Raw genomic sequence first — 278,411 nt, 5'->3', positions numbered from 1 at the left:
GGCCATGGAGAAAACCCATCATTTTTAGTGCATTTTTATTGTGGCTTTTGGATCATGAGAGCCTAGGAAGTCAATGTGAGGTGGGAAGTTGGGTGCCCTGAAGCTGCCCTGTTGCCTGTAATTTCCAGCTGTCCTCCACCCTCAGGACACGAGCGGCTCCAATGTCCCTGCTCTGGCCTCTCCTTGCAGGATGTTTCCCTGTCTCACTTCCCATCCTTGGGCAAGGGACCCTTTGCCACCAGGAAGGCAGCCACAGGGTTTCTCCTCACTCCATTCCCACTGGGACATGGGCAGATGCATTTTCAATCTCTCCCTGTAGGTCTCTCGTTTTCACCCATTTGGCTTCTCTGGTCTAAGAAATTCAGGGTTTCCCCTGCTGCTCCTGCCTCAGTCCTTCCCTGGCTGGTAGAATGCACAGAGAGAAAAAGCAACCAGGCATGGCTCAGCACAGCAGCCACCTCCAAACCACATCTAGCCTGTGGCTACCACTTTCCTGAGAGTTGCAATCTTTGTTTTTTGCCTGCAAGAGGTTTTAAAGGGAAAAGTATTGCTGAAGTTACAGAACTTCAGGCAGAGAAACCCCAAAGCTCACAAAGGTACCCCACATCCTTGAAAAGAGCAGAAGGACATGACAGAACACCACCCCTATGTGGTGATGGACAGTGTTCTGATTTAGACTGGGACAGACTCTGGGAAGAGTAATTTTCTTCCTAGCAGCCAGTGCAGTGCTGTGTGTTGGATTTAGTATGGGAATAATGCTGATAACATACCAATGCTCTACTTCTTTCTAAGCAGTGCTTACTTTAAATCTAGAACTTTTCAGTTCCCTATGCTCTGCTCCACCTTCTTGTGAGGAGCTACACAAGAAGCTGGGAAGAAGCATGGCCAGTAGAGCTGATCCGAACTGGCCAAAGGGATATTCCATGTCATAGGACATCATCCCCAGTATATAAAGTGGTGGAGTTACCTGGAAGGAGCCAATCACTGCTCAGGGACAGGCTGGGCATAAATCAGCTAAATGGTAAGAAATTATATTGTGTATCACTTGATTCTCTTGTGTTTTCTTTCTTTTTTTAGTTTCCCTTTTCATTACAAGTATTAGTGTTATTCTTATATTTTACTTTATTCAAATTATTAAATTGTTTCTTTCTCAACCTATGGTTTTGCCTTTTTTCCCCTGATTCTCCTCCCCATCACACCAGGAGAGGTGTGAGTAAGCAGCTGCCGGGTACTTAGTTGTCACCTGGAGTTAAACCACAGCTTGAGTCTGGATGTGTTGCAGGGGCAGTAAGGAGGACAAGAGACTGTGTAACAGGTGATCTAGTCTAGTTTTGGTTTGGAAATCAAGCCTATGGTAGTTTTATCTTATTTTTTTATTGACTAGATTATCGCAACTGCTGTTATTCTTTAACTTGCAGGAAACTCACAGCAAACACTTGCCACCAGTTAGCAGTAGTTTTGAACAACACTGAGCTTAACATTGCTGCTAACAGCCTTGCAGGGCTGGAGAATTTAACTACTGATTCTGTCTGAATGCTAGAATTACTTGGATGAGAAAAATGAGGTGTGTGAGGGGAAGTGATTAACAAACTATTGGGGCCAACAGCCTGGCTGGTGAAAGGCCCTGCCTAAGGCAACATCAGTGTTGACGTGGAGTTGTCTTTGTTTTCTTCTCTGCACAGGAGGAATCGTATTTGTTGATAAAGCAAAGGATTTACTGGCCAGGCTGCCAAGGTCAGACCTCACTGGAAACAAACTGGCTCAAACGATCCCCTTCAGAGGACCACATACACAGCCCACTGTGTGCTGTAAGCCAAACAATCTGAGTTTTCCATCCTCTACCAGCCCTTGAAGCTGGTCCTGGAATAGCACCTCTAGTAGACAAGACAGCAAAGCTCTCCCTCCCTCCTTGCAGATATTCACTATGAGCCAGAGCAGCTGGAGATTAACTTGCAGTTCAGCAGGCAGGCATAAACATCTTGAGGAAAGGAGCAGCTGTGTTAGGGCTTGATGCAAGTGTAAAGCCAACAGAAACAAATGGAAAACCTCCACTTGCCTGGAATCAGGCGCCTTGGACAAGACTGTGAGGACAGAGGCACTGTGCCTGACCCATGGGGAAACCTTGGCATTGGGTTCAAAACATCCATGGGGAAGAGATGTGGGCTTAGCTGAGCGTTGCTCCCCTTGGGAAGGCACTGACTGCCACATCCTCTTAAAATAGAAACAAGGAACATTAAGAGTTGAGAAAGCTACTGTTAAATAGGCAGGCTTGGGTAGGAGAGAGCAAATGCTCGACAGATCAGAGGAGGATTCAATGTGCTTAACTCCAAAAGGGAAAACAAACTTCATTCTCACTGGAGAAACATTTTCCCAGCTGACATGGAAAAAACAACTACTGCTGAGGAATTACCCATTGCTTCAGCTCCCTTCAATCGGGAAAGACCAACATCACATTCAGGTGGCGTGAAAATTGCTGTGCAACCTCTCTTTAACCACTACATAAATATACTGCTGGCACTGCTTTCTGCTTGCAGCTCCTGTTATTAACACCACTGTGGGAATCCCTGAAGCCTTCCCCAGCAGTTGGGAAACAGGGAGCTGAATTAAAAACCTGGCACAGAAAATATCCTCTGAGTCCTGTCCTGTGGTGGAAACCTTGCAGGCTACTTGAGGAATCTCAAGGTGTCCCCAAACCCCTCCTCCTACTGTCCACCTGTTACACTGTTCTGAAGGATTCCCACAGGGCACCAAGTATGTGGGTCTTCAGCATTTATCTCAAAGAAACAGTTGTGGCTTTCACATAATGCACCCTAAAGTGTGCTGGCACTTTAACAGCTGAGTGACACTTTAGATCTGCTTTTCCTTAGAAGGAAGCAATAAAATAACTATTTTATACTGCCCCTTAATTACACAATGCAAAGTCAGTGTTTTTTCCTGGGATGGTAAGGCAAGAAAGTTGATTATTGTTGGGTATGTGACGCTGTTCCCCTACTCTTCCTGCTTGTGCAGGAAAATGTAGACTCGTTACTAGAAGTGTTTACTGAGCAGGAACACTGAAACTGCAGGGGAAATTGCCCAGCCTGAAACCCGAGGAGGTCAGGAACAGCACAGCCTCTGTGATCTCAGGAATAAAATGAAATGCCAGTTTTTATTAATTGTAACTGACCAACAGTTCTTTACCAGATTGCATTCAAGTGACATCACCTCTAGCAGCGTGCCAGCGGTGAGATCAGTCCAGCCCGAATGGGAGGCACTCACCTCAAGAGACCAGTACCACCTTGTGCTGTGGCCCAGGCTCCAGGGTGACAGAAGCAGGTGGGAGCAGTGATGCCAGCCAGCAGCACTGCAGTTAGAGCAGGACTTGGATCACCACTCCCCTGGTTCCTTCAAAGGTCATAAATCGTTACTGCAGAGGTGCAGAAAAAAAATTACCTGGCTGCTCAGATACCAGGGAGGTAAAATGGAGCTTGTACATAGTTATTAAGCATTTACAATGTTCTCATGCAGCTTAGATAAGCAAGCTGGAATTAAACAGTACAGTAGTCATCAGTGCTGGTGTTGTACTCTACCTGCAAGCACAGGAGGAGGCTGGGAGCACTCAGAAGCCAGGTTGACAGGAAACAGGTGTATGTGAGGAGAAGAGGAGGAAGAGGTTGGAAGGGCTGAAGGCTGCTCAGATAGAAGCTCACAACAGGCACCCTTAGTCCAAAGGTCAGGGCAATAGAAGTCAAAAGGTTGCCTTCTGGCAGGGCTCACCCGTGTGACCACATTCAATTATTCACAACAAGGAGAGGGAGGCTCTCAGGCTCCACAGACAGGAGAGGGGTGAGAAAAGCACGGGGGGAGTGAGCACAGCTCAGGTTCCTTGTGTGCAATGTGCAGCTGTTCATCTGTGTGTGAGAGGTGAGTCCTCCCTCTGGCCCCCTGGATCCAGCAGCACACAAAGGGGGTCCTACAGGCAGCACTGAAAGCCCCATGGAAGGAATCCTCTATTTTGTTTTCAGCACATTACTTTTTAGTAGGGATCGAGTAATAACCTGCACTTTCCCAGCCCATCATTAGAAACTGTGCTGCTGATACTCCCAACTCACCTCTCTGGACAGACAGATTTGTGAGAATCAAGTTTTATTCTCCTGGCTAGACAACAGTGACTGATAAAAGTTCTCTACTGCTGCAGACATACAAAAGGAGATCTATAAAATACTTCTCCCTATTTTCTCTTATAAAATTATGATGGGAACCCATGGATTTGTGGAGGAGTTGTACCTGTCCCAGCAACACAAGGAAAAAGGAAGAAAGCAACAGGTTTCACAGACAAGGCAGAGGCACTCTCAGCTTTAAACGAACCCACCCAGGGCAGGTATGTACCATCATCTTGCAGGGAGCAGCTGCCCTCTGCTCTGGGCTATCAGATGTGAGGCAGAGACAAAAACATTCCTCCTCTTAACTCAGCAGCAGCAGCAGCTCTGCATGTCAGCTCTTGGCTGATAAACACAGGCTCCTAATTCCAGCCACATTCCCCGTTTTGAGAATAAGCAGCCCTGCTCCTCAGAGCCCTTTGCAACTACTGCTGCTCATGAGAAGGGGGAGAAGGAGGGAAGGGTTACAACATTTTCCATCTCCTAAAATCATCAAAACAGAAGAAACCCCCAGGTTGTACAGAGCAGGCAATTGACCTGCCCTCAGCTCTCCCAGGCAAGGAATGCACAACATGGACGTGTCCAGAGGCAGTGGTACAGCCACCCTTTTACTTCAGGCTCCAATGAGTTTCTTGAGGAATGCCTCCAGCTGATCCTCGTCCTTTATGCCCACAAACTTATCCACAACGTCTCCGTTCTTCATAGCCAGCACAGTTGGCACTGCTGACACCTGGGGCAAGAGAGACAGGGAGACAGGTGAACAAAGCCTGCAGGAAGCCACCTGCACCTAGTTTCCCAACAGAAGTCTAAGGAAGCGGCTACAAGGGAGCTGAGCACGCACTGCTCTAGGGTAAGATGTCCACTTGCAAAACAGGCCAGCTGAGCTCCACGTTCCCCCTCTCTGCAGTGACTTACACCACTTGACTTGAGATAAGGCTGAGCTGCTTTCTGAGTTTAAATAAGACCCAAATTTTTAAAGACAAAGCCACAGCTAATACAAAAACCATCTCCAGTACAAATGCTTCTTCTCCTTCCCTTTTGTCCTATCATAAACGAACACAGCTAGGACACAGACATAATGACCTTTGGACATTTTATGGCCAGGGTAGCATCAGGCTGGACCCGTGTTCTTCTCCAGACAGGACTGGAGCTCTAATCCTAACCCACCCCACCATTGCACAGGCAGATTTCCTGCTCATATTATGGCAGTGACAATCTCCTCCAAGCTTTCTTTCTTTCTCTACTTCTGTTTTCCGTTATTTATCTGGTCACAAACCAGTGGTCATTCAGTGCAGATTGGTCATGCAGTGGTCATGCAGTGATTAGGTAAGAAGTAAAAAAGTCCCTCTGACCAGAGCTAGCAGGCAGCTGTGCTGCTCTAGGCACTGCTTTTTTAGCTCAGAAAAAGTTTGCTGGGAATTATCCAAGAGAACAGTGTTGGAAATGACAACACTCCCCAGGGACTTGCTGACTGACTGGTGACAGCAGAAACCCCAGGGACATGACTGAAAGAAGGAACAACCAGAGCTTGGAGAGCTGCAGCAATGGAAGATCTGATCACATTTCTGACCCAACAGCTTATCTCTGCAAAGTATCCCCCCTCAAACACATCCTGTTTTTATCTTGCCCGCTGACTCTCCTCCAGCCTGTGGGGCCTTCCCATGTGCACTGCCAGCCCTGCTGCCAACAAAGATCTGTAAATCCCTCTGGAAACCCATCAGAGGGCTGGCTTTTCTCCCACTGGGAGCCTGAGATGAAGGGGACATTTTGCCTTCCCTTCCCACCCGGTCCCAGCTGGGCAGTCCAGCGTGGCTCCCCACAGTGTCCTTCAGGGCTTGTGCAGTCTCATCTGAAGGGATGGGAGCGTTGGGGCTGCTCAATGCACAATCTTCAGCTCCTCCTAGTGACTGCAGGGAGCAGATCCAGAGGGCTTGGGCCCCAGCACCGGCGATGGTGGCAATACATTCCCTTGTGATTTTAGGAGAGAGAAAGGATGCATTGCACTCAGCTGCTCTGCCCCTGAGAAGGGCAAACCTCCACTGAGCCTCCCTCTGGTTTTCACATTGGGTTAGTATTGAGCAGAGTTGCTCCAGTCCCATCCAAAAAAAAAACAAGAGCTGGCCCCTAGCTGGCTGGGGTGAGGAACAGGCAACTCTTGGAAGCTCTATGGAGAAGCAGCCAACACCATGTTGCCAGGCCCTGCAGGCTGACCAGCGCACCCACGAGTTTCACATGGCCTTGATTCCTGTGTCTCTTTCCCTCTTTGTGCAGGTGAGCAAATCCAAAGAAAGAGTGGAAGGTCTGGGGCTGGTGCTGCAGAACCAGATGAGAACCGGGGGCACAAGGCAACTTTCCTCTGCTCAGAAAACATCATGTTTTTGTCAGCTTCCTTCCTGCCAGCTGCAGCAAGGGCAGCCTGTTAATGGAGCACGTACTTTGTTTTACTGGCTGGGAAGCAAATATCATGGGAATTTCTAGAATGCAAAGTTGAGGGCACTTTTTCTTTTTTTGGGTCCCATCTGCACTGAACCTAAACAAACTTTACTCCTCCCTGAAGAGCATTTCTACAGAAAAAATCAGTCTGCTTTTGATTAATGTTGACCACACAGATAAATAAACAAACATAGCCATCCAGGTTATTCCTGGCAACACCCATACCGAGGGAATTCTCTCCCATCTGAAACTTTTATATAAGCTCAGATGCCACACAACAGAGCAGGGGGAAGGATTTCACCCAGGACTCTGAGTGAGGAGGTAGCAGGATGGAGCTCCACTGATCAATGACCTCTGTACCCAGCAGCTTTCCTGAGCTGCCCATCCACAGTGGCCAGAGACGGGGATGCCCTTTCCTCATCACCATACACAGAGGGAACTGGCTAAGGCAAGAGATGAATCTAAAGAATTTTAAGAGACTGCAGTATTTCTTCTCCCTTTCTGCTCTTGAGGTGAGAGGTCAGGAGCTGGCTGGAACAGTGGAGAAAGGCCACAACCAGAGATGAAAGGTATTAGATAAAACGGGGAGTCCCCAGAGAAAGCACTTTTGTGCTGGGCATAACAGGACAGGGAAGGGCATGGGGGACATTCCTACTTGCAGGAAATGCATCTGTGTTTTGTGCTAAGCTGGAATGGCCAAGAGCCAAGGGCTTGTATAAAGGAACGTGCCAGCATTCCTCAGCTCTTCCAGGAGGTCTCCCCCTCCTGCTGCCTCCCTCTGCACCAAGGAGGCGGCTGAAGAGGACATTGTGCAAGCAGACGGCAAGCTGGGGGCTGCATGTGTGCGTGGGCAGAGGAATAAACATGGATGGAGTGAGACTTCCTGGCAGCTAGTGAAGGAGTTGTGGGAGTGGCATAGACACTGAAAACCCCCAAACAAAGACTTCCTCAGCGTGCAGACATCTGATCCCCTAAAGAATGGCTTTAAAACAAACATTTTCTGATCCCCTCTAAACACCACCTGTGGTTTTCCTGATCTCTCACAAACACTCTGGTCCCTCTTTGATCTCAACTTGGTGCCTTCCCATCAGCCCTCACATTTCTCCTTACATGGCAACTTCCCAGAAGATGAAGCAAAACTAAGCACGTGCTCAGCACATGAACAAAACTTGTGCCTCAGAAAGGATGCTCCAAAATACAAAGATCTGAGCAGAAAATTCTCCTATCTCCCTACCTGTTTGCAGCTATGGTACTTGCAGGCAGTCTAAGGACAGTGTTTTAGCCATGGGGATAATGGCCAAGACAAGACATACATGAATCACTTAAAAAGTGGAGGAGGGCCTCTTGCAAAACAAAAACTTCATCATCATGTTCGCATATAAGGTTCCCAAATGAACTACTAGAAGCTGACCCTTCCCTGCAACCTCAGTCCTCCCTGCACACAAACACACACAGCAGGCAGTGCTCCCTCAGCACCCATGGGGAGAGGACACACAGCACGTCATCAAACCTGCACAACTTGGGACTTTCAGCCTCTTTTCACAGACCTTTCTCTGCATGCACACACCCTGCTTGTTGTTTTCCACTCATCTGAGATAATCCTCTGGTAATCCCAGCTCATTCTATCTACTGGAAGGCTTGGAACAATATCTGAGTTAAGCAAATAATCTCTATTCTCTTCTCCTTAGCATGGTTGCTACCAGAGCTTTCCCTGCATCTATTAGGATTTACACACTCTTAGATAATCACTAAAACCACCTCATCCTCTTCAACTTCTCACCAGCACCCTCTGAGCTACACAGCCTTTTGGGCTAGCAGCAACCAGCCCTGCTCAGGAGCCAGCAGCCATCTTCCTTGGCCTGGGGTGTATCTGCCAGCAGGCCTCCACCCTGGAGAGCACCAGAGGCTCTCATGCTGAGCTTATGGGAGCTACAGGTGATGACTGTGGCCACCAGCTGTGTGGGCACGCCACCACAGCGCAGGCAGAAAGGTCTCCCTGAGGAAAGAGTGGGAGGGAACAAGCTGTTTCCACTTGTCTCCTTCTGGCTCAGCAGGGTGCAGGAATGGCATCTTCTCCAGGCTCAACAAAATGACAGATGGCTCAGGAGATGGTTCACACTTTTAAGGCCAGCTTGAGGAGCTTGCTGTGCTAGTTGTCACCCTGAGAGCAGGACTTCATCTGCAGAGGGGGAGCACATCCATCTGTGTGATACCCAAGTGAAAATGAAGCATTTTTTCCCCCTGTAAAACATAACAGCAAAATGCCCCAACTCCATGGGCAGAGTGGTTATTTGCAAGGAGAGACAACAGAGGCAAGCATGGCCCTCAGAGGGGCTTTTGTGTTTCTTAAACGACCAAACCACTGACAGAGAGGACAAATAAATGAATAATGTCAACTAAAGCCATGGCCTTCTCCAGTTATTCCGCTCCTTCCTGGGAGAAAGGCAGCACAGGGAACACACCCAGCAGTAATGTCACACACTAGTGTAAGCACCAAGGTCCTCCCCTTTCAAGAGCTGGACATGTACTCCTGTTGTTTTTTTTCTGACCTGGCTTCTACTTGTCCAAACAAAACCCACTGTGTCTCCTTGTGCTGCAACTTAAGGATGAGGATGTTATGACCCAGCTCGAGATCCTGAACAAGGAAGGGAAAGAGAGGACAGGCTGGTTGCACAAAGAACCACGTTCAGTAGCACGGGCTACTGAGTCTACCCCACTACAGTGGGGCTTGTAACTTCACAATCTTGCCCTGCACCTGAGCAGCCCCAGCTGGCAGCAAAATCCCACGTGTACTCCAGGCTCCTCAAGACCAGGGAAGTGTTTACACCGATAGACACCTGCAAGGCCTAGAGGACACCTCCCTGCAGAATTAGAGATGGGGATACTGGGTATGACCAGCAGAGCTGGAGCAGAGCCAAGCAGCCAAATCCACCTACTAACAAGTGATTCAATGGATCAGGATCCTGTAGGCTCTGGGCTTCCCCTCCCCTCCAATGCTGCTGCTGCCTGGTGCCTCTGCCCAGGGAGGCACCTTCGCGCTGCCAGCCAAAAAAAGTCTGTGCTCTTCCACCTCCTACCTCGTACTCGATAGCAAGGTCTGTGTGATCGTCAATGTCCACCTTGGCCATCAGCACCTTCCCCTCCTGCTTGGCCACCAGCTTCTCTAACCTGGGGCCTAGGATCTTGCAGGGACCACACCACCTGATGGAGCAGGAAAAGAGAGGGGACATTAGGAGAGGCAGGTGCAGCCATGGAAGGCATGCTGGTACACCAGTGCCTTTACCACCACTGCTGTTCCACTCAACAGCCAGCCTGGAAATACAATTCCTGAATCATGGCTTAGAAAAACACTTCTCTCACAAAGGAGCTGTCAAAGATTAAGGAAGATCTGCATCCAGTTTCAGGCTTCAATGAATTGTCCTCTTCTCTCTGAATGATCCCAACTAATGCTCACTTTGGTTTGTCAGTTAGTTTATTTAGAGCACAAGTTTTTTGGCTTTTTTGTGTTCTGTCTGCCCCAAATCAGCTGTAACAGGCTCATATAACAGTAATTGTAGGACTATTAAAATATGTGAAAAACCCAAAATAGCATCTAGGAATATTTTTACTGGCAGGTGGATGACAGCATTTTTATTGATGACAATTGGTGTCATTGGTGTCACACAGCAGTTATTAAAGACATAAAGACATTTGCTATAAAGAGCCTCAAAACCATGCAGCTTTAAGAAACATGGAATGATACACCATAACAATGGTGAGGCATAGCAAGTGCAGAGCTCTCTGTGGCTGTTAGCAAACTTTAATGTTTCTAAGAGGATGTTGCAGCCATGAAGCCAAATAGGGCAGATATCAGAGCTTTCTCCTGAGGCATTTTTCTAGGATGATGCAACACTGGGGCTGGGATGACACCTGAGCACCTGAGAGGTGCAGCAATGCCACACAGGGGAATGCCTTCCTGGCACTCCGGCAGGGTGTAGCTGTGAGGGGAATCTTCATGGATTGAGCCTGACAGGCAGAAGCATCTTTCAACACCGGACTCCATAGCATGGGAAGCCCTCTGGCATGCCCCTCCATGGTGAGCCCGGAGTGCCACCACATCAGGAAAGTCACAGGGCCACACCTGCACGGGTGATGATGAAGAGGGGTGCAAGAGGCACGAGCGGAACTTACTGTGCGTGGAAGTCCACCACAACGGGCTTGGGGCTGTTCACCACCCGGTCCTGGAAGTCGCTGCCATCCTGCACGTTGAAAGTGCTCCTGCGGCCGGCTGAGGTGCCAAAGGCCCTGCCATGGGATGCCAGGGGCCCCCGCGTGGGGAGCGACAGCAGCCGCTGGAGAGCCAGCCTCTGGGCCATCTGTGGGGAGAGTGGTTGGTGGGGTGGGTGCACCCCATGGCTGGTGCCACTGCAGCAGCGCCCTGACCCGAGTCCCCTCGGCAGGTCAGCCCCCAGGCCAGGAGGTGTCCAGGAGAGAAGCTTATGGGGTTTGACGTGAAATGCTTCCTGCCCCCGAGCCCAGCCCCTGCCCCGCCCTGCAGCTCCAGCCCAACGGGCACGGGGCCCCCAGCTGGACCCCGCCTCCTCCCCGTTTACAGCAACAGGCACAGGGTCCCTGTTTCCCTCAGCCCTGGAGGGTAGAGCTGCCCCCACCGCCCGTTCCTTCCCACCCACAGGGCAGACCCAGGCCTGCACCGATATCGCGGGGCTCCTTCAGCTGATGTCCCAACAGGTGGCACAGGGCCCCGGGCCCCTAACCCTGGGGGGGAAGAACAACCCCAGACGCCGGCTCTCCGTTGCTCCCCGAGCCCGAGGGCAGGAAGGCACGGCCGGGAGGGCCCCGCTCCACCCGCCGGGCCCGCCCGCACCTTCCCGGGCGCGGAGGTGACCGCACACACCGAGCTTCCGCCCGCCGCCGCCGGAAGGCTGCTGCGAACGGGCCGGCCGCGCTCCAGCCGATTGGCGCCGCCACAAGAGCCGGGCGCCTCTGATTGGCTGCCGTGCCTGTCCTTTAGCCCGTTTCGCCCCGCCCCTGGATGGGCTTGTGGGATGTCACGTGGGGCGAACCCTGGCTGCTGATTGGCGGCGGAGCGCTCCAATGGGCGCAGCGAGCGCAGCAGGAGCCGTGGCGCGCCCTCCGCACATGGCGGGGCCCGGCGGCCCCGGTGCCGGTCCCTCCGGGTGGCGGCTCTCTTCGGCTTGAGGCTAGGCAAAGGGCCGCGTGCTTCACCTGCTTCTTTAAGCTTTCCGGGAAGCGCACAGCTCTACAGTTCCCCAGACAGCAATTAACTCCGTTCCACAACGTGCCCACCCGGGCAGGGCACCGGTATCAACCTGCACCCCCTACACTCAGGGGTGACCACAGACCAGCGTGGCCCATGCCACCCTCTCCAGCTGCATGTGAACAGGCACTGTCTTCCAGCAGCAGCATTGCTTGCATAGCCCAGCATTCTCAAAGAGAGCAGGAACTCCTCTGTCACTTCTTTGACCTCTTCTGCTCCCCTGCCTCTCCAAGAAACTGGAATTTTAGGGAAACAGCTGTATTCAAAGGATTGGGAGAACTTTAGGTACATGTAAGGTACAGCCCCCCTCAGTTTGGAAGCAATAGCATGCATTTTTTAAGAAGTTAGAGAGTTGAAAAACATGTGGATATAAAATCCTTTTGTCACCCCTCCTGTATTATCTAGAAATCACAGGGACATCATGAGGTCAAGCTCAAAACTGCTCTTGCTTTGCAACTCCAGGCCCATGGAAGGAGTCCACAGGGCAAGTGTATGTGGCTGACAAGGGGAGCAGTAAAGTGCAGACAACCTCCCTGTCAGTCCCTTTAGAATCTCAGGGTGACTGTAGGGGAATAAAACAGAGAAAGAGCATTTTAACAACATCAAACTTTCTTGATGGGACATAGTGCAAATAGGAGAAATATTGGTCATGCTTTATAAAAGATGGGCTAACCTTCTAGGCTGCTTGGTGTGGGAGAAGAAAAATATGAGGACAGCAGAGCCAAACTCTCTCTGTGTCCCAGGCATTCCAAGCAAGCTACTCATCTGTTGTGGAGGAAAGAGTCCCTTGTAGTGTTCTCTGGGAAATTATAAATTATCTGACCTATACAGTAACTAAAAAAAATCATCTTTCCCCACTCAAGCTACACAATCGCCCTAACTCAAATGCAGGAAAAGTACCAGGAAGTTTGCCTGCAGTACCACTTCAGGATTCAATGCAGAAACAAATCTTCAAGTATACACAGCGTACAGCATCCAGGGACCAGAGAGCCACAGGGTGTGAGCAGGCCACCTCTGAAGGGCGACATGACATCCAAAGCTTTCCAGACATTCCTGTGCTCACTTCTGTGGCTTCCATCCGTCACTGCAAATACTGGTCAGTGAGATAAACACCAACATCATCTTCAGGCAACTCTGAACTGTGCAAGGACAACACGAGAACCTCAGCATCACTGGGTTTTGGTCCCTCAATCCTTCAGAGTATGTTGGTCCTCTTTGTAACAGCAAGATCTGAGCAGGTCTTTGGCAACTCATGATCAGTGGGAGGCATGGGGATGGAAATGGGATGCTGGAAAGGGCAGGATCCTGCCGTGGATCTCTGTTACAGTACTGTCACAAGAGCACCTATGGATTTCAGTGTGGAGCAAGAAAGGTTAAAGCTCATCCTTGGCATGAACAAGATGCTGCAGAGGACGAACTGGTATCCCATGATCTCTTATCAACTGCTCCTGTGACCCATCGTGGCTGTCAGGGGGTCTGTCACCCGAGAAGTCTGTGTGAGTGTAATCCTGGAGCAGCCCAGCATGTACTGCGTGGTGCCGGAGCTCCTGGCTCCCCACCAGTCCCTGCATTTGAATGTATCCCTGCTGGCAGGAGGGAGGCAGCTTCTGATGGGTGAAGGCAAACAGGAAACAGGATTCTGCAAGAGAAAGGATCAAAACTTAAGAGTCAGCAGAGATACCCTGTTGGGAAATACTCCCATAAACTATCAGGGACTTGCTCAAAACAAAAGGCAGAGAGGATGAGGGAAGACGGCAGGTACCCTGCCCCAGATAGCAGCACAGTAATTGACATAATTCTGCAGAGCTCAGGTGATGCAGAGAGGGATCCCCAGTCTGCACACTGAGAGAAAAAGGAGCTGGATTTGAGCTTGCATCCATCTGGCATCTTCTTTGTGCTACAAGATGGCTTCCCTCTGTGTGCCACATGGGCTTCCTGCAGGAGGGTCCCACATCAGTCTTAAGACCAGGAAGGGAGGCAGCAGAGGCTCTTCACCTCTCACCTCACAGCACTCCCATTTCCCATGGGAAAGTAATCCAATCACCAGTACGTGAGATTTAATACACAATGGCACAAAGAAATGTTCAGATAATGAAGAAGAAAGGAAAGCTGCAGCTAGAAAAGGGATTGAACCCAATCTTATATGCCTGTCTCTAAATCCTGGCATGCCTGGGCCAGTCTTCTTCTAATGGTGAACAAGAGCAAGGACTCTTTGGGAACATACACACAGAACAGCACTTTGTACCATCTGGTGAGTGCACTGAGGAGGTGTGACTGACAGTGAGACAAGCAGCTCACCACAGGAAGATCTCAGCTATTTGCAGAAGAGATCACTCCTGTCACTTGTTCCTCACATTGCTCCTCCTCTTCCTGCCACTTCGACCCTGTGCACAAATTACCTGCAAAGAAATTGCGCAGGTCGGTGCTGAGGCAGTTCTCCAGAAACCGCCTCAGTGGCAGGATGTGAGCATTCGGGGCTGTCCAGTCTGTCAGAAAGTCCTCCACAATGTGATGGATGGCATTTGGCCGGGGCAGAGGCCAGTCGGGGGGACGGACTCTCATCTCACGCTCTGCCAAGGGAACATTAAGGGAGTCTCTTAGAAGCAAAATGGCATTAAAAAGAGCTTGGGGAGTGGAAAGCAGCTGTGACAGCTGTTTCCGCTTTTGTCCTGACCTTTTAATCCGTTACTTTCATTTGCAATCCCCTCTGCTACCTCTGTCCTCAACAGCCTGCCACTGCACAGCTGCTCTCTGCCTGTAGCATTCCTGTCATTTCACTCCTATTCCCCCTGGGCAGGGACTGCCAGATGGGCTGTGTTGCATTTAATGCTGCTACCCATCATGCTTATTTCTGAGAAGGCAAGCTGGACCCTGACCCTGGGTTTCTGGAGATGAAGATTTCAACACACTCATTTCCCAAGGAAGTCTACTCTGAGCCTGTTTGCTGCTGGATAGAACACTCCTCTTCAAACCCTTGCCTTTGGCTGCCTCTACGTCTGTGAGACCTCTCAGACCTGGGCCTGCCAGAGAGCAGCTTTCACATGGCAGCAAGATGGCCAAACAACACCACCCTCATCTGTCAGGCTCTGCAAAATACACCTAAGGTGCCAGCCAAAAGGAAGAACTGTTCTTCTTTTTGGGCATGGGGAAATTTCCAGCACGCCTGTTTGTTCCTATTTTCAAATGTGAGGTCTCTGGTACAAACCCCCATCCCCTATATTGGTCCTACAGATGGAACTTCCTTGCCAACTCTCAGCTTCCTTTTCAGCTCATACAGTGGTGGGAGGTGTCTCTCAGGAAGGGGGAATAGTGCTTTCAGGTACCACCCCCACTCTGGCTCTGATTTATCCCTCTTTGTTTTGGTTGTGTCACATAACTAGCAGGAAAGCTTACCTGTTGGGAGGTGTTTGTAATAGTAAATAACAGGGTGTAAAAAGTTGGACTGCCAGGCATGCTGCGCCTCTCCCACAGCACGGTTGTAGTAGAAGACATCCTTGTCAGCGCCAGAGAAATTCCTCCCATATTCCATGATGATGACAAAGAGCCCATTGCGAGCCTTTCTTCCCGTCTGCATTTCCAGCTCAGCCAGGACTCCAATAGGGTACTCTTCCAGGTATTCAAATGCTGTGGCATTCCTGAGAATTGAAAACGTACCACTGGAATTTTCCACCAGAGAAAGCCAGCTGGGATCCAACCCACCCTCAGCTGGTCAAGGCTAAAGCCAAAAAGTCATCAGATAGTAATTTTGTTTGGTCACTACAAATCTGAGCTGGACTTGATGCAGAGCTTATAAAGGCTGCAGATACTGTTACAAGACACCACTGTTTTCCTAGATTATGGGATTCTCTCTACAGTAGCACTGCTCAACAAAGATTTTCCCTGGGGTCAGTAAAAGCGTATACTACGCCTCTGAGCCTAGAGGGAAGGTCTGGACCATTTCAGCCCTTTAAGAGGGAGAAACAGTCTGCACAATTGGGCACCAGTTGCAGCAGTAGTACAGACTTGGGGTGGCTGCCTATGCAATGGTAACTTCCTTAGGCAGGAACAGCACAATTGGTGTGGTGGCAACATGGGAGGCAATGGTAAAGAAACAGAAATGAAATTATGGACCACAGTGCTGGGAATAATTACTCACTCACTCACTCTCTCAGCAGTATGATGTCAGCCAGGACACTGAACATCTGGTAGAGGCCTGAGGCCTCATTCACCCTCTTGATGATGGAATTGGTCAGCTGTGTAATAGGGTAGACTGTGGATGGCCAGGGGACACCATGGTGACGGTTTTCCAATAGGCGATGGACTGCCCGAGCTAAGACATGGAGAGAAACAAAGACAGCTTATTTAACAACACAAGCTTATCCTTTAAGACATCAAATCTCTGTATTGCAGCAGGACTCAATAAACAATCTTTACAGCTCTTCCATGCTCAGGATCTCCCACCCCAATTGCTGGTAACTGCAGTGGAGATGCCCTCAGAAAGCTGATGTGATGCTAAGTGGTAGGGGAGGGGGCAGGGGGGTCCTTGGGGATAGTTCATTACTTTTCAGCAGTCCTTTAATGATAAGGATGGGCATACACACATAAAGAAGGAAATTCTCTCTACTGCCCACAACTGCTGGGTTTTAACTCCACAGCACAGACCTCTCACCCACAGCCTGTCACGAGGCAGAGCGTCTGGCAGGAAGAAATCTATTGTGTTACATAAATAACAGACAGCAGGCAAGAGAGACACAAGACAAAACAAAGACAGACAACCAAAAACTTCATATATGACCCCAAGTCACTTCTCCTCCACTTCAGATGATGCAGCTGCAGCTTGACTGTGTTTTGTCCTTTTTATTGCCAGAACAAACTAAGGGCATTCTATTTCCAGCAGTAAGCTATGGATTGTTCCTTCGAAGGGAGGATCGATTTCCACCTCTGCCCTCTGTACACCCCAGTACTCACTTGTATACCGGAATCCATGGATGAAGCCCCCAGCAGATTTCCTGTAGTCAACTGAATGGCTAGCAGTGCCAAGAACAAAAAGCCCCTGAGTGCTTCTAGACTCGTAGCTGGGTTTGATTTGAGGATACTTCTTAATATTCCCTTTTCCCGGCATCATTCTCAGGGATCTGATATGCAAAAGAGAAGAGCAGGAAGGACAGGAGTAGAAAAATAATAAGGGTTTACACATTATATTGCAGCCACTGCAAGATTCTGCTTCATACCCCTGCTGCTGTCAGTGGCATTTATAACTAAAATGAGGATCTTTGGAAGATAAGGGTGTTGATCTCAAGATAGCCCTGGACAACATCTAATTCTCAACTAAGCCATTAACAATTAATTTTGGAAGACAGTTAGCAAATCATTTAGCAATAATGTTACAAGTTAGCAATATCATTTTCAACTGCAGGATGTACCAAGGTGGAATGAAGGTTGCATCCTCAGGGAATTTTTTTTTCCCAGACACAACCTTTTTGTAGCAGTCTGCACCTTTATCATCCTCATTTCAGCAAAAAACCCAAACACTGCTAGCCTTGTCCATGTGATCTGGAAGGTCAGGATGTTAAGTTCTAAAGGTACAAGCTTTTCTGTGTCACTCAGGTCTCATTGCTCCCATCTGCACAGCCTTAAAGCCTGTTGATCAGAGGACAGTGACACACATTCTCACTGGGACACAGCCTTACTTGCAGGATAAAAAAAGGACTGTGCAGCACCAAGCAGCTCAGAGCACACAGAGGTCTAAACAATGCTGCCAGGAGAAGACCTGCTCTTCCCTTTCCTCCCTACTCAGGCCATTCAGCCTAAATACCTTTTTTCATGGAGATCCTGGTTCTCCCTCACCTATTATAGATAGAGAAGTCAAACTTCCAGCCCAGGCAGCGGATGACACGGTCATAAGGTGCGCGGGTGGCAAAATTGTCCAGTTCATCCTGAGGGAGGGTGATGGAGTCGATGCCCGCGCTGATGTTCCTGTTCTCCAAGTAGAACCGCAGTGTGATGTGCAGCTTTCCCTTTTTGTCCTTAATGATAGCCAGATCTTCCAGGTCACCCTCCAGAAGCCCATCCAGAGATTTCAGCTGGTAGGTGTCCAGCAGGCCGTTGTTAATTGCTCTATGGAAAGTACAAGAATGTAAAGGAGGGAAGTTCTGTCTTAGCTGCTGAAAATGGGATCATTTATCAGGCATCCCAACTCCTCTTCAGTGTAAGGGTTATCCCCAGAGTCTCAGGGCTCACAGGAACAGCACAAGGAACACAACCTTGCTGTCCTTGCAGGAGGCAACCAGCCTCTTAACTTTCCTCTGTGACTGGAAGCAAGGGAATAACTTGAGAGCCAGTACATTTTAAAGATTATAGTTTCCAAGTGGACATGTTTCTATTTCACACAGGTCCTAAAAAGCTCTCAGCAAGCCTCTGTGTTCTGCAACTGCAACCTGGATTGCTTTAAACCACGGTCCTATAGAAAGCCCCATATTTCCCCTGCGGTCCCCATGACAACAGCACCAGTCCAGCCTGTCACCTGGGAAAGAGGTGATTCTCCTTGTTTGTATTCCAGCTGCGTTAGAAACAGGAATAGGAGCAGTTCCTTACCTCAGATCCCCGACGTAGTGGGTGGCCCAAGAGAGGCGCACGCGGGACCGGCTCACCATGTGGATGAAATTCGTGACACCCAGGATGTTCTCCGCTGTCTCGAAGGCCGAGTTCCCTCGGCCCAAGATCAACACGGTTTGGCCAGTGAAGTCCTCTGGGTTGATGGACACACTCTCGTAACCCTCAACATACTCTGAGCCAGGAAAGTTTACCACATTGGGAACCCACATCCCTGCAGCAATCAACAAAGAGCTGCAAAAACAGGGATAGCACAAGGAAATGCAGGAATTTCAGGAAAGGAGCTCCATCCCCTCATTCTTTCCCCCTCCCTCCTCCCACTGTGGAAGGTGACTGCAAATGTGACCCCCCACAGTGACACTGGACCAGCTGCACAGGCCGTGGTTTCAAAAGAAACCTCTACCTAGCTTCAACTAGTGACCTGCTCCTCTCTTCTCTATCCTCAGGACAACTAGGAACACTGTTATATATAGCAACAGTCAGTGTGGGTGCTGTATATATGCATCTCTCTCGCCTGTTCGTGAATGCAACTTCTACTCAGATGAACTCACTGACAGTATCACAGGTTGATTATATGTTGCATAAAAATGACTTTGATTTAAAATTTGAGTTGACATTTGGCAGAGCAGAAGTAATTTTTAAGATAGCTAGGAAATAGTTTCGATACTTTGAAATGTAACTGCCAGTCATAAAAACATGCTAGCAACATCACTAATTGTTAACACCAAAAATAACTACAGTGATCTTTTTATATCACTCCAAAAGAGCTTTTGGAGTGAGGAAGTTTTTGTGACTTAGACAGAAGCACCAGGCGGCTGAGGCAAGCAGCACTGCCTGCTGTCCCAGCCTTGCTTACACAGCGTCCCGAGACGTGGGTGTCCGGGGATTGCCTTCTGTCCTCTCAGAGCCTGCCAGCAGCACACCGGCAAGTGACAGCCAGCACGACCTGCTGTCGTAGAGCTGAGGTTCTCAGGAGAGGTGAGAAATATACTCCGTATGTTCACACGAGTAACTTTGAGGTTTTTAGGAATGGAGCTCAGTGGTGGTTCGGGATACACACATGTAAATAGGACGAGTGGAAGGGGAATTCAGCGACCCAGCAGCCCTGAGAAAGCCCTGACTTTCTCACAGTCCCTGCCCCTCCCCCCCAAAAAACCCACTTTCCTCTGCTTCCCCCGCCCCGTTCCAGCTCTGTGCCAAACAAGGGCTTCACTTGTCTGGGACACAACGCTGAGCACATGCGGGAAAACGGGAGCAAGATGTCACTGCACCGACTCAGTCCAGTTTGCAATAAAGGCAGTGTTGGCTGTGAGTACAACCGAGTTACTTTTTTCACAGACAGCAATTATCTAGTGATAAAACAAAAGCGATTTCAAGCATACCTATCAAGGACACACGCTGCAGTGACGGCCATGGCAGCCAATTTGTGTCTGCCCTCCCAACCTCCTCAGCTGCCCAAAGCAAAACACTGCTTGTGAAAGGCAATGCCTTCCCAGGAGCAGTTATTCCACCCATCCACCTGCCAATCCCTACAAAATGTTTTCCGCCTCTGATGGTGATTAAGGCTGTAAGAGGCTGTGAAATCTCTGTCCTCGGAGATACTGTTGCCTCAACAGGGCAAAGCTCTGAGCTGCATGTCAAGCCCCAGGTTTGCCCATTACCTGCACCTGTAGTTCTTCCTGTCCTGGTCGGTCAGGAGAAAGTAATGGCCGTTCCAGGCCTGCTCATTCTTCTCCAATGTCACATGGATGATGGCTGTGTTGTACTGAACCCGCAGCTTCAGCAGGGAAGCAAAGTCCTCCAGGTAACGCACCATCGTGTCAGCGTTGGGGAAGAAGTCGCGAGAGTAGCGTCGGAAAAGCAGCCGCCGGTCGTGGCTGAGAAGCGAATTCCAGTCATGGCGGAGGTTGAACTCGCTGTTGGACTTGCCCGTGTACTGCTTGTTGATGCTGATGAGTTTGCGGTGCCGGGGGTAGAGCGCGAAGAAGCTGCCGGGAGCATGGCTCCGCTCAAAGACGATGTAGTCCCGGCCGGCTTGCTGGAGGAAATAGGCCGCCTGCAAGCCTGCGGGGCCGGCCCCGATGACGCAGTAGTCGTGGTAGAGGAACGTGGCACCACTCACGGCGCACAGGCTGCAGGCGTAAAGGGCCAGCCCCAAGAGCGTCCCGCAGACCGCCGGGGCCATGGCGGGACTGGCGCAGCCGGCTCTGGAGGCAAGAGGACCGGGAGGCGTCACCCCGAGGGCCGCAGCCTCCCCACAGGAGACCCCCGACCCCACCAGCCCTCGCCCACCGCCGCCCAGACCCGACCGCCATGACCCACACAGGGTGGGGTGTTGGGGTCCTGCTCCCTGCTGGCCAACAGCAGCAGGAGTCCCGGGCCTTCTAGGCAATGGGCGCACAGTGCCCCCCGCCACAGCACACAGGTGGCAAGGTGGGGCAGCACCTGTGGACTGCTGGTCGCGGGCGCGTCTGCGCCCCACCAGCCAATGGGGACGGGCGGCGGAAGCCCCCCCAGCCAATGGGAGATGGGGTGTCCAGCGCTGCCCTCGCTCCCCCACCAATACGGTCCCGGCCCCGATGCCCCCGCCCCCGCCAAACAGCGCACGAGGCGCGGCGCACGTGACGCGCGCCGCCGCTGCCGCCCGTCCGGGGCCGCACCTGCACCATGGAGCTCCCGCCGCTCCGCTCCTTCCTCCTTCCCGCGCCGCCCGGGCAGGGCAGGGCGGGCACGGCGCTGCCTCCCGCCCGCTGCGGGGGCGAGCGAGGGGGGGGGCGGTGCGCTCCCCGCGTCACGTGATGCCGCCACCGCCGCTTCCCGCCGCCGGCACCATGGCGGCGCGCGCACCACGTGTCCGGGGGCGGGCGGCCCTTAAAGGGGCAGGCGCGGGACGGAGCCCTGACCGCGGGGGGCAGCCGAACCAGGCACACACACACAAACAGCGCCGGCACTCGGCAAAATCAACTTTATTCCGCTTTCCCTCATTTATGATCGATGTGCAGCACAGCCAGGGCAGAGGTACAGCCACAGCCCAACCCCGGTTACAGGGCTGCCCCAGCACTGCAGCCCCTCGCGGTGCTGGTTGCAGGGTTCAGCTCTCTTCCTCTGAAAAAGAGAAAAAGAGACTAAGTGAATGCAGCTGGGGGAAGAAAACCCCAAAATGAAATCCTCGCTGTCAAGGAAATGGCACAAAGAACACAAAAAATCAAAACTGCCACTTCGGGAGATTTATCCCACCTCCAACTGTCTCCTCGCCTCTGTCCAGCTTCCCAACAGACCTGCCCGTCAGCCACGACCACACACTTGTCATACACAATTTACATTCCTGAGCAAACTACGCAGCAACCCAACTAACATTTCCATAATAAAATCCAGAGCAGCCAGCATAAGTTTACAGCCTAAAAATAATCTGGGAGATATTTTTCCCATCACAGAAGCAAGAAGTCTAGGATAAACGGTTTTCCACTGTCAGTGGAGCACACAGAGATCTCGCATCAGAGATGGTTTTAGGCAGCAAAGGGAAGGTAGCAGTTGTCCACTGGGCACCACTGATCCTCCAAAACTTGCATCCAGACTAACCAGTGATTGTTCAGCTTCAAGAGTCACTTCGGAAAAGCCTTCACCACACGTTCCCTCAACTGCACTCTGTCACCACGCGTTTTAAATGTGTCACCTTATAGTCACTGCCATTTCTAAAACTGCAGTCAAAAAATATCCCAGTACCAACAGAAACTAGCAGCCACCCACTCCTGCAGACCTTGGGGCTGCTGAATGAAGGACTTCTTGGCAGGCTTCGTTCTGCCAAACAGTGCTCTGGATCTGGGACCTCCTCCCAACTCCTGCTAAAATCAGTCCTCATCAAGTATCTGTACAGAGGCACAACACCCGCATTTCCAACTCTGCGTTGTTTTTCTTCCAGCTGAGTACTCCCAGTGTCACCCACACCTTTTCAACAGAGTCCCATCCTTGGGACCACCCATTCTCCAGCCTCATTCCTCTCCTGCCATTGCACTGGTCAGATCTGATCCTTAGCTCTGGTCTTCATCATATATCACCCCTTTTCATCCAGACTAGTGTATCACTTAAAAGCATAAAACACCAAGTATGCTACAAACCTTCCTCTTCCTCTTCTTCCTCCTCATCCTCCTCATCTTCATCAGAGCTGAAGGTGCCATCAGGCAAACTGTAGATGCGGATCACCTGCTTGTTGGGGTCCTTGAGGATGAGGTACTTCCCCTCATCCAGCTTCATGCAGATGTCAATGACGCATCGCAGGATGCCCCAGGCGTTCTCTATACTCAGATTAATCTGGCTGGCAAATTCATTTGGCTTGAACTGCTGTGTGCCCAGGATCACGTGGCGGGCAGAATCCTTCACGTGGTAACGGGATACGTACCTAGGAGGGCAAGAAGAAACCAGAGGTTATCAGGAGATTACGCCCAGACAGCAGAACGCCAGCAAGAAAAGCAGCGTGATCATCTTATTTTTGTTTTCTGGGCTGAAAAATCCTAATACTCCAACACTGAAAGCTAAGAGGATTTCCTGGCTACAAACTGTCAATCTGCAATGCACCTGGAAATCCCCAAATCGGATGGAGAGGTACAACAGATAAAGAAGAATTAGCCCCACAGATAAAATTAAGCAATAGCACGATTAGCTGGGTTGTTTGGAAGGAAAAAGATGGAAAAGAACCAATTCTGTGTCTGTGGATGGAACTGAGGGTTGCAGAACCACTAGAACTTAGCAAAAAGCCTCTTGTTCATTACCTACAGTACTCAACTGATTTTAAGCTGACAGTTTAAAAAAATGATGCGGCCATATCTCCCCCCACCACCTAATTTCTCAGTAACAGGGCACTGAGAATCTCGATCAGATTCCTGACAGGCACCACAGTCACTGTATTTATTTCCCTTGTTGGTGACCACAGCAAAGAGGCTAAGAGCCCACACAGACCACCTGTCCCTCGTGTGTGGGGTCAGTCACAGCTGGATGCTGAGAGGAAGCAGCTTACACCAAGGCTGGTGCACTCACCACAAGCTTTCCTTTCTTGGCCACTCAAACACTGGGTGATTTTAGGATTACTCGTTCTGTAAATGCTTCACTCAGTCATACACAAAGTTTAATAATGGAAAATGCACCTGGAAGATATTAGATGTGAACTGCCCCCCTTACCCCAGTTTAAGATACTCTGATCCAGCCAGCAGTGCACAGCATGTCCAGCGGGCCAGTTTGTAGCTGTTGTTCTTCAGCTCCGTGGCAATGACAGCCCCTCTCTGAGAGTCCAGCTTCTGGCGCCAGTCCACCCCATTGCAATACTGAGAGGAGAATCAGAACCAGGGTCAGCCTGACAAGCCAGCAGCAGCCATCTCTTCAGCCATCTTGTCATCACACAGGGAAGCTGTCTACCCTATGGTACCATGTGAGGGAATGTGAACTGCAGCCTACAGAGAAAGCTCTTGCACTGGGAAGGGAGAAATGCAAACAACGGGGATTGCTCAACATTTGTGGCACTGATTAGAAAGAGTAGTTTGTGAAGGAAGAATTCTAAAGAGAACCATAAAGAACAGACTGACTACTGTGCTGAACACCCAGGGAGACAAGAGGGTTCAAGCCAGCTACCTCACATTTAGGGGAATATCCCATCAGCACTGCTTGTCCACCAAAGCTATACTCCTTAGTGGAATGTAACACCCGGGGAACACCACCAGATGTTTGTCTCATCTTCCCTGCTGTACCTGGCATGTCAGGCAGCAGTGAAGCAGTTAGAGCTAGCTTGGGGATCCTTTTCTTCCTCACCCTCGAATCCCACTCGTTCAGTGTTTTGATGTTGATGAATGACACTTCTCCATTAGCTCCTGTCATCACTCCATCATGTTCACAGCGGACAATGAGATCTATATCATCTCCCAGCTTCCACCTTCGGTACCTGCCAATAAACAATCCAGCTGGTTATTTCTGACCTTTGTTCTCTTCCAGATCCACATAAGCATTCAGCAAAATCCTTTCCCCCTCTATCTTTTCACTGTGAGGTCATCCATGAATCCCTTTCAAGGTAAAGCTTGTATCAGTAACACTCCCAAGGTATTTTGCCTCCATATCACACTGACATCCTGCCCCCTTGCCAAACCTGGGCATCAGAAATATCAACTTACCTGTATGCAACAGAGGCCACTTCATTTTTATCCATGTCATCCTCCACAAAGGGGTTTGGGTTGGGAAACTTGTATTTCTCCTTTCCCTGCAGATGAAAACAGCAGAGCATGTTAGGAGACGGCATTCCTCTACTAGAAAAATATTCTTTTACAGCAACAGTAGCTGATTTCCCTTATGTAGAGAAACACCAAAACATTAAGACAGCTGATGAAAGCCTCATGCCCACATTAGTCACAGCACTATAAGCAGTACTTGTACTGGTACTTAGGCTTCATTAAATATACTGACAAACCTGTCTACATCATCAACGGGAGTAGGATGACTTCTCTGTGAAATCAAGGTGAAAACCTCTCTACAACAAAGTCACACTGCTCACCAGAAATAATCCCACCTCTTTCAAAACTGAAAGACCACTGGTATAACACAACTGTCAATTAAAATGCTTCTGTGCTGCATTAAAGCAGCCTTAATGAAATCTCTTCTTGAGACTCTCTGGAACACAGAGCCCACTACTCATCACTGTTCCACCTTACCATCCTCAGACACTGCTGGGAGAAGTTATGATTGATGTAGGTAGCTTCCATGGCCAGGTTGCGTGGAGAATTAAAGGAGTTGCCCTCTTCCTGTGGTGGTTCATTGGCTGTTTCACTCACTGTCAGGAGGTCTGGGAAGAAAACCAGATGCAAGTGGTTATACTTGGGGGAGTAAATACGTCAGCTTTAGTGAGTTTCTAGCACCACATCAGAGCAGATCAATACTGAAGTTCCCCACACAGCTATAACACATACTGCAGTAATAAGCTTGTTCAGGGGGCTCAGTGTGGACACCCAAATAAGCATGAAGAAAATTAGACCCTTTAGCTACTGCAACAGAAATTCCTTTCAGGACTTTTCCTCACCAAAATCTGAGTTGTCTCTCTTGTCAAAGAAAAGCTTGGATCCAACTCTCTGGACAATGATGTCCCAGGAATAGACAGAACGAGTGCAGCTCATCAGTGTGGCCAGGATGGCATCTGTGGCAAACACATTCCCTTGTGTCTTGGCCAGCTGTGAATACAGGAGAGAAGTGTTTCAGCAACAAGAACAGATACCCCTTCCCTAGGCAGGATGAGAAGTGCTAGCAAACAAGAGCACTGACTTCTTCTACTGTTCTGACTGAGAAACATGAACTGGTGAGTACCACATCGACTGCCAGTGAAGCGTAAGGTACTACCCAGCAATCCTGGCCCATCCTCACCCACACAAGGGGAAAGTAAGAAACTACTACAAATGTTAATTCTGTCGGAAAATGCACAGTTTCTCACTGCAAATCAGGTCACTAGAGAGAAATGTCTGAGCCTTCCTCACCACCAAAACCAAGGCCAAAGATCACGTCTCTTGACATAAGTTTTCTTCCCAACATAGCTGAAGTACTGGTCTGCTTGCCCTTCCAGAATTTTAACTTTTCCTTGGCCAGTGTTCCTAACTCTGCATTAATCTACCTCTGCCCTCCACCTAAGAAAAATACTGGTACCAGCTAATGCTTCTTGCTTTTACCCTTTGGTCTGACGGTGACAGCTGGTCTCTAACAACAGCACACACTGAGTTTTACCAACTGGTGGATACCTTTCGGATAACTGGGTCATCCGTAGTGGTGACGGTATGGAAGATGCGCTTAATGCTCCTCAGGAGCTTCTCATTCCTTGTTGTAATGCGGTCGAAGGCTTTGTCATAGTACTCTAGGGCTCCACAGCACTCTCTGCAAAGATAAGAGGACCATCTGGATACCCCTCCTACAGATAACACCACCCATGAACGACACAGGGCCTGCTGGTGTTCCGTTACCTCCCCTTGGCTTTTGTACTTCAATAAGAACATTTGAACCAGGCAGGAGACGCTTGAGCTCCCGCTTTCCACGAGTTCAGTGACTTCAAGGAGCAAGCAAGGGGCTGTTTTAGGAACTCACATGTCCTGTGGCTCTGACACCTCCAGATAGCGCATTTTCATCAGCCGAGGGAAATCCATCTCCTCCTTCACCTCCCAATCGCTGCGAACTTCAACAGAGGAGTCACGAGGTTTCTGCTGTGCGGCCAGAGGTGGGACAAGTACACAGAAATGGAGACACATCAGGATTTGTGCAAGAGGAGCTGCCCTGTGAGTGCAGCCAAAGAAACCTAACCATCAGAGGGGGCACAATGCCCATCAGTTTGTCTACCTGTGATTTCTGGTCCCACTTCTGCCTCACTCCAAACTGCTTCTGAAACTTCTTTTGTAGGCGCAAACGATCTCTAAAATGACATATGTGAGAAAAGTAATGATTCCTATTTGCCACAACCACTCCTCCACTTCCAAACTACTACCAGAGGAGCACTGCTTTCAGGCACTGAGCTGCTGAAACATTTGTTGAGCCATCTGTTGATCAAGATGCCCAAGGCATTAAAAGTCTGTTCTTTGCTCTGAGCAGCTCTTTATACAGTTTTACCTGAAGATTGAAATGCATTTTTTAGAAAGGATATTCTCTCTTTAGAATGCCACGTTTACTTTCTAAATACAAGCAAAAAATTTGAAATCCATGCTTTTAAGTACTACTGACACCAGAAGAACACTGGACTCGAAACATCCTGAAATTCTTTGCTGACTGTTTGCTCCAGCAGATTCTGTTACTATAAGTTTGCAAATTCATCAACAGTATGTTCACACACTCCAACCAGAGCTCAGTATGCTCGTCTCTGCAGCCTCACCTCTCCTTCTGCTTGGCACTCTTTGGCAGTGTCTGCATGCTGAACTGCAGCATGTTCCGACGGTCTTTGTCTCTCCGAAGGTTCCTCTGCAGAAATGATGGAAAGAAAAAGGAAGACACTTCAATTGGGAAAGAATCCTGTGCTGCTGAAGCTCCCCTCTGATCCTGTCTCCGAGAACACGCTACCTGTGCAAACCTCATGCGGTTCCTCTGGTACGCCGTTTTCTGCGTCCGGGCCGTGTCCACCAGCTGGAAGCTGGTCTCGTCCTCCTCGTGGAAATAGGCATATTGGCTTCCGCCGCCAAACTGTGACGAGTACTTGTCTGGAAATAAAACAAAGCATCTCAGCACCAAGGTCCTAAGAAAAAACCCTGATGCTTTGCCCCTTTCACTCCCCCGCTCCCTCCACCTAAGTCTGATATCTCAATTGGGACTCCTGCCTTACACCCACATGTCTTCTCCCCCTCCAAACCTCCCTTACGAGCCCGAGTAGTAAGGAAGTACAAAAACCCAGAGTAAACCCCAAGGACAGGGAGAGCCCCACAGAACTCTCCCAAGGGTAAAGCACACTTCCTAAAGTAAGCTGCCTGTCTTGCTGAGGCGTGCAGGTAATTACAGGGTGGGTGTGAGACATGAAAGCAGGAATGACGCTTGGAAGGAAACTTTGCAGAAAATAAACCCCAGAACAGCCAGCAGACCACACGTACTTGTGTATCTTTTATCCTGGTACGTGGCTCCTGTCCAATCGGCCACCTAAGAACGAGCATAAACAGTCAAAAGTGAGTATTAACACAACATATGCTCCAGGTCTAATCCTTCTGACTCCCACCTCTGCCTGCCAGCCCTGCCAGGTGTTCACAGTGTGTTAGGACGCACTGCCAAGGGTGCCAGAGGAGCAGCCCGGGTAACAAAAGCGAACACCGGAGGCAGCGTGCAGGGGGGCCCAGAAGGGACCAGAGCTCAAGGCCCAGCACGGCACAGGTACCTTGCCCAGGCGGTCTCCTTTGCTGAAGGGCTGGTAGGGCATGTCCTTGAACTGCTCGGGCACAGCACACGGGCCCCAGCCGGAGGGGTTGTCCTGGATCACGGGTGCCACAAACTTCGCCATTTTTTAATTTTCTGAAGGTGAAAAAATGAAAAAACCCTCAAACCCTCAGCTGCCGCACGGTGTGGCACCGAGACCTGGAGCCTTGATTCGGCACAAGCCACTGCGAAGGGAAAGCGCCTCCGCCAACCAGGCCCGGGGAGGAAGGAAGGGTCTCGGTGGGCGCTGCGTGTGCCGGGGAGGGGCGGGGACGCGGCCCCACCGGAACCGGCGGGAGCGGCGGGGCGGGGCCGGGGGGTCTCGGTACGCGCGGGAGGTGCCGGCGCGGCAGGAGAGCGGCTCCGGTGCAACCCCAGCTCCTCCCTCACCTGCGCGGCCCCGGCGCGGCCCCGATGGCGGCGGATCCAGCGGCGGATCCGGGAGCGGCTCCAGCGGCGGCGGCGGCGGGCGGGGAAAGGGCCGCGCGCAGCTCCGGCGCGCCCTTGGCGTCAGCGCCGCGCGACGGCAGCGCCCTGTCGTAAAAGCAGAAAACCGCCAACGCCCCGGAAAAGCGAGCAACGAGCGCGGCTGCCGTAAAGCGGCAGCGTTGTCGCAAAATGTCAACTATTAAAGTTTTCTTAAGAGAACACGTTCTTTGGTGTTTGATCGTTGTGTGCTTTCAACTCTGACCAACAAGAAAAGAGGTTTAATCTGTGAAACAGGAGCTAACAAACAAGCTCCAAGTGATGTCCAAGTGTTAGAAAGATTAATTACTTGACAGTAGAACTGCCTTGTTAAGGTTTAGGGATCAGCATTTTTCAGTGACCTCAGGGGAGGTTAACAAAGCTTGGGAAGAGGGATGTACCACAGATAGTGGACACGAAGAATGCAGAATTTACAGGCCACAAAGACATTTGGCAGAACCCCCAAGGTAAGGAAGAAACTAATAAGGACAGCTCGGCAACTGTGCTGAATCAGCTCCAACAGAGTAAAAGGTAATTCTGGCAGGGGGCGATTGTGGCCACTGACCCAAGAAACCACTGACTCAAAAGGAGAGAGAGACTGAGCATACAGACTAATTAGTGTGAGCAGGGAGAGGTTCATTAACCAATAGAAGTCGTAATACTAATTCAAAAGATAACTAGGTAACTTGTAGTCAACGGTCATTAATGCCTTTGTTTGCCAAAATATATTAAGAGTGAAAAGTTTTGGTAGTTGTGCTGGCTTTGTGGATTTGCCATCCAGCACATCCATCTTTCTATAGGGCTAGATGTAGAGATCTGTAAATAAATCAAATACCTGGATGATGTGTGTGGATTGGCCTCTTGCAGACTGGGTGAAAGAACCTATTTTGGGATAAGACTGTCATTTACTGAAACTTCCTTCCTGCATAGTCACCACTTAATAAAGAAAAATATGCGGGAGTGGAAGGAGAGTGATGTTAACGATAGTGTAAATTTGCCTTGTTGATTAAAATGCTTGAGTTTGGCTTTTAAATGTAAAAGCTGGGGGTGACTTGTGACAAAGCCCATTCACTTTGTACCCAGATGTGATAAAGAGGAAGAAAACTTGGCTTTCTGTGTGTGTTGAAGGCTCAGCAGAGCACAGCAGCTCAGACAATGGTGAGGTCAGAAACATCTCCAGTGCTTATGATGGCTGAACTTCTGGAACTGTGGAGCTTCTCTTGGCAGAGGTGTTCAGCCCTGTGCTAGGCAAATGCCTGTTGGGAATGGTTTTGGTGTCAATGACTTGCCTTTTTTTTTTTTTTTTTTTTTTTTTTCCTTTAGGAAAACTTGAGTCCAACTTACTTTACAAATCAGGTATTGGAAGAATATCGATCCTCAGCTTAGTCAAATACAGATTTCAACTATTAATGTGCAGTTCCCATCTGGTAAAATTTGCTTTACAGACATGTGATGGAGTTACTGTGAGGTGTGGTTGGTAAATTCCTGTTTTCCCAGATAAAAATGGAGGTAGAGGTTAAGAGATTACTTTGATAGAGAACAGACTTACAGGACTCTGGACAAGAAATATGTTAATAAAGTCACATGCTAGGACAGGAAACATGACTTAATGGTGTGCCTCTTAATTTTCTCACACACACAACTTCTTAAAATAAAAATTGTATTCCAAACACTGCAGTGATGCTGTGGAAAATCAGGTACTTTTCAGTCTGTAGTTGTATGATCATTCAACCAACATTTTGTTTTTAGAGGGTGTTACAAAAACCACTTGACTTTGATAATTAAAGATGTGTGAAGAATGGGAATTGCACTTGCCCTTGCTCTGTTCACAGTGTGATATTTGAGCTTTCCCATTGTCCCTGATGTCTTCCCTGGACCTGCTGGAAGGCAGACCTAGGGCTGGAAGTTGGATTCAGCCCTACAGCCTCTCTAGGAGACCATGAACCACTGATTTAATACAGCAGTGCCTCGAGTCTCTGTAATTGGGTTAGTATTTCTTCTCAGGGAATGAGGACAATAAATCATTAAATCCCAAATGTTCTCATGCCAGAGTGATTGAAATTTTCTCTACCCTTAAAAAGAGCAGGATCTGGTTTACAAATCTCTTCAGCTCACAGGCCAAAAAACTCTTTAGAGAATTTTACTGAGTATCTTTTACCTAGGAAGAGTCTAGATCAATATTTTCCAGGCAGAGAGGTTGTGAATTTTCTTCTTTATTTTCCACTTGTGATTTCCTTCTCGAGAAAGAACCGAAGCTGCAGCGGTCTTTGCTTTGACAAGACACCCTGCCATTAATCAGAAGTGGGATTATTAAAGTGCCTCTTCCCGCTACCAAAAAAAAAAAAAAAATCCACTTATAGAAATACAGTTTATAAAATACAATTTGTAACTGTCTCACCTAAACAGCCTTTTTGGAGACAAACATCATTAGAGCTGGAACTGCCTCGCTTGTCGCTTGCAGTGGCTCAGTAGGATGCCAGCTCCAAGTGCCTGTCCCTTGTCCCCCCAAGCTGGACAATGGGCTTCGTGGGCACAGAGGCACTCAGCTTAGGAGATGGCGAGGAAAAGAGGAAGAAGTTCTGAAAAGAGGAATAGGCTTAGGAATGAACAAATGAAGAGAAATAGACTGATAAAACAAAATTCCGTGCTTTCCAGTTTCCTCTTCATTCCCGAGCCTGCATGAAGTGCATGCAAGAGAATGTAGTGCTGCTGCTGTCTACCAGACATGGCAGATGATGTGCAGCTTGGTCTCAGCCCATCAAATTTCCTTTTCTGGTGACACAGTTGGATATAGGTGTGGGTTGGAGGAGATGGCATGCATAGGGAGTGGCTGGTGTGGGATAAACTCTCTCCTAGGCATGGATCTAATCCTCCATTTTCTTAGCAAGGAGAAGAATTCTATGAAAAAAAAAATCCAGTCTTAAGCAGGGGAGATTTTCTGCCATATTTTGAATCATAGAGTGTTAAGGGTTGGAAGGAACTTTAAAGATCCTCTAGTCCCAAACACCCTTGTCATGGGCAGGGACACCTCCCACTAGACCAGGTTGCCCAAGGCCTTATCCAGCGTGGCCTTGAACACTGCCAGGGTTGAGGCATCCACAACTTCCCTGGGCAGCCTGTTCCAGTGTCTTGTCACCCTCACAGTAAAGAATTTCTTTCTAATATGCAGCCTAAATTTCCCTCTTCCAATTTGTAGCCATTAGTCCTTGTCCTGTCAGTACAGCTTCTGATGAAGAGTTCCTCTCTGGCTTCCTGGTAGTCCCTCTTCAGATACTGGAAGGTTGCTACGAGATCTCCATGAGAGCTTCTCTTCTCCAGGGTGAACAGAACCAACTTTCTCAACCTGTCTCAGGTCACATTTACTAGGAGAGGGAGCGGGTCTGTCTCGCTTCCCACTTCACACCAGGCACTGCATCTCCCGTGTCCTGTTGGGGCCCCACAGCTCTGTTTGCCTCTGGTCCTTTCCTGCTGACCCCACACTCTGCTGCTGCTGCAAACAGTTCCCCTCCTGGCCTCTGGTTTTCATGAAAGGCACGTGAAATACGTCGCTTCCTGGAAAAGTACTCCAAATACACTTGCCTTGCAATCATTTGATCCTTGATCCATAATTTCAGTTCATCAGTTAATTAATCATTTAATCAGTTAATAAGACTAATCACTCTTCCCTGGAAGATGCTCATGAGAACAGCCAGGATAAATTGCTCCCATCTGTTTCTCCTTTCTTGTCTCCCACTTCTCTGGCTTTGGGCTCTATGCTGGTGTTAGCAGGCCCATAAAAGAGGGGCTCATTCCAGCACCTTAGATGTTCCAGTCCAAAACCTTCTCTGCCATCCATCTCCTCTGCAATTTGGGGCTCGGTGGAGAGCTGCCACCCCATGAGCTGGCACTGCACTGAGCAGCCTCCTCCTGCTGAGAGAGGATGATACACAGCTCAGGCAGTGTTCCCAGGGCTTGCCAGGTTTAAGTGAAGGAGAGCAAGTCCAAGCACCCAACCCATTAGGGGCCTTTCCTAGAAAATAGATCACCTCTGCCTTGAAAAAGCTTTGGAAAGCCTTAAGATGGGTTGCTTTCCAGCTTGTATGATGGTACTTCCGATCAAAGAGGCAACCGAGGATTGGAAGACTAATGTTCACATTAAAACACTATTTTCCAGTAGTTCTTTTTCTCATTCTTATAAGAAATGCATCAAAAATAGACAGTTGGTTCCTTTTCCTCACTAAAGACCAAACACACCGTATGCCTGTGCCATATGTTTAGTCTCCACTGCCCCGTGCTTCTTGACAAACCCAGAAACCAAGGGAAATAGCCTTCAGCCTTAACACCTTCCCACTGCAGGGAACCCTGATGTTCACACACACCTCCTCAGGTCAGATTCCTCTTCCGCAGTCACTGTCATCATCTTTAAAGCAGCAAAACTTACTGCTGGCTCCAGGGCTTTTGTTGTAACCAATTTTGGCCATGTATGAACTGGATCATGCGCCGGACCGATGTTCACAGGCTGGGAAGCCCTCCTTCCTTCCCTGGCCCTCCTCTTTGCATCCGATCTTTTCCATGGCACTTTTATCTGCCTCCTCGGTCTGCTGTTTTCTCAGGCCAGATGATTTGCTGCAATGCTTGGCCTCCTTTCCAAGAGCTTCATTCCTTTTGCTGTTGTCCTGGTTGCTGAACTATAAACCTGTCCTCTCGTGTGGTGGATGCTCACCAGATTTGTCAAGGAAATTCTTGATTGGATTTCTAGCAAAATTCTTAATTGGATTTTCAGGAACTCTGGAAAAATGGCCATAAAACAGTGTTACTGTGTATGTGCAGTGAATCTGATTTTTAATTTGCTGCCTGTGCAGTCTGGTGGGGCTGGGAGCAAGTGGTATCTGGCAGATTTGCTGTGTGTGTTCAGACCAGCCCTGTCTGTCCAGTAAGGTCCACACAAGGAATGTGCTGGATTTATTGTTCTTGGTAGCAGATAGTGCTTTCGCTGTGAGGCTTTTCCCCTCTTCCTCCTCCTGCTGTGCTGAGCTGTCCCTGGCTGCTGGGCTGGATTGTCTTGTCTTCACAGATAAGACAGAAACTGAGCAAGGGCAGACTTACCCTTCTTAAACCACACTGCTTCTGTTGGCTGGGCTCAGAGTCTGACCTTCCACTGTCTGCTCCTTCCATGCTACCAGAAAAAAACACAAAATGTGGTGTATCCAAAATTGTCTTTCTGTGAATTAGTGCTGTCTCTTGCCTGGTCTTTACTGTTTTTGCCACCAGTGTCGGAACTCTCCCAAGGTTTCTGTAGCTTTGACCACATGAATTCCCGAAGAGGCAGTATGTGTGTCATGCTGCATCCTCACCCTTGGCTGCTGAGCACTGCCCTTTCCAGAGCTGCAGAAGGAGCCCAGGGCCTGCTGCCTCCCCTCAGACTGTCAGCAAGATTGTCTCCTTTGATCTGCACTCAGTGCTGGATTTTATCCTAGCAGCCAACAGGCTAATTCCACAAGTTTATTCTACAAAGCTCAATTAGAGCAGCTGGTGCCAGCAGCGTCCCTGCTGGCTCCAAGCCTGCATCAGGAGAGGAAGGCTGGTGCAGTGGCTGGGGTATGAGCTTGGGAGTCCACAGGCTCAGCTGCAAATTCCTACTCTGTGGTGTTTTCTAGGCCACACCAGTAAGCTTCTGCAGTGGGAGCTTGTCACCTCCATGCTGTGCAGGGAGGGACAACATTCCCTGCCTGACTGGAGGAGATACAAGCTTTGGTGATGGGGAACTGTGTCGATAGAGGCTGCTGCTTCTGGGAAATGCTGCATAGATCCAGACAGATCTACAGCAGGGAAGAGGATGGGGCCCTGGGTGGTGGAAGGCACACAATGCCTCCTCACCACTGAGTTAGCAGTTTGCTTTTCACCTGCTGGAGCCTCTCTGTGCCCTGCGATTATCCAGTGCCCAAGTTGTATGCAGCACTGCCCTCAGAAGGATCTCAATATGAGCAGAGCTATGAGCAACATGGGTTTTCTTTACAAGGGCCCTTGCCCATCCCAGAAGCACTCATGGTTATTTCCTTCAACATCATCAGTGTTAGAGTAACTTCTGTGAAAAATCAGAATCTTCTGGGGCTAAACATGCTGTGCAAGTGCTCTTGCCTGGCTGGTCTCTTCTCTGGAAGGCTTAATGTTTGTGCCAGCCAGGAAAAGAGGTCTAAGCAGAATATCAGAAAGCAGAAAAAGAGTGCAAGCATTTTTTGCTAGGAAACACAGTTGAACCCTATTTGCACAAGACCTAGTTTCAAGGCAATAAGGAACCAAAAGCAGATGCTACCTATGTATAACATACTGTTCCCTTCCCAGGGACTGTCAAGAATGTCCCCACAAAAGAGAAAGGCAGCAAGGGATAAGCAGCAGCCTAACAAGTCCGTGGTTGCCATTCCCTTCTCTGCTCCTTGGTAAGTCAGGGACAGGGCTGGCCGACACGCTTGGCTGCGGACAAATGTACCTCTCGGGGTACAGGGAGTGCAGAGGGTACAGGGAGTACGGAGCCTCGGGGCCGTTCCTTCCTCTCCTCTTGAGCAGATTTCAGCGCCATCTGCTCTCTTCTGTCTTTGGAGGAGTCAGCCGGGTGCTTTTGTCCCTTCTGGCGAAGCTTTGCTGCGTATGTCCCCCATCGGGCGTCAGGTACCCCGAGGCAGCTGGGACGGATGCACACTCTCAGCCTTGCTCCAGAAAGCTCCCACTGCAGCAGTCCAAGGTCTTTCTTTCTCTCCTTTTCCCTGTCTGCAGCCTGTTCCTCTGGATCAGGCACTTCCCAAGGTCACAGCTGACTCCCAAGGTCAGGCCCAGGCTTTGCATTTGGCCCCTGCTGTAGGGGATGGGAAGGGGTTTGGGCTGGGAAAGAACCATCCCTTCACCCCTTTTTCCCCAAAGGATCCACAAGCAGCACCAGGTGCTCAAGGGAGAGTAGCAAGGGCAGAAGGAGACGTGGGGCAGCCATGGGGCTCCCTGACCTTGGAAATGCCTTGTGGAATTAGTCTTTTCTCTGCATGCATGAAGTATTACCCCACTAAACACTGCTAGACGATCCCTGGCCAGGCACCAGTCGGAGCTGTAGATTTTAGAGTAGGAGAAGTGGGGGGACTTGCTGATGATAAGCAGCTTCCTGGGCCATGCTGCCTCCAACCTCATAGCCACACCAAGCTCACAGGAAGAGCTTTGTTGTCTGCCCTCCCCTCCTAAAATAATACCTGCTCCTGTGCTGCCTGGAGCCCATCACGGGTGGGACTAAGCTGAACCCCCAGGTAAATTATGTCCTTTTGTCCCCTCTGAGCTGCTGTCAGGAGAGGAGGAATGAGGGAAAACAGGTAGTGAGGAGCCCTGGAAGAGTGGAAAAGTCCGCTGGCTACCCCTGTGCACCAGGGGGACACCGGGCAAGGGTCCCAGCGCTGCATTTTCCCTGGAAGCTGTGGGGCTGCTCCAGCTCCCGCACAGTGCGGCTGTGAGGCTCCGCTGCTGTGCCGAGCTCGTCCCACGGGATGGCACTGCCTGCTCAGGAACAGGCAGCCCGGCCGGCGCTCCTGGCAGGCATAAATGCAGCAAATTAAACGGTGCTGGCAGATTCTGATTGACAGGTCCCTAGAGAGCAAAGTCCCTTGTTTTTTCCATCCCCGAGGGGATCAGGAGCAGCAGGAGGAGCAGCAGCAGAGAAAACCCTTTTCCAAGCCCAGTACTTTGCCCTTGTGGATCTGTTTCTGGGACTCAGCCCATAGCCGTGTATCTTGGCCCCTTTGCTGAAGCCGCGGGTATCGGCCAGCCGGCTCCTCCACGGCGTTCCGCAATGTCAGGAGCTGACCGCTGCAGAGGATGCCGAGGCCGCCCAGGCCCGGCCCTCGTTGCGTACATGAGCCGTGGCACCCTTGTCGCTCCAAGCCCAGGGTGCAAGGCCCGGAGGTTTCAATAAAGGGCAAGCGAAATGAGGCCAGCAGGGTTTGGCGTCATTCGCACGTTACTCCTCTCCATGGTGTAAAATTGGCACAAGTGACAACACTCTGCCAGAATGGTTCACGTCTGTGTTGGCTCTGCCACAGCCAGGTCAAAGCTGGGATTTGCAGCCAGGAAAATGGAGGCAGTCACCCAATTTTTGCTGCTGCAGTTGTGGGAAGCAGCATGGCCCATTGGGGTATTCTGGATCCTCTGTCAGGGTCTCGGTGCAGCTCCATGTCTGGCAGGTCCTCAGCACCCCTCTACCGGCCAGTGGTTGATGGCTTTAGTAAGGTGTAGCCACCATGGATGCTGGGACATCACAGATGTCCTCCCTACCCTTGTGGGCACAGATCCCCAGTTAAAGGTCTTTTAATGACCATGTCCGGGTGGCAGGGCCCTGTTCCCTCTCTTGGGCTGGAGGGGAGTTTCTCATCTCCATGGGGCATTTTGGTTGCACAGCTATGCTGGAGCTCTGTGGAGCCAGCAAACTGTGGTACAGGTACGCTCAGCCTGATCAGAAATTCTGTAAATGCCCTGCCTGGGTGAGGAGCTGCACACTGCACAGCAGCCCACATGTGGTCCAGCTCCATGCCTCAGCTTAGCATGAGGGGTGACTTGTTTCCCACTCTTGGGGGTAAAACTCAGGCTGGTGGCATTTAATTCACATCTGCTTAATCTGCATAGGTCCTACTCAAATTTTATCCTCCATCTGCCACTCTTCTGTACCAAAACTGTTGCCTCTTCTTTCTGTCTCTCCAGAAGGTGTCCAGAAGAGCCTGGGGAGATGAGGGGAGAAGGCCTCAGCAGCTGGAAGGTACCTGGGAAGGAGATGCCAAGATGTCTGGACCCACCTCTACCTCTGGGGATACTTCCAGGACCTAGCAGCTCACCTAGCAGCTTTAGTTATGTTGACTGTACCTCTTCACAGACCCTCCTCCTCCATCAGCTCTCCTTCTCAAACCTTTCTGTGTCCTTGGCCTCGGTGCTTGGCTTTTGAAAGGCGAGCTGTGTGGCTGTATCCTTCCCCCGTGGCAGTCCTCACACACAAGCAAGACAGCAGGCTTGCATGTCTGACGCTTGGCCTCTCTCTGTAGTCATCTGGCACTAAAAATTATCTGCAGAGAAAAATACTGGGCTCCATACCTGGGTCTTAATATCCTCCCTCCCCAAACCATAATTACTAATTACCACTCCTGGGTGTTTAAACCGTTTGAATGATGCAGTTAAATGCCCGATGTTAATTTAATAGCCAAGTATCTGTGTTTCCCCACATGAGGAGCTCTCAGAGAGACTCCCACTGAAGCAAAACACAGCCAGCTCTGGCTGTGGTCCATATGAGAGAGGCAGCAGAGGAGCAGCAAGCACATGTTGACAGCAGACCCACACACGTGAGGGCCTGGGCATTACTCAGCAGCAAGTGCTCCCTTACCCCACACCATCCCCCAAAGGGAGCCTCCTCTCCAGCCATGCTGTGCCTCCATGGCTTGAAGACCTGGCACCACTGCCAGTGCAGGCCAACATCCCTTGGGCAGTGCAGGCCCTCTGGAGCTCAGATCCTTTGCCAGAGCCATCCTTGCAAATTGCTCTGTCTGAGTAGGGCAGCACTCTCTCTGGCAGATGCCCTGCCTGCCTTCTACTCATCCCAGGCCAGCTTTTGAGAGTGTATCCTCAGGTTTGGAGAGGTGCTGTCCAAAATCAGCCCCGTGCAGGGCCAGACACTGCATTCCTCTGGCACCTGAAAGCAGGGAATGACCATTGGCCCCAAAGAGGTCATGAGGCTGGGGCATGACAGGGACTTGGCTGAAGGCATTGGACCAGACTTTGCCTGCTCCATCTCCACTCTGGCTGTGTTGCGAGGGGCCTGCTGTCTCTCCTTCCCTGCTGCTGGGGCTTGGGACTGAGGCAGGAACTTTTCCAACCCAAATAATTTAAATGACCTCTCAGTCACAAGTCTTCAGCTTTCCTAAGGCCTCAGTGGCTCAGTGCTGTAGAGGAGAAGACCCTGGTGCCCTGCTCACATCTGGCATACTCAGGGCCTGCCAGAGCACACAGTCAGCAGTGGGAGAAGCAAGCACGTGGAATGGGGAGCACTGAGAACTAGGAGGGACACAGGGAAACATATTAGGGTCTCTCACCTACGTAAGTGTTAAGGTGCCTAGGGAGAGATGGGGAATGAGAGCTTCTGCCCACGCACAAGTCGTTTGCTTTCAATGCTGCCCCTCTAAGACATCACTTAATATGACATTAATTAGTTAATGTTTGCAAAGTGCTTTGAACATGAAAAGTGCTGTATAAGTGCTGAATATTAGTACTAATTATTATGGCATGGAGGCTGGCACAGTCTGAAGAGCATTCCCTACACCTAATTTCAGGTCGGAGCTCTTCGCTGCCTCATCCCATAAAAGCCAGACAGAGAAGGGAAGAAGCCTGTGCATCCTATGAGGAAGTGCACCCCTCATGGAGTTGTGCAGAGAGGGTGAGCCGTGCACCCCCTTCACTCCAGGCAGGATATTGTGTGGGAAGTGTAGCCACATCTCCCCAGTGCCTCACTGGCACCGGCGAGGATGAGGGAGCACACTCTTGCCCCAAGCTCTGCAGCAGGCCAGGACTGGAAACATCACAGGGTGGATGGAGGAAATGCAGGAAGGTTCCTTCAGCTTATCCCACCCATGCCTGAGCAGGCGTGCTCAGCATGGATGGAGGCTTCAGAACCAGGCAAGGAGATGAGGAGGAGGTGAGAAGGTTTTGGGGTCTGTGTACTAGACAGGGTGGGAAGGCAGGTGCCTCCCAGATGTGCATGTGGCAGGGCCGGGAGCTCCCTGGTGTCCCCCAGACAGGCTCCTGGCCTGCTTTGCTGCCTCTCCCCTCCCTGTGCCCTCCTTCTTGGTGAGGACACTGCTGGGAAGGGTCCCTAGAGGAGGAGCAGAAATGGGTCAGTGGGTGCCCCCAGTTACCTTGGCACTGAAACATCCTGTCAGCTGGAATGCTGGGGTGGGTGTTAGGTGCTACCAGGGGCCCAAAGAAGAGGGATGAGCTGGAGAAGGTTGTGCTAGAGGGGGTGCAGTGAGGGCCAGAGTGGGGACCCACTGGTGCTGAGCACAGGTATCAGCATGTGTGAGGTGCACTGGGCAGCAGGGAGAACTGCAGTGCTGTGATCGCACTGAGACCCAGCAATGTCTGCTGGGACTCCTGGAGCCAGCTGTGCCTTCCTTGCTGCTGCCAAATTAACTCCCCGGGTCTGACCTGCTCATTCAGCTCAAGGTCTCACTTGTCTGCTGTGGTTCACACACAGAGAAGCTTTGTCACTCAGGTGCCTGTCCTTCCACGTCATCCCTCTGAGCTAGCTGTCACGAAGTCTGATGGGGATTCTGGTCTGCTTCAGAAAGCTGTGGAGGGTCTCACGGGAAGTGAGAGGCCAGTGCAGGGTGAAGGGAAGCTCATTGGTGACACCCTTGCTGCCAGTGGTGAGTGGGAGTGGGATGTGCCTAGTCCCCTTTGTGGGGATCTCACCTCCCTGCTCTGCTGCCACCTTACCTGTTTCTGGGTCTGCATTTCCAGCTGTAAGTTATTTGCCCTCTCCAAGCTCCTACGCTGAACGTTTCCACCAGGCACCCACTGCCAACCCAGCTACTGAGGAGATTGCCATGAGTGGCTGAACAAAACCCCAAAACAATGCTAGAGTCACTTTCTTTTTCCTTTTTGAGCCCTCCAGTGTGTATGAATTGTGACCTTGCTGGCAATTCTTGGCTTCCACTGTCTTCCAGTAGAATTAGAGCATCAGCCTTTGTGGTATCTTCACCCCAGAAGAATGGAACAGGAGGGGAGATGCTGGAGGCTAAAGAGAGGCTGGAGCAGATGTTTTGGAGGGCAGCAAAGAAAGCCCACATATGACTTGAGTTTACCCACACATACTTAAAATAAAAAGCTGTGGCAAAGCCCTCTCCTCTTGCCTCATCTGTTCCTGTATCTCAAAGACCATCTTGAAGCAAGAACATCCTCTGAATTTCCAATGAGGACAAAATTGTCCACAGTGGTAGATTCTCTTGCTGGGTTTTGAGGTACTCTTCTGGCACTACAAATCCCCCCCTGCCCAAATAAATCCACATAAACGAAGACCAAGTTATAAAAAAAAAATCTTTATTTCATGTACCAGGATTTTTTTTTGTCATTTTCTCTTTTTAAAATTTTTTTCTTTTTAACAGTCTGAAAAAAACCCACGAAATAAAGAAAATGGAGGTTGGTTTCTTGTACTGGTTTGAGCTGGACACGAGCAACACCCTGGGGAAAAAGCTTCCCCTCCAGCCCTTGCCTCCTGCCCACGCTTTCCCGGCCCCCTCCCGCACTCTCCCCTTCCCTCTTGGCCCCGGGGCGAGCTCAGCCCTGTGAATGCTCCCCAGCTCCGAGCAGTGTTGGGTGGGCATGGAAACCCCAACGCCACCTTCCCTCTACGCTGGAATCTGAGGAACTGGCTTTAACTTATTCCTCGGGGGGGCATTGGAGGGGCTGGATGTCCCCTGTGAATCGTTCTGAAAGGGCTGGGGGGCCAGGGGAGGGGATGTCAACCCAGCCGAGGCGCTCGCATCCGCCTCTTGCCCCGTGATGCTGTTTCTGGGGGTGACCCCGTCCTTTTGCTGCCCCCGCCCTGCCCCAGAGCGGGGAAGGGGGTGAAGTAGCAGTGGGTCGGGGGGAGCGGGGAGGATCTGGCTGCTTTAAAGCAGAACCCCCGCTGGGACCTGGAGCGGAGACTGCGCAGCTCCTAAAACTGGAGCAGCAGGAATGGGGACGGAAAAAAAGTTGAAAAGTGGGTCTGAGCTGCCGAAGGGCTCAGCGGCACCACCCTGCAAACTCTCGGCTTTGTGCCTGCCCCGTGCGCTTCTGCTTTCGGGGGGCAGCCCCAAAGGGGTCCTGTCCTCGCCGCGGGCTGGCCGGTGTCTGTGGGTGTCGCAGAGGCACCCCATCACCCCTGCTGCCACCTCCCCTCCCCCCTCCATCGGCATTGGCAGCGGCTCTCGTGGAGGCAGCTGCATGAAAAGTTGACACCCCGGTGCCCCCTTCCCCGGCTGGCAGGGAGGGAGGGGGCGGCAGCCAGGCCAGGGGGCCCGGGGGGGATGGAGGGACCCAGCTCGCCTTGCCTTGCTGCTGTGGAGGGGACCACGGCAGTCGGGGACCTCCAGAAGGAGGAGGGCACAAGCCGGTGGGTGTGGGGACACCCGCTAGCTTGGTACCTCTCCCCGGCACGGCTCGGGGCTCGGGACTCGGGGCTCGGGGCGCTCTGAGACGGGGACTGGCAGGCGACACGGATCAAGGCCGGGCAGCCTGTGGCCGGCTTTGGGTCAGGGTGTGCTGACTGCCCAGGCGAGGACGGGAGCGATTTCATGGGGCGGCTGGGTGGCCTCACCGTGCCCCTGCATGGCTGCAGCCCCACTGATGTGACCCAAGGGGGATCTGGGCAGATTTGAGGGGTGCATGGCCACCGTGGGGAGCCTCTGGAGCATTCACAGGAGAGCATGCGCCCACCAGAGCAAGAGTGTGTGAGCATGGGCACACGTGTGCGTGAGTGCTGTCCCCCACACAGCATCCCATGTGTGTCCCCCCACAGCATCATCACCCTGAAAGGATGGGAGCCCCAGCTGCCCTCTGCCAGCCCCCCACCCCCTCTACCTGTGCCTCCCACACGGCTCCCTGCTGCCTCTTTTTTTTTTTTTCACAGTTTAAAGCTGAAGAAAACAAAAATTAAAAGAAAAAAATACTATCTGTTCTTCTTGCAAGTAAATCCACTTATTATATTTACATTTATTTATAGCTGTTGTTTTATTAAAAAATTGCCACTTTATTTTTTTAAGAAACCTCTTTTGTCCTTTTTTTTTTTTTTTGTCTCTGTGTGTGTGTCTTTATTTACTGTGTCTGTTTGTTTTTTGCACTGTCACCATTAACCCCAGGGTCCCCAGGGCTGGGGAAGTGGGGGACCCCCCTGGGGACACTGTGGAGGGGTGACTCAGCAGCAGCTCCTGCACTCCCTAGGGTCACTTTAAACCCCTGTGGATCTGTGGAGGACGAGCAGATCCCCACGGATCCCAGGGGAATGGAGTGGATCCCCATGGGTCTCGGGGGAACAGAGTGGGTCGTGGCTAACTCTGGCACCCAGGATCCTCCATAACTGGCCCAAGGACACCGAAGTCACTGGCAGCCGAACCCCCATCCCCTGTTCCCCAAGAAGCCTGTGCTGGGTTAAAGGTAAGTGGGAAACAAACCATAAAATAAAATAATAAAACCTCCCAAAATTAAAAAAGCTGCCTCCTCCTCCTCTTCCTCCCACTTGATTTATTGTCATTTGTTATTTCTTGGTTCCCTTTTATTTTTTTAAATCTGTTTTTATTAAATGTTAAAATAATGGTACATGGGAATTCATGCATTTTCTTTTAAATTTATTTCTATTTTTTAAATCTCTTTCTCTCAGTTTTAAGGATTTTCTTTTTTTTTCTTTTTTCTTTTGCTTTTTTTTTTAAAGAATTTTTTTTCACTGTTGTCTCTTTCCTCATGTTTCCTTTTCATTTGGTTTTTTTTTGTTCACTTGCTTGTTTATCTGCTTATCTGCTTGTTCCTTCGTTGTTGTTGTTTGTTTTTTTTTTTTGTCAGTTTTTTGTTTGCTTTTGTTGGTTTTTTTTGTGGATTTTTTTTTTTTTTTTGCATTGGGAAGGTCCCCACTCCACCAAGGGGCGCTTCCACCTCCTCCTTCCCCACCCCCCTGCTGCCCCCTGCCCCCTTCCACCGTCCCCACCCTGCAGCCCACCCCCATCTCCTCCTGCCCGTTCCTGCCCCATTTTCAGCTCCTGGCGACGGCTTCATACCGGGGTGGTCCGGCGGTTGGCTGTGTTGGTGTGGATAGAGTCCTTGTTCTCTTTCTGGATACAGTTGTGAACCTGGAGGAAACTGTTATCCCTGTCGGAGTTGTAGGTGGCGGTGGGGGTGGTGGTTGCCTTCAGCGGGTCCCTGGTCAGGGTGTACATCGAGATCTCTGTTGATGGCAGGGTGTTGAACCCTTTGATCCCGACGGGAGAGGCATCCCTGGAGTGTGAAGGCTCGGTGGAGCGGGAGCTGGAGCGACTGCGTCTCTGATAGCGGTACCGGTAGCTGGGGATGCGGGTGATGGCGGAGGACTGGAGGTAGTCCGTGGCACGAGCGTTGGCACGCAGCTGTTTGTGCCGGTCTATGAACATGTGGACAGCCAGCACTCCCACCATCTCGGCTATAATGAAGGACAGGGCCCCGAAATAGAAGGACCAGCCATAGGAGTAGCTGTTCTTCTTGGAGTCACTCTTGGAGGGGTCTCCAGCGTTGGCTGATATGTATACAATGATGCCAATTATATTACTCAGACCTGCAAGCCATCCGGCGGGGGAGAGAGAAGAGATGTCAGGAAGGTCACACATGGCAGTGGTGGGGGCTGTGGGGTTGAATCCCCTCCTGGATGGGCAGTTTTCCTTGGGAAGCTCAGGCAAAACCCTCCTCATTTGCCTGCTGCTTCCCTGGACTGCACTCCTGGTCCCTGAGAGTTGTCAGATGTTATGGAAACTCTCCCTCCACCAACTCCCAAGCGGGAGGAAAGCCCCTGCCTGCCTGCCTCTGCTGGGCGAGCAGGCAGGATGGAGAGGCATCCTTGTCATGCTGCTTTCATCCCAAATAAGACTTATCAGGGCTGGGAAATGCTCACACTCCTGCTTAGGCAACTGCACCCCAGCAGACGTCCTGGCTGGGCAGCCCCCAACCCCTGAAGCCCACCCCCGGGGCATCAGGCCCTGCACACCCCTTTACCTGCAGACACGAAGAAGATGCCGGCACTAAGGATGATGTTGTGTCGGGTTTTGTAGAACTCGCTGGCTGCAATGCAGAGTCCACCCATGAAAAGCAGAATCACACTCAGGATCGGGAAAATACTAGAGGCTCTAACAGCCCCTGCAGAGGAGAGAGGGAGGGCAGGGCAGAAAGAACAACACAGGTGTGAGAGAGACGAAAAAGGGGCATGGAAATGGCACCGGAGTGAGGGGATGGGGGCACGTGAGCACGTTTAGTGGGTGGGGGTGAAGGGGAGAGACAGAGGGCAATGTGCAGTAGGGGAGTAATTTAAGGAGAGATAAAGGCATTGGGGGAAGGAGGGAGGGAGAGAGGGAAGGAGGGAGAGAGAAACAAAGTGTGTCAGAAAAAGACAGTGGTCCAAAGCAACTCTCCCATGCCCTGGCCACTGCTGCTGCCACAAAGCTGGTGGTTCAGCACAGGGAGGCAGAGGGGGGGCTGTGGGGCTGGTGGCTGGGCTGGGAGCCTGTCTGCACTGTCTGTGCCCCCTCAAATTTCTTTTTCCTCTGTTTTTGGGGGGACTGCGGGCTGGAGGGGGAGCCCAGGCACCATTCAGCTTCTCCTTCTGTGGGTCTCTGCCGCTCAAGCCTGCACTTCAACGAACAGCAACCCAAATGCTTCCTGCGGAGCTGCTCAATCTCGAATCCTCCCAAAAGGGCATGAGCATTTCAAGGAGATTTTTTTTTTTAGGGCTGAGAAGGAGCTCATGGTGCCATGCACTGCTCTGCAGCTGCAGTGAGGACTGAGAAGAAACAGTCCCAGCCCTGTGTGCCGAAATGCAGGGCTTATCCTAGTGATTAAATGACTGGGCTGCTTCCAGAGGGCAGTGATGGTTTGGATGTGCCAGCTCCCACACACGCACACTCTCCATCGGTCGATACGGGAAGAGCTCAGCCAGCAGAGGGCAATGGCATAGATGCACAGATGCATGTATATACTCGTATGTGCACGCAAAACATACCCCAAAGCTTCTGGGGGGCCTGACTCGTGTTCCCACAGCGAAAGGCCAAGTCTGTGTGTACACACACCCACACAGGCACGCACGCACACACCGCTCGTGGGCAGCTCAGTGGGAGCCAGCGCTCTGCCTGAGTCTGCGTTGCAAATATTCCTATTTTTTTTTAGCTAGGAAGGCCTTCTCTCCTCCCTTCACAAGAGAAAATAAGCTGTTAAAGTGTGAAATGAAGCCTTGCTTGATAAAGAAAGGTATCAGACAGGCTGGTGCAATTCTGCTTGTGGAGCAAAGATCTGGAAGGGGGGATGAAAGCTAATCCTTGCTTGCCTGCAAGAATGAACCCAATGAAGCAAATGCAGGACTTTTTCCTAAGTTTGACAGAGACCCCGCTTCAAAGACCCTGTTGGCCTCTGGATCCTGCTAGGCACAAGCAATCAGCTCTTTGAGGGGGGCCAAGCCCACTGCTTCTGCATGGGGAATGCAGAAGGCAGGGAGAAACCTCTATTGCTTGCTTTCCAGCTCTGCCTGGCTGTGCTTCAGGGAACAGGGTAACAGTAACAACCATCTTAATAGCTTCTGGAAAACAAGGTGGCATTTGACAATGGGAAGTTTAAATGGCAGGAAGCAAACGTCAAGCAGACACCCACTATTGAGAGGTTTTCTAGGGGGATGCTTGGTCAGTCCTGCAACTTGGTCCTGATTACATCAGTTTTATCTGTGTCTTAATTCTGAAATTCACGTCTGTTGGGAGAACACAAAGTGGCTGACTGACATGGGAAGCTGCAGGTGTCATGTGATGGAGAAGGACAGCAGCATTCCTCAGCCATTCAGGAGTACCATGCCAGCAAGAGAGGAGGAGAATATCATCCAGTCTTCCTGGCTCCAGTGCCTGTGGCCTAAAGAAAAGGGGCTGGTGGCGTATGCTCACTAAACTCATCTGTGTCTGCTAGCAAGGAAACACTGGATGTTTCTGCTTCCTCTCTGATAACAGATTTTTAATTTCAAAAATCCTAAGACACCTTATGTGGATGGCAGGCAGAAATAATGGCTAAACCCTTCTAGCCAGGCCATGGACACTGCCTCATCACTGTCCTGGTCCCCTGGGGCATGAGGGAATTGCCTACTCTGATACTGATAAACAACTTCCTAAGCTGTTCCTGATGGTACCACCAGGCATCGCCCATGCAGAGCATCCAGCGACTCTGGTTTGACAGAAGTTCTGGGAAGAAGCTGTTCAGTGGGGTCTTTCTTCAGGCAGGCCTAAGCCAGCAGAAATCCCAGTTCCCTCAGGAATGACCCAAATCATCCTTTATTGACTTGCCAAATCCCTCTTTGAACCTTGTTCTTTCTTAAAAAGGGTTCTACCCTGGGGACACTGTCAGGTCCTGACATTGGGCCAATTTTTGTCTTCAGATCTTGTTCTCTCTGAGGGAACAAACCCATCCTTCTTGTGATGTTTGGGCCCTTCCCCAAACTCTTTTTTCTGAAGTGCAATTGATGCTGCAAGCAGCTCCCAAGCAACTCTGCAAAGGCTGATTTGCCCTCAGAGGCAGCCTGCAAACCTTTGGCATCCCTGTGCCAAACCGGATCAAACCTCTGTGTTCAGCTCTGCTGTTCAGGGGCCATGCAGCAATTAAGAGACCAGTGCTGCAGAAAGGCAGCTGAAAGAAGCAATCTCCCTCAGTTATTTACAATTTACAGTGGATGAAGGACTGTTTGAGAAACCAAGAGGAAGCAGCATAAGATCTGCCTCTTTTCACATACAAATGAGCCTCACAGATCCGAAATTATCTCTCTCATCCCTGCCGCAGGGCTGGGTTTCCACATCTGGCTTGGAGCACACCCGGATGACAAGGAGCTATTCTGAAAGACTCCCGATCTTTGGAAGCCTCTGATGATTAACCTTGGAAGGTCAAAAGCACTTATCTGAGATTTCTGTTGGGAGACGATTTCATTATGTCAAAAGACACTGGGCTTGTGGAGGGAGGGCAGGATAGCAAGGTGGAGACCTAAAAGGAATGTTCCCTGTTCAGCTGTGCTAAAGGAAGAGTAAGCACCTGCCTCTGGGGTGGGTGGAAATGCTGGCTGGGGAGGGGAGGGCAACCAGGCAGGGCAACGCATGACGTGGATCTGTCCTGCTGGCCAGGGTGCTGCTGCGCAAAGCGGTGTGAGCTTCACTCACACATCTCAGGCTGGACTTGGAGCTCGGGCTAGGTTTCATTACAGACATACTTGTGGCTAGGGTTCAGCACCTCTCCTAGGGGCTCTGGGTGAACACCAGGTCTTTCCTTCAAAGGGTTCTGGCTGTCCTTATTCCTACTGCCTGCTCCCATCGCTAAAACCAGCAAAGATCAGATCTGCAGCCTCTGTAGGGAAGCAGTGTTTGGGGGAAGGTGAAGACAGCAATAAGAGCTCCTCAGACAAAATCCAGCTAATTTCTTAAGTCTGCTGCCACTGGAATATCAGATAAGGAAATATAAACTTTCTCTGCTTTAAGAGGACATGCACACTCACACACACACGCTGCCCCAGCTAGGCCAGTCTGACCTTAGATTCAATCAGCAGCTTTTCAGTGGATTTGAATTAAGACTCTGATATTATATCACAATTAATTGCTGTTAATAAAAAAAATGCCATTGGTTGTTACTGTGAGTTTGAATTCGCACTGTCTTATGGGCAGAGCCCCTGGGAGGTGAGAGTGGAGTAATTTTTAGCAGGTGACAAAGCTCTAGGGTTTCCACTGAGCCTCACAGGTCCCAGTGTCTCCACCACCCTGTGTTCAGAAAACAAAAGGCGCCCGACGCTAGCACCTATGAGCCATTGCAAAAAGAGCCTGTGGACTTACGGAGGAAATATTCTGCTGTATCGGCTTCATAATCTGCATCCTCAGGGAAGTGATCGATTTGCTTACACAGACCTTTAAAATTCCCTAGGGAACAAGAGAAAAAAAGAACAAATGAGAACACCAAAACCTGCTTTGCAGGAACAGCTGCCCTCTGCATCACCTTTTGTGCCCGCCTGCCTTCCTCCCAGGCAGCATGCCCACTCGTGTGTGCATGCCCGGGAAATGCCCGGGGCCTCTCCTTGCACACTCGCACGTGTATTTGCACAGGAATGTGGGGTTTGCTGTCAGGATCCAGCCGGACGCCCACCTAGCCCAGCACGCCTCACTCCGCAGAGGAGAGCACCAGAAGCTCTGTGACTCCTGCTGCAGACAGGCGGGAGAGCACTGCCCGCCTCGGAGGGAGGTAGGATGGGAACGGGAGCCAGGTACTGGGCAAAGTACAGGTGTCAGGGTCCCCTCCCTCAGCATCACAGGCGTAACTGTGAGTTACATCATCAGACCTCAGTGTTTCCCCTGGTGTGGCCTTGCTGGATCCCAGCAGTGAGGGGATCAGGGCACGATGATTAGGTGTGGGTTGCAAAAGTATTTGTTTCTCTCAGCTGTGAATTTGCTGCCCTCTCATTCCCTGGGCAGGATACATCCCTTTGTTCTGGTTCGGTGTGAGAACAAAAGCCCTTAATCTACTTTCTCCATATGACTGCTCATTTTTGCATACTTTTGTCAGGCCTGCTCTTGTGTCCTCTCACAGACTGAGGCTACAAGAAACTTGGTGCAAGTGTGTGTATGCAACTCAACAGCAAAACACCCTGGTGCTGGGGGAGCAAAATCTTCCACCATAAGTGAGGGAAGCTGGGCTGGACACAATTCCATCAGGCTGGTGCACGTACAGGGCTTTCTGCCAGTTTCAGTCATGGGGCACCCTGTTTCACACACTCCGTGACCAACAAGATCATACCAGCAGGGGCCCAGTGACATCTTCCAAGTCTTTTGTTAGTTGGGATGTCTACTAGGCTCTTATTTTCATCACTCATATCTCCTCTTGACATCAGGAATGCTCCAGAGATGTACTCCTCAAGCCACATCATAATTTTCACCATGACCACTGATTAATTAGTATCTCAAAGATCAGGTTGTCCATTCTTGTACAGGGCTGACCACGTGAAAGACAATTTCATTATACCTCCTGGCATTCCCACAAATTTTTTCTCCTACCCTCCATTCCATTTCCCTCTGGACACTTGCACTGACTGGCCATTAACACAGAACTGATGGTCATAGAAGGGAGGAATACATTGTCTGCATGAGGTGCGTGGGTAAGCATGGTGATCCCATGGGCCTCCTCACTGGATGTCAACCAACAAAGTGGCCCAGGCTCATTGATCCCTCAGCAGAAGCATTTGGAGCCCGAGTCCGAAAAGTGACAAATGCTGTGGCAACCTGGGTAAGCCTCCTGCCACCCTGACCCTGGACCCAGCTTCTGGACCAGCTGGGTGTGAAGGGCAGGGGGAAAATGAAGCCACCACACTTGAGGTTGTTGCCTCTGGGAAGAACAACAGAACTCTTCCAGACCAAACCTACCCAGGCTTACACCTGCAGTCACCATGTCAGGTCTTGGTAGATCTATTCCAGATGAATTTGAATGATCTTTCAGATATTTGTGAACAGATGGAAGAAGGACCAAGCTCAAAGGATTCACCCTGAGTTGCTTCTTGAGGCCAGCCCTTGATGGATTAACATTTGGGATGCAGTCCTGAGTAAATAGCTGAGTGAATGGAAGGCAGGTAGGTGGGTTCCTTTAGGACTACCCCCAGGTTTGGCTTCTTCTGCATTCATCTGGCTTGTGTCTGATGCCTCCAAGGTACCTATTGCATTTAGCTACTCATTCGAAGAGCTTGCATGAAGAGACTAGAGACAGCAGAGAGGTGTGTATGCATTAAGAGGTAAGTAATAGGAGAAGAAAGTAGGAACAAAGCCTCTCTTTGTAGCTCTGGCATACTATTCCCACACTGAAACTGTGGGTTATGAAAGGTTATTAATCACCCATCCCCAGTCCAGCTACCTTGTTCAAAAAGTGCCTGCTTCTCAGCCATGGCTCTTCTGGAAGGAAAGCTTCATAGCCAAGCAAATTGCCTTGGCACATTTCCACCCTGCTACTTGCCCACTAAAATCCCTATGAGGCAGGCAGATACAGCATGAAGGGGGTCTTTTCCCTTGCTTGCCCCTGACTGCCTGGGGCCATCTGCCTGTGACAGATGAGCAGCTCCTCATCCTGGTCCTTTGGCTGCTGTCACTGCTGTACAGTGCATGTGAACACTGGCACACTGCGGGGCACTGGGGAGGTCTCCAGCTTCACATTTCAGTTCCTTGCCCAGCAGATCCTGAACACTGAGTTCCTCCTGCCTGTACATGCTGGGGGAGCAGGCAGAACCCACATACACCTCCCAGGTGATGTTCCTGGCACACAGCCGGAGCCTCCCAGTAGGAATCAGCCAGGGAGGGAAGACGCAGTGCATCTGGAAACCCCCTCACTGTGTGACATCCTTTCCCTGCTTCCTTTTTTCTCCCTCTCCCCCACTCTGTTTCTTGCTGAATTTGAGGCTGATTAATTCCTATGTAAAGAATTGAGCTGCCTGGGGAAGATGCTGCATCTGGTGCAGGCTGTCTTTTATATGGACTTGCGTGGGATAGCTGGTTAGAGGTTCAGCCGCTTAGGCAGGCTGAGGGGATATGCAGGCTCTTTGAAAATCTGCTCCTGGTGCTCAGTGTCCCAAAAGCTTTGCTGACCTGGCTCAGCAGGGTACTTAGCCATTGGAGTGTCCAGCCTTGGCTTGCTTAAAATGCTGTGACATTGTGGAGCTGCCTTTCTCCACAGGCTCATATGCTGTGCCAGGTTGATTCCCTCCCTGGATCAACCCTACCAGGGTTCATGAGGGCAGCGTTGGTCCCACTTTAGCCCCTGCTTTGTCTGTGCTCAGCACAGAGCGCTGTAGGTTTGGATGCTGACTGTTCGCCTGTGCTACCACACCCTCTTCTCCAATGCCTCCTATCTCCTCTGGGCGATGGATGGGGAAAGGATGCAGAATTTAGGTCATTAATGTGCTAGCTGGGAATATAGGAGAACAAGATTCAGTTTTTGCTCTGCCATAGGCACGCTGTTAAAACCACTTCTCTCTGCCTCAGAGTCCCACCCTGTAAAATGGGGGTGACAGCACTCCTCTGCCTGGTGCCGTATGGGGACGTGTTAAACAGGGCATGGTGTGGGTGTGCTGGTGCCAGTGGCTCCCAAAGTGCACAGAGTAAGTGAGTGATGGATGGCAGCAGTTCAGAAACCTGCTTGGTGTGGGGAAGGTCTTGATGTCACTTCTTGTGCCAAGGTCACTCGGCAATTCTCTGATGGACATCTGTGGCCTGCTGAGATGTACAGCAGCTTCCCTGGCACCTGTGCTGGTGGAAGCACAGAGGGGGGATGGAGCAGCTCAGCAGTGCTGCTGAGGTCTGACACAACAGCCTTTTCTTGTGCTGCACATGTGGTCTGTGGAGCCAGGGATGGTGAGAGCCGTGTGCCACCCTACAGTTAATACTCCTGAATGCCTGAGCAAGATCAAATCATTACGTGGGAGGGCATGTAGGGCTCTGAGAACCCCTAAAGGAAGTAAGAACAACTCCTCTCTACCTGAGTCCCTTTGCCCTTCACATTCTTCCCAACTCAAGGTATTTCATGCTGTGAACCTTGAAACAGGGCATGTATCTCTGTCTTCTCCCATACACCTCTCAGAGAAACTTAAGCCACATGCTTCCACCTCCTCCCTGTAGCTCTTTGAGTGCAGTTTGGGCTCTCCCCTCATCCATGCTCACCCATCAGATCTTTCTCCTGTTTCTCAGTCCCTCTCATTCATGACAGCCACCTTGCTCTCTCTGGTGTATTAGTGTGGGCATCCTCTGAACAGCCTGCTTTGGGGTGTGCAGGCTGCAAAGAAGGCAGGGATGAGCATCAGCCTGTCTCAGGAAAGGAAGGCTGCAGATGCCCAGATCCATGGAAAAGCACAGAGCAGTCTCCACATCCCTTTTGTGTTACTGGGATTCGTTAAGCACGATCACCACCATTTGCTTGTTGCCTGCCCCAGCTTTGGAAAATTCAGTTTAGAAGAGCCAGGATTGGTGCAGTAGGCACCCCTCCAGTGACTGACCAAGGACAGAAGTTGCCCAGTTGGGCCATTAGGAGCAGAGACAATCTCACATACTGCCAAGATTAAATGTCTAAATGTCTAAGATGAAATTCAACGTCAACTGTGCGTTTATCTCTGAGAGAGACCTCCTCCAGTGTGGCAGGATCATTGTTTGGGTATAAGCTGTCTATCCAGGACAGCTGGCAGCCACCAGCCCTGCTGCAGCAATACTCAGACTGAGCTACCCTTGATGAGAACCCAGCTCGGTATTGTTGGTGATACAGTTTATTTTTGTGCTGCTTTGTGCAGCCCTCTCTCTTTCAGAAGTCTTGCTTGCCTGCAGAGTGCAATCCATTGCAAAATAGTAAGTTCCAAAGAATGAAAAGCTACTCCCTTCCTGCGAGGTAGGAACACTTTTAAATGATCAGGACCATACATCTGCAAACTGTGAGCCAGAGGCAGAGGAAAAGACATCCAAAAGGAGAGAAGCAGACAAAGAGGGATGAGAACAGAAAGGCCTGTTTTCACAGGATGATTTGTGATATTTCCATTTATGGAGAAAAGCAATCCACTGAAAGCTTTCCTTCAGTCTCACTCTCTAATTTAGCAGAGGTTTTGGCATGATGGCTTCTAGAGAAATAAATAAAGGGGGCTGGATATAGCTGTTGTCTCTAAAAGCTGAGAAAGATGGTTTGGTGTTGGCCAAAGATTCAGTATAACTTTCTGTCACATGCTCCCTATATCATTTTAGGCAAGCCACTTATCCCCCCCCCCACCTTCTTTCACTCAAAATGGGAATAATGTATTTCCCTGCCTCAGGAGAGTAGGCTGAGGATATTTGTATTAAAAATATGAAAGTGATCAGACACTGGATCATTTGGGCCAGATAATTCTTCTCACCATCTAGTTCAAATGTAACATGCTCATTTTTGATGTGACCTGTGCATGAATGCTGTGCAAACATGACAGTTTTCAGAAGTTCCCAGTTGTGCTGCCTACCCTAGGAGTAAACTTTGGTGCAGATTAAACTGTTTGCTATCTGCCCATGAAAGAGATATGAGAAATGGCACACAACGGGCAGGTAGTCAGATACAAACACAAATGTTTCTGCTCCAGGATTCTGTTTCTGAGCAGTGTTCCTTTGGTACCAGGTGGTGAAGTGGGGCTCAGAGCCAGCCTCTGGGCTACAGACACAAATTCCACAGCTACATGGCTAACTGCTGGCATGCCTTTCTTATACACAAAAGGCTTCCAAACCAGGAGAAGAGGTCTGCCATCCCTGTGAAAAATTGACACTGGAGACACTGAGTTGTTAATGACCAACCTGACATGACTGCAAGAGTAAGGAGTGAGGTTTCAGGAAGTGACAAAGAGCACAGGAAAAGCCTTTTGAAGGCACTTTGATTGCTCTCCTCCCTTCCAAGAACGAAGCACTTGAAAGCACACATAATTTGGGGGGATTTGGAGCTGTGGTGGCAGGGAACACAGACACTGCTTGTGGGCATCTGCTTTTACCCACCTGTGCTGACACTCCCAAAAGAAAGACTGGCCCTTCAAAAGGGCTCATTACCCTCTCTGGGAATCTCTCCATAGATAGCACCTTACAAAAATTAGGCCATCTTTTCACCTGCCTCAGTACGCAGGTTACAAGGTGTAGGGCTAAACCAGCAAACAGAGCACAAGGGATGGTCATTCTGGGGCTGGAGCAGGTGCTGCTCTTGCAGCTCTGACCTTGCACAGTGGCAGGGGATGCTGTGCTAAGGTAATACCTTTTGACCCAGCTGGGTAATTTTAAGACTGAAGAGTGCTCAGCTGTCATTAGAGACAAAGGGATTTTCCACTACAAGGTGAAGGTCAGTGGGGCAGTAAATGTGGTCTGTGGAGTTGACCCTGGGACAATAGCAGAGATCCCATGGGAACTACAGGCCATCAAAAAATCTTGCCACCTTTCTGTCCAAATGCAATGCATCTGCTTTGATGTGGTCTTCTTCAATGCAAACACACAGTAATGCATACGTTAAAAATCCCAAACAAAACCCTAGCAAGATAACCAGTACGTGGCATACATAATTCTCTCCCTGGGGAGAGGATAAAAGAACAAACCACATGTGACTGATATCAAGCTCCATCACTTAATGTGCCAATGGAATTCATTCAGATATTGTGCTGAAGAAGCCTGTAAAAGAACTGGTGCAAAATAGAAATTGATCTTATAGTTATGAAAGAATATCTGCCCCTGCCTACGAGGTAGAACCATTATACCAGCTCTCCTCACCTTATTATTAGTAATCATGTTTATTACAGCTGTTGCCGAGGATCAGATGATAAAGGGAGTTGCAGTAAAAATGTTACAAACACTGTCTTACAGACCACTGCTGCCTTGATGAGCATAGGGAAGAGGTGTATCACAGCACATTAGCAATGACCAAAGCTACAGCAGTAAAACGGCCTAAAACATACTGGTTCTGAGGAGGTTAATTTATTCAGGAGATGGCTGATAAATAGGGAAAGAAATGCAGACATAGATGGCAGAAATAAGTGGGAGAAGCCAGCATGGGGTAGCATTGAGGAGGAGATGATGAGATGGAAGGAGAGGGTTATAGAGACCTGCCAGTGGGCACCAGGGAAATTAGTCCCATCCAAAACAATACCAGGCTCCTGTTCTGCCTTTTTCAGCTCTTCTTCTCACTTAGTCTCTGCAACCATCCCTGACAATCACCTGGCAAAGAAAAGGGGGCTAATGACAGAAGGATCATGTAATCATTTAAGTTGGAAAAGATGTCTAAAATCATCGAGTCCATCCTTTGACTGATCACCATCGTGCCAGCTTAACCAAAGCACTAAGTGCCATGTCCAGTTATTTAATGAACTCTTCCAAGGATGGTGACTCCGCCACTTCCCTGGGCAGCCCTTTCCAACACTTAACCACCCTTTCAGTGTGATGACCACACATGCTGCTGGAGGTGACTCAGGTCCCTCCTGTAGAACCTCAGCAGTGTGGGAGTGCAGGAGAGCTCATCCCACTCCAGCATTGCCCGCATGGTGCCTTGCAGAGCTCTGCTGCAGCAGCCAAGGGGGCCCACGCTGTGCTAGGGCTGGACTCTGCAGTGCTGTCAGCCTGGAACCGCTTTGCATTTTTCCTTGGAGGTGGCAGCCTCCCCTCCTTCCCACCCTGCTTGATGCTGCTGCTGCTGCAGGCTGCTAAGTAGCCCATAGAGTCTGCCTCAGAGCTGGCTACAGCTATTCCATGTACGTGGGTGGAGATGCAGTGGTAGCAAAACCTATTATTAAGATTATATGAAGATTTCCATTTATAAACACCCTCTTTTTACAGGGTTGTAACTTTCAAAAATATCCTTGCTGTGGCTTGAAATTTCCCGTGCTTTGTCACAGGCATAGAAGTGAGATTGGCTGGGAAAATTGGGCAAAGGCTCTTGAATGCGTTTTGGTGCAAAAGCAAATGCAGCATGTTTGAGCTTTACAAACTGAAACATTGCGGGTGACTGGATTTCAGGGTCTCCTGGAAATCTGTCCAAGTCACAAAGGACAAATCTCAACACAACAATAATAAAAATCATTAAAAAAATCCTTTTTTGCAGACACCCAGTACAAACCTCTCCCATGGTAAACAAATGCTTTTGTTTTCTAGACTTTGCCAGAATCAAACCTGGACTGAATTTCTTCTGAAAATAGTACTTAACACGGAAATTTAATAGGCTCATCTAAATCATTGAAAGCTGTGGATAACTGTGCTACTCCTAATGTTCTATTTCTCACATTTGCCTTTGGCCCTGACATTGCAAATAATTTTATATATACATATGTAACAAATGTGTGACTTCATTTATATGTCAATGAAATAATTTAGTTTTTATAATGATATTTGTCTGTGTGATTCAATGAATGAGTAAAGCATGAACAATATCTCTGGTTTCTCAGCAGAGAGATGAGAAACTATTTCTACTGCTGTTAGTGTGACTAGTATCACTCTAGGAAGGAAAAATATATGAACCTTCTGGCTTACAAGGCCCATACCAGTTTTCAAGGTGTATTAGCTGAGTTAGTAGAAGTACTGCCTTTGCCTTGCAAGAAGAGACAGAACTAGATTTGAAATGAGCTGGGAACCAGAAATAGAATTGAGAAAAAGCTTGTAAGTGGTTGTGCTCAGATGTGGTAGCATGATGTTGGGTTTCAAATTTGAAAAACATAACTTAAGTGCTGGACCTGCTGTGGAGGATGGAGAAATAAAAGCAGAAGTTGAACAGGACATGGAGAAAAGTCCAAGCAAAACAGGAAGGGCAAGTGAAAGAAATAAAGAAATTAGAGATGATTAAAAAAAAAATCTATCAATTTGTAGCAAAACCATTTATACGTGTGTGCATGTGTGTGTGTTTAACGAGTCAAATGTGACACTACAACTGTGAGCCAAGTAACAGGAAGGGTGATGCAATTATCTGCAGTGAGAAAGAAGTGATGTGCATAAGGTGTGGGAGGAGAGGAGATGCTCCATAGCTACCACAGGCAATCCCAATCCACGGCTGCACATCCAGATGTGAGAGGAAGGAAGACATTAATGTATGCCTGGATAGAAAGGGGTGAACAGGATGGAGGAAGTATTTAAGAGCTGGTTCTTCTGGTTTTTTTGTTTTTTTTTTCCTTTTCCCTATCATGGCAACAATATTGTAACTAGGACAGTTTTTGCGTATAGGGTTACGACATCAAACTCTCAGAAATCAGAGCATGTAAACAACATCCTAGCTGGATGAGGACATAAGGACTGAACCATCTCGAATTTGGACTCAAAGACCCTGAGCTCAAATGGATTAATCTTTACCCAGAAGTATGTAGAGGAAAATCACAGTTGAGAAAATTTCTGATTTAGTTCATCCTATCATGATGCATTTTTCTGCTCAAATGTAACTGTGTTGCTGGTGGTGCTATGAGTGTGCACCAGAGGACAGAGCCAGGCTCACCTTCTACAGCAGGTCATGTTTTGGATCAGTGATAAGACTAACTGTAGTGGTCACTGGAAGTAACTGTGCACAAACATGGATTAATAGGCAAGAAAAGAGGGCAAACCAGCCCTTCTTACATGGTGAAAAGTGTCCTGCACAGCCTGGGACAAGCCACAAGCTGCATATGCCTTGGTACAGTTATGAACTGAGCCCCTAACTCAGCAGGAACCAGGGCTTAGCTATTCCCAAACTCCAAATCCTGAATCTTGCAATTGTAATGCTGTGTTCACAAGGCTTTTTGAATGCAATTTCCTTAGTCATTTTTAAATTATGAAGGAGGAGAAAAGGCACTTCGAATCTTTCGTCTCCAACTCCACATTGCATTTGTCTCTGACGTATCCAGCTGGATCTATAGGGAGACACTGTCCTCAGTTAAACTGGTGTAAATCTAGTGTGACTCTGAGCTGCTCCTTCAGCATTTAAGGCCACAACTAAGAGAGGAATTAGGCTTGCAGCTGTTAATTAGCTTATGAAGTATGTGGTGTGCTTTAGGGTCCTTCAGAATGCAAAGCACTATATAGAAATTATTATTAGTTATTAATAACAAAAATACCCAAGAACCCCAGGGAAATAAGCCAAAGAATGGAACAAGTCAATGACAGAGGCAGCTTTTAATCCATCCTCCCTCTTCTGTGCCACTTAAGCTCTCCTCCCCCTTCCCCTCCAAGGCTCAGACACATGGAGGAAGGGAGAGCCCACCATCACACATGTTTAGCAATTTGGCAGTCTCAGCAAGTCTCCTATGTTCTCCCACACAACATCATCAGTCTGCAGTAGGAATTGTGAAATCTGTAACAGAATTGACACCCAGCAGTAAAAATTTTGGGGAATAACAGCATGTGGGAATTCCTCAGCTTGCCTCTCATGGAAAATTGCAATCCTGCCTAGTGGTCTTCAGGGTTTTTCATTTCATTGCCCTCCCTTTCTCTGGGAAAATGACTGAGAAGATAGGCACCGTTTGCTTTCTTTAAAGGTGAGAGATGACACCCCCCTAGATGAGAACTGGGGGTCCATTTGCTGTTGCCTGAGCTGGAGCGAGTGGCTCCACTGGAAATTCACCACCTGTTCTAGCCATTCCAGCCCAGGACATGATTGTGAAGTCTATTTCAGGTGAGGAATAGAACAAGGGAAGGGCTGGACTTTCTCTAGTTCTTTTTTACCCCAGGGAACCCAAAGCCCTTCATGCAACACTGACAGAGGTCCCGCAGCGCGGTGGCTCTGCAGATGAGTGTGGCAGCCATTATGCGCTCACTGAGCGCGCACACACTTGCCCTTGGAGAGTGGAGGCGGCTTTGCCCACGCAGGGAATATTGGTTATCCCTCAGTCTATTCAGGAAGTGCGCTGGGATTTTTGCTGTCCCTTCAGGCAGCCCACCAGAGATGGCCAGGAGGGAACTGGGCGTAGGATTTCCTTGGCAGAAAGCCCTGCTGACTGCAGCGCTTCAGGTTGAGCTGCAACGTGCAGGGCCATGCACTCACGGAGCTTTTCTGCCCTGTGTCCTTTATGCCCTGGAATGTACCACCTACAAATTAGAAAATGAAAGCACTGGGGAAGAGGTCAGGACTTTCCAATTTTGCAATTTCCTCTGGCAGTCACTACATCTCACCCTCCAGCACTGGTGTTTTGGGAGAAGCCTGACCCAGAACAGATACCCTGCTGTGCTCTGGGGAACATGCTGGGATGAAGGCAATGTGAGTGTGCTGAAGGTCTTCAGGATGCTCACTCCTGGTGAATCCAGTCCTGACCTGGACCACGCTCACAAAATTATCCAAAGCCTCCCAAATGTTCCTAAACCAATAAGGAATAAGAAACGTGAAGGAAAACAGAGCAGGAAGAGCAGAGGACTGATCTGATGTATAGTAAGCCCATTCCTACCGACAGCTGAGGAGGAAGCCACTGGTCCTGAGCTAGCCACTTGCAGAAAGGGTTAGTCTTCAGGATGGGGACAGCCTCCATTGCAGTCCCTCCCCAGTCAGCCTGAATGCTGAATCCAAACATGGCTTAATACTGTTTCTTGCATTTCCCAGCTATGCTAGGATTCAGGATTTGAAGAGTTGCATGGATTTGCACATATGGGCTCCAAAACATTTTAGGCTCATAGCTCCCTATGCTTATTTGGGTGCAATTGCTGGCAAGGCAAACATCCAGAGTAACAACCACAGTGGTCTGTGAAAGTTGTAGGAAAGCATTGCCCTCTGTGCTGAAAGAGCCAGGACACAGAGTTTGCTTTGTTACACACATTATGCTTATTTTTCACTTGGGTCACTGGAGTTCAGAAAATGTTGGTAAACACAGCTTATATCCCACAGGGCCATGCAGGGTAGCTGTGAGTCTGATCAAATTGCCTTAGCACAGCTATGCCGAGGCTCCCAATGTCTCCAAACAAGCTACTGCTGTTCTAACTTGCTGCTTTACTCTTAATCCACATCAAACACTGGGTGTTAAAGTAGATATTGCACAGATTTGATATTAGGTCCCTTTCTATGCAGCTGAGCAAAAAACAAATGCCAAGCCTTGCAAGTGTTGTTAGCTTTTAGAAGCCACTATTAGAACATTAATAATTTTATTATTGTTATTTCCTCAGGGTTGTGGGTACCCTGGTGATTTACAGGAAAACAAAGTGATTTGGCCCTCTCCTTAAGCTTTTACAACAAAAGTTAGACTTAAGCACAGCACTGGGCTTATTTAACAAGCAAACAGTGTCAGCAGGGTGTTTGGAAAAGGGAGGTTTATAGCAGAACAGGATCATGAGACATTTACGATTGTGTGCACGTGTATATCCTGTTAGTTTATGCTGGCTTTTAAAAAGAAAACCATAGAGGGGAAAGGTGTGCTAGAGGTAGGGATAATGCCTGCAAGAAAAACAAGTGGAGGTCAGCAAGGGAAGGATGATTTGGAAAGGGGAGGCTGAAGGGAAGGCTGCAGAGGAGGAGTGTGAATCTACCTGTGGCACAGCCAGGGAAGGCATACGGGGGAGCAGGTACTGCTGCTCAGTCATAATAACTCTTTTGAAGCTTGACTGCAAGTCGTGCTGCTCCACCAATATTCTTTCATCCACTGAGCACACTAATTTATTGCAGAAGAATCTGTAGGTGTGAGCTATGTGCTAAGGCTAATCTCTGAAGCGTTTTCAGCTACTCTACACGTAACATTACTCTTGCGTCCCAGGGAGGAGGCTATTCATAATGGAATAACATTTACTCACAATACTAGACTGGGGAATATTATTTTTAATGTGATCTGGTCCAGTTACACTCAGTTAGAAACCTGAAGGGCCGTTTCAGGGTTTTGAATCATGTCCAAGCAGGTACCAAGCCACTTTCTATGTCCTGGATTGTACTACCTGGAGACATATCCATCAGAGCTTCTTGTACCAAATTGTACCTCTGTACTCCCCACCTACACCACACATGGAATAACGTAGGTCTCAGAACTGAAACTTCCCTACTTTAAAGTCTTTAACATGAGAACTTGTCTCCTAAGGCTGCCAAAACCCAAATCCCTTTCATATTTGCCCACTTTTCCTTGGAAAATATTATCAGTTCTCCACTGGAATCACTGATCTGAAGTACCAGCCCCTTTCTCAATTTCTAATTTACTGCTAGAGCTGCAGCAGTCTGTGAAGTAACAACAAAAGTTGTGCTGTGTCTTAGATCTTAACCTCATTCTCTTACCTTTGAACTCAGTTGGCAGACAAGAAAAGTGCCAAGATCAAAGAACAATCAGCAGCATCTCAGCCTCACTGTGTGTTTGTCTCTCCATGAGTAAATCCATTTTTTTTTGTCTGTGCCACAGCCATTGCTGAAAGTCTTTCTTTCTTGAAGTTGGTCAGCATTTTCCAATAAAAATTTCTCAGAGGGTAGCAGGGACTTTGACCTGGTCACCTGAATCCCAGGGGAATAAAGTGAATACCTGAACTACTGGCTTACTGACAATTTCAGTGCATTTAACTTATGGTTTTGGTTTAAACAAAAAAAGGCATAAAAAATGATCTTTTTCCCATCCCAGTGTAGAACAGCAAGTTTTGTAAATCCAGAGCTCTGTGGGATGGGAAAGTAGTTGTCCATGTCTTTCCAGCCTGGTCTCTGTGTCTGCTTGACTTCTTGTCAGCTACCACACACCTTACTCAGCATATGTTTGCAGCTTCTCTTTGGGTCCTGCTGGGACAGCTGTGGCTGCTGAAGGCACAGCTGGCCAGCTGTTCCTTGGGCACCACTTGGCCACTTGACTTACACTTGCCACACCTCAGTAGACCAGTCTGCTCCTTCAAAACTGACCTCTGAAATCCATTGTGCACCAAGACCTCTTGATCAGCACGGCCTTGGAATGTGCTGGCCTCGGTTTTGTTGAGCCAACACTAGAGTCAACCTCAAACATAGAATTCAGTCTGTGCATTAGTCTCTGGCCCAAACTATCTCCTGTGGAGCCCCTTTTATTGAATGTCTAAATGAGTTTTGGCCAAGCTGAAACCAAAACCATGCAGGTTTCCTCTTGTTTCCCGTGTAAACTGACATAACAAATGGATTGTGCAAATGCCTCTTGAGAGCTGCCCTCCAGTCCTCCTGAAGGGCTCCTCTTTTTCTGTAGTGCACTTCACAGTGCGCTGCAGAGCAGAGGCCATGGATACGTCAAAGAGAGAATGAACAACTTTGCCTAACCCCGGGATCCTGTAACAACCCCAGCATTGGAGATTCCCCTGCAGGGGGTGGGAGGGATGTGGGTGTGGAGAGAAGAGAGAGCATATCCTGACAAGCTGGAAGCCTTGTGTATAGAATACCTGTGGAGACTGGCAGGAAAAGCAAGCAAGCTGGGACTGGATGCCTTCCAAGCATCAGAGCAAAACTGAGTCTCTCAGTGGAGGATGCTAAATTTTGACAACAGGAAAGAAACAGATAGACAAGGGGTGAGTGGGAGGGGAAAGCCTTTCCCTGATAATGCTGTCTGCTTGTAGCTTTAAGCATTATTATGTATTTCCACATGCCATCATGTGTACACAGCATTTTACTGGCAGCTAAACAGGCAGAATTTTATCCCCAGGATTTTGCAATACAAAGACCCCAGTATGTGGGGCACTTGCAAGTGAGGATACCCAACTCTTCAGAAGAGGCTCTCAGTAGCCATTAGGCAGCAGCTACAAGGCCTGGATCCTACTCCAGATGAGGTCAGTGGGAAACAGTGGGGACATGAATAGGCCTGAGACTTGCAGGATGAAATGAGGGAAGAAAGTGCCTGAGAAAGGTCACAGGCTGAGTTACAGCATGTTCATATCTTGTTTGCTCCTGGCTTTAGCTGCGTAACTCTGAATCATTCCTCACTCCAAAGATGTAATATAGTAAACAAAGTTAATAGTCAGAAGGGGCAAAGCTTGCCAAGGGTATAGGAGAAGTGGAAGCCATTAATGCAGGGAGACTAACTGCAGTAAATAAGTCCTGAGGGCAGGTACAAGGGAGGTGAATAAGGTTGTTCGGTGGAAGGAGGGGAGAGGACAGCAGGAGAGGAGGAGCAGAGTCATTGCTGCAGGGCAATGGAGGGGGCTGGGGAGGGGCAGATGTGCTGAGTGAGCATGGGAGAGGACACAGGGAGCAAGCTCCAAGAGAGCCACGTGAGGCCTTGAAGATGAAATGAGAGCTGAACTTTGATGTAGAAGGAGTCTGGAAGTCAGCACAGGGATTCAAGAAGAGAGAATGACACAAGTGGAACAGCAGGTAAGGAAATGATAATGTAACTGCTGCATGCTGGGTGTTTTAGTGTGAGTATTAAGCCTCCCCTACAGTCCTGCTGGGCCTCTCTGGCTCTGAGAATTGAGCGGGTTTGTGCTTGCATGATCTGGTCTAAACAGCTGGGTAAAACATTTTTCCCTTTATTGCTTTTGCCTAATCAATCATCCACACATCAGGAGTGCTCATTCGTAAGGGAGGCAGTGGCAGGGAGAGGGCTGTCTGTGAGTATGGGATGGGTGCCATCAGAGCAGCAGAACAGTGCCACTGAGGGGCTGAGGATCTCCTATCACAGCCCATAAGCTGTAGGGTGCAGAGCATTTCTACAGAGAGAAAAGTTGTGGGATTTCCTCCAGTCTCATGACTTCCCCAAAAGTTGATCAAGGGGATAATCCCAGCAGTAGAACATTTCCCACACTCTGTGGGTTCCAAAGAAGATCAATACCACTGTCTCTGTTGTTTATTGCATCTTCCCTAGGTCATGCCTTGTCAAGGGTGTTTCCTGCAGGACAGAACTGCCAGAATAAGCAGGAAACATTCCTGTTCCTGTGGCTTCTTCTGGGACAAGCTTCATCTCCCGTCTCTGAAACCTTGAGTAGATTCTATGTGGGTTTTTTTTTAACAACTCATCTCTCCATTCTCTTTTGAAACAATTTTCTACATTTGAAATTCTTCTATTTTCTTACCTTCCATGATCTTTTAGACTTCTTAGTTTTTAGCATATTGTTCCAACTGTGATGTCTTTCTTCCTGCTGCCCCTTCCTCTTTCTTCTCCTTCCTTCTTAACTATTGGCATGCAGTTTCTCAACCACAGTTTCCTGATCTCTGGGACTCAGTCCTAAATAGATCAACTTTTCTTGCCCTACCCAGTACTGCCTTGCTTAATTTGCACCAATCCCTGTTGTCTCTTAATTTCAGAATTACACTAAACCTTTGATTCCCTTCAAGCATTTTCCTCATATGCCTATTAGTGCTCATCTGCAGTTTGACTGGCTCTCTCCTTTAATCTCTCTGTCCATTATGGCAATACCTGCAGTGCTGAGTTATTCTCCATTTCTGTCCAACACCATCTGCATTAAAAACCAAACCCAAACCTAAACAAAATCCATTCGTTCAGGATATTCTTCAGGATGCTTTAGCAAGTCTCTGATTCTCAATTGTTTGGGTTATACTTTCAGGAATAACAGTGTGAATCCATCCTTCATATCTACCAGGAGACTTAGGGCAGCTTATCAAGGATAGTCTTGCTATTCCTTCTCTGCCCTGCCTCCCTGTTCCTCTGACATCACTATTATTCCCACACACCCATGTTGTCTTCACCTCCTAGCTCTTTTCCAGACAGTATACTTTTCCCATCTTTCAATCATAGATTTCCCTGATTCATGTTGTTTAGACGTAACAGCCCCCTTTCCTGAGCCTTTCTCATGCCTTTCCTCCTACTCTCTTTGCAACCCTGGAAACATCTTACATAATTCAGTCGCTCAAGAAAACAACTACTTCTCTTGACCCTGGTACCTCTCATCATTTAGGCCTATCTCTTTACTCTGTCTTTTTACTTTACTCCAGTGTGTGTTTCCAGTAATTCCATAGCTTCTGGTACTCTGCTCAGCTCTTTGAAAAGAAGCCATTATCTGCTGTGTCCTCAGGCTCCTTCATCGACACTGCCGTTCCACTTAACAAGCACCCAGAGCCTCCTTATTCTTCATAGAGCACTTAAGAGAGTCACTCTCTGCTATCTCTCCTACATGACTGTCCTCATCCATTTTCACTCTAGGTTCATGCAGACCGCAGTGCAGGAATCTAATGATCTCCTCTTTGCTAATGATGCCTGGTCCCATTTCTTTTTTTACCTCATGGCAGCCTTGTGAAATGGTTGCCCACTCCATCCGTCTCGAGGTATTCATTGTGATGAAGGTACTGTCGTTTCTTAGCAACTGCTCAACTTTCAAGTGGTTCTTCGGATGGGGATGCCTCTTCCGTGCTGGGATCCCTTCCCCAGGGATAAATGATGCTTTTATTTTTTTTTTCTTATAAAAATTATAATTATACCTAACATTCATACTGCTTTTCATTCACAGAGCTCAAAGTATTTTGCAAAACCAGTAAGCATTGTTTTCTCCATTGTAGAGACAGAAAAGCTGAGTCACAGAGACACTAGGGCCAATATTTTCATGTGTTCATTCATTTTATGCATCTTCATTTCTGGGAACCCAGTCTGAAATAACTTAACCTAATTGCTTTGCTGTAGGACATGAAAGGGAGCAGTAGGTCTTGAGCACCTTTGAAAAATACAGAATAGAACAGTAGGTGCAAAATATCTCAGATGAGGCACAGAGAACTGAGTACCTATGAAAATGTAGTTGTATACCATCTGATCAAGACCACAAAGAGTTCCCTTACTTCTGACATCAGAGCCAGAGACCTCCATTCATGAGCCTACTGCTGCTTCAGGGTCTTCTTTCTGCCTTAAGTGGTGGAAAGATGTGATGGTGCAAAGCATCAGGGTATTTTAGAAGTTTCAGAGTAACTCTTCATGCTGTGACATATTCATATCTCCTCAGCTGTTTTTTTTTTTTTTTCTTTTTTTTTTTTTTTTTTTTTTCTGTGAGGAAGATAGAAAACAACCCTGTCCTAGAAGAACTGGTGGACTAGTAGCTAGACTTAATATTGAAATGGTGGAAACTGGTTCAAAATTCTTAGCACCCAGCAAATTCTTATCACCCTGGACTTCCCATATTCTACATGAGTTCATTAAATATTTGGTTCTTCTGACTGCTTCTTCTCTCCTTCTGGCCAGTGAGTCCATTTCAGATTTAAGCAACCTTTTCCACTGAGACTAGAAAGTATCTTCCTGCAGAGTATCAGCTTCAACAAACTGCCATTCACAGACAAAAAATGTGTTTAAGTAAAAAATTTCTGTGAGCTCAATCAGCCACATTAATGTCAATAGTACTCAAATACACACAGTTTTATAGCTGCATTGGCTTGTCTCTGCTTACCTGCAGCCTCTCTTGCCTAAGGAAGTTTCTGGATTTGTATCAGCTTTTCTCAGTTAACTTCTTCACGGGTAGAATAGTTCCTCTTAATCAAAAATGCTTCAAATAATCAATATAAGTTTTCTGTCCCTGTTTGAAACCTGTTCTGCATATGTCATGTGATGGCTGATGAACAACTCAACATGAGCCAAGAGTGTGCACTCTCAGCACAGAAAGCCAAAGGAATCCTGGAACGCATCAACAGGAATGTGGCTGGCAGGGCAAGGGAGAGGATACTCCCCCTCTACTCTGCTCTTGTGACCCCACACCTGGAGTGCTGTGTACAGTCCTTGTGTCCCCAGCACAGGAAGAACATGGAACTTTTGGAGCAAGTCCAGAAGGGGGCCATGAAGTTGATTAAAGGACTGGAGCACTTCTCCTACAAAGACAGGCTGTGGAAGTTGAGGCTGTTCAGCCTGGAGAAGAGAAGTTTGTGGGAAGACCTCATTCATTTTTCAAATCCCTCTCCTTTATTTTCCAATCTGGTTTGTTCCAGTCTGTGCCATTACTCAAATTTCTCTGCTAGCAGGGGCTACCTCAGTGTCCCACACCTCCAGCTGTTGACGTGTCTTTTTCCAATACTGCTTTGCCTGGACTAACATTTCTCTCTCTCTCTCTCTCCCCTTTCTTGATTTCAATTGATAACAGATTTGTTTTTCAATTGTTTTTTTTAAACTTTAGTTCTGGGTTTTTCCACTGTGAACCCAAGACAGCCTGCACTTTTCTAGCACTCAGTACAAATGTTACAAAACATAGGATTGGTAAGTAATGTAAAACTGCGATTCCATTCATGATCAACAGAAAGTCGAATTTCTTTTGAAGAGCCTGGGAGATACCGACTTCCTCAAAACCATTAACAGTCTCTCCCATGTGTTTTAAAATAATTCTTGAAGGAACATAATAGCTTCCCTTAATTTGTTTGTTGATTGACTTTTTTTTTTGACAGCACAAGGGCAATTCAACCTCTGGCTTGTTTGCTAATCCGTTTCTGCCAGCCATGGCTTTAATATATGAGATGTGAATCCCAGTTATTTTCTAACTGGAGACGTACTCAATGACTTTTATTCTATGCCGTCAACTGAAAATGGAAAATATTTGGGTTTCCAATTCCCCCATGAAAGAAAGAATGTAACAAAAATATGCCCAAAAACCCAGATGCTTTTGCAGCTTTTCCCTCATTCAAAAATTTCCAGTAACAATTTGGTAGTTGCTTTAACTTGTTAGTAGTAGTGTCTCATCCAAGTGAATACTTTTTGGTTATAGAATCAACATTTGCTTTTTACAAACATGTTCATGTAAATGTTGCCATTTGAGGGAAAATCCATGCCAGTAAATATGTTTCTGGAACAGTCACAGAAGGCAGACAAATGGAGTGGGAGCACAATTGAAGCTGATTTGTTTAAAGTAAACCAAATGATCATACACAAATATTTTGTGTGATATTTACTAAAACCTATGTTCTTGCCCATCAGATGACAACTATGTAATTTTTGCAAAGTAAAACAGACATATGAGAGCCTAACCTGTCCCTTCAAATGGTAGGAGTTAAGCAACACTGGGAGATGTACCAGGCTGAGTTTTTGTTTAAAGGGTAGTCTTAGAGGTTAGTCTTAAAATTCAGGTCTCACACATTTTTCACTCCATGTATACACTTAGCCAAAGTTTGACTGCATCCACAGAATCCTTCTTTGATGAAGAAAAAGTGACTGCAGAATCAATACTTTAATGACAGGTAGAGGGTATGAATAGCTCCCTGCTTTTGGTGGAAATATATCAGCTTTCTTAATTATTGGTCTGTCCAGCTATATTTCTTTCCTTGGCTGCTACAGGAATGCTGCTGTTGTAACACAGGATAATTTTACAGGTGCTATTAAGGAGCACCACATCTCTATCTTGTTTATTGGACAGCAAGGGGCAAGTGTGGAGGAGTCCAGCAGAAGTTAAAGTGGTTTAAGCTGTGTGAATTACATGCTGGCAGGACAGGTAGAAAGCCACATTACAGCAGCTCACACTGCTTTGGATTCACTCAGTTCAAGCTGTGAATGCAATCAAATATATACATTTTGCTGGCATTTTTATTAGTTATAGACTTCCATCTTTTCCACCCAAGCCAGTGAAACAGCTTGTGTAGCTTGCTGGGTGAAAAGCCTTTGCTTCTGAGTGGGGAAGTCCTGGAATTATACCCCAGATGTTTTATGCAGTGAAATGGCTGCAGCACAAAATAATGGCTATGGATAAATAAAGTTGGTATTAGAAATTTATGTTGCAAACATCTGGCAAGCTGTTTAAAAGAGAGATGACAGAGATGAGAGTGTCGTCACATCTTGCTCTGGATCAATCATGCCACTGTGCACCATTACATACCTAACATATAGCTTATAAGCCAGCTATGAACTGATGAGCCGCCCTGGGAATCACACATATTCCAAAAGGAGCAAACCACCAAGCGCGCGTCATGGTGCATACTGGTGAATGTGAGCAAACAAATTTGGGCCTGTTTGCAGAGCCATATGACCAGGTTCCTCTGCTACACAGCATCAAGTTTGGAATACAGCATCTCTCTCACATAGCCCCATTTCCTAGCTGGCCTGAGAAGCCAGCTCCAGGCAAGGAGCTCCAGGGATTAATGACACGCTGATATGCATGCGTGCAAGGAATTAAGGGAGGTGACAGTAAAGAGGAGATGCCTGTGACCAATGCAGTCACTTCTATGTCAAAAGGGGAAGTTTCTGATCATACAAGAGGCCCAAGCTGTTAACAGGGGTCTGCACAAAGCTGTTTGCAGCTTCATGTCTGCAGCATCACTGTGCAGTACCCAGAGGTGCAGCCTTGCTGGGAGCTCGGAGTTTGGAACGGCTCCTCTAGCTGCAAGTTTGACTGCCCTGACCAGGCTGATCCAGTGGGCAGCCTAAAGCCTGCTTTGTGTGTTTGTCTAACATGTATCACAGTAGGAGGTACTGCTTTATGAAATACACTTTCTTATGGCAACCCAGGGTTTTCCAGACCAGTGGCACTGGCTGACAGATGTTCACGTGGTCTCTGATTGCCTTTTACTGTGTTTCTCATCCTCCCATTTATCCAATAGACCATTGAACTATTGAGCAGCTCTGGCTGACACATTTTTGCAGCTCTGAGACCTACAGCACATGATCCTCAGAATATGGGGACTATGATCTCTTGTCACATTAAGGGAAAAAAAGGGGTAGTTTTTGTCTGAAAACAGCTGAATTGGTTGGTGTTGCTCTTAAGACTTTCTGCCTACTTGGCACTGCATGATGAGAGTTGTATCCTTGAGCTGTTGTGCAATTTTCCAAGTGAGGAGCCAAATAAATGAGATTCCAGAGGAATATTTTTTCTTTGTTCTTCCTGACAGGACATTATACCTCAGTGGAAGAGTCCAAATCTGGTAGCATCCATGCTGACCAAAGACAACTTCACTGCCCCTGCTCCAGGACTCTGAGGATGCGATATGATACGGTGATTTATCCAGCCTAACCCTTTGCCAACAGTAAGCAGTAAGTTCCTGTTTCATGCACAAAAGCCTGTAAGAGTTAGCTCACAAAGAGAAGTCCACCCATCCACAGGACAGAGGGGAGCCCCCTGTGGATTTGACTTCAGGGACTAGAAACAGTGTGCATGGGATTTCACCAGCTGGTGCAGAGAGGCACCAGATATGTTCCCATGGGTTCAGAGCCTTCAATTCGCACACAGTGAGCTCCCAAGGAGCTTGATTCCGCAGAGCACGCTTTCCTACATCTCTTACTCTCTGGCTACTCTCTCGTTACTATGACAAGATAAATGAAACACTGCTATCTCTTTTCTTGTGTGCACAAGCTAGGAAAAGCCATACAAGGTGTTTCCTTTGGCTTTCTTACAAGCATGTGGCCCAGGCGGGGCTTACAGATTGTATTGATTTGAGATCCAAGATGGGCTATTTTCAGTTTTGATTGGTACCCACTGAGGACTGCCAGGGTGAGGAGATGGGATAAGTCTCAAAGGTGTGATGCACAAGTATAGATTTTTAAGTATAAATCTTTAAAAGACAGAAGTATAAATTTTTAAAATCCCATATGTCTCTGGAACTTTGGGCATAGCTGTTCTTTGGTGATACACCACATTCATTCGGAGTTCTGCTGGGATGTGATATCCATGAAACCTGGCTGCAGCTGAGTAAAGCCCTGAGCAAACTGGCCTGGCCTCACAGCTGACCTGGCTTTGAACAGTAGCTTGGACTAGAGAATATGTGAGGTTCCTTCCCACCTGAATGCTCCAGTTATCCTATGATTCAAACTCAAATACCACGCACAAATGTCTGACCAACCTTTTCTTTATCGACATCCCTTGCAGTGTGTCTAGAGGGTGTATATAAACAAGCACAGCTGGAGGTGAAAGTCAGTGCCATGCCATTGCAAAGCCTGGAAATAGAGTGATTCAATACATACACAACATGGTAATGACCAGACTATAAGCATATATGGAGCAACTCTAAAATTTCATTCTACCGCAGGATGCAGCTGCTAAAATTTGTGTTATAACTAGAACTTACAAGGAGAAAAGGAATTGGATTGAAAAAGATATACAGAGAAAAACAGACTTTCTCAAATTGGCGACATGTTGATAGATTTATGTCAGTGCAACATATATTAAAGAAGCTTCCATGCTAGTCTAAACATAGGGAATGGATGAGTGCTCCAGCAGATCCACCCCACTGGCTGACTGTGATGTTCTTCAAAACTGGTTAAGTCTCTGAGAACTTTTTGGGATGGAAGCCCAGGCTTCCAGGCTAACCTAAGATTTATGATGCATTATTATTATTTTTATTATTATTGTTGTTGTTTCTATTATTATTTCCAATTTACCAGGGAAACTGAATCAGAAAAAAACAAATGAAATTGAATTCTAACTCAGGCCAGGGATGTTTTATTCAGCTTGGGTTGACCATGGCTCTCATCACATTTGAGAAGAGCAGGAAAACTGGAATCCGAGAATCGCAGTGAAGCAATCTCAACTGCCAAAAAACAATGCACTTCACTGCACGTTACTGCATTCTGATGGGAAGTAAAACAAACGGCTTGTAGTTTACATGAAAGTGCAGCAAGAATTCAAAATCTATTGACTTTTAAAACCACCAGTAAGCCCCAGTTCTTCACCTATCCAGCCTGGGGTATAAACTTCCCTCAGAGGCCTATTTCTGTGCATGCACTTACTGTAGAAGACAGAATTGGGATTATCAGTTTTGTCCCTTCTCCAGTGGGGCTTGTACAAGTTCATTCCATTATTGCACTGATGAGACTGGTGCAAGCAATGAGGTCATGACTGCAGTTACCTTGGACCTTCGAGGGTCTCTGGGGAATCATAGCCCTCTTCTCTAGGAATGCAGCTGCACTCTTTCAACCTGCATTTATCTTACAAAGCAGTGTGTCTCCATTTGAAGTTCTGCACAACAGGATTCTTCATAATGGACTTGACAAAACTGGGGCAGTGCACAGAAAATCTCCCTTCAAGGGAACAGGTTCAGGTGCACCGACACTGATTTTCACTCTTCAGCAGATGGAAGGCTATTTAGAGGTGGAACACTGAAGATGGCATTATTTGCCAAGAGTTGCATTCCAGAGTTTAAAGGAAAGGATCTGTCAAACAGAGAGGTCATGCTGGTAAGTAACTCCCAGACCACCCCAACTCCATTGCATCAGGAGGACTGAATGATCAGTGATGTTGAGCAGATGCTCCTCTAATGGGGGTAGAGGCCATCGGAAAGACTTTTTGTAGCTGTGGAATGTGTCCAAGGAGAGATACGAGGTGTGTATAAGGAAATAATCTAAGACAAAAGAAGAAAGTGTACAGCCATCCAAGCATCTGGAAAGAGGTAGCACTGGCTGACCTGACAGACTTATTTGTGTGTGCATGGTGAAGCCTGAGGATGAGCTGCTAGGGATGGCTGAGCACATTCTCTCCCTGAGGATTTCTGGATGGGATTCTCAGACTGGGATCTATCTCCCTGTGAATTCACTGAAACATACACCAGTTCCAGACTGTTGCCATGCTCAGTAGCTTGTGGGAGAGGAATAGTGTAAAGACAGTTCTTGCCATGCTGGACTTAAGAGGTTACTCTGAGAAGTGGGGGCATGTCAGGATCTTCACTCCTCTGCTGCAATGAGGAAAATGAACCAGGCAGATATAGAGTCCCAGGGATAGGGATGTATGAGATACAGAATAAAGCTAAGGTGCTAAGATGACCATATTTCAACCTCTGATGAATAGTAAAAGGAGAAGGATGATCAGACTTTTCCATTTTTTTGTCTTACCCTGCTATTGTACTCTCTAAGGCTGCTGAGGTATTCCTAACTCACTGTGTTAGAATCTGCTTGTTAACTCTCCATGGAGTTAACAAGAGGAGTGAGAGCACATTTGGGAAAAGGTAGAAAGAGAGAGAGTATGGAAAAGATCTTGGATGGAAAGCCAAGGACAAGCATGATGCTTTGGCTGGGGTGTATATTGAATAATACATCCGAGTTGCCCATAAACTCAAGATCCTGGCAGAGGGTGGATCTGAATGCTAACTCAGCATTTGTATGCCATGAAGAGAACACCATGGGGACTCAGTCCATTTTCCTCATTGAAATGATCAACTCAAGTGAATTAACTTGGTTTCCAACTCATCCAACCCTAATCATCCTCCTTTGAAGTTCTCCTTCCTCATTCATGCTGTAATTGTGCCCTATATAAAAAATCCAATGTGTCTCAAAGGCAGCTGGAGTACAAACTACAGAAGGGATGTGGAGGCCTTTTATCCAAGACAGACCTACACTGAAAATTAATCCTGGTTTTGGACACAGCAATAGCTCTCAGATTAAAGAGACAGAAGTAGGTAGCATGGCTGGACTGCTAACTATGCCTCTGCTTGCTGCCCTTGAAAGGGACTGATTCAGGGGACTTTGTTCACCCAGACTAAAATACTTGTTGAGTTGGAGGAAGGTAGAAAACCTTGTTCTGATGTTACATAAGCACATCATGTAACTTAAACTGTGGGATCAGTTTGACTCTGTAACTCTGAGCAAGCATAACGGTAGTGAAATAAAATTGTTACAAGAAGGGGTGAGAAGGGGTTTAGAGACTGACTTTTCTGTCATATCTCTTGGGAAGAAAATCTCAGTGAAAGGCACCAGTATTAATGAAAGCCAATTGGAACTTGATAGGAATTATTTTGCTATTTTGTCAGCGTTGGTTGGAACACAGGGATTTAGGAAGATTTCCTTTGTAGAAGCACATCTAGGAACACTGTGCTGTCTCCTCTGAGCTGTGAGATGCACAAGCCTTTGGGAATTTGTATTTCTCTCAGAATCTGGTTTGTATGCAGCTTTTCAGATTTTCATGGAAGACCAACAAACCCACATTACTGGCATCTGTTAACTGAATGAGAGCACACAAGCCCAGACCCAAATCTTACCTACATGCCATGAAGGAACTAGAAAGATAGAAGTGAAATTCAGGTTGCCTGGAATGGCTGCACCTCTTCTAAAAATAAGGTAAACAAATACCTTATCACATTGGGGTAAACTGCTAACTCCCAAAGAATGGGCTTTGAGAAAGTCCTTCTCAGGTTATTAAACAGGTCCTATCAAGGAATTGGCAAATGAGAAAGTAGCCTTTGTTTTCCACAGTCATGATGGGTCTAGGGACTGGAGTGGTAAGGGGCCACGGTTAGTGGGGACCAGCACAACATATAGGGGTCCCAGAGAATGGAGCATGCTACAGTTGAGTCATTTCCTAACTGCATTTGCTGGTATTGCACTTGGCTCTGACCAGAGCATTTAATTGCTTTTTATTGGAAGCACACAAACATTCTCTCCCATTTGAAAGGAAGGAGAGGGAAGAGCTCAGCTGCAGCGAAGAATAGAGAAATCAGAGAGTGAGTGAGGGAGCTGCGAAGAAAAGAGCAGGTATACTGCATGTCCGATGAGGTCCATCTGTTCCTCATTAACCAGATGTCTCCCACCCACCTCCTGAAGTGCCATTGACTGCGTATTGTCAGGACAAGAAGGGGATAACAATGCCACCATGGTGCAGACATTCATACACCAACAGGAGTCCTGCCATGCAGCCATCCCTCCCTCTACTACCCTTCCAGATTGGATGCCAAGTCCCTCTTTTTCATAATCAGCTTTTAAACAGTTACATCCTCATAAAGCTTTTGCATTATAATTGCTATTTGTTTCATCCCACTCTGAAAATGGCAAGCTTTTTCAGCCACTTTACCAGAATCAAACCTTACTTCCTGTGTGTCATGACTTCCTGCAGCATTTAAAAGAGAAAGAAGTGAATACTTGCTCTAAAAAATGGTTTCTACTTGCCAAACTTCATCATTTGAAGAGTCAGAGAGTCCTTGGATTCACACCTGTATCCAAAGTACAGCAGTAGATTTATGGAGAATTCAACCTACTAAAGATCATTTAGAAATGCAGGAAGTATAAATTACTTTCTCTATGTTGTTAGCCAAGGATCATTTATAATAAGAGCCCATCGAATCATCCTTACTCCAAGGGTGATCTGTGCAGTGGTCCATGTGTGGGCATGTCAGATCACACAGGAAAACTCTGTCTTATTCTCTAGGCTGTATTCACAGCCTATTCATGGCAAGTGTTCCTTTACCTCCATATCCCTGATGAAAGCAAAGCACTCTGTCCTCAACCCTCTAAATCATTCCACAGCACAGCTCATAAATTGTAGTGTGCAAATGGAGCATCTGCTGAGCTGCAGCCACAGATAATGTGATGCTTCCACCTATTTCCCTTTGTAAAAGCATGCAGGCTATGCTCTGCACTGGGCCCCTGACTCACGTAACAGCTAGAAAATAGCCTGTGTCTTAATCTTGTCATTTTGCTCTGAGCTCCTGCACGCTGAACTTGAATGCCTGGAGGAGATCTGGGTGGGCATGTGTCCTCCAAAAGCAGCAGCTCTGAGCACTTGCCAGATGAGCAGCTGAAGGCCTCAAGAGCTTGTTGAGATAAATATCTGTGCCTCTCTCAGAGTCATTGTACTTAGTGAGCCTGCAATGCTGCTAGAATAGCACTAGGTTTAAATGCCTGTTGAACAGCTGGTGCTGAGCCTCATGTTGATGTGAGACCTCTGCATGAGCTGCGCACTCTCCTTGATGTCACGGTGTTATTACATTGCTGTCACTTTGAGAGTAACTCCAGTGTGGATTCCTGCTCACTGTGAGGCAGAAGAGTCCTTCATACATCGACAGCAGTTGGTCCTTGAACCCTGGTGGGTGATGACTGAGACTGCACGCAGGGGTGGTGGGATTGCTGAGCCCTGTGCATGTTGCTAAAAGCTGAACAAAGCCAGGTAAAGATGGAAAGGAATAAAGAAAGATGTGGTCGAGCAACAAAACAGGAAACTTCATTAAGAGACAAGAGAGAATGGATGGCAGAGAGAAGAGTGAATGTTTTTTTAAAGAGAAAAGGCTCATTTGGTGAGGGGAATAACCATGAGAAGAAAAGACAAATTATGAGCTGGCATCGAAAGCAAGAGATCTCACATTGAGTTAAAAGGAGAGGGAGCTGTTGGGAGGGACATTGTGTTTCTTGTTTTTTCATGATCTGTTTTTCCGGAGAGGTGATGGGTTCAGACATTATACGCAAATTTCATCTTTATCACAGATGTGTTACCTCTGGCAGTGACTCTAAGTGAAAGGGTAAGCTCATGCCTCATGATAGGTTTCTGTGAAAGGCTGTATTTAAGCTACCTGGGGGAGTTGTGTGAGCCTGCAGGGAGAGGCAACTGCAGTAGGAGGTCAAGTTCTCAAGAAGGAATGGTCAATAGAGCTCTGTGCCCCTCAAACATCCCTGGAGATGCCCAGTCAGGTGTAGTACTTTTGTCTCTCTTTACGCTCCAAAGGCTAAAAGCATGCTGGAAACTCAGCAGCTGGATTCTGCGGCAGCAATCTGATTAGTGTCCAACAAATGGCTCCTAGCCAGGTTTGTGACAACCTGATCAATCAAATTCAGAAAATCCCTTTTTAACTTCACAGCTGATGTTGGGAAAGATCTGGGAACATGTTTGGGAATTGAAGGCACCTGCTGAACATGAATGAGAAAGAAAAAAAACCAGACCGGCGGATGGAGAAAGAAATGTATGGAGGTTCATATGATGATTCCATGTGCTGGTGTTTGGAAGAAAGCAAGCCACCTTAGATGCCAAATAGTGTCCTTGCCTGCATCACATGGCAAACACGAGACTGTGCTGTGATGGCAACTTAATGTGGATACATTTTCATGTCTTGCTTTTGCAATAGGAAAACACACCTGAAAGTTTCTCCAGGTGACTTACAACTGATATAGAAAGCCTAAGGAGAAAGCTGGGATCCAACAAGACATGGGAAAACATACCCAGAATGTCTGTTGTTGCTATTAAACACCATCTGTCATGGACCTATGCAGGAATTGAGTATTGGGTTCTTCCATCACAAAGGCTAAATGAAATAATCTGCGTCTTAGCCTCACATGCATCATTGCTGAACATAAGAATTAGTAGTTCATGCTCACTTTTGGTAGCCGTGGATTGGACCCAATATGTCAACTCCATGCCTTATTTTCCTGACACTGCCCAAGACTTAAACAGCATGGATTTTATTTTTCTTTTTCTCCCTTGCTGTTTTCTTCTCACTCAAAGCATTGTAGAAATGGTTTGTTTTTTTAATAAAATCTTTTTGTGTGCCAAGTAAGCCTGCAACTGCAGCAAGAACAATACCCCAATGTTTTCTCTCCCCTTTGGTTCTAACAACCTCTGAGTATCAATCGAGCATTGCTTTGCAGAGAAAAAAAATGATAATAATGAATGACATAAAATATCTCTGCTGAGGAAAATATGAGCTTAATTTCAGTTTCAGAGGGAATTACTTTTTTCCTGGCTCACTCACTGACTCTAATAGAAGACCAGAAAGATCTGATGTGACTCCAGCAGAGACCTCCTATGTTCAAAGGATCTGGGAGCTTGCAAGAAGTATTGTAGAGTTTGAATTGGCTCTAATATGTTACTGATTGCTATCTGTGATGTTTCCCTGGAGCTTTAGAGAACATCTGTGTACTTCACACTTGAAAACAGTCAATATCCTTCCATGGTGTGATAGGCAGTGGGGCCAGGTAAACAGCACTTTGGAAGGAAGGCGGAGTGATCTGATAGGGACTTATGGCTTGGTGAAAAGTGAGTTCAGCTCTGCTGCAGTCTTTGTGCATACTTGGCTAACCACTTAACCTTCCCATGTCTGAAATTTTCCACAAATAGAATGGTCATGGGAGCATTTTCTTGTGCTCCAGAGACGCTGGGTGATGGAAAGCATCAGTGGGTGAAAAACCATGCACTACCAGAATGGCTTCTATTGCTTTGAGCAGAGGACAGCAATCGCATGCATAGAAAGGACAAGTTGAAACCTCACTCAGCAGCACTGGTTTTGCTGCTGAAAACTGGGACCTTGCCTTCAGTAATTTATCTGTTAGCCTTTGTTTACCTGACCAGTGATGGCACTAGTGGGTTTGGAATGTCATCTTGATTGGCACCAGTAAAACTTTCATACCATGATCTGCCACTCTCTGTTCTAGAGGGGCCATGTGTGTCATGGAAAATAAATTTACTTTGAGGGGTTTAAAAATGTTATTGAGACCATTCTTACATTCATTTTCTGCAAAAGTAAGCATCAGTTACTACTCGACTAACCACACAGACCTCACAGGAGGCCATAATGGTCCTTTAAAAATCATAAAATAGTCTTTCTATGCATAAAAATGTCAACATTTTAAACTCATGCCATTCAAAGTAACTCTGGAGGGAAGCTGTGGATTTCCAGCTTTCTCAGTGATGTCTGAAGCAGGATGGTTTTTGTGGGAGTTAAAGGTGGTTTTGCGCTGCATTTGTATTTTTCTGATCACCAGACCAGAAGAGATTGGCTTAGTCTCTGATACAAGCTGGAGTACCTCAAGGCTGTTGTAACATACACCTGACCAAATCCTAACTGAAAACAAGAGACCACTGTAGCAGGGGATTCCTGGAATGTGATGTCTTGTACTTTTCATCCTTTGGCCACATCCCCTCACTGAGGGAAAGCTTATGCATTTCTTGGCTATGTGGGAGTTCCCAATAATAGGAATTTAAACCACCAATGTGCAACAATGTTAGCAAAGGGCAAAATCTGACTCCATGCAGTCAGGCAGCAACAGAATTAACTGAAATAGCATGATGCTTTCTGTCTGAAAAAAAGGAAACCATTGCCTCAAGACTAGATCTTATTCATTTTGGACCTTGGGCAGGTGTTGTTTTGGAAGGCAAAATCACAAATGTCACAGTGTCTGCTTAAACTAATAAATGAGGAAAATGCACATTTTCCAGGGAAGAGATACTTCAGCCATGAGAAGTAGCTTTAACACAATAGAAGGCTACATAGCACACCCTTCTCATCATTCCCCTGATGCACTCCAACTGGGCTCCCAATGAGTTCAAGAGATGGTATCTGAAGAACCGAGGATGACCTCGAAAAAACCTCTGTGACACAGCAATACCTGATAGAACTAGTGCAAAATCCCCATGATAACCTAGCATGACCCACAAGACTGACCCTGTGACAACGTCTGATTTATGGCAAATGACATGGGTTTAATCACTCACTGGAGAATGCTGAATGACGCAGCACAGCGTTGCTCACTGTGGCTCTACTGAACTGGCACGCTCCAATTGGCTTTGGGAACACACCCATTGGGTGATTCATACAATTAAAGAGCTGCCAATCCTCCCAACACTAATGAAATGCATCTCTATTTTACTGGTAGCACTTTCTAGCAACCCATTTAGGCTTTTCTGCTGCTCTCATCACCCTAAGGTATGAGCACATCACAATTGATAGACAGATGGTTTACAGTTGAGGTTAAAAGTAAAACCTGGTTCCAAATAGGATGGAATTGAATAATTCATGAGTTTTTAAGCAGAGTACAAATATACAGTCAGATCATTAATTGCTATACTGACTTAGCATGGGTTGGATGAGGTACCCCCACCTTGGGAGGGGGACACATTAACATTAATCTAGGAATGCTAAGAACTGTGTGTTCTAAGTAAACCAGCGTTACAAAATTGTTGTAGTGTATAAACTATATCTCAAATGCGGTTTGAGATTTCCTGCAGACCGTGAGAAAGACACTGTGGTTCTTCTCCACTGGAAGGAAAAGTAAAGATAGCTTCAAGGTGCACAGCAAGCTGCCTAGTAAGATCACTGATGTATGAGCATACATCAACAGGTGCATAGGGGTCAGTCCTCAAATTCATTCCAGTTAATTCAGCCCATTTAATAGCACAAAACAACAAATAATTTTGCTAACATTCCATCCAAAGACATTCCATATATAGGGGAAGTCCTGGATGACATTAATAAAGGGACATATGGACTCTGCTTAAGACTCTTTTCTCTTCCTCTGTCATTCTGGACCAAGTATGACCCAGACATGCTGGAAGATTTAATCTATCTAGGACAGCCAGTAGGGTCTGTCATAAACTAAACTAGTTCAATAGTATTCTCTCAAACCTTACAACAGACCTAAATTTCCTATTAGAGCCTCAGTTTCCCTTACTTCCTTTGGTTTAACACCCATGAGGATCCAGCTCACTTCCTTCCCTTCATGGAAATGAAATCTTCCCTTGCCATAGGGTCTATGCTGATTCCCCACTCATTTTTTGCTGCTGTACAATTAAAAAACCATATTCTCCCTCATTCACTCTCCCCATCCTCCTAATCTAATGCCCTGGTGTTATCCTGATAACAGCATGGAGAGATGTGAACTGATCTGCCTTCCATCTTGTCATCTTCTCTCACATATCCGACCCAGTTCCCAGGGTCTGATTTTGTACAACTATGAACATTTAGTCTTGAAAATTGATCACTGGCCCAGAGGCTAGATGTTTGTTACCCAGAAAAAAAAGAGATGACATTACAGTTATTTTAGGTCTTGAAAAGGGCAGGAAGTCCTACTACATTAGCAGTGAAAGGATCAAGAGTGGCTCAAGAGGGTCTTGGCAGGTTCAAAAAGTCACAACATTTGAAAGCATAGTCCACATTTGATCACCTATCAACAATTTATCAATAGCGCAGTGATTAAAAACAAAGCTCTTTCACTTCATTAAACACATTCAGTGCCGTTTGCTCTACATTCCAAATGGCGGAACTGATGTTCCACTGCAGCCTATTTTTAGTCTTTCTGATTAGTTCATTATTTAGGAAAAGCTACTGACTGTGTATCTGTTGAAGAGATCTAATTCTTCATGTGGATCCCAAGGAAGAGAAGAGCTTCATATAGGTCTTAAGAATTTATTTGAATGTGGGTTTGACCACTGTCCCTGCTGTGGTGCAGCTCAGTGAAGTGATGAGCATGGAGCTTTCCTCTCCTTGAGTATTTTCCTTCATTTTTGTTACAGGAAGAAGCCCTGTAATACATTATTCTTTTTTTTTTCTTTTTTTCCCTCAGAAAACGAAGATGTAGATTGACAAAACTAGCAGTCTCAGTGAGAATTAAACAAGATACTCAAAATAAGTGATCTCTTGGGTGTCTGAGTAAATCACCACCTCCAGATCAGATTTTATTTATTTTGAGGACAAACTATTTCTTTGCTGGTAAATCCTGCAGTTTTGTCATGAATCCAATGAATTTTTCTCTGGTAAGTGATAACCCTAGAGACAGAAGTGGCCGTGTATCCCCAGGGCAGACACCACATGGGCAAAAGCATTCCAGCATTGCCTCTTCAGCAAGCTTCAGCCCTCATGTGAAAGGACAGGATCTGCAGGTCACATGGAGATTAGTCTCTGTGTCCTTCAGCCCTGCCTGCTAAAACTGCAAAGGAGAAATCCAGCTGTGATGGCATCTTCTGGCTCATGATTTCTGAAGCACTTGCACACATGTCTGGGCCAAGCTCCATTTCAGAACCCCAAATAACACAATGCACCTCCCATAGGAAGAGAATGAGATAAGATCATTCATTTCTTTCAGACCACCTGTGGTTACCAAGCACGGAGGAAAACCTCTCCAGTCACTTAGGCATGACTCTTTGGGGATACCGGAATTCGATTTGGACTGAGAACTGAGAGAGGCTCTTAGTACAAGCCCCCATGGCACAGTGGAATGTGACCTTGCAGGGTTTTGGAATCTGCACACCTGAATAAGCATCCTGACAGCTCTCAGATGCACAGCTAATTTGCCTGTGAAGGGCACCATGCTTGAGTAGCCATTAGAACTTGAAATAGCTAAGCTAGCTTGCTTAGAGTTATTTGGGAATCTCCTCCTGGCACTGCCTGGTGCTGGACAGACGGGGCCTGTTCTGCATTCTGCTCTGCCTGGAGAAGGAGATGAAGTCAGTTCCAGGCGTAATACCCTCTTAGTGATGTCAAAAGCAACAACACAGAAACAAGTTGTACACTTTTGCTGTCTTCTGCTTTGCTGCCTTTCATATGTCATTTGTCATCTTAGAGTGTCACTTCTTTGATGTAGGGACAACAGTTTTGTGTATGCACAGTGTCTAGCATAAAGGTGTTTCCACCCTATGTGAAGCATTTTTTGTGCAGCTGCAATGGCACAATGGCAAGAAAATGTAAAATTCTCAGAAAATCTCCACCAAAGAACAGCAGCAGGAGAGGACCATTAAGTGTTGTTTCCTCTGCTTTACCAAAGATAATCTAGCCAAGCCATGGATTCTTTGCCATGAAAACTGTACCCAAAGACTCCAGAAGGAGAATAAATCCATGTGCTTCCAGCTATGACACCAGCAGAGAGCCTCAATATATGAGGTGGCCGTGCCCGCCTTTCTTGCCATCACCAAGTCAAGTCTAAATTTCATGCTCCAACTAGTTTGCTTCTTCTTTCCTTTTTCAAACTTTACTGCACGGAGCCAAAACCACTGGTCACACTTTCCAAATTGCTGGAGGTCCAAGACTGGTTGGTCTATGTGATTAATCCTGCCCAGTCTTTCTATGTCTGACCCCTTCTTTCTCCCATGGACCAGGGCTGGAAGGAGCGAGAGGGAACATTGTTAGTGGTGGTAGATGTTGGCATCAGCAGGTGAAAATCCATCCCATTCCACATTTCAGAGAAGATGGATGAGGAGGTCTGTCTCTCCATCCATCAGCTCCAGCTGATACTCCTTCTTCTCTCAGCAAATCAAACCTCTCCTACCTCTGAGTCCCAAGATTTCTTCTGACTCATCTTCCTCTTTCAGACCATGTATCTCAATTATCTCCTTCCAGCACTCACACTGCATTCCTAGTACCACCTTCCCTTGTCATGCTGTGGCCAAGTCCTGGGTCCTCTCTTGCCTAATGTTTCCTTCTGGCCAGCAGTGCTTCCCAGCTGTCACAGACCCTTCCAGCCCCAAATGTCCCTCAATTTCCAGCATGAAGAGATGCTTTCCTCCACAGCTGAGTCAGTTTATTCCCAGAAACAACCTACCCCTTCAGTCTCTGCAGAAGAATAAAAGTCCTCCCTGGTCCTGGTGCCTTTATATTGTCACAATGCTCTTTCTCACAGTCTTGCTTTGCTCTGAATGCTTTCCCCCTCACTGTTCCTGTAAATGTGGGCCAAGCTGTAATGATGCAGCACACAGAAAAACACCTTTCTCCTGTGATCTTAGACAGCCCCTGGAATTAATTCCTGGAAAGTCATTCTTGGCCATTCTGAGTTTTGCTTTCCTGTGAACAGATGGACAAAGTGATGGATGAAGAGAGGAAGAACGGAACAATGACTGAGAAAGAGTTGTGCAATGATTAGGTGCTCACCTAAAATTTAGAAAAATTGTCAGTCCCATGCATTTTCCTGTGCTGTGCTGCTGTTTGCATTGGAGTTCACTCAGCAGAGTAGACATATTATTTTCTGTTTTGCTCCCTTTCCCAACAGCAAAGCAGTTACACTGCTCTGCTCTACTCTTGGCAGTTGTTCCCTTTGAGGCTATTGAGTACAGTTCCAATGGAATGCTCAGCTAAAGGACACTGTGCAATGTTGAGCTCCAATTATCTCCAGCAGCAAGCCTTTTCACAGCTGCTCTGTTGCCCCAAACCCTTGCACTTCATGAGAGACCCTATTATCCTCCCAGGCTTCTTCCCAAATTTCCTATTGAACTTTTTTGGGGTATATTCTCTTCCTTGAAAGAATTACATGGCTCCTACTTTTGGAGACACATGGGCAGCAGGAGAGATTAAAACAACTTCATGTCTAGAAGACTTAGAGGTCTAGCCCATTGTGCAATCCCCCCAAGCCTGGAAGATATGAAGGAACCAAAGCTTGGTTATTTCTTTAGGGAGCAGCTACATGTCTCCACTTCTGTTATTTCACAGGTCAACCTACAATTTCTCTCTGTGCTTTATACACTGAGATCATAGGGCTCCAGGCAGGCATTTTGAGGAATATCTGGGACAGAAGCTTCTACACCAAACTGTAGCATCCCCCATACCAAAAGCATGTGCTGCAGTAGTGCTCAGAAGCAATTGGAGGGGAAAGGACCTGGAGATAGCTATTCCTGGACCTTTCCTCACTCCTGCCCAACTGTACTTCCACAGTACATTGGAGATCTTAGTCTCTCACTCAATTGTTTCCACTGGACACTGGCCCCTCTTACTGTCCCCAAAATACACTAAACCAGCTCTTCACCCTGCTTACAATGATCCTACTGTCTGTGGCCAATTAGGAATTCCCAAACACAGGGAAACCATCCATCCTGTGGTAGTGAAAAATCAGTAAAACTTCATAGTGTCTCCAACCTATTCCCTGTACTTTTTGTCTCTGAATATTTGATTTCCATCTCCCTCCCCACTGCCTTCAGGCAGGATGACATTCTTTTCTGCTCAAGTCCTTTCAGGCACTACTGATTTTGAAGCTCCCCAATTACAACCACTTTTCTTGCGATGGTGACACCTTAAGAGACAACAGCAGCTGCCTATAAAGGGCCTCTGCCATCTGTTTCCTCTGCCACTTCTTTGAGACAGATCTAGTTATATACAGAAAAATATTTATCACAGTTCATTCACTCCTCACTCAAAAATGAGCAGGAGAAAAATGCTTTCTTTCATGGTTCTGCCACTGCCCTTCAAAAACCCATGACCCTCAACCTAAGGAAAAGGACAATGCTTGGATCTAAAACAAAGCAACAGAAATTCTTGGTGATCAGTCCCTTGAGATCCTGTACTCTGAGGGCAATTCTGGGGGGCATCTACATTTGGGAATGGCTCCTCATGGCTGTCTGAAAGGCAAAAGTCAAAATCAAACCACTTCATCTCAACCGCCAATCTTTCATACCAATCATATCTGAAAGAAAATGCATGCGTGCACATGTGCACAAGTGCGCATTTGAACAGAGTTGTGAGTCCTTTTCCACCACCTCTCCAAAGAGGCTGAATGGGATGGGATCAAGGGGTCTTGTTCCTACCCAGGACTCTGGGCTAGAAATGTAAAGGGAAGAGCAGAAATGTCATCAGGGGTTAGGACTGTGGGAGAAAAATGCAGACATGGGAGATGATGTGGAGAAAAAGGGAAGAGAAGAAGAAACAGTGAATTCTGAAGAAGAATGATGAAGAGAGTGAAGAAAAATGAAAACCAAGGGTGAAAAAAAAATTGAACTAAGAAAGAAAAATATTATGCAACATCCTCAGGAGGAGGATTTCTGAGAACAGGTTCTCAGAAATTTATTGTTTACAATGCACAGGTCACAGTAAGGTTGCAGAAGTCAGCAAGTAGGGTTGGATGAAAAGTCATTTGATTCACAGTGATCTGTGATACTGAATGAACACAACCATAAACCTGGGAAATATTCAGTGTTCAAGCATGATCCATTTCACTGCAGCTACACTGGTGATATAAACAAGACCTGAAGAAAGAGAGAAGTTCCCCGAGTGATAGCAAATTTAAGAATGAAATGTTGTTATGAAGGAGTGGGAGGAGAAAAATAAAACCAGCACTAAAAAAAAAAAAAATCATGTTCAGAAGGAGAATGAAAACTGAGAAATAGGAAGAGAAAAATCAGAAAGGGATAGAAAATCCAAGGAACGGAGGTGGATAGTGTTATTCTTTATTTGACAGAATGTATTCTTTATACAACAAGCTAAATCAGAAATTTATAGGTGTTTGCTTCTAGCAAAAACACACATCAGAAAAATCCCTACCCATGAATAGGATGACATTGCATTCTCAAGTTTTTGTATACCATCCTTATTTTCTGTTTTTCACAGCTAGAAGATAGGAGTATAGGCTCTGGGGGAATAGGAAGTGCAGGATAAAGTCCATATGCTTCTCTGGGGAGTCATAGATTTGACAGGAAGCTAGTATAAATACTTTAGTCACCTGTGCTACAGAAACAGAAGTGGATTTCACCTGTCCTGCCTGGCTTGGTATGAAAACTCTGATTGAGTAGTTTGGAATTTTATGGGAGAGCTTTTCTGTAACACAAGGAGAATAAATGGGTCTGGGAGACAGAAAGCTGTCAATTAAAAAGAGATTCAGATAAAGATAGAAATGCAGAAAGAAGAGAAAGAGAAACATGAATACCAGCAAGTTCATGGTTACCTCTGCCATTTTACACACTCACCCATCCAAGGTGAGGAATCTGTATGAGAATTTTTGCCCCACAGGAAGAGCAGCCAACTTGAATTTTCCTAATGAGCATGAAAGATGATGAAAATGGGAATAGTTAAAAAAGGAACTGCTGGACTTGGTGAACAGCTGGCATAAATAAATGCAGAATCTTATTACCTTTAGGGCTGTCACACCCACTCACACTAGAAGTGAATTTAGCCCCTGGTTTGTTGGGTACGTCACTGGCGGAGCGGGGACACGCATTGACCTTGGGGGCATGGATGTTTAAAGCACGCACAGCCCTTCCTCAGCCTCACTCTCCCCTTGCCTACACAGGCAGCGTAAGCAGCATGGCTCCATCCAAGTCACCGAGGTTACATCAGAGCAACGAAGGGAGAATTGGGCCTCCATCTCTTGTGCATAGAAACACTACAGTATTGCACGTCATCAGATGCCAGTGCAGTAATCATTTCCACAGATACAAGAGGAAAGAGACAACCCTGTTTCTAATTTAGTTGTGATAGCATCAAAGAGACCCAAAGCTTATTGCTTTCTGGGAAGCAGGGACTTCAACAATAATAATTCTTTGCACATATATAGCACCTTCATTGCCAACTACTTACTTTATACCCTGGGGTGTGAAGAAAAAGGACTCCACTTAATTCCATGTGCTCTTAATTGCTCTCTATCCCAGATCCTTCCTAGCAAAATATGATAGAAATACCTAAACTCACTGTTAATTTGTCAAATTAGGGCAGTCATTGACACCAGCAGAAATGCAGGCCTAATTTGCATCTTACATTGCAACTGCACAGCATAGCATCTAGAAACAAAAGAAATGCCAGACTAAGTAAATCTGAGCTCTGTTTAATCCCTGACAAAATGTTTCAGGAAGAGGCAAGAACCACATGGCACTCAGATAGGGGATAGACTGCCCTTGTGAAATGTTATCCTAGTTTTTATGGCGACTGGCTTAATTGCTGAATTACAAAACACCCAAAATGCTGTTCACATCCATTAGGAGGATGCTTAATTTTCGTGAACTCTGTCGTAAATGCCCACTTGCTTGCTAAATGTTGTTAAAATCTTGGCCATGAGAGCTCCAGTGGCAGTGAGCTCCACAGCCCTGATATGCATCAAATGAGAAAGCTTTAACTGGGTCTCCTGTGACTCATGTCAGGTCCTCTTGTCTGTGTGTTACAAAATGGGGAAATCAAGAGCTACTGATCCACCTTCTCTAGCCCATTCATTATTCAACACAATCCAATCACTTTCCCTCTCATTCACCTCCTTTTCCAGGCAAACATGCCTAGCCTTCATACACAGTCTTTCCTACTCTTCCTTGTCCCTGTCCCCCTTTTATGAAACCTATTCTGACTTTGCAACACCCCACCCTTGGATGGCCCTTTCTTCTGCACTTTCTGCTGTCCCCTTTGCTTTACTCCTTATGCTTGGGGACTTGCTGGTGGTGGGTTTTCTGTCTGCAGACGTGCTGCAATAGACCATTAACAGCAGTGTCCCCGTTTCTGGCACCCAGTGAGTCACCACGGTTCATGTAGAGTCCTGCGTGGTACACAGTCCCCCTTTTCTCACCAGCCAGTGACACCCACTGCCCCTCCTCACTGAGGTTCATTCAGGCAAGCATGGGGCTTGGAGCCCCCAGCCCCATTCACCTCCCCACCTTAGGTGTTCCTGAGAATCTCAGAGAAAATCATTCCCCTGAAAACAGTACAAAAAGGATGACTGCTTGCTGAGACTCTTCTCCCCGACAACCAGAGATCCCTCACTGTAGTGCACAACTGCCCCAGAGTTATGGCTTGAAAGACCCTTATTTTCCATTTGGATCGTGGCCTGATCCATGTCTGAGGGTTGCCAGGGAGGGCATTTAGGGCTGCCATGAGCTCCTTCCAGCCCAGTTGCTGGCTGCACGCAGATGAGCCAACTCATCAGCTGAGCTGCCAGTGAGCCCTCCGGCCATGGGAGGTTGGAGGGAGCAAAGTGGAGGGAGGTTGGCTTGACCACAGGCAGAGGGAGCAGAGGGAGGGGCTCGGGTCTCAACCCCCTCAGAGGTAGCTGGGCTGCTAGTAAGAGGAGACAGTGACAGCAACTGGTGTCATACACTGCTTTGAGGAGGGGGCACTGGCTGGAGGAAGGAGGAGGGCGACAGCCAGAAAGAGGTTGGAAAAGTGTTTATTTAGAGCACACAGGCAGCACAGCTCCAAAAGAATGGGGTCCTTTTGCTGGAGGGAATGACTACATGTAAAATGGGGTAAAGACGGGAAAATGATGGCAGGGAGAAGAGGAAAGAGGATAGAGAAATGCGACAGCAGGAGCAAAGGGGACAGAGAAGAGCAAGGACAAGATAACAGAGAAAAGAGCAAGGGGGATGGGCCTCAGAGAACTTGGAGACAAACAGGAGAAATAATGAAGAAGAAGATGCTTTTGAGAGAAAGCACAGGAGAGACAAAAAGATGAAAGGGAAAAATAAAGAGGAAAAACAGGGGAGGGAAACGAGAACAAATTAAAATGGAGATGGATAGAATGAGTCAAAGATGGAGGGTGAGGAGAAAGCTGGGGTTATATAGGCAAGGGAAAAATAACTTTTAGGTGTATTGTATTTACATTACATTCTGCATATGCCTAACCAGTGGCTGCCTAACTGGGTGGCTGCTGCCTTGGATTGGGGGCTGAGCAGGGAGGACATGAAGCAGGAACCCTGCTGTAACCCATTTCTCCGGCAGCAGCCCCCTTCTCTCCTTGAGAGCTCCCTGCAAGGGGGAAGGTTTTGTGCCCGTGAAAGGAAGGCAGCAGCACATCCCCTGACAACGAGTGCGATATGGAAGGGAGAAGCAGCGCAGAATGGAGCAGCGAGGGCTCCCCCTGGGATAAACTGGGTATGCTTGATTGGGAATCTGCTCTTAAAACAGGGGCAGGGGGCAGAGCCATCTGAGAGCCTGAAATGTTCCCTGCTCCCCCCGGCAACTGCCTCGCTACTGCTTTTAAATTAAATAAATATGGAGATTCTGCTGTCAAACCTCAGTGGTTCTCCTCCCCCAAAACTCTTGCTTAGATCATACCAAATCGTAACCAAGTGAGACGGGGGCTCAGAGGGCTGCATGGGGAAAGGGATGGGTTAAAAGGGAAACATTAGATAGGAATAGCTCCTGGTCTCCCTGGCAAAGAGACATTTGTTCTATCTCTGTGTAATTTCTTTATACATTACTGCTGCCACACTGAACCTCCATGTCCCTCCCACTGCATTTCACTCTCACTCTTTTCAGCAAGGCAATTTCTGGTGCATTTCAGGACAGTATTAACCCATTCCTCTTTCTCTGTCAGCAGGAAGATTCATAATTTAAAAGCAATTTAGAAGTCTTTAGTAGCAACTCGCTAGTGAGGAACAGCATTTCCTTCTCAAATCTTACAAAGGAGCAGAGCTTGCAGGTCTCAACCCCTCAAATCCCTGCCTTCTCTGTGACTTCAGTCAGGTGTGAATTTAAGCTGAGAGGAGAACAAAACCCACCCAAGCCTGGGATCCTGAGTAATTCTTCCTTGCCATCTGCCACCCCACTTTTAAAAATCTTTTGCCTTCTTTACCCAAGGCCTGTCCGGCTCTGAATCCTTTTTTTTCCCTGGCAGATGCAATGCCAGCAACAATCAGCTCTGTGTCTGGTCATTTCCTCCTGCTGCATCTCACGGCTGGGCTATGATGCTCCTGGTCCTGAACTGTGAAGACATGGAGACCCTGATTTAATCTACTGCTACACCCACTGAATTTTCAGATAAGGCCCTGGATTAGGTCAGCTAGGATGAAAGGAAAAGACCCTTTGTAGATTTGTGGATCCTTGTAAGTAGGACGGCAGGCAACTCTGTGAGCAAAACTAGGGACACTGACAGGAAACAACAGCTGAAAGAAATAAAATCATGAAAGGTAAGAGGGAAAACAGGGAAAAAAACCTACATATAAAATGGATGTGAAAGGAAAGAGGTGCACCAGGAACAAATAGCAGTGAGAGAAGGTAGTGAGAGGAAGCAACGCAGCACCAGAATCGTCTGGCAGAAGCTTGTCCACTGCCTGTGCCCTGCCTCACTTTGCTGTCAGCTTTTCATTTTTGCAAACACTGAATCTGCACTTAGCTCTAATGCACTGTTCAGATATAACAAGCTGGAAAGGGAACATATCAGCTCATTAATTCTCCTTGGGAAGGGTCTCTAGGCAGGAATTATTTTCTCCACCAACATCCATTCAATTACTTGCCTTCACACCAGTCAGATCTACGGGGATGTCTAACCCCATGTGCATCACTCATGCCTGCCTGCCCTGGACTCTTCTCTCCTGCCTTCTCAGTACAAAAGCCTCCCAGACCTATCAGTTTCTTAATAATAATGACAACATGACAAAACCAATAACCTACAGATACAAAATACATTTCATTTGCTTGCTTCATAAGACCCTGATAAAGCATCGTCCCTCACTTTTTGAGATCCTGTAGGAGATCTACAGGAGCTAATGAAAGAATTAGACAAGGCATCACTCATAATAAAGTGGTTTTAAAACATTCAGTGCCAAGAAGGAATTAGGCTGGAATATCTGCAGCCATTTCGAAGTTGTAAGAGGTGCAGCATCCATGTGGGGCATGAGCTTGCAGATCTCAATTGTTCAGTGTTCGTATGTGTTTTGTGCCTATACAGCTAAAGGGCTGAGAAAAAACATTTTTCTTGAAGGGCGGAGACTTTTGAATGGTCCAGAGACATATTTGGGCAACCCCAAAGTCTGAGAGAGAATCATCTGGAAGGAGATTAGGGAAAAAATCATGAAAAAGATCATGAAAGCATGATCTGTAGTAATGTGAACTGACACCACCTGTCTGCTTGAGTCCCACCACGGAGCAGGGGCTCACTGTAGGACACAAGAAAAGGGGGAAAGAAATCCCAGTAGAGGAGGAACTTCCCAAATTACACTCTTCTTTGAAGTAATACAAAGACCTGAAAGTGTTGACTGAAGGTCCATTGTAGGGAATCTAGAATGACTGAAGAGAGGGAAACCCAACAATTGAAAGCCTGGGGACCAAATTCTCCAAGAGGAGCTTGCAATTCTGACAACAATGTATCTGTGCACATCCATTTTTGCTACTGGATCTCTTGGCCAAGAAGAAAAAAAGACAATTTAGTATGATAACTTGAACATGAGGTGTCCACCATCTCTGACAGTCTACAGTGTTGCCTAATGCCAGCGCTCCTCCACGTTTCCAGAAATGAAGGCAACATTATCAGAGGCTTCCTACCAGTAGCAGATGGCAGTTTGAACTCCTTCTTTGATTATTTTCTTGTTACAAAGCCTCCTGCCCTCCTCTTCACTACCTCCCCTCACCCTATAGACCTGCCCTGACATCTACCCAAGGGAGAAGAGTGTCTGCCTCACATCCTTTATCAGGAGCCTCTGCCACATCATGGGCAGGCTGTGCACAGACCCAAGGTTTTTGTCCTTTTTACAGCTTCCTGGGACCAAGTTCTTCCCTCCATAAACCTACCCACTCTATGTATCATGGGGGAGAGGAGCCTTTGCTGCATCCTTCTCTCTCCTGTTCACCAGCAGGAAGCTTTCACCAGGGAGAGGGAATCAACCAGGGACACTGTTCTCATTCCTTTTGACAAGAAAGAAGATACCCCCCCCTAAGTTGATCAGAAATGACAGTAAGAGCCTTGCCATCCAAGGGCTGGTGGGGGTATTTGGCTGGGCTGTCCTGGGACCAAGGGAGTGCCAGCCACCACCCCATTCAGGCTGTGGAGCTGCGGGAAGCCAAGCAGAGGCATCCCAGCAGTGGCAGTGCCAAACCTATGCTGTGCCACCTCACAAGGCAAGTCCATGCTCAGGCCCTGCTCAGTGTGTGCCTATGAGGATGGTTTTGCCTTCTTCTGCTGAGATGCTCTTGCAACCGAGTCTTCATCCAAGTTTTAGTGCAACCTGTGCCCTCAGGCAAGGCACTCAGAGCTGGGCTCAGCTCCCCTGTGGTGCACTGCACCCTTCTACCCCATTTCCTGCTGCTGCCCAGCATACAGCGGCTGGGGGATTGGGTCAGCCCGACCCTCACATGTGTGGGGTGAGTGACAGCACCCTGCCAGGGCCATGCAGGTTGTACTCAGGGTGAATTTCATGCTGTTCATGCAGGGCTATGGTTTTAGCCCCACTGGCGAGCATCAGCAGGGAGGGCAGGGGAGGGGACCTGGGCTGGCAGCACAACATTGTGGGGGCTGGGGGCACTTCAAAGCTTTTAATTGGAAGCATCCTGGCACATTCTTTTGCCATGCAAGCCACTTCTCAACAGTGCCTGTGGGGTCCTGTCAGATGTAAAGGAGAAGGAGCCCCAAGCTCCTCCAATCTGACAAACCTCACCCGCCCCTTCCTCCTCCCCCTCAGATCGCGTCCCTCTGGGTACGTCTCTGTGGGCAAATAGACATGATCTGAATTCACTGCCTCTCCTGGCTGGGGTCATCATACCTTCTATCTCAACCCCAGCCTCCCTCCACCCTCCAGCCTGGGGATATGGCTCAGGAAGGGAGTTCATCCCTGCAGCCTCTCTTCCCTGCATGGCTTTGCATTTGGCCTTTTTTTTTTTTTTTTTTCCCCTTCTCTCTCTCATTAATTTTTAATTAAGGAGATGTCTCCTTCCTCGGTTGTAATGAATATCTGTGTGAAAGGCTTTTCATTTTTTATTAATATACACCTCCATGTATTTATCTATTTGCAGGAAATCTGTGCGTGTGTGTGAGCAAGTGTGTTTAAAACATCCCCCATTAATTTACTGCTATTGATTTTCTGGCGTGGATACAGCATATAGTATTCAGCATAGAGCTCCTCTGCAGGATATGTTAAAAGGCAGCAGTTTGGGTTGACAAAGGGCACTAAATGCAGTATGCGTCAAATAGACCATCGCTCAATGAAGTCACTTAGCTATTCAAAACATGTCCAGCCATCACTCAACCATTTGCACCAAGAACGGAGCGGGGGGGAATTCACGCTTCTTCCTGGACACAACCATTTCCAAACAGCAGCTTTAGCTTTCTTTGTTGAGAGACATCAAAACATACAGAGTTTATTTCCCCCTTCCCCCTGCCTTCCATCTCCCAGTGCCGGGTTAAGAAAATAATTTCTACGGTACTCACTTGCCATTCTCTCCCAACAGGGAGCTCCAGGCACACCCAGCTTTGGTGGACACCGGCAGCACTGATCTTATCCCTGGATGTCCATGAACCCCTGGCAGCCCACCGTCCAGCTGGGAGCTGATTCACAAACAGGGCTTTCACAACGGGCTGTAATGCGCACTCCTGTTCTCTCACTCTCTCCTCACTACGTGTGTAACATAAACCATGCATTTACATCAGTTGCCCCTCTCTCTCCAGCACAGGCTGAAGACCACCTCCCCAGCCCACACGTACGCCAATAGCAGTACTCAGCAACACATATTTAAAAGTGAATCACTGGCCCCTCTTTTCTTTCCCTCTCCCTTTAGAATGTCTTATTCCAGAAGTTGGCTGCAGTGGTGTCTCTTCTGTCATCAGACATGTCACTGAGTTGCTGTTCAGTTTCACCACATCAGACTTCAGCTGATTTCTCCATTCAGAGACTTGTTTATTTTAAGCCTTTACTATAAACTTTATAAAAAAAAATCCAAACCCCAAAACCAACCCCAAACCAAACCCACCTCCCAACAACAAACAAACTGGGGAAAAATTCCAGCCCCAAACCAAACCAGTCAGCGGCCAACTAGACCCCTCTGCATCCAGCCCAGTGAGATGTGATTGCCTACAGACATTACAAAATGCTCTCAACTCTGTTTGAGATGACTGGTATCATTCTGTATGAGACATTTTGGACATAACACGGTTGCTTCCTTTTCTCTCTTTTTCCTTCCTAAAGTGAACTAAATTGCATCCAAAGTGCTTTGCAATCACCTCCTCCCCACATTGCCCCTCACTCACAGTCTTGTCTTTGCAAATAAGCCATTTGCAAAGAGAGCAATTATTTCACTCTCTGGTTGAAGCCGGAGCACAGCAATAACACAGCATTTTGGCATTGCTTACCCAGGCAATACAAACAAGCTGAAGACAGGCACACTGCACAGTGCTTTTTGAAAGGATCTCTCGGTGGTTTTGTAACACACACACTATTCGAGTTGGAGGGAGGAAGTGAATTTTTGGAGAAGGTGGGAGCAGGGAGGGTGGGAAAGAAGAAGGAGAAGGGAACAGAGCAGTGAATGTTTTGCCTGTCTTCTTGCCTCTGCGCTCTGAGTAACTGAGCCCACCAGTCTCAATCCACTGCGAAAGGAATGAAGTGAGAAAATGGTGGAATGTGGAGGGATTTATTGGGGGAAGGAGGAAGAAACGTGGGGTGGTGGGAGAGGAAGGGGTGGGGGGGGGGGTGGAGGTCCAGAATCAAATACCTTCTAGGCAGCAGGTTCTCCATAATCCAGAATGGGTCATGACTTCCTCGTTCTTTTTGCTGGTTTCGTTCTCACTGACAGTTTTAGTCTTGCAAACCCCTCTGGAGTAAAGCCAGTAGTCGGTCCCCACAGCTATGGTCATCAGGCTGAAGGCAGCGAAAGCACCAACGGTGGTTAAAAGCATCTGAACACCTCTGTCAAAGAGCCCCATAATTCTTCATTATATAAATACCCAACCGCCTTCTGATTCTTGGGGTGTGTGTGTTTAATAAAATAAAAGAATAATAATTCCGACTAATAATATAATGGGTATAGAGAGAGAGATAGATATCAAAAAAGGGAGGTAAGAAAGCCCACGGAAAAGAGTGTAAATTAGAAAGACCACACGGGAAGAGGCTTGCCTTTTAAATCGGAAACGTTCTGGTTGAAATATAAAAAAAGAAAAAAGGAAAAAGAAAAAAAGAAGAGAGAAAAGAACCAAGAAAAACCAAACAAATAAAGAGAGAACCCCCCCCAAAATGAGACGCCTTAATCCCTTTTTCTAAAATTCTGGTCTCCAGTTTCCATATGTAATGGCTAATTTGGAGATGGCTTCCACAGTGAACAGGGGAGCAGCAGCAGCATCCTCAACACAATCTCTCATTATCTGGACCTAGACAGTTAGAGACTGTAAGAGCAGAGATGCAACCTTCAGTCTTCTTGCTTAGCTCTGCAGCCTGCGCCATGAAAATCCTTTTCCTTCCCAGTTATCTTCCTTGGGTTTTTATTTTTTTTTTCCCGGCAGCGGCAGTCGCTCCAATCCTCTCTCACTTTTTCTTGCTTGTTTCTCCTTCCTTTTGCTCGCTCCTATCACCAAGCCAGAGTGCCCAGTATACTGTAAGCCCTTGATTTCAGCTGAACAGGTGCCGAGGTCTTGCCTCCCATGGCTTTTCCGCACAGCCGCGGCGCTCGCTCCCGGCGGAGGTGGGCGAGGAGAGAGGGGGGCTCCTGGAAAGGGGGGGTTGGGGAGGGGGAGGAGGGGGACAGGCGCGGCGCCCCTCCCGGGCGGGGGGCGCGGAGCGAAGCCCGGTTGCGGCACCCCCTGCCCTGCGGCGGCCCCCGGCGACTCCCGGGCCCCGCTACTGCATCAAGCCGGCGGCGGCAGCGGCGTTGGCGGCGCGGCGCTGGACGGCTCCCCCGCGGCGGCGGCGGCGGCGGCGGCGGCGGCGGCGGCGGTGTTGGTGTCGGCGCTGGCCGGCGGTGCTGCAGGACAGCTCCCTGGGCGGCGGTGCGGGCGGAGCGCTCCCGGGCCGCCGGTGCTGCAGGACAGCTCCCCGGGCGGCGGTGCGGGCGGAGCGCTCCGCGGCCCGCGGTGCTGAAGGACAGCTCCCTGCCCGCGCCGCCCGCCCTGCCCGCGCCGCCCGCGCCCCAGCATCCGCGGGCGGCAGCCTCCCTCCTCCTCCGCCCCGCTCCGCTCTGCGCGGGCAGGCACAGGCAGCAGGCAGGCAGCGAGGGGCGGGGGGGGGGCAGCCTGCCCCCGCCCTGCGCCTCGCCCGCCGCTGCCGGCACTGGTAAGGGTCGCTTCCCCGCGGCTGCCGCGGAGCCCAGGGGAAGACGGCGCTGGGGCTCTCCCTCGCTTACCGCCTTTCCCCCCCACCGCCGCCCCCCAGCTCAGCGTCCTTCGCATCCCCGCCGTAGGTACCCGGAGCTGCGAGTGCGACCCGCACACCGCAGTTAGACCCGCACAAAACTTCAGGCAGCCGTTTGTCTCCCCAGGAGGCGGGTGAAATGTAACGTGGAAGGGTAATTTAAAAATAAGCATGTCTTTCTGCTCTTATTACTGTTGTTATGATTTTTAAGTGCTTGCTCTTCACTCTTCTCGGGTTTGCTGCAAGTTGCATATGTCTTGGTGTTGCTCGTTTTCCATCCCTCTGCCTCCCCCTGACCAGTGTTGTGTGGATCCCCGTGTTCTTACTTTCTCTTTGGGGATTTCACTGAAATCCCAATGCCTGCTCCAAGAAGCAGACATTTTGGGAAGATTCTTCATGAGAAAGGACGAATTATGATAATTAGTATCATTTTGTTAAGGAAAGACACCACCAAAATTGAATACCTCCACCCCCTCAACCCTGGGAAAGCAATCCACCTTTCACATCCTCATTTTACACAGAAAGATGCATAAGCTGAATGGATGCAGACTGAAATCTATCACTGCTTAAGTTTTCTGTGTCAGACACAACCCGATAGTACAGGGAACACATACAAAATTGTGCAATACTGACATCTAAGTATGTCATAATCCTCTCTCTTTTCCTCAGCAGTATCATTACACCAGGTTAATTACATTAGTCACCTCCTGGTTCTATACATGTAGCTGCTCATTAATGCAACAATCATGAAGAAAAGAAATAATCTAATTCTTGATGCTACCGATTTTGTTTCTCTCTGATCAGATTCATTGTTCAGTGAAAAATTAGACCAGAAGATCTGCTTTAGGTTCACTGCTGCTCTATGCGGGGGAGCAGTGCTAGGGGAAGGGGGCGCTGGGAAGTTGAACCAGTTGGAGAGCTTCAGCCATGCTGCAATTTCATAACTCCAGTTACCTCTTCTCCCTACTCCCTCTCTGGGTGCAGACTGGGACTGCCCTTCCAGGACAATCTGTCCCAGGACTCATGGACATGAAGGGCTCCATAGCAAGCAGTCAGGGGCCACTGGCTGCCCTACAGACCCTTGATCATTTCCCCAATTTAGAGGGCACAATCCAGGCTGCCCTCACAGCTGAGACTGAGGTAGAGGTGTTTACCAGCAAGCACTCATGGTGTCCAGCATCAGCCATATGCAAATCACCACCAGCAGACGGAAGAGGCCCTAGGGAAGGCAGAAAAAGGGAGAGGTCATAGAAGACAGTGCAGGTTGAGATCACTGAAACATTCCTTGTGGACAAACACAGTACCTAGTTAATCTGGGGAAATCCTAGTCTTGCCCTCTGCCACTGGAGCTGGGGGGGCTCTTTCTGTACCCTGGAGCTGCTGAGCAGCTGGGGATGAACAAGGGGGAAGGTGCATATTGTAGTCTGCATTTTTAGTACTCTGAGTACAACCTGCTGCAAGAATGTGGAGGATGGTAGTTTGTGGACAGGCTCTCTGAACTGTTGTCCTTGGTGCAAAGGAATTTGAGAGGCAGAGGGATGTGGAGAAGACCCCTAAGCTGGTGGGAGATTATGGCTCTACAGGGATGGCCTGTGTTGAGGAGGCTCCATGAGGCTCTTAGCTTGGAAAGCTAGGGAAGGACCTCTCCTCCCCTTATATATCTCCTGAAAGAAGGAAGGGACCTTGAAGAGGAAGGCATAAGGGAAGAATAAATAATTCTTGGGGCACTGAGCATTTTGGTTTTGGTTAGTGGTTGTTCCTTTCCAACCCCACCCCAATATTCAAATCTTCTCATTCTTCAAAGAAAGATAGAAAGTCTGGGCCAGGAGTCTGAAAGATTCTGAAGAAGAAAAATCTTCATTTGGCTATTCTTGCACTTAAATCCATCAGCCACAAACATCTCATGTGTGGACAAGAAAACCACTCGGGAAATCTGGACCTCATACTTCCAAGGAAGGGTGGCTCCTCAGTTACTCTCTATTCTCAAATAGTGTATTACAGCAACAAGAGAAGGGCATGTTCTCCCCAAAGAAATTGCCAGTGTAAGAAGGACACATTTGCAGGATAGCAATTTCTATAATCTCTGGTTAAGAGCAGTCAGACCTATGAGAGCTCAGCGCATCTCAGGATCAGAACTAAACATGGCTTCCTGCTTCACACTTCCCAATTTCCAGAAATAATTCTCTTCCTGCTACCCTACTTATATATACTCTTAGACCATTCACAATAATCCCTCTACAGTTATAAATGCCACAGGAGAAGAATGGAACAAAGGCAATGCAAATGCCAGACTGTCCTGTGTGACTGCTTGTGCTGTGGTTAGATGCTGTGCTGAGATTTCGTCTTTCCTACAATTACAAGAATCATTAAAAATTATAATACAAAACAAGAATACAGAATAAAACCGCTGTGGCCGATTTTTACAACAGTCGCATCTTCTGAATAGTGCAACACAGAATGACATCTATAGAAGAGTAAGGAGAGAAATTAATAGTCTGGAGGAAATAGAGAGATTTTAAATTACATTTTAAATTACTTGAAATGAGAAGCTGATGAGACAGGGAGCCACAGGAAGTCTGCTTCCAATGGCAAACCAAGAGTGCTGCTATTTGTGGAGAGAAGGGGCAGTGCTGTAGGAAAAAAAGGGGCACGAGAAAGATGCAGGAAGCGAGATGAAGGGCACAAAGTCGGAAGCAACTCCATGGGATGGTAATGAGACTGAATAGCGTTTGTGGATTGAGTGCTGCAGTGGAGCTCTTTGGCACATAGGATAAAATCAAACAGCAATAGTGTATAAAAATTGGATCTAGGAATCTTCATCCTGGGAGGCCAGCTGAGAAGGAGCTGTTGTAATGAGCTGTAAAAGAGATAGAGTTGGTGCAGCTGCATTTGCAGGCAGAGCAGAGGTGTTAATAGGGAAATGCACCAGCAGAGGAAATGTTAGGAAAAACAAACTGGGGTTAGGGTGATGATCACAGAACTGGAAGCCAATGGGGCCGAGAAGAGAGAAATGAGATACGGTGTATAACGAGGATTAAAATGTAAGATATTCTATTGGAGAAGAAAAAAAGTCATATATCTGTACTGTTAGAAAAGCAGATGGGGTGATCAGAGCAGTCATCACTGACATCCAAAGCAAAGGGTTCCAAAGCACTTAAGAAATATTATTCGCATCATGTCTGCACGCTGGTGGTTTTCTTAGACCAGTTCAACAAACTAGAAAGCCATGGAAAGAAGATTTGTGGGTTTGCCAGAGAATTGCAGGTGAAGGAGCTAGAGATGGAGATGATAGATACAGGGAGAAAAATGCAGATGGAAAAAGCCTCACTGGGCATCTCTTCTTATCTTCAGGTTCATGTAACTTGAAAATCAACAACACAGTTTAAACATCAGACAATCAATAATACAGCAAAGACATCTCTAGAGCAACCCTTTGACTAGAAATTAAAGAAGAAGGGAGATACAGGATATGGAGGTCTATCAACTAAAATGAGCAGATTTCCATGCAAAATGGGTGTGGGGTTTGCCCTGGAAGTGCCTAAAAAAACTGTTGTGATAGACAGGAGTGGACTCTGGCAGGCACCAAGTATGAGATTCTAATGCTGTCATACAGAAGTCCCTCAGGTTCTCACTTATGTCCTCTTCCAAGCTAAATCTTGTACAAACGGTTCATTTAGCCTTACAACACTCCTATAAAGTAACATGTTCATTAGTTTGCAGAGGCACTGAAAAATCCAGAATGTGTTCATAAAGCACACTAAAGTGAAAGTGTTTGTGCTGGTTTTAGTGGGATCTGGGTGCTGTTATGAATGAACTGGGTACCTATGGGTACCCAAGATAAGTGTTTCAGATAGAGTCTTGAAGCTACAACTCCTGTGTTTTCCATGTGAGACTCCTTTTTCCCTTTTTCTTACACAACTTTTCTTCCATTGAGTGGTATATTTGAAGATGGTTGGGAAACAAAAAGTGTCCTCTCATGAGCCCTGAGGGTTGATTTCTGGAAAAAAAGGAATGCCTTCCTTCTCTACTCAGAAGAGATAGTTGGAGAAGACTGAGATACCCAGGATGAATTTTCCACCATGATGAGTTGCTGCGATGTGAACTGTTTTGCCTCCCTTTCTCTTTTCATGTTATGCTAAGGCTGGTATGACAGCAGCCTCCTAATCAATAGAAATAGAAAAAAAATCAATACCTGCAACCCATTAGCTCTAACAGAGGGCAGGCTGCTAACAATTCATTCTAGCTGGAATTCTAGTATTTGGTAAAGCACTCTCAGTGAGGATATATGCATATGTATATATATATATACACATATATATATATATACACACACACAAACCGAATATGACTAGCAGAGAAAATAAGTTGTGAGAACATTCCCCCTCCCACCAGCCTGTCTATCCCTATGTATTTACATAAGTATGCTAAACTAAAGACACTCTTCCCCACTCAGATGCTGTGCCTCATACTTATCCTCTCCAGAACACACCTTTTTCTACACCTAATCTATAATCTCAGGCTCCCTTCATATTGGACTATCTTGAGTATAAATAAATACATGCCTCTATACTCCCTTACCCTCCATTAACCATATATCATAGAAATCCAGCTTGAGAGTCACATATTCACAAGCACACAGCCATAGTTTCTCCTTTGCTGTATCCCTAGATCCTTCATGGAAATTCTCTTTTTAGTTCACATTCATATCCAAAGCCAGGCACAGACAGTTCCCACTGACATCTATATACATCCAACCCTGAAAGCATATTCCAGGCAACAAAAAGTTGGTGAAGTTTTTGGCACAGGTCTTGTAATCAGAATCTGCTCTAGGGCCTAAGGCACAGGGAAAAGTCTCCAGAATGGATCAGAGAGGAAATGGGTCTCACTGCCCTTTGTGCCTGAAATATGGGCACCAATAACTATGTTGCCCCCACTAAAGCCTTTGTCCATTTATCCACTGACTATAACTCGATTAGACCATCACTCCTGGTTTGTCTCTCCTGGAAGGGGTGGCTTCTTATGGTCAGCTTCAGAAAGTCCAAATTAAAAGCAGTCATCATTTCTTGACAAACAGTTTTATGAAACTCCCCTGAGGAAATGTACATGGACTGTGGTTTGGTTCTTAAAGAAAAAAAAAAAAAAGCCTGTTTCCATGAAAACATAGTAATGAGAGAATTGCAAATAATAAGTCAAAAAAGAGAAAGGCCTTATTTTTTCTAGAGGCTTTCAGAATCCTCTTGGAAACATCAGTGCAATGATAAATGCTGAGGTAAAGGTGAAGCATACAGTGAGGATGGTTTGTGTTGACACTGATCGATATCCTGTGATATCAATCCTCCTTTCAGTGTAAAGGGCACAGATGGGGACAGACAAGAGGATCTTGTGCAGCCGCATCTATTCAGTATCATCATTTAAAGCCACAATCTGGCCGTAATATGAGCTTTTGCCATCTAGACCTCTGCAGCCACAGAGGTATCACTGGGGCTTCCTCCATGGACAGACTTGGTCTTCTAGGTCTGTGGTACTGACACAGACAACACTGCAAGACAGCTATGCCAACTTTCATCTTTAGGATACCCTGAGCTTTACTTCTGTCAGATAGTTTAGGGTATTGGGGCAGGAATATTGGACATTTAACTTCTCTGATGCTCAGTTAGTATATCAGGGTTAAAAGGATTCTTGAAGCAACATCCCAAGAAAAAGAAGAGAAATTATTAGTGTCTAGGATAGACTATTTCATCCCTCTGAATTTTCAGAGGGACAAATCACGAGCAGCACATATCACAGCACCTATTCAGGAGTTCAGTGAATTGGCATTCTGAGAGAATTCAGAATCAGCATATCCCACTGATGCCAGAAACAGGCTAACAATTTTAATGTGAGAAGGATTTACTTCTGTAGTCCCACATAGTCAGGGAGGCATCCCATGAGGTGTAAAAGTACGTAAGACACTGTTTCCGAGCAAGTCAGCTGATATATCGTGACCAAAGAGCTCTTGTATTGTATGAATTCCTAGGATTTGTTTTCACATTACCATTGTAATGGTTTAGGATCCCTCAAGTGAATTCCTATAGAGGAAGTAGGTTAAACACATCAGATTAAGCCAGTCAGACGCTAGACTGGAGCATTATGGTGATGCATAGAAGAGTATTCCATGGATAGAAATTGTCAAGAGGTGGTATTCTCTGCCTTGGGAATAAAGGCCTACTTTAAAAAAGGAAGCAAAACATGTAAGTCTATTTAGGCTTCTAACTCCATGTTTAGACAGTGAGGAACTGTCCTGATTTTCAGCTGTGCTAAGAAGTCAGCATTACACGTTGAATTTAGAGGGGCTCCAAACACCTCTGAAAATCCAGATTTCTGTTTTGATGTTTTAATGTAATTTAACATAGTAGCTTTGATCTCATAAACCAACACATTTCTTAATAGAAATTAAATCAAAAATTCCAAGGCCAAATGGTGGGCTCATCAGTATTTGACACTTTCAGTCATTCACTGCAGCTACTGACCATTTTTTAAAATTTCTGAGAATGATCAGAAAGTAGCATTTATTTATATGGTGGCAAATCATGGGAAGTGAGAAGCCTACTGAAGAGCAAAACAATTCACAGCAGTACACTTGGTTCATACAGCTCCACCAGACCATGCTCAGGGCCTTGATGATGCCTCTCTGCCACTATGTGTGTCTCTTTGGCAGCTGACCTCAGCAGAGGCTGACCAAGCACTCCAGGCCATCCTCCAGGAGTCTGGAATTATGGTTCTCCTTTGTGCTTCTCTAATTTATTTGCTGAGTTGTTATCCTCTTTAACACAGTGAGCTAGTCTGGCAGGGGACACAGGGAAGCATCTCTCAGCCATGCTCTGCAGGCCATAGCAGAGACATGGGAACATACACAGGAGTAGGCAGCTCAGAGCAGGAGAAAGGCTCTGTTTTTACCCTGGGTTACAGGGGCGGCTGGGAGATGAGCAATCCCCTACGCAGAGCTGGTCCTCCTCCCATGCACATCACTACTGCATTCTCTGACAGGACCCTTTTCCTGTGTCTGTTAGATAAAACTATTCATTTGCCATCTTTCCACTAGCCAGTCTGAAATGGCAAAACACTTCTCTATTTCATAGACCATTGGGACTCTTCTCTGCAACTGACCTATATTGGTTATAAGCTTCATTTGTTCTGGCCTTCACTCCTCTCTCTTCTCCCACATGGAGCACATGGACTGCTCCTCCCCCTCAAACAAACACCTTTACACATCCAAGGACATGGTAAAAATAAAATTATCACAACCTGGCCCTCCGGGAACCTCGGTTTTACAGTTTGACCCACTCTGATGCCAACAGAATTCACAACCCAGTTCAAGAGAGACAGTGAGTGAGAGAAAGCAGGCAGACAGGCACAGACAGAAGGAGATGGAGGAATCAGGGAGAAAAGGAGCAGGAGAGAAACAGGGCTCCTAGTCTAGAACACAATGGAGAAAGGGGGATGGAGTTATAGGGACAATAAAAACCTTAAAATTATAGAAAATTGAAGGAAAAGAGAAAGAAGTAGATAGAAAAAAAAAGCAGAGGAAAGTACAGAAGAGAAAAAAATGGTCAAAGGGAAGAGGGGGAGGTCAAGTCAGGCAGCAAAGCAAAATGGTGTCTGTGAAACAAGGCAGAAGAAATAAGAAGGTGCTTATGAATCTGGGCACTACTTTTTCATGTCTCCTTTTCTATTATGAGTACACTGTGAGGAAAAGGGCAAGAGGAAAGGGAAAGGAGGATAAATAAATACCTGAGCTGCCATCTTAAACAGTTTCTAATAGTCAAGCTTGAAATAGGCAGCCCACTCTGGTTGCAAACACTCAGGTACAAATTGCAGTTCAGCAGGTAGGAAACTGTCCGCACTAGCCTAGTAAATGCCTAGTGGCATTTACATTCCTGGGTCCACTGTGTCCCTCTGTGCACTGGCAGCGAGCTCTGAATGCATAAAAATGCTTCTGTTTAGTACTGGGGAATTGTGCTCTGATGGCTGCCCTGTGTCCTCCTTCAGGTTCCAATAAGAAAACCTCAGCCCCAAACATACAAATGCAGTTATCTCCCTTCTTTTCATACAAATCTCTTCCTCCCCACTGCCTGATGCCAGCTCATTTGCACTCCAAAGATTCATCTCTAACTAGCATTGTTCTTTTGTTGCTCTGCTTTCACTCACCTCTTTCCTTATGGCTCCCCTTCCTCACTCCCATTCATTCAGCTCACCCTTACATAGGCCTGTATAAATACACACACACAGAATTTACCTCCATCTCTGTAGTTATGCACTTATCTATGAATGTAGTACCTGGCTGGCACACATCCCTCTCCCACAGACAATCCATTGATTTCCACACCACAACCCTGCCAAATCTGCCAGTCTTTCCTTCCTTCACAGCCTTTCTCTTGCTGCCCCCCAGCCACTCCGTTCCTTTGTTTCTCCCTACACAGTTTTGTATGTTTTTCCCTCTTTTCAATCCATTCTTCCTTCTCCCCAACTCTGCCCATCTGTATGTCTGTCCCCCCTTCCCAGAGTTTTCTCCAGCTGATACACAGGTACCCTAGTGTCTCTCCCTTTCTCCCCCTGCCACATTTCATTTCTTTGTATCTCCTACACACCCAGGCCCACACTTGCTCTCTCCCATACTGAGAGGAGGCAGCAGCAAAGAATTTGCTGCTGACCGCTGCATTGCTAGGAGGCAAACACATGGCTGGCCTTGTGCAGGCCAGTTTCTGCCTGAGTGCCCCAAGTCACATATCCCCAGCATCATCTCCAGCACTGGGAAAACAGATGGTAAAATAAATGAGCACAGGCTGATAAAAGGAGGAAAGGGTGCCTGCCTTGGATGCTCCTCACCCGCACAGAGATACACATCCGATATGGGCACAGCCCTCTCACTCCTATACCAGTCCAGCTTTGTGCCACAACTAGCTAGCTGAACAGGGCACAAGCTCTTCCCTAGCACCAGATGGAGACGGGTAGGAGAGGGTGGTAGTAGATAGAATGACCAGTGGCTGTTTTTCTGACCACAGCTCCTAATCCTGGAAAGCAAAGTACATGGGAGGAAATAAGCAGTCTTAAGGTCACAGGGAGGGCTGGTATCATGGGAGATGTAGCAGAATTGTGGAATCCTCTGATACTATAGAGTTTTTCCCATCTAGGCTGACAGAGAAGGCTCAACCCATGATGTTCTGCAGCACTACTAACAAGCTACATCAGATTGCCTCCCCCACTGGCCAATTGACACTGCCCACCCCAATTATTCATCCCTCATCCCCCCTACAGGTTGCTGCCTTTTGCCCTGCCCTTTGCCCGCCCCTCTGCCCTCAGGTCATTGGTCACTGACTCCACAGTTAAGTCGTGCAGACCACATGGTTTTGTCTTTTGTCTCTGGTCCCTTTGGTGTGGGGGATGCAATAAACCCCTTGCTGGAATGTATCATGCAAAGACCCTTCCTGTCTTTCCTCCGCTGAGCTATCTGTGGTATGTGCGTGTGCATTGACTTGAAATGGCTGTTCTCACGGCCTTACTCTGAGCAGCTTCTGAAGACGACACCTCAAAGAAGACTGCAGCATTTCTACCACCATGCCACAGACATATAAGACCTCCACATGCAGAGACAGGAGGAAAAAGGCTAGTTGCATGGACAGGGAAAGGAATCCACAGCTGTGGACCAAGATGTCATTCAGGGATGACTTTTATCTCAGTGAAGAGGGAAAGCCAGTCTACTGGCAGTCTTAGCTGTGAGGGTCATCAAGAGCAATGACATATTCTGCTGAAAGGAAATAGCTCCATACCTCAAAAGGGACAGAAACCAGAGGGCAGGGTTTGCATTACTCTGCTTTTGCTCATACCAGAACCATCTTCTTGTTCTTATCCAGTTCCACAACATTGTCCAAGAATGCTCCTTTACCTCCTCTACTACCTCCCCAGATACCTCCATCCAGAGACTTGCAGCATCCTTTCCTCTGCATTTACCTGCTAGAAGAAACCCATACTTGTTGCTCTTTCCAAACCCACCAGAATTCCTTCCTCATCTAACATTTTCACATCCATCACAGCCTCCCTTTGCTGACAACAGCACTGAAAAGCATTATCTTAACCCTGCAAGACATCTTTCCTAGATACTCTGTTCTGCTGTGCCTACAAGCTGATTTTATGCTTGATGCTTCAACTGTAATCTGAATCTCAACACTTCCAGTTTTACTGAAAAAACTGGAAGCCACCCAACATCACAGAAATAAAGTCCTAGATATGGCCCACAATGGCCACACGTAAATGTTAGACTAAGAGAGAGCAACGCTTCACAGGAATCAAAATTAATTAGCAAAAGTAGAGAAGGGAAACCAACACAGAAAATATTCCTGCCTGGTCAGATGAAGGTGCAGGTTCTCTTTCCATTTCCTGAATGTATTCATGATGCAGAATCACAATTTGGCATAAATGTTATTGCCTACTCTCCCCCTCCTGCCCCCACCCCCCCTCAAAAAAACAAAACAAAACAAAACAAAACAAAACAACAAAAAAAAACCCAACAAACCAACAGTTTAAGCAGAAAGGTCATTATAATTTTTGGCAAAGGAAAATAGAGATAGCGGATATAGCACTGGAATTAATTTGTGCTTTAAATGTGTTTATGAAGATGTGTGGGTATCAATTACTATAGATATCTATTTCCCTTCACTCAGAAATTCCCTCAGAAAAGCTGTACCCAAAAATGAATTTCCAACATCTCTTCACATTCTTCCACCCTGATAGTCTGACAGTGCCCTCAGCATACCTACTCTATTTTTTCTGGTCTCACCTGGGTATCTGGCTGTCTCCAGCCACTGCTGCTCACAGCAACACGGCTTGCTGTCCTTATCTCCCCACACTATTCCTAGGTTTATCATTCTGGATCCTTGCTACTGCCCTTTCAAATTCCAGTGTCAACCCTGTCACACAGACTTTAACTTCTTCCTGCCTTGTTCTAATGCAGGCCCTACATCTTAAACCTAAATTGATGGCTACCAGTGACCTTCCTCATCATGGCTCTGAATCCCCCTGTCTGCCCTTGGCCCTGCGAGCTTGGCCCTGAAGATCTCCCTTCACTTATTTATTCTTACCACTTGCCCTTCCACCTGCAAGGTCATCCAGTTCTACCCTGTATCCTCATTTTCCCTCAGTGGCTCATGCAAAAATTACTTTTCCTCCCACTTAATTTTCATACAGCATTCTAAAAGACAGGAGAAGCCTCAGGTTCTCCCATCCCTAAATCCCACCCTCACAATCTGCCTCAGCAAATCATTTGGGCTCTTCATGAAGGAATACAGACCTACGTATTTCCTACATATTCTTGTTCCCCTAGTGCTCCTGCATTTTCCCCTCTCTGGGATACAGAAGTCGATCACTTCTGCCTTTTGACCCTTTTCCTCACAGTCCCTAACTTGCAGCTCTCATATTGGCTATTTTTCTAGTACTTGTGCAGAAATATCAAAGGCTCCACATATCTCCAGTTGATGTATATCTGGCTGGAGGGAAACTCATCAAACTGACCCCATCCCTGACCCCAGCTTGACATGTAGGGTCTGTCACATTTCCCTTTTAAACATTCCCAGATTAAATCTCAGAGACGAGGAAAGGGAGCAATTCTAAGCTTCTCCTGACAAACAACTCTAGGGGAGGAAATATGTGAAGCCATGACAGAAAAACAAAAGACCTCCAAGGCGTAAAAAAACTCTATCAAAAATTTCCACCAAAACCCCAGGTTAGAAGAACAGCCAGTGTCTGTAACAAAGTTACACTGCAGCAAGCTCTGAAGAGCCCAGATGAAGCTGCCAGGACTCAGTTGGTGGTCTCCTGCCAGGAAATTACACCCCAGGCTGAGCAACATCCCCATCTCTCAGGTGACTTTGACAGGGAGTCACAACAGCTAAAAAGCCCTGGAAAGACTCAAGACTGAGTAGCTCTCTTCTTCCTCCCTCCCCCAAGCATTGCTGTTCCGGGTCAACAGAGCCAAGGGCAAATGGCACAGAAGACATTGTTCTCCAGGCAAAATGACAGCAGAAGGAGGAAATAGGACACGAGATGATGTGCCCCTAGGCCAAAAGAGATGTTGTGAGGCTGACATGGCCCTTGAAGTGCTCCTGCTCTGATTCCACCTTTGCTGCAGAAGGTCCGAGAAATCCCTCAGCCCCAGGTTCCACAGAGTACCATCTGCAAGATGGAAAAATTACTTGTTAAGAGCAAGCAAAGGTGGATATTGTCCACCAAGGAGCAGATATGAGGTAGGAGAATGCATGGGGAGACAGGGATCCCATCATGCAGGTGTCAATAATAGGGATGTCTTCCTGCCACTAGTAAATAATCTGACATCACGCTGCTGACTTTGTGCAGGTAGATGAGACCAGAACTGCAAGCAACGGCCACCTGAACATCAGAAATACAGAAATTATTAAAAACAGAGCACAACCCTGAGTTGCATAAGGACCCCCACAGAGCTGCATAAGCACCAGCAAAAAGCAGTTGCTGCCTCAGAACAGAAATGCAGTGTTTTCCCTGCTGTCAGCACCTGCGTCAGGCTCCCAGTTTCTCTTGAGATACAGCTCTTAATTGGGATAGATTGTACATTTTCTGCCCAGCTCCCAGTTTAATTGCTAGTTTATGACTTAGCCTGTTTTGTGCTTTCCATGCTACTTCTTTCCTCACTTAATCTAATAGAATTATAGAAAGTATTGCTGGGAGGACCTCAGGAGGCCACACAGTTTATCCTTCTGCCCCAAGGCAGTATTTCATTTTCAACAACATCATGTGTCTTTTGCTATCAGGTCAGATCGGTCCAAGATGTATAGTGGGTAAAGAAATGAAGCTTACCCAGGGGAGTCAATTGGCATAAAAGACTAAATCCAGCTCCTCAAGTCACTGAAGTTATATCAGAAATAACCCTGGTCCAAATGGTGTAATTTATCAGATCAGTCTTTTAAAATATGTCCTTTCTTAAGTTTAAAGTCTTTAAAATGAACAAATCTCTAGAAGAAACTGTTTTGACAGCCCCATTTCAGTACATTTAATGCTTCGTTATGAACAGCAGTGACCACTCCATTGTTAAGTCTTAACAAATCTTATCACAGTGTGATCACCTTTGAAACTCCTATTAATTCCCACAATAAAACCTGATCTTTCTGGAATTTTACATCCTGAATTTCACTCCATAGTAGACTATGTCTGGCAAGACAAAACAAAACCATTAAAGCATCTTTAATATGACAACTTTACACAAATGAATTTCCAGTAAAATTTCAGAATGTCAGACAGCTTCTTAAAGCTTTTTCTTCCAAGACAATTTGACTAAAAATTCCATTTTTGTTTCCTTTTGTCTATTAATCTAAGATGAAATGTCTTGCAGCCTTGGGAATAGATAATGCAGAAATTAGAAGGATAAAAAAAAAATCAGCTGGTGATGTATCAAGCTAAGTAAAGCAGGGCACAAGTATAACAGAGATTCTGTGCAGACCCATGAGGACCAAAGAAAAGGTAAGAAGGAGGGACTCCAGGGAGGAAAGAAATGGTTTTGTCTAATCAAACAAGCAAGCAGGAAAAAGGACTACATATCTATGAAAACTAGTTAAAGGCCTGTTTGTTTCCTTCCCCTTCTTTTGAAATTCCAGTTCTTGTTGAGCTGGGTATTTCTGTGTTGTAACACTCATGCTGAGCACCTGCAGCACTGCACAGCTGGACAAAGCAGGGGAGCTGTAAGAAGACAACAAGCTTCCTGGTCAGCAGACAGGCTTTCTGTCTTCCTCCCACTGTTCTCCACAGCATCTGTAATTCAGACTGATGCTAAGCCTATAAGCAGCAAACACACATCTTCACTCTACAGATGTGACTGCCACAGTTAGTAAACAGGTAGGAGAAACTTAATAATGGCTCCAGACTCTTACTCATCCTGCCGGTCCAGCTCACTTACTCACCACCCTGAACTCCTTCACACAGAGACAAAACTATTTCCCACAATCTTCCTATGTTTGGCTCCCATGTTTTCTACCCCCTCTTTACTCCTAGCCTCTACAACCAAGGTCACAATTAAGCCAGGAAAATAGCAACAACCACCACTTGCATCAGGCTGGTATTATACAGCACATTAGCCAGGAAGGACAATATATTACACTATTAAAACAGATTTGAAAGGGTTGAGATTGTTATTGTCAAGCACACTATTTTGAAGGACATTAAACTGTGTCCACACTAGTGTTTGAAAGAGTCCTGTAAAAAGCAAGTTGGACAACATGCTTTAGACACGACTTCTTTTCTAATTGTGGTTGTGGCCTGTGGAAGAGGGAAAGGGGCAGTGAGTGAATCCCTACTGTTAGCTAATTAGATAATACATTTCCTCTCTCAGGCAATACATCTTTCCCTGCATGGGCTGCCTTTTTCTTCACTAACTTCTCAAAAGCAGCTTCCCTATAAATCACAAATCACCACTGCAAGCATTCCCTTAATGAGCTCCTCCAGCTTTTTCATTTCTTTTATAAAGCAGCATTCACCAATGTTCATCTTACTGATGCATTTAGAGTGTTTATTTGAAGTTATGGGAAGTCCTTCAGGTGCAGAGAGATAGACTCCCTGGTTAAAGATTGCACAGAATTCATTTTATTACCTATTCCTAAGGCATTCTTCCCCCTAGATACACCATGTCACAGGTGACATACACATCGGGTATGTTATTTTCATGTGAAAAAATATGTGTCTTGTTTTGTGATCACATCGTCAATAGAACTAGAGGGAAACGAGATACCAAATAAAAACAAACCTTCTTTAGTTTTTTAACTGGATCAGCGCAGCACCCAAAATATCTTTTATTCTTACTAGTCAGAGTAAGAATAAAAGGTGCAGATACCAGGACCTGCAAGGAAGAGTCTATACACCCTATGTAAATCAACATAAAACACCCGGGATTAACAAGACAACCCATGAAACATACAAATGCCAGTAATGCTAATCCAATGCAAAAAGAGTGAGTCTTCTAGTTACCCTAAGTTCATGGAAGAGTCCTTTCTTCTTTGGAGAAAGGAGAAGCTTTCCCAGCTTGTTCTGCCATTTTTGAGTTGGCTTTTAGCAAAAGAATCTCTTGTTTTCACTTCTTGTAGATTGAGCTCCTACTCATCCTCTTTAACCGGTATTCATGCTCCCTAGCGAGTTCTCAGCATCAACACACTGTTGCCAGTGAAATGAGGCCAGTGCTTCTCCAGATCCTTGAAGTGCTTCATAAAGTCTGCTACAACATCTGCAGCCATATTTCTTACATTCAATTTAATGTACTTTTCCTAGCACTGGGCATAAAAGTTATTATAAACCATACGTATAAAAGTCTTGAAACACAGATTCCTGAAAAGACTGCCTGAAAAATCACTCAGTGCTTACTCTCTACAAAACTCAGCTTCCCTAGGCCAAGAGAGTTTACCATAATCAGGAAGATAATGGTTAAATTTTTGAAACTCTTGGTGTTAAGCTCAGTTACAAGGCAGTACCTTACCACAGATGCTTTTGTATACTGCATTAGCAAAGACTCTTACACATGTAACATCAGTACTCCACACAATAGAGCAATTCTCTCTAGGCTTTTACCCTTTCTAATATGAAACTTCTAGCCAGACACAGCTGAGTCAGAGTAACTTAGCCAGGCTGTCTTTCATTTCCTTAGTGCTGTTTCCACTAGCAACATCAGAACCGTGGTCTTTTATCTGAAATTCAATGACAAGCAGAGAGACTTTAATAAGAGGACTCTGATTTTGAGATTGAAAACTGAACCTTAATCAGAACAGTATTACCAAATTCAGCTGACAAAAATGACACAACAATACCTAAGATGATAAAGACATGAAGAAGAAAAGGTAATTTTTTGTAAGTTTTAGATTCATCTTTAGAACAGAGAAGGTATTCTTGCAATTTGACTTCATTTTGCAGCTAAGCCTATTTGGATGTGCCTGCAGGAAGCCCTTCCTGCTCACTTCAAGGGAGGTGGCAGCCTCTGAAGAACTCCTGTGACCTGGGACCAGCAGAGGGCACTGCCTCATCAAGTGACAGCGGTTGGACGCGACACAGCTCCCACCAGGCAGGGACAGTGAGCCACGCCGAAGGAAAAAAAACAGATTCTGGAATTAGAAACATGCATTAGTCACCAGCATATCAGTCCTACAACTGATAAAGGCAACACTGTTAAAACTGGCCTCCAACTCTGGCACTCCTGGAAACACACCTAAATCCATCTCTGCCTCCACACATCTCAGTCTCCAGATGTTGATTTTAAGGCAACAAGCCTCCTCCTCAAAATGCTTTTCAAGGGGTAGGGCCAAATCGGTCCTGCCCTGCAGTGTATGTATCAAGGCTGGCTTAAGTCAAAAAACATCCTGTCAGCTTCCTCTCTCCTTTTCCAAACCTCTACATCCCTGCTTGTAGCAGCAGGAAGTCTGTTCAGACAAAAAGATATTAAAGCAAAGAGCTGGCAATTTCCATTCTATCCTCCCCTTTTACTCTCCGCCTCCTCCAACCTAGCAGACTTTCAATGAGCAGAGAACCAAGTTAGAGGACATGAAAGGAATGCTGAGGTAGCAGCTTCAGAAGAGTGTCTTTCTACTTGCCTATTTCTAGTTTATTTTGAATTACCAGAGGATGACCATGAAGTAGCAAATAGCTCATATTTTTTCTTCTCTCTGTATTCAGTCCAGCAGGATTCTCAGTACTAGAAGAAGCTTAGAGGATAAATAAATCATACCAATCAGGCTAGTGAGTGAAAACTTTCCACTTTCTCTTTGTACAGTTGGTGGAATAACTTTGCCAGGATGTGGAAAGGGGCCTCAAAATTTTTCATTTCCTTCTGTAAAGAAATAAGAAAGTTGTCAATTGCAGATGGAATAAGTATTTGACTATTTCTGCTCTGTTTCACCAAAGAAGGATTAAAACTGAGTTAGATGACAAACAAGGTGAAAAGAGTACCCAGTTATCTTTCTCTGCCTGAAAGAGAAGATAACTTTACAAACACCCCCTTGCACAGATGGTGAAAGGAGCAGATACTCACCACTGACATCTCACAGTATTCCAGGCCATGTTTCTCAGCCCACTCCTGTGCTTGTTCCTGCTCCACAACTCGACGATCAGCTAGGTCTGTTTTATTCCCCACTAAGACACCTACAGAAAAAAAGTCATGAAAGGAAAGAAAAAACCCAGCTCATCAATGCTGACTTGTAAGCCATAAATACTGGAACGTTTGTAGAAGTAACTGAAGAAGTTGTAGGTGTGGCGAATAGTCTATAACTACCTAAAAAATATTCCAAAAGGAAACATATTCAAGCCTTATCTGCTTTTTGATAAAAGCAAAGGAGTTGGAGGAAGCCATGTCTGTCCTTGACTTAAAATAAATGCTCTATTCCACAGCTCACCAGAAACAACAAGAGGGGAGTAGATAACAAGAATCACACCCATTCTTACCTGGGATGTGCATCCCAACTGCTTGAGCCCTCAGCTTCTCCAACCATTTGTTACAGTTGTCGAAGGATTGCTCATTAGTGACATCATACACAAGGCACAGGACGTTGGGTTGCTCCCACTGCACAGCAAGAAAGGAACACTGTCAGCTCTAATGAAACCAATGTGGTCAAAAGCCAGGCTGTAAACGTGGCAAACACAGCTGCTAAGATGAAAATAAAAAGCCTAACACCCAGGAATCTTATGCCCTGGCTGAGGTTTCACATTTCAATTGACCCAGCTAAATCACTGACATTGGGAGAGGTGGCCTTGCTTTCCTTGCTAGTCCTGTCTGTGCAGCCCTGCCCCTTTACTTGTATCAGCTCTGGAACTCTTCTGATCCCCGGGGAAGCTGATTTTTCATGCTGAATCAGCCCAAAATTAATCCTAGGAAAAAAGTAGAAAGGTTTTCTTCTTTCTTTCTCAGTTCAAGAAGCTGAGCCAGCTTCTAGGGAAGACCCTTGCAAACCAGATCTAGTGCAAGTGTAAAAGTGGAATCGCTTTTGTAGACAATGATCCATTAGGTTGACTTAGCCATCTTATGAAAGCTTACATCAAATAACTGATTCTGCTTCTCAAAATGAGGTAACACAGTAGAGAACTGTGCAGGGAAAGTCACAAATATGTGAAGGAAAAGATCCAAGGGCAGGATTATGCTCAAGGACGAGAATGATTCCTGTTGGATCAAACACATCGCTGTAGCACAAAAAAAAAAACCCTCCGACTGTTGAAGTTGCAGCAAAACAGATGTTTTTCTAAGAAATAAAAACAACTTTAAACAACAGTACACAGACATTCTCAGTTAAAGTTTCCTATTTCTTTTGTAAGAAAACTGCCTATCTGCTTTCCTTTCTCTGGAAAGTATTTCTTCTAGTACTTACACAAGTTTTAGTGAGGTAGAACAGGATGCGCTGGCAACTGAGGTAATTGCTCCCATTTACACTAAAGACAAAGTTTGCTACATCTGCCAGACTGGGGAGCTCAGATCTTCAAAGCAAAAGCACTTCTTTGGAAGAAGAGGACTGTTACATAAGACTTACCAGTTTCTCCAGCATTTCAGAAAATAGATCTTTTCCTGCAGAGTCAAAAATGAAGAATTCCTGAAAGCGGAAACAGAAAGAAGGCTCTTGCCAAGAAAAAATGCTGTGTAGGGAAAGGTTTTGGAAGTAAATACTGCAACTTGTAACTCCAACATTTTATTCAGTACAGTAGTGTCATGTCCCTAAGGGACAAATTCCCTGCACTGAGAAAACTCCAGATAGTATGAGAAAATAAATAGTCATTTTTCAAGTATAAGCTGTAAAAGAGTTACTTCCAAGGTCCCAAGTCTAGTTTCCATCCCTACTGGAAATAGAATATGTGGAGTGGGACAGTAACCTCTACTATCTATACAAAATTATATACATTCCATTAATGGGAGTATAGGGCATTAATGAGAAATAACAGATAAGCTTTGGCTTCTGTAGTTCCAAGAATCATGAACTAAACCTGAGTACCCTAAAGGACAGAACAGATTCTCAACAAATAACTTTGGTTTAAAACATTGTGTTGGATTCAAGTATATGAAAATTATATTTTTAAGACTAAACTAACCCTGGAGTATCAATAATTATACATGATCAGCCTCATTTCCTTAATGCAACTTAACTGCCCCATGAACATGCATAGTGATCTTTGACCAGAATGAGACTCATGTGGGGCTTGAGCTCTGGATGTCTCTTTCTGACCCAATTTATGTCACAGAAAAACTCACCACACTATCACTTGTCTCTGGAACTGATACAGCCTTCACCAACAGTTCTATGCCCGCTGTCTGTCAAGAAGAATCAGGAAAATGAGGATCAGGAGAGTTTTTAAGAGCCTGTCTAACTGCATACCAACTGTGCATTGGATTGAGGCAATTCTTGTGAATCATTACAATTTCATCAAACACAGATCACTGGAAACTCACCAATACTCCTCCTAGCTCTGGTAACCTAATCTCACCAATATGTCAAAGACTCGTAGATTTGCTCAGCTGGGGGAAAAAGGAGGAGAACCAAAGAGATTTGCTTATGTACAGAGTATTAGCTGAAGTCTGCAGGTCCACACTCACTCTCGCACTGCTGCTCTAACGCACGCCTTAGAACGTTTTGCACTAACCATGTGATGAGCTAACATATGGGACTGAGATTATTTGTGATTTTTCCACCTTTTATCTCATTCTGCTTTGTAGCTCATTTGTTTGTTCTATTTCTATCCTCAAATTTTGGTTACCATCTTTATTTCAATGAATAAACATATTTTAGGGTTTTTTTTTTCTCCACACTCATATTTTCCTTTTTTTACTTTACTTATATTTACTTTTATTTTTATCCTGCTTCTGATTAGTCATCACCATTGATTCTTACACTGAAAGACTGCAAACTGTATCCTCTTCATCTGGGAACAGTTTCTGTAGATTATAATTATCTTGGGGCTATGCAGCACATCTTGGTGTTTGCACAGTGATAAGCACACTGTCCACATCCACATTTAATAGTTGGAATTAAAAGCTTTCTCCTTCAGCAGTGCTTTTTCATAGAGTAGTCCCTAAAGGGGGGAAGCTCTCTAACACCACAAAACCTTGTGAAAACATTGGTTCAGCAGGAAAATCACAAGATTAACTAAATTATTCTGCCTAAGTTTCAAAACCAGCACCTACATAATACAGACTTAGAGAATGCTAAATGTTTTCTCTTCAGAATCTAGGGTGTAAGAAAGAAAACCATCTAAGATCCCACCTCGAATGCCTCAACTTAAAATCATATTTATTTTGTTCTAGGCCTCTCAGTTTTCCCACTCATCTTAGAAAAAATTTAGACAGCAGTCTGAGCCTGTTGTATGCTTACCAGTGTGTAGTTCTTCTGAAAATGAGCTCCATCACTGCGAAACATCTGGGCTAAAGCACTCTTACCCACAGCTGGATCTCCTGCAAAACCAAAAACATAAAATATTTTTGTTTCACACTAGAGAATCTTATTTTTCCTCAGTTCTGATACTATCACATGTTGTAAGAGCCCAGATGCTCTAACTCTGAATACAGGCAATTTAACTGTCACATGAAGCACAAAACCATCTAAAAGGTAATACCCACACAAGGAAATGAATATTGCCATTATGCATACTGGTGGCTGACATTTGATTTCTGACCTATGCACAACAGCAAAGGACTGCCAGATCAGGGTGGAACTGCTGTTCATTGTAAAATTCATGCTGACTCCACAGCCCTTACCTAGGAATTAAAATTTCCCAGATATGTTACCATGTAGAGAAAATTGCAATGTGGAAAGGGACTGGGCTTCCTAGGAGGCTATTTTCTCTCCTTAAGTTATCCATCTCCCCAGACTCAAATCCTTGTTATATACTGAGACAAAGATGCTTAAGCTGGTAACACTTCTCAATGAACTCTTCTTGCTGACCCTGCTAAGAGAGCAACTCTTGCTGACTCAATGCTGCTGGTGGCTCATTAGTTGCATCCTGGGCATAACAGAAGCAAACGTCAGAGAGAAAGCACATGGCTGAAGAGAAGAGCCTGCTGATTCATCCTTGAATGGAAGGAAAAGCAAGGGGCTTTGGTTTTTGCTCTTCTAGAGCCAAGGCTTTCTGATATGGCTTGCACAACACTTCAGGCAAACCTGACAGCTGCCTACTTTGGCCTGCTCTTACAAAACTCTGTGAGATCCAAAGCAATCACAGGATCGCAGAACAGAATATGCCGAGTTGGAAAGGACCCACAAGGATCACTGGGTTCAACTCCTGGCCCTGCACAGGACCATTCTCAAGAGTCACATCATGTGCCCAAGAATATTGCCCAAATGCTTCTTGAACTCTTTCAGGCTTGGTACTATGACCACTTCCCTGGGGAGCTGTTACAGAGCCCAACCACCCTCTGGGTGAAGAATCTTTTTCTAACATCCATCCTAAACCTCCTCTGACACAACTTCAGGCCATTTCCTCAGGCTCTGCAGAAATCACATATGCCCATATTACTACATGAAAAAGATCATAAATCATAACCCTTTCTAAACAAAGACTTAATGCTTCCAAAGAGCTTATAATTTCTCCACATAATGTCTCACTAGCCTGGATAGTTAAAAGGACAGGAGCCAATACTTAAATACCTCAGTGGTTCAAGCTTTACCCTCAAAGGCACACTCATAACAGCCAAGCCTGGAATACAAGTCTTTCACACGATGTTGTTAATAAATAAAGCCAGAAAGGAAATATTTTACATTAAGTTCTTAATGAATAAACCAAGAAAGGGGTATATTTTTTACTCCATTGCAGCTTCCTAATGGTGTTTTGAAGGAAATTGGTAAAGCTCTCTGCTCACATACTATTACAAAGGAGGAAGGGTGTTTTGGATAGTGACAATTACCCCTAGATGCATTAACCAAATGTAGTTGTTGTTTAAACATTTTTAGCATGCTTGCTTTCTTTGAGCTGAGTTGGGCTCATAATATTTAGACAGGAAAATCTGGTAAGTCAGCTTGCTTGTTCTCTGATCAGTTCAAGCCTGTGCGGAAGACAACACTCTGTTCTGAGTGGAAGCTATTCTGTATTTCAATAGACAATTAGATCTGTCTTTGTAAAATGAGATAGAGAGGCACACATTGCTCCAAACTGTGCAGGCATCAGCCAGCACAAATTCTTAACTAATGCATTGCCTTTCTTTCACTTGACAGCCCCAGGTGTTCTTTCCCTCTTTTTATTCTTTGCCATCCTCTTTAGCCCATCACACCAGTACACTTCCTCAAAGTAAGTTTCCTTGCCCTTTTCAGTTTAGTCTTGTGTGCCAGTAGTGCATCTCACAGTATATATTCTATCCATATTTCTGTTATTCTGCCAGAATCTCTAGAGTCTTTCAAAAATGCCTGCTACTGCCAGCTGTCTCTCTACAATGAAAACCTTTGTGTAGTGTCTCCATAGTAAGCTCAGACAACAGATTTTTTTATTTTATGCCTGTAAATGACCCTTGAGATAACACAGGAATTATCTTCTATTGTCAATTCAATAGTCTCAATAATAAGAGCCCTTTTCCCCTGTTCTTTTTGACCTTGGTGTATCTCCCAATTCGGTGTCACTGGCTCTTCATAACCATTTCCTTAGGTCCACAAGAGCTCCCAGTTCCATTTCTGATAGGTTTGCTCCTCTCTATGTAATTGCATTTTCTTGTTTCCTTTAGGTTGTTGTGTTTACTCATATCTTAGGTCCTTTTCACTATAGTGTTTTTTTCTGCAACAGAGAATCTATTTTTCCAGGTCTGCTTCACTAATTTATTATTTTTAATAATACATGGATATTATTGTAGCACATAGAAGAATGACATATGGGATAGGACATTCCTGTTCTTTGTGCTGTGAACAGAATTGAAAAGGTTGCTCCAGACCCAGTAAGGATTAAGGACATAAACAGGTCATCCAAAGAAAACTTATGTGATTTTAAAATGGTCATGGAATTGGCCTTTGGTAACACTAAACAGCAACACTGGACAGACTTCAGCAAAGCCAGTATATTGGGAGCAGGAAACTTCCAAATTGGAAATGATGCCTATGTTTCAAGCATAGAAGATGGGCAAGATATTCATGCTGTTCACAGCAGTAGAACCACAAGGGAGATCAATTCTCTTGCCTTTGCCAAAGACCACATCTGGCTTTGTGTGAGTTGATGGCCAGCTGCTTCTGAGGTTAAAAAAGGCAAACATTTTATTCTGGATGAAATAATTTGGAATGAAGAGTTAAACCTGGGAGTTGACTGCACACAAAGGTTTTATGGATTTGTGCTTTTGGCTGAGGCTGCACAGAGCTTCAATGTAGAGGGAGGGGAAAAAATAAAAAGCTCTCTCATAAAGTGTTAACAGCCAGCTGTACTCATTTTCAACACCTCCATAACCCATCCTGACTAAATAAAGTGGTGTCTTCACCTCATTTTTCTTCTCAGGTTAGCCTCTAAATTATTTGAGGAAAAAGATGCCACTGTGAAGTGCTCATCCTTCTACTCTTTGTTTAGGCTTTACCTTTCTATCATACTCTCAGAATCATCCTAATTTCTGACATGAAGTTCTCACGTCAGCCCAAAGCAAGACTCACAAATGAGGCAGGACTCAGCTGCCTACCCTTGCTCCCTTCACGCTTTCTCCAACCTCTGCACCCACCTTTCCACCCTGCAGAAATACTCTTTTTGGTTTGTATTTGGGTTTTTCCCCCCTCTTTTTCAGATCCTGTCCTTGGATTTCAGCCGATCCAACTACACCTCACACCCTCCCTGGGCACTGCTCGACTCCACGTGGTAGGCGGGGGCGGGTACCGAATGGTAACAACACACACGACTTCACTGCTCCCGTCCCCAGGCAGCCGAGGTCTTCCCTTCTCTCCCATGGCCTCTTTCCCCACCTCTTCTCTGGCGAGGCGGCCCCTCGACGAAGGGCTGCGGGAAGCCGGACCGCCTCCGCTGCCCGCCTCGCCCGACCCCACGGCGCCCGCTCTAGTCCCGTGTGGGCAGCGGGGCGGATGGGAGCGGGCGGGCCAGACTCACCTGCCAGCAGGCACTTGGCAGCGAGCTTCACCATCGCGCCGGCCCGGGGCAGGTGGCGGCGGCGGGCCCGGACAGCGGCAGCGGGCCCGGACGGCGGCGGCGGGGGCCGCCACAGCGCTGAGCCGAGGCCTTGGCAACCGCGTGGCCCTGGCAACCTAGCGACTACACGCCCATACCCATTGGCTGCGGGCCCTGCTCATCAAGGCCACCAACAGTTATTATTGCTTCTCTTGTTTCTCCACGCCCACTAGCCGTGCTGTCAATCAAAGTAGACGCACCGCCCCTCCCGGTGGCACCGCGGCGGTACGGAAGACGCGAGGGGGAATTCTGCCTGGCAACTAAGGATGTCATCGAGAGCCGACTTGTTATTGGGTAGAACATGAGGGCCTGCACCACGGGGCTGAAACGACCCTCTGGGAGCACGGCAGAAAATGACAAAAGTTACGGGCAAGGAGCTGCGGCAGCCCCAAGGCGGGAAGAGGCAAACGGGGCGAGAAGCCTCCACTTCCTGCCTGTGAGCCCGCGGAACGCGATGTTCCGTGCGGAAGGGCCCAGGCTCCGTGCGCCTTGCTGCGCATGCGCGCGTCAGGAGCGCGGCCTGCTCCGGCCCGCGCGTCCCTCGCGCCCGGCCCCGGCGTTTGGGTCACGCTTCCCTCAGGGCTCGGGCGGCGGCGGGAGCTGCTCCGGGCGCCGAGCGAGCTTTGCTGCGGCGGCTTCAAAGTCGGCCACGAAGCCGGGTCAGCACGGCGGGAACAGGCGCTTTGTGAGCCCGCTCTCACCCTGTGGGAGTGGAGCTGCGCTCCTTCCCTGGCCGGGCCAGCAGCTGATCTGCTCTCTTTTGCACACTTTTCCTTGTGTTTGGCCTTGTTAATGTACTCACGGAGATAGTTCTCTTGCTTGCTGATTTCTTAGCTGCTTTCTCCTTCCTCCCACCCCGGTCAATTTTTGTAGCCTTTCACGCTGCAGTGGGTTAATTGCTTTATTTGTTTTTTCATATTTTTAAAACATTTCTAGAAAGCTCTCCCTTGGCTACTATTAAACTATTTCTATGCCCTATTTTATTATTTGAACTGATTTTCTAACTTCCTTAAGCAGTCCAAGTGAGTGGATTTGGGTGGGAGCCAAAATGGGACCACGAAGCTTCCTGGGTTTTCCCCTCCTTGCAACCTCTTTGAAAGATCTGTGCCACCAGAAAGCATGCCATTAATAGCAATCCATACCTTTTTTACGGTACAAACTTTGCTTGGCTGCACTTTGGATTGTTTATTCTGGAACACAGAATGTGCTTACTGTGGAAAGCAGTGAGTAAGATTGGGTAGAACAGAATAATCAATAATGCATCTGTATTTGGGTTATAACATTGGACATTTCAAGGGTTGAAAATAGAGTTTTCCAAGTTTTATTTTAATGTCAACATTTTATTTTAATGTGACTGTTGAGAAGGTAGTTCTTTTACCTTTCCTGGGATGAATTGCCTGTGACATGTCTAGCCAGGCAAGCAAATAACATAAAATCAATGAGAACTTATAGCTGAATCAAAGGAGTCTTCTATATGCCCATAAAATAACATTGGGTAGAACATCTTTATCCATGTGATAAAAACATGAAGGGGAATTCACTAGCCTGAGTGGGCAGACTTCAATTGTAGATGATGACTTGTTGTAAAATATAGCGATGGAGTCACTAATGTTTCTCTAAAAGGGAAAAGAAAAATCAGTCCCAGGTCTCATTATTACTTTCCCTGTTTTCCATCCCCAAATCTTCCATCACATAAAACAGATGTGGGCTATTGCTGTTCTCCATCACTTATGTCTAAATAGCTTACCTCCTCTTTCATCTTTTCTGCCTTCCCCTCCATCCTCTGAGAAATTCACTTGTCTCTGCGTCGTTCCATTTTTGCAATCTTTGCATTATCCTTTGTTGTCTATTTGTAATATTGCCCCAGTTTACTGACAGGTCTCCAAGCAAAGGCTTTGAGGCTCCATTATGATGTACTTGAGGTTTTTTGATTTTGGCTGCAGTGTGGTGATATCCATCAGCATTTACTGAGGTCACAAACATCCCCATCATTTTACACTGGGATCACTGCAATGGAAGGCATAGATTATGTTGGAAGTGAGATTTTCATTGCTACTGAAAATTTTTGCTTGGAATCTGGATATCTCCTTCCTGCTTGCTGCTTTCATATTAGCACCCTGTTCCTTTATCCCATTCCCTCATTTCCTACCTCTGCATGCATATGTGCACAGAACTCTTAATGGATTTGTATCCTCTCTATTTCTTCTGTCCTTTTACCCCACAATATTTTTTTTTTTTGCCCAATCTATATTTTCCTCTGCCTGACTTCTCACAGGTGTAAGTTGTTCCCCTACCAGCATTGACAGTGATAGATTAAGGATGGAATTACTTATCTGCACCTTGTAATCCAAACAGAATCGCAGTCTGCTGTTAGCAGTCCACAGGGGTTGCTGCTGAATAAATTGGAATGCTGGTAGCTGTGCTCGCTGAAGCTGCTCTCATCTTGAATATGTGAGAAAGAGGGGAAGAGGAACCCTGTGGATTTAAACAAGAGAAAAACCCCAACAACAGAGGGTGATGCCCTTACCCTAGAGAAGTGTTTATTAGGTTAAATCCTGTATTTAGCAGCTAAGGAGGAATAGAACACTCTTTTCATTCACACATCTAATTTTTCTCTCAAATGAAACAAGATTATTTTGAATGGGATATGCCCCTTCTCTCATGTGAGCAGGAAAAGTTTCCCTGACAGCCACAAGACCCTGAGATTTGCAGTCACATTCCCTTAGGTAGTGGTCACAAACCAGCAGTCAAACTAAACTGCACGTGCGTCTGTGTGTCGTGTGTGGCTCGCGTTTTATCCGGCTGTAGAAGGCAGTGATGGTGGAACTGCATCTCCAGCAGGAGTGGCAAGGAATTTCAGACACCAGGTAAGGCTCTACAATGGGGATTAAACTGAGGTCGTGTAGTCTTTTAGACTGAGGTATGGTCGATGTTCCAGATTCTGTCAGGCACTGCATAGGTCATTTCATTATCTTCTTCACAGAGCATACCTGTTAGAAAGTGATTTTTTTTTTCTGAGGCAGAATTCACTAATATTACTAGGACTTGTTTTCACAGTTGTTCATCCATCGATGCAAACATTGAGAACTGAGCAGGTTACAGTCTGTAACTTGAACCTGCTGCCTGATAAAAGCTACTGAGGAAGAACTGTAGCTTTCTTTGGAGTAAGCAGTACTTCTCAGGAGTACTTCTCAGGAGGCTTTCTTTGGAGTAAGCAGTACTTCTCAGTACAGTACTTCTCCTGTACTCAGAAGCAGTACTTCTCATTAATGTTGAGGATAGCGAATTAGTAGGTCTTTCTGTAAGAAATCTCTTAAATACAAAGTACTTCTGTTATTTTTAAAATCTTATGTTACTAAAAGAAAACAGTGTGACAAAATAGCTTCAGGAGTATCTTGTGAATGAATATTCAGCGTTCATGCAGCTTTTTAAATCTGCATAGATTCTTATAGGATTGACTATGAATGTTTACTGGTATGTCTGGAGAGCTGTGAAAACTGCAAGAAAGGATGTGTAAATTTTATTGTAGATTTCCATTCTTTACACTTCCCCCAAGTGGCAGAATAAATAGATACTCCATCTATTTTGAGGGCTACTTCATTTGGCATCCCCCAAAACCAGCTTTTATTTCTCTTCAGAGTGGGGCTATTAGCACAGAAGTGAGAATTTGCATGCTTTCTCTAGCTCTGTTGATAACACCATTATAGTTCAGGTCTTCAGATTTTGCTCTTTTGTGGTGGGGGCTGAGGCATAGATCTGAAGGCTTTTTGGCTGAGAGTCAGTGCACTGAAATGTAAGATGATTACAAAATGGTTGAATCAGCCAAAAGATTTGTTGGCAGTTAAAACAGCCCTTCTGACTGATCTGGCATATCTGCCATTTGTTTCTGATCTGCTCCATTGGGAGAGTGGAAGTTAGAAATGGATGGCAGTTGTGGCATCAATGGAAAGTGGTAAATTACTAAATGTAGGGTAGGTACCTCTACAACTTGTTTTGAGTATGCTAATTGTAACTGTTATGTCCTCTCTTCTGATGAATATGAAAGGAGGGAAAGATTTCTCAAGGATGCATTCAAATCCACAAGGATGAAGATAAAGAGAATTTCTGGAGAGTAATTATTCTGCATATGTCTGGAAAAATTCCAGCTCGAATCTTTATTTTCTTGTTCGTGCACAGGGAAGCTTGGAAAAGTGCTGGGAAGAAACCCTGAAATCTTTATTTAATTTTTAATAATACCCTCCAACCCAGTAGTAGCTAGTGGGCTGTTGATCAGGGAGCCAGAACGTCACACAGAAAGTTGTCTGGATGTCTCCATGGAGCAGTGTCTGTGACAGACTGAGGGCTTGCTGTGGCCCTGGGTGTGGCCTGAGCCTCCTGAGCTGTGAGCGCTGTTATTGGAGCAATCCCACACAGGGGGATCAGATGCTGGGGAGGGAGCTGTGAGTGCGCTCCTACATCCCAGGGAAGGGGTTAATCTGTCAAACAGAGAGTACATGAATATGTGACAGCTTTAAATGAGCTACCCACAATTCCAGCATGCCAGTCATTATGTGCTGATGATGACTATGATAGCAGCTGGGGATCTTTTTTTGGATCTTTAGCTGCTGTCTGCTTAGAAGGCAGATGCTAGGCTTTCACTAATGCTATATCTTATGTTAAAAACTGCAAGACAGATTACATTCAACTAATGAGATTAATTAAAAAATATAAGTTAATGTTTGGGTTTATATCCTAGTTTTTTAGGCTCTGAATGTTTAAGGTTTTCTCTGCAGAGCGTGACAGCTAGAATTTTTTTCCCATTGCTGAAAACTAAGATTCAACCATGTCACTCCAGGACTTGGAGGTTTAATGGAGGAAGGAAAAGAGAAATATTTAAGACTCCTAATTAAATTTTCAAACGTTTACAACACTCTGTTTTCTTTTCTCTTCCCTTTTATAACAGGCTAAAATTTTGGGCACTGACTTTTTCACCTTAATGATGTCCTTTCTTTTCAAGGTCAATTTATTATAATGGATTTATATTATAATGAAATATCTTCCACTCCAGGCTTTTCAAATCCTCATTCTAATCATGCTAGTACTTCTTGCTCTGGATTTCCTTTTCCTGAGACCCTGATTTTCAATGTTGTTCACCCTCTGACCTCTGTCTCAGAGCTCTCTGTTCATGTACTTCCTGCTTCAGAAGCAAGGCTCCTGCTCCTGCCTTCCCAGTAGCTGCTCACACCAGCTACTTCTTTCCCATTTGTGGCTGAGCCTTGCTGGTCAAAATCTTTGTAGGCTTTCTTCCTACAGATGTAGGGTCTTGATTCCTGCTTCTGATGAAGCCTTAAACTTCTGGGCTACACAGTGAACTGATAAAAATTCTGAGAGAGAAGGATTCAGAGCTTGTAAAAATAAGATAAAAAATTACGTGGGAGCCTTTCATTGTTACTTGTTCAATGCTTTGTATTCAACAGACTAGATGGAATTTCAGGTTAATTTTGACCTATCAGACCTTCACTAGGAGATAATTTAAGTTCTATTGTATCAGTTACCTTTCAAGCATTCAAAATGAAGATGCATTTGAACACTAGGATTCTCAACAGCCCAAAAAAGATAGATACTCATGAAGTCTATGGGCAAATGTCTCTTAAGACTCTGCTTTGCTAAGAAGGCTCTCACATGTGAACAAGGAAGTTAATATATGCAGAGAGAACAGAAAAACACTGGCTCTAGTAATGGAGGTTGTTACAGAACATAATTGAACACTGACTGCAGCAAAGCTAAAAGGAGACTTGCATTACAATGACAAAAAAATCTTTATTTTTTCCCCTAACCTCTGATTTCAGCTGTCTGACTAAGAGCAGGTGCTGGGCAATAGCTCAATTTCAACAACCCATTGCAGCTGAAAGAGTAGATGCAATTGTGCTGTATCCAGCAAAATTGAAAATTGCTTTAAAGGAGAGGAATGCAAATGTTTTTAAGACAGAAAATCTTCATTCATCTGCAGAATGAAGCATAAAATTAGCACAGCCTCATAATTTTTATTCCCCTTATAAAGCAGTAATAACTGTGAGATAATTTGCTATTTCTTATGTATTTTAGTGTCTTTCTAGTGATACATTTTTAAATCTGCATTGCATTGTGAATACACAGGGAGTAGAATTTGCTAACAATTAAAACATTATAATTTTAAAAATCCTACCAGACAATGTTTCCAAAACCTGAAATTTTTTCTGAACCATTTGAGTTTTCAGCAATCCTTGGACCTTCCCTCCAGTAATCAGTGGTTAAGGCTTTGATCTCTGGTCCTGCACCTCTCATGACCCATCTGGAGTCATGGAATGGTTTGTGCAATGAGGGCCCTTAAAGATCATCCCATTCCAGCCCCAATGCCACTAGACCAGGTTGCTCCAAGCCCCATCCAACCTGGCCTTGAACACTTCCAGGAATGGAATGTCCATGGCTTCTCTGGGCAACCTGTGTCAGTAAAGAATTTTTTCCTAATGTCTGATCTAAATGCACATTAATAGAGAATTATCACGTTCTTACCACCTGAAGGCCTAAATTAATGCCAGTGTTATGCTACTGTCATACCAGTGAAACCAACTGTATTTCTGTACATAAACCTCACAAAGCATCTCCTGGAGTTAAAAACTGTTGTGGCAATAGGAGTTGAACAAGCTGATTCAGGCACTGACAAGATCCCTTCACTTAGATTTTTCTGGGCGGGAGACTGAATGAATTTATGGAAGAAATATCTTTTCTAGCTGCATGTTCCATAGGCTTAATTGCATAGGTCTTCCTGTTAGTTCCAAAGGCCTTTCAGTATTTAAATTTGGATCATCTGATCCATTTACTGTGGTAGGTCATGCAGTTCCTTCTATTTTTCTGGTGGTTGGAGAAGGGACTCTAGTATTTGTATTTATATTAACTTCTGTCTTTAAAGGTGCATCAACCTTTGTTAAGCTTTGCTGCTTTATTGACCAGAAGAGCACTAACCAGAAATGCACGTCCTCCTTTTTGAAGTAATTATCCCACATTAGGAGATCCTACAGTCCAAAAAGTTTTCATGATTGATCTGTTATGCAGACAGCTAACCTTGTTTAGACACATTTGGCTTCACTTTCCTGTGTTTAGGAGAAATGTAATTTTAAATGTCTGAGCCCCAGAGAGTGTTGGGATTTCTAAAGGGATTTCTTTGGGAAAGGGAATCAGCTAAAATGCTTGCTCAGAATGAAGAAGAAGGAGCTCAGGTTCAAGCCCATGTTAGCAACGAGAGAGTCCAGGACTGAAAGGAGGTATTTAATCACCAGTCTGTACTAAAGCCACTGCCCTTCTCTCTGTGTTAGCCATGGCTCCTAAGTGGGGTTAGAACAAGAATGTCAGCATGTAATTTAACCACAGCTGGATTTTGGTGTGCTATTGCATGCCTTATAATTTCTCTTTCATTTGAAGTTACTTTATAAATAAAAGAATGGGTTCTCTATCAGCCAGCCATTTAAATCTCAATCTAGGATTTTAGACTCAAATGAAGTTATTTTGTACATTATGCTCATTAATGAAAATTTTGTGGGCTAATTTGTGACTTCAGTGAACCTTTAGGCACAATTTTTGATGTTATTTTGTTAAGGCAAGACTTGCTGCAAATATTGTGCAATGCTGCAGTTTGTAATTCCATAACAGTATTAACTCTGTTTTGAACAGAATGTTGTTAATGTTTAGCTACTGTAGCACAGAGGCTCTGCTAAAACTGTGTGTGTGTTGCAGGAAAGGGAAACGTGAACTGCATTAGCAGTCTTCAAAAATATTTAGTTTAGTTAGAAAAGGCAAAAGAAGCAAACAAACAACCTTTGCATTGATAAAATGAAGGAAGTGTGGGAGCAATTGCAGGACATTCGGCAGTGTTGATGGTGGATAGAGTGTAAATATAAATCCTAGCTCAGCTTCTGCAAGGTGAACAGGTGTTATGGCCTCCAGTCCATTGATTCCCAAAATAAGACATGTGGAAAATTGTTGATCCATGAAACTCCATTAAGAGCTTGGCAGGACCCTTAAAGCATAAACAATTATGCATTTGTTGGTTAAGGATTTAGTAATGGTAAATGGTGATTGGAGAAATATTAAGAGTTAGTGACAGTCTGCTAATGCAAACTCTTTCTGTTAAATGCTAATGCCAATTGTCAGGAAGTGATGGTTCAGCTACCACTTGAGGATTTGGCTCTTCTTCCTCTTGAATTGTAGCTCAGAGCAAACAATTTCTTCTCTAGCAATACAGAACACCAGTATGAACAAGGCACAAATAGTGCCTATTTTTTTTTATTTGTCATTCAATTGTCCCATTGCAAACCATTGGCTATGAATCTAAGTAAAGGATATGTACTGATTATTTAAAAATTTGTCTTCAACAGGATGGCTGAAGTCTTTTTTTTTTTTCCTTTCATAGCTTCTACTGTATTACAACAGGGAAGAAAATTATGGAACACTTACTGTTCAGGGCAAAGAAGATTTAAGATAGCAATTAAGAAATTTAAGGTAAATGTTTCTTGGAGAAATGTAATTTCGTTCCTTTGCTTATGCATCTGAAAATTAAAACATCTTTCTTTGTGAAACAGTAAATTGCAGGGTAGTGTGGAGTTTTTCTATTTGTCAAGCGTATTGTAATCCACACTGTGCAGAAAGTGTGGTTAAATTTTGTAGCAAATTCTGCTTTCTTCAGGCTTTACAGTGGTTTCTGTGACAGTTTCAAAGACATTATAGGAAGAGCAATATGAGAATGAATAACTTAATATTTTGTATATGAAATATTTTGTTTTATATTTTATTGTAACTTCAAATTCTGCATTTATTTACTGTATTTTGAGCCATGTTTAGATAACAGCCAACAAAAAGGAAAATGATGATTTTTTTTAAAATTTGAAATGAAACAATTGAAGATTAGGAGAAGATCTGGAAGAAATTTGTGTGGGAAAATAAGAGTCTAAGAAGATTCAGCATTGAAAGGAAAGTAGTAATTTGATGGCAATTGATAAAACAGTCATTTTGTCTCTGGGCAGAGATTTACTTATATTACCCTTGTATTTGAATTTTTCTTTTCTTTGGCGATAGATGCATGTTGAAATTTGAACTTCTAATTTAAAATGCAGCTGGGGGAAAAAAGTGTGTTTAAATAGAGTTTTTGGGAATTCAGAGTATAAGATCTCAGAATACAGGATCTGAGTATATCAGTTGCATATTTGAATAAACCAATCAAATGCAGGTTTAGAATATCTTATATTGTCAGCATGAAAAGTAGAGGTGGTATTTTGGAGGTCTCTCTACCCATTGTAATTTTTTTCAGTTTGAAAATAAAGGACATTTATTTTCACCTTCTCCATTACGATAGGACTGAAATTTTTCAGGCCAAATTAGGCACTCAGTGTTGCTTGTCACTGAGTGATTGAGGTAACAACAGGAAGAAAGACTGAAGCAGGGATCATTGGGGTATTCAACTATTATGCTTGTGAAATATCGCCATTGATGTTGCTGTAACTTCATTTATTTCACGAAATCTGTTGTAGTTATTTTTTAGACTCATTAGTGGCTTTATTTATTTGCTGTTTGTTCTATTGGTTTTTGATTTTGGGGGTTTGTTTGTTTGTTTGTTTTGCTAAATCCCTGGATAACATCTTAGCTTTCGTGCCATCCAGCGAAGCATTAAAATACAAATCCTTGCAGCTTCAGAGAACAGAAAGGGACTATAAAGGGCTTTGTTTATACAGCAACTTTTATGTCGCTTCTCGTATTCCCTGGACCTTCATTCTCGCTGCTGCAGTAGCCGGATGCCTTTTTGGTGGCTCTGTGTGCTCCTGTAATGAGGCTTTATTGCCACGCGAGGTCAGCAGTTGCCGAGAAAAAGCAGGAAATAAACTCACTCCACTGCAATCCGTTTTCATTTGCTTTATTTAGAATACTTAAAAATCAATACATCCTTCAGAACCGTATATACAGTGTGCAAAACCAAAGGATTTCATTTGAACGCGCAGCATCTTCAGCAAAAAGTCTTTCTTGCGAGTTACTACAGAGTGGGGATCTAAAATGGCTTTAGGAACATTTATTGGCTTCCCGAGTAGCATTGGGTAATCGCTGTGGCAGAGGATGGTATTCTGTACAGTGTGATGATGACAGGGTTTCAGCCTTATCTTATCGTCTCCACTAAATTGGTGATAATAAATTTAAATTGAACAAGGTATTATTGCTGCAGGGAATAGTTTGGAATACAGAAATGGAAAATAGTCTTCCTTTTTACTGCAGTAATAATCAATGTTCTGTCAAGATGTGGGGGAGATGTTGCCTGGAAGAATTTTTCCCCTGCTTTAGTCTTTGCTTTAAAAGCAAAACACCCCACAACAACACAGGTAAAAAGTGTAAGCTTGGTGCCAAAGTTACTGAACAGGATTTGGGAAATAAATATTGAGCTCTGTCATAGGCTTACTATTGGCTAATCATTTCCTTAGCATAAGTCTCGGTTTCCTATATATAACTCCAAAGAAGATATTCGCTTATCTGGTAAAGTTTTAGAATAAATTTTTTTTATGGGATTTTCTGGTTTACTGTTTTTACAATGGGATTATCAACTGCGGCGTCACACCTGAATCTTGGTGTTCTTTTTCCTGAAATTCATATTGTTATTTCTTGTGAGTATGCCATTCTTCCTGTCTTAGATAGTTGTGTAACATTGCTAGTAAACATACCCTGTGTTTCCGAAGTGACTGCTTTTTAATAGTTTACGAAGTTATCTTCATGTATGATTGGCACCAACTGATATTTCTGTCAAACCTTTTATCCAAAAATCCCGCTGCACTGGGCAAATTGAACAAATTATACAGACGATGATCAACTTACTGATCACCAAAATGCAGCAGGGGAGATGTAGTTTAAATATTAGGAAATACTTTTTAGCTATAACACTGATTAAGTTGAAAGAATGAACTGCCAAATGAAGTTGGGTAATTGCCATCACTAGAGATTTTCCATCACTAGAGATTTTCCATGCTATGAGTATGCATCCATTTAGCAGGGATGGCTTAAAAATAATGCAGTCAGTTTTGCCACAGTTCAGGACTTGGACTGAATGACTCACTATATGCATGTTTTATCCGAAATAATTTTTTAAATTTCTTCCTACTTTACCCTGGCTAGGGATAAAGCAGCAGGGATGTCAGCAAAAAAACAAGTAACATTTTCTCTCAGCATGTGCCAAGCCTACATGAAATAAGAAACAAGTTGTAGTGAGAGAGAAGAAAGCCCAGATTGATGTGACCTTTATTATTTTAACAGTGTCTTTCAGCACAATTACAGAGTTGCAGGATTGCAGAGAACAGAGCTGGAGTATAAAATAGCATAAATAAATAGAACAGGAGCCAAAGCAGTCAGCAGGAGGTGGTTGGAATTGGGCAGTGAAGGATGGGTGAAGGGTTTGCATTGGTCAAAGCCTTTATGATTCAGCCACCATAGTTGCAAATTCTGGAGAAAGGAAAGAATTTAAAAAAATATTTTAAAAACCAAAATTTAAAGAAGGAGGAAGCATATTACAATGAATACAGAGTCACTCGTGTAGCAGAAACATCACAATAACAGAAGAGCAAAGAAATCCAAGTTAATTAAAGGGAAAGTATGATTTGGGAAATCTTACAGTGAAATGAAAGGATTTTTTGAGAGTAAGGGAGAAATGCTATACATGCCAGATTGTAAGACTTCCACCACTGTTCATCTGAAGAACTTGATAAGTTCTTGGTTATTTCTTTGTAAATCTCAATGGGATGAAGGCAAGAACTAGAAATTTAATCTTGCAGTGAGATAAATTTATTTTATATCAGAGTTTGGCGAAGAGAATAATTAATGAGTCTTTCAAAGTATTTGTGTCCCATATTATAATTATATTGCATTTAAACTCAATTTTCTAATTGTAAATTGAGTGAAAATGACAGATTACAAAAACAGAAGGCTGATACTAACCTATGTAGCAATTTTGACCATGTTGTAAGAATGGGAAAAATTCCTGTGGTGTCAGAGAGCCAGGATTTTACCCTGTGGCTTTTATTAGTGGTACATCCATAATATTTACATAAATGTATCTATCTGCAGTTTGGGGTTCTTTTATGCTTTGGTATATATAATGCCTTTCAGCAGGGAGATAAAAGCATGGAAAAGGCACATTTGTATCCTGGTGAATGGCTGACTGGTTATAATTCCTAACTCCATCTAACCTTGGAAGAGTTACACATGAGAATACCTTGCATAGTTGTATGTGCCTCAGAGCACTGAAAATGACAGACTGGAGGGAATCCCAAGAAGAGCAACAAAGATGATAAAGGGATTAGAGGGTATGCAGAGAGAGTGCTTTATGGGTTTAACATAATCAGCTGAGAGGAAAATGACAAACAGGGGAGGGAGTCATCTGTAAAGGCTCAAAAAAATTACTGAAGCTTGACATAATGAAGAATAAAGTCTGGCAACTGAAAAAGATAAAAGATTAAAATTAGGCATTTTAAAGAATATTCTGGTGTTCAGTTAAAAAATGCTAAACTCTAAACACGTGAGATCTTAATTGACTGTTGTGTGCAAACATCACTTTTAATGGCATGTCCAAAAACTATGTTGCCAAATGCATACAAACCAGACTGAGCAATAAAAAATGTCAGAGGGTTTAAATTAATTCCAAATTTATCCATCGTTTTGAAGGATGTAAATCCAAATTAGGATTAGTGATGCAGATTACTTAACACAAAACATGTATAAATCCTGTACATGGTGGGTACATAGATTGAAAGTGTTGCAAACTGAATTTAAGAGATAACATAAAGTGCTTGTGATAAAAACCCCAACTATTCTGGGCAAAAAAGGAGAAAGGCCATGATTAATAAATCTTTGTGTGAATAAGTCCTACAGAGAGAAACATGAATTGCAATGGATCAAACCTTTCCAAAAGGGAAAACTAACTATATATACTGTTAAAACAGGTTGTCATACTTATTACAGCTAAATTAATACCTTTTATAATAATTTGTATCTACAGAATATATTTGGAAAAGGTTATTCAGACTTGCAGCCAAATACTTTCTATAATACATTTTGATAGTGCTATTATTGCTTAATAGTAATATATTTCACAGGTACTTTCTGATAGCCAACAAACCATAAAATACTCCTTCTTGAATAATTGCAACAATTTCACTCTTCCCAGGATTTTCAATGTATTTTAAATATTTCAAAGATGTTCCAGTTGAATAATCTTCTAAATTAGTTCACTACTCATTTTTGTATGGAGGTTAGTCCAACCACAGGTGGCTTGTAGAAGCATTGTTACAAAGTGTACTCATATATGCAAAACTTCTGAGATAAGGCAGGGTATATCAGTCCCTTGTAAATGGTTATTGCCTCTGGCCTGTTAGTGAGGAAATCCTTGTGATTTACTACATCCTTGTTTCCAGTTGTAGTTACCCTTCCATACAAAATTGTCTTTCTTTGCACAAATAGTGGCTTTAAATTGCAAGGATTTAGACCATTTTGTAATGTAAAATAATTTGGTAGTTGTTTTATGTCAAAGCTCTGACTTAAAAGGAGAGGACACTGTGTTCAGTACAGTTTAGTACTATATACCAGCCTAATGCATGCCCTCTAGTATTTTACTGAAATCACAGACATGATTACAGAGGACATGTTGTAGGCTTGTGATTTCTCTCATCAGATTGTGTTTTTTACATTTTCTTTACAACAGTAAATCTGTTTAGGAAACTTTATAAGTAATGACTTATGCTGCAACATCATGATTTAATAGTTGTAATTTTGCATGTTTAATATCACATTTTTACAACATTCTGATTTTCAGGGATAAAAATTTGCATTTGTGCTGCCCACAGTGCATGATCTTTGAAAGTTCCCTATGTACTTTCTCAAGTCTATTTATATTAAGAAACTAAAAGGCATGATGTTCATGTCCAATGCCAATACACAAAATAGATTCAAACCAATATTATGACTAGAATTTTTTTTTTCTCATCTTTCTTATAAATATTTTCCTGAAATTAGTAGAGCTGCTTCAGCATCATTTTTTCAGCCCAAACTAGTAGCTAAGGTTGCTTGTGTTAGGAGGTAACCTGGTCTTGACCTGCAATTTTTTTCAGATTCATCATCTTCTGACCACATTGGTGGAATGTGGAGGGGGTTTGACACTGCACAGAAGATGATCATGTCTTACAGGAACTGGCTGCAAGTTTTCAGCTCTTTGAAACTGCTTCATCAGCAGCTCAAACCATGATCGGACAAGAGGTAAACTGCTGAAACTATTTCAGAGCTGAATGGTCTTGCAGAAATGAGAAAAGGTTTAAAGAAGAATCAAAAGGAAAAAGAGAAAATTTGTAATGTGAGATCCCAGCTAGAAGAAGGCTGATTAGGTTGGGATTAATGTTTGTGATGATACATCTGAGCTAGTTGTCTCTGTGGTTTTAAAAATTCCTAAAGATCAGTTCTTGCAATGGCTATGGACTCCTGAGGGGCAACATTCCCTCAGGAAGGGCCATCAGGAGAATTAACATTAACCCCTATGAAAGGCTGCCTGTTTGCAATCGTGTAGTGATTTAGGAAGCTGATGTTTGAAACAAGGGGTAGAAGTGATGTCTGACAATTCAGCTGCAGGGAAACAAAATTGGTTTGCAACAGAAATACAGCATTGCAATACTGCATATGAATGGGATGTACATTTGTGACTTTACATTTTATTTACATATGCAGTTATATTCTTGAATTGGATTTATAGGCCAAAGGAAAAGCTGGGAAGTATCTGTCCTCCTTGTCCTTTGGTCACAGTCTCAGCTGTTAACTTTTGTATGTATTTCAAGCCTTTCTGGTGTAAAAATTGGCTGTTAAAGTAAAATTTAAGAAATAGAAAAGAAATGATAGTGTTGTATGGTAGGGATATGGTCAGAAGAATCAAAAGAAAAAAACACATCATTCTCTTCTCATTATCAAGTGTAAACACAGTATTTCCATTTCAAAGTTAGGGAACAGTAAAAGCTGCAGAAGAAAGAGATAAGGAGAAGAGGCATTTCATATTGCTTTATTGCAATGTACTGGGTTTCATGCACTGTTTCAAAGAAAAAGTTATGGTAGTCTTAAATATGAAGGTTAATGCTGTATTTTCTTGTACAAGCCAAAATCATTATGCAATATTGTTCCTTTATTCCAATTAACACTAGTTTTGATTTGCAGCCTTCTGGAATAGCTGAAAATTTATCTGATGAGGCTGGATCAGCTGGAAGCTTACTTACCTGAATTGAATTTTCTTTTGAAAAACTTGCCCAGTGATTTTAGTACTACTACCACTAATTTTAGTGTGTATAAAGAAGACATGTATAACAAAGAATATGAAGTTTCAAGAAATGACACCCACACTGGATTCAGCAGCACTGCTGAAGTTTAGCAGGAGCTTTGCCTAAACCATAATATAGTCATGATTAGAGAAATTAAGAGGCTTTGGTCTAGGAACACGGCCATAGTCACTGATGTGCCAGTGTGCATTTCCTGACTGATATGTCTGTGGCTGTTTTTGTGTGTCATCTTCTAAGTTGGGAGACTGTGTTAGTTAACTTTGCTTTTTATTTCTATTTTAATTTACTTTTTTTTCTTTTGAGGGAACTTTTTTTTAAAAATTGCAGAGATTAGGTAACACAGAGAGAAATTAAGGGGTTTAGGTATTTTTTAGATTTCAACTTATGTTATGGCTTATTGATATGTCAAAACCCTAGCAAGTGCCTGCTCTCTAGGTGGTTTAGTACTCTGGCCCCAAACTTCTATCTCCTTCAATGAGGAAAGCTTTAGTTTAGAATTGCATCTCTTCTTGTCTCCTTCAGTGTGTTTCATTCATTCTCACCTCCAAAACAAGAGGAAAAAGGAGAAAATTTATGTGTGGGCTAAGCTGATTCATCCCAAGGGGGAATAGCAAACAGCACTAGCTTTTTAAGCAATGCTGTGAGAGGAAAAGTTGTTCTTTTCTTGTATTTCTCATATTCAGTAAAAGGAACTGACAAGCTTTCTTAGGTGTGAAGACCCACATAAATACTAGCATAAGCTGGATAGACTGTTACTGTATAGAAATTCTGTAGCAAAATGGGTGTACTTTGAATTTTAATAGCATTGCTTTGCTAAGTCATGCACTACTTTCCCGCTAACTAAACATCAAGCACAAATGCTGATGCTCAGCTTTTATTCTTTCCAAGCTTTATAGTCAAACTTCAGCCTCTGAACTCGCAGTGTCCTGATCCTCACTCCACTGATATCAACAGACAAATTACAGCACTTGAAATAGAGTTTGGCTGGGTACTGAGTCCTGCGCTGCGGAGTGCCCGACCCACTGCCGGGTTCTGTGAGCTCCTGCCCCCTCTAGTGTCACTACTCGGCTCCTCTTCCTCTAACGCTTCCGAGCAAGGTCCAGCAAATGGAGCAGGACTTGCCAATTCATTAAACCCATATTATGCCCTTCAGAAGGTCACAACCCCCAGTGACTCCTAGGTTTCCTCGGTTCTTGTGTGTAAGGGTAATATTCGGTTGTTATTGTCAAAGTTTACTCCTCTAATTACGTACCATCAGCGCCAATTTTACCATCACCGTCCTTATCTCCAGCAGCAAGAAGAGCCTTCGTTTCTTTGTCTGATAGGTCTCTTCCTTCTGGGGTAAAGCCCTTCAGAACAAACCTAAGGAGGAAGCATAGAAAATAAAGGAAGGTTTGTTTGGAGTTTTTATTTGTTTGGTTGGTTTTGGTTTGGGTTTGTTTTTTTCCCACAGAACAATTACACTTCGTATCTATTTGTACCACTGATTTGAGACACAAGTTGGAATCCAGCGTTGTGTCTTCTACTTTTGACCTTCTTTAACATTCAGAAGCGCCGTACTCTGAAACTGCATTTGAAGAACTACCTGTAAGGTATTGACCATTCATGTGTTTCAGGGATCCTGCAATTCAGGTGGCAACTAGCTATCTGCAAGACTCTTTAGATCATGTGCTCGGCAAACAACTGGCATAGCACACAAATACTAGTCAAGAGTTTCAGCTGTATGTTACTGCCTAGAGACTTGTAAAAATAACCCACAGGAAATCAGACTCTTAAGGCAGGGATATTTGAGAAAGGATGTAACTTTACTTACTTCAATTCTTCCTCTTCAATGAAGCCACTCTGATCTTTATCAAGAATATGGAAAACCTTCTTCACATCTTCTGGGCTCTTCTTTTTCAATCCTACCATCTCAAAAAACTTTTTGTAGTTAAAAGATTCAGCCGCTATAAGAGATGAAAAACCAAAGAACTGCTTAGAAAAGTCATTGAAAAACACACACACCAACACATATCCGTGGTTTTCTTCCATGCTGCTGTTTTTCCTGCCCTGGGAGGAACAGTGGAGCCCAGCTGTGGTAGGAGCTGGGTGTACTCAGTGTAATCGTCCGTGCTTCACAGGTGCTAATAGAAATAAACAAAGGAGCAGAGGGGCAATGTCTCCATTTTGCAGATGAAGAGCTGAGCTACAGAAGGATGAGACTTGCCCAAGGTCACACAAGAAGTCTGTGACAGACTTGGGAGCTTTGGGAGCTGAAGTCTAATGTGCTCGGTCTCATTTTAGTGCCTTAAACCTTTTTTTTTTTTTTTTTTTTTCTTTCCCTCCAAGTTTTACACTAGAACAGTCATATGAGAGCAGACTCTGACTATTAGATAGCTGTCACTTTTTGACATTTCCACCCCTGGAAAAAAAACCCAAAAACTTCTCTTGCTCAAGCATTGGCGAGAAGTGTTTCAGAGCACTGTTTGTTTGTTTGTTTGTTTGGTTTTTTTTCCTGGAGACTTACTAGAAATCAGTGTTCCATTTCAACCGCTAAAGGAATGTGCAATCGTAGTGTGTGAGCTCAGACACTGCAAGGGAGTGCTGCACGGCGCGCTGCCTGCAAGACCTTGTGAGGAGCTGTCTCCGGGGAGGAAAAAAACAAACAACCCAGAGCCCTTGAAATCGGAGCCGAGTTTACCTGCTCCACCTCCCTTGTCCTTTAACCGCACCCGCTTTTGTCCCACCCAGGTAGCCTAACAACTGAGATGTGGATTGGAAATACCATACAGTGACCTCCAAAACGTGCGGCGGACTTTTTTTTTTTTTTTTTCCTTCCTCATGCATTCTTATTGCCGCCGCGTTAAATTTTCCCATTACATAAAACTAAGGAGGCTCAGTCTTCCGTGATCTGCCTGAGATCTGTCATTAGTTGCTGCTAATTGCATCTGCTCCGGGACTTGAGGATAGTCACAGAACAATGGAAGCTAATGAGTAAAACAGCTGCTGGATCCAGCAAAGCAATTTGTCGCTCCGTCTGACTCTCCGGCTTCTGAGCTGAGCCGGGCTCAGCGGGTCTTGCGCTTCTGTCTGTTCGGGAAGGTCATCGCACAGAGCAGGACAGACAGAGGCGGCTCCCCGGGATGGTGCGGTCAGCCAGGTAGTTCGGGGGAGGTGGGGGGGAATAACGTGCATCCCGGAGCACGATTTCTGGCTTTCTTTGAAAGCAACCTTAACTACCTGAATCTCTGTAAACACGAAGAGGGTTTGCTGTCAGTTTTGGGGGTCGCGATAAATGAGAGGGGTAGGGAACATCTGATACTCGGAGGAGTCTAAGAGGGAAGTGTGGACCACTGCAGCCATTCGACCTGCAGGGAGCCCCTGCAGTCGAGCAGTGCACCCGCACCCGTGCCCTACTGTTACCTTCTGTCCATCCCGAAAAGCAAAGCCCACCCGCGGATTCTGCATAGGAAGTACAGAGTCGCTTCTTATATCCTTGAAACGGGAAACAGCAGTTCTGTAACATCTTAAACTAAATTTCAGGAATGAGTGGGAAGCTGCTGACATCCACTGCTGACTTCTCTATCCCACACCAAGATATAATGCAGCTTGGTTCGCCGAGGGGTTTGTTCCCTTTGAAAGTATCCTCTCGGTAGAAGCAAAGTCTCTCCACAGTTACTGCTTACTTTCCTTAAAAATAAATATTTCACCTCTGTAACGTGCAGGACAACTTTGCTGAGGATGCAGCCTTGTACTTCATAAACCTGTCAGAGGCATTCATTGAACATCTGAAAACACATCCTCATTTGAAATTTTGTCTAGCTAGTTCCTCTAATCTTCCTATAGCTGAAATAAATGCACAGCTATCCTAACCTGAAGGGATGACTGGAGGAAAAGAGAGAAGGAAAAAAATAGGAAAAAAGCACTCACCTGAAAAGGCTCCCACAGCCTTCTTGATATCCTCAGCGCTGAGCAAGTCAGTCATAGCCATCCTGCAACTGTTTGAACAGGGAAGCAAGTGCGAAAAGATTAAAAAGTGCTTTTCTCATCATTTCTGCTCATATGACCAAAGCTGCAGTGCTGTGTGGGGATGGCACACCGGGAAAGGCTGGACCCGTGCCAGCTCTATAGCTCTGTGTGGATAAGTGCTGTGGGCTGTCGCTCTCCAGTTTGCAGAACACCAAGTAGTCCACAGACACGAGGGTTCAGCTAAAGAGAGGGCACGGTGGATACCTTTGTGGGGACTGGGGTGGGGGAGGACGCAGGTGGGGGTCACTCCCTGGGAGGCTGGAGCCTAAGCCTTATTGGAGCAGTGCCAGAGTCTGCTGCGATACCGGCTGGAGAAAGAGTTTTGCCAAGGTCAAGTCCTCGGATGCAGTGGACAAACTAGTGGTGCAGAGCAGAGCCTTTTCCTTTAGTAAGTCAGAATGAGCTTTACCAGTTATATTCGGTGATGAGTAAGGAACTGCAGCATATGCCAAGCTTCAAGCTGCTCTTGAAGTCGGGAAGCAAATGTAATGTAGCTTTTGAACATTTGCCTTATCGTTCAACCACTTTAAACATCTCCCCCTTCTCCCTTCCCCTCCCCTTCACACACATATTCCTTTTAGACCTTTTTTCTTTCAGGCCAGTCCATATTAAGCATCATCCTCACTGAATTAATTATCACATCCCAGCAAGTCCTACAGATCCCGTTTGTAATGCACAATATGCTGCAGAATCTTCTGTGATAGGGTATGGCAAAACGAGATGCGAGGTGACAACACACTCGTGAGGAGCTCCTGTGCGGTAGTGGGTTTCTCAGGCAGGACCGGGCACTTCCCATTAGCATCAAAAAAAGAAAGCATTTAGGATTTGTAATGTGTTTTGTAGAGTTATTTTCTTTCTCCAAGAATCTGTGCCCATTTTCCACATAAAATATGGCAAGTAGTCCAACTTGCTCTCAGAGTTTGGGCAGGAGCCATTAGGCTGAGGTAGCCAAGGTTAGGGCCCAGTAGTAGGGCAGATCTCTGCAGGAGTATTGGCATCGCTGCTCCAGGAGAGACGGGGGAGGACAGAGTGGTGGCAGCGAGATCCCCGGGCGCGATCGTCGGGTACGGCCCGGTCCCGCTGCCACAATCACACCTCCCCTCTGAATGGGGCTGCTGGAGAGCAGCCTCGAAAAGGGGGCGGCTTGTGCAGAACCTCGGGTTGTGCTGTCAATAATTGCTCGGTGCTTTTAGAAGTACGAGCCTCGTCCTTTTTTTTTTTTTTTCCTCCATGGCCCAAGTTCAGCTATAATGGATAAGTCATTACCATGACACTGAACGCAGAAAGACTGAGGAGGAGGTGACATTGGGGTCCCCCCGCCTTTTTTTTTTTTTTTTTTTCTTCTCGTTTTCTTTCCTAAACGTCGTCTCTTCATTGTGGAAGGGACTAACGTTTTTCTCTCGTTGGAACTTCCCCCCCCCCACCCCCACGGCCTCCCTTTTTCGTGTATTTCCCGAGATGCAAGAGATGCTTAGTTTTCTCCAAGGACAAACAAGGAGATGGATGGTGGAGCCACGTCCCTGTCCCTAGGCTGAATGCATCCTTCCCTGCTCTACAGGGAAAGAGGAGCTGAGCGCTGGGATGCTGAACTGAGATAAACAGCAGCCCCCCAGAAGAGCTCTGTGCACCTTCTCGCATGGGTCGTTCTCAGCAACCCCGTTCTTTTGGAGCTGGGCGGTGGAAGGGTGCAGTAAAGACAGCACTCGGTGTACTGGGGTCTCTTGCTTTAGCAGAGTTCAGGGTTAGGACCCTATTGTTAGTCCGTTTTAAAAGTAGGATGAGTGCAGACCCATCAATATGCAGTTGTTTGCCAGAGATCAGTGTGCCGTATGTTATGAAATTGACGTCCTTTTACCTTTCCTTAACTGAGGGAAGAGAGGACAATCTCTTGTTGCCAGTGCAGACACCGCCGGCCCAATGCTACATCGCCCTCTGCTTTCTCTGCTTTGCTGCGTGCGGCATCGGTGTGGTCTGAAAAGGAGTTGGGCCTCAGTCTCCGCAGGTTTTCCCCCTTTCTTACGAATCTTTTGCAAACCCGTTGTTGAGCCACAGAGCTTCCTTTTAGGTCCCTACAAACAGGAACGCACCTGCCCACCCGCCAGTGAAGATGCTCTCTTAGCGGATGACTCGTGTTTCGGTGTTAACCCCGCTCTGCTGACAAGGCAGAGCACATTTGGACGGCTGCCCTCGGGGGTAACTCGAGCCGGTGGCTGGCAGAGGCGATGCGCAGCGCTGCCTGCTGTGCTGGCAGACGCCGATCAGGTTAACTAGCCTCATGCCAGGCAAACCGGCCAGAGGCGCATTCCCTGTCTGTGTCTCGGGGATGAGAGCCGGGCGGCTCCTTCCGCATCTCTAACGATGCGCGAACTGCCCCGCTTTCCCTCCGTCACCGGATCTGTCAGCCCTCTACGGCCTAATCATGCTGTGGAGGCGAAAAGTGAGAGGTGTCAGAAAAATGAAGCTTCAGATCAGGTGGAGCCATCTGTAGAGCGTAAATAACATTTCCCCCAACTCAGAAAGCCATGTCTACCCTCCACAGCCAGGAAGGTGAAAGCAGCGACACAGGGTTTGCGAAGCGGACAGCTGGGATCTGACATGGAGGAGCGGCTGAGGCCCAGCTCCAGCTTCAGCAGTGTCTCTCTTTAAGGACAGCTAGCAAATTTCCAGCTTTTAACCTCCAACCTGTAGTCAAAACTGTTATTCTAATAAAAAAGGTGTTTCACGAGTTGACAGTTTCTCACTCGACCCTTCATCTTTTTCTCATCATCCCTGCGAGATGAATGACGCGTTTTCCTTTATCTCTGAGATTTTGCCAATTTTCCTGCCTGAGCTATTTGCAAAATCCACACCGTGGATTTTCAAGTTGTCTGCACCAAAACTTTTGTGTAGATCAACTCCCCGTTCCACCAGCACCAGAATGATGACATTGTTACTAAGTAAACGACCAAATAAATAAAGTAGAAATCAGCCCACCCTTGCCAAAAGCAAACCAGGGAGAATTTCCTGAACACCACGAAGCCTTCACACCAAGAATTGAAGCAGAAAGACGGCGGTCCTTTGCAAAAAGGGCGACACATTTCCTTTAGTTTCCTAGCGACCACACCAAAGAGAGCAACTTCATCCCATCGCTTACAGTCATCTGTGCAGAAAGAGAGGTGCCATTTCTAGACGTGTTCTGGGTGTTGTGGTTTTTCTCTTTGGTTCACAGCTGGCTATTTCAGCTCTATATAACCTCTTCGGGAGTCCTTGCTCTCGTTCTCATTCACTTTCTTCCTTCTCTTTCCCAGTTTTGTCATTTTCACCTTCTCCCCTGCTTTTCTCCTCATTCCCCCTCAATGAGTTCACCTATTTACTCCTTTTAATGATCTATTCTTCTCATTTGGAGTCTCCTTTGCGGGAAGCCATTCCTCAGTGTTTGAGAGATTTGCATCTCTTTGTTTCCGGGCTTTTGTTTATGGAAAGGGGAATGATGCCGAAGTGATAGAAGGTACCCTTATTTGCGAAGATCCTGCTTCTTGCCCGGAGCTGGTGAATCCACGTTTGCTGCGGAAATTTGAGCATTTTCTTGCTACTTACCTCTTGAATCTCTTGTAAGCACGCTTGAAAAGGTGTTAGATAGGGAGGTGGTCAAAAAGAGGTGGAACTCCGGGTAGGAACCCCACTTATATAATCTCTCTGGCTCTTTCTATTTTCGGCAGGTGATACCCACTCCTCACCGGTATCAGATATTCAGGGGTTTTGTTGGTGGTGTCACATTTATCTTTCCCTTAACTAATAGAGTAACGCTATTAATAATCCTTGGCGCTTACCTTCCCCTGGCTGTGAAAACCCATTACATTGGCAAACTGATGGTCCGCATGAAACTTGAATGTTAAGGGGAGAGGCAAGCAGTACAAGTGAGGTGCTAAGGGTCAAATTGGCAAATAACAACGATGAAAATGCCATTGAGATCTATTTTCCATTGTGTAGTCCATCTAGGGACTTTTCATGATGTTTAATGTTTTTCTGGCAAGGGAAAACGTTTTGCAAAGAACCATGAATCATACATCAGACGAAAGTGGCATCGGGGAGATCACGAGGCATTAGGAAGTTCAGTTCGAGAGATGGGGCTCTGCTCACGAAGGGAATAGGAAGATGTAACCCCCTCATTGGCGTGAGGGAAAGCAAAGATAGGCTCCGGAGTCTGCCCTTTTTTTTTCATTAGCCTCGACAGATACTACTTGAAACAAAACATAACAGCTCTAAATTGCTTCCTGCACCTGAAGCTACAACATTCAGCTTTAGCTCTTGGCCTTGAAGGAAGTCAGATTTTTTTTTTTTTTTCCCCCGGCAGGCAACAACAAACTCAATTGTGTAATTCTGATCGATCATACTTACAGGGGCATGCAAAATCTGCATTCAGGGACCCATTGGGCAAGGTGCTGTAGAAGTCTAAAAATTTACAACCTGAGTTTTCTTGGGAAAGACAGGGAATTGTAAATGAAAAGATCCTATATACACAGCCATAATACATTGACTGTAACCTTTTCAGCATATAAATTCTTTTTATGCTGAGTTGCCTTTCCAGGGAAAGACACCTTTGAAGACACTTCTATTTTTACTTTGTCAAGCAATAATAAGAACAATAAAAATGTCTATGAAATGTATTTGCCATTCTGTAATCCATTTGGGGACGTGTTTCCTGATATTTAATGTTTTTCTGGCAAGGGGAAACATTTTATAAAGGATTATGCACTACCTTTATCTATAGTACATTTATGAGTAAAATAAAAAGGTTTTTTTCTGTTTCAGTACTCAAACCCAACATTTCTTAGGTTAAAAAGCAACCAAGGTTTTGCGAAAGGCAGGTGCTGCAAAAGCGAGCTCAGATTTTTCTAGCTTGATTAATTGATCCTAGAAGTGAGGAAAGATAATTGAGGTATGCATGGGATAGGTGTATTTAAAAATATTTCTCTACTGACCATATAATTTAGATGCTGAGTTCTGTGATAAATTGGAAGTACTCCATCAGCTTTAGGTAATTTCTAAAGAGGCAGCTTTATTGAATCAAACATGACGAAGGTTAATTCAATCATTTGTCTTCTCTTACTTATTTTTTCCCTATTACTTCCTGTAGTGGTTTTTGAGTTTTCAGTGTGCTGCAGTAGTATGGGAAGTAATACTGCTTTTCAGCAGCTTTGTTAATTTCTCACAAACACTGTGTCCATACCCTAGCTCAGAGCAGGTGATAATTACAGTGTGAAGTAGCTGGCTCTTGTGGCTCCAGATGTTTCAATCAAATGGTTTGTTGCCTTTGGAACAGTATAAATCATCGTATACTGTTTACTAAATTCAGTCATGTGGGGTTTGCATCCCCCTTTCCCATATTATAAACCCTTGGTGTAGTACCAAGGTTAGATTCTGGTTTAGAGATACCAGTATTTCATGGTTGTTAGCTGCACGCTTCATTTCCATTTGGTAGTTTCCAGAACAACTTTTCTCTTTTACCTTCCTTTGGCAGCTCAGAGAGGATAAGGACTGTAGGACTGTCTTTTTGGCTAATGGACTGTCACTTCCATCTCTGTCTGTTCCACTGGAATGACTGCATTTGTCCACTGGTGAAAGGAGGACAAGTGCAGGGCCACTCATTGTGATTCCTCTGTGTAATTCAGCCATGTGAAAGCAATCCTGATTAGTGGAAATCCTTTCTTATCCTTTTAGTTAGTTCCTACTAAGGCTTATTTACTAAGAGAGAAGCAGATTTTTGACCACATTGGGCATATTGTGAGGTCTTTGTTACATGTCAGATATTTAATTAATTAAAAGGGGCTTTGTTGTTGGGATTTTTATTTTTTTTTTTTTGTAAGAAGGAGACAATCAAAATCTGACACATCTAGGTTATTTGTACAAATCTTCCTGAAGCTGGAAGGTGTGGAGAGTTGTGGCTCTCTGAGATTTCACCTATGTGAAATGGTAGAATTTAGGGAGGAAGTTTGTGTTACTGCACTTGTCAGTTTTGGTAATGTGGTTGCATATTTACTATCATCTCAATCAAGTTCATTCACAAAAAGATTAGAGCTGGGTTTCCCCTTTAGGATACATATACAGTGTGGAGTTGGGGATGCTCATCCATTATAATTTCTTTTTCTCTTTCCTACCACACATAAATGACTGCAATCTGAATAATAAGGTTCTCCTGGTCCCTATCAGCCAATGTATCCAAAATTTGGGATGGTATAAGCATAGCACTAGCATAGTACCTTAAAACAGGAAGCTTGGCCTGCTGCTATCTCCTATGTCTGCTATGTGTTGTGACAAGCAACTTTAGTCTTCAAGGATAGCAGCCAGCCATCTTTTGCTTCCCATAGATTTTCTTTATTTGTTAGAGATGTAAGAGAATCAAAGAATCATTAAAGTTGGAAAAAGCCTCCAAGATCATCAAGTCCAAGCTTTGACTGAGCACTACCAGCTCTAAGTGCTACATCCAGTTGTTTCTTGAACACTTCCTGGGATGGTTACTCCCCCACTTTCCTAAGCAGCCCATTCCACTGCTTAACCACCCTTTCAGGGGCGAAATTCTTTCAGATGACCAACCTGAACCTTTAGTCTGCCAAGGATGTTGTGATGATGAGCACTTACATGTGTTGGAGAGAAAAACGGACAAATTCATGGAAGAGAGATCCACTGAAACTGATCAAACCCCTACAGGCCACATGCAGCTTGTGAAGTTCCTGAGCCAAAATGGTTGTGATTTGGGATAGGATTAGGGGAAAGTGTTGTAATCTAACTGCCTTGTGATTACATTCCTCCAAACACTTTCATCTATGTCCTCTGTCACTACTGTTTACACTACTGGAAGTGTCCTTTGTTTTGTATATACTGATTTTAATTTCCTCTGCAATGGCCTGTTCTTGGCTTTGCCTAAGGGAAGTCTGTATTCCTAGGATTAAAGCTCAGTGATTCTAATTTTACTGATTTTTCCATTCCTCTGATAATTGTCTCAAAAGCTGAAGATAGCAAATAGCTGCAAGAGATACCCCAGAGGTAAGAAATAGGTCACTACTAGTCCATGCTACCAGTGGGCTTTGGGGACTCCCCAGCTTGTATTGCAAATGGCGTGGAAAAGAAAGTGAAATGTCTCACCCAAAGGGGATAATACAAATAAAAACCCCGAGATAGGTGTAAACCCCTGGTGAGAGTTAGGCTCAAATTACCAAACAAGAAAAAAGCAAGTGCTGAAAGAGTAGGTCTGTGTATCATAACACCTCCTAGCAACTTCAAATGGATATTTACAGCAGGAAAAAAAGCTGTTAGTCCCAGTGGGAAACCCTGACCCCAAGGTTAAGAGAATGGAAACAGTTGGTTTTCTTTACAACAGACACTTGTGGGTATCAGACATTTGTCATAATTGACACTCTGGTGGTGTTCACACTGGGATGGATAAGCCCCATGTAATTATTACCACAGGGGTTATATTCCAGAAAAACTAGCACAGCAGAAAGATGGTTTCATTACTTATTCCTATTTATACTAGGCTGCTGGTAGGAGAACAGTCAAAGTATTTGATCAGGGTAAACAGCTTTTGGGGAAATTGGACTTTAGCTTTAGCAGCTGGAATTCTATGGTAACCCAAATTTTGATAGTCATTCTTTGATTAATCTGTTGGTTTTTTTTTTTTTTTTCCTTCTTTTTTTTTCCTTTTTTTCTCCCTTTCTTTTTCCATGTCTTTTTTTCTCTTTAAAAATTTAATGCACTTGTAATTAATTTCAGAGGTGTTAGTGCCCAGTGAGATGGATTTAAAAGTCAAAGGTTTGTAAAGGAGTCATATCTTTCTGGGTTAACAGCAAGTGGGAAGAATTTTATAGCTGTGATGCTGAAATGGCAAGCTGGGGCTTTGCTGCCAACATCCCAAGCGTAAATTGCTAGATAAGGAAGTCTATAACTATTACCAGAACAGGATCACTGTGTGTCAGCTGTTTATTTATTGTCAATATTTCATTAGAAAACAGTTCTTCCATTTACACCATTGGTAAATGAGATATCTGCTTAAGTTAAAGTGATGATTTGAATTCAGCTAAAGTGAATAACAGTAAATAAAAGTCATTGTTCTGTAATGCTGTTTCAGTCACTCTGATTAAATGAGTTGAACAGCATCAGTACAGTTGTTAATAAAGAAATGAATACAAAATGATCTTATTTGCACTAAAAGAATATCTCCATGTTGTTAATGGCCTGAATCTGAATCACTTCTCTATATCTTTAGATTGCCTAAATGGAAGGCTACAGGAAGGAAATCTCTGCTCTTGCTACCTGTTCAAAACTTCTTAAGAGAATGGACAGACATTCACGTGTTGGCTTGTCTGGCAGCACCTGGGATCCCCTCAGGCAAATGTCAATTTGAAAGTTTGAATTTATCTCTCCTAAAATCCTTATCCTCCGTGTTCAGGAGAAAAAAAATATTAAAGAAAGACTCACAGGCACATTCCTAAGGGAAGTATATTTTCCCTGCTATTTCCACTGTATCTCAACTTGTTACAATTTCCTTTTAGATATTCCTTCTGATAATCATCACATTGTTAATAATTTTATGTATGGGGATTTCTTTGAAAAGGTTTTCAAATGAAAGTGAAAAGGTTTATTCCTACTACTTAAAAAATTATTTGCAAAAAGGAAATAGATTTATTAGACTAACCATTTTTATAGAAACTTATGGGTTTTTTTTATATTTTGCACATCTGAATTGATCCTCATTATGGGCATATTTTTTTGCTTGGATGTTTGTATTGCTTCTCCTTCCCCAAAAGGTTCACAGTGGCAATCTCTTGCAGAAATCATCCTATTGCAGGCCTTTTTGAATTCCTGCTTTCAAAACTTTGTATATATTCCTTGTGTAGGGAAAAGAAGTGTTGTAATCTAGAAGCAGAACATCAATGCATTTGGTAGAGATTCATCTGCACTTTAGGCTAAGGCTTTGGTATTTTGATGGTTGTTTATAAGAGGCAATAGCCTTCCAAGCTTTTTGAGTTTTGATCTCAATGGGACACAGAAGCTTCTGTCTTGAAGAAGAATGAGATATTTCAGAAAACTGATCATTAATAGCTTGCTTGTGGATGATGTAGAGACTAGCAAGACACAAGTGATGTGCTGGTTGGCAGCATTTTGCCTCTGAAATTTATAATCTCAGTTCTTTTTCTGCACTTCTGCTGACAATTCTGCTCTGTAATTTCTAAAGGAAAAAACAAATATCAGGGCATACTAAAAACCTTGTTAATCTCAGAGGTAGTGTATTTCCATGTCTTCTGTTACTATTGCCTGGCTTCCTAGGGACTTATTTTTCCAGTACTTTCTCCTGGTAAAGGGCAGACAACAGAAAGACCAATAAATCAACTGTTTTACATGAGACCATAGAGTATAGTGGCACAAGAAATTGCATGTTACATCCTGTCACGGCTGGTATCTTCCAAAATGGACCATCCTTTCCTTTTTTGTTGCTCTAGGTCTTGATGGAGAGAAGTATAGCTTGTGACAGTTGTTTCACTTGGGTGGAGCAAAGAGATCACTCCTTTCACATAGAGGATTTGTTTGTTACTTGACCTCTTCTTTACTACCACAGTCACCCTGTTTATTGCACAGAACACAGTCTCTTTTCAGTTAGACTTCTTTTTACCTTTTCTTAATAGAGCCAGATTTGTTCCAATTATTAATATTATTGATAAGCCTGTATTCATAAGCATATTGTAAAAATGCTTAAAGCTGTGTTCACAAGAGACAGAGGGAGGAGTGGGGCTCTTCCTTCTCCCAGGAGAGCAAAAGTTTGCTAATGCCCTGTGAGGGAATGACAGATGATTTCTCTCTCAGGTTATACATGCTCTAAATCCTTGCCACTGTTTTTCTCCAGCAATGAGGAGACAGATGCTACTGTAAAAGCACAGAACTTGTGCAAATCCTTTACAAAGACCTTTATTACTGCTATGAGTAAAACCAAGTGACTTACTTAACCTTTCGTACTATTTTTAGATGAGCTTATGTTTCTGAAGGATGTATTTGATTGCCTTTCATGGTTTTGGCTAGTCTTCTGTTGATTTTTTTCCCTTTTCTTTTAGTGTGATATGGGAGGATGAAGGTGTGATAAAGTGTCTGTTTCTCTGAGCTGTTGTGTTGGTATTTGTTAACCTGACATTTTGTGTGATGTGCCCAATTCCCTTTCTAGCAGTTTCTAGTAGCCATGGGAATAAAGACAGCAGAAATCACACTTTTCACACACAATTTCTCTCCTGAAAAAAACCCCAAAAACTCCAAAACTGGTGGAAGGGATAGACAAATGATTTTGTGAACAAATCTCTGATTTGGCCTCAGGGTAAATGCTATGAAGTCTTGGGAGAGGAAGTTTGTTTTTATTTCACCAGTTTAATGTAACCTGGTTTGCAAGAATTGCTTTTACATCCAGAGAATGCAGTTTCAACTCAGATGTCTTTTGAGGGTCTGAGCCATCTTCCACAGCTGTCATTGAGACTCTTGTAGTGTTTTTAATGGAGATTTCACCATGGTCCTCTTCTAGAGCTTTTCTCAGGGACTGCAATGTGATGGGGATCAATTAGTACGACTGACTAATTACTTTGCAGAGAGAAGGCCAATTGGTTAGGAGTTTCATTGACACCATAAAGCTATGTGGGTACTGATCTCTTGGTAGATATCAGTGACTGATGAAAACTACTGATGTTCTAGATTGTAATCTAAAGGCAAATCCAGGTAACAGATTTGTCTCTTATGCTGTTTCTTCTTAAGCATCTGTATTTTATGCATGTGCTTTTTATTGTTTATAAGAAAGAGTATATACTGGACTGTCATATGATGTTTTGTTTTGTGGTTTTGTTTTGAGTTTTTTTTGTTGTTGTGGTTTTTTTTTTTTTGGTGGGTTTTTTTTTTTTTTTTTTTTTTTTTTTTTTTTTTTTTTGGTGTGTGTGTGTGTGTATAAGGATACGTAATTGTCCATCTTCTGACATAGAAGAACCACAGAAAAATACAGTTCTGGAATGAGGAAGTATCATATATTGTCACCAAAACTAAGTATTGACATACAAAGTTTTAAAACACTGTATTTTATTACTTACTAAGACTGGGAGGAATATCTGTTCTGGTAAGTACTTATGAGTATGTGAGAGAAGCAAACAAGGGAATGATTGATTGTGTGAGGATGAAGGCTGGGGAACTGATACATACATGCTGAGAGAGAGAGATGTAGATAAATACCTTTTCACTGTGGGTGTCAGCTGGAACAGATACCTCAAGCTTGCATTCAGCCTTAACCTAAGGAGGTGTGTGTATAAATTTCTCCTCGCTACATAATCAGCACTTCTAGAGGAAAGTATGTACCTATGTGAAAAAAACAAGTACATACCTGATGTAGAGTTAAATGAAAAGTTGTTTCAATAGCTGAGTTCCTGCTCTTATAAAATCAGGGAAATTGTGGTCCTCTGGAAAAATATGTAGAAGCTTTGAGGAACCTGTAGGGAAAAACATAGTTCTCCTACGTTTTGCTAAGTGGAACATTTGGAACTTTCTGCTCCCCTACCAGAAGTGCATCTGATACACTGTACAGGGATTTCAAAGTTTAATTTAGCTTAACTCTTGGCTGCAAACAACTGCTGATAAATTTAGTTGGGGGATAAGGGAAGACTAATAGCTCCTTAAAAGGAGCCTGAAGATGAGATAGCAAAACAAAAACATCTGCTAGACTCTCCCTTAGAATGGTAGCACACCATACAGTCATATTTTAGAGAAATAAATATGTTGGTTTTGGGCAAGGAGTGATTTTTGTAGATCTAGACACTTGGAGAAAGAAAACCAAATCTGTGTTTAAGGGAGTTGTTCCCTTTCTGAAGTGAAAGAGGGGGTATCTTGACTGGAATCAGTAATATATAGCTAACACCCTTCTCCTGTGGTTCTACATAGTTTGCTAGTCCTTTAAAAATAGCCGTTGTTAACTTATTTTCCCCATTATGTTTTTTGTTGTTGTTGTTACTGTTTGGTTTTTTAAAATAGATTGTAATGTTTGTATAGTCTTCAGATTTCTTTGTCAGCATTAATTCAAGTGTGCATTCTTAAGCAAGGCTACCACATCTTCTTCAATTTCTCTGTGGTTAGTAAAGTAGTATTAAGCAGTATTTCATATGTCCAGTCAAAATGGAGACTCAAACCAAATCAGTACAAGAAAACTCATTCAGGTATTTATTTGGAGAATAGACTTATTGGAAATTACTAGAAGTTTCTCTTCCTAGATGCTTCTTTCTCACTTGTTTTATACTGCATCAAATTTTCAAGATCCAGCTGTAAATGGAGCCTTTTATAAGTATTGTACTTAGATGTCTCATAGCAAGAAACAATTCTTATGCCAAAGGCAGTGTGATCTTGCACAGTCTTCTTTATCCTTAACTTTTAGACTATGAACAGTCCCTCTGAAACTAGATTTGGAGCTGAAATGAGAATGAAGTAACTATTTAATGCTTTTATTTCCTGCCTTCTTCACATAGCCTTCTGCTATCCCACAGTTACATTTTTAGTTTTTCTATTGCCCAAAGACCTCAGAGAGAACTTACATGAGAAAAGGTTAAAAAGAAAAAAGTATTTGAATAATTATTATTCAAACTAAGAGGGAGTCATCATTTGATAACATTTCAATCTGCTTAAAAAGAAATGTCCTTTCATAAAGTGTTTAATTATCTTGTGGGTTTAGCAGCTGGATGGTATTATTTAAGCCAAGAGTTTATTGAGATTTGCAGAAGGATTATATGTAAAAGCAGAGTGTCTGTTGTTAGCCAAGCTAAATCTGATAGAATTTGAAAGCATAAGACAGTCATCTGTAAGAATGTGAACTATATTGCCAAGTCAAGCAAGTGTGTTTGGTTTTCAAATTTTTTTTGTGTTTTGCAACAACAATTGAAAAGAAAGTATTCAGATTAGAAATACAGGTCTGCTCTGATGAATCGGAATATGGAAGGAGAGAAACGAACCATTTTTCTAGGATAAAAGTTTCTGTTACGTTCATAAACCCTTTGTATGTTTACATGATGATGTAGGTGGACTGGTAAGCCCCATGTCTTGCATTTAAAATATGTGAACAGTAACTTTTCTCTAACTGAGAGCAAAATGTCACTGACTTTTCAAGTTATACCTCTAAAATACCAGTTGGAGTTATGTAGTTATGTGGTGAAAGTGTTATTTTCTGTGATACTTGTTCTCTGAATCAGGTCTATTTATAAAACTGCAGCCTTTCTGACTGCTCACTAGTTAACAGCCTAAAGAGTCCAATTTCAAGTTGTGTAAATGTTTCTTCATCCTTCGTTTCACTGTGTCAGTATGCCAGGCATTGTGAACGTTATAACAGTTTTATTTCTTATACTAAGACTCTTGATGTCTAAAGGCCACAGCATTAGCAAGAATAAAGAGACTGAGGGTAATGGGAGACAAACTACTATGGCAAAAGAAAACCCGAAGAAATGTATTAGTTACTAATAAAATTAGTGCAGGTCCAGTGCTTGTGTGGTGCATAATTTTAGTCTCTTTATTTATTTTCATGGCAGACATACTTCCCTCCTCCCCCTTTTTGGAGCACTGAATACTTGAACTGTCAAGAAACCTTTGAGGAAGGCTGCTCAAAGGTACTTTACACATCTCTCAAGCTCTCTTGATTATTTTACAAGTATCATTAATGCAGACCAGGTTTTCCCTGGGATTACCAGGTCAGTTTATAGGTTTCTTGGTCATTCCAAAGCTTCCCCACACACTTGATAGACTTGATGACAAGAGAGCTGACAAAGCAGGTGCAGGCCCAAAGCCAAATAATTAGCTGCTATTTAGGGGAGGTGCCTTGAGGAATTATTTTCCAGCTTAGAGGTTCAAGGCTAGAAGGACAAAGGTTGGGATCAATAAAGGAAATAAAAGGTTATGTGAAGAGAAAAGTAGGTTGAGGAGGAAGATGGGCTTGGGGAGGGATGAAAAAATTTCACCATTTCCAAGGTGAGGCAGGAAAAGTTTGTGATCAAAGAGAAAAGAATTTGCAGATGAATGAGGTAGGAAATATAAGCAAGACATGGAGATCAGTTGATTTCTTCTTTCTGTCAATCCAATCTGAGAATATGCATCAATATATTTTACTATGATGTTATTAAAGGGAATGATTTTAGGAGAATGTGGATTTCATCTCATTCCTTTTTTTTTTGTACAAGAAATTTAATTTTATAGCACCGTATCATAGACTGTCTGAAGTGTTCATGGTTGCCAAATGCCTGAGAGATTTTAATTTAGGTCAAGCAGATTGTCTTGGCTGACCAGTAACTCTGAAGGAGGCTTTGGTTGTCTGAAGATAGCATCTGGTATCTGCACATAGAATAAGTAAGGTTAGAAGGGGCCACCAGATGTCATATATGCAATGAATAGCTCAAAGATGACCCAATATAAAGGAAAGATTAAACTTGTCTAGTCAAAATTTGCACATTTCCCATTATAGAGATCCCACAGTCTTTCTAGGCCCTTGTTCCAGTGTCATGTTGAATTATTTTTCTTATCTCAATTGAGATTTTTTTGCTTGCGTAACTCTGTCTCCTGTCCTTTCATTGTCCACCTAGGAGAAGAGTCTAGCTGTGTCTGCTCTTTAATTTCACTTTGTTTAGTTGGACTAACAATTGTATCTCCCTCCCAGTCTTTTCCTTTTTAAGCTAAACCACGTAATTTACTTCAACCTTTCCTTGAATATCATATGCTCCAGCCTTATTTGTCCTTGGTTAAGCTCTATCAGACTGTCAATATTTGTCTTGTTTTTGAGGATCCAAAACTAGTGATGGTATTCCAGATACAGTCTTACAGTATTCCAGACACAGCCTGATAAGCATTTACTAGACAAGAAAAAGAATTACTCTTGACCTACTGGCTACTGTTTTGCTACTGCAAACATCCCCAACAAACTGAAGTGTAAGTATAGAGAGAGAAATAAAGGCTAAACAATGAAGATCTATGAAAGAAGAGGAAAAAACAAGGATTTGAGTAAAGCTTGGTCAGCAAAATTGCAAATGTTGTGGATCTGAGACTGTAGTTGTGCTAGGCAGCCATGCTGTCAGACAGTGGGAAAAAGGCTCTGATCTATTACCTTTTATGATGTAGAGGTCTTGGCAAGGAATATTACTACCTCAGAGCGTCTACAGATTTTCAGGTACCAACAGAGTATATTCCAGGCAGTTCCCCAGAGAGTAAGGTCTAAATTCATCAGTTTTCCCTTCTTATCTCCTAATGTAAATCATATTGGCATATCTAAGAGGTATAATTTATAGCCAGCCTTCTGGGTGGTCAGCTTCACATCTCATAAATTAGATAGCCAGACACATGTGGGTCAAGATTGGAAATGCACTGCAATTCTTTAGAGAAAGGATAGATTCTTTCCAATTATTCCTTACATTTGATTGTTTCCACACATTCCTATTTATGTTACTCTTTTTGTCAGATGTGCATTGTCCCTGTTTTTTTCGCTCATTCTGTCCTTTTTCTTCAGTGGAGCATGTTAGTGGTTGTAGTAAATCAGAATATGAAGTTACCTGACTTTATGTGTAATCTTTTGTTTCTCTGACTTCCCAGATATAGAATAAAGGACTATGTCCCTCTTCCCAGCCTTCCCTCCCTTGTTCTCTCTCCAGAAGCACATGTTTCACAATGAGATGAACTGCAGAGAAAGTTCAAAGAGAGTTCTCTGGATGTCAAAGATCATGATGCTCTCTTGCAGGTGAACAGCAGAAGGAGATGTCCCAGCTCTTCTCAAATTCTAAAGAAAGATTTAAATTAGTCTCAGATGGGTCTGTGGATTATCACAGCACTCACTGTACAGCAGCGCCTGAGATACTTCCTTTTTTTTTTTCCAGACTAGGTTTGGGCTTGATATTTCTGGTCAAAATAATTATCAGAGAAGAAGCATTAGTAAGGATGATGTTGTACCATCCAAAGAAATCTTTAGGCACTGCAGATTATTTTGTTTAGACATAAAGTTTTTACAGTAGAAGTTACTGATGCAATTCTGTTATGGAAGTTCTTTTGTTTTTGTTTTTTTTTTTTTCTTCTTTTTATCCTGAAGTTCCCTCACTGTCTGTTTTTGATACAGTCAAGAGAAAGAAGATTGGAGTGGAGAGAATACAGTGGTGTGGGGGGTTCTCCTTCTGGCAATATCAGCACCAAGGAAGAAGTAAGTAGTATTGAAAATGTATGTAATTCAATACTGTGGAAAATGATGATTCCACTAAAAGGCACTGGAAGCAAAGAGGGGAGTCTGTTTTTTCTGGTTAGTTAATGGGAATTCATCCAGTTCAATCCCCTACTGCGCAAATCAGCCCATGTTTTGAGGTTTACTTGACCATTCTCATTTTAGTAGAATGTATTACAGTGCAGACTATCTCTGTGAGATGCAGATATATTAACCAGGGTGGGGAGAAAAAGAAAACAGATTGTCTTTCAAGTCCTTGACTATAATATTGCAGAAATCAGTTTTTATACTATCTCATCAGGACAGTAATAAAAGACCTTTGTGGCCAACAGCCTGCTTTAGTTTTAGAGCAGTCAGACAGAAACGAATACTGGAAAAAAAAAGGAAAAGTGTGCATCTTAAGTTGACTGAGTATTTGCAATTGCTGGCAAATCCACTGGATGAATCTTCTGACAGAGTGGACAGGATGAGCTGGAGATAGATCCCTGGTAAATCTAAGAGCCAAAAATTGGCTAAACATCTTGGACAAGTTTGGAAGCTTGTTTCTTGTTTTTTGTTTGGCTCATTTCCTTGTCCCATCCCCCCTTTCTCTGCAGCAGAAGCAGTGCTGAAGGGTGTGCACTCCGTCTGGCAGGCTGTTGGAGGAGTCTCTGGCCTCAAATTACACAGCATGAGAACTCTGTGCACAAAATTAGCAGCAGAGTTCTGTGTATTAGGTGCCAGGGAAAAATGTCACATTCAGCAGAACTCAAGAGGCGAGATGTGGAACAGAAAGAACTGGAACAGGACATCAATCCCCCTCTACCTTTTACTGTTTTTCAGCAGACATATCTGAGAGTGTCATAACCACCTTGTTTGGACTACAAATTATTTGGGTAGCAAATAGATTTTATTGTATGTCTTAGTCACAGGCATGTTTGATTTTTACTCCACCCCCCTTCACTTCCTCCTTTTCCTTTATTTTGAAGTTTTCTTTTTGCCTTTTCACTTTCCAATCATGAAAAACTGCCGTTGCCATACGGTTTTCTGCCCTCTTTTCCACCTACCTGCGTTATGATTCCTGATGAGAAACCCACTGTTATGGCACTGCATTCACATTGTGCAACAGCTTGTACAAGTTGTTTGTAGTGAAATCTGGAAAAATGAATAAAGTGGTGGCAAATGAATAAAGTGATGGCAAACAGGGCAAAGGCAGAGAGAGGAGCAGGTACTCAAGAACTGTGTTCTGTAGATACTACCTCAGTAGCTGCAGCCTCATTCAGAAAAACTTTTAGAGCAAAGATCATGGTTTGGGGTGTGTTTTGGCTTCTTCCATACATCAGAGAAATGGTAACATTCTTGCCACACCACTGTTAGATTGCCCTGAAGCATATGGGTGAAAGAGGCTGCATTAGTATCTGTGTGTGGAGATGGATTGTCAGGGGACAAAATGAATTATTTGGAGCCGTACATGTACACACATGCACTCACTGTATTGTCAGAGCAGAATGTTTTTCTAAGACAAAGTTATCAGGCAGTACTTGTTTAGTGTATTCCTCCCCATTCATTCTCCTCATCATGTTGATGTCTGTGCTGTGAGCTGGGCTGAGAAATTGATCTGTGGCTTAAAAAAGTGTTTTTACAGCTGGCTTAGTTAGCTGATGTATTTTGCAGCACAGCCTCACATGTGCCATCCTGTGAGGCAGGAAAAAAGCAAGAGTATGTGAAGACAGGGAATTTCCTAAGTTGTTACCATTACCATATACTCATTTCTTGAAATCACAACTTCAAAGTTCTCCAGTATCTTTGTTTGGCTCAGATTATTGAAGCAGCCCACAAGCACGATGATGCATTCCAAGATTAAATAGCACTCTGGGCAGAAAGTTTTTCATTTCCTTTCCTTGTTCATTCTGTAGTAGGACAGGCCTGTTGGATACTGCTGTTTAACATATATGATAGTTTAGCCACTACAGTCTTTTCTGAGGGTTTGGGAATCTGTTCTAAGGCCTGGTATCAGAGGATTACTGGCACATTTTAAAAGAGCAACCTTTTTATATTGTTTTCTGTTTGCACTGCAGGTGATTTTGAGTGCAGGTGGGTTGCAAAGGATAATGGTTGTAGTCTGTCACTTTTTTCCTGATTTTCTCCAAGAATTATACCTCTACTGAGCATTTTTCCTTCTCACCTCTCCCCTCATGAGCAAAGTCTTAGTCAGCCCTATTTTACAGATGGCAAAGCTAAGGCAGAAAGAATTACACACAGCAAGGCAGTAGCTGAACTTGCTATGGCAGTTAATGAAGAGGTCTCTTGTTCAGACCCAGTTTCACATAACAAGGCAGCCTTCTGCCTATTGAGATATGGGAGACATAAACTCCAGCCTTCCACACTTGAAATGGACAGTTCAGCCACCGATTTGGGATTGAATTGCTTATTGAAATGTTAATTGGTGCATTCATTCCACAAGTTTATCTTTCAAGGAATGAAGGCTGAGGTAATAAATGGCCAGTAGGTGAGGCAGCAGGTGAGGCAGGCTGTAAGTGCACGTTGTGAGGAATAGACAGAACAGAACTTTGAAAATCCCTGGACTTTGCTATTTATTGCCTCTCTATTTGCCACTTGTCTGCCTATCCTAATCTCTAGCCCCTTTACCCCCTGATTTTATTAAGGAATATTGTCCCAATTTGTGAACCATTAGGAAATGAGCCATAAACACTCTATAAGGAGCAGACTGGGTATTTCTGCACCAGAAAATTGTGCTTCTTTGACTATATCAGTGTATCTTAAGTAGTACAACTCCCCTAGGGTAAAGACAATTATACCAGTGTAAAAGTGCATATCCAAATATAGCTGAGTCCCGAATGAGAAGGTACCTTTTTACCAGTAATAACTAGGTCCACAGTAAGGGACAGATTTATTACATTACCTTTAGAAACCTGAGGTGACAAAACTGGGAATATAGCCATTTCATAATTCATGTATATTCCTAGGAGACAGATAAAACCTTCATAGGGAGAATTGGCCCACTTGAGGTCTTAGTTACTGGCCAGTGGTGCCTGTCTCTCTTCACTTTTCAGAAAACTTCACTTAACTACAGGCACTTACCTAAAGTTTCTAAATAAGGTAAAAGGAATTTGGTCACAGGATTTCTTCAAATGGATGGGGAAATTAAACTGTTAGGAACAGTGTAGGCTGATTTGAATTCATCACTGCACAAATTTTAGCAAATCCCAACCCTGTTTTGCCATTTGGGGAAGTTCCGTGAAATTTTTTTGAGTAATTTTAACAGGTCTTTTGAACTTGTGAAATAGATGAAACATAATTTTCTTTGCCTTGAGTACCAATCACTCACACAAGATTTTTGATTCTCAAGATGATTAGGAGACTTACAAAAACCATCCTGCCACAAAGGTGCACTGCTGCTGTGCACTAAAACTAAGTTTTAAAGTTCTGGAGGGATGGTTGTAGGCATAGCTCTCTCAGGAGTGCTTGAATGGAACTTTCCTGCTTCTTTGTCTGCAATGGCCAGTTACCAGATTTTGACATTAGAGAAGTTGACTGGAGCGCAGGGCTCTACCTCCAGCCCACATCTGTCATGCACAATAGCAGTGACAAGCTCTGCCCTATTTCTTCCTTATTTACCTCTTTTATCCAGGAAGTGATATGTGATCTGGATGAAGAAATGTTCTCTTGCTTTTTCTGAGCTTCCCTTTTTCTCACTTAATCTAGTCCTGGGCACCAGATATTCACCTTAGCTCTGCAAGAACAAAATGCCCATTGCTCATGAAGAAGTTTCTTCTAACTCTTCCAATCTTAGTGATTCTACTCTATCAGGAAGAAATCCTGTATATTTTAGAAAGGAAGGAGGTTTATTTTAAAAGAAGAATTGTTTTCCACTGAGAGGAAGATCATAATACTGCTTGTTATATTGCTCTGCATAAGAAAAGCTGGTGAGATCTGCCTATTGTATCATGAACTATAAAACCTCAGACTGGCACTGTTGGTTGTGTGTTTCCAAAATAGCTGATAATTTCAAAAGAAAAATCTCACTTTTTGGTTTGTTTGTTGTTTTTTTTTTTTTTTTTTTCCCTGAGATCCTTATTTTGGTCAAGCAGTAGAGTGAAAAAGCCAGGATTCAGGTATATGATTTAGTTTGATATTCTGAGAAGAATGTAATTTTAAAACATGCTGCTCTTTCTTTTAGATTTGGTTCTGTAAACCTCTTCCATGTTGAGTAATAATTTATTCTGGAAATGACACCATTAAATTCACTGTCAGGAACAGTGGTAGATGCTGACCTTTAAATTTCTTCAGTCCAAGATGGATTATTTAGTTCTGTTTATATCAGCAGGGCATGAAAACTGTCTTTTTCTGCAAATTCCTACTAGCTACTTTTCACCCTAAAAAAGCAATCATGGAAATAGTGTCCAAATTTAATTCAAAGAACATTTATAAATTCTATCAATCCATACTCCTGTGGCTTTTTTAATCCCAACAAAATGCATGACAGGGAGAATATCCATGCATTCAGACACTATGAATTGAGCCATTATCAAATGAAGAATACAAAACCAATTATCTTAAGTCTCAACTTATGCCATCTTTGGGGTTTTTTTCAGAGTTTCAAGTTCAGAAAGATAGGACAACTTCAACTTTTTTTTTTAATGCTTTTTTTTCCCCCAACTGTCCTGAAAGCATATAGGAAAGAAACAGTCTTATTACCTACCATTGTGCCAACTGCCTCCTAAGGATTTTGTAGCACTACCTGCAAAAGAGCTCCAAAGATTGCAGGACAGACATTAATGGCTTATCTAATGTAACTTTTGTCCAGCAATTTTACAGAACTGTAATAAATTATTCATGTGCTGTAGTAAAAATAATTGCTTGTTTGTACATGGCTGTATTTGAAAATAAGTATTTTAAAGGTCTATTAAAGCATTCTGTAAAGCTGGCAGTCTGTACAAGTATTATTAAAGGAAAATGGAAAAGATCCCCAAACACTTCCCAAATCAGTGTTATTACAGTTGTAGCTCAGTCTCAAGCAACCACAGGAGTCAAGGCATCCAACTGCTAATGATGTGTATACTACAGAAACAAATATTCCACATATCCTTTGAAAACAATAGGTTGAATGAAAGTATCTTGCAAGCCAACTCTGCCATATGTGTTTCTATTTGATGTTCAGATTCCTTGTAGTTATGGCTAAATGTTATTTCCTTTGCAGATTAATCTGTGATGAGATCAGACATCTTTTAACAATATTATTCTTGTTCAATTTCTCTAATCACTTAAAAGACTTATTCTATGGCTGGTGATTGAGCACAACTGCACAGCATTTTTGCAAGATCAGGTGCATCAGAGAGAAGCCATTATTCCATAGAGACATGCTAAATGGTACAGTTCCTGCTGCCCTAGTAGACATGGTATGTAATGCTGTCACCCAAACTTGATTCAGCTGAGTATTTCTGCTGCATTTTTTGGTTTACCTTTTATTAGTGGTTCATGTCTCTCTAGTGATTTGGGACTACATTCCTATTTTTCATTAAAATTCCTTTGGTTGTTTGGGTCTAGCTGATCCTGTCAGATTTCCAGGGTGCTGTGTATCCTTGTACATGTGTTTTCTAACAGGTGCATTGGACAGAAGGCCACAGTTTCACAGCTCACAGGCATGTCCAAAATAATAGAGTAGATTGTGAACTGTGAAGAGGCATATAGTGGTGGCAGCATATGGTCATGATTCAGTCATCTGAGGATTCTCTTAGTAGTCTCCTTTAATGAACCAAATTTTGTTTTGTATTCCTTGCACTTGGATGAATTCCTGCTTTCTCTTGCACATGTATTTGGGTCGGTGCATAGCACCACAATGACCATGCCAGCCATAGTGTGTGGATGGGTTTTCTCAAAACTGAGAGCTGGCCATGTTAGCTGATGAAATTGGGTATTTTCCTACTGCAGGCATATCTCTTGACATACGTACTCTTAGGATATCAGTTTTGTAATGGATATTTATTTCATTCATGAATTAATTATTTGAACAGAGAAAGGATGTGTATTTGATTAGAGACAGCCTATTTTCTCAGCCCAAATAATAGAAATTGTTGTTTCTACTATAGTAGCACAATAGTAGAAATGGAAAGAAAACGTGGTAGCTGAGGCACTGAATTGGCACAGAAGAACATGGCAAAGCAGTGTTTCCAATCTTAGTTTCACAGCCTTGGTAATCCCTCTAACAAATCAGCTATCCACTCATCTGAGGTAGAAATCTGCCTTTTGTCAGAAAAGCAAGCCTTTTTTCTGGTTGAGCTCAGAACAAGAAAATACTGCAGAATCATAAACATTCTTAGTAGGTTTAGCATTATTCTGTCAGGTTAGTATTATTACTGGCTGTAATCTCTAGTCGAGAGTAGTGGAATTGAGCTGCTTTCAGTTTGCTTTACTCATCTTACAGCAAAGCAGTTGCATAGACAATTTGTCTGAGAGTTTCTGTCGACTTCTTTTGAAGAAGCCTATTCCCTAGATAAACAATGAACACGTATTTTTGCATTGTGTCTATTAAAAGATGTACCTGCATTATATCTAGATTATCTTTCAGGATATTCGAAAAAATTAGGATACCTTTGCTATGATTTTCTTGTCAAAGCTATGATATGTAGCAGAGTAGCAGTGTAGCAGATCACTTAGAAAATGCTGTTCAGAATTTTGTTCTCCTGGTCCCTTCTGCTCAAGAGACACTATATCCCCTCTCAAATTCTATTATGGTACCTAGAGTTATCCATGGAAAGGAGCTGGGTGAAGGGTTTACTTCATTAAAATGCAATGCAATGCAGTTACTCTCAAGGCTGATGATTACAGTTGTAAATAGAGTTTTATTTTGAAGGATGCTGGTTGATTTTTGCTCCATTCAGCTAGGAATTTTTGTTCTTGGCAGCGGAAGGAGGAGAAGGAGGCAAATATATGTTGAACACAAAAATGGAAGAGAGTCAAAGCCTGAAATGGAGAGGCAAGGATGTACATAACTGCTTTTGACTAAGGCAGATAAACTGTGTTACAGCTTAGCCATATTGTTAAGAAATCATGGTTTCCTCATCACTTCCTTCCTTTTATTTTCTTCTTGAAAGATTGTCAACTGATGTTATATAAATGCTTTGTCACTACAGTTAGAGCAAAAGCCAGGGTAAGCCATTACCTTGTCTTTGTATGTGGCAAATGTGGGTTGTTTTGAGCACATGAAGCCAAAAAGACCTCTGGCCTTTAAAGGACTCCTGTCTTACTTTCATTGATCCATCCTTCAAATCTCATCTCCTGTGCCCGATGCCCTGGTGTTTGACAAGGCTGATTTTTCTGATGATACGGTCTGCTCCCATTTTAAAATTTATTCTTTAGCTCCACCTCCTGGCTCTTCGTCTGTGAAAAGGAGGATCCTTGTGAATCACAGAGATTCAAGAAGGGATCAGAAGTATTCATCCTAGTTTACAAATATTTATGCAAAGGTATATATGGGGACATTTTAGCTGAGGCAAAACAGACTTTGCTGAGCGCACTTATACTGGCTTTCAACAAAGGCAAATATTTCAGTGGAGGGTGGACAATGGAATATGTGGCTCATAGTTTCTGCTTTTTCTTGGGCTTTCAGTTTCTCAATTGTGTCAGTTTTGAGACATGACAGACATCACAGAACAGTCTCTCTTTATTACTGTTTTCCCCTGGTACTTCCTCAAACTCGTGGGGGTGTGGAGGTACAGCAGAAATCGTCTGACACTGAAACATGAAAAAAAGATCTCTGAGGCCTTGCAAAGGAGTCTTGTTTAATGAAGAGAGAATTTGACTTTGTGTTCATCCTATTAAACCAGGAACTGCCCAAGAAGTAGAGGAATAGATCTTAGTCATCTGGATTCAAGAAGAACAATGTCTCTTCCCCGACAGCTGCGAGAAAAGAGGTAACACGTCTCTCCCTGCTCCTGCCTTCCCACAAGCCTCATGTAACTCCTGTGATCTGTTTGGTTAATTTGGATGTAAGCATCTTTGGTGTTTCTAAAAGGCTTCTTGTTATCAGAACAGTGTGTAACTCCTACACTATTAGGCTGCTTAGGGTCGAGCAGACCATTCCTTAGGCTGGAGTGGACTTTCTCCTTTTTGTAGGGAATATTCATGACCTAGGACGTAGTGGGTCATTGTCCTCTTTATAGCTGCAAAACAAGTTTCCCTTTTACTGGAGTTTATGGTATGAGTGTTTGTGATATGACTAATTATACCTCTTGGTCTCCATAACCACATCCCTCTTCACAGTAAGGGGTAGTGCTTACAGTATTGTGGGTGGTGCTGATTCATGGCATTTTCCTTGTACAGCAAACTATTGCAAGATGTTGCATCATTACTTCAGCATTTCAAATGGGTTACGCCTTGTGGAAGCCCCTGCTTGCTTGGGACATTTTTCCTACCAGAATAAACTGAGACAACTACCAGTTTTGGTGTTGTGGGTTTTTGGTTGTAGTTTTTTTTTAGGTTTTTTTTGGGGTTTTTTTTTTTGGTATTATCAGAATATTTAACATTTTGTCAGCTTTGCATTTTTTAGATGATCCTTTTAAAAGTCTCTCTTTATCTCATTTGTTATTCTTTTTTCCTCATTCTAGATTCTTTTTACTCAGGTGCTAGTATAAATACCCCTCTGACAACACTGAGTTATAAGACTGAGGCAAAGGTGAATTTGTCTGCTGGTTGTCAAAGCTGTTGCACCAAGGAGAAGGTCATAGAGGAAAAAGCATCTGCCAATCCAATCTCTTTTGTAGTGTGGGCAGTATAGACCAGTAACATGACTGTGGTCATATGGCTGCTCATTAGGTGTTCCTGCAGAGATCCTTCCTTCTCACTTCAAATCCAATTCTTTCTAGGATCTGCAAAGCTTATTCTAACCTTGCCTGCTACAATGTGTTCCTTCACACATTTTTGACATTTTCAAACAAGTATTTTTGTGCTTGCTTCAGGTTATTTGCTGTGACTGGGAGATAAATGCCAAGGTCATAGGTTCAATCCCTGTGTGGGCCATTCATTAAGAGTTGTACTTGATGATCTTTGTGGGTCCCTTCCAACTCCAAATATTCTGTGATTCTGTGATGAATCTTACATGCTGTGACTGGGAGATCTCTCTCCAAATATTTGATAGCCTAGCCTTATTTTTCCAAGCCTCTTTAAGAGTTTGTTTATTGTAATGTTTACAAGAAAACTTGACAACATTTTGCCAGCTAGTGTAGGCACCACTAGTTTTGATATAGAACAATACTACCTTTGTTCTTTTTCTGTTTGTGCTTATCCTGTAGTTTCTTTTCTTATATGTATGTGGTACATTTTACACATCTTGCACAGAGTATAAAGTTTTTAGGATTTAGCTTTGTGCTGTCAGTTTCTACAGCACCTTGCATAACAAGCTGTTTTCTCAGAACTGTTTCCTATTCCCTACAGTAATGCAGTAATAATAGCAGCATAATGTATAATGATGTATAATGATCTCCTTAGAATAGGATCTACTGATGCAGAATTCTGTTTGTAAATCTCCTAGATTAAGGAAGGATTAAGAATGCAACCACAGCTGATCACATTTCTCAGGAAAAGCGTAGCAATTCAAGTGTTTGTTTTGTAGTCCTATTCCTCGAGCAAGCTAGGAATGAGAAGGGTATTTTTCAGCCATAATGAATCATCTCAATGGTCACTGACTTGTGCTGAACTTACTGAAACTTGACGTCTCAAGATCAGACCTCCAGAGGAAGAGAATGACACCCTGAGTTTCTAACGTCTTGGTTTTGATACTAGAAAATGTGATACTGCCTATCTTTGCTCTGTGTGGCATAGGATACCTCAAAGGCTATTACCAATATGAGTAACCTAAATCTTCTGTTCTTGCTTCACAGTGATTTTGACCAGCTTCCAGATGATGTACCTGTTTCAGCTAATATTGCAGATATTGAAGAGAAGAAAGGCTTTACTAATTACTATGTAAGAAGGGAGATTTATCCTGCCTCTATATACCTTCACCTGTGACTGGTTTGGTTGTGGAAAGCAAAATGCAGTTAATCTGGTGTAATTGCTTTTTGGCATGAGTAGCTCCATATGGAAGACTTCTCTGTGCTTTATTTTTCTGGAATGGAGTATTGTTATCCCAGATTCGGTCTAAAAATTTATTTTCCGAATGAAATGTAGGAGATATCCTCTAACATCATAATATCTGATTTGTTTCCTGTTGGAGTGCTCTACCATTGGTGGAGATAGTGGGAAAGTAATTCAGAGGGTAGAAAGGCAGAGTCTTGCTTATTATTCTGTGGTACTGGCAAGTTAGGATGCTCCTATTTTCATAGGAGATAGCATTTTAGGAGACGAAAGAGCACACAGGAAGGGAATAGTAGGGAAAGGCACTAAGATTTTCTGAAGGTTTGAATATGACCATCTCGGTCTGACTTCTGCTGGAGACATTGCTCATAAAAGCCTTCCCACTGCAGTATTCAGGTTTTTCTCTGGAATAGAGTGATGTTTGGTTGCTCTGTCTTTATATTTTCTGAAGGATCTGACTCCAATGTGACTCAGAGGTCAGTGCGTGGAAATTTTGGGTTCCTTTAGAGCAAAGCAATTCTGTCAAAACAGAAATAATATAGTGGTTGAAGGAGGCCAGACAATAATTTCTACTATTGTGTACATTAAAGTCAAAAAAGAAGTATGACTGCCTTCAATTCTGAAAATCAATTCATTTAGATGTCTGTCTGTCTCTAGATTTAGATGTCCAAAGCATCTTATTGTAAAATATTTGTATTTGTCTCCCTAATGTATTTTGCTTGCTGAGACAAAGTGTGCAAGCATAAAGTTGAATCTAGTAATTTCATGTTTCCTTTTAACAGTATATAATATAAAGCAGCCACAGGGACATGCTTCACATGCAAGCTGGACACACACAAATACTACACTGGTGCTACCTTTTTATATCCTAGTGCCTGAATTTGCAGATATTTAGCTGAAGGCTTGCTTTCCTCTCTGCTCCTAAGAGACTATTTCCACTAATGGAGCACTGATCTTATGTTCCTATTTTATACCTCACTCACATTTTTGAGTATTTATAAATATGAACATCAGCCTGAATCCCTCTTTTCTGTTTCAGATGTTTGTCATTGAAGTAAAGCTTAAAGGTGGTGGCAGATACCTGATTTTCCGGCGCTATCGTGAATTCTATGCTCTGCACACCAAACTAGAGGAGAGATATGGGCCAGAGAGCAATAACAGCCCATTTACCTGCACACTCCCTGTACTGCCAGGTAAGCTGTCAGTACCAAACCTTTGCAGAATTAACAGCTTTCTCAGCTCCAGGCTGTCCTATAAGAGGAATGCAATGAGAGAAGTAGTTGTGACAAGGAGCTAATTCCTGACTATGGATGCCGGAGGAGTTATTTTCCATTGACAGTTCCTTCACTTGTGGTAAAGTTAATTTAGAAACCTAAAGTCCTTTAGAAAATATGTAAATGTTTTGGAGCTTCTACTTCCTCCTGACTCCTGATTGCTTCGTTTCTCTGGCAGCCTTTTTTTTTTTTTTTTTTTTTTTTTCCCTTCAATAACTGTCACAGGTTTTATATTTTCCAGGAAAAGTTTTTGTTGGGGCCAAAAAGGAAATTGCTGAGAATAGGATTCCTATCCTAAATGTCTACATTAAGGTAAAACTTAATTTTAAAGTAAAGAATGCACTGGTCATTGCAGATACTTAGCCATTGAAATCAGCTAAGACAGACAGTACTGTTAGAGTTCTAAGTATCTGCTTCTGTCTGTTCTGCTTTCCTGAAGACACAGTGCCCACACTGTGGTACAACCTGGAGTCCTCTTCCCCAGATTGTTCAGACTGTAGGATCTGCTGGAGCATGCAGTTCACAAAGGCTCACTCTCTGTCTTCATATACAGATAGACATCCTTACCAAAACCCCCCAAGATGTATGAGGAAATGGTGAATCTCCAGGCGTTGCATGAATATAGAGTTGGTGTGTGCATCCAAGGGATTAGGAGAATGGTGTGTGGGTTGTGCTTTAACCCCACCATCATCTAAGTGTCACACAGCCTCTTGCTCACTCCCTCCTCCCCAGTGGAATGGAGAGGATAATTGGAAACTGTAAAACCCATTGGTTGAGATAAGAACAGTTTAATAATTGAAATAAAATAAAATATAATACAAATAAATAATTGTAATTAGAAGGGAGGTAACCAAAAAGACAAAGAAATAAAACTAAAGAAGAAAACAAACAAATGATGCACAATACAATTGCTCACCACCTGCTGATCAATGCCCAGCCAGACCACTGAGCAGTGATCTGTGGCTCCTGGCAGCTCCCTCCAGTTACATACTGGGCATGATGTCCTGTGGCATGGAATATCCCTTTGGCTAGTTTGGACCAGCTGCCCTGGCCGTGCTCCCTCCTGGCTTCTTGTGCAGCTCCTCACTGGCAGGACTTAGGAAACAGAAAGGCCCTTGGCCTAAGTAAGCCACTAGTTAGAAGCAAGTAAAACATCTGTGTGTTATCAACATTATTCTCATGCTAAATCCAACACACAGCACTGTGCCAGCTACTAAGAAGAAAACTGACTCCCTTACAGCCAGAATCAGGACAGGTGGGCTTCTGAGAGTACCTGAATTACAGTGAAGATGCACTATACATCAAGGAGAGATATTCTTTGTCTGCATGTTAACTGAAGACCTGAACTTCAAATCAGTAAAAGTCTGAAGCACTGGCCAAGACTTCCACTACTTAAGATTGCCTTCTTTCCATAGTCATTCATGTTCTGAAAAGAAAAACAAAAAGGAATTTACTCCTGCAGTAAATCAGGTACAAAAAGTGAAGCATTGGCCAGCTCCAGGAGTTGAGGAGAGACTGTCAGCTGTTCAGCTGTGTCCTGCTGAGTGAGAAAGGAGAGGAGGGAGATTTCTGGCAGTAATTAATATCCTTCATGATCCTGTAGGTCAGAGAGGTGTATTTGTTACATGTAAATAAATAGAGAATTGCTCTCTCCCACTGTTACACTCTGCTTCCTGCTTGCTCTTGGCACAGAACCTACTCTGCCTCCCTGCTTGGGTGTTGATGGATGAGGATGTTCGGCTGTTCTTCTACCACTCAACCTTTGATGGTGAGCAGGTGCCTCACAGACTGAGACGGCTTCGCCCACGGACACGCCGAATGTAAGTGATTGACATGTTTTTTTCAGCATTGCTTAATGTAAGAGATGCTGTCCAGTTTTGGGGGGAGAGAGAGATGAGGATCACCATTGTGTTTGCCAAGTGAATCCATGAAGAGTATTTCTTGTTTTCAGTAATCTCAGATTTTTAAAGTGGATGTGGTACTTGCATTAAAGGAAAATTCCAAAATGAGAGCATACCTTGCTTTTTAAAAATACTATCCAGCTCTATCTGCCCATTTTTCTTTAATGGTAATCTCTACAATGTGCAGAATATACAGGCCAAGCTTAAGGAAATAGGCTTGCACTACTGAAGTCAGTGTGAGTTTTGGCACTGAATTCAGTGAGATCTGGTTCAGACACTGAATGAAACTGATTACTGAATTTGTTCCCATCCTTTGTCTAAACAGGGACCTGTCCTACATAGCAACATTGACACCCCTTTGGAGAACTAAGTAGACGTCATACTTCATTACCCTTCAGATAAATTCATTTTCCTTTCAGCATTCCACAGATGGACTTGCTTCCTTTTCACCTATCTCAAACAGTGCAAAAACTACATGTGTGTATGATGGCAAAGTTTGAACTAAATGCCATAAATGCTAGAAACAATGATGCCCAGAAGGCAGAGTAGGGGGACTAAGTAGTGCTGTGGAAGAGAGGTCCAGACTGTATTGAAAATTCCATCTGTTCTCAGCAGCAGACACCATCAGATTGCCGCTGCTCTGCACTGAAACCGAGAGAACTAGGGCAGTGTTGTTGCATCCATATTTATTTATTTGACTGCTGCACACAGATTCTCATGCAGTTTCTCCAGTGATCTATGGCTTACATGCCCCTTAAATAGTAAAAACAGACACTGCACTACTGATTTTGTAGCATTTTTAATGACTTGGAAGGACGTTTACCTCCCTGTTGTCTCATTTCTTTGCAGTAAGAGCATTTCAGATCAATTGCCTGTTTTTGACCGCACCGCAGCTCCACGGGCTGAGGTGAGTACTCTGTACAACCTGTCATAGGACAGGAGATTAAACTCTATTTTACTTTGCTAACTTATCCAAATCAGGTTGCCATTTTCAATTAGAGCTTGGGGGAAGACAGTGAAATAAACAGAGAAAAACAATTGATTTTAACAACAGGGAATGAAACAAAGGATGGAAAGAGGTGTTTTGTTCCTCATCACTTGAGTAATAAGAAGGTCCATGGTGAAATCAGAATGACAGGAGATTCAAAACCGAGATATGTGCAGCTTACTGCCAAATGTTTCACATTTGCATAGTGCTACCCATAAGTTAAATCTAAAACAGGTATAAGCTTCAGCTTCATTGACTTCAGCATATGTTTAAAAGCTTTGCAGGTGAAAATACTATCTTAGTATTTTCTGTAACAAAAATGCCCATACTCTTGTCTTTTGTGGTATGTTTTCTCAATATTAAGCACATGAGACTGCTTTGTTACAAGTATTTGTCTGAGCAGGGTCTTGCTTCCTGAAACATGTGACTTTGCCATATAAGATTAAAATCCCCATGCATCTGCTTTGAGATTTGTTGCTTTTGTTCTTTACACAGAGAATGACAGGTCTTGGAACAGTCATATCTCTTGGGCTTTATCTATTAATTTATTAGTATTGAATATACCTACCAGAACTTTTCAATAGGTGAAAAAAGGCTTTTGAAAGGGCTGTTAAGTAGACATCTGAACCACTAGCACAACAGTAGCATTGCTTTGTTTGCTTTTTTTTAATTAAGAGGACTCTTGCCATTAACAAGACCAAAAGAACCTTTGCAACACAGAATAAAGAACACCTTTTCATTTTTGCTCCTCTTAGACCATTTGAATGGTGACCATGTTCTCTAAGGACAATGGAGGAGATGTGCATTTTTGATAACTCAGCCACTTTAACTATCCAACCTTTTGTTAGGGTGATAAGCATGTATTTACCTCTTTTTTTTTTTTTCCCTGAAGAGGGGGAAAATCTAAGTTCCATTTAAACAACACGTCAATTTCCCAAGCTTTCCCACATCTCCCAGTTCAGCATCCGGACCTGAAAGCTAAATGTAAAAGCAACAGTTAGTTACCCTTAAATTAAGACACAACATTTCTGCAATTTTTTAAGGCTTTTTGTGATATTTTGCAGCAAATCTAAAAGCCGTAAAGCTGCAACAAGAAATAATATATTTTTCAATTCTCAGGATTTCAGGCTGTCAGTTGGCTTCAGCTCTGTTGTCTTACTTGCTCTTAAGTGCTTTCAGCTTATGTATGTTGATTTCTCTGGTGCTCAGTGTTCTGCTACTTTAAGAATCCTTGTATGTAGCTCTTTCAGGGCCATGTTTATCCTAGTGCTTTCACTGCTTCTTCAAAGCAGTTTTGCTTGTGCTGAGTAGAAGAAATTGTGAGAACTGCAGACTACAGTCAAATATATGTGACCTTATCCCAGAAATACATATATGATGACAAAATACACACGGTCTTGCTGCTTTATGCTTTCTCCTCAAGAACACAATAGAAAGATTTGCTTTCATAATTCTGTGAATTATTAATTTGGAGGTTATTACTTTCCACAGGCACTGTTTGATTTTCCTGGAACCAATAAACTGGAACTCAGATTCAAGAAGGGAGATTTGATCTATCTACTCAGCAAAGTAAACAAAGACTGGTTGGAGGTAAGACTGCAATAGCAGTATTGAATTATTAGCATACCTTGAAATATATGACTAGAAAGGGCTCTCCTGATCCTTGTGACCTGCCTCTTCCTTTCAAGGAGAAACTGTATCATAATCAGGTCTTACTGTCAAGACTAAATCCTTGAATCCAAATTAGTAATTGTTTGGTTCCTTGATGGTTTTTAGCTTACAAATTTTCTGCCCTCCAGAGTTCTGTTTTCATTTGCATTTGCTTCTGCTGGCATGTTTTTAAATTCTTTGGAAGTGATTAGAACACAGAAAGGCCACAGAAAGGAGATGGAAACTCCATTTCAGCGATTAATTGGTTTCTTGCCTCAGGGTGAGTTGATGCATGCTTCATGCTTCATACCACAACACATGTCAGCCTGATTAGAGAGAACTTGGGTAATGCAGCAGTGTTCTGAAAAAAGGATGAGGGGAACATACTGTGTGTTTGCTGATACGGTATCTCTGCTTCCTCAAACACCACAGCCTTCCTTGCTAACCATCTGACTTGCATTTTTTACACACTGTTGCACTCCCCTGCCTGGTATTTGACTATGTAATTGTATAACCTTTTTTTAGGGATGCCATCAGGTCACTTCCATAGAATTTCTTTTCTTGATTATAGTGGAAAAATTCTTATTGTTGTTTCTATGTCATTTAATTGAATTCCAGAACCTATTTCATGTGGCCAAAATGGCATGGTTTTCTTGATTCGAACATTTCCTATCATTCCAGGGAACTGCTGATGGTGCCACTGGGATTTTCCCATGTGCTTTTGTGAAGATCATAAAAGATTTACCACAGCAGGAAGACACAGTTAATAAAGTTCGCTGTTATTACTATGATGAGACCGTAAGCACCATCAGGTAGGAATAAAATAGTCTTCAAGTTTGCTGAAGAAACACCAACAATTCTCTTGTCATGATATGTAATGATTAGATGTGTTCTAAATACAGGGATATCTCAGTGGAAGAGGATCTGAGCAGCATTCCATCATTCAAAGATCTAATGGAATTGATGAGGTACAATGCAAGCACTTGGTTGTATATTTGATATTTAAACATTTGTCAAGTTAATTCTGTTTTGAGATTTTCCACATTCTACTTGGTCAGCTCCATGTTTTGTGAGTGAAAAACTTTTCAAGTGTCTTGAAGAAGTTACACTTTGACTTGGCCCAGGGCCATCTGTGCAGATACTAGTCCTTCTTGGGATTGTCACTGTGTAAGGAATGACACACACTTCTGACTCAATTGTGATGGGTAGAAATTTCCATTTCTTGTATTATGATAAGAGCCATACCCCCATAAAAGTATCTTGTGTCTAGTACATTTCTTCAGGATGTAGGACATGGCCTTCTAACACTTGTTCAACTAGTGTTAAACTAGATTAATCTGGTGTTGAACATCAACAATTTAGAACATTAAATATTAGAAAATATTGGTAATAGAACACCTAATATTCTTACACTCCTCAGAAAGAGCAAAAATAAGTAGGCAAAAGTGGGTGGTAACCACAGTCAGCTCTTTTGCATGGCAATTCTATCAAACACACAGATTAACTGTGCCATTTATGTGGTGTTACTGGAAATGTTCTTGCTTCTGATAGATTTCTTAGCTCAAACACAACACAGCATGAATGTGGCTATATGATTTCTAGTACTAGCTGTATCAAGAATGCCAAGACACCCAAGGCTTTGTGTGACTTTTATCAAAATTAATTAGATTGTCAGTATATTTTTCATCATGTAGCATCTCCCAGGCATTCCTTGATTTCTGGGGATCAATCCATTTCTTTTCTCCCAGGCAGGAGTTTAACCAAGATGACATTGTTTTGAATTACCGGGACCATGATGGTGATCTGATCCGCTTGCTCTCCGATCAGGATGTTGAACTCATGGTGTCTCAAAGCAGAAGAAGTCCCTCTGAGAAGCACTTTTTCCCTTGGAAGTTGCACATCACTCACAAAGATGACTTAGGTGTCTACAACACTAGTCCAGGAACAGGTGCTACTCAAACAGTAGGGGCAATGTAAGTGCTATATAGATATCCCTCTCTGCAGGCAGTTTCCTTCAACGTGTCTTTGGAGTGTCCTTGAAATGAGTAATTTTTAGTGATATATTATATTCAGTGTAAAATCTGTACTTAGTTAACTTCTTCAGCTTTTTAGCACACATCTGCAGTACAGACATCTACATAGAGACCAGAGAAAGTGAGGAATAGAGAAATAAAATCACAGGCCATATTTACAAAGCAAGTCAGTGCTAGCCTGCAATAGAGGTCTCCTGAGCCCCTAGACGTGCTCTAGTTTCTGTTCTCACTCCCAAGGCTAGTTTTTTGTCCAAAATGTCTTCATAAGCTTTTGTTTTTTCTCTAGACTCCCATAAATTTCTCTTCCTTTGCTGATCTGAAGGTTTGTGGGCCACTGTATAATTATTTCTCTCATGTTGGAGTCTGACTGGGCATTCAGAGTTTGTCCTAGGAGCATCAACAAAACTTTTTTGGAGTTCAGTGAAGAAATTGCAGCCCATCTTAGATTTCTTCTTTTCCACCTACCAGTATATTGAATTCTGTGAATCAAACCTAGTACACCTGTGGTGTTCCTTATAGACCTTTATATAATTGTACAATCTACTTATTTTCATGTCCTGGGAAAATGTGTAGGATATCTACTAAAAAAGCAGTTTCTTCTCTATCTTCTGCTTTCTGAAACTGCATTTAAAAGTAGAACTAACAAGAAATTGCTGGATCAGATTCTTCAACAAATAAAGTTTAATATTAGTTCATCATTTTTTATTTAAAAGTGTTTTTTTTGGGGGGGGGGCTTCTTGACATTATTCTACTTAAATATTACAAAATGTAACTTCCTGCTTCAGAGGCATTGTAGCAATGCAGTTTAGAAAGGAGATGTAGAAACAGCAATGATTGTGTCACTGGTATCATATGTGGTGATACATAAGAAAATGCATTGTAAGTTTGAAACCTAACAGTATGTATGGACTGCAAAACTGGTGTGCAGGATTCTTTGTTACTTGTTCCTGAAGTTCAACAGAGCAAGTGGCACTCACAGATTTTCACTGACAGCTAGGTCCTGTGATGTAACCAGCATCGCAGCATGCCTCTTTCAAAACAGAGGAGCATTGTCAATGAGAAGGGAAAGGGAGGGAAAATGTCTATTAGGAAACAACTGTCCTCTTTTATAAGGGTGCTGGAAGAACATAAACACATTGGCCTTTGAAAATCAGGGCAGGATGATTCCCCTCTGCCTTTAAACTGCAATGCAAAATAAATTCTTCCCATCCAGCCAAGTTACATATTCCCCTAACTGTCTGCAGGTTTTATGTGGCCACCTTCTCATACACAATTACCACAGATATTTTCCATATTCTCGGTCTTGCTTTGCATGTTTCCCTTATTCACATGATAGTTTTTTAGTTTTTTTTCTTTTTGTTTGTTTATTGATGCAGTTCTGATGAGAGAATAACTGTGCTGACTGTGGTTTTGGTCAGTACCATGGGGATTGAGAGGAGGAGTAGCAGTGCAGGACAGACAGACTCTGCCAGTTATATTCTGTATCTGGGGACTCATATGAGCCCCCATAGTTTATCCCTGAGAACACAAACCCAAGCATGTCTCTCCCGTATGGCTGCCTAACTTTCCTAAGGTTTATTTTTGAAAGCTGCTGGGCTAAGTTTTATAGTTGTATTAAAAGATCAGGCTGCCTTGGATGTAGGATAACTTCAGATCAACCACTCTCATCAGTTTTGTTTCCTCTATGTACTAAAGTACTTATAATTTATTATTAATTGTTGTTGAAATGGGAAAAATTAGAAATATTACTAAAAATGAAGAGAGAAAGGTACTTCACTCTCCCTCAGTACAGATGTACAAACAAAAATCCAGAGGGATCCCTGCCATGAAGATTGTCTAGTCTCGAGCAAAGCAAGAAACAGCACTGGAGTGAAAAATAGAAAATTCTTTCTTCATCTTTCTTATGTCTGCTGCAGCCAGTCCTGTATCTTTCTTAAAATACATAAGTCTCATGATCTGGTAATTGCTAACACACAGATTGGCAATGACAAACTTCCTTTCCCTCCCTTCCCAGTTAACCTAACAGTCCCATCTTAGTACGTGCTTTGGGGGCTAAAATAGGAAGTACAGACTTCCTATTTTGTCCAATTGCACAGACTTTCCTTGAAAGGGTGGTGTCAGCTTCTCTGAAAGTGGCATTTGAGGTTCACAAAAGATGTAGTAGTTATTTTGAAGACTTACTTGCCAAGAAAATCCTGTGGTTGGCTTATACTTCTGTCTCCAGTTCTAGGCAAGTGTGGGTTTGTTGATATCTGCATCAGAGGATTCTGGTGCTGGGGGGTGGTGCTGGGCAGGGAGAATCACCCATCAGGTTGAATCATCTGCCTCACAGACACCCCTGGATTCAGGTAAGGGAATGGCTTCCTTTCTGGGGGAAGCATAATGGCAGAGTCTGCTCTCATACAAGGACTTGTGAGTTACTGAAGGGATTCCTTAGCTGCAATGATTATTCAAGGGCTCAGCCAGCTCTTTTCAGTCCAAGGAAGTGGCTTTTGGGAATCTAAAAGTCAGTAGGAATTGAAATAGGTTTTTTCCATGCTCCACTAAAGTAGAAAAAGTCTCATAGCTGTAATGTATTTAAGTAGGTGTGTGTATTATGATTTTGAGAGAATGATGGGAGATGGCCAAAAAGACCTAAATTCCAATATTGAACAGTGTGGTCCATGGTCCTGGAACTGTTCAATCTACTTTCACTTTCTACAATCACCAGAAAAAAAAATTAATTTCTTTGGTAGTATGTCTACAATTTGCAACTTGTTAGGGGGGCACTGAGAAAAGTAGTATGTTGAAGGAAATCCTCAAAGTGAATGAACATGGAAATCCATCCATTATAGTTCCTAGGAACTGTGTTGTTGAGGTCATATTCTTAAGGAAACTAACCACTGTTGTCGTTCATTAGGAAGGCTTTAAGCATAAAGAGCAGAAGAATTAAATTAATTTTAAGGATGAGTTCTCATCACAAATTAGGATTTTTTCTTGTTGCTACTCAGCTGACTGAATCCCTGCATTTCCTTGGAAATATACATTTACTTCATTCTTTGCTTGCATTGCAACAACACACAATGAGAAGATGTGAATTTTGTCCTACAAGAAATGCTTGGTAGAAGTTCTTCCTGAATGTTACTTCAACGTGATCTTAAAGAAGTTCCCTTATTCAGTTTTACTTCTCTTTATGTGAAACGGAAACAAACAGCTCCACAGTAAGCAGGGCAAGCGAGTATCCAGTGGGCAATGAAAACTCTGAAATTCTGAGTTAGGATCAAGCCTGTGCGCCAAGGACAATATGAGCATGAAAGAGATTTTCATCCTGCTGCTGTATCTGTATTTGGTCTTCAATGTTCAAGCCATTCAAGGTGAGATTCAAATTTATATTCTCTTTTATCCTTCCATTATTGCCTTTCGTTTTAAATCTGTCTCCTTCTATCAGCTAATGCTCTTCCTCCTTTTCTGCTTGATTTTCTGCTTTCTTCTCCTGTTTTCTAAGCTGTAAGAGAACAGATCAAAACCAGCATGTAGCAGGTGCAAGTGCAGCCAGATCAGTTGTATGTTGGTGTATGGACAATTGAAATACTGTATAAATGGATGAGATGAACAAGCTGGTTAGCTAATGAGTGAATGGAAGAAGGGATAGACCCTGATAATAAGTGAAAACATAGGAAAATGAAGGGCTGCACAATACAGATGGTAATGAACAAGAGCAGAGACATATGGCCAGACACCAGACAGTGTGGTGGGGGCTACCAAGGCCAAAATCCAGATAACCTGATTTTTTTCTTGTGGAATAGTTGACAGATAAAGAGAACATCTGCCATATACATTGATTGTGTTTCCTTTCTTACACAAAGAGAGCATATTTCTTCCTTTCCTTTCCTTTCCTTTCCTTTCCTTTCCTTTCCTTTCCTTTCCTTTCCTTTCCTTTCCTTTCCTTTCCTTTCCTTTCCTTTCCTTTCCTTTCCTTTCCTTTCCTTTCCTTTCCTTTCCTTTCCTTTCCTTTCCTTTCCTTTCCTTTCCTTTCCTTTCCTTTCCTTTCCTTTCCTTTCCTTTCCTTTCCTTTCCTTTCCTTTCCTTTCCTTTCCTTTCCTTTCCTTTCCTTTCCTTTCCTTTCCTTTCCTTTCCTTTCCTTTCCTTTCCTTTCCTTTCCTTCCTTTCCTTTCCTTTCCTCTCCTCTCCTCTCCTTTCCTTTCCTCTCCTCTCCTCTCCTCTCCTCTCCTCTCCTTCCTTCCTTCCTTTCCTCTCCTTTCCTTCCTCTCCTTCCTTCCTCTCCTCTCCTCTCCTCTCCTCTCCTCTCCTCTCCTCTCCTCTCCTCTCCTCTCCTCTCCTCTCCTCTCCTCTCCTCTCCTCTCCTCTCCTCTCCTCTCCTCTCCTCTCCTCTCCTCTCCTCTCCTCTCCTCTCCTCTCCTCTCCTCTCCTCTCCTCTCCTCTCCTCTCCTCTCCTCTCCTCTCCTCTCCTCTCCTCTCCTCTCCTCTCCTCTCCTCTCCTCTCCTCTCCTCTCCTCTCCTCTCCTCTCCTCTCCTCTCCTCTCCTCTCCTCTCCTCTCCTCTCCTCTCCTCTCCTCTCCTCTCCTCTCCTCTCCTCTCCTCTCCTCTCCTCTCCTCTCCTCTCCTCTCCTCTCCTCTCCTCTCCTCTCCTCTCCTCTCCTCTCCTCTCCTCTCCTCTCCTCTCCTCTCCTCTCCTCTCCTCTCCTCTCCCCTTTTCCTCCCCTTTTCCTCCCACACTGTGTCCTCTCTCCCCTTTTCCTCCCACACTGTGTCCTCCCCTGCCCCCTAATTTGGTTTAACAGAGTTGGGAATAGGAAGCACACCATACCTGCCACAAGACTAGGCCTATAGCCATCCTAAAGAGTGTTATCAGGAGTTGTGTCCCATGGACATTTACCTTTTCTAATGCAGATGCCTCACGTCTGCAGTAGCTGGAGGAGTTGTGCTGCCTGGCCCAGCATCAATTACAGGATCTCTTCCTTTGAGGTCTCTGAGGGAAAATGTATTACTGTGTGGGTCAGACTGGGTTCTTGGCATTTGGAGCCTTAGCCCCACATTCACACTTCCACATCCTTTTCTATGTGGGGTGCTCCATTTTCTGGTTACACAAGGAAGGCAGTAGAACTTATTTTGTACTGGTTTTCAGTAGAAGATCAAAGTAAGGTCCCTCTTATGCCTCCTAAGACACCATCATTCTGTTCTGATGGGTTTTTGCCTGGAAAAAGCCTCCCAAACAAGCAGATTATAGCTCTCATCAAGAAATATTATTTGAGAGAGCACACTCATGTATGCACCTTTGTCATCTGAAGGTGCAATATCCCAATAGTACAGCATGGATATTGCCTTCAGAGAAAATAAGCAAGGATAAGAAAGCAGCTTGCTTCACAGTGCATGTGCCAGAGGCAGTCTGTATTTTTCAGCTTCACAGTTGTGAACTTAAAAAAAAATATCCTTGATGAGAGGTCTGGCCATCTCTGGATCATAAATCTAGTTCCAACAAATTAGTTTGGACATTTGTCTGAGTCATAACAAGACTATCCCAGAGCATCTCACTTTTAAATAGACCTTTCTAGCTGTAAAGTTAGTAGCAAAGAAGTTCACACAGCAACATGTAAGGAGGAAATGATCACCATATGTCTGCCTACCATGGTATCTACTAATCCTTGGAAATACTCAGTGTTTGAAAACTGATACTTTGGCTAGAACTGTATGCCTTGCAGACACAAAGATTTCACTTAATTATTGTTAGTTGTAGCTTGCTTTGGACACTTCTGCATTGTGGAGATGTGCAGAATGGTCACAACTCTGCACATATATTCATGGAGTCACGCCCCATTCCTGGAGACGTTCAGGGCCAGATTGAACAGGGCTCTGAGCAAAGTAGTGCAGTGGAAGGTGTCTTTGTCCATGGCAGGAGGGTTGGAACTACATGATCTTTAAGGTGCCTTCCAATCCAAACATTTCTATGGGTCTGTGATTTTCTGGTGCCAAGGGGAGAGTTCTATTATCTCATCTCTCACCATTTATATTTTTAATCACTGCATCTTTCCTTTGCCTGAATTCCTTTCCCAGAGAGTATCCCAATGAAGAGCTTGAAGTGCTACAATGACTACAACTCACAGGTGACCTGCACATGGATGGAGCATTCTGCGGCTCATGACCTTGTTAGTATGATTCTTTACCAAAGGGATAATATTAAAATGTAAGTACCTGAAATGTGCTGAGCTAGATAAAAGTCCAAAGGGAAATTGGCCATAATTTGGAATCCTGGGGACATGCAGTCAAGGTTTTACAAAGCATATCCACTCTCTTTTTGAATTAAGCAAAAGTTATACCTGCTTCTGAGGCCTCATCTAAGAAGAAAGGAATGAATAGGCTATGCCACTGGAGTTATTTTCATCACCTTTACAATTATTTTCCATAATTTTGTTGTAGGATCATAGATATGAAATAAGATGGGACATATAGGCTGCTAATAATTAGCATTAGGAGAGAAGGAGGTGTCAGAACAAGTGTGAGTATTGTTTGTAAACCCTAAAGGGAGGAGACATTCCCCCTGTCATTTTGCTCATTTAGGAGCATCACTGAGAGTGTGGTTTTGATAACTTTTGAGAAATATGTGTAGACTGTATATTTAGGAGATGGAGAGGACTGGTAAATTCTCTATCTGTACCATCAGTTTTCGTCCCAGAGATACTGGTGTGTTTATGACGGTATCTCTCTGTTACATTTGTTTCCTTTTCAGAAGGGAACCAAATCACCAGACTGGATTGTTGGTGAGGATAAGAAAGTACGGAAATGGAGGAATAGTTAAGGGAGAGAGGAAGGCAAAGATGAATAGTTGTGAAGAAAATTATTTAGAGTCTGGGGATACAGGAAGAAAAGGAAAAAGGAAGAACTCTTGATTTTATTGCAAACAAGAGGGAATTTAATAGACCTAAAAGCAGATGAAAACAGTGAAAGAACTTTGGAGCAGGATCTTGAAGTTAAATACTTCTGGGAAAAGATGATATAAAGTTCCTTGGACTTTTGGAGGATTCTCTGAAACATTGGTACATGATGAAGTGTGTGGATCATGAAACATAACTGAGGTGAACTAATCAGACAAGCAGGTGTTAAACATGGACAGTCACACAGCTGAAATCAAAATGGCCAACAATTAAATAAGATCAGCTCATAGGTGAAGAACAGTTGACTAAACCCCAAACTGTAAGGTAATGCTGCTGAGTAGATAGAAATAACTTCAGGGCCTCACACCCTCTGGGCTGACTCTTTTGCTTAAGACTACACACATACTGCAGTGTCCAATCCATACGTCAGCAATGTCACTGGTTTCATTGCTAATACCCAACTTACAAAAATAGCAATAGTGCTGAATAATGCTTGCTGACATATAGTTGGCTAGAAGACTCCATCCTAGCCTGGAAGAGAGTATTTGGCCTAAAATATTCACAACTTAATATTTCTCATCTGAGCTGGAACAAGATAATATACTGGGCATGAAGCCATAAGCACAAACAAAATTCCACAGGGTACATAAAGAAGCAACGCATCTCTCCAGCAGCTAAGGCCACTGCAACCACACAAAGATTATCCTCTCATGCCTAGTTAAAAAAATTGTTTCTAATTTTCATGATGCTCCTTGGCCTGGAGAAAGGCCATCTGAAAGGATGATTAACGTTGTGGATGAAATATTTAATGAATACTTAAGGTCCCTTGGCAGAACAGAACTACTAAGGATACAGAAGTACATTTTGGTTGAGAATCTTTTCCTAAGTGTTTTTCTAATACTGCAAAATGAAAGTCTTCAAGCAGCTTAGGATCATCAGAAATTTTGTGGCCTTTAACTCTGAGTAAAAGGTGTTATTTACATGACATTAATTTTCATCATACTATTCCTTACCTAAAAATATCAGATTACATAGAGCTAGGCTAAAAAGTAACAAAAATTAACTAGTACTGTAACATTCTGCTGTGTGACTTTGAAATGGGGAGGCAAAATTCCGGTGTAAAAATCTTTCTTGTATTAACTGATGCAAACCAGGACTAATAGGAGCAGTGAGAAGAGGCTATAAGTGCCTTCGTGAATTATAACAACAGGATGGGATGAAATTGGTTTCAGGTGTCTCATTTTGCACTAACTCCAGGTCTTTGGATCAGATCTTTATAGATCACTTTCTCTGTACACAGGGAGAACAAGGACATGTTTTGCAAACGCCAGACAGAAAATTACTTGCATGAAACTCCAGACGTGTATGTACACTGGGTCTGCCACAGCACTACAAATTCTTTTGGAATAGGGGTAGATGATATTTATGGCTTCAGACCTAACAAGGTTCTTCAAACAGAACTGGATGTTGATCTTTTCCAAAATGGTAAGGCTTAAATATCAAATTCTTGTTTCCCCATGAATTTTAAGGATTTTTGAGAATGTATTTGCTGTTCATTTGGAAGTGAATTCCACTTCCATTGTGAAAACTGCCAAAGAGTTCCACATTGAGAAGGCTGGGTAGGGAGAGAAGAAGGCAAGTTTCTGAGAGCAGCTGGACCTGGTATCATCCCAGGAGCTAGTAAAGCAGGAGGTACTTGGTCTGTCAGGGATAAGATACTCTGGAAATGGGGAAGCTTACCTAGATGTTTTCTTCCCCTCTTTGTGTCATTTCCTCATTATCTCCTCTCATGCATTGTTCCAGTTCAGCCCCTCCCACCTCAAAACCTCTCAGTCAGCTCAATGACATCGGGGGACTTCCTGCTGACCTGGAAAACAGCCGATGGAAGCCAAGGGCTGAGCAATGCACTGGACTATGAAGTCACTTACAAGCGGGAGTGGGAGTCCTGGGAGGTAAGAGCAGAGGAGCTGAGCTGTCCTGGTTTGGGCTGCACCATTTTGGGCAGTTGAAAGTCTGTGGTAAAAGTTGTGCGAATGAATGGTCTTTCCATTCTCAGGGACTGTGAAGAGATACAGCAAGTGTTGTTTTGGTTCAGGTGGAAGGGACTCTCTTTCTGTTAGCAAGTGACTTATCCTGTGAAATACCATTTTTCCTGAACTGAATGTGAAGATCTCTTCTCCACTCAAAGAAACTTCCAACCATTGTACTTGGATTTGAGTTGGAGTTGAATCCCTCTTAAACTGAATTAAATCACGTTCCAACAGGAGGCCATATGTTCGTGTGGGGAAAACAGCAAAATACATTTGAAGTTGCTCCCCCTTTGAGACAGATATGTTTTGGGTTTTCCTTTTTATTGTTTTTTTAAAAGCTTTTAGCACTCCATATCCTTTGCCCTGTCATTTCCCTAAATCTGCATATGTTTCTGTTCTGTACCTGTCAGACTGATCTTTAGATTTTAAGGGAATTGTCTTGGCCAGATTCCCACATAATTCTGCACTGAGCAGTGCTGTGAACATGTGTAGCTGGAGCTGAAGATAGTCTGGACTTTGCAAGCTGCTGGAGTTTACTACTTGTTGTGGGAGGGATTGTGCCTGGCAGTGGCCATGCCTTGCCCTTACCGAGTTCTGCTGCAGCACACGCTGGAGCCCTTGTGCGGCAGCGAGGAAACACTGCATGGCAGCACGTGGCATGGACCATCACACTTGTGGGACTGTTGGAGATGCAGCCTGGCAGTCAGCTCCTCCTCTCACTCTTTCCCTGTCTTCCCTCCACCTCTCCATTTCCCCAATGTCCCAATTTCCTCTGTCCCTTCCTCTCCCTCCTCTCCCCCAACAACAGGAAGCTGCCTCGCTCTTGCTCTCCAACACCACCCATTGCAGTCTCAGCCATGAGGACCTTGTCCCAGGGAGCAGCTACATTGCCCGCGTGCGAGCCAGACCAGGGCAGGCCAGCAGCTTCTCTGGGCAGTACAGCAAGTGGAGCATGGAGGTGTCATGGAAGACCCCTGAAGGTAGCATAGGATGGAGTGGGTCCATGAAGGGTTGGAAACTGAGAAGCCAGAACTTTCCTGTCACTAACCTTGCACTTGTGTTCTCTGAAGGTGGCCTTCAGCCCAGGAATCTTCGCTGCCTCTTCAGTGGTGGAGATCGTCTGACGTGCAGCTGGGAAGTGAAGAAAGTGATCACCACCTCTGTCCTCTTTGGCTTGTTCTTCAGGGCCACTCCAGCATCAGAGTATGTGCTCTGCCCATGGCAATGTGTCTGTGCCGTTCCCATGCTGTTTCTGCCTGTCCCATTCCCCTGATTTCCATTCATCCTCTTTCTTCACCTCAGAGAAGAGGAGTGCTCTCCTGTGCATGAGAAGACTTTGCCCCACACCCCATATGTGGTCCAGAGCTGTGAGATCCCTGTTAGCAATTCTAGTAGCCAGAGGAAGTACCATGTATCTGTCCGGGCCAAGATAGAGGACAAGCTGATTGAAGCCTACAAAAACAGTGAGTTTCTGTGTTGTTTCCTGCTTCTTCTTCTTGATTCTTGGAGAGATCCCTGTCTGAGCAAGTGGGACTGAGGACAGTGGTGTTGAGGAAAAGCGAGTGGGAAGTGGAAGAAACAATCACTGATGAAGAAAGGGACTGTATCAGGTCAGAGCTCTGGGGTGTAGATGTGGAGTTCCTCAGTGGCACTTGTAATTCTGAGGAAGGTGACAATGATGGAAACTGTTGTGCAGAAATCCAGGTTGTGATCTGGAGCTTCTCAGAGAGCATTTGCCATCCTGCTGACTTCTCTGTGGTTCACATTCATGAGTGTCCCAGGTGACAGGGGACTGTGGTGAGAGGTGTTTGTAGCGAGTAGGAGTGTGTCACTATGTGATTTCCAAAGAAGTCAGTGAGATCTTGTGGGTCTGTGCAATAGCCCTGGAACACTGGATGAGGTAGGAATCCTTTGCCCAGTGAGGTGCACCAGGTAGGCCATCTCTGCCCACATGTATCCGAAGGTATCTGGGTGACTTTTCAAACTCTAAAATTAGGGCAGCTCCTGCAGTGGGTGAAAATATCAAGAGGTAGCTCCAAGAGAATTGAAAATTTCTGGAAATGTGGTGGACAAGTACAGATATTTCAACTATTGTTTTGTTGCTTTTCTGTACACAGGGAGTGCTCTCAGTATTCATGGGTATGGATTTTCTGTTATTTAATACTGTTGTATACTGTTAATAATGTTATATTTGACTAGAAAATGAAGATGCAAGGAGTTACGAAGTGTTAAAAAGCTGAGCCATTTTACATTGCACAAAACAACCTTGTTTTCAGTCCCTGGAAATGATTCACAATGTGGAAAGAGAGGACTGGACCAGTAGGTTGGTAAGTGCTCTGAGACATTCAGTGTGTTTCAGTTCAGGTGCTGCCACCCGCAAATGTGTCAGTAACAGCAACAGAGAACCAAGAGTATGAACTAAGGTGGAAAAAACACGATTTGAATTACAGCTTCATAACACAGAGATACCAAGTCAAGTACTGGGAAAACAACCGATATGAAAAGGTAACTTATAAAGTGCAGGAGTCATGGATATTTCTTTGCTGGTCAAATGGAAAGACAGTTCTTCTCACCTCTGTCATTTGTGCTCCTCCCCTCTCCCCAGACTCTCCAGGTGTTAAATATCAGCAATGATGAACCTCCCTTCATCTTCACCCTGCAGATGCTGGCAGCATCTACAGAATATAGGGGGAAAATGCGTGCAAGGGTGAATAGGCCTCTGGAATATGAGGGACCTTGGAGTGAATGGAGTGAGGAATTCACCTGGAAGACTGAGAGTGGTACTTTTCATGCAGCTGCTTCTGTCAGGTTTTGGTGGACTGCTAATGGCTGGGATGGCTCTTTAGTATAACACATTCTCTCAGCTGGGGTTGGAGTGAGGTGCAGCCATGGCCTCGTTGGAGTCACTTACCAAGGCAGCTGCCCTGCCTGCTTCCTTGCAGTACATCAGCAATGCTAGGGAAGGAAGTGAATGACCTTTTAAGCTTCTTTCTTACTTGCCTTCATGAGGTGAGTACAACTAACCATAAAGTTCTTCATGTGGAGAATGAATCAAAGACATCCTGCTCAAAAGATTATAATTATTTTCTGATTCCAGTAGTGCATTCTGCTGTCAGTGACTAAAGAGCCTGATACTTTAAGAAGATAAAAGATAAGCCATCAGCTTTTTATATTTGCAGAGTGACTATAAGGTTGTGTAAAACACACAGTGGAGTCTGCTAGAGATAAGATCTTTACATGTTTTTTGCTGTTTATGGACTTAAAGGCAGAAAGTCTGCCATCATACAATCTTTTGCCCAAAGTAATATGATCTTGCATGATTTGTCCTGAGGAAGGTTGTAGTGGTTATACTGTGGGCAAATTCTGATGCATGTATTCAGGAAGAAATTAGTGTGCTGTTGTGGCTGTTAGCAGGGAGAGCTCTTAGAAAATCTCTGAGACCCCATTTCCTCAGAACTGTGCCGAGTCAGGCAGACTTAAGATGTCTGAAGCCGTCTGTTGTTCATGGTGGAGTAAGGTTCATAACCATATTTTTATTAGCTTAAAATATTTAATTCTGATGTCAGTAGAAGCTAAGAAGTGAATCAGTAAAGGAAACAATGAACTCCTTTGGTCAGTACACTGTTCAGGTCATGTTTGGCCTGTCCCACTTTGGAGGGTATTCCAACAGTTTGAAGGTCCGATGATCCTCTTCCTCCACAAATCAAATTCCCTGAATAGTGGCCAGAGTGAAAAACCTGTTGCAGGAAACAGTCACTTTGCAGGTGGATAGCTTTTTCTCTTTTCTCTGTTTCAGTTCTGGCACCTGTGGTTCTCCCAGTGACGCTCCCAGCTCTCATTGTTGCTTTGCTGATAGTTACTTATTGCAGCTATAAGTATTTCCTCAGGTAGGCTTGCATTGCAACATGGAGACTTAGCAGCCCATGTGGGTGGCATGAAGTCCGAGGCACTTGTCCCCCAGGAGAGAGGTCTTTGTGGAGATGGGCTTGGTGGGCAGCCTTGTGCATGGCTGTGCAGGGCAGACAGTTGGGTGATGCTGTGGCACTGCCTCGGTCGTGCCCTGCTGTGCTGAGTAGCACGGTGAATGTGGTGCAGCCTTTTCTGGTAGCAGCAAATTGAGAAGCAAATCTTGAAAATTGTGTTCTTGCTGCAGGAAGAAGAAAATGTGGGAGGAAAAGATTCCGAACCCCAGCAAGAGTCTCCTGATCCAGGGCTACCTGGGGGTAAGAGGGAACTGTACCTTGAAGGATTCATTATTTCTCTTTCTTTTTCAGGACTTTCAATAGTCTTAATAGCTCTTCTTGTTTTCTAGTCCACAATGAACAGATATCTTCATTTATCTATTACTTGTTTTTAGGAGAAGTTCTGGTCCTACTCAACAATGCTTTTGTATTTAGCAGACTTCTTTGTGCTGCGTTTATCAGCATAACTGTGATTTAAAATCAATGTAGAAAAATTTTCTGTACTTTAAAATTTCCTGCTCTTGTGCTTTTAAAAGGGGGCTCTTAAAACCTGTCCAGCACTTGTGGATTTACCAACTCTCAAAAGCAGGTTCCTAGGGGACACTGCCTAGTAGCTCCCTGAACAGCTTGAAGTTTGGTCTCTTGAAGACCAGAGTAACAACTCTACTGTTCCTTTTTCTTTTTTCCCATTACTCTGAAATTTTAAACTCAATCATTTCATGATCACTTTGACTAAGAAAACCACCTACTATCAAATACTTTAGGTCCTGCATTCACAAATAACAAGTTTACGAGGGCATCTTTCCTAGTTGGCTCACTGAGTACTTGTAGTTAGGTCAGTGGTAAGGCAATATGGGTTTGAAGAAACCATCTTCTGGAGAGGAGAATATACCTTTGAGTTGTATTAGTGAAGTTGTATCCCTGTTACCAGGTGCTGTAGGCTCTACTATTTGTTTTCTGAATCAGGATTTACTATTTGTTTTTTGAATCAGGAATGTACAATTCCTGATTCTACTGCCAGTGAGATGCTGCTCTTTGGTCATGTCTGCTTTTCCATTTTCAGAAAGGACATTTGGGAAGTTTGCCAACAAGCAACCAGCTAGACTTCAACAAATACAACCTTTCAGAAAAGATGGAGCAGGCTAGCTTCCTTCAAGTTGTGGACAGGTGAGTGAACAGCACATGGTAGTGACACTGGGAATGGTCTCTAAGACCTCACTGCATCATGGCAGAATATAATCAAATGTTCTGTCACTAAAAATCCTATACAAGTTGTTTTTGAGGAGGAGATTAAATTTTTTACTACAGGGGTAACTACATCTGCAAGAAATTTTTTTTCTAAGCCTGTGTGTAGCTATGTGTGTTTTCAACTAAGATCAGTTTATGTTTTGTGCTTAAAGCAATAATGTCTCTCAGGAGCAACTTTTAACTTTCCCACATTCAGGCAGGCGAAGACTTTGGCAGAGTGCCTTGAAGGGCAGACTAAGAAGACAGATGTTTCCCCAGTTACACCGGACCTACAGAACTCATACCATGCTTTAAATGAGTCAGAGCATGCCCCAGTTGCCTGCTCAAGTCAGAGAGCTGGTCATTCCTTTTCCATTTCAAGGAGAAACAGTGCTGATGCAAGTATTGCTTCCCACACAGCAATCCCTTGCTTTGCTTTCAATGGTCCATACCTGTATAGCCCAGTGGTATCCTCTCACCCTGATATACACCAGACCCTGGAAATGGACCCTGTGGGACTCAGTAAGAAATCAGTTTCCCTTCAGTATGTGACTCTCCCAAGGGAAGACTCTCCCCAGACCCCACAGAGGCAAGAACAGCCAGGAGCAGTTCGTCCAAAGGACGTGCTCTCAGATCAGCAGGAAATGATGCAGCACCTCAATGACAAGGAAGAAGTCTCACAGGCCTCACCAGCCTGTGGGGAAGCCACCAACAAGGGAACACAGGAGCAGAACTCTCCAAAGGCTCTCAGCTGTACCACATCTCCTCAACAGTGCCCCTTGGAGTACATCACCACGGACAGCCTGTTACTGCCATCAGCCAGTACCTCCACCCATCCTCCCCTTGTCACAGCTGAGGAATCACCCTGTGGCTCACAGCAGCTCCAGCCTCCCAGTGACCACTCTTGCCATGAGTCTTCTCTGGGGGAAACTGGTGTCATGATCCCAGTTTCAGGCCAAGCACCAACCTCATCTCCTGAATTGTACCTGGATACCTTTGGCAACTATCTTACTGTGCCTGAAGGTCTCCATGAACATTCAAAGCCCACAAAGATTTCTTTGCCTGTCTTAGAGAAGGAAAATGGTATTCCTAGAAAGCAGCCTTTGTCAGAAGGTAACTTGGTGGTGTTAAACCCTGACAGTACTGAGCCAGTTTTCCTTTGCCAGGTTGGTGACTATTGCTTCCACAGCCTAAAATCCAGCATGAAGATGGATAATAGTCAGGAAGACCACCAAGTCAAGAAACTTTCTGAAAGCGAGACAACACTTGGGCAGCCTGTATGTGATGATGAATCCATGACGGGGAAGGAAAAGGATGTATGGAAGAGGGAAAAAATACAGGCCATTCAGCTTTTCAAAAACCTGAAATCAGATGATTACTTTTCCTGGCAACAATCTTTGAGGATCAAAGAAAACTGTTAAATATTAATGAATACCAAAGAGACAGGTAACTGAAAGAGGTTGCAACTATCTGGTGAAAATGAACCCTCAAACCTAGGAACAAATAAGCACCAGTTCCATTTTCAAGCTTCCAGTTCAACTTGTTAAAAAACTTGAAGTAGCTCAATGTCATTCTCAGTGGTCTTCACAGATTTGGCATGAAGGACTATACAAATACTATAGTGTAGTGTTTTTCAAACTTTTTGGCTTATCCATGATGATCAGTTTATCCTCCTGATCCTGTAATATGTCACAATCATCTTGCAATTATATCAGATTGCTTGGCAAATCTTGTGGCAGGAAATGCAGACTTAAGAGCTTGAAAGGCTATCAGAAGAAGACAAGTTTGAAAACCTTGGAAAAAAAAGTTCTATCCTTAAAAGCAATTTTGTTTAATTTCTGTGCACTTATAAAATAGCTCTAAAAGTCACCAAGGAACTTTTATATCTTTGCCTTTCCACTACGGCATGAAATAGGTATTGGCTAAGGTGAAAAAAACCCAGAGACTTACAGAAGTGTAAATAAAAAAATGAGAAAAAAGTTGTTGAAATCCAGGAAAAATTTCTTAATGTTAATATCCAGTCTGTCACAGTGGATTCAGAGGATAATGAGGAAACATTACTGAGATACATAAAGCAAGTTGTAGAGAACCATTTGGAAGAAGAAATATTACTGAAAGAAGACCCAAGAGCTCCTAAGGTTCAGTGAGAGGGAGTGGGGCAGATAACAGAAAATGGCAGGTAAGAGATGCTGGGAAGGTGCACAAGCCTGTAACTGCTGCAGTTCTTCTATTTCTAAGTGTTGAAGTACTATATGATTTTCTTTTACATTTATTGACTGTTTATGCATTATATACTGCATCCTAAAGCGTAATTGATTCTTAGTTTGTTTTTTTTTTTCCTTAAATAATGAGAGGTGGGAAAGAGTAGACCTTTTTCTCAGTTTTGCTGTATAGAAAGTGATGCAAGGTCAGAGCATTTGTTCAGAACTGCTACTCTGCAATCAGTGAAAAGACTTTGGTTTCAGACATGAAGGTGGACTTGACTTCCAAAAAACCATATTTTTTTTCAAATATAAAATCTGTATTAATAAACATATTATTTCTTCCTATAAGTATTTTGTTTCATATGTTAAAAATATTGTGTTTACAATAAAATTACTATTAGCTCATTTGCTCAGGTCTCAAAAAATTCTATAGGTTCAGCTATATGATATGTGAGGTAGGACATTTTTCTCCTGACTTTGCTGTATTACTTGACAGAAAAAAGAAGTTCTGTGTTTGTGCCATTTGATTTCTCCTGCTGGGTTAATGGGACTGTGCTGATTCAGAAATTACAGTGAAATTATTTGGATTTTTGAGAATTTAATCATTGTAAATACCATTTTAAATCTGAAAGGTGTGCAAATTGAACTTGGTACTCTTCACAGCAGAAAGCAGGCAGTTGCAGCCTCTGATAGAGAATAGTGATGAACACTTAGAGAGATTTGCAATTTAGACCTTTTGTAATCAATGGATTTTTTTGTTAATCTCTTCTTTGGCCTTTTATAAGTGGCACAATTAATTTCTTCCAGGCTGTATAATTGTGCTCTATCGAAGCATATCCTAAAATGAGATGTTCAAATTCATATGCAAATGTTGTATCTGAATTCATATCTTAGATATGCATCACTTCGCTGGGCCTTGAATTGCTGGGGTTTAATAATCAAGAAGAATAATGAGTGGGAGAAGTTTTATTCAACTCAGTGGCTTTTGGATAAAGCCTATTTGCATTGTGATCAGTACTGTAAGATGTGATCAGTACTCTGACAGCTCTCTGTTCCTTCTGTTCCTCTGCACTTCACTGGGCATTTGCAGAGGCTGATTTTGGAGACAGGATTTACAGATAAAAGCACATTTGTTATGGTCCCACAGAGATGATATTATCATCTGAAAGAGCCTGGAATTTGCAGAGTCGCATGCCCTTGTCAGGATAGGGGAGCTGAACAGTGGTTTGCTTTCCGACTGTAACAATTCATTTAGAGCAGAATGAGTTTCTGCTCTAGGGACTCTTTCTTCAATATCCACCTCAGTATCATTAAATAAAATATGTAATGAACATTGGAAACAGAGCTCATAATCTATGGTTCTTCTCTGCCAGAGGAATCCACTTCTTACTGGAATCAAAACTTCTATAAATTTCACCTGTTGCTGATCCTATGAATTTTCCATTCTCTTCTGCATGAGTTCCAGATGCAGTGAGGGTGGTAAAAAGCATTTTATAATCCTGTAGCCTGGTGATTCAAGACTTAGAAGTAGGCATGGATCCTAGGTCTTCGGCTTCCTGATCATTAGCTTGAGCCACAAGTTACTGTGCAAAGGCAAGGTGCTGCTCCCTTCCCCAGTGCTAGGTACTGATAAGCAAGAGAGAAATCATCATTCTGAAGATTCAGGAGCCAATTATGACATGCTCCTCTCTGTAGGGCTTCTCACTAAGTAGTTCAGCCCCTCAGCCTGTATATCTGCATGATGAGTCACCAATGTTTCCTACATAGTCAAAAAACGAGTTATGAGATAATTGCAACCCTTTCCTTACTGCATACTCAAACATAAAAGATTGTGTCCCTGTTTTAACAGCAGGCATTTTTCCTTGCTCTGAAGTAATCACTTTATTATTCCCTTATCATAATCGTCATCAACCAGAAACATATTACTTGAATTTGCATGAGACTAGGGTAGGAAGTTTATTGTGACCTCAGTAGTTCTAATTAAGCTCACTCCTGAGCTGGTCTATTGCTGTATTTCTGTAGGCTTGGGGGTTTTCTCTTATGTAAGGAAGGAAAATGGGGCTGAATGGTTTGCTAGAAAAAGAAACCTGTGGCAGAAAGCCCTCCAAGACCTCAAGGAATAATAACTGGAGAATTTCAGAGAATCTTGTACCTCTGCTGGGTAATGGAAAACAAACCAACCCATCCTGCAGTCCCTGCCTAGTTTCTTGTTTACAAGCACAATCTTATTCCCATAGAATCCACTCTGTCTCTTCTCCTCACTCCCTACATGCTCCCTTTGCTCTCACTATGGAGATGGAATTTCCATGTAAAAAAACTCCACATGTCACATTCTGTACATGGGGAATCAGTAACACTATGACTTCATGCCTCTTTTTGCCCTTTAGAAGTCCTTTCAAGTGTATGCCAGTATTCCATATGTTCCAACCCTGACCCTAATAACTCCTCATACAACACAGTGGATGTTTCACCACAAGGTTCAGTGGTTCAGCGGGAACCCAAACTCCTTTACAAATTTGTACAACATGAACCAGATTGAGGTCAAAACCTTTGTAGGTTGGTTGTGTGCTTTCCAGCTTGTTGGTAGGGAACCATTTGGTCCTCATTCTTGATGAGGATGATTTGTTTGTCTGGAGAAGTAGTTGTAAAGCTATCTGAAACAACTGGACAGCTTTTCCTATTCCCTTCTTAAAAATTTTCCAGCTTCTTGCTTGCGTTGTGCACATACATTGCAAAGGTTTGGGATGAGTACTTTTTAATCTTCTAAGCTGTTTGTCCTTCTCTGGCACTCAAAGTTACATAGATTGTTGACACACATTTTTGAGTTTATTTCGTGCACTGCAGATTCAACCCTTGAATTCCTTGACATCTCTCTTTGTTTTCCTTTTGTCCTGGATTCAGGGATTTAAACCAGAATAATTTTGGCAAGTTTCTGTCCTTTTCAATGCACCTCTTTTCATCTCAGAATATTTGGCGTAACCATAACCCTAGGTACAGCAGTAAAAGCAACCTTGAGCTGAGGCTGGTGCCCAGCAGAAAGGTGTGGAGGGAGCCATGTTTTGGCAGTCCTGTGTTCCCCTTGGCATGGTTTTTTTAACTGCTGTGTTCCCAAATCAGGGAAGAAAGGAAAACAAACTCTCTGGAAGAGAGATATGATCCAATAAAACACAATTGGAAAAAAAAAAAAGATAATTTTGAAATCGAGTGACTACAGCCAAGTATAAAATGAAAAGAGGTGCAGTGAAAAGGACTGAAACCTGCCAAAAGTATTCTCATTGAAATCCCCAAATCAGGGAGGAAAACTAAACAAAAAGACAGGAGAAGAAACTGAAGATATTCAATGCTTAAGAGAAAAAGAGACAATTCTGAATCAAAAGCAATTCTGAATGAAAGCGATAAAAGTGAATGGGATGACATTAAGTGCAGGGAAATGGACCGAAGCTTGCTCAATTGATCCTCATTGGAATTGCAAGATTCCATTCCTGTAGTGACAGGACAGTGGGCAGTAGTTTTAAACTGAAATAGGATAGATTCGGATTGGACATAAGGAAGAAATATTTACAACGAGGCTGGCAAGACAAAGAAACTGGCAGCTCAGAGAAGTTTTGGATGCTTATTCATTAGAAGGTTCAAGGCCAGGTTGGATGGGGCTTTCAGCAACCTGGTCTAATGGAAGATGTCCTTGCCCTTGGCAGGAGGTTTGGATCCTTCCAACCCAAACCATTCCGTGAATCTCTGGTTCTATGACTCTAATCTCATATCACATTTATACCTAATAGCTTAGTGTTTTCTCCATCATCATTAAGTTGGAGTACCTTAGAAGAAATGTTGCCTTTCTCAGTCATTCAGCTCTCTCAGGTAAGAGATCTCTCACAACTTGATCTGCCAGATAATTAATAACCATATTGAAAACTATAATTTTCCTGGGAGAAACCACTTAAATCCTTTCTTCAATATAAAAATTAATCATAAATTTTTTCTCATTAATTTTCTGTCTTTAAAGGACTTCAATCTACATGACAACCTTCCTTTTATCTCTTAGTTTCTTGGAAATGAATTTTTGAGGGACTTCAAGCTCTTTAGACATCTAGGTATGAGGCATTAATTGGATAACCCTGTGCATGTTTGCTTCTGGAGTTCTTCCGAGAACTCTACCAGTTTTTTGAGGCATAAACAAGTCTCTTTTATACAGAGATATTCTGTATATCTCTTCTCCAGAACATTTTTTTCTCTACTATTTCTATTTTTCCTTATAGTTTGTATCATCCTGTATAAAAACGAGCCTGATTGGTTAGTAGTTCCCTGGATAGTTCTCTGAGTATTCCTCAAAATCCTTCATTTGGTATTTCTTTTTCTCTGATGCTGAGGCCTGCTAATGGCTTTGATTATTTACCTCATTTACTTGTTCAGCAATTGAATGTTTAAATTCCTTTACAGATTTATATCATAAGAAAGCAATTGAGTAATAGTATAGGTTATGAAAGGCTTAAAAAGAAAGTAAATATGTTTTATTACACAGTAAAAGTTAGTTGGAAAAGATAATTCTAAGTTATCATTTTTTCTCTACATGTCTTGCCTCATTTACTTTTTTCAGAACATTAAGGCTACAATAACTCTGCCTTTATAGCATGAGTAGACTTACAAGAGGCCTAAGTTCACTTTTTAAATTTGTATATGATATTTTAAACAGCTCCTTTGTCCAGTGAAAACATTCTGTCCTTTAACAGCTTCTTAGCCTTATTTTTGCCAGTTTTTCCTTAAAACATTATTGTATTTGTGCCTTTCACTGTTTCAACTTGTACTAGGTCTTGTATATTTTCAGGACTAAATCTGTTTGTTTTCTTGTGAGTGCTTTCACAAATAACTTCAAGAAGCAATCATTTACAGTGGCTAAAAAATAGACTCTGTGGCTAGATTCATACTAGCTAATAAAGTAAAATAAAACAAAGCATTTGTCTTGATTTGGTTGCATAGTTTTATATGCTCTGCTTATCCAGGTTATTGTTTTTTCTCTGTATTTTTCTTACCTTCTATTCTATCCCTTTTTCTAAGTCATAGGCTTTCTGTGATTTCAGACCACACAAATAGATCAATCTGAACAGTTTATTTTCCACATCTGGCATCATTTCCTTGGTTTTCATTTTAAAATTGCCTCATAGTGTCTTTAATCTTAAATGTCAGCAGCACTGATTCTGTTTTGATTAGGTGGAATCCATCTTATATAAACTTAATCTGCTTCAAAATGTTACCAGATAGTAATAAATATAATCCCCCTTTCCCCACAGAGTTTAATCAATCATGCAGTGAGACTCTTATCTGACAGAGTATATAAAAGCAGGACCATTGAAGAATGCTACTATGTAGGACTGCTTTTTTCAGCCTCCTGGCTTAAACTTTGCTTTCAGAACCTCTCACCCACTGTTTCTTTGTTGTTGGGCCACAACCATTGGGTTTTTCTTGGCACATACTGAGAGAATTTCTAGATACCTTGTGCTCTGTCGTCTTTTCAACTGCATGTGTCTTTTTTAGTAAAATGTTGGTCCATTTTTGTATTTACTTGGTCATGAGAAATGAAGGAGATGTTTTCCTTTTTTCTGCTCCTGAAGGGAGCCCATCCTACTTAAGAAGACACCTTTCAGCCTTTGCTGCACATGGTACCTGTTGAATAACTCCTGGTGCAGTGTTGATAGTGTTCATGGAACTCCTCCTTTTGGGAGGTGACCTCCTCTGCGGGGTGGAGACCAGATCCAGCAGGGGGTACCTGGCTACTGTGGTATCAGTCTGTGACATCACATGCCTGACAAAGCTTCCACTGTGTCCAGGAGAGGCTGTGGATGGCCTGTACAGATATGGCAATACTCACACGGTGTTTAGACAACGGTTTGGCTTCATCCTCATGTCTTGTCTTGGATCTAAAAAGGCTTGACTCGTCTACCTATTCAGTCAGGTTATGTCCCACTTTGGGATTGAAGTTTTTAACTGCTTTGGCCTTTTGGTGTCTTGTCTGTTGCACTGCGACATGAAATAACTCACGCATTCACTCAAGATGTAAAAGAAGGAAAAGAGGAAGTTTTATTTCTGACTTCACAATATATAGAATTCTAAAAGTGGCAGTGGATTGGAGGGTGAAATTGCTAGCTCTCTAACCACACTGGTCAAACTAACAGTCTACTAATTCTCTCCTCCCACAAAGGAGAGTGCAAAACAATCATTATTTACACGAACAGTGTGTGAGAACTCCAGTAGAAACATGTAAACATCAGAAGGTATAAAAACTTTTAAAAGAACAGGGTGACGCTTGTCAGCTCATGATTCTGTGTTTCCTGAAAGGATTTATTGAAGTATTTCTGATCAAAGAGCCCATCCCAGTAGCCCTGAAGAGATTACCTATGAATTTATGGCAATCTGCCAACTGATTTTCATATACACCCATGAGTTGCTTTCACTAAGGCTCAGCAAATAGAGAAGGAGAAATTCTGGGATTTAAACTGATCTCTCCAAGCTTGCTCTTTATATCAGAAGAGTTTTCTTGAACCTCTACCCTAAGCTGCTGCTAAAGGCTCTAACTGGATTTCACATTAAATAGGGAATTAACACACCAGTTAACTCCCTTTGTGTGACCTTTAAGAAGAAAGGCACCACTTCACAGCCTGGCTCAGCAGAGGGAGTTTCCTTTCAACCTTCCCAAGCCAGAGCCAGTCAGGCCTTTTTAGCATAGGTGTGTCCCGACACAGCGAGGCTGCTGTTTCAGTGCAAGCTAACGAGGTAAGTAGTGCTGCCAGGCTCTGCCATGAGACCAGCGTGGTGAATTTGCTGTCACTGATCCCGTCACATTCCAGGCAAGCACAAGTCGCCACAGAGATGGCGAACAGAGATGCCTCAGTTCCACCCTAGGGAACTGTAATCTCATGTTCACCAAGCATTGCTCTGTTTCAGAAACACTCCATCTGATAGGCAGATCCTTGGTGTCTAGGGACGTCAGAACCTAATTGGAGTAAATTAACTGAGAGGAGTAACAAAGTATTGCTTGGAATCACACGCAGTGTGACTGTGTTTAACAAGCATGAAAAAAAGACAAGGCAATTATTTATGGATGACTGAAGTTTCAAGAGACATAGTGCATGGGTATTCACTACCAGTTCTCATCTTTCTCCACTGAGGTCTCTCCATCTAAGTGGGAAAATTCTTCTGCCTGTTAAGAAGAAACTAAAAGGATAAGTGTACACACCACTTTTTTTTTTTTTTTTTTTTTTTTTTTTTTTTTTTTTTTTAATCCGGGAAAAGACCATGAAGAGAGAAGCCTACATGTGTGCCCTTTGGGAAATGTGAAGATTAAAAGTCTCCATTCTCAAGTTCATGTCCATACACTGTGTCCAACGTTCATTTTTACAGTATACTCTAAAAATTATTGTCAAGTAGCTTTCCCTTCTTCTTCTACTCCTTGGCTTACTCTGTTTTTCTTGTAGCTTTAAATTTTTTTTTTATTTCTGATGCACTTCCAGCTGTCACTGATTCCTAAGAAGCTGTGTACACTGGGGTGGATGTAATCCAAAATTGCCTGAGCTCTGGTACTCTCAATTGCTGAAGTCACTGCCCAAACCTGCAGAACTCTCTTCACAGAGGTTGCAGTCCAGGTTAGAGAAAACAGTAAGAGATTTCACCACCTCTCACTTCTTTAGATGCCACCAGCCCCTTCCTTTTCCACCCAAAGATTAAAAAGATAAATATATGTTAAATTACAATGTCTGTATTTGAGTCTATTTGCCTCACTTCTATTGATGCAGAGTGATATTATCACTTAAATTAAAATATGTAATCAGAGTGTGGCTTGAATTTTAATCCCTCAGCTGTGTGGGTTTGGTTTAAGCAGAATCCATATTTAGTAGTGCTACTATGAAGTACTCAATAGTGCCATTACATACTCAGTAGTGCTACTATTAGAATGGAGACAGTTTTATACACATCAGGCTTAGCAACAACAATGTGCCTTTAAGACAGCATTCACTGTGTAAACCAATATTTTGTTTAATGACTGTTTAAATTTATGGAAATGAATTTTGCTTTCAGAAAGCATTGCACACCAGGAGAATGGTGATTTAAAGGACAAGTTCTGAGTGCAGATTAACAGAAAAGGGAACAAGCAGCAAAGTTCAGCCTCTGGTAAGAGATCATTACATCTTACTGGCAGAAAAATATCACAGTTCTGGGAAACTGGTTAAGCAAAATGTAAAACTGAAAATACTTACTTCCCTGTTCTTCTTAATTTTGTGACATCTCATCAGGAACCTAGTTGCTGGACCTATGCTAAAGATTTAGTTAGTAACACAGCTGGCAGAGCAGAGGCAGCACCTGTGTGAGTGAGGAACTTAGCCATTACTCATAAGTGTTGGAGCCTCTGGGGTGCTTAATAAAAGGTATTGAAACAAAACATGATGAAAATGTTTGTGGTTTCATTCCAGGTGGCAACTGCCACTCAGCACCTCTTGGTGGGAGGGGAAAAACAATGGGAAAGGGAAGAATAAAAGTGAGAAAACTTGTGGGTTGAGGTAAAGACAGTTTAATAGGGAAAGCAAAACCTGCTTGTAGAAGCAAAACAAAACAGGGAATACGTTCACCACTTCCCATGGGATGGAAAGAGTTCTGTCATCCCCAGGAATGCGGGGCTGCATCTATTCATTTCATGTTATAGTGACTTGGGAAGACAAATGCCATGACTCCAAACATTCCCCTTCGCTCTTCTTCTCTGAGCTTTATATGCTGAGCATGATGCCCTGTGGTATGGAATATCCCTTGGGTCAGTTGGGGTCAGCTGTCCTGGCTGCCCTCAGCTTCCCTCCCAACTTCTTGTGCACCCCCAGCCTCCTCCTCACTGGTGGGGTGAAGCAGAAAAGACCTTGACTCTGTGTAAGCACTGCTCAGCAGTAACTAAAACATCCCTGAATTATCAACACTGTTTCCAGCACAAAACCAAAACACAGCCCCTTAACAGCTACTGTGAAGAAAATTAACTCTATGAAAGCCAAAACCAGCGCATCATTGCACACTGATCTTTCCAGAAATAAACACAAACTGGGAAGATCCTATTCCCTTGCCTGACATATGATTCACAGTACTGAACGTCATGGACTCTGTGGTCTCTCAAGCAGTAACTCTACAATGGCTGAAACAACCTGGTCTTGGCAGCCTGTTTCACTTTTTGGACCTGACTTGGCTCAGGCACAGGTGTTTCTTGCAAGGTTAAGCTGTCCTTGGGCTGCTAGGAAAAGCAAAATCATTCCTTGCCATCTTTCGGCCGCTGTTTCTAAAAAACAGAGCACTCAACCAAGCTGATCCAGTAGTTCTCATGACAGCAGAGAAAACTTCAACTCCTGTTCTTGGAATTTGAATTCTCAGGGAAGGGCACATTAATTTTTCCTGGTTAACAGTGACTTTTCCTCAATACAGACTCAGCTCCCTCTTGCACAGAGATTTTTCCACAAAAGAAAAAGGAAAAGCCAGGTCCTCTGCAAATCCACCTATGAGATATGTTTGTTTACTGATAGAAGGACACGAGTTTTTCAGCTGCTAGGTTTTTGAAATATGTTTTCCTTGCCAGGAAGCTTTCTCCTTTCTGTGACTTTGTAGCTAAAGAGAGTGGGTGTCTCTCACTTTTGCATATGACTTGCTAGAGGCAGAACTCTTGCTAAGGCAAGTGGGCTTATTTGACGGGCATGGCAATGTATTGACCAAATAAAAACAACCCACAAAGGGAAAGCTGAATGTCTTGCTTAATGAGGCATCTAGTTTTTTGCCTTAAACAATATATCTCTCACTCATATCTTGCCCTTGCTGACTTTTTACTGAGATCTCTCTTGACTGCTAGAAGAGTAGTGGATTGCTGAGAGCATTTGTTTGGCTTTTAAAAAATCTGTAGTTATGTTCTTGTTTTTCTAAATGTCTGCCACATTCTTTCTCTTGTTAAGGGGTACAAAAGTCAACACTACACTGCTTAGGTCCTGAGGGTCCTCTCATTCAGCTTGGACCCTTGCTTATTGCAAAACTATGCAGAGAATTACCAGGACTCAGAATTATGCTTATCATAGGACACTGATACTGATGTGAGTGCTCACTTAAACAAATTCCCATTTGGCATTACCCAGTTGGTGTTGGTACTCTCATTTCCTCCAACAGCACGTTTCTCACTGGGGAGAGCTGCCCTTTTAGGCTTTCGGTGTTATACTCACACTTGCTTGACCAGCCTTCCATCTGTGTTGGGGTTTCATGGAGCATCAGGCTTCTGCAGTTCAGGAAGAGAGACAAAGGGACCATTACAAGTCTTAGATCATAGTTCACTGTCATTCACTCTGTCAGAATGGCTGTGATTCCTTTTGGGGGGTGAGAGAGGGAAAGGGAAAAATGTGTTTGCAGTTTTAGCCAGTGTTATGAGGCCCTTCTGATCCAAAGGCATTAAGCCTAACATCAAGCTTAACCCTTTAGACCTATCTTTTGAATTAGCATATTTATTGAAAATTAATTTTGCCTATGAGAAAACAATTTGAACTTTTCTGCACAGGTTGCAGACCAGAGTCTTACTTTTCTTGCATGACCATTTTGACTTACAAACAAGCAGAGTCAAAGAGTAGAGACTTTCAGCTCTAAGACTCAGATGAAATTCTGATAAAAGGCAAAGAGTCCAGCCTGTTCTAAGAGCAGCAACTGATGTTGGAGACTTCTTGCCACTTTCCCATGAAGGGCCAATTTTGACTAGTGAAATAAACGCAGATCAGTACCGTGGATATTCCCAGCAGTTCTCATCACTCAGCACCTTCTGTGTCTCTGCTTTCTCCAGCCCAGTAACTCATGTTCATTTTAACATTTCCGACTGTGTTCTTCAGGCTGATCCATTTTCTATTCAGAAAGCCTCCAAGTGAGGACCCTACAGTGACTACAATATGACTTTACAATGACTACATCTCTTACATCTTCCACATGGGTGGAGTGTTGTGAGGCTCATCAAATGATGAATGTGACTCTGAGCTTTAACAACTGCTGTAAAAACAAAGTTCCTGGCTGGTGTCCTGTGAAGGGCCTGAAGAGGCTTTGTTGATGAACCTAAGAAATGGAGCTGGGCAAAAAGACATGGACTACTGGTCTTCCAGCTTGCATAGTATCCAGCTTGCAGACACCAGTGTTATGTCCAGACTAGGGAGGAAGCTGGTTCTGTACAGGATGAGGAAGAACAGGAAGCAGAGCATGCTAATCCATCTGGTTTCATTAGCTTTTCAATCACTGTCCCCTGCTTTTGCTGTGAGAGCACACAGACACATTATAGCAGGACTTTCTAATAATTGCACTTGAGTGGAGAAAAATGTGTTACACTCAGGACGGTGGTGATAATAACTAATCAGAATGGCAAAGAAGGCTGGTTTTTCCTTATGCCAGCAAGAGCATAACTATGTTGAAATTATTTCTGCAAAACAAAAACTGTAAAAAACCCAGAAGTTGTATGTGTCTGACTTATGTTTCCTCTCAGATATACTAGATATGTCTTGCACTATCTTGTTGCTACTTCTGCTTCCTTTCAGGAAGAAAACAGAACAGTCAGATTGGAGAGTATGAGAAAGAGGAAGGAACAGAGAATCAAGAAGAGATAGGGGAAAGAGAAGAAGTATAATAGTGAATGCTGGAGATGGAGGGATAAACAGCAAAGACATTGGAGGCAGGAAAGCAAAGACAAGAAATAAGAATAGGAAGAAATTACCTTGGTTTTAATTTTGAGAAAGAGCTGTAGATTTCATTCATTAATTCACTTGACAGCTGTGAAGCCAGTAGAGAAAGTGGTTCTTACTACTGGTCCCTAGAGTATTAAATCACATTCTAAAAGTTAGCAATTTGCTGTGGGTTGAAGTCTCAAACCACAGAAGTGTTCCTGAGGCATAAAGGACTTCACGGTCTGCATGGAAATAACTTTCTGTTTTCAGGAGATCTGCAGTCCCACAGTCCTCACAAAACCTCTGTCCCAACAGCTGGTTGCATTTCTCTGGTGTCCCTTGTTTGTATTCTCTAGTGTGAGCAGCATAACAGATGTGTGTACACATGAAAAATGCCAAGCCTGCTGTTATGGAAGTCACAAGTTTTGCTTGCTGAGGGAAGGTGAGCTGGGAGCTGAGGGTGACAGCAAGGCATTGACCTCAGTGAAAACAGTGTGATCCCACAGTAACAAGAACTGCAGAATAGTGAGAGTGGCCAGAATCAGCCATCAATCCAGATCCCATAGGAAGTCCCTATCCAGTAGCCAGACCTAAGGTCAAGCTAGGAAGTCAATCCCATGGATCAATCAGCAATGTGCATCACCAGGCATGAATATGGCTGTGCCACACCTCAGGCAAGGGCCTGAATTTACAAGCACCTTCTGAGTGAAGGTGGGCAGACCCTCAGTCAGGATGATTCCAGTTTAGGCAGCCTTGAGCATGGGCAGCCAAACCTCTTTTGAGGGAAGACATGAAAAAGATTGTGCTCAGGACCCAGACACCCACCAACCCAAAATAGTTATTTTGAGTGCATCTTCCTTTGAGGAAAGAAAGAGAGAGTAAAGCAGAAGTGTTTGATATTAGAGAATTTATTCATGTCACTTAATGAATTACAGGAGTATGCCAGCATGATGTAATACTGATTTAGAAACAGAATAAAATATATGTGGGGAAAGTTTCAGCAACCACACATAGGGTAGTGCAGCAGCATCCTACTGAGATAGTAATGTTTTTTTTTCGTTCTGATTAACCAGGAACGAAGAAATTGTTCTGAACAAAGAAATGGACCTGAAGGCCCCACAAAGGTCTAAAACACCCTGACTTCCAGAACTTCACAATAGCCTGGGTGTGTCACATCCATGGATATGATCAAGAAAACCACAACTTCTAATATGACCTGATAGTGGAGGCAGAGATAAATATCTACTTGTTTCAGAATGATAAAGGTGAACCATTAAGTCTTGTCTCTAGTCTTGAGTATTTAAAACATTCTTAGATTATATTGTTGAATATATAATCCTAAAATTCCTTACTAGCCATCGGGTAAGAGCAGGCTGCACATGGGTATCACCCATTGCAATGGGGGGGACAAAGCATTTTCACCCGTTTATCTCCTGTGTCACCTGCCAAACACCTATGGAAATTGTGAGAATTACTGCAGCTGCAGTCCTTGACCTCCCTGGATGGAAGTCTGAGGATAGAAAACGACTTCCTTTCTTCTGCATTTCCTTTGGAAATAGATTTCAATAAAAGGCAGTGGAAACCTTGTTGGCTGAATTCCTCCCAGCTTGCCTGAACACAACTTCTCTCTCACGAAAAGACACATATTCCCTTACCCCCTCATCCTTTAGAAATGACATACTTTCTGCTCCTTGAAGCAAAGTCTGACTTTGAAAGTGGAATGTAAACAAAGAGCTGCATTGGTCCCAGCCAGTGTGTGGCTGATCAGAAATAGCTCCAAATTGTCCATAATGCCTCAAATTTATATCATGTCTTCAAAGACAGAGCGGGAAGGTGACCAGAACACTCTCTTTGGGAAAATATCCCAGGTTGCAGAGCAGTCAGGGAAGCTGATACAAATTAAATTAACTCCTGGGTCTCGTGATAATTATCTTGCTCTTAGGAGTGAGGATCAGGTCTTTTTAATTTGTTCTTTTGTAAGTCATGTGAAGGAAAGTTGGGTTTGTTTGCAGCTTCTTGGAAATTGTTGTCTTCTCCCTTTGTCTAGTTTCACACTCAGTGCTTGTAAGAGACAAGGGTCCTTTATTTTGAAAAACTGACTGCAAAATATCCCTGAAAGCTCGTGAGCTTCATAAGTGCTGATGCTAGCAGTCACATTGCCTGAGTTATTAGTGCCAAATAAATCAGGGCCAAGATGTAGTATTACACACTGACTTGCAACTGCTTGCACTGTTTTGTTGTCAGCACTCCCCCTGCCATATTTTTGCCTGTGCCAACCAGTGCTCTCCAAGATAACAACTTGGCACCATTTGGGAGATAGCACAGGGTAGCAACAATTCCCACTGACACAACTGCACCAGCTGAGGCTGTATGCAGTGTCCTTCAGCAGCATTCCAGCAGGCTTTGCACCCAGGCTGGGCAAAGCACATCCTTTTTCACTCAGAGTACAGCTGTAACACAGTGTGTTGGGCACTTTGAGCTGAATAAAAGAGACACAGAACTTTATCTGTGTTTTACACTGCAGAGGCTCTGTGGGAGACCAAGGAAACCAGCAAGTCTGCAGATGCAGCCAACCTGTGCCGTTTTACCAGAGAGCCAGAGAATGGCCCCTGTCCCTGTTTTATTTACAGAAAAGAACATGGATTTTTCTCAAAAGCTGAATTGTGCTTTCATATCTTGGAACTGGGACACTTGTAGTTGGCAGTAGACAGCTGACCTCTTCCTGGGTCACAGAAAAGTCTGAGGCTTGGAATTTCTGAGGAAGGTGCAAAAGATGTGGCCAGAGGTTCCTTCTGGCTTCCTGGAAGACAGTGTACCCCATTAGGTCATCTCCTGTCTGTATGCAGTTGGTACCTGAGAGAGCTGCCAGCTAGAGAGCTGTTAGTAGCAGCCAAATCCTGTGCTTTTTTTCATCGAGCAGTGGCAAGGAAGACACTGCAAGGGTCTCCAGAACCCTAAAGAAAGCTGTTGGAAAAGGAAAGTAGCCAGCCTTGAGATTCTGAAAAGCCTGCTGGAGTTGCAGGGGTGTTAGATAACCAAACCAAAAATTCGAAATATAACACCACTATTATCTCATTTTCTTTCCAAAAATGCTACCTCTCTTCTCCAGCTTCTAGTCCAAGATGGTGAAAGATCTCAAACAACCCCACCTCTTTCTTCATTATATTAATGTATTTGGTAAAAGGGACAGGCCATAATTCCTAGGCACCTGTATTCAGATAGGCTTGTTTTGCACTCCCCTGATAGGTGTGATTGGCAGGGGAAGAACTCAGATTTAGCTAGAGCTTCTTTCTAAAAATAGTTAATCAATTTCAGTTCAAGGCTCTTGGGTTATAGGAAAAGAAAATGATTTCACTTGGGCACATAATGAGCTTGGATAATCAGTTTTCTTGCTCAGAAGCAATGAATCCAAGGGTTTAAAAGAAAAGGAATGTTATTAAGAGGGATAAAATGGCAACTCAGGACTGTTCACTAAAATCAGCAATAGAACCTTCTTGTATATTTCTCAGTGTAGCCCTCACCCTGTTTTGCCCAAAGCTGAGAGAGCCTATTCTCCATCTGTAAGGAGTTGCTGTTCTTAAACCTCCTGTGCTATTTCCAAGCACAGTGATCCCACCCCTGACACTGGGTCACTGCTCTTCCAGCTTCAATCCATGAAGCCTTGGCTCTGTCAGAGAGGAGTCTGTGGCAAAGAAAGGACAAAATGAACCCTGAGGAACACACCATTTGAGTTTTGGTTGTGTTTTATACCTTTCTTGCTCCTTGGCTCATTTGCTCTACCACTATCAAGTGGAGCACTACAGGTAATTCCTAACCCTCAAATCACCATTCTCTCGACAAATAAGAGTTTTTAATACCTTCAAATGTAAGACACAATTGTATTTTAAACTCAGTGCCTGAGAGTGAAATCCACTGAAGTCAATTCACCTGCTCCCTTTTTGTTGTGATCTCTTGTCACTTCAAGCAGTGCTGGTTTTCTCTTTTATCCCATTATAGGCAGGATCAGCAGTAAGTACTCCATTCTTTTAGGAATACTGGGCTTACTCAGGATAGATGTAGCTCTGAATTTGAGTTTTACTTCCGTGCAAGTTTACAGCACAAAGGATTGAATTGTAGAGCTGGCTGAAGACACTAAAAGGAGTTTTTACAGGGTCTGTCTTCTACTCTTACAGTTGTCACCATCTCTTTATATGAGCCATTCAAAGTCATTCACAGTGACTTTGAAGGTTGAAATCATTCAGGAAAGCGTGAGATAGGCAGAGGTAAGAGGCTTAAATGAAAAGAAAAATAAAATATTGTTTGGATAATAGGAAATATTTATTGAAAGTGATATCCTGCAAAATGACCTGTGCTTTAATTGCAGTGATGCATAAACCTGAACTGGGAATTAGCCATTACTGCTAGAAAAAGTTGTGAGGAGAGAGCTGCAGAAACTGGGGTGAAACTGGTTTCTTCTACTTCAAATCCTTGTAGTCTGATTATATTTCAAGCGCACTGACTGTTTAGAGGTGACCTAAACAGTTCTTAAATAGCAATTTCATTGAATGGTTTAGCTAAACCAGAGAAGAACTCATTTTTTTCCAATTTCTGACTTGTCAGATAAAAACACTGGCTCAGAGCTGCCACCCAATGACCAGACCCTGTAAAACCACTTAAATACGGGCTACCTGTGTTGCAAAACACTGCATTCTGTGAGACAATACAGTGGAGGCAAACTAATTTCTTGCTGCATAAAAAAGGCAGTGAAAGGCCATTTCCACCTCCATTCTCCTTCTACTCTTCTTTTCCCATATCTGCATATCCCATCACTCATTGCCTTGTCTGCAACAAGATCCTTCGCTTATAAATTTTAATTGGTTAACTTGTTAACTTCTGTTTTGTTTTTCCTTTTATATTGTTTTTCTGCTGGTTTATCAATTTGACTCAGTTCAGAGCATGGACAGGGAAATGCCAACACCAGCACAAAACAAGCAAGAAGGAATGAACTGTTGAGAGCTGAAGAATGGATAGAAGGGATATTTCAGCTGCAGTGAGCACGAGCACTTATTTCAACTCCATTTTTGTCTAACTGCATACGACATGGTACCTGAAGATTCCAAGGCTGGCTTTCCATATATGTGTTTGGATATCCAAAGCAATCTAAAACAAAAAGTGCCACACAGGAAAATGTTCCTTGCCAAGGTTGTGGCTAAATTAGTCTGTTCAGCACTCAAAGACTTCAGGTATTGATTGCCCCCAGCAGCTGTGCTGCCTTACTGAAAACTATAATCTCAGTTATCTCTGCAGCTTTCATGTGTCACCTGTCTGAAAGTGTTTTTTCCTGGCTGAGCCATACCATTTGGCAAGGCAAAAAAGATGAAGGGGGACTGACACGGGTATGTTCATTTGTCATCAAACAGCTGTCACCCATTTGAGTGCATTATACAACACCAAGTATTTTATACTATTTAGGTGATTATAAAATATTTTCATTTGTAAAAGGTGTACACAGTGCCTTCATTTCACTGCAAGAGGCAAATACCCCATTTTGTGCCCAGTGGTGCACCAACAGGACCTTTCAGTCAATTTCTCTTCAGATCTACTCTCTTAATGAGCCCTTCATGAACAGTAAAAGGGCATTTGCTTCCAGCTGAACTATAATCCTGCAATCTGCTTGCTTGCCCTAGTGTCCATTTGTAATGGCTAGCAGGCATTTTTAATGTCTAGTAGGAACAAATTTGTACATCTATGTGTGGATTCATCCCACATTATGTGTTGCCTATTAGCTGACTGTGCCCTGAACTGCCTGCTTCCAGTATGCCAAACATCATCAGTGGATTTCTGTTCAGCTCCATGTTTTCTGGACTAGGACCTGCTGTGGTCTCAGAAGACAGTGTTCATTATGTACCTGGAGTTATATTGGCCATCAGTGCTGGATGCAACACAGAGAGCCGGCTGTTCCTACAGAGCCGTGCTGTTCAGGGGAGGCGAGAGTGGTGTGTGCTCAGACAGCAGCCATTCAGTACTGATGTACAAAGCAAACCCACAGGGAGGTTTCTACAAGCTGCAATTTGGCCAGTCTCCTTAATCTGAAAGACTTGGACATCTGCCTGGAAATATTTGGTTAATTATTTGTGCTGGAAAATGATTATCACTTGATTATCATATTAGCTAAATTTTAACCTCCTTCACTACTTTAACAAAGTCAGCATACTGTTATCTAATCACCAGCCATTGGTGAGGTAACAATCCTAATTCTGTCCCAAAACAGTTCATATTATTGAGCAAAGCATCAATCTTCTAAATGCTGAGAGCTTAGGACCAGACCGGGAAGAACAGGACATTGCTATTCCCAGAAATGTACTTTGTGATTGCTGCACCACATTGTTACACTTTGGAGCTGGAAGGCGGAGTCCTGAAATAAAGACCATTAAATTTGTGAGAAAAACACATCAGGAAGCACTAAAGACCCTGCATATCCTGCATCATTCAAACCTTGGGTGGTCCTTACTTACTGCCAGGTTGTACAGACTGGACGCTGGATGCATGTGCTTCTCTCTGAAAGCCACTTATCCCTGAGCTAGGTAAAGGTCTGTCAGGGGTAAGTGTGGCTTATGAGAGCTTCAGTAAGGGTACATGCACGTTGTGGGGTGATTTGTGCATTGGAGGAGTCCTGAGGCTTCTTGCAGCTTTCCTGTTCCCTTTAGGTGGAATAAGCTGTTGTTTCTTTGGTTTTATTTTCACTGGGCTGCCCTGTAAATAGCATGAGCTTTCACAAACAGCCTGATGCCACCTCTTCTCAGGTGAATTTCCATTTGCTTTAGCACATTTCTGCTGCTGGGACAACCCTGGTTTGTTCCCAGTGCATCCTCTGTACTCTCTGGACTGTTGGGGTAGGTGTCAAAGTGCCATGAATCTTCTGGCAAACATGAGTTTGCTCACAAACACACACCCCTTCCACCACTCACAGATCCTGCTCCAACTTACATGCTGAGCAGGTGAATTTCTGTGTGGGCTCCTCTCAACACCACATCCTTCTGCAAGGGTATGGAACTCACACACTAATGCTTCCCACCGTACCAGTGGTGGGAACAACAAAGTGATTTTTTTCTTGTTTGCATATTCAGACTTATCTCACACTGTTCTCCCCAGAGACACTTTAATAGAGAGGGGAGAAAGCACCAGGAACAAATCTGGTGTTGCCAGCTAGCAGGCAATGGGTTCAGGCTTCACAGGCAGGTTTATTAGATGGTGGAAGAAAAAGACTCATTGTTGAATGCACTCCAATCTTCAACCTTCATCTTCTAGGAATTGTCTTTTTTATCTCCCCCATATTTCTTCTTCATTGCTTTCTGCACGTTAAGATCTAGGAAATATTTCTCATACCATCTCCCTGTAAAGAAGGGAAATCATAGTTCAGTTACAGCTTCCCTCCTAGAGCTATCATACCCCAAGGATTATTCTAGCTGTAGAGCTTCTCTCTTGTTAAAATGCCAGTTTCTATTCCCCTTATGCCTCTGCCCAAATTCATTCTTTGTCCTTGGCAGAAGCAGCACCCATCTCAGGAATTCAGCAATGTACTTTTCCTGGCAGAAGTCATACCTAGCTCATTAATTGTCCTTCCATGCCAATGTCTGGGATCTATGACTGCCTTCTGAAATATGTCAGGGGTGTAGGAATCTCTCATCAAGCTTTGAGTCTTCAGTGGGCCACCTGCAAGGAACAGCAAATAAGGAGTTGTATGTAGAAATCACCCTACTGCAGTCCTGGATTTGAGCAGGAGAGCAACACCAGCAGATGCAAGGGCTCAAGAAAAGGCATGTGTTGACTGCAGTATCTTCGATCAGGTTTGAGGCTGGGTGCTGAACAATAGCTTCATCATCACCACCCAGGAGGTTGCTTGTGTTTGCTAATTTATCTGCTTTTCATCCTCAAGTATGAGATGCACACAGAGGGTGCTGCAAGGTATCATCTTTATTTGTATCCCAGTGCCCTTTCTTCAGCCAAGTACCAACTTACCTCCTGTTGAATCTCCTCATCCATGTGACTAGCTTCCTAACAGCTACTAGCAGAACAACTCCACAAAACCCTCACCATCTTAGCACTCCAGGCCTTCTTGATCTCATTTTCTGACACAATACATAACAAAGAGTTGCCAGCTGGGACTTCTCTTTTTATCCCCTCTTTACTTCTAGCCATGAGGGGCTTTGTTTTAATCTCTAACCCTTTCCTCTTCACCTTCCTTTTAATCACACTTTTGTCTTGACAATATTGATTTTGAGCTCCCTGAGGAAAGATGTCAGTCTTTTCTGTGTGACCACACAAACCCAGGACAATGCAGTCCTCAATACTCAGCAAGGTCTTGTCATGGAACATACTGTATAAGGAAAAGGAATCTGCCTTATGCTGGTACATGAGAAACTAGAACAGGGACAAATATTTCAGAGTTTCTTGGATGAATGCTCAGTTTCCAATATTTGCTTAGATGGAGGGATCCTAGGGAACCTTGGAAACAGAGGTTAGGGAAAGATATTTTAGAGCTCTACGTGTCTAAAGGTCTGGAAGAGAAATGATGTTGGGACTGGAACTGAAGGTAACTAGCAACTGGAGACGACAGGGAGCATTGAATTGCAAATGGTGTCCATTTAAACAACTCTGGACAGGATGACAGGGGTTATGATTCACGTTCACTTTTCACACAGTGGGGGAAAGAAAAGTGAAAGAAAAGAAAGGGATAGAATACATAAAATGGGAATGTCTAGATTCCAGTTCCTCAGGTACCACAGCCTGGCAAAGCAGTGACTTTGGATAGAAGGAACAAGAGGGGAAAGTGATTATTACCTATGGTCAGATCTCTACCCACAGCAATGTGGCTGCCTGAGCCCTGGCAAAGCATAGATGGAACTAGCTTTGAAGGTCAGGGGTAGGTGGTGTGTCCCCTCACCTTGGAAGAGATTTACTCTCAAATTGTAATCCAGCTGTTGGTAATCTGAAAGAGATGCCCAGGTTAAGGAGTTTTTTGTCATTTCAGTACAGTCGTTGTGTCCTTTCTGTCCCGTTTCTAATGCTGCATTGTCCTGAGCTTGACGTTTCTGAAAATATAAACAACAGGGAAACTCTCAATCTACATTCCCAAAGTGCAAAAAACTCCTGGCATTTCCACCCCTGCACAGCTCTTTGAGCTATGACTAATCCCTGGGACCTGGGTCTGTCCTTGAGTTTCCCTTAGTGGCTTCTGTAGGCATTGCATTTGCATGGGACAACTAGGATGAGAAGTGCCTTTCCTGCAGAGGGAACATCTGTGTAACCCTCTGTTATGTCCTGCTTGTTGGGTGTGTTTCTCACCCCAGGGGGACTTGATAGGTTTAGCCCATGCAAAGGCTGTGACAAGTTAAAACGGAAGCCCTGGCCCATAGTGGTGGAATATGGTAATTGTGAGCCTGCTGGCACTAGCAGCAGAACAAATGGGATCTGGATCAGGTAGGAATGCATGTTTGGATTCGTCAGATTAGCTCAGGACATGACACAGGGCTTACTTTCTGCTCTTGAGGCCGTTGTGGGAATGAACGTGCCAGCCCATGGGATAGGAAGCCTAGTGCTCCACCAGGGAGCTTGAATCAGCAGCAGCTTGGGTTTTACAAGATGGGTCTTTGCAGCACCAAGTCTTAACACAGTATTGGGATTCTGAAGCTGAAGTTACTGTATCAGCCAGACTCCAGGAGTCAGTGCTGCATGCTCTGCAGAGCCTCTCCCACAAAAAGAACAGAGCCACAAGACATGAGGAGAGGAAGCCAGTCCTGACTCACAGGGAATGATCTGCTTTTCTCTATCACTCTTCTTTCTTTTTAAAGAAGAGCCATACACTTACACATGATCAAAGTGCAGGAAGCTGCTGCTAAATAAACTGCTGTGCTAACTCCCACCTCCTACTTAAAACAAAAACATGTCTGTTTGTTATTATTACTATATTTGGTAGGAAGAACTTTCCAGTCTGCTGATGTAGAAATTCCTCCTCCCATTTCTTCCAACAAAGCAAAATTTCTGTGTAATGAGGCAATGTGTTCATTTCCCAAATTCCTTTCATCAATAATTTCCCCAGCTCCTCTCGGACAAAATGACACCAAAGCCTGCAACTGTTCCTACTTTCTAGTTTGTAACTGTATATGATGATGTTGTCACTGTTATTATAAAAACACTGTAACTGCATGCAATTTTGATTTTTAATTTTATTTCTGACTCTGGAGGTCCAAAGTCAAAGCATTGTTCAGAGAATCCCACATCTCAAGGCCAAGAAGGACTTCAAGGCCATTTTGCCATCCTCCTGGATAATAGAAACTACAGAAGTATGTCTACGTATTGCTTTGCTAAACCAATTCTGTGAGGGACGATAGGCAACCAATCAGAAAAGATATATCTTCATCAAACAGCTAAAAAGAGTTAAACGTGATCTTTCTTTCTGAACGAAATGTTTAGCATAGCCTAACGCTGACTTTCCTGACACGCAGCCTTTGAGGAAGGCTGTTCTTCTCAGGCAGAAAACCTCCTTAGACAGATGTGGGAACTGGCCACTCTCACTAGCCTCCAGACATGGCCAAGAGTGGTCTCATGGGCCTTCCACGTTTGACTAGGTCTCCAAAGTGTGAGGAGGTTTCAGTGACTTTCCAAACCTGAGGAGCCCCATGGATGTGAAAATGACATTTCTCTCTATGTTTTTAAATTGATTAAAAAAATCCCAAATATCTATGATTAACCGAGAGGCAAAGCCTCTTCCATAACCACCTCTCTCACCTGGTCCATGATCCCTGGTGTGGTGACTGGTGGTTTGTAGAAGCAGGCAGGTCCTGCTGAAGTCCAGGTATGGAGGTGGGATGAAGGCTGTAGAGGTGGTTGCTAGGGAACAATGCTCCCTTCCTCTATGAGCTGTGGGCTCCAGCTCCATGGGAAAGACGGAGTTTCACAGTGTAGAGAAGGGTTATCCTCACTCATTGGGAAAACACACAACGAGCAGAGTAAAAGGCTCATGTTTCATGAAATACCTGTACCCAAAAGTTCTCATCACACATACAGGAGTTCATGGAGACTTTCTTAACACAGTCATGATAATCAACTAGACTGTATTTCAGCAGAAATTGATCTTTTAGCATCTCCAAATGCTTCACATGAGCTCTCCGACCTCAGCCTTCTTGCTGGGACCTTGTTGCTGCCTACCTGGAACACCAGTAGAGGGTAATAATCAGGGGGCCATACCAGTTGATACCATACATTTATTTTTGATGTCCCTTACCTGGACTCCATGGAAGCAACACACATCCCTATGGATTGGGTCCAGTTGTCTTATGGAGGGTACCCCCATTTTCCACATTCCAGATTGGAAGATGGTGGCCTGGCAAGAAATCTTCCATAGAGTCAATGACAGAACCACAGCTTGGCCCTCCCATGTCCAATGCCCAGTGCTGTATTTTAGCACTGGACTTTGCATTCATTCTGCTCCTGATCTTTCATCAGGCCACTGGAATTTCTGCAGGTGTTCAGGTACAGAGTGTAACTCTCTTTCATGCTGCAGAGCTGCTTTTCTCACCCAACACAAGCAGGTCGCAGGTAACAGAAGAGAATTAGAAATATTCACAGATGCATCATCTAAGATTTTATTAACTGTCAAAAATCAAAAGTTCAATAGAAACCTAATGATAATTCTTAAAAAAAAAAAAATGGCAAAATCGAACCGTTTTTTTCTTTACTTCCACATCCTCCCTTTTGCTTTACCCTGGGCTGGAGACAGCTGCTAGACCGTGTTACCCCAGACACAGCTCTCCCTCTAGGCCTTGCTGCGCTTCAACTCAGAGACCTTGTAGTGTGGTGGGGCTCGGTGGAACCACTCGGACCAGGAGCCATCGTACACGGCCACGTCGCGCTTGCCACACAGGAAGGCTGCCAAGGCAATCTGACACGCCGTGACGCCCTTGCGGCACGTGGCTGTCAGCGGCTTTGAGAGATCCACTTTCTTCTCACGGAATATTTCCTGGATCTCCTCAATACTCTTCTCATGCCCTGTTTCTGATAGGAATGATTGGAAGGGTATGTTCACAGCACCAGGGATGTGGCCAGATTCCAACCCTGCAAGAGTGAACCAGGAAAGGAAACATGAGCAAGGACACATTAACATAGGTGATGAAAGACATTAGAGACATCACTGCAGATAGTCTCACTCCCTCCAAAAGACTCGTTTGTTCCACTTGATGATGAAGATGCAAAGTGGTATTAGGCTAAAAAGAAGAGGACAAATACTATTTAATTTTGCTGAAGTCAAAACTTCCACAATATTTAGCGAACTATTTCCTCACTGAAAGCAATGAGATGTAGAAATCTGAAAAAGCCCTAGATATGACAGGAATCAATGAACCTCCACAGAAAATGCCTTAACAAAGGCATTAAGGGCACCTGTGATAAGAGGAATAAACCAACGCATTTCCAACCTTCCCCAGGTATGCCAGCAGTGTGTAGTGACACAGTTTTCAGAAGCAAGAAATGTGGCCTGTACGTGGAACTTAGGAAAGTGGTTATCTGTTCACAGTTTATTCCTGCATCACCTTAAAAGTCATATTTCAGAAAAATAAGTAAATTATAAAGCATAAGAAATCATAAGCATAAAAAATAAGAAAAAGCATTAAAAATCATAAGCATAAAAAAATAAGAAATCATAAAGCAACCTTAAAGTCAGCCACATCACTTCTGAGGCAGCTATCCTGGGACAATGGAGTCAGAGAAGTCAGAATTTAAAGTTTGTATCACTTCTTATCTACTCCATGAATGAAATCAGCACAGATTCTGTTTTTCTGCTGGTGTATCTGATCACTTCAGGCAAGTTCAAAACTGCATGTCAAAAGAAGGTCTTTAGAGAGTTGCAAATATAAAAATACAATGGACAAGGTTGGGATCACACCCTTCAAATTCAGACTCTTAAGGCTTAATAATGGAAGTTTTTCCAATCATTCTGAGAGGCTTTGGATCAAGCCTCACTGGAGCCAAAACCATTATGTATTACACTGAAAATCTGTTTCATGGAAGGTTTCCTTGCTAGGTTTGAACTTCTAATGAGACAGATCTGAAAAAAACAACATGAATAGTAAATCTGTTTCACTGACAGCTTTCTACTTGCTCAAATCATTGGGATAACGGGTCTTGGGAGATGGGAGTGATCGGAGCAGTTTAATCATTTGACTTTGTTACAGTCAAATGATTAAACTATACCTAGACAGAGATTGACATCATACATAATGACACTGCAGTTTCATCACTATGCAGATTGGTAACATGACATAGTGAGATACAAGGGGAAAATGGCTTTGGCACAGAATTGAAGGGAATTTTTGCTCTGCTGAACAAAGACAGAACCTAAAGACAATCAAAGCTTCCCTGAGTCAGCTTCACAAGTTCTCTTCCTGTTCCAGATGGACCCTCTGTCTCTTGATTCATCCTCCCCGAGTGCATTAAAAATACGGTACAGTTGTCTAGGAGTCACCTCATGCATCCTTCAGAAATGTTTAGCATTACTGAGAGAAGTTGGGAGAAAAACTGCTGACTTCTGCAGGGGCTAACATTTAAAAAGGAAAAGAAAAAATAAAAGAGGCAGTGTTTTAGACTGATGGTTTCACCACATTTTTTCCAGTTCCAGAAGACAACAGTTCATCGCTTCAGTACAGAGAACTGCAAAACTCGCTCATCAACACAGTGTCTGTATCACAGAGAGGAAATAAAAAATGAAGCAAAAACTGAGAAAACTTTGTATATAGTTCTCAGACTGCAAAGCTGCTTACTGAAGCCTCTTAGATGTCTGGGTTAGGCTACCACTTTCCCACAGAGTAAATGGGAAAGGATCCATTCAGCAACAGATTTCTGCTGCAGTCCTGGTGATCACCCGAATATAGTCAAGTCTGTGAGCTATCCTAAAGCACAGGGAAGTGTACCAAGCTCAGGAAGTCCTGGAAGATGAACTAGAAGGGAACTCTTGCTCAAAGAAGCTTGCTGGGCCCTCGATTCACTTACTAGCTGTCCCAGGCACCATGATCATTATCTCTTCTCTAGACTGTTCAAACACCTTAAAATAGATTTGTACCTCTCTCTTATTGGAGACTGAGAATTCACCACCCTTAAACAACTGTTCAGGTAAGAGCTGAGCAGATCTGAAAAAAAACCCACTCATTTTAGAGCAGTTTTGACTTTGATCTATATGGAGACTTTATTGCTCCAGAGATTCAAAAGTCTGTTGGAGTCAGAGACCAGTGCTTGCACTCTGCAGATGAAAGATGGGGAATTCTGTAGAAACTGCATTTATTTACATATGTGGGTGTTCAGCTGAGAAAAAGAGCTGAAACTGCACAACCACAATCCCTTGGACTGCCTAAGAAGTGCTCTCAAGTGACTGAGGAAGCTTTATAATCTCTCTCTGCTAGGTCAAGAGCAGAGAAACATAGGACTGCAAGGCAAGGCTGAATGCAGCTGGAATCCAAACAGGGGAAAGGATACATCTGCTCCTGTCCCATATGAAACAGAGGACACTCCACACCGGATTCATGCAGTCACTGTCAGAAACTCCAGGAAGGAACCCTAGGACTACAGAGCCTGAGCCCCAGCTAGTCAGTGATCATTTTATAAGCTGCCTTTCAAAAAGGCATCCATCTCAGAAACAGTTTGGATTCTTGTCATGAAACTTCCCACTGAAGCACCTCCTGGTGCTCACTGAGCCTCCTCCTGGCTCATGTAAGGAGGAACATTAATTTCCAGTGTTCTGATCATCACAGTCAGTCCATACACCATTTATCCTTGAGCTAACACTGCCCTGTGGCTGAAGTAGGTTTTCTGCCCTTCTGCTATTGCTCCAACAGACTGATGGCAAGCCCTCAGCACTCCCAACAACCTCCCATCCTTAGCCTAAACCCATTAAGAGCCCATTAGATACACTTTTCTCTGTCTTGGCCACCCTAGAAACAGCTCTAGGTGTCCAGCAGGCTTCTGGATAAAGAAGTGGCATTTCCTACCATCATAGTTGGGCAGACAGGAGTTGCCAAGGCTAAATCACATGTGATGTTCCTGCACCCAACTAATTCATCCAAGTCTTACCCTTGTCTATTGCTTCTAAATGTGGGTCATTGGATTGTAGGAGAAACACAAGCAGTTCAGTGCTGTGGGCTACTAAGCATTCGAGTTTGCTCTCTGTAGTGTTATACACTCGTACATCTGCAGGTGGCACCTCACATAATACTCCCCAAGTGATCATTCAGACCTTCCCATGGCTGTGCCACAGCACATTTCAGTAACAACTCCCTATTTTCAAAGCCTTGATGATACAGGAAAATACGAAACAAAACACGGAAGTTTAACAATGGGACCATGCTGGCAAATTCCAGCCCCACAGATCTTCCTCCAATACATGTTGTTCTTATCTCACTTATCTCATTTTCAGTCAATTTTTAAAAATTAATAATACTTGTGCTATTTGCCCTCTCCTCACATTAACCTAATAAACGCCCCTCTAATGTTATGCCCAAAGCATTAATAAAGTCCAAATGGCACAACTGTACCTTGTAGATGCTTCTAATGGCTGGAAGATCAAACATAAAACTTCCAGATATGGATATTCCCATTTCTCTTATCTGGCCAACCAATTCTGTTGGCAAGGACATAAAGCCCCTGGGTGAAGTGCAAGTCTACAAACACATTTTATTCAATTTTGCCTTTGTTTAAAGTAATTTTTCTTGAAGAGTTTTTTGAAAGCTTCCCAGTCTATCCATGTTAGAAGACCTCCAGCTGCCTAGGTTGTGCCGTACCCCTTATTCTAAATACGAAGTTTGCAATTGTTTCTGTCCCACAGAACAATGCTTTAAATAAATGTATCAAATTCTTGCCTCATGAAGTTCCAATGTCACATGACTGATTTTTGATACATATTTGGGATCGAGATCATCTGCCTCACTGATTTGAGCATGGGGATATCTTTTGGTTAGTTCTCTCCCTGCTCTGCAGAATTATCCTTAGGAGAGAAGGAAACATGGTAGCACAGACTTAGGGCTCAATATAATGCTGAGACCACACACCAATAATCTTCCACCTGGAACCCCTGCTAACTGCACAGCAACCTTATTTATTCTTTCTTCCTTGTTCTCTTTTATTCACTCTGTTCCAGAAGATTTTGTTACTTAATTCCTTTTGCCAAGTCTCACTCAGCTTGGTGTCTGGCAATCCTTCCTCACAATTTATAACCTGTAATATGTCATCTTCTTCACTACTTAATCCCCTTTTCCACATCTGTTAGATTCTCTCCTTACATATTGTTTTTATTGTTGGTTATTTATCTGAGACCACAGCCCCTCCTCTCTAGCCTTCCCTTTGCGATGAAAGCTCCAGATGGAATTTCTTAATGTCAAAAAGATAAAAGATTTGCTCAGCCCATATTTAACTCCCTGTGGCTTTGGAGTGTGCTGGCTGCAGATAGTTCTTTTCCAAATGCCTCCTCTGTTGCCTCCTTGTTTATCTCTCTCTTCCATTCAAATGGTATGTCTTAGAAGGGACAATTACTGATCTTGTCTAACCTACCGTGAACACATTGTAGGGAACACTTTAAGCTTGGTCCTGGCCAGCTCCCTGAAAGTCCTCGTAGGTTCCTGTGGGTTGAAACAGACTTTGATAAAGTCTCTCACTCTCCATTCCTGTGCCACAAGTATTATTACATGATCAAAGCAAAGCCAGTCCACTCCCAGCTGCAGAATCCTCTCAGAGGAGCGGCGGAAGAAAAATGTACATTTCATTCTCATTCCCACAGAGCATTCAAGATCAGCAAAAGCTTTATGTTTGGGGCAGGCAGGATGGAGAACTGGGAAAATGGGCAAAATCTGAAGAGTTCTATATGCAGAAGGGAGACAAGGACTACTTCAGGGCTGAGAATGAGAGGAAAAATACCTGTAAGTTCATTAAATGATTTTGGGTTTGCTCTCTTTTTTTTAGATGATAGAGCTCTTGCCTGGCAACTTTCCCCTCTTTTCTCAGATGTCTGCAAAAGAATACAGAATTTCCCAACTTTTCTGTATGCATTTGGTTAACTATAATTCTTGTTCATCAGTTTTCAGTGCCTGACAGCCAGAAAGGATCAGCACTGGCAACCATCATGTAATTATTTTTATCATCAGCCCTGGACTATTAGTTCCTGCAGAAACAGAGAACTGTGCAGGGACACCTCAAACTACTCGGTGCATAGGTCAGGGCTGCACATCTGTCAGGCTTATGCTGCACACTCTGCATGAACATCCAAGCTTTTCATCCAAGGCAATACCTGCATTTAAGACCTATGAGACCTGGCCTATAGAGATATCCATTTTTTCATACTCTGGCAACTTTGGTGAACCTCTCCCAGCAAATAAAAATTAGTCCTATATTATGGCTTATCTTAACCAGTACAGAGGTCTAAATCCCAGCAAGGATAAAAGTAAGACAGGGACAATTCTTACCACAAAGAACTGAAAAACCGAAGAGACAAAAGAGTCAGCTGCAATTAGCCTCTTCTAGAGATGAAGTTCACAGAACAGGAGAGATTAATTGACTTAATTAGGAAGTCAAGAACTAAAGCAATAATTAAACTGAAATCACCTGAGAAGGCAGCAAGTTCCTTAACCTGAAGACCATTAGTCTTCTCTAAATTGTGTTCTCCCTGATTGGTGACCCCTGCAATTAATCAGCATTGATTTCAAATTGCCCTTTTAGGTGTAAGCACTGTCTTTTACCCACTGCTGGCTGATGTGCTGCTACTGGCTGGCTTGGTTCAGAGAGCTGTCAAGCTCCTGTGGAATGAGCAGCTGCAGCTGGATGCTTATCCTGCTGGATCTGCTGTGGGAAGCAAAACTGGACCACCACAAATAAGCTGTTCCATGCTGACTCATTTCAAAGGAAAAATCTGTTTTGAAGATGGTGTTGGGTCTGCAGTATTTGTCATCTGGTGGCAATTCTCACCTTGGGAAAGAATGCAAAATCCACCAGCTCCCAGCAAGGAGCATTTTAGTCACATCTTGAGGTTAAAATTCAACCTTCACTTAGTAGGAGAAGAAATAGAACGAGTGATAAGCCTAACTTTCCCTCTCCCCAGCCACAGTCTCCTCCATCACTCCCATTACCTTTCCCACCTTCCACATTGTCTTTCTGCAGGTCAAATGTGCTGAGGGGCTCCCTGTAGACACCTGGGCCACCAATGTGTACAGAGACATTTACAGCCAAATGCTCCTGAAGTTTGGATGCAGGAACGTACTTCAGGACATGTTGTCACACAGCAACACATGCACATATGAACAGCCAGGACAGAATGATAACGTGTGGGGCAGCAAGCCAGCACAGCCTAGGGACCACAGAAACCCTCTGCATGTTCTGGCAGGGTGGGCTCTGCTCAGATCCAACAGAGCTTTTCTGTACTTTCTTCTAGAAATTCTTTCTCTTCCAACCATTTCTGTGATTCCCTTGTTGAGGAACATATTCAGTGCCAACAGCTTGGTGTACAGCTGCAGTGTCAGCCACAGGTTGGGCTCTGGGCTGTGAGAGCCCCAGGCAGGAGGCCAGGAACTGGTGCTGACCCTTGGCACAACAGAGGGCACAGGACCTGTGGCACAGCCAGGTGACCGGACACTGGGACACAGCAGGAGCCAAGGACTCAGCAGGAGGAGCCAGGACTTTGTCACACACAGACTGGGAGAGCATAAAATTCAGTGCTTCCTTTGTTTAGGTCCCTTCTCGGAGGCACGAGCTCAAGCTGTTTCCGTGTTATTGTACTGTTAAGAAATTGCTTTAAGGAACCAGACTTTTGAGGCTCTGCTAAGGAAAACCCAGGCTCAAGACGGTAAGAAAACCTGGTCTGAGGGTGTGTGCGGGGTGTGTAGGTAAAGTGGGGCACCCATCAGTTCAGTGGAACCGACTGCTGACAAGGGGCTTTGGTCCCAGCAGTTATAGTCTCTGGTGTGATTGCCAGAGTGCCTCCTGAATGGTCAGTCAGGAAAGTTATATCCTTTCAGAAGGGAGGTTATTCTGGGATACACCAAGGCTTAAATTACACAGCAAGGGCCTCCTTTAAGCAACTTCAGTTTCATTCCAGGCACACTGCTGTACCTGCTGTCCTCAGTGCACAGGACTTCTCCCACCCCTGCCGCTTGGGTGTCCAGTGTTTCACCGAGGTAATGAAATCGGTTTTTGTTCCTGTAACTTGGGGCACCTAATAGAGAGGCTAACACCCCATACATTCGCTAAAGGCTTCAGGCTTTCTTACATAACCAAAAGAACAAAGATCAGCTCAAGCAAATTCTATTTGCTGGAAGTCAGAGTGATAAGGAGAATGTCCCTTGGGTTACTGTATTACCTAAAACCTCGGCTTTTGCTTGTGCACTCATTATGGTGAGAGGTGCCTGTGTGAATACTGATAGTTTTTATGTGTCTGCTGGTTTTAGATAGGACCCTGAACAAACCCCTGGGAGCTCTCACCTCCCATGTTTGCATGTTGATAAACTTCTGCAGGGTGTGGGATGGGAGATCCTGGAACCAAATGACTGCAGCCCTTTTCTGCTATTTCCTCCTGCAGCTTTATAGCCAACTCAACAAAAGCATTCAGTGATGGCACTGGGGTCTGAACGTGCAACTGTGGATCCCTTAAGGTAATCAATGAGTTGGGCTGAGGCATGCCTGTGCATTAAGAAAATCTGCTTGATGGCTGTCAGGAGCTGTTACTCCCAGTTTAATATTGACATTCATCCCCATTCTGGGGCAGGTGCCAGTCCCACCTCCATTACCTTGGTCCAGCTCTGTCCCCCGAAACCGGCCCTCGGGGCGGGAATCCACCACCTGGAACTTTAGGGACGACACGTTCTGTACCATCTCCTCAAAAGTCTTCACCAGGGCCCTGTTCAGCCTGGCCTTAAAGACAGCCGGGGTGGGCTGGGTGACCTCCGCTGTGACGGGGTGCCCCTCCTTCACCCAATTCTTGAAGCCACCATTCAGCACAGAGACTTCCTTGTGCCCGAAGGCCCGGAACATCCACCAGGCGCGGGGGGCGTAGAAGGTGCCCACCTCGTCCCCGTCGTACACCACCACGTGGGTGTCATTGCTGACCCCCAGCCCCCCCACGTAGTCGGCGAAGTGGGACTCGCTGGGCAGCATGAAGTCGTAGGGGGAGGACTTGTCCCGGCACTCCTCGATGTCGAAGAAGGACGCCCCGGGGATGTGCCTCTCCTTGAACTCCTGCCGGGCGTTTCGCTCCTTGGGGGGGTACCAGGAGGCGTCCAGCACCCGCAGGCCGGCGCCCACCCGCCCTGCCCGCACCGCCTCCGCCAGCCAGGAGGCCGTGACCAGCGCCCGGCTGAGGCCCTGCCGCGCCATCTCGGGGGACCGCCGGGGGTGGCGCCGCCGGGCTGCGCTCCCCTCACACACAGAACCCGACGCGGCCCGACACACACGAAATGGCGGCGGGAGGCGCGGCTCGAGGGGCGGCACGGAGGCGGCCGCACGGCCGGGACCGGCCCGCTTGGGAGCGCTCCCGCCCTCCGGCGGCGGCCGTGGCTGGCGGGCACTGAGGCCCAGCACGGAGGTACGGGGCGAAGCGGCGGCAATCGCAGCCCCGCCGAGCCGGGGGGGCTCACAGCGGGCGGCGGCGGGGCCCCGGTAAGGCCCCGGCTGCAGGTGTGCTCCGGGGCGGGCAGAGGCGTGGGGCCGTGCCTCACCGCCGAGCACTTGGTCCTTGGGGCTGCCCCAGTCCGCTCTGGCTGCTGTCGGTGCTGGCAGGGGTCCCTGGATGGGGCTGGGCACAGGGCACGACTGCCGTGGCTGTCCCGCTCGGGGCATTGTTTGGGATGAGCTCTGGGAAACTACTTTCGGGGCTGGAGCATTTCAAGCCCCTCATTGTAGGCTTAGCCAGCACCTCAATGCAGACACGGGTCCCAGAATTCATCTTTGTGCAGTTGCTTTTTGAAGACTGGTCTCTAATTTTTGACTCTCTACCTTCAGCAGTCAGGTGGACTCAGGCAGTATCCAGAAAGTGGCTAATCTCAGCCAGGACTCCGGAGTGATGTCGCAACAACTCCTGTATCGAGCTCTGGTGTCTGCAAAATGGCTTTCAGAAGCCATCAAGTCCCAGCAAGCTGGCCTGGCCTTGAGAATCGTGGATGCATCCTGGTATTTGCCAAAGATGAAGCGTGATCCGAAGCGGGAGTTTGAGGAGCGCCACATCCCCGGTGCGGTTTTCTTCGACATTGACCAGTGCAGTGACCGAACCTCACCTTATGATCACATGCTGCCTAAAGCTAATGACTTTGCCGAGTATGTGGGGAAGCTGGGTGTGGGGAATGATTCCCATGTTGTGGTGTATGATGGCAGCGACCAAGGTCTCTTCTCAGCACCTCGGGTGTGGTGGATGTTCCGGGTCTTTGGACATGAAGCTGTCTCCCTTTTGGATGGTGGTCTGAAGAACTGGCAGCGAGAGGGGAATGCACTTAGCTCTGGGAAAACCCAGGTAGCTCCATCTGAGTTCCATGCCTCCTTGGACAAGTCCCTGGTGAAAACATATGAGGACGTCTTAGATAACTTGGATTCCCGTCACTTTCAACTAGTGGATGCCCGCGCTGCAGGACGGTTCCGGGGAGTAGAGCCAGAGCCCCGAGATGGTAATGCGCCTTCTGAGACAGTGGCATTATAAAGAGGGGTTTAATTTAAGGTGCCCATCACTTTGACTCCTGTAGAGGTAATGCTAAGAAATAATGGCTGTCTTTTATGGGATGGGACTTCAGGAAGTGTGCCCACCTGTCCTCCTTTCCTTTTGACTAGCAAGTGCTACTCTTTGAAAATTCAGCAGTAGGGATGCCATGTATCTTTTTGTCCTCATGACGGGCTGGGGTGAGGAACATAGCTTTTGATACATCCCAAAGATTATCATTGGTCTCTTCAAGTATTGGTGCTACTCTTCCCCTCAGAATGGTCTGTGGAGGTGCTTCATCAGTGTCGGTTGCTCTGATGGGGAGAAAGATGTGGAGGTAACTAGGGGAAGGAATGGAACTCGACGGGGTTGTGCCCATGTGGTAACATGAAGGTTACACATAGAGCCATCCTTCCTGAGTAATCAGTAATCTAGTAAAAGCAAAGTGTAACAAAAAATAAATGTACTTGTTTTAACAAAATACTCTAAGCAATAAATATTCCTCTCAGTGAAACAGAAGAGGCTTTGCAATAGACTTGTCCCAGACAATAGAGGTTAATTCCTGTCTGTATTGTTTTTTCTTTAGGAATTGAGCCTGGTCATGTCCCTGGGTCAACAAGCATCCCCTTCACTGATTTCCTCACAGAGTCTGGCTTAGAGAAGACCCCTGAGCAGATCCGCACTCTGTTCCAGGAGAAGAAGGTGGACCTCTTAAAGCCAGTGGTAGCCACATGTGGCTCTGGGGTCACTGCCTGCCATGTGGCTCTGGGGGCCTACCTCTGTGGCAAGCCAGATGTTGCAGTGTACGACGGGGCCTGGGTAGAATGGTACATGAGGGCACAGCCTGAAAATATTATTTCTGAGGGAAAGGGGAAAACAGTGTAATAAGTTGCATTGTTTCCCAGCTGTGCACGTAGCTTGCCTTGAAACAGGATTTGGAAAAGATGGGTTTAGCATTCCTGATTAAGTGTCTTGAGATGAAGGCATTGGAAAACAATCATGCGCACATGGTGCTTTGGCACTTTCTCCTTACCCTGCTGCTGCTTAGGAGGAAGATGACAGCAATTCTGGGCAGCCAGATCTAGGTGACCGTGCTTGAGCAGATAGGGTGGAACAGATGTCCTCCTAAGGTCACTTCCAACCTCAACCACGCTGTGGTTCTGCGACCATTTCACCGTATCGGATGGCAGAGAGTGCTGCTGCCAGCATGGGGAATTAACTGAGTTAAGCCAAGCTCCTGACTCAAAACATTCAGTCATGCTCATCCATGGGATGGTCATACTTAGATAACTGTGCCTCGTAATCTTGCTCTCTGCTTCTATCCCACCCGTGCATGTTATTGCCACTTTGAGTGCAAAACTTTGTGGAAAAAGATGGCTGTTAAAGAAGCAAATAGCATTTAGGTTGGCACTTAGGCTAGAGACTTGATTTGTATTTCTTCTTGTACTTGGACTCTAACTACAGTGTGTACTTAGCCAGCCTTGTAGCCACATGGTCCAAAATCCCCCTTGAGAAAAAGAAATTATTCTGGATTTAAACAATGTAAATAAACATGTTTCAAGGTCTTTCTGCTGAATGGAACTTACCTGAGTGTTGCTTAGGTGAATTATTTCAGGAATTCTGTTTTTATGGAATCACTTTGTCCACAGTGAGATTCAAATGAGGTATTTCCTTCTCTCTGTGAGTAGAACCACACCTCTTATCATCAACAAGCTCTTTGACCCAGGAAAGACAATGGCATGCCTCTCTCTTGGGTCTCTGCACCATGTTCCTGCTTTTGGTCCTTGTCCATTTGCTTTTTTGCCTTAAAGTCCACAGTTGTAGGTTACAGCTCCATTCTTGAAACACTGGATGTCAGCTTATGTAGTGAAAAATGGACTGCATGGGAATTTTCATTCTTGCCGTGTAACCTTACCCTACAAACTTAGCAGAACTGAGACCTTCAGAGTAATAGCCCACACTGGCACCTATTTTTCCCCAAGACCTTTTTCTTTTATGTCTAAAAAGTTGAGAGTACACCAGGTATGCCTGATAATGTTCAAGAATTTGTTCTCTCTGGGATTTTCTCCTCTACAAAAAATGCCCAAAATGAAACAAAAAACTCCACAGAAACCTCCCGCCAAAAAAGCCTGCATTTCTTCTGGCCTACTGGTGATTTAAAAGTTAATGAAAGAGTTTCTTCTCTTGAGCTTGCAATTATGGATGATGGGGTTGCACTTTCTAGGGAATGCAGTGGATGCTTGTTTTCACAGCTTTGACTATAAGGACTGGATTCTTCCCTATTGCTGAGTGTTTATTCTTTGCATTTCCTCTTACCTCTTTTGGCTGCTTCTTCTTGGCCTTGGCTTGCATGCATGGAAATTCTGTTTCTGCTTACCTCCTGGGCAGCTGGAGTTTCATTGTCCCGTTTATTTCTTCCTCTGTCCTCCCCACTCACACATAGGCTCTGACCACCCAGTGACTGAGAGCCTGCAATTTCCCTGCTTGCATCCAGACTGACAACCCAACTCTTGGAGGTTTTGGGGCTGGCATTGCAGCAAGTGCTGAATATACAGAACGCACAGGGGTCTGAAACAAGTGACCCTTGTCACAACAAACAACACAGAGAGGCTGATTTTGTGATTATGTGGCCAAATGAGTGCCTGCTCTGTTTCTCCAGGAAAATTTAGTTATTAGGAAAAATTGACATATTGTTGCAGACTTATTTGCAATAGATGCAGGGAGCTGGCTTTTGTGTGCCCTTCCAGAATATTTTTGATGCATCTTAAGCACTGGGTTTCTTTTTTGCCACTGACTCAGCAGTCCTGGAGGTCAGTGGGGAATCTCTCTGCTTCTTCTTGAGACTGAGATGCTTTTCTCTGTCCTGTGTGTTGCAGGGAGGTGTGTGGCACAGCCCAGCCACCCACCTGGAGATTGGAAATTACGTGGAAAACTTCCCTCTCCCTTTGCTCTACATTTCACTCCTGTGGCTTGATGACATCTAGCAGGGCCCTTCCCTCTCTCTGGTATTTATGCCAAGCTTGGCAGTGCCCTTCTCAGGCTGAATTTTTTGCTACAAAATCTCAGTGATTCTTCCCAGCTTTTAGCAAATCTTTTCCCAGATGCTTAACTTTGCCTTGATTTCTCCACAGAGGAGAAGCTGAGATCTTCTTTCCCACAGCAAGATACTTTGTTTTTCTGGGGTATTCCCTCTTATATCATGTATCAAAAATCTATCCAAGAGTGTCTTCTGATGTTCCCCCTCCTTTTAGTTGAGATCCCTTCTGGTGATTTAGGCAAAGCACTGAGAAAGTTGTGAAGACCGAGACAATGTTTTCAAAGCCTGGAGACTTGAAAAACCTATTTTGAGCTGTAACAGATGCTACTGGACATATGGAACAGCTGAGGGGACTTACACCAGGACTATAAATGTTCTGCAGATCTTTATGTCCCTTTATGTGGGTGGGTTTCCTATAGGAACCAAAAGCTGGGGAGAAGTGGATATAATGCAAATCACTAATGTTCATGACTTTCCTGTGGAAAACTTGCTACAGGGAATTGGTAATAGCGTATCTTTGGTGGAATAGGGCTCATGGTAGCCAAAAAGGTAGCCTAAACAGCAGTCCTGATGTAGGAGGACGGTCACACTGACCTGTGGCTCCCTTGAGACTAGAGTTTTTACAGCTCTCTATATAAATTTGAGAATCCCAGGCCAGCATGTAAACTCTTTATTGGTTTATTGGTATATTTTACTATCTGAAAAACTTTTGTCCTGAAGGAGGTTTGGATTCTGTGCAGTCTGGTCTAGTCAAAAGTAATCCCATGGTCCCCTGTTCTTCATTTGTCTTGTCATCTGCCTTCCTCTTCCTTCCATCTTCCTCCCTAGCAGTCAGGTTGCACTATTTCATGCTTCATTTCCCAGCAAACTTTGTTCCTCTGCAAATTTTTCCAAATTCTAAAGCAGCCCTTCTTCTACCAGCACCACTGGCCCAAGCGCTGCATGAGCCATGGTAATTGGTGTTGCCTGCAGGGACATTTCATATTCCTCCCATCTCTCCTGGTCCCAGCTTACAGCCAGGTGCTACACAACCATTCTGTCTCCTTCTCACAGCAGTCTTCAGCAAAGGTGCTGCGTGATGCACGTCCACACACACTGCTTTGAATTCAGGTATGTTGCTCACAGATCTCATGCAGCACAAGGAGCTGGAGGAAGATTAGCTTGCCTGAATGCCATGGGGCCTTCCTCTTCATACTTCAATATGCTTGGCTCAGCTGGCAGTCAAGCTGGACTCTATTATTCAACTGTGTCCATTCCCAAGTCCAGTGTAGGGAATTTTATTTGCCCGATTCACTGCTTACTGGCAAAATGTCAGAGCATCACTTGTCTTTCCCTCTCCACTTACTGCAGAAAAGAGAGTGGCACTGATTGCACATGGACATGCCAACTAGTTTTTCCTGGTTTCTTCTCTGGTGCCTCCTGCCATGTAATCCCCAATATGTGTTCCCAGCCTGTCAGAATGGTGACACTGTCTGTGCCAACACATGGTGATCCCTGCTCCCACTGCTGTTCCACAACACAGCAGTTCCATAAGAGCAGCTGTACAATGCCAGCGATGCATCATATGCCATGTACCAAGCTGCAGAGCACTGCAGTGTGTATAACCTTCTGCAGGATTGCTTTGCAGGCCTGACTGCTGAACCAAGACACTCCCAGTTTACCTCCTGCTCTGTTTTCCTCAGCTCTTGTTCAGCCCAGTATCCAGTGGCTGTCAAGTTTTTCCTGGTCGCAGTCCTTCTGTGCAATGGTCCCTATGATTTCACTGAGGACTCTGCAAGGTTGTACGGTCTTACACCATCACACTGCCTTGTGTAAGCTCTTGCTTGTTCTCCCTCTGTTTCTGTGCATGTGTTTTATAAACAGTTGTAAAGGCAGCAGGAGCGAGTCATAGAATCATAAAACCTTAAGGCTGGGAAAGAATTTATATCATTGAGTCCAGCCTTTGACCAAACACTACTGATTGTTTAAACTTACCTCTCCTGTGTCCTATTGCTTGATTTTAGGGGACCTTAACAAGGGCATATTAATTGCATCTCAGAACTACATCTGATGACAGTGTACAATCAAGTCTGTGTTTAGTCCATGCCACCAACTCATCAGAACATTTCAGTTGGTAACTCACCCCACACTGGCTTCTTCCTAAAGATTTTCACATACTGTGGAGAAATCCCTGTCCTGGTGCATTTTCAATGATTTTTTTGCTGTATCATTTTCAATGATTTTTTTGTTTTGTTTTGTTGCAGAAAAAAAGGCTCTGATGTTGGAAGTGGTGTTCCTTGACATCTTTCCTTACTCACAATATACCTCTTTAGATTTAGCAATTAATTTTTCACCCCATGGCCTTGGGGTGAGCAAGACTTGAGGTTCCAGACACAAGTGGGGACTGGTATTGATGGAAGAAAGTATGTCTTGAATATAGACCATCCTGTACTCGTGAGCAGCATTGTCATGAGGGAGGTTGGAAAAGAAGGTGTTGAGAACAAGAGATGGACCTGAAAAAGGAGAAAGAAGCTGAGTGGCTGTAAGAGGAGGAAAAGGAGAGGGTGAACCCTTGGTAAAAGGGAAAAAAATGAAGACAGGCAGATTTCTTGGAGGGGGAGATAAGGGGCTATAGGCTGCCACTCAACTGCTGCATTCATATTGGAGAGCCACAGTCCTCACCCCAGTTCTGTGCTGGAGCTGCAAGCGGCACAGGCAGGGTCCTGTAGTCCTCACACACCAGAGTGCAGGGCAGAGGTCTCCAATTTGCTGTGGTTTGACTCGGAGCCAGAATTAGGAGGACAGCAGTCTGACAACCCAGAGCTGTGTTGCACTGGATCAGTGCTTCAGCTTCAGCCTGGATCAGTGTTAGTCTGAGCATTTTTGATGCATGTTACTGTTCAGTGGAGACTGGTCCCAGGGCTGGACAGTAATTTTGGCCAGAGCTTGCTCCATATAAGTAGACAAATTTTTTTTTCCTGCTCTATTAATGGTCACTCTATTGCTGGTTCAAAATTATTTGCATTTACACCCTGGAGCAGCTGAATTGTTCCTGTACTTAAATTAGCTGAAGGTCAGCAATCTTGAAACCTCTTCCGTGTTACCTTCTCTTCCTCTCCTCCCCTTGGCACTTCTCCACAGAAGGAGCAAAGTGCACATGCCATCTTTGTGAAGGAAATCCTGGGTGGTTTGGGGGAAGGGCGATGCTGCCTTCTTCTGTAGTGATAAAAGGGAGTGATTTGCAAATAAAAGAAGAAGGAAGGACAAGAAGAAAAGGAATGTAAGAGTAAAACATAATGTTTCTCTTTACCCATTCTCTTCACTCAATAACCTCCCACTTCCAAAGGCACTAGGATCTAAATGCAAGAAAAAGAAAATATTGTGTGTCTCTGCAATGCTGCGTTGTCAAGGAAGAGCCAGGAAGTTGCTTAGGTAGAGGAAGGTTTTGAGCCACAATGGGGTGAAACACCAGCCTTTCCTTTCCATTCTTAATGTGCTCAACTGCTGGCAAGCACAGCTGTGCTTAGGTGGGAGTGGGAAAAGCAGAGCTGTTGGAGAGAGCTTATTCAGGCAGTGTCCGTGCCAAGGAGTGTGTTTGAACAGAGTCCCCTGGGGCATGAACTGCTGAGCACCAGGCTCGGCCTGGCAGGAGTGAGTGGCAGAGGCAGAGCTAGATTCCATAACAAGGGATTGGCACATCAGCTGTGGCGGGTGATACATGCCTGGGGCAGAGGTAAAACACACAGAGCTGAGTTACAGTCTGAGCTCGCTGTTGCCCAGGCACAAACAGGGATGGCAGGAGCCCAGGGGAAGGATGTGGGGGTTTGTGCTGGTAGAGCAGGCCAGAGGGGAAGTTTGCTGGGTCAGCAACTCCTCTGAGCTGGAAGAAAAATTATTCCTGCCCCCTGCCAGTACTTCATGCAGATCCAAAATACAGTTCCCAGAACTGTTCCTACATATGTTATCAAGAAGGCAACTGTCTGCATATTTTGCTGCAAGAAAGTATGGCAACTGATGTGGCACTGAGCAGTGAGCCTGAGGTAGTGGATGTCCTGAAGGGAATGCTGTGAAGTACAGCGCTGAGGGGCTTAATCTGCCGACTGCCAGGAAGCAGGTTATGCTTCCTGTCTCCGAGGAAGCCTGCAGACATGATCCAGGACTGGAAACAGGTAGAGTACCAGCCGCAGGGCTGGGGTCCTGCGGTGCAGAGCCCTTCGTTACAGCATCCTCATTGCCGGAACAGCGAGCTGGGAAAACTACAGTTCCCATCACCCTTTTGTGCATGAACCTGCGAAACTACAGTTCCCAGAACCTTTTAATGAGCCAGAGAGGATGTCTGTGGAAAGAAATGCCGACGATTTTTGCATAACACCCTGCACCTCCGGAGTGCTGACCGGCCCATGGTCTGTGAAAACGGGAACAGGGGAAAAGCCAGGGAGTGTTAGCTCTGCGGAGCTGACGCTTTGCCCGCCCCAACAGCCGCAGTGATATCCTCCAGCGCCGAGCAACCTTCCTCCTCTCAGGACTCCCTTGGTAGTCACAGGGAAGATCCTGGTCCCCGGGAAACACGGCTGCTGCGGAGGGAGAGGCAGATAAACTACAGATCCCGGCATTCTCCGACAGGCAGCACCTGCGGCAGTCCCTGCACGCCGTGGGGGAGGTGGGGGTGAGGATGAGGATGGAGGGCAGGGAGGAGATGCAGGACGCTGTGGGGCTACGCTGCACTTGGGACATTCCGCCACCCGCTGGCACCCAGGCCAAGTGGGTGAGGCTCAATGTGGGGGGCACCGTCTTCCTCACCACCAGGCAGACCCTGTGTCGGGAGCAGAAATCTTTCCTGTGTCGTTTGTGCCAGGGCGAGGAGCTGCAGTCGGACCGGGTAAGGCAGCTGGGTTGCCTCCCGCACTGTGCCCCACCGAGCTTGGGGAGGGCTGGAGGGATGCAGGGACGGAGCCAGACCCCGGCAGCTGCAGGAGCAACTGAGTGAGAAATCCCTTCTCTTTCTCCCTCCCTCCCGGGAAGGATTTCCCCATGTCAGATTCTACCTTGTCGTAGCCTGGCACCTGCCTTTCCGACCTGGGGAAAAGAGAGGCCATCTCCCCTCTGCTCCTGCTCTCCTTCCTCATTGTCACCCCACATCCTGGGTCTACTTCCCAGCTGTGTCTGCCTGACTCAGCCTTGTTCCTGTAAGGGGATCTCTGCTCTCTTGCACCAGGCCGGGATGCACAGTTGCACAAAGAGACTGAGGCCTATTTTTTGGGCTTTTTCAGCTGGGTTGATTCACGCTGAGGTGGTTATGCTGAGCAGACCAATACAGGAGTTAAAGTGCAAGCTGCACTGACTTGGCTAGGGACTTTCAGGGACCCATGGTTTCTAAAGAATCTTAGAAATAGTGGACATTTTTGCTTAGGTTTGTATTTTCTTGTATTCTAGGGCATTTTACAGTTGGTTACAGTTTTCCTTGGGTTTTTTCTCCTTGTGATCTATATCTGGTGCTAGGATGAAACTGGTGCATACCTAATAGATCGGGACCCCACTTACTTTGGACCGATTCTGAATTTCCTCCGTCATGGGAAGCTGGTCCTGGATAAAGATATGGCTGAAGAGGGTGAGTTGTGGAACTCAGAAAGATCCCGCTTACCATAGTCAGGAAAAATAAGACTTGTGCTCAACCTTGTTGTCTCTTGTTCTCATTTTGGATGTTGATGTGGGGGGATTTCAGAGAGCTATCCCTGCAAAGCATGATGATGTCTCCTTTACTAAAGGGGTTTGGAGTGTGTGAGGAAGGCATCCTTGCAGGTGTTGTGGCATCACAACTGTCCAGCAGAGATGTCACCAAGACAGAAGCAGGCAAGATCTCAGAGCCTCAATAAGCCATTTTTTACTGGTTCCTGATCTACTTTTAACCAGGCTCTATGACTGAGTTTTCTATTAATGTCTGTTTCTAATTAGGAATGAAAGCCCAGTAGACCAAACAAAACCAAGCTCATCTCTTCTACTGACTGTAATAAAGATCATCATTAATCAGTGATGTGCACTGTATGCTGCTTGTGCTCTCATGGGTTGTGGACTGCAGAAATTCCAGTGGAGCAAGTCAGACAAACCAGTCCCTCACCTGAGGTTGACAGTGGGTCCAATAGGATGACTTTGTGACATCACAGTGTTACCAGAGAGCAGTCCACAGTGCCTTGTTATTTTTTGGATGCTAGTGTCTAATAAGGAGCCAATTCCAAATACGAATTGTGCTGTCCAGCCCTTACCAAGCACAGTTTCTGCATGGTCATTAGTCTTCTTGCCTTTCTTATACATTTTTACCTAAAGCAAGGAAAGTTTTCTTCAGAATAGTCTTACCAGTTATAATTCCAAAAATATACCCAACTAATGGTACAGGATTATAATAAGCACAATTTTGAGGTGCTTCCTACTTGACATTTCTTGTAATCCTGAGGTTAGACAGAGTTCATCCGCAGGTTTTAGTATCAAATTGAAATGTAAACAGGACTCCAGTTCATTTGCATTGCCTTTTTTTTTTATCCTGCTGCAAACATTCAGACTGGTGTAAAACGAACCCATTAGACAATTCATTGCTGAATGAGAGACACAGAAGAGGTCTGAGTGTTTCAGGTAGTGAAGAATCAATCTCCCCATGTATATTTTCTTTGTACTGCCCTGGGGACATGTGAGCATTGGCTTCCAACCACCTTTCCCTCACTGACTTTCTGGGAACCACCTCCCTTTTCCTGAAGGCCTGTTAGCAAACAGGTGAGTCTCAAGAGAGGTGATGGATGCAAACACCACCAAAAAGAAAAAACACCACCAGAGAAAAAACTAAAAACATTTCTGTTTACCTGTTTTAAGCTGAAGCACAGGGAAGAGAGCCAAATATCATATAAAGTCATATGGGGCTGCAACTCCAAGTGGCCTAGGAGGTAAGTTAGGCTTTTCTAGGGTCTTTTGGTGACTTGTCAGAACTGCAAGTTTTGATTTTCTGCCTTAATAAGGAGTCTGAGCAAGGTCAGACAAATGGTTGTTGAGAGAGACTGGAGCATACAGTTGTTCTCCTTGGCCAGGTATCTGGGAAAGGTATTAGCAGTCCTCAACACAAGCCTTCACTGGCAGTGCCTGTTTCTGTAGTAGCAGGCAGCATAAGGAAGTTGGGGTGAGCATTAGAAACAAGATGCAAAGGGCCAAGTTTCAATCCTCTGCAGTAAGGGCTTCAAGCCTGTTAACAAGTAAGACACTAATATAATTTCTCCCTATGGACCTTGTGAAGCTCAGAATTGATTTTTTGCAAGTCAAAAAATAAAGATGGGCTGCTAACTTTCTGTCTTTGTGGTCCTTCTGTCTGTCTTTCAGGGATCCTTGAAGAAGCTGAGTTCTATAACATTGGTCCTTTGATCCGAATAATCAAGGATCGAATGGAGGAGAAGGACTACACAGTAACACAGGTATGGCAAGATAGAGTGGGATGGGGAAAGCAGGGGGTGTAAAAAGGGAGAGAGATGAGTCAAGAGTGAGAGAAGACTTGAGAGAAGCAGCAAGGAACGGAAGGAAGCAACTAATTAGAGATTATGTGCTAATCCCTATGCAGCAAAATCTTGCAGGGGACAAGCTACCACCAATTTAGTTACAATAAACAAGTTGCAGTCTTGCTTTGCATCCCAGAATTAATGCTGGATGTAGTCTCTGAAACGAAGTGAGCTCCTCTAGGTTTTGGAAGAAGGCAGCTGGTTGCTGTGTGATATAGAGGAATGTTTGTGAGGAGAGCAAACGTGTCACGGAGAGGAGGGCTGGTGTGGGGAGTCCTGGGAGTGTAATCACAATGAAGAGCATGGAAATACCTGTAGAGAAACCTGGAGGAAATAGGTGAAAAGATGGCTGTGAAAGAGTTAAAGGCAGACAAGGAATCAATCCTGTGGCACAACCACACCCTGTCTTGGCCAGGAACCTTTGAAAATCTTTCTTGGAGGGAGGATTGTCTGCTATCTTACTTTTCATCTTGTCTGCCTCAGGTTGTAAGCCTCCAGCAGCACAGTCACTTTGTGCTGCAAAGCCCCATCAGCATTTGTTGCATTTGCAAAAGTGATTTTGTACTTAAAAGTGCATACTCCCCATCAAAAGAGGGCAGTATCTTCTGGGGACAATTCAGGGAGCACTCAGCCCAGTCCCTGCTCTTCAGAAGAGATACTGCTCTTACCTCCAGTGACAGCACAGGAGAAAGCTGGATTGTGGTTTCCACTCCCCTTTCACCTGGGGCATGGGGGAGAGGACAGATCAGTCAAGGAGGAGTATTACCACTTCATTCTGCAGGAGGGGAACAGCTTTTAGCATGTGACTGTTGTCAATGTGCTCTGCAATTTTGCTCTCAGGTGCCTCCTAAGCATGTCTACCGTGTGCTGCAGTGCCAGGAAGAGGAGCTCACTCAGATGGTTTCCACTATGTCAGATGGATGGCGCTTTGAGCAGGTATGGATAAGGCAGAGCAGGGGGAGAAGGAGTTGTCTTCTGGGGAAAAGATCATGGATACCATACATTTGCCAAGCAAGGCTCCTTCCCTCTCTGGGAATACTGGGTAAGTCATTGATTGAGCCATCATGCTCAATCAATGACTCTTTCTTGCCCTTTCTAGAGGTTTAGAGGATACTGTGTGAGACCAGCCTATTTTGCATCCTGGCTGACTTCTCTCCTGGTTCTCTGTGTTGTGTCCTCAGCTTAGTTATGAGGCCTTTCCAACAGGATTATGGATTGGACTCAGTGCTACATGGTGGGCTTTCTGCCTTGCTCCCCAGGTGGAGTGGGTGTTTCCAGGAATATGGGCTTGTGATTCTTGCTCTCATCTTTTCTAGCTTGTGAACATTGGCTCATCCTATAATTATGGGAATGAGGATCAGACAGAATTCCTGTGCGTGGTCTCCAAGGAGTTGTACAACTCCCCCAATGGCCTGAGCTCTGAGCCCAGCCACAAAGCCAAGGTGAGATTAACTTTGCTATGGCCCTGCTCCCATTGCCTATGAGATCCTTTGCTCATTGCTCCTTCTCTCTTTTCACTCTCCCTTGAGACAGTGGGGCACCTCAGTGGTGAAATACAGGGGCCTGTCCTGGTGTTCAGCACCGTGGCATTACACCCATTGCCCAAAAGGAGGAGTGTGTGTGTTGGAGGGGTGGTGTGTGGCTGTGTGTGGCAAATGGCTTTAGCAAGTCACCTTGGCACCTCTCATGCTACTCTAACATCCCCCTCATGCCTCCTCATGCCCATTCTGTCTGTGTCACTGCCTATAGGGTATTATTTCCCTGAAGGTTTTGCAGCATTCTCTTTCCTTTTTGAGTCTCAGCCTGAGGGGCAGATATCTCCTGTTCCCCTTTTGAGGGAAGGACAGAAACATGTGGCAGTGCATGACATTCTGTAGACACCCAGGATGCAGGAAGGAGCACTAGCAACTGATGGCAGTTGTTGCATGGTGGGGTCACAGCACTTGTAAGTGGGTTAGATACCCTGATGTGATACTCCAGAGAAAAACAAGCCTCTCTGTTCCCTGACCTAGAATTGTCTTGGCCATGGGGAGAGGTCCCTTTTTATTCCAGTGTTATGACAATTGCTTTGTTCCGTTGTGTGTCAGAAAGAACTGCCATGGCTCATCTTGCAAGTATTTCCACTCTTTCTTCCTTTTGTCCCACATGCTGGGCCACAGAACACAGAGGAGGACCTGGAGGAGGAAGAGCAGGAGGTGGAGGAGGAGGCAGAGGCAGAAGCAGAAGCAGAGGAGAAAGGTGCAGCAAATCCCTGAGGAAAATGATAAAAATAACCCCCCAGGCATAGACTCGTCCACCTTTCTGGTGAGAGCTCACAGCTAGCAGCAGGGAAGGACTAGAACAGGTGTGGGGTGTGGGGGCTGTCCTCTCCAGGAGTTAGAGTCTCTCTGGAGATAAAGCTGATAGGGGAGAGCTGTTACCATGGCTGCTGCTTTGTATTTTTAACTGTTTGGTTTATCTACGGTTTTATTTTTATTTGCAGACTGTCCATCTATTCGGGATTGTGCTAAACTCTCTTCCTGCGGACCCTCCCTCCTGCTCCCTTCCGTGTCCATCCCAGCACTGTCATCTACCTCCCACATTGCCCCACTCGCCAGCCTCCAGCATCCTTCCCTCTGCTCTCTTTGTCCCTCAGGGCTCAGAGTGGTCTCTGCCCAGGGCCCTGTTTCTCTCTGCTCCTCACTTTTCCTCCTCTGCAGGTATGTTACCTGTCTGCACTCCCAGCTCCTGCCAGCCTGAGCTCTGCATGAGTGACTCACTTCCCACTTGTGGGTATGGCCTTGGTTTGTAGAGCTTGGGGAGGGGAAGGAGGGAGGTGTGAGGTTGACTCATCCCTAAGGTGGCTTTACATATTCTGATCCTATGCGTGCCTTTACCTGCCAAACAGATCCTATGGCTGTGGACCAGAGGCTCTGGCAGCAGAAAGGAGAGTGCAGCTGGGAGAGGGGTGGAAATGAATGCAAAGCAGGCAGGGGTGGTTCGGGGAAGGGGTGGAATTTTGCCACGTGTCTGTGTGACATGCATGCCAGATCGCTTCTCCAGACTGCCGTCCGCAGCTCCTTTGCCTGCCAGCCTGGGCGGCTTGCAGAAGGCAGCCTGTTATTTTTCCTTCCCTGGGCTTTTCCCCCACTGGCTCTGCCAGGGTGAGAGTGCAGTGGGAAAGGTGGCAAAAGCAGAGCAGAAGCAGCTGGTCCCCACTGCAGATGTTCTCACAGCTGTGTGCAAAATGAGCCTCTCTGCTCTGCCTCCTGCTTAGGAAGGCTGGCTGGCCAACACGCGTGGGGCTGGGTATAGAAAGTGTTAGAAGGCAGATTCCTCTCCATACTGCAAAACTGTGATGCTCTTGTTAGACTGGAGATGTTCAGTGTCAATCTCCACTGGTCCTGATGGAGAGCACTTGTTAGCTGGCTGACAGTTCTCTCTCCCTCTATTTGAAAGCCTCCTTGTCTGTGGCTGTGGGACCTGAGTGTTATTATCTTAAGACTCAGTGTATGTTAATCACATAGACTTTTTCTTCCTTCTGTTCTGTTTTCCCACCCTCATTTCTTTTCTTTTTCTTCTGTTTGTGTTTCCTCTGTCATTTCCCCTTTTCTGTTTCTCACTCTCCCCTCTATGCTCAGTTGCTTTTTTCCCCCTACCATTGATTGTGTTTTTCTTTCTCTCTCCTTCTCTAGCTGTTACAAGCCAGAGATCTGAGGATGTGATCTGAACACTCTACTCCAGCCTTTTCGTTTTTTGTTTATATCTTTATTTTTGTACTGCAGTGTATGGCAGCCCCTTGTCCCACAGTGACGCCCCCGGCCCCCTTCACTCTTCACATGCAGCCATTTTTTTTACAAACTCACCTCGGAGGCTGAGCTTCCAGCCCTGGAGGAGGGCAGATGCTCCATAGAGCTCCTGAGCTGCTGTAGGAGCGGGAGCCCACAGCCCCCTCCTATGCCTGGCAGTTCGGCTTTCCTTAATGTCACAGTGGCCCCTGGTGGGGACATCAGCGATCAGCCACTGCAGCCTGCGGTCCTTTTCTGAGCACCCTGGATGCAATTGCGGACCGAGGTGGTGGCAGCTGTGGAAGGACCAGCCCTTGCCCTTTCACTGTTGCAGGCAACTGGTGTGGGCTTGTGGCCTGGGGACAAATGCAAAGCCACCGTCCTTTTCTGGGCTACCTGTATCGCTCGGAGGTGTCCCTGTGCTGGGTATCACGTTCCTTGGTGCCTCCCTCCCTGTCCCCCAAAGCAGCTCTGTGCCAGCAGTGTGAGGAGGAGAATGATGTGCTGCCTGGGTACCAGGAACATGCTGATATTCTGTCAGCCACCACCACGTAGATCCCAGTTTTGGGGAGAGGGGTGTTTGCTTCACTGCTGTGTCTGAAGACTCCTGAATAAAATTCACAGTCTGTTCCTCCTTGCCGCCTCTCATTTTAAGTGGCAAGAATTCATTCCTTCTGCAAGGGGGTGGGAGTTGGAGAAAAGGAGTTTGGATTCATCACCTGGAGCCACCAGAAGCTGCTTGTGCTGTGCCTGTCTTCTGGGGGCTGGAGGTGCTTCCCACTGTGTCTGTGCTGCTGCATCCCCAGTGCAGGCAGCTGGGCTCCAGAGCAGATTTGCTTATTGGTATCTGCAGCCCTAAATCATAACAGTAAGTGAGGACCACCTGTCTAGTGAACTTATTGGTCCCAGGGACATCTGATGTGGGGGGGTGGGCAGGGGTGTGGAAACTTTTGCCAGTTGCCAGTGCCAGGACTGGAGTTTGATCAAAAACATACAAACCTCAAGATAATTTTTAGCAGAGTGAGGCAAACTGGAGCCAAAAACATCGTCAAATTAATTTTATTTATAATTCCAGAGAGTGGCCAATTATGTACACATACACACATACACACACACATATATCTTTAGTTAAAAAACCAAACCTGCAGCAGTTGCAGTTTAAGCCCTGAGCCCTGAAGCCTTCTCCTTCATCTCCTGCATTACCTGAGATAGGAGATGAAAGAGGTTGAGATGCCCTGATGTTAAAGGTATTTAGAAGGACTGAGGGAAGGGGATAGGAGTCTGCTCCAGCATTTTTACTGGGAAAAGTGCAGCAGTGGAGGCTGGGTGCTGCTCCAGCAGGGAGGCAGGACACGTGCTTGGGGGTGCGATGCTGGGCTCATGCCTGGGAGTCAGTGAGACGTGAAGAGTTGGCTGGCTGAGCTGAACAGCACACTGAACAGCACACGCCAGCTAAGAAAAGAAGCAATTAGGGAGATGGAAGAGGAGGAGTGATGGGAGGGGAAGGGGGATGAAGGATAAGCAGCAGGAAGGAAGAGGGAGGCAGATTGATTTCACAGTTACTGGAATCTCTAACTACATCAGTCACATTTTCTTCCAGCAAATGTTCCAGCATAAGACTGTGGCTGAATCACATGGTTCATGGAAAGTTCAACTCCCCTTATTCCTCTTCTCATAAACCATCAGCTTGGGCCTATTGCTGTGTGTCATGTCATTGCTCCCAGCTCCCCCACCTGCCTCCCTTCTCCCCGCTTTTGGATGGATGGCCTAAAAACCCCTTGGGATGCTCCCTTGGAAGCACTAATGGGGAAATGCTGCTTTTCTCTGCCTGCTTTTCTCTACAATCCCTGCAGCAGCCTTTTTTTACCCAGTTCAGAAGAGCATCCTGGGTCTGACAACATCCCACACTTTCTTTGGGAGTCAAGTGAGCAAGATCAGGAATGAGTGCCATGTGAATGTAGGTGTGATGGGAAGAAGACAGAGATGCACTTTTCTCAGCTCATGGTTTGGTTCATCCAGCCCAGCACTTGAGTGATCCTGGTGTATACTCCATAGTGATTTGCACGTGCACATCCCATTCCCCAGCTGACCAAACCAGCCAGAAACCATCTGCCACTGGGTTCTTTGCAGGCCAGTGGACCTCCAGAATCACCCTAGAAAAAAGAAAAGTAAAATGAAGTGATGGTGATTCACCAGCTTCTGCTGCTGCCTGATTACATTGCCTTTGAGCCCCTCTGTATACAGATCCCTGTATCCCCTCAACTCATGCCTGGGACATCTGCAACATTCCTTGTACCTTGGGCAGATGTCAAAAACAGTCTCCAATGCAAACATCTGACTCAGTTATTCCTTCATCGTGCAAATTCCTCCCCCTCAGCCAGGTCCCAAAAAGCTGATTGCGCTACTGATTCCTCCTGGTCCTTATGGCATTTCCAAATATGTGGCAGGCAAGGATGATTGTTGGAATTTAACTGGATTCCATGAGGGATGGCAGAGAGGAATTCCTTGAGATTAATAGTAATGAAGGAACACACAGGTTACTGTGTATGACAGGTGCTAAAGAGGCTGAGGGTGTAAGAGACTGATGTAATCACCTGACTTGAAAGTGGAAGGTAGAGTGAAGAATGGGCTGAAATGAGAAAAGGGTAATTTAAATGTATTTGGATCCTGTCTAAGGCAAGGAAGAAGCAGTCATGAGAGCTGTTGTTGGCCGCTTAGATCAGAGGAAGTGTTGGGAAAGTGACCTTATATAGTCTTTCCTCCTTCATTTCAGGCTGTGGATTGCATTTGTGAGACTTGGGACACATCCCACCTCTGGTAGTCAACCCTGATCCCACAACTCCTCTGTCACCTGGCAGGCATCCTTCTTGCCCTGGTAGTACCCAGCACACAGCATCCTGGGAGTAATCATGTAGTGATAAGCCTCGCTGCAGATGTTCTGCTGGACGAGCTGCACGTCCACCTTCTGCAGAACATTGCTGATATGCCCTGAAAAGTAGAGCACCAAAATTAGCACAGGTGAGCTATGATGGAACTTCCCCTAGCCCATGCCTACCTCACTGCATGCCAAAATCTGCCACTGGAATTTCTGTTCTGCTCTCCACTGGCATCACAGTCTCTGACTTTAGGCAGAGCACTTTTTCTGCATGGAAGACATAAAATTCCCCTTCATTCCTTTCGCTACAGGGATATGCTGGGGGCACTTCAGCTTTTGGGACAAAGAGTATTCTGCTTTGGGGAAATCTCTGGGTTGTCAGAATCTTGGGTTTGTTTCTCACTGAAATGGATGTTAAGCTCTTCTGTCTAAGAGTACAAACCAGGAGTGTCCAGTTCTTTATAGTCTCCTGAGTGTTTCCAGTTAGGAAGCAGCTGGAACAAGTTTGTAACTGGGTGAAGGCACTAAGCTGACCTGAAGGGCTGTTCTAGTCTTTGGATGAAGAAACACATGCTGTCCCCATACAGATTACCAGACTGCCATGCCTGCCTCTCCACATGAGGTTTCAGAGCACTCAACAGGTAACTTTGGTCAACCTATTACCCAAAATCAGAAGGAGTGAAGGAGGCACAATGTTTTGGGATGAACAGAAGCCTGTTCTGCCTACGACACATCTGAACCTAGGTTTCTGCCTCAGCCCTGCTGCAGTAGGCCACCAAGAGACCTTGAACCTACCGCCTTCCTTGAGGGCTCCCCAGCCAGTGATCCAGCAAAGAAGGCCAGGCTCAAAGATGTGAGAAGGAGCAGGCAAGCAGATGGGCTGGATTAAGGGCGAGATGATCACAGGATGATCCAGCTGGAGCAGGGCCACATCATAATCGTGGCTGTCCTCCTCGTAATAAGGGTGGAGAAAGAGATGGATAACCTTGAAGGACACCTCTGTATGGCCAGTGGCATTTTGCAAGTATTTACCCAAGTAAACGGTCCAGATGGAGGGGGAGGCAAGCCTGTAGGATGCAACAGAGGAGCTTGGGACCCAAAGGGCACACTTTGCAGGTAATGCTATCCCCATCCTAGCACATGCTGACATCTCCACCGTTGTGACAGTGTGGGGACAATACAGAGCCAAAACAAAGGTGGAGCTGTGCAGCATCTTCCGCTATGATTGGCCCCTCGAAGCTGCTCTGCGAATCCCAGCATTGCCCCTTTTCTGCACATACCACCAGATAATACTGCATATATCCATACCCTTTTCTTCAGTTCCAAGCCATGGAGAAGCATGGCTGAGGTGCCAGAGGAGGGATGCAGCTGCCCCATGACATTTTCATCAGTCAGAAGAGCCTCCCATCATGCATGACATGGAAAGCAATGCAAATCTTTCTATCCAGCACCTCCCCTCTCCATTTACCTCTCATCCTGGAAGCAGTGTGCTGCTGAGACCACCCAGCGGTCAGCAATGAGTGTTCCCCCACAAATGTGGCGGCCCCGAACTTGCAGGCTGGCCTGCCATGGCCATTCCCCTTCCACAGAATTCATACCACCCACAATCCTGCTGAGAGGGGCTTGCATCCCACAGTCTGAGGAGGAGACACAACAGGTACTTCAGGGAAGGAAGGGAACATGATATACTGTGCCTGCCCTTCCTTTCCTACTTAGTTGACTGAAGAGTTTGACCTCTAATTGTTTGTCCTACCCGGACAGCACATACTTTATTTACTGCCCAGGACAGGTCAAGTGAGCACTCCCTCCCAGCATTCCCCACCTCCAGCTGCAGCCTGGGGATGCCTTTGGGGCAGCATGCTGGCTGTGCTGTCAGGAGACCCTCCTGCTCATTCCCCTTCACTGCCTACTGAGGCTCCAGAAAAAAACAAGTAGGGAAATCAAAACATTAACTCTCTCCCTGCCACTGGCCATGCAGACATGGGTGATTTTCCTGGCTGGAGCCTTATACAATGGCATAAAAGCCAACACAGTGGTGAAACAGGTATCCTGTGGGTTGAACCTGGCCTGTGAGACATGTCTGTCTGGCTGATGCCTCTGCCTGAAGGAGGCAGGGAGCAGCTGTCTGAAGAGCAAGAGTTTGCTCACACTCAGTGCAGAGTTGGCTCGTTGCTGCTGTCCCTGACACTGCAGGGTGGAGCAGGAGCACTGGTACTGTGGGACTGAGGTGGGGAGAAGGTGGTGGAACAAGGGACCGTGGATGCTTCTTCAGGGTCGTGGGAGAAAATGGGGCAACTTGCAGCTACATGTCATCCTGAACCTGCCTGGCTGACATGCGGCTGATCATTTCCTCACCACAGTGATTCTCATCAGACAGGTCCTTGCAATCTGCAGTGGTATCACACAGGGGGTTGGGTTTCTTCACACAGGTCCCATCTTCACAACGGTAGGTGAAAGGACCGCATGGGACCCCTGCAAAAAGGAAGCCAAGACTAAGAGAAGGCAGCTGGTTGTAGATGCAGCCTGAAGTCCTTTAAATGAGGAGAAAGGGCAGCAGAGAGCTTGGGGGAACTCCATAAATGATGACAGGGAATTTCCTGAACAAACAAACAGCTCACAAATATTGTGAGGAGGCTGGGCGAGCTAACTCCCAGATGGTGTCCTTATGTCACATGTGGGAGGTACTCTATAGACAGCCTTGGTTCAAACACAGGGGTGGGCATTTGTCATCCCAGCACTGTCCCCTCCCTACCTCCACTGCAGTGCTCCTCATCACTCCCGTTGACACAGTCCAGCTGCTGATTGCAGACCCTGCTGAACTCGATGCAAGTGCTGTCCTCACGGCACTGGAACTTTGCAGGGCACACTGCACAGGAGGAGGCACATGAGATCAGGCAAAGACAAGGTGTGAGGTCATAAGTCCTGCAGTCTCTACAGCCTCTTCCCCCACCTCATTAGCTGTGCTTAAGACCAGCTCTGGTATAGTGCAGCTGTGTAGCTTTTGCCTGATCTGCGTTGTAGGTATGTGTGCACCCTGTCTTACACTTTGCTGTTGCTGACTTAACTTTTCTTGTCTTGGCCTCAGACCCACCTCAGCACTACGTACTTGTTTGAGGTCCATGGACTCTTCAGTTACCACCACCAGTCCTGGTCTGCTTGCCTTGTTAGGGTTTTGTAGGACTGTGTCCTGTCTGGTGAGGTCACTGTTCCTCCTGCCTCGCTGTCAGCCCCAGCTCATGGGTACTGTTTCACACAGACCAGCACCTCCCCTTGCAGCTGAGTCCTGAACAACAAAGGATTCTGCAATGTCCATGAGTTCTGATGGACACTGGAGGATGGAGATGGGTCTAAGCTGCCTGCCCACTTAGAGTTGACTTCTCTTCTCAGATTTCCATAGCAGGAACTTGTTCTGTTTGTGTGTACCATTTTCTTACTGCAATTACTATAATTTTTTCATTAATAGCATGAAACTTCTAGATGACTAAAGGCACATGAAGGTCTGAGGCAACTTGAGCTTTGATTTTAAAGACAGGGATTGTTCCATACCAATATAGAGTGAATAATCAGAGATGCACTAGTGGCAAGAGTATAAGAAAGGAAGGAAATAATAATGTTTCTATTTTCTTTTTCAAATACAAAGTAATGTTGGAAAACACTGAGAAAGTGTGGGCTTTCTGTCAGTCTTGGTGTGTGCCAACCTGTGAAACTGAATGACATGATATCCCTGGGGCCAAGGAGATACTGGGATTCAAGAAAAGATTACATATTCATAAGGATGCAAATGTATCCATGTCTACAGGAGGGAAGCATGCAAACCCTGATGTCAGACAGCTGGATGATGGGACAGAGCACATTGTCAGCAACACTGCAGACAATATAAAACCCAGCTTCGGCAATCTTATGTGAACTCTCACATTTCTAGCACAGAATTAAGGCTTCCTTAGAAAGATTTCTCCTTCCTTTGACTTTAGACTTTTCCTACACCTTCCTCTGAATCTTTCAAAACTGGCCACTCTCTCCAGTGGTTCAGGGCTCTTTATCTGTGAAAAAAAAAAAATCTGTAGGAAACAACTAATGAAAAGTTAGTGGTGGCAGCAATATGATGAGCCCCCCATCACACCAGAGGTGAGAGAAATAATGAATTAGGTGTCGTGTCTAAGCCTGAATTGCTGTTCCTATGAGAATGGGGCTCCGCAGGAGTTCTGAGATGCTAAGAGTGGAGCCTGAATCAGCACTAAATGCTTTTGGCATGAAGAACCGATTGAGGCTGATCAAGGACTTTGATGCTCCCATACTGGGGCAAAATATATGAGTGAGGATCTGTACAGATGAAGTGTCACAAATGGCCTGGGGGGAAAGAGGAGAGAGAAGGGCAGCAGGTGGGCTTGGGGAAGTGAGAGCAGGGAGCGGGACGCTGAGGGGTGTGACAGCAGAGGGGGCTGTAGGCCAGGGCTGAGGTTGGTTCAAGACCCTTGGTGGGAGGAAATCAGAACAAGGTGGGGGACAGCTTGGGTAGGGGACTTCTTTCAGGCTGCCTGGAACTCTTGGTGCTCTTGCTACTAGGGGACTCTCCCGGGAAGGCTGTACTGTGAGAGGAGCCAGAAGCATTACTGCTCTTTCCAGAGCAGGCTAAAGCCACACAGCAGTGGGATGAGACTTCTAAGGGCACAGAGGTTTAAGTTCCTGAAGTTGAGGTACAAGGCTGTGCCTTGGTCACCCAAATCCTCCCCATCTCTCCCTGCTTTCGGAGGAGCAAGGGGCTGTGTCTTGCTGAGACCAGGAACCAGCGGGGAGAAGAAATCACTCACCACAGTTTCTCTCATCCAGCCCATTGGGGCAATCTTTGATCCCATCACAGGCTGGAACACACAAACCGTTCACCAAACACAGAAACTCCCCAGGACAGGCTGTGAAACCGAAAGAGAGTAATTAGTCCCCAGTGACTGGAAACCTCCTGGCAGCAGAGCACCATGGCTTGAAATGGTGGAACTGCACACCCTCCTGACCACACGAGTGATGCTGCAGTGTACTGCACTCCCCAAAATCTGCCATGTCATTTGCTCTTAACAGGGACATATGGAGCCAGGATATGCACCAGGGGAAAGAGGGCTTTCGCTGTTTTGCATTGTACCAATGGGCAATATGCAGGACAACCACCTCTCTGGCACACCATACGTCGGGATCACTGCTGTTTCATGTCTCCCGAATGCCACGGGAAAGCTGAAACAGGCTCTTTGGAGTTGTTATCAAAACTTATGTGGGACCTTGAAGGGGTTGTTGTTAGACACGTTGACAGGTGCACATATTCAGGGACTGGTGTGCATTACTGGCACCCTTTAGGAGGGAGATGGTGAAACCTTGGAAAGACAGACTGTGGGCGGAATTTGCATATGTGTGTATTTGTGTGCGGTTTTATTTATCTCTTGTTTGCACGGATTCCAAGGTGAGCAGGAAACAGCACTCTCTAAGAGAGCTTGCAATCAAAACAAATGTTGCTTCAAGCAGAGGTGCTTTCTCATTGAATTCCCAAGGCCCGTCTGTGATTTTGACATGAGGGTAAGATTTTCGGCAATTTTGTGACCTTGGGTTTTGTTGCATGGATGATCTGGCCACAAGAGGCAGAGCCACATGGGCAGAAACAGCTTTGCACATAATTGCCTCTTCTTTTGGGGGCATCACTGGTGCACCACTGATTTGTGAGCATCTTCCTGAAGGGTGGATGGCACCTAGGGCTCCCAGGCTGTGCCTCGTATTTCTCCTGGCACAAGCCAAATGCAGAGGGGCTGCTGGTCCCCCAACAAAGGAGCAGGGAAGAGCCCAAGCTTACGGTCAGATTGCTTGTACAGGCTGTAAGCTGCCTGTACGCCAGGGCCGGTTAAGGAGATCTGCGAGGTGAAGGTGATGGTGATGTCAGCAGAAGATGTGACTGGGATCCTCTCAGCGTAGGCTTGCAGGGTCCGCAGGCCGCACAACCTGAGGGGCAAACACAGGCGAGGTGGATTGGACAGGGAGGCAGGAGACAAAGCCCTGCAAGGGGGCTTGGTGGGGCTGGGGTGGGAAGGGGGTCACACAGACCGGGTGCTGCAGGCAAACCAGGAATACAAAAAGCCTTCAGTATGCATGAGATCCAGACTCCAGAGGGACCCTATCTTTGGACATTTCCTGCTTTCTGGCAAGCACTGAGATCAGGCCATGCAAAGCAGTTCAGTTCTTATGGTGTAAGAAGGTTCTCCTTTGTCATCTTCCCAAAGAAGCCATGTTGTAGAAACTATGGCACTGACAGTTTAAGAGAGGAAGGAAGGGAGAGAAAAAGTGGAAATCCTAAGCCAGGGTAATATAAATTCTGGATCATATCTTTCCTAGGAAGACAAGTTACCTCTACAGGAACCATGGAGAAGGCACTAATGAGGTGGGTCGGGGGAGGTTTTGGAGGGAAACAGGCAATTTTGCAATAAATGGGACGAAAACCAAAAGCTATAGGTCCATCTGTCTCAGAGCCTGCTTTGAGGAGATGGGAACACAACAGATGTTGTGAGCAGTGGTGAGCAGTAGCCCCAGCTATGTACAGATGCTGTTTGTGGGAAGTCCTGCAGGGGAAATGGCTGCAGTCAAAGCAGGAGGATATGGAGCTAAGGGGAAGATCTGTACGGAGGTGGCTGCAAGGCAATGGCAACACAGATAATATTGCAGAGGTGGTGACAGGCAGATTTGCAAACACAGGAGGTGTGGGAGGACACCAAGGTTACACACACAGGAGAAAACTAAGAAACCTGATGCAAACAGCAAGACAGAGAAAGCAGGTTGGTAGCTCAACACGAATCTGTGAGAAATGTGTTCACTGGGGAGAAAGTGAACAAGATGAGCAGAAAAGCAGGAGGCACCAGCACGAAGAGTGGTCACTGAAGAGCTCGGTGTATGGCTCTTCTTCCTCACATATGGTGTCTGAAATGAGCAGGGAACCTGCAGAGCCTTAATCCCAGCTTTATCCAAGGTGGGAAGTGAGAGACAATAACCAGGACCCCACCACACACCTTCTGTTCTGAATGATCCACTGGCCTTGGGTACAGGGCAGGTCATGCTTCTGTCTGCTGAGTGCATAGGCGTCGAACCAGAGTGTGACTCCATAGTCAAGGGATGGGACCTGCAGACAAGGGGGTGCAGAGCAGAGGGCACATGGCTCCTAGGAGTGTTACAGCACACTCCATAAGTCAGAAACACGAGAGCAAATGTGAAGGCCAGATGTCTCTGACCACACTGCAGGTCAGAAAAAAGCACCCTCTAAACTGGAGCCATGCCACAGCCCAGGGTGGCTCTGCTGCTGGTGCCAAAGCCTGGCAATTCTTATCAATTCCTATCAATCTGATTCTGTTTTGAAGAACTCCTCCGGAGATCAAATTTCAGATTCCTCCTCAGCTACAGCATTTCTGTGCTGGTATGCAAGATTAGACTTCTTCCCCTTCAGAAACACACCTTATGTGGAGGCTGGGCAGGCTGTCACCCTCTTCTTGCTTCTCATGATAATCTGACTGAGAGCCCTGGCTGTACCCCCACAATGTGCAGAGTGCTGTGCGCGTTTTGGGGACAGGGTACATGCTCTTGTGGGAGCTGGCTCTTACCGTCATGTGCCAGGTGCATTGCGTGTTGGGCGAGTAGTAGCTGGGGTAGTGTGGGGTGCCGATCTTCCCCTGCAGCTCCAGGCTCTCCTGCAGAGTTATGTTCACTTCACAAGCTGTAAATACAGACATTCAAAGCCCTGGTCTCTGTCAGCTCAGCCTTAGCCCGGGAAGGCCATGCAACCTGCCTTTTACTGACTATCCCTGCAATCCAGAATTAATTCTGCCCCCAACAGGGATGTAGGACCACTAGGAGCTGTGATACTGCAGGAGAAAACCAATCTTCTCCCTGTAACTATAGCCACTCTCCTCCAGCTTTCCTCACCTTCGAGGGGCACCACTTGTGCTGAGAGGATGAAGGGGTCATAGTAGCTGTACATGGCTTTCTTCCACACAATGGACATGACAGGGCCAGATGAAAGGACTTCGACGATGGGCTCCTGCCGGCTGCAGCCGTAGATCCTCAGGGGAAAGAGATAAAAGGATGAGAGTGAAGCGAGCAATAAACAAATGAAAGAGAAGAATGAGAAAGAGAGGCACTGGATATCTGTGTAATCCACACATAGCAGTTGTAAGGCAAACAAAGGGCCAACAGTGACAGCTCCTGCAGCACGGTGCTGTGAGACATATCCCACATCAGTAACTTCAGCTGATCAGCAACAGGCAGGCTGTACATCAAAGAGAACCTCCTCTGATGTAGTCTGACACCTTCCCCTCCTGTGGTGTGTCGTGCCATCCTGCCTGTCTTCCCCATCGTGCTGTCCCTGCTCAGGAGCTACCTACGAGGTGATGAGGTGTTTCTCCAGGGGCCCAGCTGCGTTGTACATTGCCAGGCGGTCCCTGCAGTCAGGCAGAGTCCACTCCAGGCGTAGCTTGATCATGTAGCCCTTGAGGCCATGGAGGTGCCAAAGACAACTGGAGGCCAGGTAGTCAGGGCCTTCCAGCCTTAGGACATCATCCTCCTGGACATAGCTGTACCTGTAGCAACCTGAAAGAGATGTGGTTGTAAGAGATATTAAGATATAGGATTGTCACCTGGTGTATCATTGTAAGCCCCTTTTTAGGGTTAGGCTGACTCATCCCAATGATCTCGGTTTACTTTTACGTACATTGTGGTGGCACTGATCCTTTTCTACCATTGCCCCAGTTTCTCTAAGAACTGTCCCCTCTTCCTTAGTTTACCTAATACTACCTCAGGCTTTAAATATCAGCACAGCACAGCTATCTTTTACTGGATTTATTTACTTTCTCACCTCTTTCTCTTCTCAGCCCCATATTCTTCCTAGCTTTAGATCTCCCTCATCTGAATTCCAGCTTTCAGAAGACCTTCACACCAGGATTTTTGAGTAAATATCAGCTTAAAGGTGAGCTTCTAATAGCATATCTAATGCAAGCTGCCAGACAGAGAACTTACAACACTGCCTGAAATTACTAAAAGCATCTTCAAAGACAACAGACTCCTAAATGAGGCACATCCAGTGCAGAGCCACGCAGGAAACCCCACCCCAGTCAGCAGCATTTAATGGGGCCTGGAATCAGCACTGTGGTACCAGTATACCCAGCTATTTCACAGTTCTCATTAGGACCAGGACAAGTCTGAGGTGGCTGCATTGCCCCTGGCAGCTGGCATCTCTGCCCAGAGCCATCCAGTACATAGCAGTCATGTAATTTGGATCTGGCCAAGCAGCAGCACCGGTGCTCCCTTGCTCCTACTCTCCCCTTCCCAGGATTTACAACTCCAGGAGACCAACAAGCTTTTTCTCCCCTGTGAAAATCCCTCCCATAAAGTCATAAACTCAAAAGGAAAAGAGAAGGTAGCCTACCCAGAGTGGATTGCAGCACTACTATGTCTTTCACACTGGATTCTGTTAGAAAGAAAATATATGAAGGAAAATAAACAAAAATATAAACTGGATTAAAAAAAAAAAAGATAATCTGATCACGTAGCACGGTAGGTGAGGACTCCCTTCCTTCCTTATGTAACTACCTCACTCAGAGCTTCAGCATGGGGCATCCTCCAGGTATCTCTCTCTCTGCTCTCAGGGACCTGTTTCAGTCATGCCTTCTCCAGCCCATTTGTCTGGGAATTTTTTCTGCCCCTGACTCAAATCCAACAGGCCTAATTCTTGCTTTCCAGCCCACCAGGGACTTCTCTGCCTTTTTCCTTGCCCATTTTGCTGTGCTGTTCCAGGACCTCTTCCCCTTCCGAGGAGGGCTGGGCATTGCTTCAGGCAATCATTCCCCTCCTCTACCAGTCACATCACCGGGCACAGCCCCACTTCCCAGAGCCTTCACCATCTGCTGTCCCACTTTAAAGAATGCCCAATCAGAAATATGGGAGTCACTGAGGGTGGAGAAGCAGTTCTCTTTTGATGACCACTGTGCAATGAGCAACTCAACATCCTTGTAGAGCCCACCTTTGGAGAAGGGAGTTGAAGAGAAAGTGACCATCAGGGGCTACAAATCTCTGCAAAACAGTCACAGGGTGGATAACACTTAAGAGAGCTGGGCTTTTCTCCAGCCTCCAGCTGAACTGGAATCAGCGAGAGATCAGGTGCTACTGGGAATAATTGCCAAAATAAAACGCACTGTGAGGTCAGCTGGGTGTGAGGATTGTTGTTGGGGGCTTGCCTAGGTCAGGGCTTTGGTAGCTTCCAAGCAAATCTGTGGGGAGAGATGAGTGGTTTTGTCATAGCAAAACCAGTTGTTGTGGAAAATAGGAACCTGCAGGCATAAGGCCTGCTCCTAGGCAAGCTCATGTGCTGTAAGGAATAATCTGTGCAGAGCTGGTAGTAAGTACTCCTTTATCTGAAGGTAATAAAATCGAGCTCCTGTAGAGAACACCAAGTCCTGAACGATTTTTGGGGAAGGGGAAGCTAGTGTACTGGGGTGAGTGTGGCTGTTAGTAAAAATAAAGCACTGGCGATGTTGGAGAGGTTCCTGTAGCAGTCAATGGTTTGCAGCTCTGCCTCTCAAGGCAGAGTTTAGAGTTGAGCAGGCCGGCAGGGGTCTGTCAGAAAGCAATGAAGTGCTAATGACCTGCTATTAGCTGGCTGTTTCTTCACTCTAACTGTACAGGGCAAATGAAACCAGAGGTGAAGGCACTGGCTGGAGGTCACCCTGGCTCAACAGTATAAGAAATTTTTGGCTTTTGTCTCAGTTATCAGAGTGTACTTCTCAGTGGTAGTCAGAAGCAGAAGGAGCTGGATAAACTACAACTGGTGTGTTAAGTCCAAAATAGAAAGAAGTATGGTCTGCTGAAACGAATAAAACAGTGAAACAGATGCAAAGCAAATAAGAGGAAACTGGGAACAGCTAAAATTGTGGCACTATCATTTTTATTTGTTTATAAGTTGCATTATGAAGTGAGCAAATAAAAGGAAAATGCTAGATGGGCTGACTTGGAAGGATTTAGCATATTTCTTTGTGATATCTTTGTAAAGAAAGTTCATTTAAATTGGCTGAGCATAGGATCTGGTATACTGGAAACAAATACTAAGTAGAAGTAAGGAACTAATGCTAACTGTGGGAGGAGATGTCTTGATGAGATGCTAATGCAGCTTCTGACTAAGACCTTAAAATGATGATCTGGATGAGGGAGTGAAAATAATTTAGAGGAAATCAAATTTTCTTTACAGGCACCAAAAAATGACCCACAAACCAACTGGGATGTGGGGGTAAAAGTTAAAGAAAGTACAGGTAGGATATAATAAAAGAAGCTTCATCTTAGAATAATGCAAGTTCACATGCCTGAGGGTGGAAAAAAACCAAACCCAAACAACTTGGAGATTTAACATCTCATGGGAAGAAGAAACTTGGAAATAGGAGTCCCAAGAGGAGGAGAAGAAACACAGTGTGTTATAAAACCTATGAGATTTGGTACTCTGTAAGAGGGATCAGACCAGCCTCACAAGTTAAGCCTCATTACAACCATCAAATATAAATTCCATTGGACTTGTATGCAATGACTACATATTCATCCTTAGTCCCTTACCTAACACCTACTCTGGAGCAGTTTTGCATGGGTGGCTTTTTAAACAGGCTGTGACCTTCACTGTGAGCAACAATAAATAATCCTTAAAATCATATGTCAGGAACTGAAGTGACAACGATGCTTTGTCTCAGAGGAAGACTTAGTGGTGACTCAGATATGTTGCTTTTGTTCTCTCTATCAAACAGTCCAGAATAATCTCCCAAAGGAAAGTAGCAAACCTAAGTGCTTGGTATTTTCAAGCTGAGCTGATCAAAGTCATGACCTGTCTAAGACCTCGCTCTACAAAAGCCAAAGCTGATGGGTGAAAAAAGAATCACCTATCTGATCATGGTCAGGTGTATCTCCAATAATTTTAATCCTTCAAAGGAAGGAATTTTTTTTTCTTTTTTTTTTTTTTTTAAATCAAACCTCAATTTTTCTCTAGTAGGAAAAAATGCGTAAAATTGTATCTCCTGATCCTTACTATTTCTCTCATCTTCTTCAAGTTTCCTCTGTCTCCTTCAATAGACTCCTGGCCTTTTCTCCTAACCTTCTACATTGTGGAGCATTTCTGACTGCTCAGGCCACAGCTGAGCAGCTGGTACTTACCCAGGAGAACCAGAGAGTCTGGGTTCACCCTGTACTCCTTCTGGTAGGACAGGCTGCCCGAGCTGTTGAAGCTGGTGGAGAGCTCTTGGTGGAGCATTGTTTTTACCCTCTCAGCAGTTGCCTCCTTCTGCTGACTCTCAGGGATTTGGAGGGTGAACCAGAAGAAGAAGGTCAGAGCTCCCTCCCTAACAGAGAAATAGCATGTAAAATATTTTTGCTCTTCATCTCCAGAATTACTGGAGAGACAAACCCTGGAGAATTACCCTCCCCACTATTTTTCCATAAATCAGACATATCTGTGTAGATTTTCCAACTCTGCTGCTGTGACCCAGAGGAACGTCTCTGAGTGGGGCAGGAGAGCTGCAATATACATGGTGTGAGTCAGTGCTTTGTGGGAAGAAGCCTTTCCATGCCATCTGGCTTTAGTGATGACCATATGAGCTCAAATTATTATGATAATTAATCAAGATTAGTCTAATGAGTAGTCTCATTTCAGGTAGAAATGACCTTTGGGTACTACTGACCAGGGGTTGAAAAGAGAAGCTCAAGACTTCACTGTCTCATCTCCCAGTGGTGACAAGTGGATGATTTATAAGCAGGTACCTTACAACAACCCCTTAATGCTGGACAGGCTAAAGCTGCAGGAGACTGTGCCTGGGAAAGTTCTGTTCAACCAGCTGGCAGAGAAAATTGGCTGGAGAAGGGCAAGAAGATGTTGAAACACATCTTTGTTCAGTAAAAGGCTAGAGCAAGATGTGCAAGTGAAACTTTTCTTTCCCCAGTTGAAAATGGAAGTACATCAAAGTTGGAATGTTCCTTAGATAAAGGACAAATTTAGGGGTGTGGCTTTCCATAGGGAAAAAAAATCAGAAGCAAATGACCATCAGTCTGGAAATCATTTCTGCTATCCTGTTCTACTGTTATGACCTGCAAAGCTGTAGTCCCACATCTGTCCCATTCCACTGTTATCCTGTTCCCAGGTGGTCCAGGCTTCTTGGCGGGAATAACTTTTCCATGCTGCATTCTGGCCTCTCCCTTCTGGTGCCTAGAGTCAGGCCATAAAATAGCTTTCTTGAATTAGAAAAATTAATTTCCAGCTGCTTGGTTTCTACTGACAATGCCAAGACAATTTTTTTTTTTTTTAATCTCTTCCCAATTTTTTTTTTTTTTTTTTACTCTCTTGAACTTTTGCCTCTCTGAAAAATTTCTCAGTTTTGGCTTTTCATCATGAGCTGGGATGAAGAGGAACATCAAAATATCTCCATCTCTGTTATGCTGGAACCACTCTGAATCTGGACTGTCCAGAGGTCATGGCAGGGACTGCAAAAGTTTGTCATGGGCAGATTTCAGTGAAACCAGAGTACAATTTACTGGAAGTTTTCACACAGGAACAAGCAAATATGCTGTGGGTGCTACTCACCCAAAGGCATACACTGTGCTCGAGTTGTAGTACCGACCCAGCTCTGTGGCAAGAATCAGTTCCTTCAGCTGCAATGAGAACATTGTCTGATAACTACAGGGCAATGTTACAGTGGCTGATCCCATCTTTCATCCCTCAAGCCTGCCCTTGGATGGGGGTGCCTGACCCCTTCCTCCTTCTACTCACTGAGCAGCCTCAGGGCTGGCTCTGTTCATGAAAAGCCCTCACCATGTTCTGGAGCTTAGCTGACTCCACCCAGAAGGCTCTGGACTCCACCTGCCCGAGGTCTGGGGAGTACTGACGGTTGAGGACCTGGAGGCTGCCACAGTAAAACTGCAGGATGGATGGTTCCAGATGCCATGGTCTGTAGTCTGCCAAGAGAAGACACTACTGGGTTACCTTAGTGATACATAGGAAAGAGGAGGTTGCCCCTGTATATGACTGTCTAAAGGCCACCCAGAGTCACTTATGTGCTCTGGGCTGGGCATTGCTCTGACTACCCCCCCTCCACATCCTGCTGGGGGGAAAAAACATGTAAATTTTTACCTAGGAAATACCAGGTTGCTGCAGCAGCTCCAGCCAGCACAAGAAAGGCTATCCCAAGGGGCACATAGCGGAGGCAGCGACGTGAGTTAGTTTCTGATTTGTCATTTGAGAGGGAGCTGGAGTCTTCCTCCTGTTCCTCGGCCTCCATCAGGCGTGTCTGGTGACACAGCATGCCAGGGTCAGGCTGGTTTTTCTGTTTCCCTTTACACCCTCTCTGAAGGTATTATGCCAAATCTGTCCTCCTCTCCCAAGATCTACGGCCCCAAGAGAACACTGTGCAAATCATCACAGACTTTGCTCAGAGCAAATGTGAATAAAACTGCTAAATCAGTGGGAGACAGGCTTCCAGGACACTGTCTTGTCTCCTGGTAATCCATTGGTATTCAAAGGCATTCCCTGGGTTTTGCTTCTGTCAAAAGTGCAAATTAGCACAATAATGAATTTCTCTGAATACATAAGTGTTGTCCTCCCAGGCTGGGAGTTGTTTTAAAACTGGTATTATTTTGATCTAGAAATCAATGCAGAAGAAAATCGGTGGCCTGAAATGTGAGCAAAAGCACAAAGCAGCCACTGCCTGGGAACTTGAAGTTACACTTTGCCTGCTGTGCCATTTTTATCTTGATCCCTAAAAGTAAGCAAACGTTGCCATTCCCACCAGGCTGTGTGTTCCCAGACAAAGCCAATGCTGGCACTGGCTCAATAGCTGAGCTAATGTGAAGAGAGCACCTGAATAATGTTCAGCCCTTCACCACCACCTGCTTGGTCCAGGGGACACCTTCTGTCTTCCTTTGCCCCTCATCTCCCCCACGCTGCTTCTTTTGCTTCTTCCTGACTGCTTCTCTTCTGTCAGCCCCACACTCTGAGGGTGAGAAATACCATTGCCCAAGAGAGCCACATTAATACTGGTTTTGTCACTCTCCTTCTCCTTTCCTCTGCTACCACATAGCACATGCCTGCCCTCAAAGGTTTTCTGTGTTTCTGTGGTTGGAGAGGAAAGGGATGTGGATGCATTTGCACGGGAGAACACAGAGGTCTTGTGGAATTCTTGTGTCCTGTCTGTGTGTAAGTCGTCTTTGTTCCCAGTGGTGCATGTGGACATGGGGAGAGGAGTGCATGGGAGGGACCTGCTACAGCTGAGAGAAGAGGTGGCTGTCCTCATGCACGTTTAACCCATGTGGATGCCACTGAGCATCACTTGATAAGGATGAGTGGGCTTTTCAGCCTCCTCCCCCCAGTTACAGAGCCCCAAGCCCTCCAAGCTGCCTTGCAACATGGAGACGCATTTGCAGAATGTAAGCACCAGGTAACTCACACCAGAACATTAAACCCAGCCTGGTGAACATCCGCACTCGGACAAGCAGTCACACATCCAGTTGCTCTAACACACCCTTCCAGAGGGGCAGGCGGTACAAACAGGCCCAGCACAGACTGCCCTCCCTTGCTCCTTGTGGGGCACCTTTCTGTGCAACCCCTGGGAAGGGTCTCCTCCCCAAGGAGCCAAACTGGGTAGTCCAGGAGAGCAAGGGCACTTCTCTGCTACCACAGCATCCCTTCAGAAACAGCAGGCATAAGCACACAAGCGCAGATGGAGGGGCAGGGGAGGGAGGGGCAGCAGAAGAGCCTCTTTGTTAGTAGATTTGATGGCAGGCACTGGGGTTTCCCCCAGAGCTGCAGACCTACCTCTAAAGCTTGCTGCTGCCCGTGAGACCTGGCCCACACCCCAGCTCACACCTGCAGGGAGTGGGGGAGGAAGTAGGACATCTATTTACGCAGCTCAAGGTCTCCTCAGTGATCAATAACCTGGTGCCATGTCCCTTCAGCTCGGCCTTTGTCCTGCACCATCCTGCTGCAGTGGGTCAGCACACCCTGCACAATGACTTTTTTTCTTTTCTGAAATGGAGGGTTTGGAGGCTTCAAACAGGAGAAGATCTGCAGGCTGAGCAGGGGAAATCCAGAAAAAGTCAAGGTATGAGCACCTCTAGCTGTGCAGAGAAGAGCAATCCAGGAGACTGGTGCAATCGCTTACATTGTCCTCCTCAGGGGATGGGGAGTTGCTGAGCAACTGCTGTATTTCTTAGCCACCCTCTTTAGTCCCATCGGTGTGTGCTCCCCAGCACAGGGATGGAGATGCTGCCTGGCGGGGTAGATGGCTGGAAGGAGGGAAGATGGCACAGAGCAGGTCTGGTCACCACAGTGTTCATCAGATGAAAGCAAAGCACAGTGCCTCTCAGTGCCAACTTCAGAGACTCCCTCTTGTCTTCTTGCACTTCTCGCTGCCCAGTCTCCTCACACTGGGCTCCCCACACGCAGCTGCACCACCACTCACACCTGCCTGCAGCATCTGCTTTTCTTCCAGCCCCCAGTCCTCCTCAGCTACTTTTCCTACACAACCTTCTGCTTACAGTCCTGCAGGTCTCTATGTGCCCCTTTGTTTTTCACAGGAAGCACAGACACTGCAGCTAGAGCAGAGTAAACAGGGTTATTCTGTCAATAAATGGGTGACTCCTGACCCAGGGCTGAGCTCTAGCCAGTGACATCGATCTGGGGTTGAGCTTATTTGGGCCAAGGCTCACTTGGGCTCATTTTGGCAGCTGTGCAGGGATAGATGTTTTTCAGCTCTGTCAATGGACCAGGTTTAGTCTGGGACTGCATGAAGATCAAAAGCCATTCCTGTAGTTGCCTCATGGTGGATTCTAGTAGATAAACATTAAATGTAGGTAGAAAGTTGCAGTGTTTGACTGGGAATGCTTTCAGAACTACTCAAGAGATTTAAGACCTGATTTCACTTTTAAAAGTTACTTTGAACCAGAATTTCCACAGATAATGAGGGACAAGCAGCATCTTTAGGCACGTATGTATTCATATATAGCTTTTCTAAGTTTACATTATGAGGGGCTTGCCACAGTGGGTCAGAACCCATCTGAGGGTATTTCTCAATGCCAAAGACCTTACTTTTTTGAATTAAATTTTCCTGGAAAGAAAAATCTTCAATCTCTGGTGTTTTCAGCAGAACAAAAAATGTAGAATCTCAATCTGATCTATCTAAGCAAGCATACCACATCTATCACCACAGGCTTTTGAATCAACCAAGGACCCAAACCCTTGATCAGATCTGACTTAAGAGGAATTTTTTTACTGCAAGTACCCCTTGCTTTCTGTTTCTCCACGGCAAAAAAAAAAAAAAAAGGAAGAGATGTGGGAGGAGGCTGAGAGTGGTATCTATTTATGAACAAGGTATCTTGGAAAGATGAGAGATATGACAGCTATCTTTGCTCTCTCTAAGCTTAAGATAAAGAGAGGACTCGTGCCTGTGGCTGTTAGCTTGATATTTTCCACATCAATATTTTCCACACAGTGCTGTTGTTCAGCTTTGGTTTGCCTCTGGTATTGACGGACACGGCCGTAGCGTGTTTCTGTGGGTTTGAGAACCACACACCGTGTTCTCATGGGCTTGAGAAGGTACTGACTGTTCCCCGTGTGACATTTCCAAAGGGCTGTTGGGAGCCCAGCAGCAAAAGGCCCCCAAATCACTGAGAGCGGCATTCACAACCCGTGTTACTCACATACAAGACCACATGATCTCGTCTTCCTGGAAGAAAGGTCCGGTTATCTCCAGATCTGACGTTGAGCACTTCCTGCCGCAGTGTGTCACACATTCACACCCAGCATGGCTGCGAAAGCTGTGCTAACAGCTTGCCAGCTCCAAAGCTGACATTTTCACAAAAAGCAAGGGTGGGGGGAGGGGGGGGTGTGAAAAAATACTGAGCCAGCAGGACAGTCCTCAGGAGCTTGCTACAGGATCACCTCTAACTCTGCCTTTCTTTTTTAGGTGTCTGAGTTCCTTGGGGCAGGGAGAAGGAAGGAGAGCTAAAGGAATATTCGTCTAAGCAAAACTTTACCTAGTTCCCTTTTTAGAAAAGTTGTTAATCATTTTCCCTCACCAAAAGAACAGAAAAACACTGTAGATTACTTAATATTTTGTTTATTTACAAAGAAGCAAATGTGGTTTTTTGTACTCATCTTAGCAGCAAGATGTACTCAGTAAGAGTACAGATATATAGTTTGGTCATGCAGAGAGAAAATTAGAAAGGAGAAAGTCCAGCTAGAACTCAATCTAGCTACTGTCATCAAAAATAACAAATACATTAATAACAAAAAAAGGGTCAAGGAGAATCTCCGTCCTTTATTTGACTTGGCAGGGGAATATTGTCATCAAGGATGAGGCTGAGCTCCTTAATGCCTTCTTTGCCTCAGTCGCTAACAGCAAGATGAGATGTCCCCAGGGTACCCACCCCCCTGAGCTAGAAGACAAAGACAGGGAGCAGAATAAACCCCCTATAATCCAGGAGGAAGTAGTTAGTGACCAGCTGTGCCACATAGACACTCCCAAAGTTTCTGGAAGGAGTCCATACAAGGGCACTGAGAAAACTGGCAGAATAGCTCACCAAGGCACTTTCCATTATTTATCATCAGTTCTGGCTAGCCAGAGAGGTCGAAGGTGACTGGAGGTTAGCCAGTGTGACACCCATCTACAAAAAGGGCTGGAAGGAGGATCTGGGGAACTACAGGCCCATCAACCTGACCTTGGTGCCACAGAAGATCATGGCACAGGTCACCTTGAGTGCCATCACATGGCAGGTGCAGCACAACAAAGGGATCAAGCCCAGCCAGCATGGGTTTAGGAAAGGCTTGTCCTGCTTGACCAACCTGATCTTCTACGACCGGGTGAACTTCACTTAGTGGAAAAAGGGAAAACTGTGGATGTTATATACCTAATCTTTAGTAAAACCTTTTACACTATCTACCACAGCATTGTCCTGGAGAAACTGGCAGCCCATGGCGTGGATGTGTGTACTTTTTGCTAGGTAAAACACTGGCTGGATGGCCAAGCCCAAAGAGTTGTGGCAATGGGAGTTAAATCCAGTTGGCAGCCAGTCAACAGCAGTGCTCCCCAAGGCTCAGTGTAGGCGCCAGATCTGTTTAATATCTGTTGAAAATATAGATGAGGGGATCAAGGGCTCCCCTTTAGTCAGTTTACAGATGACACCAAGCTGGGCAGAAGTGTTGATCTGCTGCAGAGTAGGAAGTGTTTGCAGAGGGGTCTGGACAGGTTGGATTGATGAGCCAAGGCCAATGGTATGAGGTTCAACAAGGTGCCAGGTCCTGTTGCAACAGGGTTGTAACAGCACCATGCAGTGCTGCAAACTGGGGGAAGAGTGGCTGAAAATCTGCTCAGTGGGAGATTCCAGTGGGATCCCAGTGGGACCTGGGGATGCTGGTAAATCATGGCTGAACATGAGCCATGTGTGCCCAGGTGACAAAGAAGGCCAATGACATCCTGGCTTGTACCATGAATAGTGTGGCCAGCAGGGCCAGGAAAGGGATCATCCCCCTGTACAGAGGCCACACCTCAAATCCCGTATTCAGTTTTGGGGTACTCAATACAAGAAGGACGTTGAGGTGCTGGAGCATATCCAGAGAAGGGCAATAGAGATGGTGAAGGTATGGAGCACAAGCTGAGGGATTGTTGGGGCTGTTTAGCCTGGAGAAAAAAAGGCTCAAGGGTAACCTTATTGCTCTCTACAACTCTCTGAGAGGAAGTTATGGCAAGGTAGAAGTCAGTCTCTTCTTCCAGATAACAAGTAGTAGATCAAGAGGAAATATACTTCAAATTGCACCAGGGGAAGTTCAAGTTGGATATCAGGAAAAATTTCTTCACTGAAAGAGTGTTTAAACATTGGAATAGGCTCTCCAGGAAAGTGGTGGAGTCACCATCTTTGGAAGTGTTCAGAAAATAAGTAGATGTGGCACTTTGCAATATAGTTTAGTAGGCATGGTAGTATTCAGTCAAATTTTGTACTAGATAATCTTGAAGTTCTTTTCCTACCTTAATGATTCTATGCAGGAAAATAGAAAAGCTTAAGAAAGTCTAAATGGGGACAGTGCAGCTTGGATCCTTGGCCCATGTAAGATATCAAACTGCCCATCAGAGGCAAGGGAGTCAGTGTCTCTTTTCAAAGTCCATCTGGGAAGATTCTCAAAGTCCAGGAAACAGGTGGGAAAGCCTTGTACTTCCCTATCTCGGGAGCTGTGTCTCCTGTTTTCTCCTGGGCAAAATGGAGCATTCCATGTCTTGAGACAGATGGTGAAGGATGAGGAGGATGAGAGGATGAGAGGAGAGGAATAGCTCCCGAAGCTCTCCCAGCAACGAGTAGGCTCAACTCTGAGCAGCTCTTTTCAGGTGAAATCTAAGCCAGCACCTGGGACTCGTAATGGCATTCAGGATACATACTGCAAGGTCAGCTAACAGTGTAGGAACAGGAATCTCAATGCTTGGACAGACAGAGATAGGAAAGAATTAGTTCTAGTTGACACTCAGAGCTGTGACCGAAGGGTTAACAAGTTCAATATCCTTGAACTTTTTGGTATAAATTCTCTTAGAAGAGTTTTCAAGAGATAAGGAGAACTCTTAGCACATGGCTGGTATTTTCCCACTGCTGAAAAGTCCAGAAATATGGCAAGGAAATGGACAGATGGTACAAATGGTGAATGTAGGGATCTTCCTTTGCCTTACCACTTTTCTTCTGTGGCTTTTTCTAACCCAGATCAGGAAGAAGAAAAACAAAGTCTGTGCTATCCCCATTCTTTGCAAGTGGATTGAGGTTTTCTTTTCAGTAAAGGTGCTGATTCGTGGGTTAGTTTTCTGGGCTTATTCACCACATCTTTGCTGCTAATTAGGCAATGGTTTCCCTTGAGCAGTGGAAGGAATGGGCAGCACTGCTGTGATGTTTTCCACTTATACAGGATGTGGGATGAACTATTCTACAATCAGCTTATCATAGTCAAATAACTGTAGTTTGCCAGCAGGGCAGAAAGGCTTTCGATTTCATGAAAAATATTGTAGCAAGAATGGGAAACTGTGAGTTCTTTTTACTGCCACCATCAAGCTGGAGGAAAGAAAGAGAGGGAGGGGATTTCCCCAGTATTTTTAACTCAATAATGGGGATTTCTTTTTTACACTGCACTGCTTAGACAGCTGATGCAGTTGTGGCTCTGAACCGACCTTAGGGACTCGAAGGTCTAGACTCTAAAGTCTAAAGTTGGACCAAGTAGCTTAGAATGTAATTTCTGATTAAAACTTAAAGTGGGGACATCATAGAAAAAAGGATGAACACACCCTTGTTCAGTCAGGAGGAGATGTCTTCATCCATTTCATCATCAACCCCAGCAATGACTGGCAGTGCTATTGGCCCCTGTACAAAATTTTATATCCACATCTTCAGGCATTTCTCCATCCCATTAGAGGTTTTTAGGCCAGTATGAAGCAAACTGATCATATGCCTGCTCAGCCTCAAAGCTGAGTGCTATTTTACACCAAAATGCAGAGCATGGAAGTGCTGGCACAGTTTCCTACCAGGAACTGGGAAGGGAAAAATGAATTGGTGAGGTTTGGAATGTCACTTGAGAAGTGTGAGGAGTTTCTATGCCATCAGAGCCAGTATCAACAGAGTATTAACCTTCATATTTGCTTATGAAAGTAAGTCTGTGTTGGCCAGTCTTCTCCAGCCTCATTAGTGAGCAGTCCTGATGGGATTGATGCTGAAGTTACATTCACGTCCTGTGGAGAGAAACTCTCTATCTAGCCTTCCTTGCAGAGGTGGCCTTTCCCACCTCTGGGTCTCCTCCAAGCAGATCCTAGACAGAGCAATGGCTGTACTGGCTTTGGAGGTCCCTCAGAGAAAGGTAGGCACCAGTGTTTGGGACCTGGCTGGAGAAGGCTGTTTTGCATGGATCCTCATCCTGTCTTTGTGTTAGAGGTGGAGGCTGGGAGAAGGAAGAGGTAGCATTTGCTGCTGGTGTGCACGGGTCAGTTGGAGGGCCCCCCTTCCCACTCCCGTCCGTTACACTGACAGTATTGCTGTCCTGCACGTGCAGTGGGTCAGGAAAGTCAGTGTCCAACAGGCACACGGCCTCAGCAGGTTGTGAAGCTGCTTTGCCCATCACCTTCTCATCCTGTTCCAGAACTGGTGTTGGTGAAGTGCCTTCACTCGACTGGAGAGCCCCAGGAACAGCCATGGCCTGCTGGGCTTCACCTGCTGTCTCTTCCATGAAGGATTTCTTTCTGGAGCCCTGGGTTGCCTCCATACAGTGAAAGAAGTTGTTGGGCAATACATTCATGTCCTCTGCCAGTGTGCAGAGGTCTGGGGAGGGGAGAGCCTGGTAACAGTCGCCATCCTTGCTGCCACTGCCCTCCTGGCTGAAAGGCTCGTAGGAGAAGTAGACCTGACAGGGCTCAATCTCAAAGGAGTTGGAAAGATGGAAGAAGAAGTAGCCTTGGTTGGTGAAGCAGCTGGATCCAGAGTGCACACTGGTTTCTGTGGGAGGATCAGGAGTCAGGGTTCCCTTGGAAAGTAGAAACCGGGATTCCTGGTCATTCTTCTGCATCACCTCGAGCATGGAGATCTCTGGGATTGTGCTGTTCACGCAGTAGGAAGATGTCGAGAACGGGGAGGAGAGCCATTTCTGGTGGGGAGGAAACACAAGAGAGAGACTGTGTACCAAAGTATAGCATTCAGAGAGGAACTGAGTGGCCACAGCAATCAAGTGACCTCTTTTCTGCCCAAGCAAGGGTTACCACAGGTGATGGGGAGGGAAATTCCCATTCGTGATGTCTCATCTGCAGGATTTTCAGAGAGAGTATGTCATTCTGTCACACTAAAATTAAGAGTGGATCTTGTCAGCCTATGTTTCGAGATTTCTGGAGCAGGGAATTTAAGATGGAGAATTAAAGTGAAACAAAGGGAATAAAAAAAGGTAGGAAAAACTCTTACAAGACCATAAGGTGAAGCGAAGCATTAAAAACAGTATTGAGGTGCATCTCATGCAATCTATTCCTAGGTGCTGAACAAGCTTCTGATATATCCACATGGCCATATGCAGATTTCTTGTCTAAGGTGCTCTTCCAGGCCCCTTGTGCCTAATTTTTATAGTCATCATGAGCAACATCCTTCAGTGCACCATTATGCTTAAAAATAAACTGATTTTGATGACACCCAAATCCATTGCCTTTATGGCTTGTAAAGCAAATTTTTCAAGTTCTTTCTGCACTGGTAAAGTGTCTTGAGTGACTGCTGCACAACCTCGTCCCCCTACTCTGTACTCTTTCCTTGTAGTTTAAGCTTTCTGAGCCTTTTACACCTTGGCTTTTACAAAGCTTTGCTGTTTCTGAGCCCTCTGCAGTTTGTTTCTGTCCTCCTTAAAGCAAGATGCCTCTTGGGATCACCTCCCACGTCTTGCATCTGATGCTCCCTTTAATGCTGCACAGAATGGTAATTGTCTCTTTGCAGCTGCCCATACTCACAGAGAGCCTAGGGGAGGGAAATGGTGGAGTGGGAAGAGAAGAGAAACAGACAAGAATGCAAGAAATAGCTAAGTGCTATCCAGTGTGATGGCAATTCACATCAGGAGCAGAGGAGAAGCTCACAGCAGGAAATCTGGGGAAGAACTGGGCAGCCTAGGGCAAGTAGGGAGGCACTGAACTGGGAGGGAGGAGGGTCTTGAGAGGCCAAGCTCCCTCCTGCAGGTCCCTTGTTGTCTCTCAGGCTGCTGATTATGGGAGCAGGGTGCTGTGCTTTGTGCTGTCGTTTGCCATCTCTCCGTTCTGCAATTAGAGATGCCTTGGCTGAGTGTTGGGTTTTAGAAGGTCAGAAAATAGAACTTGAGCAGAGAACCCAGCAGCTGGTGCTACAGGCACATATATCATGTATGCATGGGTACGTCTGTCTGTCCTGGGCATGTGCAGCTGGATGCTCCTTTCCCTCATTTCTCCCCGCTATGGTTCCATCCCCAGCCCCATACCTGAATGTCACCTCCATGAACAGAAACAAGTGGGGGAAAAAACTTCTCAGGGTCTGGGATGTGAATCTTCAGGATCTTCTTAAACCTTGAGGAAAGACAATGAGAAGGACAAATGAAGGAGGGCCTGATCCTGATCACTGTCACTCTGGTGGGGGTGAAAGAGTGCCCTGCAATTCACAGGTACTGCCCTGGCATGGGGGAAGAGGTAAAGTAAGGTCAAGCCTGAGGGCTGACCTTCCTCTTGAGTGGTCTGAGAGGGACTAGCTGAGCCATGAGATGTATAGAGATGAGACAGATAAACCTGGCACTGGAAAATGCATTTACCTCAGCCTTTTCCCAGGGGACGGACAACCCCTGGTTTTACTGGTTTCTTCCCTGCCTTGCCTGGTCACCTTAACCTCTCCACCTGGCCCCTTCAGCCCCTGTCCTGATGACAAGCTGAGCAGGCCTCCCTTGTTTCCAAGTTCCCACTGCTGTGAGCTGTTTGTTTTGCTACCACCACAATGACTCAGGACCATGTGGCCTGAGCAGGGCTGTCACTGGGAAAGCTCTGCCACAGCTCTCTGCCCTCCTACCAGGATGCTGCATGGCATAGCTGGGGCACACTGGCCGTGCAAGCCATCTGAGTGAGTGTGCCTTGCATTGTCCAGAGACCTCTCCTTCCCTGGAACCAGTGTGTTGTCATCCTGAGGCAGCATGGAGTGATCTAATCTGCTCCTCAGCTTCTCAGAATGGTTGGATCATCTTGTCATCCCTTTGCTGAAGCTTTGCTGCAGGATGTTGTAAGGAAAAACCCTCCTGACCTCTGGAGGCAATCAGTGTACTCTCTGAAGCATCAGAACTTGCTAGCTCTTGCATATAAACTACCTTACATCATTGCAGATGCTATTTTTATTCATGCATGTCTAATCCTTCCTTGCATCTTACCTTAGCATTATTCTGCACTCAATTCCCCTAGGTTAATTATACTTTGTGGAGAAAGGAGGCCTTTTTAACTCGCTCTGTGCTGTACATCTAGCACTTCCTCAACTTTGTGTTATGACTCAGGGTAAAATAGTGACCAGTGACTTTCTCAGTATCCATCTTCCTTCAGCATAGTTCTCTCAGCATCCAGCCTCTGCAACTTCATCGCTGAGAATGTTTGTCCCTGCTCCCTGCCATGAATATCAGCACCCTGCTTCTTTACCCCTGACCTGAGATGAGAAAACCTGTGACTGTTTCTAACCTTGTGCCAAGCTGAGAGGTCACTGTTCCTATTATTGTGTTGAGTAATCTTGTGAGACACTTTCAGTCCCTAATAAAAGCAGTGTCTGGGTAGAAACACTGGCAAAGAGGTCTTGAAGCATTGTATAGGTTTTAACAGTGTGTGAGGACTGCACAGACCAGGGAGAACAAGAATTGTGCTCGTCACGCAGGAGTTTTGCCTGCAGGCCCAATGTCATCTCATTCTGCCTGAGCTCTTGCTGGAATGTTTAAATGAGAAGGTGGTGGTAACCAGGCTTGCTTGGTCCTCGCTACAGGGAGAGTTCTCAGCCCAGTGACCTGCTTTTGAAGAGGCAATTTTGATGCATCTCTGCCAGGAAACACCATGCTAACCCCTGGGCAACAGATGTGCTCAGGCCGCTGTTTTAAATTTAGCCAGGGCATGGCACCAGGGCATGGCACCAGGTCACAGGACCATGGCACAATATGACAGTGCTGGTGAAACCACATCATCTTTGGTGGTGTTATTTTTCTACAGGCAAATATCAGTCTCAGAAGACTGGGCTATAAACCATAAATTGATTGGCTTAAAGCCATCTCTATCCTGAGTAACACCAGGTGAAAAATAATCTGAGTTTTGAGAATACCCACAAGATATAGGAAAGTAACAGAAATGTAAGCTTAATTCTCAATTACCATTTCAGGGTCCGTAAGTTAATGAGGAAGGCAGTCCCAATGATCACGAAGATGAAGGTGCTCACTAATAGAACTGGCAGGACTGGCTGGGATGTTCCTGCAAGATGAGAAAGAATGAGGAAATGGCTGTTAAAATCTAACCAGGATTCTGTAGGTAGAAGCTGCAGCCCTTTCATGGCTGTTCAAGGTGATCAAAGTGGGCCTTTGTTATAATTTTATATAATATTATAATATTATCTATTATCTAGAATTATACAGGTCAGAGTATATGTGAGTTCTGCTATTGTGTAGGATGCCTTTGAGCTGATATGGGTTTCAGAGTCTAAGCATTGCTTAACAGAAAATTTGTGCTGAACAGCTTGAACTCCCTGGTCATAACAGCACCACAGCTACTGGTGGCCAGAGATGAGGTGGCACAGTCTGCTAGTTGAAGTGTCCACCAACCTGTTTCATTGCCAAGGAAAGCAGGGACTCCTAAAGCCAGCTAAAGTGGGGTTGGAGGCTTAAAACAGCATTAATGGTCAGTGGGGGAGAGGGAGTCATGGTGTTCACAGGTCTCTGAGAAGGCAAGAGGATAAGGATAGAGAAGGTTAGGGGTCAAGGGACTGGCTTCTTTCTTTGGAGAGGTGTAGGGAAGCATTAGGAGGCTAGGAAGGTTACAGTTTTACACCATATTTTAGTACTTGGATTGTAGGGTTAAGACAAAGAGACTGGGTTCTCACATTGCCAGGGCTGCCAGCACTCCTCAGGCTTGTTTGGCATAATCTCAAACATTCCTTAATCTGTCTCTTTCACACATATCTCCCCAGTGCACCTTTGCTTGGCCTTGCTATTCTGGTGCCTGTTTCCCCTGCCTGCCCCTCATCTACTCCCATCCCTCGTGTCCCTTGGCCTGGTCATGCAGAAAATCTCTGGAGCAGTTAGGAGAGAACAGAGAAAAATAAAAGATGGAGGGGACATTTTTAGCACATTCTTTCTTTCCCTGTCCTTGAGATGCTACTCAGATCACTGTCTCCTCTGCCTCTGGTACCCTGGTTATCTTTGGGTCTTGGTTGCTATGACAACTGGTTGTGGCTGTATCCTATTCACTGACATCACACACTGTCAAAATTTGATCGCCACAGCAACAGTGCCCTTTCTAAACATAGCTCCTCTGTTTATATCAAGACCAGGAAAAACAGGGAGGGGTTGAGCAGAGGCAGGATGGGGGCAACCTGAGAAGGAATAACCTCTACCTGCTTATTTTTTGGGAAAAAAATGACAGAGGCCACAGCCACTGAGTCACCGAAGGGCACTATCTTCCAAGGCTGGAAGTTCATAGAGTGACTGATGCAAATCTCAGCAGACCTTTTTAAAAGAGTCTTACATACATCTAAGTCAGTAAGTCTCTCCCAGTTTCCATGAGACTTTGCTTCCCAAGCTCAGGTGTTCCTCAGCTCAGGAGCTGAGAGCCATTTCACTGCATTTCACTGATCAATACCTCCACTGAACTGGCCATTTTAGGAAGCTGGGACAATGTTCCCAGTAACATTAGCATCTGGGAAAATGCCAATCCTGGCCACTGCTTCTGCTGGTTAGACACCTGGCCTTACTGCTCTGGGGAAGCAGTCCCTGATTTAAACCTTGTGGATTTTGCCTAGCTTCTGGAAGTCAGAGGGACTTTGCTGGGGTCATTTGCCCTTAAGCTGTGATGCTGAGATGATCTCACCTAACTGATCAGGAGGGACAGTTTTCGACCTTTCTATTACTCTTTGGTCAACACAGTTCTCCCTACACATCTTCCTTCAGTTTCTCACCCTGTTCCCGTTTTCCCCTCCAGGTCAGACTACCTGACTTACCCTTACGGTCAGCGTGTGTCCTCCACAGGACCGGCTTGCTCCAGTCACTCCACATGCCTTTGTAGGGGCTTCTGGCACTTGGCCTTGCACGGACAGCTGCCTCATATTTCGAGTTGGGTGAGAGTCTCTCAAAATTTGCCCACATCTGGTCCTGTTCAATGGGCAAGTTCGCAGCCTCCTGGGAGTAGGGCAAATTTAGAACATTGTCAACACCCTGGTTTACAGCCTCACGTACCCATCTTCTCCAAAACCCTCAGAGAAGACTTGTTTCAAGTCCTTACACCTCGTGCATGGCTTGTTCACCCTGAAGGAAAATTCTTCTTTGCTTTGCTTTTCCCATCCCTTTCAGGTCTGTCCTGGAACTGTCTGAATTTTTTTGTGGCAGCACTAAGTAAAATGCCTCCTTGTCATCACCAAACACTGGCAGCAGGTGACACAGATAAAAGAGCAGGGGCTGTCATCGTCTCTCCAGCTTCACCAAAACTGGTCACATCCTGAGAGGAGGCCCAGGAGCAGGTCTTGGGGGACATAAACAAGGCCAGGATTCATCCAGGACTCATATGGTAGCACGTCCCAGCTTCCCCCTCTGTACTCACCTCCCAGGACTGACTCATGTGTCGATACCGCACTTGGTACTCCCGCATCCCATCCAAATAGTGAGAGGAAATATTCAGGCTCCATGTTAGGTTGGAGGTGTTTTCAGTTATGTTAACCAGCTGAAGGTCTCCTGGAGGCCTCAGCTTTACTGGAAAGAGAGAAGAAGTAGGGCTGATATCCCCATACTGTGTCCATAACAGGACTGCACATCAAGCACCTGAGCAGCAGGACATCTCCATGAGACGAGTAAACTCACACAGCCAACAAAACAATGTCCCAGGCAGATGTTTTTCTTCTGGATTAGTGAGCTGAATCCTTTCAGCAAAGACTGAAACATGCCAAAGCTGTCTTAAAGAAGGGTGGAAGCACGTAACTAGAGGGGGCAGAGGAAGAGCAGCAAGAGTTTCTATCCTTCTTTCAGCACACATTTTTCATGAGGGCAGCTGAGCTATCATTACCAGTTTGAAGCCAGATATGGGACAGGACAGGATGTGGCTGGCATGACATTGCATGACAGAGGAGCAAGTGGCAGGAGTCAACATTGTGCTCATTGTAGTAGGGGACAAGCAAAAGACAAAGGCCTAAAATCAGCTATGGGTGTTGCATAGGAGTGGATGAGGAAGGAAAATTAATTTCCCCCATCCTCTCATGGGGAAGCTTCAGAGACCAGAAGGCAGATGAGTACTCACTATTTTCAAATGGATTGAAGTTTTTTATTTGCTCAGGTATTTTGGTTTTATTCTCTCCAGTGTGGCAATGGACAGACAAGCTAAGACGGTCTGAAACGGTGAAGCACTGATTCTGCAAGGAAAATTAACCATTAGTGACAATGAAACCTCATTAATAAGCATTCGAATTTCTAAGCATTGCCTATGCATAAGATGATTAGGCATACTTGACAATAAATACGGAAGGCATTTGTGGCAGAGGGGCATAAATCTCAGTGGTGAGTGAGGAACCAAAAATTTATATTTCATGTGGTTGGATTTTTTTTGTTTGTTTGTTTATTGGCAAGAAGGGCACAAAGTATTGTGATACGCTAGTTTCTTGGGATTCCTGTAGGAGCTGACAAAGCAGGAGAAAAAGTTACTCTCTATGGGTGACATTTATTGAGGTATTTTATTTTTACCAGAACATTTTATGTTCCCTGGTAAGACTGAAACCACATTAGTATTAGACATGACACTTGAAACGCAGTGATGCTGAAGGGCCCTGTACATCATACAGTACTGAATAAGCAACAGAGAAATTAGCTTGATTAGAAAGAAAAGATTTTGGAGCTATATACCAACCCTGCAATTTGTCTTTGCACATGATATGCAAATGTATGAAAGCTTGTCTGTCATTAGAACTGGTTGTGACTTTATCAATAAAAATATTAGCTCAAATTTGGGTGGGTGTTTTCCGAAAACATGGGAACTGCAGTGACACTGGATGTGACTAAAGGAAGTACATAATGGATCCAAAATAAGACTGATTTAAATAAAGAATAATAGTTAGAATATTTGCATCACCATTAGCTCCAATGATGTGTTGCTGTTCATCTTGCATTAGACACATCTAACCACACTTCACAGTAGAAAAACATCTGGAAAATGATATTGATAATTTCTAGGAAAATGAGATGAAGAGGTGTCCTCAGAGCTGGTGGTGATGCCCATCCCTCCTCAGAGGAAGGGATTAAGGCCAAACACAGGTGATTGAGATGTGTGTCACCCTGTTCTTTTAAAAGTTTTCTATACCTTCTAATATTTACATATTTCTACTGGAGTTTCTCACACATTGTAATGTAAATAATGATTGTTTTGCATTCTTCTTTGTGAGAAGAAAGAATTGATAGACTGTTAGTTTAACCAGTGTAGTTAAAGAAGTGGCAATTTCATCCTCCAATCCACTACCACTTTTAGAATTCTATATATTGCGAGGTCAGAAATAAAACTTCCTCTTTTCCCTCTTTTACATCTAATGTAAATGTGTGAGTTATTTCATGTCGCAGTGTGACAGATGTGGGGCACTGCATATGATCTGTCTGTCCTGCAGCTCTTCTGCATGTGTCAGCACAGCATGGCCCAGCTCACAATGAAGCCAATCCCTTCTGCAGGGGAACCCAAGGGAGGCACGTATATCAACAACACACAACACCAAACCCCATTCCAGACCCAGACTCAGGGATTAGGTTTGGACTTTTTATACTACCCCCGGATGTTGCACTGCTTATACACCCAAAATGAATATATATAAATCCTTTCCCTTTTGTCACTAGCCAGGACATCCCAGATGAATTACTCACATTAACATTTTGATTGAAGGTTTTGATGCATCTCCTCAATCCTGTCATATGCTCTGCCTTGGGTAATTTGCAGTGCTTCTTGTGTTTTTCAGGTGAGGGATATAACTCCAGTGAGCTGGGAAGATATAGTTTTGTAGTTTGTCAAATATTATGTAACACTAAAGGGCTTTCAAAGCATTTTACATCCTGCTGTATTTGCTGAACAGGTTACAGCAAAGATTTAATCCTACTTTTTCTCCCCATTGTATCACTCAGACAAATTTTATGTGCTGGCACATGGAAGTCAATGCATCCCAGTTATTTCAAGGCAAAAATGACAGCAGATTTCCAGTTTCAAAGATTTCACAAAATCCTCTTCCTATTTCTCTGCTTCCTGTTGATATCAGAGAGCATACAGAGCCCAATCTCACCTACAGCAACATGGCCCTGGAAGACAGGTGCCTGTTTCAGCCCCTCTAGGATTTACAGGTCTCCTTCCAGACACTGACAGTCCTGTAGGATCTCAGATGCTCAGTGACATGTACCTTCTGAGCCAGGTCACGTCTCAGTCAGCCAGGACAGTACATCACAAGTGGCAGCACTACACTGTAACCTCTCTTCTGCTCTGACAAGAGAGCCCCAGCTGAGCTATGACATGGGGTGTGGCGGGGTGGAGAACATCTGTGGGGTTGCAGCTGGGACAGTGTCTGGCTGAGGTGCCTGTTCGAGCTCTAAGGTCAGATCAGGCCTGGGACTCACTGACAGTGGGGAGGGTTTTCTTCCTAGAGACCCAGTCAAAGAACTGCACAATTCCACATCCAGCCCCAATTCCAGCCACAGTCTCTGATTCACACCCATGGAGCAACATCAGTGTTTTAGCTTTCTAGGGCCGTGCACCGCCCCCAAGGTATATTTGTCCATCTAACTCAATTGGAGGTGTCTCTATGGCAGTGACAAGTAACCCACGCAGTGACAGAATCACACTGAGCCTATCCTTATGGCAGGCACCCAGGGCAGTCCTGGGCTTGGCTGGTAAGCCTCTTGTCTGCAGATGTCCTATTTGGAGATGACAGACTCAGCCAGCCCCCACAGCAGTACTGGCAAAACACCTCTCCTCTGCTGGGAGGCATATGGGAGAGGAAAACATCGTGAACTGGAAGAGAGGAAAGAGCCAGGGGAGAGAAAGAAGGACGGTATTTTTCTTCATTCATTATTACTCAAGGTGCAACATCTCAGTTCATCCTGGCAATTGCCAAATGGCCTCTGTATGACTTCAATTCCACCCTTCTCCAGCCCCGTCTCTATACATCCTCATTTTCCATTGAAAATGCCTTTCAGTCCCAATGGTGTCTGCCGAGGAAGAGGGATTTTTTGAAAAGTGAAGTTCAGATAGAGCCATGAAGCTGAAAGATGGGTTGTGCTAGACAGTTTGGGACTGTCAGATGGCAAGCACTGAGCAGTGTCTGCCAGCATCTCAGCCCACACGGAGATAGAGACAGAGTTCAAGACAAAACACCTCAGCTCTCTCCACTACACCTGGCCTGGGAAGGGGAAGCCTATATTTTTGTAAAGTGGCATTGTTTTTCCTCAGTCTCTCCAGTCACCTACCTGTCATAAAAGCCTTTCTTTGATAAAATCTCCAGCTGACATGGTGCTTCAGCCAAGTCCCTGCCTGGGTCCCAGTCACAGAAGAGAGCCGCCCGTGAGTCATACCAACAAGTGAGGCTGGAAGCACCTGCCAGCAGAGAAGAGACAGACAGCAATGTGGCTCAATTAGCAACGATGCTTGGCGTTAATCATCACCCCAGACAATGCTGCCCCATCCCAAACTACTGACTGAATCCTCTGCTGGACAACTCCAAGTAAGAAAAGCAGTGCTACTCATTTCTCTATATCCTTGGAGGCTGATGTGCTCATCAGAGACCTGTAATATTGCAACCTCCTCTGGCTTTACGTTACAACACAAACATTGCACAGCAGCATACGTGGCGCACACACTGCCCTGGCTGACTGCCCTCCCTGTTCCCCCTGGCACAGGGGAAAGGAATCGCTTCTTACCTTGTGCTGAGTCTGATGCCCACGAGGGATGCATGAGACTGAACAGGCAGAGGTGAGACAGAAGCAGCAATGAGGGCTTCATCAGTACTGGCGACACACTGAAAGAGAGAAGACACCCCCACAACACAACTCAGCAACGGAACTTAGGGAGATCTCGAGATGTCATCTCACAGAGGCATCCACTGTCTTGGGATGCAGTGCCAGTCTTCTAGGTTCAGAAACTCATATCCCTTCCACTCTGGAGTCCGCACTTTTCCCTCAGCACCTCACTGTTCTTCTGCCTTGGGTGCTTTGCTCAGCAGTGAGGCTGCTCACAGGGCAGCACAGAGGCTGTTTGCAGGAATCATGTCTTCTGAAAACGCGTGAGTGAGCGCACAGCAGTCCGTGCGCGTTGTCTCAGGCTGCCTGCTGACTCAGGTAGAGAGTGCTGCCTCGGCTGTGTGCAGCTTGTGCTTTGAAGAGCTTCTTTTTTTGGTAAACCCTAGGGCTGAAATAACTAGGTGCTTGCTGAGTAAGAGGGTCCCTGGATGCAACTGACAGAAGTTAGTTGCAGAGCTCATGGCTTAGGAGGCAGATTTTAAATAGCATGTTTAGGACAGGTGGGGGAATCAGGGAGAAGTGACTACCGCATTCTAGAAAGTCAAGGCTTTGCCATATCAAAAAATACTACGTAATAGTTCACGAACTATGCATCATTCTCTCCAAGTAGATCCTTGCTCTGCCTTGGAAGGAATCATGATTTTAGGCATATCAGAAAATTTGGGCTTTGTAATAAGGAAACTTAGCAGCAGCCCTCATCCATTCAAAGCACCCAGGGAGCCTCCTTGTCCTACAAAGCCTGTACAGTCATGTTCCATATTAGACAGACTGGCCTTACAATCTTCTCATCCAAGCCTCTCTCCCCATCCACCCGGACACCTGTACATTGACATCTGCCTTTGCCCGCAGGAGAAGGAACTACCCTCACCTCTTGCCAACCCTGGAGCTCAGGCAGACCTGAGGAAAACAAGGTGGAAGCCCCACTGGACCTTGCTGGGACTGCCAGAGGGGTGGGAAGACAGGGTTTATAAAGGGCTGGCATGAGCTTAATAACAATTCTCCTTGTGATAAAAGATTAGGTTCAGAGGAAGAAAAACATGATGACAACACATTAGCAGACAGGGGACAGAAGGAGAGAAAGCAGGTGGCATGGTTGTGAGATGTGGGGTATGATTTGAGAGGATTGTGGAGAGACAGAGAGATAAATATGTTCTCAGCCCTTCCCAATAGTGAGATCAGTTTGTCAGATTGAAACTCCTTCTAAGATGCTTTCAGATCAGCCACCCCCATGTAGGAGAGAGCCGGCATTACCCCCTTTACCTTCCAGCTCCAGGCACTGAGCAGTCCAGACGAAGGAAGTCCCTGGGGTCGTGAGGTTGGACGGCAGCAGGTGCTGAATGTCAAACAGTGAGGGAAAGGGGGAGGGGAAAAAGGGAGAGTGATGAAGGCAGATATCCTGGCTCAGTGCATGTCCATGGGAGAAGAGGTGCCTACAACCCAGCAGTTCTGCTCCAAAGCTGTTTCTCTCATGTATGCATGGTCTCTGTCTTCTCCCTCTCACCTGTGCGCAGGAAGCTGCTGCTTGCTTGCCTTGTCAGACTGAGACAAGGCCCCAAAGTATCGAAAAGGCTAGTAAGGCCAAGAATAAAAAAAAACAAAACCCAACCACATTCTACTTCCTGCTGATAAAGCAGTAAGTGCAAAAACCGGGTTAGAGGGGTCAGGTGTTAGCAATGCTCAGACATTCTGGGACCAGTTTCAAACCATTGCTGGGAGGCAAAAGAGAGAGCAAAAAGGGCCTCTTGGGATACTGGCAAGACCCATAGCTTCCTCTTTTAGACACCTAAATGGATCACTCATATTGCTCTCAGGGTCTACACAAGTTTACAGATCACTTTGAAACTGAGGGCAGGAGTCTGTCTACAGTAGAAATACCACTTTGTGAAAAATACCTGGAGTTGCTGACCTGAGCAGCAACACCTGAATGAAACCAGACATCATTGCCCCAGTTTTAGAGGATCCATGCTGGGTCTCAGTGGGAGTAGAACCAGGTCAATGCTGAGTGTGAAAAAGTTTGAGGCATACCCTCACACTTGCAGATGGTGTGACACCACAAGAACACCCATCCCACTGCCTCCCTACCAAGCCAAACACCCCATTCACTCCACAGAAGGAAGAACCACCCCTCTCTGACCTGAGCCTTGCAGCTAGTCCAGCCAGGCAATACTGCCCTGCAGTAGCTGCAGTGCCTGTTTGGCATGGCTTGTCCATTCAACAGGCCAGAAAAAGAAACAACAGGCCAGAAAAAGATACAAAAAATATTTTCACCTTCTTCCAAAGCTTTCTATGCCCTCACCTTTGCAGACAGATAGCCCCTTTCTTTGGCTTCACATCCCAAGCCAGGGCAGATGTACAAATGCAAACCCACAGCCTGATGGTTGCCCGGTTCACAGATAGACACGGACATGCAAACATGTCCTCACATTCCTTTCTCTTTTCCATACAGAAATAGAATTCTCTGAAGTGCAGCACATCATGTTTCCTGTCTGATCTGGGCTGCCCAATGATGGCTGCATGATGAGAGTCTCCTCTTACCTGTACAGTGGTCACCACACTCAGTGCTCCTCATCTTTCACTCCTAGAGCAGCTCAAGGCCCAAGCTCAGGTTTGGCAAGAAAGTTTTGCTGACCAAAGTTGCCAGAGGCTAATCTCAAGTTTCCAGGCAGTTCTTCTTTGAGGACTCTATAAACCTGGAGGATGGGGACATAATATAACAACAAAGTGATCTTGGATTCAAGTAGTGGAAAAAGGGTGTAGGAGGCAGATGGGTTCTTAGTCATAGGAAGCCCAGCCCAGAGACTGGATCTCAGAAGATACTAGACCTCAAAAAGAACTAGTGTTGGAGAAAAACACAGTAGTTTGAAGGCAGAGCCATTTTGCAGAAGACTACAATAGCCAATCCTCATGGCCATTTCTGGGAAAGCATTACATTTGATCCAGAACCAAGCACTCTCTTAGCCAGCAGTAGTGGAGTGCAGCACCTCTTTCTTCACCACACACAACAAGGACCAGGAGTCTTGAGAGCTGTCATTTGAATGTATCTGAAAACTCTTGTCAGGCCAGACCTGGGGAGGACAACTAGGGAATCAAAACTAGCTAGCCTCTGCTGAAGAGGAGCTGGGGAGAGGATGGGCTGTGTGCTCTCCTGCTCTGGTAACTGCTGGCTGTGTATGTTGCACCTTGGAGGCTCTCATCAGGATGGAGATGTAATGGCATGGATCATCAGGCCACAGACCACCTTTCCCAGGAACTCTGAAAATGAATGCAGCTTACTCTGGCACAGAAATCCTCAGCTGAGGCAATGAAATTCTCTGTGAGTAAGTTCTTGATATCACCACCATTGTAGCTGCAATGGAGCATTCATGTTAACCATAATTTTTCCTGTTTGTCCTTCAGACTAGAGAAACCTATACTTTCCTTGAGACCAGAGATTACTCTGGGAAAGCAAATGCACAAGGCACATGTTTTTTATTGTTCAGCCTATCAAGGAAAAAAAACTCCACTGATTTTCTTTTATATATATAATAAAAATCATACGAGGTTGATGGTCTACTATAGCACCTGAAATAGAGGAAGAGGAAAACTTAACATGTAGTCAGTCCCTATAGGAGATGGGTGGCTGAGGCAGTTGGAAGCAAGGATTTGTGTGATCAGCTGCCTCTCTGGAGACTGTTTTTTTCTAGATTTGTTTCTCCATGGTAGATTCTTGTGCAGATTTTCTGCCATCTAGTAGGGACTGATGTCACATTGAAGACTTTCCCATGGAAGGTCCCTATGGAAAACCAGCACTCTTCTGTCAAGATACCCTTGCTCAATAAGGGATATACCTCTTTGTCAAGGGCAACTGGAATTGATTGACTTTTCCAAACATATGAAGGGAGAGGGAATGATCCGATGGATCAGCTACAGACAACCAAACCTCAGTGTGTGGAGACACAAACTTCCTCAGCATATTTTCCTTGGAAACACAGTTTAAAATGTATTGAAGCAGCAACTGTGAGGCATAAATAAGCGAGGGTTTCCTCCAGAGACATGATAACGGTATTATGTCCAGACCCCACCTGGCATATGTAAATTATGCTTGCTGTCAGCACAGTTTTTGAACGTGATTGCCCAAGATGTTATGTTATTGAGAATGTGGCACTTTTTATCTCCTTCACACTGATAATGTTAGGAATTGCGCCATTCGTAATGTGAGAAGCCAAACAAAACCACACTGTCAGCAACACATATGAGGTGTTCTTGTCTTTACCTTCCTGTCCCCATAATGGTGGCTGAGATAGGTAAACTCTGCTGTCAGTGTTGTTGTTCAGTGTTAAAGTGACAGGTAAAAGTGTGATGATGGAGGTTTGATTAAAGGTGTTGCTTGGTCCAGCTTGGTTTCAGGGGCAGCACAAGTTTTAAAAATATTCAAGACTGAGGCATGTACTTGTGCACAAGACTTTTTGCCTTCACACTGCTTTTATTAGAGAAAACGAGCGCTGCTGAAACTGCTCATTTTCAGTTGCGTGTCCACTGAGAGTCTCTGCAAAATGGCAAAGGTGAACAGGGGAACAGACACAGAGAAATGTGAAGGGCAAAAGCATTGTGTTGTGTCAAATTACCCCACAATCCATCAGCTCATCACATTTGTTAGGTTGGGGACACCCCTTCCCTTCGCCAGGCTAACTGGGATGCCTTGCAAACTGCCCAGCTCACCAGGGTGAGATCAGTGGAGGGCTCAGCAGATCCATCTCGGTGTCCTGTCCCCATGGCCCTCTGGAGTGGAGCAGTGGAAAGGGCACAGAACCAGAGGAGGTGAAGAGATGAGGGCAGAGGTGCCCTGATGGCCACTAAAGTTCGCTTCCTGACAGGATACACAGTGAAGGTGTCTAGAAGCTCTGCAAGTTATTTCTGGTACTTTCCAAATAATGTTGTTCTAACTATAACCTTTGCATTGAATTTCCTGCCAATCGTATGCGTGCGCTTCTCAAAACTACGCTGTTGTTCTACATCTGCAGTTATTTTCCCCTTAAACTGTGGTTCTACTCCGAAAAATGTCTGTAAAAATGGCCTTGTGGGAAACCACTGCTCAGTGTATAAGTGAAGTCTTTATTGAATTTGTTCACATTACAAGCCTATAAGAGGCTTTACTTTGTATCGAAACAGCAAAC

At 44.9% G+C, this 278,411-nt stretch overlaps 13 protein-coding genes and 4 long non-coding RNA genes across 48 annotated transcripts; 6 read left to right on the top strand and 11 right to left on the bottom strand.

The window, feature by feature from the left end:
• Positions 1–3,129: 3,129 nt before the first annotated feature.
• On the bottom strand, positions 3,130–11,543 carry TXN2 (thioredoxin 2). 3 transcript variants are annotated; one of them, XM_053942379.1, is made up of 4 exons: positions 11,467–11,543; positions 10,743–10,927; positions 9,650–9,773; positions 3,130–4,869 (listed from the first exon to the last, which is right to left on the bottom strand). In XM_053942379.1, the coding sequence occupies exons 2-4, from the start codon at positions 10,925–10,927 to the stop codon at positions 4,753–4,755; spliced, it is 426 nt and encodes a 141-aa protein (XP_053798354.1). In that variant the 5' UTR covers positions 11,467–11,543; the 3' UTR covers positions 3,130–4,752. The 3 variants fall into 3 exon arrangements, with proteins under 3 accessions (XP_053798354.1, XP_053798352.1, XP_053798353.1); XM_053942377.1 differs by having other exon boundaries at positions 11,437–11,519; XM_053942378.1 differs by lacking the exon at positions 11,467–11,543 and adding an exon at positions 11,264–11,430.
• Positions 11,544–11,646: 103 nt separating this feature from the next.
• On the bottom strand, positions 11,647–21,198 carry FOXRED2 (FAD dependent oxidoreductase domain containing 2). Its single transcript, XM_053942376.1, has 9 exons — positions 21,102–21,198; positions 20,103–20,648; positions 18,424–18,675; positions 17,677–17,946; positions 16,798–16,964; positions 15,994–16,159; positions 15,244–15,485; positions 14,250–14,420; positions 11,647–13,489 (listed from the first exon to the last, which is right to left on the bottom strand). Exons 2-9 carry the CDS (start codon positions 20,624–20,626, stop codon positions 13,224–13,226), a joined length of 2,058 nt encoding a protein of 685 aa, XP_053798351.1. The 5' UTR covers positions 20,627–20,648; positions 21,102–21,198; the 3' UTR covers positions 11,647–13,223.
• A 191-nt stretch (positions 21,199–21,389) lies between these two features.
• On the bottom strand, positions 21,390–28,838 carry EIF3D (eukaryotic translation initiation factor 3 subunit D). 3 transcript variants are annotated; one of them, XM_053943760.1, is made up of 15 exons: positions 28,726–28,835; positions 28,298–28,431; positions 28,020–28,065; positions 27,499–27,635; positions 27,314–27,399; positions 26,788–26,860; positions 26,539–26,651; positions 26,199–26,331; positions 25,493–25,640; positions 25,128–25,258; positions 24,594–24,679; positions 24,238–24,367; positions 23,614–23,756; positions 22,557–22,837; positions 21,390–21,546 (listed from the first exon to the last, which is right to left on the bottom strand). In XM_053943760.1, the coding sequence occupies exons 2-15, from the start codon at positions 28,418–28,420 to the stop codon at positions 21,533–21,535; spliced, it is 1,644 nt and encodes a 547-aa protein (XP_053799735.1). In that variant the 5' UTR covers positions 28,421–28,431; positions 28,726–28,835; the 3' UTR covers positions 21,390–21,532. The 3 variants fall into 3 exon arrangements, with proteins under 3 accessions (XP_053799735.1, XP_053799734.1, XP_053799736.1); XM_053943759.1 differs by having other exon boundaries at positions 26,539–26,654; positions 28,726–28,834; XM_053943761.1 differs by lacking the exon at positions 21,390–21,546 and having other exon boundaries at positions 22,749–22,837; positions 24,177–24,367; positions 26,539–26,654; positions 28,726–28,838.
• A 14,700-nt stretch (positions 28,839–43,538) lies between these two features.
• Positions 43,539–97,162, bottom strand: CACNG2 (calcium voltage-gated channel auxiliary subunit gamma 2). 3 transcript variants are annotated; one of them, XM_053942720.1, is made up of 5 exons: positions 97,145–97,162; positions 94,363–94,508; positions 48,399–48,482; positions 44,560–44,700; positions 43,539–44,125 (listed from the first exon to the last, which is right to left on the bottom strand). In XM_053942720.1, exons 1-5 carry the CDS (start codon positions 97,156–97,158, stop codon positions 43,590–43,592), a joined length of 921 nt encoding a protein of 306 aa, XP_053798695.1. In that variant the 5' UTR covers positions 97,159–97,162; the 3' UTR covers positions 43,539–43,589. The 3 variants fall into 3 exon arrangements, with proteins under 3 accessions (XP_053798695.1, XP_053798696.1, XP_053798694.1); XM_053942721.1 differs by lacking the exon at positions 97,145–97,162 and adding an exon at positions 95,051–95,519; XM_053942719.1 differs by lacking the exon at positions 97,145–97,162 and having other exon boundaries at positions 94,363–95,519.
• Positions 55,082–65,362, bottom strand: LOC128788024 (uncharacterized). 2 transcript variants are annotated; one of them, XR_008430934.1, is made up of 3 exons: positions 63,984–65,362; positions 61,255–61,464; positions 55,082–55,283 (listed from the first exon to the last, which is right to left on the bottom strand). It is a non-coding gene; the product is annotated as an uncharacterized LOC128788024 (long non-coding RNA). The 2 variants fall into 2 exon arrangements; XR_008430933.1 differs by lacking the exon at positions 55,082–55,283 and adding an exon at positions 58,255–58,368.
• Positions 66,693–74,454, top strand: LOC128788023 (uncharacterized). Its single transcript, XR_008430932.1, has 5 exons — positions 66,693–67,093; positions 69,706–69,847; positions 71,880–71,986; positions 73,690–73,858; positions 74,193–74,454. It is a non-coding gene; the product is annotated as an uncharacterized LOC128788023 (long non-coding RNA).
• Positions 96,490–120,202, bottom strand: IFT27 (intraflagellar transport 27). Of its 4 annotated transcripts, none has more exons than XM_053942724.1 (8): positions 120,054–120,200; positions 116,369–116,448; positions 115,252–115,311; positions 114,539–114,598; positions 113,463–113,580; positions 113,053–113,162; positions 112,750–112,851; positions 96,490–97,209 (listed from the first exon to the last, which is right to left on the bottom strand). In XM_053942724.1, exons 1-7 carry the CDS (start codon positions 120,085–120,087, stop codon positions 112,753–112,755), a joined length of 561 nt encoding a protein of 186 aa, XP_053798699.1. In that variant the 5' UTR covers positions 120,088–120,200; the 3' UTR covers positions 96,490–97,209; positions 112,750–112,752. The 4 variants fall into 4 exon arrangements, with proteins under 4 accessions (XP_053798699.1, XP_053798698.1, XP_053798697.1 ...); XM_053942723.1 differs by lacking the exon at positions 96,490–97,209 and adding an exon at positions 111,870–112,129; XM_053942722.1 differs by lacking the exon at positions 96,490–97,209 and having other exon boundaries at positions 112,601–112,851.
• Positions 120,203–122,770: 2,568 nt separating this feature from the next.
• Positions 122,771–174,323, top strand: NCF4 (neutrophil cytosolic factor 4). 3 transcript variants are annotated; one of them, XM_053943827.1, is made up of 14 exons: positions 122,771–122,998; positions 128,557–128,645; positions 134,276–134,420; positions 155,607–155,687; positions 163,532–163,618; positions 165,584–165,668; positions 166,819–166,972; positions 167,295–167,365; positions 168,746–168,873; positions 169,804–169,861; positions 171,434–171,532; positions 172,274–172,404; positions 172,495–172,560; positions 173,341–174,323. In XM_053943827.1, the coding sequence occupies exons 5-14, from the start codon at positions 163,587–163,589 to the stop codon at positions 173,567–173,569; spliced, it is 1,053 nt and encodes a 350-aa protein (XP_053799802.1). In that variant the 5' UTR covers positions 122,771–122,998; positions 128,557–128,645; positions 134,276–134,420; positions 155,607–155,687; positions 163,532–163,586; the 3' UTR covers positions 173,570–174,323. The 3 variants fall into 3 exon arrangements, with proteins under 3 accessions (XP_053799802.1, XP_053799801.1, XP_053799803.1); XM_053943826.1 differs by lacking the exons at positions 122,771–122,998; positions 128,557–128,645; positions 134,276–134,420; positions 155,607–155,687 and adding an exon at positions 138,541–138,617; XM_053943828.1 differs by lacking the exons at positions 122,771–122,998; positions 128,557–128,645; positions 134,276–134,420; positions 163,532–163,618 and having other exon boundaries at positions 155,614–155,687.
• PVALB (parvalbumin) lies at positions 130,035–140,090 on the bottom strand. 2 transcript variants are annotated; one of them, XM_053943830.1, is made up of 5 exons: positions 140,070–140,090; positions 139,388–139,455; positions 137,292–137,424; positions 136,731–136,840; positions 130,035–131,615 (listed from the first exon to the last, which is right to left on the bottom strand). In XM_053943830.1, exons 2-5 carry the CDS (start codon positions 139,446–139,448, stop codon positions 131,587–131,589), a joined length of 333 nt encoding a protein of 110 aa, XP_053799805.1. In that variant the 5' UTR covers positions 139,449–139,455; positions 140,070–140,090; the 3' UTR covers positions 130,035–131,586. The 2 variants fall into 2 exon arrangements, with proteins under 2 accessions (XP_053799805.1, XP_053799804.1); XM_053943829.1 differs by lacking the exon at positions 140,070–140,090 and adding an exon at positions 139,896–139,949.
• A 2,551-nt stretch (positions 174,324–176,874) lies between the features above and the next one.
• On the top strand, positions 176,875–190,265 carry CSF2RB (colony stimulating factor 2 receptor subunit beta). 2 transcript variants are annotated; one of them, XM_053943337.1, is made up of 13 exons: positions 176,875–176,978; positions 179,677–179,806; positions 181,795–181,979; positions 182,298–182,446; positions 183,333–183,504; positions 183,595–183,727; positions 183,827–183,987; positions 184,884–185,029; positions 185,130–185,304; positions 186,321–186,411; positions 186,678–186,747; positions 187,550–187,653; positions 187,931–190,265. In XM_053943337.1, the coding sequence occupies exons 1-13, from the start codon at positions 176,909–176,911 to the stop codon at positions 189,132–189,134; spliced, it is 2,790 nt and encodes a 929-aa protein (XP_053799312.1). In that variant the 5' UTR covers positions 176,875–176,908; the 3' UTR covers positions 189,135–190,265. The 2 variants fall into 2 exon arrangements, with proteins under 2 accessions (XP_053799312.1, XP_053799311.1); XM_053943336.1 differs by lacking the exon at positions 176,875–176,978 and having other exon boundaries at positions 179,743–179,768.
• On the bottom strand, positions 176,985–195,665 carry LOC128788366 (uncharacterized). Its single transcript, XR_008431049.1, has 3 exons — positions 195,576–195,665; positions 178,502–178,594; positions 176,985–177,109 (listed from the first exon to the last, which is right to left on the bottom strand). It is a non-coding gene; the product is annotated as an uncharacterized LOC128788366 (long non-coding RNA).
• Positions 195,666–195,787: 122 nt separating this feature from the next.
• LOC128788180 (uncharacterized) lies at positions 195,788–202,766 on the top strand. 2 transcript variants are annotated; one of them, XR_008430980.1, is made up of 5 exons: positions 195,788–196,682; positions 197,420–197,551; positions 197,985–198,077; positions 201,964–202,049; positions 202,681–202,766. It is a non-coding gene; the product is annotated as an uncharacterized LOC128788180 (long non-coding RNA). The 2 variants fall into 2 exon arrangements; XR_008430979.1 differs by lacking the exons at positions 201,964–202,049; positions 202,681–202,766 and adding an exon at positions 198,200–198,339.
• Positions 202,767–208,807: 6,041 nt separating this feature from the next.
• LOC128787892 (thiosulfate sulfurtransferase) lies at positions 208,808–222,082 on the bottom strand. Of its 3 annotated transcripts, XM_053942464.1 has the most exons (6): positions 221,398–222,082; positions 212,871–213,700; positions 212,375–212,794; positions 210,531–210,678; positions 209,189–209,299; positions 208,808–208,979 (listed from the first exon to the last, which is right to left on the bottom strand). In XM_053942464.1, exons 1-2 carry the CDS (start codon positions 221,981–221,983, stop codon positions 213,402–213,404), a joined length of 885 nt encoding a protein of 294 aa, XP_053798439.1. In that variant the 5' UTR covers positions 221,984–222,082; the 3' UTR covers positions 208,808–208,979; positions 209,189–209,299; positions 210,531–210,678; positions 212,375–212,794; positions 212,871–213,401. The 3 variants fall into 3 exon arrangements, with proteins under 3 accessions (XP_053798439.1, XP_053798438.1, XP_053798440.1); XM_053942463.1 differs by having other exon boundaries at positions 212,375–213,700; XM_053942465.1 differs by lacking the exon at positions 210,531–210,678 and having other exon boundaries at positions 212,375–213,700.
• MPST (mercaptopyruvate sulfurtransferase) lies at positions 219,744–224,868 on the top strand. 6 transcript variants are annotated; one of them, XM_053942453.1, is made up of 5 exons: positions 219,744–220,457; positions 220,710–220,788; positions 221,190–221,262; positions 222,611–223,263; positions 223,879–224,868. In XM_053942453.1, the coding sequence occupies exons 3-5, from the start codon at positions 221,222–221,224 to the stop codon at positions 224,175–224,177; spliced, it is 993 nt and encodes a 330-aa protein (XP_053798428.1). In that variant the 5' UTR covers positions 219,744–220,457; positions 220,710–220,788; positions 221,190–221,221; the 3' UTR covers positions 224,178–224,868. The 6 variants fall into 6 exon arrangements, with proteins under 6 accessions (XP_053798428.1, XP_053798425.1, XP_053798427.1 ...); XM_053942450.1 differs by having other exon boundaries at positions 222,608–223,263; XM_053942452.1 differs by lacking the exon at positions 220,710–220,788 and having other exon boundaries at positions 222,608–223,263.
• A 5,206-nt stretch (positions 224,869–230,074) lies between these two features.
• Positions 230,075–238,238, top strand: KCTD17 (potassium channel tetramerization domain containing 17). 8 transcript variants are annotated; one of them, XM_053942457.1, is made up of 8 exons: positions 230,075–231,187; positions 231,808–231,916; positions 233,665–233,756; positions 234,678–234,773; positions 235,154–235,279; positions 235,997–236,075; positions 236,320–236,536; positions 237,512–238,238. In XM_053942457.1, the coding sequence occupies exons 1-8, from the start codon at positions 230,981–230,983 to the stop codon at positions 237,531–237,533; spliced, it is 948 nt and encodes a 315-aa protein (XP_053798432.1). In that variant the 5' UTR covers positions 230,075–230,980; the 3' UTR covers positions 237,534–238,238. The 8 variants fall into 8 exon arrangements, 7 of the variants coding, with proteins under 7 accessions (XP_053798432.1, XP_053798431.1, XP_053798433.1 ...); XM_053942456.1 differs by having other exon boundaries at positions 230,076–231,187; positions 236,320–236,609; XM_053942458.1 differs by lacking the exon at positions 236,320–236,536 and adding an exon at positions 236,537–236,609 and having other exon boundaries at positions 230,147–231,187.
• Positions 238,239–238,647: 409 nt separating this feature from the next.
• Positions 238,648–257,072, bottom strand: TMPRSS6 (transmembrane serine protease 6). Of its 3 annotated transcripts, none has more exons than XM_053942440.1 (18): positions 256,321–257,072; positions 254,641–254,797; positions 254,323–254,465; positions 254,095–254,162; positions 252,675–252,859; positions 249,916–249,957; positions 248,876–249,080; positions 248,418–248,554; positions 248,096–248,208; positions 247,511–247,620; positions 246,307–246,452; positions 245,288–245,386; positions 243,232–243,345; positions 242,835–242,951; positions 241,948–242,116; positions 241,275–241,546; positions 240,456–240,592; positions 238,648–239,757 (listed from the first exon to the last, which is right to left on the bottom strand). In XM_053942440.1, exons 2-18 carry the CDS (start codon positions 254,786–254,788, stop codon positions 239,599–239,601), a joined length of 2,364 nt encoding a protein of 787 aa, XP_053798415.1. In that variant the 5' UTR covers positions 254,789–254,797; positions 256,321–257,072; the 3' UTR covers positions 238,648–239,598. The 3 variants fall into 3 exon arrangements, with proteins under 3 accessions (XP_053798415.1, XP_053798416.1, XP_053798417.1); XM_053942441.1 differs by having other exon boundaries at positions 245,291–245,386; XM_053942442.1 differs by lacking the exons at positions 254,095–254,162; positions 254,641–254,797; positions 256,321–257,072 and having other exon boundaries at positions 254,323–254,373.
• Positions 257,073–262,074: 5,002 nt separating this feature from the next.
• Positions 262,075–273,265, bottom strand: IL2RB (interleukin 2 receptor subunit beta). Its single transcript, XM_053942449.1, has 9 exons — positions 273,160–273,265; positions 272,710–272,836; positions 271,123–271,237; positions 269,522–269,633; positions 268,832–268,980; positions 268,236–268,413; positions 266,398–266,494; positions 264,499–264,583; positions 262,075–263,163 (listed from the first exon to the last, which is right to left on the bottom strand). The coding sequence occupies exons 1-9, from the start codon at positions 273,239–273,241 to the stop codon at positions 262,336–262,338; spliced, it is 1,773 nt and encodes a 590-aa protein (XP_053798424.1). The 5' UTR covers positions 273,242–273,265; the 3' UTR covers positions 262,075–262,335.
• Positions 273,266–278,411: the final 5,146 nt, after the last annotated feature.

The sequence above is a fragment of the Vidua chalybeata genome, chromosome 5, assembly GCF_026979565.1.
Source record: "Vidua chalybeata isolate OUT-0048 chromosome 5, bVidCha1 merged haplotype, whole genome shotgun sequence".
NCBI classification, from domain to species: Eukaryota; Metazoa; Chordata; class Aves; order Passeriformes; family Viduidae; genus Vidua; species Vidua chalybeata.
The sequence above is the reverse complement of the archived record's forward strand: the minus strand, read 5'-3'. Positions and strand labels throughout refer to the sequence as shown.

What these genes read in the sequence shown, in the direction of transcription:
- MPST (XM_053942452.1), top strand. Translation starts at nt 221,222, where the DNA reads ATGGCACTGGGGTCTGAACGTGCAACTGTGGATCCCTTAAG. An exon ending in GCAACTGTGGATCCCTTAAG is followed by an intron (nt 221,263 to 222,607) that starts GTAATCAATGAG and finishes CTCTACCTTCAG; the next exon opens with CAGTCAGGTGGACTCAGGCA. An exon ending in AGAGCCAGAGCCCCGAGATG is followed by an intron (nt 223,264 to 223,878) that starts GTAATGCGCCTT and finishes TTTTTTCTTTAG; the next exon opens with GAATTGAGCCTGGTCATGTC.
- TMPRSS6 (XM_053942440.1), bottom strand. Translation starts at nt 254,788, where the DNA reads ATGGAGGCCGAGGAACAGGAGGAAGACTCCAGCTCCCTCTCAAATGAC. An exon ending in AATGCACCTGGCACATGACG is followed by an intron (nt 247,621 to 248,095) that starts GTAAGAGCCAGC and finishes CCTTGTCTGCAG; the next exon opens with GTCCCATCCCTTGACTATGG. An exon ending in GCTGGATGAGAGAAACTGTG is followed by an intron (nt 243,346 to 245,287) that starts GTGAGTGATTTC and finishes CCTCCTGTGCAG; the next exon opens with TGTGCCCTGCAAAGTTCCAG.
- IFT27 (XM_053942724.1), bottom strand. Translation starts at nt 120,087, where the DNA reads ATGGTGAAGCTCGCTGCCAAGTGCCTGCTGGCAG. An exon ending in CTGAAATGCTGGAGAAACTG is followed by an intron (nt 113,581 to 114,538) that starts GTAAGTCTTATG and finishes CTTGCTGTGCAG; the next exon opens with TGGGAGCAACCCAACGTCCT. An exon ending in AATACTGTGAGATGTCAGTG is followed by an intron (nt 112,852 to 113,052) that starts GTGAGTATCTGC and finishes ATTTCTTTACAG; the next exon opens with AAGGAAATGAAAAATTTTGA.
- FOXRED2 (XM_053942376.1), bottom strand. Translation starts at nt 20,626, where the DNA reads ATGGCCCCGGCGGTCTGCGGGACGCTCTTGGGGCTGGCCCTTTACGCC. An exon ending in CACTACGTCGGGGATCTGAG is followed by an intron (nt 17,947 to 18,423) that starts GTAAGGAACTGC and finishes TACTTTCCATAG; the next exon opens with AGCAATTAACAACGGCCTGC. An exon ending in GACTTCTCTATCTATAATAG is followed by an intron (nt 16,965 to 17,676) that starts GTGAGGGAGAAC and finishes TTTGCATATCAG; the next exon opens with ATCCCTGAGAATGATGCCGG.
- IL2RB (XM_053942449.1), bottom strand. Translation starts at nt 273,241, where the DNA reads ATGAAGCCCTCATTGCTGCTTCTGTCTCACCTCTGCCTGTTCAGTCTC. An exon ending in ACATGAGTCAGTCCTGGGAG is followed by an intron (nt 268,414 to 268,831) that starts GTGAGTACAGAG and finishes CCCTACTCCCAG; the next exon opens with GAGGCTGCGAACTTGCCCAT. An exon ending in GACACACGCTGACCGTAAGG is followed by an intron (nt 266,495 to 268,235) that starts GTAAGTCAGGTA and finishes CTCATCTTGCAG; the next exon opens with GAACATCCCAGCCAGTCCTG.
- TXN2 (XM_053942379.1), bottom strand. Translation starts at nt 10,927, where the DNA reads ATGGCCCAGAGGCTGGCTCTCCAGCGGCTGCTGTCGCTCCCCACGCGG. An exon ending in GTGGTGGACTTCCACGCACA is followed by an intron (nt 9,774 to 10,742) that starts GTAAGTTCCGCT and finishes CTGCTCCATCAG; the next exon opens with GTGGTGTGGTCCCTGCAAGA. An exon ending in ACCTTGCTATCGAGTACGAG is followed by an intron (nt 4,870 to 9,649) that starts GTAGGAGGTGGA and finishes CTCTTGCCCCAG; the next exon opens with GTGTCAGCAGTGCCAACTGT.
- PVALB (XM_053943830.1), bottom strand. Translation starts at nt 139,448, where the DNA reads ATGGCTATGACTGACTTGCTCAGCGCTGAGGATATCAAGAAGGCTGTG. An exon ending in GGCTGTGGGAGCCTTTTCAG is followed by an intron (nt 137,425 to 139,387) that starts GTGAGTGCTTTT and finishes CATCTCTTATAG; the next exon opens with CGGCTGAATCTTTTAACTAC. An exon ending in TGGTAAAATTGGCGCTGATG is followed by an intron (nt 131,616 to 136,730) that starts GTACGTAATTAG and finishes TCCTTTCTCCAG; the next exon opens with AATTTGCAACTATGGTGGCT.
- EIF3D (XM_053943759.1), bottom strand. Translation starts at nt 28,420, where the DNA reads ATGGCGAAGTTTGTGGCACCCGTGATCCAGGACAACCCCTCCGGCTGG. An exon ending in AGTGCCAAGCAGAAGGAGAG is followed by an intron (nt 26,861 to 27,313) that starts GTGAGGCTGCAG and finishes ATGTCATTTTAG; the next exon opens with AGATCGTTTGCGCCTACAAA. An exon ending in GTGGCCTCTGTTGCATACAG is followed by an intron (nt 24,368 to 24,593) that starts GTAAGTTGATAT and finishes GTTTATTGGCAG; the next exon opens with GTACCGAAGGTGGAAGCTGG.
- CSF2RB (XM_053943337.1), top strand. Translation starts at nt 176,909, where the DNA reads ATGAGCATGAAAGAGATTTTCATCCTGCTGCTGTATCTGTATTTGGTC. An exon ending in TGTTGATCTTTTCCAAAATG is followed by an intron (nt 181,980 to 182,297) that starts GTAAGGCTTAAA and finishes GCATTGTTCCAG; the next exon opens with TTCAGCCCCTCCCACCTCAA. An exon ending in CACCTGGAAGACTGAGAGTG is followed by an intron (nt 185,305 to 186,320) that starts GTACTTTTCATG and finishes TCTCTGTTTCAG; the next exon opens with TTCTGGCACCTGTGGTTCTC.
- CACNG2 (XM_053942719.1), bottom strand. Translation starts at nt 94,573, where the DNA reads ATGGGGCTCTTTGACAGAGGTGTTCAGATGCTTTTAACCACCGTTGGT. An exon ending in GAGAACCTGCTGCCTAGAAG is followed by an intron (nt 48,483 to 94,362) that starts GTATTTGATTCT and finishes CTTGTTCCCTAG; the next exon opens with GGAATTTTAAAGGTCTGTGT. An exon ending in TACAGCAGAATATTTCCTCC is followed by an intron (nt 44,701 to 48,398) that starts GTAAGTCCACAG and finishes TCTCCTCTGCAG; the next exon opens with GGGCTGTTAGAGCCTCTAGT.
- LOC128787892 (XM_053942463.1), bottom strand. Translation starts at nt 221,983, where the DNA reads ATGGCGCGGCAGGGCCTCAGCCGGGCGCTGGTCACGGCCTCCTGGCTG. An exon ending in GGGGACAGAGCTGGACCAAG is followed by an intron (nt 213,701 to 221,397) that starts GTAATGGAGGTG and finishes TCACTCTTGCAG; the next exon opens with GGTTGGAATCTGGCCACATC.
- NCF4 (XM_053943826.1), top strand. An exon ending in CCGCAGCTCCACGGGCTGAG is followed by an intron (nt 169,862 to 171,433) that starts GTGAGTACTCTG and finishes TACTTTCCACAG; the next exon opens with GCACTGTTTGATTTTCCTGG. An exon ending in GAGACCGTAAGCACCATCAG is followed by an intron (nt 172,405 to 172,494) that starts GTAGGAATAAAA and finishes TTCTAAATACAG; the next exon opens with GGATATCTCAGTGGAAGAGG.
- KCTD17 (XM_053942456.1), top strand. Translation starts at nt 230,981, where the DNA reads ATGAGGATGGAGGGCAGGGAGGAGATGCAGGACGCTGTGGGGCTACGC. An exon ending in AGGAGCTGCAGTCGGACCGG is followed by an intron (nt 231,188 to 231,807) that starts GTAAGGCAGCTG and finishes ATCTGGTGCTAG; the next exon opens with GATGAAACTGGTGCATACCT. An exon ending in TAAAGATATGGCTGAAGAGG is followed by an intron (nt 231,917 to 233,664) that starts GTGAGTTGTGGA and finishes TCTGTCTTTCAG; the next exon opens with GGATCCTTGAAGAAGCTGAG.